Source organism: Eschrichtius robustus, chromosome 3 (genome assembly GCF_028021215.1).
Source record: "Eschrichtius robustus isolate mEscRob2 chromosome 3, mEscRob2.pri, whole genome shotgun sequence".
Taxonomy (NCBI): domain Eukaryota; kingdom Metazoa; phylum Chordata; class Mammalia; order Artiodactyla; family Eschrichtiidae; genus Eschrichtius; species Eschrichtius robustus.
This window is the reverse complement of record NC_090826.1, coordinates 35,489,724-35,711,626: the sequence shown is the minus strand read 5'-3', so window position 1 is coordinate 35,711,626 and position 221,903 is coordinate 35,489,724. Positions and strand designations below refer to the sequence as shown.

The window sequence follows — 221,903 nt, the reverse complement described above, 5'->3', positions numbered from 1 at the left end:
TTGAAAAACGGATCAGGGAAGACCCCCAGGCCCACACTGTAGGCCCCCGGACACCCCGTTCCTAGGTGTGAGTCTGGGAAGAGCTTTCTGTGGACAAGACTCGGGTGGGAGTAGGGATGGTGGATGCCTTCTTAGTCTTCAGCTCATCTTGGTGCCAAGACCTTTGACTCTGGCGTGAGGAAGCAGCCGGGAAATACTGCGGCAGTTTGTCTGGCAGGGTTGTAGTCAGAACTTACCCCTTGGTTCTGGAAAAACCTGGTGGGCCTAACGTCATTTTGTATGTATACATAGAGCACTTGGGCAGCATCTGATCTAGAAAATGACAGGTGTTTGCTCTGTGACACTATAGCATGACAAAGACTACAGGCCCATCTGGCCTCCCCACTTTCAACTGGGAGACAAAACCCAGTAGTAACGATCTGTAGATAAGCACAATGCACATCTTGCAGAGTTTGTATATAAGGGTTTATATTATAAAACAATGTCCTATAAGTGTAAAAGTATATTTTTACACGTGTTGAGATTATGTTGCAAGTAACTTAAGTAGCATCTGTTTACAAACAGCATGTCACAAATGAACTGTCACCACACCAACTAATTTTGAGTGGGTTGTGTATACATCTGGCTATTGCAATAGGAATACTTAAACCATAATGCATTTCTCAAAGTCTCAGTCATTGGAAAGTTACAGACCAAGAATAACGTTAATGCAGATATGCAGTTCTACACATTGTGAGGTCAACCCTCCAATCCAAAACAAAGCTGATAATGATAGAGCTAAAGGTAATTTATTTTTTAAAAAAGTAAGAAAGCAGCATGACTAACTCCACACAAGGCTGATAATTCACTGCTCTGTAAGACGCCTTCCTGCAGATAGTGGGAATTCCAGCTCTTGGCACATACAGGAGTTTTGCCAGGTCGCCAGGGGTTCAGGGCAGCCAGGCCTCCTAGAGGAACTCCGAAGCAGAGGTTTTTACTAGTCTTCATGCCATTTTACTTTCCAAATGCCAGATTTTAGTCACCTTCAATTAGAATGTTGCTAGTAAGAAGCCTGCTGTTGGACCTGAAAAGGAAAGGTAATGAAATTAGTTATCATTTGCCCATAACAACTGAAAAAGGACATGTGATTTTGCAACTGTCCAAGACTCATGGGGGCAGCCTCGTGCTCCACTGTGGGGCTGTGGAGCTAAAGAGGTCTGTGTTTGCTCGATGGTATCAACTGATACTGAAGATGGTTGTGTATTTTTCATAGCTAATCTGTAGCTTTGGGGCTGCTGCTTTTGGAGACGCAGTCTGTCGCGGTCCCTTTGGGCTGCCATAACAAAAGACTGGGTGATTTATAAACAACAAACACTTATTTCGCACAGTTTTGGAGGGTAGAAGTCCAAGATCAGGGTGCCAGCATGGTCTGGTGAGGACCCTATTCCAGGTCTCAGGTCCTCATAGGGCCGAAGGGCAAGGGAGCCCTCTCAGGCCTCTTTTATAAACATATTACAGGCATCCCTCAGAGACACTGTGGGTTCCGTTCGAGACCACAATAAAGTGAATAATGCAGTAAAGCGAGTCACAATTTTTTGGTTCCCCAGTGCATATAAAAGTTAGGTTTACACTATACTGTAGTCTGTTAAGTGTGCAATAGCATTATGTCTAGAAAACACAATGTATATGCCTTAATTAAAAAAATACTTTATTGCTAAAAAATGCTAACCATTTTCTGAGCCTTCAGCGAGTTGTAATCTTGTTGCGGGTGGAGGGTCTTGCCTCGATGTTGTTGGCTGCCGACAGCTGGTCAGGGTGGTGGTCGCTGAAGCTTGGGGTGGCCGTGGCAGTTTCTTAAAATAAGACAATGACGTCTGCATCAATTAACTCTTTCTTTCCCTTGAACACTTAGAGGCCGTTGTAGAGTTATTAATTGGTCTGATTTCAATATTGTTGTGTCTCAGGGAAACCCAAGGAGAGGAGGAGAGACAGGAGACTGGCCGGTCAGTGGAGCAGTCAGAACACACAACATTTATCGATAAAGTTCGCCATCTTAGATAGGCGCAGTTCGAGGTGCCCCCAAATAATTACAACAGTAACATCAAAGATCGCTGATCACAGATCACCATAACAAATATAATAATAATGAAAAAGTTTGAAATGTGAGAATTACCAAAATGTGACACAGAGACATGAAGTGAGCAAATGGTGTTGGAAAAGTGGCACCGATAGACTTGCTTCATGCAGGGTTACCACACACCTTCAATCTGTAAAAAATGCAATTATCTGAGAAGCATGATAAAGCAAAGCATGATAAAATGAGGTATGCCTGTAATTTCACCCTCATGATCTAATTATCCCAAAGGCCTACACCTCCTAATACCATCACATTGGGCATTCGGATTTCTACGTATGAATGTTGGGCGGGGGGTAGGGATAAACATTCAGACCATAGAGTAGTCCTTATCTAGGAGCAGGTTAATGAGACCAAGGTTTTAGCCCTTGTCTCTATGTAACAGTTGTCAGACTAGCGCTGGGCTGCTGGCCACATTTTGTGCAGCATTAGTCTAATGGGGTAACAGACAAAAGAGGGTTGGGGGATAGGTGGCTGAAGTCAAAACCGAGGTCTGAATTTGAGAGTTACAGGTATCCTCCACTTTTTCTCTTTTATGAGAGACCTGCCTTAGTACCTGTTTTTGCTGACCAAAAGAAATCCGAGGGGGATTCACGATTTTATGAAAAAAGGTGAAAAGCGAAAATAGCATTCAGCGTTTGTTTTGCAGGGAATTTTTATAGAGGCAGCTTGCACCCTGAGCAGCTAGAGTGGTAGACTGCCAAGCTCCTTCCCCGGAAACTATACTCAGCATCTCAGCATCAAGCCCCCAGAGCTCTGAACTGCGTTTGTGAGCATCTGTGCTTAATCTCGATTTATTTTGTGCACCTGTTAGCGAGATGCGTCCTAAGGTAATTGCTTCTTGGCTTTATGCCATTTCAGCTTAAAGGTTTCACAGGAACACTCTATTTTCCGATAGTGGGGAGACCCGTAGAGCATTTCTGGGTTATGGCAGAGTCTATGGGGTCGCTATGGGAGTGGCAAGGAGGTGAAGGCCGCAGGAGACAAGGAAGTCCAACAGGGGTTTGGAAGGGTCATCTGTAAGGATATGCTCCTTTTCCCCCTTATCATTCAGAACACACTGTATCTTTACATAGATGCAGGCATTATTTATCTACATAGGCATTTATTTATCTACATAAATTAATCAGAATTCTTCTGAAAGGGAGATATGTCCCCCTTCTCTATCACTTATCTATCTGGTCAATTATTTGTTTTATAACAGCATGTACTCATGGATATTTATTTCATACTTTGGGTTATAATCCAATACTACTTTCTTTATTTTGTTGCTCAATTGTTCCAGCTTTGGCTGTTGGTAGAGCTTTCAGTTGGCTCCTGTGTTCCTTTGACATTTTCCCACCAATGTAGGGTTTTTTATTGTTGTTGTTGTTATTTGTTTGTTCTTTACCACTTCCTTACTTCCTGACTCTAACAAGATGCTCCAGGCTCATGTTGCATATTTCCTGCTCCAGTCCTAGAATGACCCATCTCCCCGAGGAGCGCTGTTTTGTTTTTTTTTAAATTTTATTTGAGAATGATATTAGAAACCAAAATCTGGGTGCCAAGTGTGCTTACTGCTACTGGGGTATTATTGCTTCTAGGCCCTCTCAGCGGATAGAGCAAAGAAATATATGTGTTTATACCAACTCGTGCATATATACATATCTATAAATATTTCTATATATAGCAATTTGTATTTATAGTAAACTAAACATCAGTTCATAAGGATGTCTCCAACTCTAATCCATTACCACATGGGGCAGGAGCAGTGCTTTTTATCTTAGACCCATCCTCTCCCTGACCAAACACAACATTCATCCCTATTATTTAATTTTTTAAAAGCATAGTTTTAGAAATGAATCATATCTGATAGTGAGAGCTTATCCATAGTTAGAGCTAAATGTACATTATGAAAATGATAAAAGGTTAACACATGATTATCAGTGAATTCACCTCAAGTATCAGATTTCTAAAAACGCTACTTAAAAGAGTTTTCTCCTGGTAAGAATAGCCAGGAAAACTCTGAAATAGAAGATCAATGAAGGGTGTTCCAGTCCTATCAGAAAGTAAAATGTAGTAGATTGTATTTTCCCCAATTGGCCACAGTATTTTCTCCCATTCCACCTGCTTTTCTTACAATGTGACCTTGATATTTGTCCCACTGAGAGATGGGGTCATTTCTCCTCTCCTTGGGTTTGGATGAGATTGACCCACTTGTAATAAAATGATTGCAGAGAATATGATGCTGCCAAGGTCAGAAAGATAAGGCAGCTTCTAGTTTGTTCTTGGAAGCATTTGCACTATAACTCTAGCTGCCATGTAAACAGTCTGTCTCCTCTGAAGCCACCATGCTGTGAGGAAGCGTGAACTAGCTCACACAGAGAGACCACATGAAGAAACCTTGAAGCTGCATGGTGAGAAAGGGACGCCTGACCAGCACCCAGTTGCTCCAGCTCCTCCCCTCCGACACTTCCAGTTCTGGTTACTTTCTGATAACCGAACGAGCCCGAACCACCCAGCCAACACTTTCCCAAATTCCTGACCTACAGAGACTGTGAGATATAATAAAACAATTGTTGTTTTGAATGACTAAATTTTGGGGTGATTTATTTCACACCAATATTTTCCAAGACATAAAACATATTCTATATAAAGTCTCAATAATTAAAACAATGTGTTACCGGCATACAAATAGACCAATAGAAGAGAAAATCCAGAAATGGACCCAAATACAAACAGGAAATTAGTATGCATAAAAAGTGGCATTTTGAATCAGTGGGAAAAGTTGTTTCTTTTTAATAAGTGACGTTGCAACAACAGGTAACTGTCTGAAAAAATAAAGTTGGATCTATACTTTACATAATATATCAAAATAAACTCCAAATGGGTCTAAGATTTAAACATAAAAAAATAAAAGCCACAAAAGAACCAGAAGAAAACATGGGTAAATTCTCTTATAACTTTGGATTGGGTTACCTTTCTAACTAAGCTTTAAAATCCACAGACCTTAAAAGAAAAGATTAATCAAATTTACTAAATATAAAAGAAACTGAAAGGCAAAAATAAGAGACAAATGTCAAAAATATTTGTAACTCATCATTACAGATTAGAAATCAATAAGGACACATAAAATCCAGTATATGAATGGCCAAAGATTATGAAAAAGATAACACGTTAACACACAATTTCGTGATTATGAAAGTTTATAGAGGGCTTCCCTGGTGGAGCAGTGGTTAAGAATCTGCCTAGGGGACACGGGTTTGAGCCCTGGTCCGGGAAGATCCCACATGCCGCGGAGCAACTAAGCCCGTGCACCACAACTACTGAGCCTGTGCTCTAGAGCCCACGAGCCACAAGTACTGAGCCCGCGTGCCACAGCTACTGAAGCCCGTGTGTGTAGAGCCCGTGCTCCACAACAAGAGAAGCCACCGCAATGAGAAGCCCGCGCACTGCAACAAAGAGTAGCCCCTGCTCGCCGCAACTAGGGAAAGCCCGCGCGCAGCAATGAAGACCCAAGGCAGCCAAAAATAATAAATAAATAAATAAATACATAAATAAAATTTATTAAAAAAAATGGTTGGAGAAACTCTCTAAGTCTATATACTGATTTTAAAAAGCTCTCCAAGACACACTATCTAGTAAGTGAAGAAAACATGATGCAGAACAGTGTGTACAGTATGTTGGATTTTGCCTAAGAAAGGAGAAAATAAGAATATATATTCATACTTCTTGCATCTTCACAAGCAAACTGGAAAGATACAACAGAAATTAATACAAGTATGTTATTACTTGGGGTGAGAAGAATAAGGTAGATAGGAACGGGGGGCGGGGGTGGCAGTGAGCACTTTCACTGTATATCTTATCTTTTTCTGATCTCTGACTCATATTACCTTTTTGAGAATAAAATAAAATTAATTTGAAATAATGGCAATTCAGCTCCTCATATTTATTTCCTTGGTTTAAAAAAAGGCAAAAAGCATTCTACTACCCCTGAGAGAACTCAGGAGCATGAATGTCTGGTTGTGGTATTAAGTACTGTTTTGGAGGGAGTGCTCAGCGGCAAACCCGTCAAAACATAATTTTCTTGATTATTCTTTTATTTTAGGAGAGTAAAGGCCCATTGCCTGTGGTCACCCCAGTGGGCTGGGTTCACCTTTATCCAGTGACCCTCACGTTTAAGAGGGACAGAAAAGCTGGTGTCTCCAAGCTGCATTAGCCTCCCTTAACAGGTGGCTCAGACAACAAACTGATTTATAACCATTCCATGGTCTTAGCTTGCAGGTAAATATTTGTGGAAACATTTGATAGGCTCTTTTGAAAATACCCATGAATTCGATTTAATGTTATATGTAGACAAGTTCCACTGTCTTCTTGCAGAAATGGTGGTGGAATTGAGACCCATCTGGGTGAAATTGTTATGCAGATTATGCACACACACAAAAAAACTGCTTGTGAAATTTAGAGCTGGGTGAACAGAGGGGAAGAAAATTAGTCTCTGCAAGCTGCCCCTCAAAATTGACACCAGGACTTCTCTGGTGGCACAGTGGTTAAGAATCCACCTGCCAATGCAGGGGACACGGGTTTGAGCCCTGGTCCGGGAAGATTCCACATGCCGCGGAGCAACTAAGCCCGCGAGCCACAACTACTGAAGCCCGCGTGCCTAGAGTCCGTGCTCCGCAACGAGAGAAGCCACCGAAATAAGAAGCCTGCGCACCGCAACGAAGATTAGCCCCTGCTCGCCACAACTAGAGAAAGCCTGTGTGCAGCAACGAAGACCCAACACAGCCAAAAATAAAAATAAATAAATAAATATATATTTAAAAAAAAAAAAAGTTGACACCACAGCCATCTAAATAAGGTTGCTAACTTGGTCCTCTTCTAAATAACAGAGAGACTCCTCCCAAGGAAACTTGCCTGACAAGCGTGGGTTACCTGGGTGTCCATGCAATTATTTTTCAAAATAAACAGAGTGAGAGTTCCATCTTTGCTTCTTGGATTTAAGTCAAGCTATTACATATAAACTGTGTAACGTCAGTATGTGAAGCTGAATGCTGCTTTGTTTTCCTCAGTGATTTTAAAGGAAATGGGTAGTTCCAATATGCCCCCCACCCTATTACATTCCTAAAGCATGCCCCTGTGTCTTGGCTCCTAGAATATTTTGAAAAATATTTAAGATATTTCTTTGTTATGTGCAACCCCAAATGCCGGTGTCTGTCTATTCCATAAGTGCTTTAACTCTCTCTATTGTTCATCACAATTGCTTTTTGAAGCCCCAAGTAAAATGTTGCCCAAAAAACATTAAGAAATTTTCTTTTTTTGAAATAAGCAACACATTAACCCAATTCCCAAGTCCTGTCTTTGCTTGAAAAATGTTGATCAGCAAAGAAAAAAAAAAAGAAAAAGTAATTGTTTTCAGGTTTGTTTGTCTTTTTTAAGGTAAATAGGTGGTAACAATTGTACTTTCACTTCACTTCAGCAACAACTAAAGCCATATTGTCAATTCAAAAACAGTTTTTGCTGTTCTTCCAGGAAATAACTCTATAGTGAGAGGAAGTTTGTCAGCAAATGCTTTTGGAACATCAGGCTGGGGCTGGATTCCTGAAGTTAGCAAGTGAGGGAGCGTGTGTGTTTGCACTCTGGGCTGAAAAGATGTGCCAGGTGTTTGTGACAAGCTGTGATGAGGACGGTAGATTACTTGGAATCCATTGTGTTCTTTTCCCTTGTTGGAAAAAGAAAGCTTCTGAAAACAAGCCCTTATTTAAAGGAAGCCGCAGTTAATCCAACAAGGCTTGGATGAAGTCCCTTTTATACAAACTGCTTGACAAAGGCCATTTGGCCCCGAGGAACCCTGTGAGGCCAGAAGCTGGTATCAACACCCCAAAGAGGGTTCAGACAGTTCAAAGCTCAGGACCTTCTTAAAGCATAACAGACTTTTATCGACCTTGGTTAGAATGAAATTACCCGGTACTGCAAGCAGAGGTCTTACATAGAATGCCAACAAACCCCCATTAGAATGACTAAGATACTGAACATTTACAGGTGTCAGGAAAAGGTACTGACACCTCCTCATGGGCTCCCCACCTCTTGAGGCAGGTTTCATTGTGATTATCCCCATTTTACAGATGAGGAAACTGATGCTTCCTAAGGGTGTTAAGTGGTGGAGCTCAGCTTTGACCCCCAGACAATTGGATCCACAACCAGAGAGCTTAACTCCACATTGGGCCTGCTAAATGGTCCTGCCTAGATAGCAAGCAGGGTAAAAGTCTTTTCCAGCATTCACAGGGGGTGGCTACCATCTGCATGTGTCACCTCCAAAGTCTTACAAATGATTTTAAAAAGCCAACCCTTATGTACTCAGATGCTTATTAGCAGATGTACTCAGATGTACTTATGTACTCTAATGCTTATTAGAGGTTTTATTCCAGAAAAATAATTTGCTCATCTCTGTGCTGTGTCATGATTGAGTGGGGGCCATTTAAAAGGCAAGCGTGGGCCGGCAGAGATGGGCAGGCATGAATTTTCAGGGCGTCTTGCCTTTAAGGTACACCAGGTCCTTGCTTCACCTCCAGATCACTCTGAAATCCTAGAACCACTAGCACCTGACACAAATGACTCATTGTCCTTGGCCTCAAAAAACAGCAAGCCTACTTAGAATACAAAGCACATTTTATGGGAGTAAACTGCCACCACCGGCCATAGACACACCTTCCTTCCTGCAGGATCCGTATCCTGGCTGAAGAGCGGGGATGGCTTCCTGGCTGCTCAATCTCACTTCAAATGTTATTTGAGGATAAGGAGTAGTGATGACGCAAGCCCATTAGCTCTCATGATTCATTCACCAATGTCATAGGGATGTCCCACCCTTTTCTTAACCCTTTGTCCCTGAAGGCATGTTGGTGCTCCATCCTTGCCCACACCCTGAGGAAGGGACGCTTGTTCTGATTGGGGCATCGGAGTGGGTGTGTGTGCAATAGCACACAGGAGTGGGCTTCCTGTTCCCGTGGGAAGAAATGCCTTTTCCCAGGCATGAGTGGTGCTGGCCACCAGAGGATTTCCACTCGGGAATGCTCCAACACTCGTGGGGTCTCAGGTGGGACCTACTTTCCTCCTTTCCAGACCCCAGGAGAAAGTGAGAATGTGGAAGAGATGACCATTCCCATTGCAGGGAACCCAGGGAGGCAGGGCTGGGAGGGGCAGCCTGCTGGGGCCACTCTGTCCGGCTGTTCTGCCACCTCTGGCCACTGGCCTGGGCGTGACATCCCTCGGGAGAGGGTATGGTCATCCTCTGCCAGGTCTGCTGAGTTCTGTTCCTCCCAGATCCAGTTACCCAAGAGATAACTGACCACAGGGTGCCACAGATGGCTACCTCATCACACTGGGCACCTGTGATGTCCAATTATAAATCCAGTGTGGCAAGTTGGAGCTGGTGGCTTGGGAGGAAGTTGTCCCGTGAACCTGGATGTTGGATGTGAACCATCTGAGGTAATTATACTGGAGTTTCAGGGTGCTTTGACTGGGATAGAGGAGGTTTAGCAAGCTCTCCCTCAGGGCTTTGCGGAATACCATGGCCCCAGACAGGCTGGTCTGCCTTGAGCAAGTTAGGAAACCGTAGAAGCTGTGATGTCTAAGCGTTTCCCTAGTTTCAGGTGTAGGTCTGGGAAGTGCCACTGGGAATATATCTTTGACCTTACTTCAGTGATGACCAGGTCAGAGAGCTTGTTTTCACCAAGTCTCAAGCCCAGTCCCCGCTGGGACTACGTCAGGCATGCTCTGAATGCTGGGGCACGTCCAGGAGGTCAGCGTTGGCAGAACAGGAGCAGGGAACAGCCAGCCTCCAGGGAAGATGGGGGTTGAATGAAGGAGGAAGAGGGCAGGATGGCGCTACCTCCACCGCTGGGAGGCTGGACACGACTGGGAGCAGGAAATGGGCAGCCACCCTTCAGAGGCTTGCAAAGAAGAAGAGGTGCTCTACCTAATCAAAGGGGTACCTGTTTACAATAGAATAGAGGTTCCTGCACACACAGTGTGCAGGAACTGGTGTGTTAACACCAGTTCTTAACCCCAAGAGAGCAAGTGAGACCCCTGGAATTCCAACCATTCATTCATTCGACAAGTTTTTATTGAGCCCTTACTCCCTGCCAAGCCTGTGAGCATATTTGTGACTGGGTGTGCAAATGCATTTTGTTTTTCTCATCAGCTGCTTTTTTTTTTTTCTTTTAAAGAGACAGCCTTTATTTTAAGGATTTTACATTGAAGACTCAAAAAAGTGGCAGGTTTTTGGAACTTACCGATCTGTATTTAAAAGGAACTGTTGACAAAGATTCACAGGAAATAATCTGAACCAGTGGGAAAATACAGTTAATACTACTGAAACCTACTAAAATAATTCCAGGACATATGGTTTATCGAACATAATGATACCTCTAAATGCTGTCACTGGTAGGAAACTGATTGCTTCTTACTTTTCTAAGCACACAGTGGTATAATGAACAATATTCAATCACTTCTGTTCTTTCCTGAATATATAAAAATTAAAATACCAATTTAAAAACTAATATATTCTTTGCTTTAAATGTTTCTTACAGATACAATTTCAATATTTTCATTCAATAGTGATGTGGTTTAAGGGATTTTTCATTCACGAGTCAAACAACAATCTACCGAAAAGGAACTGATAGTCTATAGGCTCATCGTGCAAATAAAGAGTTCAGGAATGCAGCAACTGACGTTTCTAAAATACAAAACAGACAAAATTCTTAGAAGATACATACAATAAGCTCTACTAAGCAGCTGGCCACAGAACTAGAACATTTGATAATTTTACTGGTGATTTCAATAGGACTCCAGATGTTTCTAAACTCAACTTGAGCTCTCATCTTAGGCTTTGTATTTTGCTTTTCTAGTTTCACTGATGACACAAACATGATTCAAATCCCTGAAGTATTCATTATAGTCAAGGGCATATCCTACAACAAACTTGCTTGGAATTTCAAATGCAACAAAGTCTGGTCTATATCCAACACTTTGAGGGGTCCTTTTCACCAGCAAACTTGCAACCTTGACCATCTTTGGATTATGCTGTTCGACCAAGGGAAGCAAGGTTTGCATTGTTTTGTCAGTGTCAATGATATCTTCAACAATCAAGATATTCTTTCCAGTCAAAGTTGAGAGACCATCTCCACCAACTACCTTTTTAAAAAAATTATTTATTTATTTATTTGGCTGCGTTGGGTCTTCGCTGCTGCACGCGGGCTTTCTCTAGTTGCAGCGAGCGGGAGCTACTCTTTGTTATGGTGCGTGGGCTTCTCATTGCGGTGGCTTCTCTTGTTGCGGAGCACAGGCTCTAGGCGCTTGGGCCTCAGTAGTTGTGGCATGCGGGCTTAGTAGTTGTGGCTCGTGGGCTCTAGAGCGCAGGCTCAGTAGTTGTGGCACACGGGCTTAGTTGCTCTGTGGCATGTGGGATCTTCCCGGACCAGGGCTCAAACCCGTGTGCCCTGCACTGGCAGGCGGATTCTTAACCACTGTGCCACCAGGGAAGTCTCTCCACCAATTACTTTTATGTCACCTGTTGACTGGTCATTACAGTAGCTCTTCAGTCTGATAATCTACCGTCATAGGAATGGATCTATCGCTATTTCTGTTCAGTGCTTTGATGTAATCCAGCAGGTCAGCAAAGAATTTATAGCCCCCCTTGAGCACACAAAGGGCCAGGATGTGATGGCCTCCCATCTCCTCTATCACATCTCGAGCAAGCCGTTCAGTCCTGTCCATAATTAGTCCATGAGGAATAAACACCTTTTCCAAATCCTCAGCATAATGATTAGGTATACAAAATAAATCCAGGTCATAAACTGGTTCATTATCACTAATCACGACGGTGGGGCTGCAGGTCACCCTAACGGAGCTGGCTGGTGTGTGGGCTGAGGGCAGTCGGGGCTCTCATCAGCTTCTTAAAGGGGACGCAACTACCCCAAGGCTAAGAGCCCTGGGTCTGCCACAGGGAGGGGTTGGGTGAGGTGGAGGAGGAAGTAGGTGCAGGCTGGGGACCAGGACACCTCGTTCTTTTGCTTGCTCAGCATTCATTCCTGGTTCTTCTAGTAGCAGCACCCCAAGTCTCCTTTGGGAAATATAAGCAAATCTTTGAAAAGCAGTGATTGCTATCTGTCACTTCAAATGATTGTGAGGAATGGAACACCTTGATAGTGTTACTCATAGGAGCAGTGGGGATGTATCTGGAAACGTGCTGGAACTAGAGGCAGAAGACCTGGGTTCAAATTCTGCCTAGAGGCAGAAGACCTGGGTTCAAATTCTGCCTCTGCCTCTGTACTCATAGAGCTGTTAGCACATAATCATTGGACCTCTGATTCAGCAGGTTGAGCTGATATGTTTCAGGTAATAGTAAAACCACCACTGGTCTGTAAACCCTACCTCAGGACCACTCCATGGTTCATGTCCTAGGGCTTGTCTGTATCCCCTGGGTAACCTCCATTTCTGTATGCCGTCATCTGCCCACCACCTTCTGTGTTTTCAACTTTCTCTAGTATGTCAGTAATCGCTCCTAAAATCTATCAATCCTACCACTTTTTCAGGTTTCCTCACCCCTCCCCGACCCCATCCTCACTTCCCTCTTTACCTGGCCTGATTGTCTGGGCCATCATGTCAACCACTGCCTTACCTACAGCTCAGCCCTCTTGCCCCTCTCTGGCTTTATCAGACTTGCCTGTCAAGGCCCCAATCCTGATTAAATTCCAGGCTCCATCTTCTCCCCACCTGCACACTTGGAGTGGCTGGAAAACAAAACATTCAGCCACCCTTACTGATATCACTTTAAATTCATGCCGCTCACCTCAAGGGGGTCCTGATGCTGCCTGGCAAGCCTACCACACTCCATTCTCTCTCCAAAGCCCCAGGATGATGAACTTACACCTTCTCTTCTCTCCTTGAACCCCAGCACCCGCTCCCCACTCTTCACTCTCAGCTGATGACACTGCTTCCTATTTCTCTGGAAAGACAGAAGCCAAGGGAAGAAAACTCCTTAAGGCTCATATCACTCACCTGGCCCTCCTCCTTCCTCAGAGGGAAACTCCCTGCTCCTGCTCAAAGCCAGCCCTCCACCTGTGCGCTCAACCCCACACCCCTCGATGCCATTAAGGACTTCCCACCCCCACTGTTCCTTCTCTCTTCCTTCTGCATCATCAGTTTCCTCCCTCTCCTGGATTATTCTGACCAGCATACACATGTGGTCTAAAAGCTCCTAGCCTTGAAAAAATCCTTCCTTAATCCCACACTCGCCTCCCATGTCGGCCCCATTTCTCTGCTCTTTTATAGCAAAATTCCTTGAAGGCATTGTTTCTACTTCCTCTGCTCCCATACCCATGCATCGCTTGGTTGGGCCTTTGTCCCTGACAAATCAGTGACATTGTTCTTGTCAAGGTCACCAGTGACGGCTACACGGCCAAATTCAATGTCAATTTTCAGTTCGTGTTGTCTTAGTTGACCTAGCCTCAGCATTTGGCGTAGTTGTTGAAGCCCTTGCCCTTGAAGCGCTTTCTTCTCTGACCTCCAGGGCACCTCCCTCGCCTGTCTGACTCTCACCACGCAGGCCGCTCCCCAGCCTCTTTTCCTGCTTCTCCTCCACTCCCTGACCTCTGCTGCCCGAGTGCTCCAGGGTTCAGCCCTCAGCCCTCTTCTCTTTCTGCACTTCTCTTTGGGGCCTCACCTAGATGACCAGCTTTAAAAAACCATCCACTTTTTACGGGTTCCTCAATTTATATTTCTAGCCCTTACCTTCTGCTGCCTTCAGGCTAGTTTATGCTATTGCCTACTTAGTACGTTACTCGGATGAATCACGGGCATCTCACAAGTAACATGTCCAAAACTGAGGTACAGATTGCCTTTCCAAAGCTGTCCCCTCCGCAGTCTCCCACAACTCCATCCTTCTAGTTGCTCAGGTCAAAACTTTGGAGTTATTCTTGCTCCCTTTCTTTTTCTCAAACCCCATATCCAGTCAGCAAATCGTGCTGACTTCACCTTCAAAGTACATCCAGAATCTGAGCACTTCTCCCCGTTTCTGCCTGACCACCCTGATGCCACATTCCCCTTCTCCAGGATGATAGCAACGGCTCCCTAACTGGCCGCCCCACTTCTGCTTTGGCCTCTTCTAGTCCATTCTTCACACAGAAGCCGAAGAAGGCCAGTCCTTTGGTCCCCGACTCCGATCATCAGTGGCTTCCCATCGTCTCACGGAGGGAAGGACCCAGTGCAGCACCACCTGAGCTGGCTCTGGACAGGCCTCTCATGCAGCTCCTCCCATCTCTCCCCACTTACTGAACCCCATCCAGCCGGCCTCCTTTCTGTTGCTTGAACAAGCCATGCTCTTGCTTCTCCATCTTTGTTCTGGCTGTTCCCTCTTTCTGGAATGTTCTTCTCCCAGGTATTGGCATGGTTGCTCACTCACTCTTATTCAGATCTCAGCTCAAACATCCCCCCTTCAGCGAGTCCCCCCCCTTTTCCGACTAACTAATATAAAATAGCAGCCCCGGGACTTCCCTGGTGCTCCAGTGGATAAGACTCTGCACTCCCTATGCAGGGGTCCTGGGTTAGATCCCTGGTCAGGGAACTAGATCCTGCATGCATGCTGCAGCTAAGAGCCCACATGCCACAACTAAGAAGTCCGCATGCCGCAACTAAAGATCCTGCATGCCACAATGAAGATCCCGGGTGCTGCAACTAAGACCCAGCACAGCCAAAATAAATAATAAATAAATAAATATTTTTAAAAAAGACTGTCACCCATAGAAGTCACAGCTGTTAAAAAAGAAAAAAATAGCAGCCCCTTCCACAGCTCCATCACTCAAAGCTATTTTACTTTCTTCATAGCACTAACCATTATCTGAAATGATCATATTTATTTCTTTACTTGTGTATTGTCAATCTTCACCACCAGAATGAAAGCTGTATGGCGGCAGGAACTCTCCCCAGCAGCTAGCACAGAGCCTACCACGTGGTTGCCAGGGCTGCCATAGAAGGTTGTGAAGGTTGTTCACTGCACCAGAGCTCCTGGCTGATGGGCCGGTGGGTGCCAGTATCCAGCCTGCTCTCTGCTCTCCATGCTGTGGGGCATCTAGCAGGTGGCCTTTTGCTATTTTGCAATGCTTGCCATGTGGGCTGGCTGTGGCTCTGTGGTGGGCATTTTGTAAGTATTCATTGAATAAATGGCTGACTAATGGATGGGTAGATCTTTACTTGTTTTCTTCTGTGGGACTTCACTCAAATTACCTTCTCATGGCCTCATTTTATTCATCTGTTAAGGAAATAATTAACATCTATCTCACAGTACAGTCAGGAGAATTAAATGAAATAATTCATTAAAAAGCTGGCCCAAATCTGATTACATTTGTAGGACAGATCCAGAATAGGCAAATCCATAGAGACAGAGAGCAGATTAGAGGTTGCTGGAGGCTGGGGAGGGGGAAATGAGGAGTGATTGCTGAATGAGTGGGGAGAATCCTTTTGGTGTGAAGAAAATGTTTTAGAACTAACTACATAGAGTGATGGTTGCACAACATTCTGAATGTAATAAATGCCAGTAAATTGTGCACTGAAATCGACTGATACGGTGAATTTTTTGTTATGTGAACTAGGTTATGCTATGTGAATACCTCAATTAAAACAACAACGACAACAACAAAACCACCTGGCACAGTGCCCAGGAAATGGTAGGTGCTCAATGAATATCTTTTGAATCCTGTGATTTCCTTGCTTCATAATCAAACCAAACCCCTAAATCTTCCTAGGCTCTTCACTGCCCCATCCAGGATAATCTCCACTTTCCTCTCATTTATTTCAGGAGTATTTATTGTTGTCATTTTAGATATTAGGGATTTGAAGGGGAACAAGACAGACACAGACCCTACCTCCAGAGTTTACAGGCTCATAGGGCACTCTGACAAGTAAAGAGAAAATCACAGTGCTGTGTGGTCAGGGCTATGGGGGAGAAGGGCCAGGGTCTTCAGGGGGCACAGAGCAGGGAGGAGGGATCCAAACAAGGGTGCATCTAGATAAAGAGGACCTAAGTTGGGGCCCATGTGATGGGAGGAACAGTCAGCCAAGTGGGAGGTGGACATGTTGGGGGAGAGGATGAAGGTTAAGGTTGGAGGAAAGCAGGGGTCCCAGAAAGAGTGCATGCAAAGCCTGGGAGATGAGAGCGTGGTGGGTTCTAGGAATAGGGAACAGTTTGGTGTGACTGCAGCAGAGAGTGTGAGGTGTAGGTGGGAGAGTTAGGAAGGGGCCATTGGCGGTAGGAGTTCAGACTGGGAGCCAAGATCTTCAAGGTCCTGCATGAACTGGCCTCCACTTTCCAGCCACAGTTCTACCGTGCCCCACTTGCAAGCCCTGGCAGCAGCCCTTGCTCCGCTGTGCCCTGCGGGTTCCTGTGAACTCCTGTGCCAGCATGGCTTAGCTCATGGAACCCTTCTTCCCTTAGATATTTACTGAGAGCCTGCCCTGCGGCAGGTGCTGGGAACCCAGAGACTGTCAAACTTGTTTCCACCCTGGGAGAGCTCCCCTGCTAGTCTAGTTGGGGAGGCAGCACAGGAAGAAACAATTACAAGATCGTGAAAGCAATGCTGTGACAGACGGTGCTCTGGGGATGGAGGAGGCGGGGCTTGCCAGGTGGAGGCGGGGCTTGCCAGGGTGGAGGCGGGGCTTGCTGGGCTAGACGGAGGGCTCTGGGAACGTGACTCCATGAGGGTCTGAAAGGACAAGGAGGCACTCGGCCTGGGGAAGAGGAGTAAGGCAAAAGGTAGAGGTTCAGAGCCTAGCTTTGTGGGGTCACAGGATCCTTGAGATCCACATAGAGGCTTGTACCTTGTCCAGGTAAACACACATACACACAATAACCCCCCAAGGGCACATACACACTCCTCAAAAGGCCTCTGAACTCACACTCCCCGTTGACCTCCACACACACACACACACACACACACACACACGCACACAGAGAGACACGCTTACATACACTTTTGCAGGCAGTTTTGCATCTTCTTGGTCCCTCTGGCTTTGCCTGGAGAATGCCTACCCCCCTCCCCTCTGGTTCCGGCCGGCCGCCTTCACAGGCCGTCTCTCTTCAACTCTGGACTTCGTACCTGTCACCGGAAATTCACTTGTTTATCAGGGCCGCCAGCTTGAGCTGCTGCCTGCTGAAGACTGCCCCCTCCCTGGATCCCAGCGGCACTAACCCCCCAACCGCCCCCGCCCCCGGCACTGGGGGTGGAGGTGAGGCCTGCGCCAGAAGGTTCTCCGCAATTCTTGGGAAGATGTAGCATTAGTCCTCCCTATTGGAGGCTCTGCTCTCCGCCCTCACCTGCGGCTTCGGCCCCGCCTGGCTGCTGCGTCCGCAGGTGAGTCAAGCTGCAGTTCTGGCCCGCCCACCTGGCCGGGTCCTGCCGGCTCTAACTGGAAGCTCCTCCGCGGACAGTGCACAGTTCCTACAGGTGGGGAGCAGAGGGAAAGACACTGGGGGGGCCTGGGATGGGGAACCCACAGATCCCCGAGGGCTCCTGGGAGCAGGAAAGGAGCTACAAATCAGGGTGGGGTGCGTGTTTGTCGGTGGAAGAAATGTGACCAGAAGGGGTGGGGTGGCAGCCTGAGGGTGTGTGTGTGTGTGTGTGTGTGTGTGTGTGTGTGTGTCCTTGGGAAGAATTCACAGGGACAGGACAGGAAGGAAAGGAGTAGGAGTAAAATCTTAAAAATGTCAGGTTGAATTCAACTCATTTCAATTTAACAAAATCCTTTCTGTTTTTTTTTTTTTAGGACCCAATGCCTAGTGCCGGGCTCGTGGTAGGCACCCAATGAATGTTTGCTGATGAATGGATGAGTGAATGATTTACTCCTCCTTTCTAATGACCCCCCACCTACCCTCCCCCCATATTCACTCATCTCACAAACATGTGCGGAGCGGCTGACTGCTAAGCTCTCTGCCAGCGCCAGGGTGCACGCTATTCGGCCCAGCCCATGACCAGGGAGCTGCCCATCTAGTAACTGGCCAGGGCAGTGAAGGGGGTGATGAGGGGGGCCCTGGGACAACCTCACAGGCAGGTATGGTCTGATTTGGCCTTGAGGGATGGGGGACTCAAGAAACTGAGGAGGGGGTGGCTGAGAAACAAGAGGGCAAGGCAGGGTGTGTGTGTGAGTGTGTGTGTGTGTGTGTGTGTGTTTGTGTGTGTGTGTGTGTGTGTGTGTGTAGGTGTGTGTGTGTAGCACGGGGAGGGAACTGGGGGCTGTGTGCTGGATTGCGTGCTGGATTGCGTGCTGGATTGCGAGGCCTTGAAGGATGTGCTGAGGAATCTGCACGCAGCCTTGCGGGCCTGGGGAGCTTGGGCAGGATTTTTAAGCAGGGGAGTAATGGGGTCAGATTTGAGCCATAGGCCCATCACTCTAAGGAATGGATGAGAGCTGAGGAGAGACCAGTTAGGAGGTTATTGCAAGAGTTGAGGTACAAGATGAAGGTGGCTTGGACTGGGGCAGTGGCGGCGGGGCGCAGAGGAGGGGCATAGGCATTCTAGGGATATTGAGAGGAAGAACTCATGGGGCTTGGTGACAATGTGGAGTTGAGGAGGGAGGGCATCATGACAGTACTGATATTAAAGAGTATGGCCGGGTACTCCCCTAAACTAGGTGCTTCTCTCTTAGGTGCTTTCCTAGCCTGGACACTCCTCCCAGGTCCTCCTCTGATTCAGATACCTCCAGCCCCAGCTGTTCCTCCTCCAGGTACTTCTGTAACCCAGATGCTCTTCCTGTAGGTACTCCCCAGAATCAGGTGCTGCTCCCCCAGACACTCCTCTGGCCCAGATGCTCTTCCTCCAGGTATCCTGAGCCTATATGACCTTCCTCCAGATATTCCCTTAATTCAGATGCTCGTCCTTCTCTAGATCCTTCCCAGCCCTAGTGATTCTCAGCCAGATATTTTCCTGATCCAGTTGACTTACATTTGGCTACTGCTAGAATACAGCTCGCCACCCCCTGGGGCAGAGGTGAAAGGACAAGGAATGTGCCTGAAGGGCTGAGGGTAGCGGTGGTGGGTGTGGACGCAGGGCTTCTGACTCAGGAGCAGAGGGGCCAGGCTGTGTCTGGAGCTTCCTGTTCTGGGTGGAGCCCAGCACCGCCCTCCATGCGTGGTCTCCACTTTGCCCATTACCTCCCAGCAGTTGCTGTGTCCAACCCCTGGAAGCCAGGCCTGCCTCTGCCCCACCTACCATCCTCAGCTTACCAAGCAGGGGAGCAGCCTGGGCTCTGGGCCCTGGCATCAGAGACCTGGGTTCAAGTCCTGGGACTTTGGCTGAGTTAATTCACCTTTCTGGGCCTCAGAGTCCTCACCTGGAGAGTGGGGATAATGTTTATGCCCACATTACAAGGTTCTGTAAGCCAAGTCAACGTTGCCTGTTGACTGAATCATAAGTTGTGCTCAGTAAATTCCAGCATTGAGTTATTTTTCCAGCCACTTCCGGGTGTTCCCTTACAAACAGCCAATTTCCGTGGCTCGGCTTGTTTTTCTCCTGCGGGCAACTGGTTATGGTCAATTGTCCAGTCTCCGGAGTTTGTGCAGCGCCCTCACACAGCTGTGAGTGTGGCCTGGAACATGCGCCCTGTGGCCATCCCTGACATCCAAACGTATGTGTGTGTTCCAGGACTCTGTGCCCTGCGGCTGCCTGGCGTCTGGGAGTCTCCTTAGAGCCAGGGCTCTTCTGGCAGCGGCTGAGGCTCACCAGTGTCTTCTGGCCCCTCAATGAGTGAGGCAAACCGAAGTGAGTGACAGTGGGAGGGAGGCTGAGGAGGGGATTGGGTACCCCTTAGATGCTGAGGTTGGGGGGAGGAACTTGCCCCACTCCTCTCAGTTTCACCAGGGAGCCAATCCGGGGCCCCATCCCTAACACTGTCCCTTTCTCTGCAGCCACTGGGGGGCCCTCGGAGCTCCCCACAGCATCCGCCGTATCCCCTGGACTGGGCAGCGGGGCCCGGGCATGGCCTGTGCTGGTAGGGGTCGTGCTGGGGGCTGTGGTCCTTTCTCTCCTCATCGCACTTGCTGCCAAATGCCACCTCTGCCGCAAATACCGTGCCAGCTACCAGCACCGCCCGCTGTCTGGGAGAGGGAAAGGGGTCCGCCCCGAGGTGGGTGAAGATGAGGATGACGATGGCTTCATCGAGGACAATTACATTCACCCTGGGGTTGGTGGGCTGGGGACGGAGGGAAGTAGGGACCACTTCTCCCTCTGAGCCCTCATCTTCGGACCCCCCCCAACCCCTATGCCTGACAGCTTAAGGTCAGCAGATACTTTGTGGGAACCGCAAGCCTCAGGGACTTGGTGGCTAGGGCTTAAGGGCTGACCAGGGGTAGATCAATCCTCCCTTCCTTGACACTAGCCACCAAAGTGACCATGACCCTCTCTTGCTCAGTAACCCTCAATGGCTCCCTCCTGTTCTTGGGATAAAGCCTACCAAGGCCCTGGCTATGAAATCAGGCCTCTGTCAGCCTTTGGTTTCCTTTCCTGCCTTTCCCTACTTTACTCCCTACTTAACCAATTATTTGTTATTCCTCCCGCACCTACCATGCTGTTTCTCCATGGACCTTTGCTCACCCTCTTCCCTTGTCTCCCTGCCCTTCTCTTCTCCCAAGTCCTTTATGACGGTGATGAGAATCCCTGGCCAGTAGACCCCATGGGGCCTGCCTACCTGCCAGCATTTCAAATGTGCCCAGGTGATAACATCTTAGCAGGTGAAAATCATTGTGCCAAGTTTCTTAGGGAGATTTTTTTCCTATCAATCAAGTGGTAATCTAAATAGTTATAATATATTATGTTTTTCACAGATACTAATAAATCTATTTTCATTTTAAATAAACATAGGAAGAAGTCACTCATTTTTTATTTTTCTGAACTGAAACTTGTGCATAAATATGTCCCTTGTCGCTCAAAGCCATGACAGTGCTCGGACATCCCCTCCCTGGGACACCTTCCCAGAGCCCCTCCCTTCCTTAACACCTGTGAGTTTCCCTACCAGTCTCTTACCACGTTTAATTTTAATCTTTATTACAATTTGCACTAACCCCTTACCGGGCTAGACTGTGAATTCTCTGAGGCCACAGTCTGCGCCTTCTTCTGTGTCCTCAGAGTCTCTCACACGGCAGATGCTAAATAAATATTTGTTGACTTTGTTGAATTCCCGTGGAGTCTACTGTGGAAGACTTTATCAAGAACCTTGGCAGAGAGGAGAAGGACAGAGTCATGGTTGCTGGGGGGGAGTTTGGGGCAAGGGAGGCAGTTTCAAGACGGCAGAGTCTTGAGTTAAGCTTCTTTGGTTGCAAGCAATGGAAAGGAGTTTTGGGGGTGAATTAAAGGGACAGCTGACTCAGGAGGGCAGGAAGCAGGTGGTCCCAGCCGCCTGAGGTCAGGCATGGGACCTCTAGTGCTTTGTCATTTATGGGCACTTATGAGGCTCCATGCCTGGGACTTCCAAACTCTTGATTCTGGGTCTCCAGTATTCAGGTGCTAGAATCTGATTGGCCCAGCTTGAGTCAAGGATCTACTACTGCGGTGCTTCCCTGGTGGCACAGTGGTTGAGAATCCACCTGCCAATGCAGGGGACACGGGTTCCAGCCTTGGTCCGGGAAGATCCCACATGCCGCAGGGCAACTAAGCCCCTGCGCCACAACTACTGAGCCTGCGTGCCACGGCTGCTGAAGCCCGTGTGCCTGGAGCCCGTGCTCCACAAGAGAGGCCACTGCAATGAGAAGCCCGCGCACTGCAACCAGAGACAAGCCCACGCGCAGCAACAAAGACCCAACGCAGCCAAAAAAAAAAAAAAGAAAAGTATCTACTACTGACCAGTTCTGTCAGTCAGTTCTGTCCCAGTTCTGACCAGTGGGGGCAGGCTCCTGTAGTCCACTTGTGATTTGGGGAGCCCACCTGTTTGTTCCAGGTCAGTCCCAGCCAGAAAAGGGGAAGTCGTCGGGAACCTGGCAGCCACTCACATGTGTCCACCGGATGCAGTGTTAGCCTTTGAGGAAAGAGCCAGCAGAGAAAGAAAGTGAGGGCTGACTAATATAGGGGGGTGCTTGAGGAAAAGGCAGGAGGTCAAGGAGGGTTGCAGTGTAGGGTCCAGGGGGCCCGTGCCAGTGATGAAGCTGAAGAGGGGGATGCCGTGCGTGGGGATGGATTGCAGGGGAGAGATGCAGACATGACTAAGGTGTGGTACAGGGAACAGAGAGATTCCAGAGGTGTGACAGAGGCAGGGTCACATCTGGAAGGGATGGGGGCGGATGGGAGGGGTGGTTGACAGAACTTTTGGCTGCTGGACGTGGGGAGGAGGGAATCAGCGAAGCCACCCTGGTTTCTGACTGGCTGGCTGGGCACTTGAGGAAGAGCAGTTTTCGGGGGAGTGAGGGTTCAATGCTGGACATGGGATTTCCGGGGGAGAGATGCCTGGGGTAGCTGGATTCACAGGGCGAAGGCCGGTCTGTAGATGTGGGCTTGGGAATCATTGACAATAGGGTCCCTGAGTCCCCGGGAGTGAATCAGATCACCAGGGAGAGGGCGGGGTAGCGGAGGCACTGAGGACTGAGCAGGGAAACACTGGCAGAGGAGGGTTCGTCCGCAGAGGAGGATGTGGCAGGAGAGCTTTGCGAGAAGCCGCCAGGGAGGAGGGGAGCCCAACCCCAGCCATTGTTCCTCAGTCCCGAGACAGCTGCCCCCCTCGCAGGCCCGGGAAGGCCCTGCGTGGGGGACAGCAAGAGAGGCTGCCCCAGCCCGAGACCCCGGAGAGTAGGCTGAGTAGCAGAGCGTGTCCTGGCCTCCGGGGGAGGAGCTGCTGGGAACCCAGGTGGGTCTGTCCTCTGCCCTCATGCGTTCCCAAGGTCCACCCGGAGGGGCTGCCCTGCCTGCAGTTCGGGGCTAGGAAAGAGCTCGGCTATCCCCATTTTCACATCTTCTTGGGGACTTGAGTCAGAACCTCGGAGGGATCCAGGAGGAGGTAAGGGCGCAACCCCAGATTAGAAGTCACTTTTCTGAGCCCAGCACCAAGAAGGGTTGGCAGGGAAGGCTTCCTCTCAGAACCTGCTGTGGGTGGCAGGAAACTTGGACCCTGAGAGCGGCCCTGCTGGATTCCCCTGAGGAATGGTTCCCACTGAGCTCTGCATGCCTGGCCCCAGGCACGAAGAGGGAGCACCACCTGGGTCCACAGGTTCAAAGGCCCGGGGATGCTGGAACTGCTGGGAGGCCTGGCACTCAGCCAGGCCTCCCTCTGGTCTGCCCTCCTCTGGCTTCAGACCCTGATCCCAGCCCATCTCTGCCCCCGGCCCTGCACCCTGTCCTTACCCCTCAGCAGCTGGCATCACCTTCTTTTCCCAGGGAGCCCCAACCCAGACCTGACTGCAGAGGACAGCCTAGCTTCCTGGCTGCCTCATCCTGCTGCCCCCAGAGTAAGGCCACATCCATTGTCCTTGTGTGGAGGCCAAAGACAGGGGTCACACAAGCCACGGACATGAAGTTGAAGAAGCCCAGCGGAGCAGTAAACTGAGTTGAGAGCACAGACTATCTGGATTCAAATCCCAGTTCTGCCATCTACCTGCTGTGTGACCTTGGGCAAGTTACTTACCCCCTCAGCGCTCCAATTTCTTCTCAGTAAAATGAGGATCATAATAGTACTTGCCTCACACAATTTTAGAAGGATTGAATGAGTGACGTGTAAAGTAGAATGGAGCAAGCATCTGCAAGTATTAGCCATATCTGTATGGGCACCGCCAGGGCAATTGCTCCCCAGGACAGGTGATCAGTCTTAATCCTGAAGGAGGAGCTCGCCATGCCTCCTCCTCCTCACTCTCTCCCGGCTGGGATTTGAACTTCTCTGTTTCCCAGGACTCAGGTCAGAAGATCCAGTTCAGAACAGCAAAGGACTTGAATTAGAAGTTCTGATGCTGTAGAATATAAAAATAACGACAACAATAACAATAATAATACTGATGTGTTAGCACTTCCTGACAACCGCCCTGCTAGGCAGGCACCCCATTTTATAGACTGAGAAGTTGAGGCTTAAACAAGTTAACTGCAGCGTGCCTGCTTCACTCAGCAATAACGCCCTTATCTCACGTCTAAGTCACGATCAAACAGACCCAGTGAAGGAATCTCCTGGTAGCTGGACTTGTTCCCACCCTGCCTGGGCTGGCGCCCCTCTGCCCCGTGTGAATGGGGGCCGAGAAGTTCCAGGTTTGGGAGAGCAGGCTGTGAGGGTAGAAGTGGTATGTCCCATCCCTGGCTGGGGAGGGGACCAGAGTGGGCCGGTCTCTGCTATGCCCAGGGCAGTCTCACAGGTCCTGGGGAGCAGTCCAGAAGGCAGTCCAGTCAGTGTGCAAGAACTGAGCTTGTGTTGGTCCCCCGAGGCCTGGAGGAAGCTCCTCGAGGGGGGCCTGAGGTCTCAGGAGGGGTGTGACTGGATATGATGGAAGGACCACCTGGACTGGAACACATTTGGAAATTTCAGGAACATGTTCTTCCAGGATCCAGTATCCAGGTGGCCCAGGAGGAACATGTGGCAGGTCTCTCTCCCTCCACCTCGCCTGCCGCCCAATGGGAGCTTCTAGGAGATCCAGACCTCTCTGTGCCGTCTCCATCAGCTCCTCTTGTCTTTTCCCCCAACATCAGTTTAGATTACAGGGCCCTCTATGGCAGCTAGTATCCTCAGCTTACCTGCCCTGTCATGTCACCATTACACACTCCAGGTGACACTCCAACCTGAGGCCTGCATCCCGCCCTCCGCGTGCTGTTGAGGAACCCCCCCTTCGCTGCCCCCATCGCCCAGGCCGTGCTTCCGTTCCTGCCTGTTCTCCAGCCTCCCGCGGGCTCTCAAAGCCTTCAGCAACCTCGCTGTTTTCTTGGTCATTCTCGGCAGCAGCTCCTTAAAATGGCCTCTGCCTCACAGAGAGAGTAGTTGTCAGTTTCCTGCTACAAAACCCACAGAGCTTCCTGTCCATTCTTCCTTCTCTCCTATCAAAATAGCATCGTGAGCCCAATCCCTCCATTGTGGGCTCGGATCCACCCTCCCCGCCTCCCCGCTCAGGGACTTGAAGACTGGCCTCTTCTCTGCCTTGTGTCTTCAACTTCTCTTTCAATCAACGTGGACCCATCACATCTGTCCCATCCTAAAAAAGCTCCTCCAGGGAGTTAGTCACAAAGACCTGTCGGTCCCACCTTCTGAGCATCCATCGAACCTGTCCTGTCTGACTCTGTCCCAGCAGCCACCCCCTTGTCCGAGCCGCGTCATCTCGCATCTGGAGGTGGCATCAATCCACCAACTGATTTCCCTGCCTCCATTTTTACCCCTTCCAATTAATCCTAATTGTCTTAAAATACAATTCCGGCCAGGCCATCCCTCTGCTTACAATCCTTCACTGGATTCCTCTTGGCCTTAAGAAACTGTGCTACCTGCTAGGGAGCCTCTGAAACCCGGGAGGGGCCCAGGGATCCCCCCAGCCTCACCCTTGCCTCTTGCCAGCTGATACTCCATGTTCCCACCACCCAAACCTTCTGTGGTTCCTCGAAGGAACCAATTCTTTTGTCTCTGGGCCCTTCTGCTATTCCTTCTTTCTGGGATTCTCTTCCCAACCTTCTTGACCAGCTGCTTCTCATCCCTCAGGGGCCAGCTGAGATGGCATTTCTGGGGCTGTTTGATCTTTTTTTTTTTTTTTTTTCCTGCTAAGACCAATCCCAGCTTCACACTGCAGCCCGCGAGTCCCCAATCCTATTCTGCTCAGAGTACTCCCCTAATTAAAATCTTTCCATGTTTCTCAGTGTCCCGAGGACAAAGTCCACATTCCTCAGCTGGGCTGACAAGACCACTTGACAGACAGGAGTAAAGGAGGCGTGATTTCACAGGAGCAAGGTGGAGGCTTCCCACCCCACGACTCTTATTTTCTCATGGCGAGTGAGGGAGGCCAAGTCTGCAGAGAGCAGTGTTGGGGGCTGTGAGGGGGTGATGTGGTGGTGTGAAGGGAGTGGAGAGAACTTGAGGGCTCTGTGGGAGCAGGAGCTGGCCGGGGAAACAGCGTAACTGGTGAGCCGAGTTTCAGACCTGGTTGAGGTTGGTGATGGGGAATCATGGTGACACCAGGCTGCCCGGCTGTGCAGATTTCTCTAGTAGCTGGTCGGTGTGAGGGTTTATCCAAGGAGGGGATTTTGCTGGGAGGGTGGGACCAAAGGTCAGGGGGCTAAGTTGTTGAGGACTCTGTCAAGGAGTGGGTGACATGATGGGTCACAGAATCTGAGCCAGATAGGAGATGAAAACAGAATGGGCTGCTTTAGAGGGACAGAGAGAGAGCAGAGGGGCCAGTGGATGACTGGTTGCCATGGGGACCAAGATGGGGTTTAGTGCACAGCTTTGAGCACACAAGCTGGAGGTGGGAGGTTGCGGGGTTGGCTTTAGTGAATCAGGAAGTATTAGCATTTCCGCCCCACCTGGGCCTCCACCCAGCTCCTACCATCCTTCTCATGTTGTAGCTGGGTGTGTACATGCCGACTTCCACTGCCCTTTGGAATAGGTCCACAGTGTCCTCTGTGGGCATTAACCATGCTCCTCATCTGGCATCCTTCCCAGGAGAGCCTGACATGGGCCTGGCCTACAGTAGCTGCTCGTCTAGACATTTTCCTGTGTAACTCTTCCCCCCTCCCAATTTTCTGTGTTTCTGTTTTCCTTTAGTTTCTTAAAAGAAATATCGTGAAAGAGTCTAACCCTGTCTTAGCTGAAAAGAAACAGGATTTATCCCTGTTTCACAGGAGGAAGAGGCATTCTGTGGTCCTCTAATGGCCCAGGAATTGGGTGATAGTGAGAGCTCCCTCTTGGGAGCCCGGGAAGAATGAGAGTTTCTGGGGAAGACAGTGCGGGGCCTCAGGAGGGAAAGATTCAGGGCCATCAGCGGACAATGGCCTAACTTCCCTACCCTTCCCGGTTATAGGTGGGTCTCACCAAGCCGAGTTCTTCATCCGCCCATCCACACCCTACTATGTGCCCAGGCCCGTGCCAGGACCCCCCGTGGTGGAGTCACGACAATGGTGCAGCGTGGCTGGCTCGTGGGTGTGTTGAGGAGAGAGGGAGGCCTGTCGTTTTGGGGGGTCTGCACACTAGCCTGCATAAGCAGGGGGGAACCTCGGCACCTGAGGTCTCTAACCTGGATGCTGGGTGGAGGGTGAGACGGGGACCTAGGTCAGGGTAGAGAGGAGAGGAGCTCACATTTGAATATGTGGAGTCTGAGGTGCACGGAATTCCCAGTGCACTTGGACTTGCCCTATTCTCTCTGCTCACGTTTCTCCCTCCCAGGCCTGGCAACACCCTTTCCCTCATCCGTCGGCTTAGTGTTTTCTCCAGGAAACTGCCTTGATCTTGGCAAGTTGAAAGCAATTTTCTCCTGTCAGAGCCTCTGTAGCTCCACATTTAACACCTCCTAGGCAACACGTCCGTCTAGCTTCCCAGCCTCTCTTGGTGTCCCCTGTGGGGCTTCCTATAATCTTCATTTTGTGAAGCAGCAAGTGATGAAACAGTAACTGGCGCTCTTGGGCGCTCCAGTGGACCTCTGTCCTTGTCACACAGGAAGTGCCCCTGCATCCAGAAAGGGAGAGCCCTTCCAGGGCTGACCCCAATCAGGCAGGTACTCTCATGCCCAAGCGGGCGTCCAACACCCCTCCCGTGCCTGGAAACCCAGAGGCAGGTCAGCCGGTGCTGCAACTACACAGAACAGGATGTTCTGGTTTCAGAGGTGGGGTTAGGAGCTGCAGCCTCCAGAGAAACCAGGCGATAAAACCCCAATACTTCAGGCTTCATCTGGAACCAGCACATAAGCAAATGAGGACTCACCATCCTCCCTGCCCACAACACCCTCTCCCTGGGACCAGAGACGCACTACCTTCCTGAGGCTAAGCATCCCCTCATCCCGTCTCCCCTCAGGCCTCCTAGTACCTATGAGGAGAGACCACAGGTCTGGCTGAGGACACCTTCAAGGCACCTTAGGTCAGCCTGAGGTAGGCACGACGTGTTCCCTTTGGGAGGGGTGGCTGGGGGGGAGGGGAGGGGAGGGGGAGGGGAGGGAAGGTCTCTAGGTGAGATGGTGCGATAAAGACAATACCACTAACAGCAGCCACCACTTTTATTGCACATCTGCCGTGTGCCCGGTCCTTCTATACATAATGTCATTTGATCCTAACAATTGATGACAGTGACCATGACGCTCAAGAAACCGGGGCTCAGAGAGGTTAAACCACTTGCCCAAGGCCCCCAGCTGGTGAGTGGTAGAGGGGGGGACTGCAGCCCAGGACTGTCATGCCGGAGCCTGTGTTCTGTCCACTCTGTCACCATTCAGTCTCCTTGATAAAGGGGCTCACTGGCGCAGTCTCTGGGGCGGGCAGCAGCCTCTCCTGGGGAAATCCCTGACAGGTGTTACAGGGCAGAGTTGCCCTTGAGGGGTGTTAGGGATACGGGCCAGGGATCTTCAGGGATCCCAGACCCTTCTCTGCCTAGAGGCCCCGGACACAGACAGGCAGACTGACGGTTCCACGAGCTCCAAGGAGAAGCAGTTCCCTCCTTGTGACGTGGGCGTGTGGGTGCAAGTCGGCCCCTCATCACAGTCACACGGTCCCTCAGAGGGCTGGGCAGTCCTGGGGGCACCCATGCAGTCACTCTCCCCTTGGTGCGTGTGCGCACACGTGTTGGCACACACCCTCACTCGCGCCTGGGCACGGCTCTGTAGAGGCTGAGGCGGGTCGCGGGAAGGAGGGCCCGGGCTCGGTCAGATGAGGCTGGCGATGCTGGACGTGGTCTCGTGACGCTGGCCAGCGGACAACCGCCCTGAGATGCTGAAGACGCTGCCATTCCCACTGCGGTCACTGCGGGCGGAGGGGGCGGCCGCACGGGGGCGGGGACAGTGTCCGCTCACGGCCACCTGATACAGCAGCAGGCCCAGCAGGAAGAGCGCACCTGAGGCAGCCAGGGTGACGCCCACGAACAGCATGGCGGCCAGCGGCCGGGCGGGGGCAGGGGCGGCGGCCAGCCCTGCCAGCGTCAGGCCGGTGACCAGCAGCACCAGGCCGCTGAGCAGCACCACCAGGGCGTCGGCCCCGCCGCCGCTGCGGAGCAGGGCCACGTGGCGAGGATGGCGGATGCAGTTCATGTCCTGCACGGCCGAGCTCATCAGCTGCTTAACCAGGACCAGCAGGGCCAGCAGGCAGAGCGCTGTGCCCACCGCCAGGCGCCACTCGCCCGAGCGGCTGCTGGTGGAGGACAGCAGGGCCACGCCACCCGCCCCACAGCCCGCCACGAGGCCCACAGCCACGGCGAAGCAGAGCGCGGAGCGCCGCGGCTGCTGGGACCACCACAGCTCCACCTGCTCCGCCAGCACATCCGGCGGCAGCCCCCGGCCCGGCGGGGCCTGAGCCTCTCTCTCAGACATGGCTGATCTGGCACGAGTAAGGGCAGAGGGCTGCGTCAGGGGGCAGAGGTACGGATCATGGCCTGGAGCCCCCACTACCTGCGCGGCAGCCAGAGGCCCAGAGTCCTGTTCCTCGCATGGTCCAGGGGATGGTCACCATCACCTGCAGGGGGGAGAATCACACTTGCTATCTCCCCGGCCCACCTGCCCCTTATGGTCTCTCCTGGGAGCCTTGGGGATGGTCCCTGGGAATCCTCCCATGTCCCCTGCAACCAACCCCCCGGCCCCCAGGAAAACCTCCTCCCTAGCACTGCCCCCTCGGGAATGCCTCTCCAGAGATCTCAGGAGAGCTCCCTCCACCCAAAGCACCCTCACCCACCCAGGGAACCCCCTGCCCAGTCCCTGACCTCTCTGGCTCTGGCTGTCTCAGTTGCCTGTCCCATCCCGGCTGGCCGAGGGAGCTGGTGCCACGGTGGACGATGGGACTGGATGGAGACCCAGAGATAAAGCCTCATTCAGGATCCGACTCACATGGCCTCAGCTGTCACCGCTGGCTCCTGCGGGGAGGGTTGTGGGGAGGGAGGGGGCTTATGACTTAACCCTTCTGCAACCAGCTGGCTGACTCTGAATCTTCTCTCTTTGGGCTGCGACTCCTTCTCCGCGAGTCAGGATCTGACCCCCAACACTCCATCCCACCTCACAGGCATGGCTGCTGGTTCCCAAATCCCTCTCTCTCTCAAACCCAGATCTCCCTCCCAAGCTCCAAGACCCGTAAGGCAATTGTCACCTTGATGTCCCACAGGCACCTCTGATGCAACAGCTCCCAACCCAAGCTCGTCATCTTCCTGCAAACCCACTCCTCTCTCGTGTCTCTCCCTTGTGCATGTCACCTCTGAACATTTCTCCATCCCACTCTCTGCCCTCATCCTCCTGCGCTTCAACCTCTCTCCCCTCAACTTCCTCACTGGTCTTCCTGCTTCCCCCACTCTTCTCCCTCTCACCGCACTCCCATGCCATCCTCCTCCACGATTTCTCTAAAGTGGTACAAAGGGAAGGAGGGCTTTGGACTGGACCCCCAGCTGCAGTCCCTGCCACCGTGGGTACGTGGGCGAGGGACCTCGCAGTGGTTCCTCATTGAACACGTCCTCCAGAGGCCAGTCAGCGTGACTCCTACTGGGCAAAGTACAGCAGCCCGGCCCCTGCCCTCAGGGAGCCCCAGTTTATAGCAGGTGTGTTCCTGTGATGAGTGCTGGCTGTGGGTTAGTCAGAAGAGGGGCTTGGGGGAGGTCAGAGAAGCCCCTAGCAAGTTCACCTCTTGGAGCTCAGGCTCATTATCTGAAAAGTGAGGACGATAACTTTTATCTTGAGGGGTGGGGGCGTTAAAATCTCCAGGTCAGAATTCCGGTGGGAATTCTAGGGCCCGCATAGATGCCCAGAGAATGCTTTCTGAATAAAAGAACACAACATTCTCTCCTCCCATTTAGGACGGGACACCTGCTTTATATATAGGACGCAGGTCCTGGATCATTCGGGACTATGACTTCATGGCTGTACGTGGGTTACACCTCTGATGAGGTGTCCGTCTTCCACAATCCCTCAGCAGGGGTTGCCCGGCACACGAGGTAGGAGGGGCAGCTGCAGGTGCCCCCAAGGGAGGTGGGGGAGGGGCCGGGGGAGGGGCCCTGGAATCAGTCCCAGCATTCCCCAGGGCTGTGACTTCATGGGTCTGAAAGTGCTTGCACAGGTGTGCCGGCACCATGGGGCCAGGCTGGGGGTGGGGTGGAGGCGCTCAGGGGAAGAGCCAGTGGGAGACGGTGAATGGTGGGGGTAGGGGGGACCACGGGGCACTCACAAGAAGCCTGGAGGTGCTGGATCCGATCTGAGCAGGCAGGGCGGGCAGGTGGGGCACTCCAGCTCTGTTTCCGGGGAGGCGCTTCACCTGCCTGACCTGCACCTGGGTGAGCTCAGGCGGGGGGGGGCAGGGGGAGGAGGATCAACAGGTGTTTCCAAGGCAGGGCCTGAGCCGATTGGCTGACGTGGCGCTGCTCCTTCTGCTGGGCTGAGGCATTCCTGGGAAGGGAGGGGCTTCTGTCTCTTGCTGTTAGGGCACGAATGCAATTTCCAGACCTGGGCAGCAGGAGGAATGTTGTCCATCTGCCCCAGAGCCCAGGCCTGAGGCCATCCCCCAGCTCCAACCCAATTTAGCTTTAGTTCCAGCCTTAAACCCAACCCCAGCCCCAGCTGTAGTTTCAGACCCGAACTAGAACTCCTAGCTCCAACCGAGGCCCCTACCCCACATCTCAGCCCCAACCCTGAATCTCAAATCCCAGCCCTGACGCCCCAGCCCCGACGCCCCAGCCCCATTTTTCAAATCCAGTTCCAGTCCCAGCCCCAGATCCCAACCCCAAATCTGGCTTGAAACCTCAGCTCCAAATGCTGGAATTAGATCTTAGATGGCAGCCTCATCCTTGGCCCCAACCTTGACCCATGTTCCTGAATCCAGCCCCCAAATCCCGACTCCAAGCTCAAATCCTGCCTCAGCCCCAAACTGCAACACCAGCTGGCCCCCAAACCCAGCCCCAGTACCTCGATCCCTTGGTGCTTTCCCCTGGGCCGGAGCCCCACAAGCCCCTAGCCCATTCTCCTCCAAAGCCTCAAGGGCCTGACCAAGGTAGGTTTGCCCCACGTTTTGGCTCCCCTGAGGAGGCAGGATTTGAGTGCACAGGGAGGAGGGGATAAAGGATTTTCAGGTGGGAAACAGGAACTCCCTTGCTTAAAACACTTGCAGAATAAACACTTCGGGATAAATGCCATATTCCTTTACAAGGCTCACAGAACCCCTGCCATCCACAGCAGGCCAGTCATTTGCCCCTGGCCCCTGCCCTCCAGCCAGAATGCCTGTCTTTCAGTTATGTATGCTCTGCACTGCTCTGCCCTTCCGCTTAGTGTTTGAACTCAGAGTTCTCTCTCCCTGGGATATTTACCACGCCCGACCCCCAGCCTTGGTCTGGCTAACTCAAATTCTTCAACTGAGATGTCACCTCCTCCAGGAAGCCCTCCTTGACCTCTAGGCTGGTTCAGGTGCCTCTTTGGGGCACCTATGGCCCCCATGCTTCCCCCACAACTGCTCTTACTGCATGTGCTGTGATTGCCCTATTTATTCACCTGTCATCCCCCACTAGATGTGTGGTTCCCAGTGGGTGCAGGTTTAGTGCCCGTTTTGCTAACCCTCATGACCTCAGCAGCCAGCACTGTGCCTGGCACATGGGAAGTATTCAGTAGACATGTGTTGAATGAATGAACGTGTGAACTGCCAGATGTGGGGCTACGCAGGGAGCTTGTGAGAGGAAGCTGGAAAGGCAAGTTTGGCTCAGGTGGCACAGGGCCTTGAATGCCTTGGTGAGGCATTTGGACTCATCTGAGGTACTCATGGAGGGTTCCAAAGTATAATGAGGACATGGCCAGGGCTCTGCTTCTAACAGGCGAATCTGGCACCACACACTACACGATGGGCAGGTGGCGGGGAGGCTAGTTGGAGGTGGTTGTCGCCTGGATTGACCCCCTTGTAATGCCTCCTGCTGTCTCTCCTTTTGGTGTGTATGAAATAGACAAGAAAAACAAAATCAAAGTTATCTTTCCATTATCAGCTCACAAAATAATTATGCTGGACCTGTCCATGCTTCTCTTTGCTTTGCTCGGTGGAGATGATTGGGGGCCTGGTCGTAACTCTAGAGCAGCACCGTCCAATAGAAATATAACACGAGCCACATATGTAATTTTAAAATGTAAAATCGTCTAGTAATCATGTGAAAAAAGTAAAGAAAAACAGGTGAAATTAATACAGTGAAATTTTATTTTAAGCCCCAAATATTTTCATTTTAATACGCAAGGGATTGAGCTCTTTCAGTCTTTTATTTCGTCTTGAAAATTCGCTGTGTATTTTATGCTTACAGTGCATCTCAGCTCAGACTAGCCACATGTCTAACGCTCGCCACGTGTGGCTTGCAGATCCCTTACTAGATGGTTCTTCCCCTCAAGGAGAGGTAGGGCAGGCTGGATCTTGGGGACAAACATGTGGGTTTGCCACTTTGCAAAGCATTATAGAGGCGTTCCCTGCCCTGGGGTGAGCGGGGAAGAAGGGGCCTGGCAGGGCTCAGTGACTGTGTATTCCTCTTGCCCCTCTGACATTTATTTTCCTCCTGGTCCCAAGGAGGGACCGGTCCCAGCCAGACCCATCCAGGGTCCAGCTGTCCTGGATAGAGCTGGGCGGGGGAAGTCATGAGATCCACGCCCCTCTGCCCTCCACCGGCTTCCCCTGGGGGTTTGAAGGGAATTTTTTGGGTGGAGGGAACAAAGCCTAAAAGCTTCCAGCTTAAACATTGATTGGGTGAGACTTTGTTCTCATTCTGGGTCTTATCGAATAACTTGGAGTTAAAGTGGACAGGCAGGCTCCTCGCAGGGCCGTTGAACTCTGTCCCCAAAGCAGAGGCTGCTGAGGCAGCTCAGATGGGCGGTACTGAAGGCAGGGGGAGGAGGTGGCAGTGGGCAGAGAGCGTGAGGTGTGGATTCTGACTGATCCCTTAGACCAGCGGTCCCCAACCTTTTTGGCACCAGGGACCGCTTTCGTGGAAGAGAATTTTTCCACGGACTTGGGGGTGGGGTGGGGGGATGGTTCCGGCGGTAATGCCAGCGATGGGGAGCGGTGGGGAGCGGCAGATGAGGCTTCGCTCGCTTGCCCACTGCTCACCTCCTGCTGTGTGGCCCGGTTCCTAACAGGCCTTGGACGTGGCCCGGGGGTTGGGGACCCCTGTGTTAGACGGTGGGAGGACCCAGGAGAAGGGAGAGGCCCTGTAGCCCAGCCTCCCCGCTTCGGCCAAGTTCCCACCTCAGGCTATTCTCCACCCGGTAGCTAGAGTGATCCTGTGATAAGGTAGAGCAGGTAAAGTCACTGCTGTGCTTAAATTCCTCCAGTGGCCTGTCTTACCCAGAGAAACAGCCAGAGTCCTCCCACAATCTCTAAGGCTTTCTCCGACTTCACCCCCCGCTGTCCCTCTTCTGCTTGTGCTTGCTCAGAGCCTTTGCACTGGCTGTTCCCTCTGCCTGGAGCTCCTTCCTCCCACGTGGCTCCCTCCCTCACCTTTCTTCAGGAAGGTGCTCAAATGTCACCCTCTCAGTGAGGCTTCCTTCCTGTGTCTAAAATCACAGCCTTCCCCGTACTTCCTACCTCCCTGCCCCTCATTCTTTGATTTCCTTTATTCTCTCATGTTTCTCCTTAGCACTTGTCGCTGTCAAATATGCTATATATTCTTATCTGTCTGGAATATTGTCTGTCTACCGCCCTGGAAGATAAGCTTCTTGAACGGAGTGATTTATGCATTCTAGCTCCTAGAACAGGCCTGGCATATAGTACGTGTTCAAGGAATGCTTGTGAATGAAAGCATAAACAGTGGAGAGAATATTGGTTTTGGCACTAGATTGACCTTGAAGGTCCCAGTCCCAGCTCTAGCTCTGCAACCTTAGAAAAATGGCTTAAACTCCGTGGGTCCCAGTCTATTCATTTGTAAAATGGGGACAATAATACCTAGTCTAAATAGTTGGGGGGGAGGCGATAAATAATATAATCCATCCAGCAAACATTTACTGTTTCGCTTCTCTGGACCAGGGATTGTGCAGGTGCTGGAGACAGTGGTGAGCAAAAGAGGTCCCATCCCTGCCACCCTACCACCCTGAAAGGCAGTTGGAGAATAAAGGGCTTAAAGCACAGGTGCAACACCAGGTCTTCAATGGCTCCAGGTCCCCTGCCCCCACCCCATGTTCCCCATGACTGACAGTTGCCCCAGACAGACATCTTTTGGAATATCTGCTCCACTCACAATGACCAACTTCACTACAGGGATGAACCCCAGTAACCAGGATCCTATTCTGTGACCCACCCCTATGGGTACAGTTGATTGGATAGCGGTGAGCTCCAGACTCAAGCTAGGCCCCAAATATTCTCCTTGGGCAATTTAAAGTTAGACTAGAGACTCCATGTCAGCCTTGGGGCATCTACTCATGGGATGCTAAGGGTCCCTTTCTGCCAGCTGTACTGGCAATGGGAGGCTGGTCTATAGAGAGGCAAGAATAAGAGAGGGAGAGGGGGTTCCAGCCATGTCCCAGGTCTTAGTTCAAGTCCTTCTCGAGGTCTGGTTGTATCTCAGCCCTGAGATTCCATGACACACCAGGAGGGACCGGGGGCTTAATATTTGTTATTTGGGTATTAGAAGGGTGTCTGGCTTCTGCAGGTGGGAGAAGACAGGGACATCTGGGTTCTTAGTGCATAAACAACCACCTCTCCTGGTATGTGTGGCTGGGCCACCCAGTATGGGGTCTAGAGGAAGATGTGCCCCCCAGAAATGGAGGAGCAGGGCAGCGCCCTGCAGACCGAGGATGACAAGTCTAGAGAGGCATGGAGGTAAGAGAAAGAAGGGCAGAGTTCTGCTTATAGTCGTGACACCAGGGTCTGCAGATAATGGAAGATATGGGGGAACTCTACCAACTTTGCCATGTTCATGATTTTACTCTCACCTTCACACAGCTGTGAAAATTCTCAGCAAACCTCATTATGTTTCATAAGTAAGAAGAAAACGTAGGAGGCTTTGTCTGGTCCTGACGTGGCTGGCAGGGGAGAAGGCAGGTCAGAAGCGACAGGCGGCCCTGCCCTTGAGGTCCAGAGAAGAGCGGGGAGGGGCGTGGGATCTCTGCAGTGACAGGCAGCCCTGCCCTTGAGGTCCAGAGAAGAGCAGGGAGGGGCGTGGGATTTCTGCAGCGACAGGCAGCCCTGCCCTTGAGGTCCAGAGAAGAGCGGGGAGGGGCGTGGGATCTCTGCAGTGACAGGCAGCCCTGCTCTTGAGGTCCAGAGAAGGGCGGGGCGGGGCGTGGGATCTCTGCAGCGACAGGCAGCCCTGTGCCTGGGCAGGGACTAGCAGTGGTGGCTTTGGACGAGCAGGAGCCCCCCGGGCCTCAGGGTCCCTCTCTCCCTTCCTCCCTCCCCAGCTCCCTGGCTAAGCAGAGAGTTGGACGTGACTGTGGGAGAACACCTTTATTCTGCCCGTGTCCCAGGTTCCCCAGGGCAGGAGGGAGAGGCTGGTATGGTCAGGGCTGCAGGGGCTGCAGCCCAGAGTCAGGCTGGGGACGACAGGAGCACCGTGCTTCTTCTGGCCTGGCTGGAGACGGCTCACCAGAGGGGGTCACTTGGTCTGCAGCTTTAAGTCTGCTTCTGCCCCCAGGAGGGAAGGCAACCGCATCCCGGCAAAGGGGTGGAAGCCTGGGAGCTGCTCTTGTCCTTGGATCTGGTCTCTGAGGCGCTGGATCTCCAGGCGCTGCATCTCAATGATTCTCCCAGTTTCTTCTTGCTCACTCAGTCTCACGGTGGGAGGCATGCCTGGCAAGTCTTTGCCGGACTCTGTAGGGGACAGAGCAGGACTAGGGTGGGCCTGTTACTGGGCTGCTGCAAAGCTTATCCTCCCTTCCCCCTCTAACCTCCACCCCCGCACACATCTATGGAGCACCTGCTATGGGGTAGACACTCCAACCCAGATGCTAGTGAGATGGAGATGAGCCATTTCACTGTCTAGCAGAGAAGGAGAAACGAAGAGACACGCTTTGGAGTGATAAGGCAAATGCTAAACCTGACCTCAGCCCGGCCCCTCTCCTGAGCCCCGCAGTGTGCCTGCCCCGAGGCCCCCTTCCACTGGGGGCTGCTCAGTCCCCACACCCCAAGCAGAGTGGCACTCTCCTGTTGACCCGGGCTGGCCTCCAAGCTGCCAGTCCTCCTCCTCACGTAAACCTGCTCCCGGAGACCCCTCTCTAGCCCTCCTGCTGTGGCCACTCACTCATGTTGCCTGCGGACGTCCCCCGAGACTCTCAGCCATCCTCCTGTCTCAGTGCTGTCCTGGGTGATGCTGGTGTCCACGAGGGTCCACGGCTCACCCCACTCCCTGGCCTCACGAGGCTAAACTCTCAACATTAATTGTTTGGCCTGCACGCCAGCTCCACACCCACTCTGTGGCTTTCCCTCCCTCGTCGCGCCCAGGATCTTTCACTCTAGCGCTCCATTCACCTCTTCTTAGACTGAATTTAGACCTCATCTTCCCGGACAACTCCATTTTTTACCTACCAAATGGGTTCCTCTTAGATTCACTCCTTTTCTGACCAGGTAGACCCACAGTGAGTTTCTTCTCCCATCTAGATGCCTCGTCCCTCTGCCCCAGGTACCCTGCCCAGCCTACATCCAAGATAATCTGAGCATCCAGGGTCGTCACTTTCACATCTGGCCTGCTGCGCGTTACCGATAAAAATAACACACGAGATTCAAGTTCTTGGTTTCCAACCCCAGACGGACTTTATGTCCATAGTCAGCAAACTCTCATTCCCCACAGCAGCACTTAGGAACTTCAATCTTTACTCCAACTCCTCTGCCCTACTTAGAAAAAAAAATTGTGGTAAAATCTATATAACATAACATTTGCTATCTTAACCATTAAAAAAAAAATTTATTTACTTATTTATTTATTTGGCTGCACGGGTCTTAGTTGCGGCACTTGGGATCTTTGTTGCTGCATGTGGGATCTTTTAGTTGTGGCATGTGAACTCTTAGTTGCGGCATGTGGGATCTTTAGTTGTGGCATGAGAACTCTTAGTTGCGGCATGTGGGATCTAGTTCCCTGACCAGGGATCGAACCTGGGCCCCCTGCATTGGGAGCGCAGAGTCTTAGCGACCAGACCACCAGGGAAGTCCCTTAACCATTTTTAAGTGTATGGTTTAGTAGTGTTAAGTACATTCACATTGCTGTGCAACTAATCTCCAGAACTCTTCTCATCTCGAAAAACTCAAGCCCCATCCCCATTAAACAGCCCCTCAGTCCCCCCACCCCCAGCCCCTGGTAGCCACCATTCTGCTTTCTGTCTTTATGAATTTGATGACTCTAGGTATCTCAGGTAAGTGGAATCATACGGTATTTGTCCTTTTGTGTCTGGCTTAGCATAATGTCCTCAAGGCTCATCTATGTTGTATCATATGTCAGAATTTCCTTCCTTTTAAGGTTGAATAATATTTCATTGCATATATAGACCACATTTTGTTTATGCATTCATCTATTGATGGAAATTTGTGTTGCTTCCACCTTTTGGCTACTGTGAATAATGCTGCTATGAACATGAGTGTACAAATATCCTCTTTGAGACCCTGCTTTCACTTCTTTTGGGTATAAACCCAGAAGCACAATTTCTGGTTCATATGGTAACTCTGTTATTAATTTTTTGAGGAAACACCTTACTGTTTTCCATAGTGGCTGTACTGTTTTACATTCCAATCGACAGTGCACCAGGGTTCCAATTTCTCCAGACCCTTGCCAACACTTGTTACTTTCTGGGGTTTTTTTTTTTTTTTGGTTTGTTTTTTCTTTTTGGTTTGGTGTATTTTGATAGTAGCCATCCTAATGAATGTGAGGCAGTATCTCATTGTGGCTTTGATTTCATTTCCCTAATTGTTAGTAATACTGAGCATTTTTCATGTGCTTGTTGACCATCTGTGTATCTTCTTGGAGAAGTGTCTATAGTCCTTTGCCCATTTTAAAATCAGGTTTGTTTGTTTGTTTGTTTTGGAGTTGTAGGAGTTCTTTATATATTCTGGACAGACCCCTTATTAGCTGTATGATTTCTCTCATTCCATAGGTTGCCTTTTCACTCTGTTGATTGTGTTCTTTGATGCACAGAAGTTTTAAATTTTGACAGTCTAATTTATTATATATTTTCTTCTGTTGCCTGTGCTTTTGATATCATATCCAAGAAATTATTGCCAAATCCATCCTCTCCTCTGCTCTTAATGGATGATGTTGCCACCCTCTTCACTGAGGAACTGTGTCTCCAACTCCCTCACCACAGTCAAGCTTCTCTCAGTGGAAGAGGGGTCTCTTTCCTATCTGCTGCCAACCCCTTCCCTGGAGGAAAAACTAGAAAAGAACAGATGATGGTGGCCAAGGAAGAGAGTATTTTAAAGAGGAAGTGGTCAGCAGTGGCCAGTGGCCAGCCTTGCCTTGGCCTCTAATTGACCTGATGGGGCCAGCATTCAGAGTGCTCGACTTATCCCATCCTTCCCAGGAGAAGTCTGGATCCTTCTCTGTCTGCCTTTGCTCCTTGCCTCTTCTCCTTTACTGCAATTTCTAGACTCTTGATCTTTCTAGGCTCTTGATTGCTTCTCTTTTCTAGGTCTTGACCCTTCATCCTCCTTCTGCTACTGGTTGTCCCTGGTAACCATCTCCTCAGTCAAGCTGTGGCCCAGCCATGGAGCCCTGGGAAAAGTAGCACCCCTGGGAAGGTACAGCACACAAAAGCCTACCAGCCCGTCCACCTACCAGCCCATCCACCTTCTTGGGCCTGCATCACTCGCCTCTGCCTAGTTTCTGTTTACCTCCCCGCCTGCTTTTTTCATATACGTATTATAGGCATCTCTATATTTTCTTTGGAGAAATGTCTATTCAAGTCCTTTGCTTATTAAAAAAAATTTTTGTTGTTGTTGTTGTAGTTAAGTTGTAGGAGTTCTTTATATATTCTGGATGTCAACCCTTTATGAGATATGTGATTTTCAAATATCTTCTCCCATTCCATGGGTTGCCTTTTCACACTTGTCGATAGTGTTCTTTGATGCACAAAAGCTTTAAATTTGGATGTAGTCCAATTTATCTACTTTCTTTTTGTTGTCTGTACTTTTGATGTCATATCTAAGAAATCATTGCAAAATCTAATATAATGAAGTTTCCCCCTATATTTTCTTATATGAGTTTTATAGTTTTAGCTCTTATGTTTAAGTTTTTGGTCCATTTTGAGTTAAATTCTTTTTTTTTTAAAATAAATTTTATTTTTATTTATTTATTTATTTTTGGTTGTGTTGGGTCTTCGTTTCTGTGTGAGGGCTTTCTCTAGTTGTGGCGAGCGGGGGCCACTCTTCATCGCGGTGCACGGGCCTTTCACTGTCGCGGCCTCTCTTGCTGCAGGGCACAGGCTCCAGACGCGCAGGCTCAGTAGTTGTGGCTCACGGGCCCAGCTGCTCCGTGGCATGTGGGATCTTCCCAGACCAGGGCTCGAACCCGTGTCCCCTGCATTGGCAGGCAGATTCTCAACCACTGTGCCACCAGGGAAGCCCCCATTTTGAGCTAACTTTTGTATATGATGTAAGGTAAGGGTCCAACTTCATTCCTTTGCATGTGGCTATCCAGTTTTCCCAGCACCATTTGTTGAAAAGACTGTCCTTTCCTCATTGAATAGTCTTAACACCCACATTGAAAATCATTTAACCATATATGTGAGTGTTTATTTCTGGGCTCTGTATTCTATTCCATTGGTCTATATGTCTATATTTATGCCAGTACCATACTGTTTTGATTACTATAGCTTTGCTGTAAATTTTGAAATAAGAAGTGCGAGGCCTCCAACTTTGTTCTTTTTCAAGAGTTTTGGCTATTTGGGGTACCTTGAGACTCCCAGTGAATTTTAGAATGGATGTTCTATTTCTGCAAAAAAAATGTCATTGGGATTTTGATAGGGATTACATTGAATGTGTAGATCACTTTGGATAGTATTGACATTTTAATAAATCTTCCAGTCCATGAACAAAAGATGTCTTTCCATTTGCTGGTGTATTCTTCAATTTCTTTCAGTGGTTTTTTGTAGGTTTTCAGTGTACAGGTAGTCCTTCACCTCCTTGGTAAGTTTATTCCTAAGTATTTTATTCTCTTTGATGCTATTGTAAGTTAAATTGTTTTCTTAATTTCCTTTTCAAATTATTCATTGTTAGTGTATAAAAATGCAACTGATTTTTGTGTGCTGACTTTATATCCCGCAATTAGGATTTTTTTCTTTGCCCTCTGGTATTCTAGAATTTCATGATGATGGACCTGATGGTTCTATTTTTAGCCACTGTATTGGGTACGAGGTAGATCTAACAGCTTCTTAAAGACTTTCCCTCTTGCTTTCAGCCACACCTTCACCCCCACTTCCAGAGATAGCTGCTTCTGCTAATTCCTGAGCCTTTCAGGGGTTCATCAGGTTTCTTCTAGGTTCCCCACTCCTGGCTTAGGATTCAGGTTTCTCGGGTCTATGAAGTCAGTAACCACTCATCTATCCATTTTCCAGCTTTCAAAATTGTACGTCTCTTGTTTCCGTTGTGTTTTCTTTGGTTTATTTATGCCATTTTAGTAGGTTTTCAATTAGCCATCTTTAATTAGACGTTCTAGTAATATGGTTTTAATAACTGAAAACCAAGCAGGTGTGTCTATTAGGCCTATTGGTTAATTGTTGTGTGAATGACAATGTAAATGCTGCTAAAACTAAAATTGTGGTTGGGGATGATAACCTCTCCTGTTCAGATAAAGAATTCTTCAAACTAACTGAATTGGTCAGTTTTAAACAACATAGGAATGTATATTTTGAGCTAACTTGTTTTGGAGGCCCCATGTTCAGAACCAGAAGCTAGACTTAGGTTCTTCATGATCAAGGCAGACAATTGGTAGTACCTGTCTTCAGCCATTATCGATGAAACCTCCCTTGAGTAAAGCTCTATGACACAAGTGGCATGATGTTTGGTTTGCTTCAGAATAATCTACTATGGGTGTGGGAGGGAATAACTGGGTGGGGGGGGGGGCGTGGTGATACCAATGAAGCAAGAGCGACAGTTGTTCAAGTCAGGGAATGAATTCATGGGGATTCATTAGAATTTCTCTCAATTTTTGTCTGTCTGATAGTTTCCATCATAGTAATAAGAAGAACCTGGCTATATCATACAGCATCCTGAGGAGGTCTCAACCAGTTATTTGCTAGGCCGCTGGGGCATATTTGAAATATTTTTTTAAAAGAGAAGTTTTGTGATTGTTCACAGACACATCTATGCTTCACCTCCAACTGAAGATGGTTTCACCTCTAAGAAGTCAAGTTCTGTCTTTTTCTTTTTTTTTTTAACAGATTGATTAATTAAATTAAATTAATTTATTTATTTGGCTGTGCCATGCATCTTGTGGGATCTTAGTTCCCTGACCAGGGATTGAACCCTGGCCCTCGGCAGCGAAAGCGTAGAGTCCTAACCACTGGCCCGCCAGGGAATTCCCAAGTTCTCAGTCTTTTTTTTAATTAATTAATTAATTTTATTTATTTGTTTTTGGCTGTGTTGTGTCTTCGTTTCTGTGCGAGGGCTTTCTCTAGTTGCGGCAAGCGGGGGCCACTCTTCATCGCGGTGTGCGGGCCTCTCACTATCGTGGCCTCTCTTGTTGCGGAGCACAGGCTCTAGATGCTCAGGCTCAGTAGTTGTGGCTTACGGGCCTAGTCGCTCCGCGGCATGTGGGATCTTCCCAGACCAGGGCTTGAACCCGTGTCCCCTGCATTAGCAGGCAGACTCTCAACCACTGCACCACCAGAGAAGCCTCTCAGTCTTTTTAACACATGCTGTGCTCTTATGTCAGTTCTTCAGAGCTAATATTGTTTCAGGTACTACTCACAGAGTTTACCCTCTCAAGTTCAACTCTAACGGCAATGGCGTATGAGACAACAATTATATATATATATATATATATATATATATATATATATATATATATATATATATATATATATAAAATTTGTAACAGTTCAAGACTCACAAACAGTTATGAAAATAGTGCAGAGTTCCTGTGTATCCTTCAGCTACCCTCCGCCAATGATAATATCTTGCATAACCATATTACATGAGGTGGCTGATATTTGAAAGACCCAGTCCACAGCTGTGGAATGTTTCAGTTCATTAGGGTTTCTAAGCTTTATTCCTGAAGGTAAACCACCAGAAAACAATATACTTGAACTACGTTGGCTTAATTTTCCACAGTAATACCGTATACTCTTGTTTTTTATTGACTGTCCAGATAAGAAATGGACATCTGAAGAATGTTTTTTATTGTCTGAAAACCTACCATTAAAGACTGTCAATTACGTTGTTCAATATCCCTTTTATAAGTCTCCATGTATTTAGTTTCTCACAGAACTTAGTACCAGGGAAAGGTTTGTTCCTCCAGAAAAAAACTTCCTTTCCCCATATGAGAGCTATGTAAACTATCATATTTTTTCCCTTTTTGTCTTGGCTATCAGAAATTCAGAGGAATTTTATAACTGCAATAACTAACTCATTTAATATTTTTAATGTAATTCTTTCCCCTCTCCCTTTAAGTTGTTTCTGGTCCTTATTTTTGCCTTTATTTTCATCGTACAGGTCCACAATCCTTGATCCACAATTGTAAAATGCAAAAAGCTTTAAAAATGGAAAGCATTTTTAAATTCATGAAGTTTAGCGAGAATATTCATATGTTTCACTACCGAATAGTATGTTCTTCCTAAGATCTGAAAGATTCTGAATTCTGAAACCTTTGCTAACCCCAGGAATTCTGGATTTGCGAGTGTTTGAATGTGGTAGGGTCCTCACAAATCCTTTGAAGAGCAGGCATGTGGCATGCAGAGGTGCCCAGGAGGCCATGGGGTGGATGTGAGCTGATACAGGAGGAAACTCAGGAGAGGCAGCTTTGAAAGCCAAAAGGAGACCTGCTCACGGCTGCCATTGGTCCTTGGATCCCAGTGCCCATCTTTCTTGACCACTGGTGACATTACCTGTCTCTGGAACGTCTTGTGGTTGAATTTTCTTGGTCAGTTTCAGGGCTGCTTCAAGGTCATAGACTTGGGAGCGGGTGAACTTCAGCTCTCTGCGGAGCTCATTAATCTCCTTGATCAGGGAGACATTTTCCTATAGAGAAGAAGGAGGAGAGAGTGAGTGTAGATGGATGTGGTCAGTGGGCACAGGACCTGCTCTGGCCTGGGGCTAAGGGTGTGGGGAAGAGTCAGGGTTGGTCCTGGACCCAGATTACGTCTCTGGTGCCTCTACTGCTGCATGAGTCTTTATCCTGGCTCATGGATCAGCCTCTTGAGGTAACAGCTGACTTACCTTCAGGTGGACTCTGGCGAAGTTAGCTACAGGCAGTGTGCACCATTCCCATCCATCCAGGCTCTTCCCATCCGTAGCAACAGCAATGCTTTTCTAAGCACTTGTCATGAACTTAATGCATTGAAGTTTCATAATAACCCTATGCATAGATTCTATTACAACCACAGTATTAGAGAAAACTGAGGTACAGAGAGGTGATGTAACTTACCCAAATTACATAGATAGCAAGTGGCAGAGCCAGGATTCTGACCCAGTCTGGCTCCAGAGCTCTGAGCTCTTAAGTACTGTGCTAGACTTTGTTTTTTTCCATTCATTTGTTGAACCTACATTTATATGGTATCTGCTGCATCCCCGGGATGCAGACAGAAATAAGACATGGTTTCTGCTCTCAGCAGCATACGGTTTACTGAGGAATAAAGAAAAGTAAATGGATAATTAACATTTGCTACAGCCACTGGAAGTTCACTTCTCTGGTTAGTGTTTGATAAGTATCCATCCATCCAACCATCCATCCAATATTTATTGAGTACTTATTATGTGCCAGGCACTGTGCTGATCCTGAGGCGTATATATAGAGAAAGTAAGACTTGGCCTCTGTTCTTGAGGAGTTTAGGGTTTAGTGAGGGGTCTGGGCACACTTTAGTGAGGTGGCCACCTTGCTGGGATGGAGGAGTGGGACACAGAGGAAAGGCACCTAGCTCTGCCTGAATGACCAGGGTGGATTCCTAGGAACTGACCCCTGGGCTGAGGCTTGACAGAGTTACCAAGGAGAGGGTAAAGGGGGTCCCGGATAACTGGAATGGCAGGAGAAAGGCACAGAATGACACGGCAGGTGTGTGGGGTGACCTGCAGCAGTTCTGTGTCACGGGAATGCGAGGTGAGAGGAGTAGAGAGGCGTGCGGGGCAGGGCCTGCTGCAGGCCAGGTGGAGGGGCTCTGTGCTCTGGGACCAAGCAGTCTCTTCTCTCTTGCCTTGCCTTCCTTTTCACACTCAGCACAGGAGCCCCAGGGGAGGCTCCATGAAGGCGTCCCTCTCACCATGGACCGCTCTGCTCTTGGAGCCCACGGCCTCAGTGCTCAGCATGTCCGCCACAGCACCTCTCATAGGACTATGCACGAATCGCCTGAGGATCCGGTTAGATGTGGCTTCTGACTCAGCAGGCCTGGAGCTGCTCCTGAGATTCTGCGTTTCTAACCAGGTCCCAGGAGATGCTGCCCTGGGTAGTAGCAAGGCCCTCGACGGTCTGAGTACCAACAAAGGCAAACACTGACCAAATCTACACAAGACGAACCTGTGCCAGAAACAAACTGTGCTTCCCCTTGGGACACTGTCTCTGGAGTGGTGAGTGTGGAGTCTGAGCCCAGAGGACAGGGTGATGCCAAGCGCTGCCGTCAGCGAGCAGGACAAGCCTTCTCTGTTATGGGGATGTGAACTGCAGACACCCCGAGAGTCCTTCCCTCCAGAGCCTTTTTAATTAGGCAGATCAGATCTACCTTCAGATTTTCGGTATTTCGCTTAATTTCACTCTTCCTCATTAAAAAAAAATGTTCTCTGGATGAAATGCCCAATTATTACCAGTCCCTCATTGGATGAAATGCCCAATTATTACCAGTCCCTCATTCGCAGGCTCGGCTTTGTGCCTGTTTTTCTATAAAGTCAGCAGGTTTTCTCCTTCTGATTTTTTACCCTTTTAACCAGCCCAGGCCTTGGTGATGCATAGCCCACATTTTCTTTCCAGATGCTCTGTTTCCTCCCCCTGGAATTTCTCCATGCTGACTTTATATCATGACATAATCACTTAAGTACGTATTTATTGGATTCTAAGACCTTGGACTCTGCCTGGCCTGTAAGAGGTGCTCAATAAATATTTGTGGAAGGGATAAGCAAATGGATAACTAACACAGTGGATACCAAGTTGAATAAGATGAATCTTGTAAACCAGGAAATTACAAACCAGGGGGTAAACGTTGAGCAGGGGAGACCAGACAGAAGGGAGTCTTAGGAGAGCCACAGGGAACTCCTGGGCACCCTAGCCCGCTCAGGGGCTCTCCCCACTCCTCCTCTTAGCTGGCATCACTTAGCTTCACTTCCCCTGCTTCATTCAATAAAATAATAGTAATCAGAATAAAGATTAGAGACTGAAAGTGCCATTTCCCCAGTTCTCTCCACAAACAGTTTTAGGTACTTCTTCCCGGTCAACCTCCACTCATTTTGTCACTCAATCCTGTCGACTTTGTGTGTGAACTGAATCTCATGTTCATTCATAACCAGCTCTCAGCATCTTTCACCTCTACTACTGTAATGGCCCCACGTGGAGCCCCCGCCATTCTCTCCACCCTGACAACCCTGTCGCCATGATTGGGACTTCAGGCTCCTGGTACCTTTTTGATATGCATGTTTCTGACGCCACTGCCAGCCCTGGACACCTCCATGAGGCTGGTCACCTAAGACAGGTCTCCAGAACACGACTCAGGCCTCACTAGAGTGTGATTGAGGCCCAGGACTCAATGCAGCCCGATTCCTCTGCTCTGTTCGTTCGTTCATTCATAAAAACAGAAAGCCTATTAGGTGCTTATTGTGCCAGACGTGGGAGGCCCAGCTTGGATCCAGTGCAGAGAGATGCCCTGCGGGGCGGTCACCAGTGTGAGGCAGCCTCCCTGTGGAGCCTGGCGGAGGGGCGGTGCAGGGAAGAGTGTTTCAGGCCCCGAGCCAAGAGGGAGCAAGCAGGGTCTGAGCCGCCAAATGCTTGATGACGATGATAATAACAAGATAACAACTCCAAGGGTGGACTAGATTCCTGCACTGTGTCTGACACTTTGCATACACAGCCTCGTTTAATCCCTACAGCCACCTCAGGAGGAGGTATTATGGGATTCAGTTTCATATGAGGAAGCCGAGGCCGTGCATGGGTGGCAGAGCTGGGATTCGAATCTGGTGGCATCCGCCCCCAGGTGCCTTGATGCCTCTGACTGCTGCCTCCCAGACTCCACTCTCTCGCCTCTGCTGTAGGTCACCTCCGTCAACACCTCACATAGTATGGAGGCCGAGGGAGCCCCTGAAAAGTACAAGTGGGGCCGCCTTAAGAGGGCTTTCTGGGGTGGTCTGTGTTCTGAGGAGTCCAGAGGCCACACTGAGGTCAACTGTGAGTGCCTTGGGTAGTTTTGTGAAGTCAAAACGTGAATGCAACAGGTTTGCTGAGCTTTCTGTTCTTGATGCCCCCTTGGTCAGGACGGCCTACAAAGGCCCCTCTGATGCTCCAGACCCCCAGCCAGCTCCTCTGGCAGGGAAAATCTGACCTGGGTCCATCGAGCGCCAGGACTTGGGGCATGTGAGAGAGGCTGGCTCGGGGATACTAAGGTCTGTTTATATAGAAAGGCTTCTGAACAAAGAGGCTACGCCAAGCTGTCCAGGACTTGTCCAGCCTTTGGTTGAGGGCAATGCGAGAGAGCCCCGCACGGGAACCGACTGACAGAACTTCAGACTCCGAGGGAGAAGGGCGCAGAAAGGAAATGCCTAGAGCACCCCCTACTGGCCTACCTTGAGTTGACACCTTTAAGAATGCAGCAGGGTCTGGTTAGTGTGGAAAAAGCAGACAATGGATTTATTCCGATAACTTGGGAGCCCCACTCAGTGGCATCTTTCCAGAGCCCACAGTTGGTGGGATCGCCATCTGCCTAACTGCACAAATGAACCATTTCTCCACTCCTCTTTCAGCCTTCCTCTCACATCTAACCAGACACTTCTCTTCATCATCTCTGCTCTGAAACATCTTCTGACATCACAATTTTCCCCTCCTGAGGCCTGTCATCTCCCTTTAACATGGAAGTCATCTTCGAAAGGGTTTTCCTGCCACTTGCCTTTCCCCACCGGTCTTTCCCCCCTGCCCATTGAAGTAACCTTTCCAGAACAGATAACACCCCTACCTACTTAAGAAACCTTAGGGGGCACCAGCTTATAAAATAAACTTCATGCTTCTTGTGTGACATGGAAAGCCCTTTCAACGTGACCCTAAGCTACCTACCGTTCCAAAGGGCCCTTCCTCCCTGCCCCCATGCTCTGCAATAAAGTTACGTCGGGGGATTCCTGGGTCCCCAAACACCCCCCAGGCCTCTCTCTTCTCTGACTGTTCTCAGGTTGTGTCCTCGGCCTGGAAGGCTCTTCCCCCATTGCTCCCTGACCCCCTCTACTCACCCTTCAAGGCCCAGCTCAAATGCCATGCCCCCTAGCTGAAGCCCCCCTCTCCGGTGAGCTTACCGCCCTGGATGCGCTGCATGGAGCAGTGCTTATCTGTGTCTGGCTCAAGTTCCCTAGGTGAGCTCCCTGAGAGTAGGCAAGCCATCACATTAATCTGGGAATCCTCCACGGCCAGCTCGCAGCTTGGCATGTAAGAAGCCCGCAAAATACATGTCCTGAATGAATAAAGTACGTGCCCTAGATGTTTGTATTCCATTGCAACTCTTATTTTAGTATCGGCAATCATGCTGGAGAATGAACGAGGAGGCCCCGTGCTCCTATCTGAACATATAAATGAGACAGCGACCTCACTTCCTATGTTTCCTAACACGTTTCTCTCAGATGCCATGTCTGCCCCAGCCTTCCTCAGCCTTTTGAGACTTAAGTGTCAGGGCCTTGGTACCTGCAGATGCAGCTCCTTACAAACGCATACCAAAGCAACGGGCACCCCGGGCCACCAGCTGGGGGGTCTGGGATCAGTTGTACTGTCCCATCTTCCGTGCCTCAAGGCCGTGGGCACTCCCAGTCCGTCCTGTGACGGCCTTCCAGGCTCTCCTACTAGATTTTGCCTTGGTTCCTGAGTAAGTCTTTTGCTCGGAGGAAGGGAAGGAAAATAGCATTTTTGGAGCACGTGTTCTGTACAGGGCCAGTGGCCAACGCTTGACATTAGTTACCTCACTCAGTCCTTGCAGTAACTAGCTGAGGTTGGTGTTTTCCTCCTCTCTTACAGATAGGAAGGCGGCTCCTGGAGAAGTTCAGGACCGCCCCCCCCTCCCCCAGCAAGACTGGCCAGCAGGAGGGTAAACTGGGTCTGTACCAAGACAGGGCTGTGCTCTTTTCTCCAGGCCCGCCACCTTGCCTGGCCCTTAAGACCAAAGAAGGAAACAATTTTTATCATCCAGAACGGTAGTTTTGAAAGCTTATCTTTTTTTACGTCTTCCAAACAAAATCTTACGCAGAGCCCACTGCAATAAGCAAGGAGTCTCCCTGGTTGAGCAGGTGCTGGGCACCCAGAGCCCTGCGTCCTGACCCCCCTCTTGCCCCCTGCAGTTGTCTGTGGCACTTTTGTGCATCCACAGGGCTCCGCAGCACACAGGTTTACAATGCTGCTTGAGCAAACACTCTCCGGGGTTCTCCCTGTTGATGGCTCCCTCTGCCAGCCACCAGGGAGTGGTAGCGTTGGGCAGAAGCCCTGCTTGGGTCTCCTCTGCTCCCGCTACCCCGACTCTCACCCTGGCCCAGCAGGAGTGGGCATGTGGCCCCTGGGGAATGGGGGAGCAAAAGAGGCCCTTCTGCCTGTCCTGAGCAGCCTCATGCTGACGCTTACACCCTCACCTAGGCTGTGGTCTTTACTCTCTTTCCTTTTCCTTCTCCTAGGATTGACATTTGCTTTGGGTGTCTGGTTGGCATGGAGAGAGGGACCCTTGGAGGACCCCTCAGGCCTGTGCTCTGGTGGCAAGTCACAGATGAGAGCTCAGCCATGTCACCAGGTGACAACCACTCCTGCAGTCTCCCTGGTCCCCCTGCCCCGCAGGCTGCACTGCAGTGCCCCCGGGGACTCTCCATGCTTGGGAGCACTCGAGACCCTTAGCAATGGCTCTGTGTATCAGCTGCTGGTGCCTAAGGGTCCCACCAATTGAATCTACTCCTATCTCTGGGCCTCTGACTGCTTTCATGGCTCAGGAGCTGGGCAGTGGGCTGCTTGATGGTGTGGGCTGCTTTTAAGCAGGGGCTGGTTGTAAGGTGGCATGAGACCTGCCGTGCCTGGGGTTGGCCTGAATTGCAGTGTGCTCTGCCCAGCTGTGTTCGGAACTGATTTGTTTCAATCCAACTGCAGCCCATCCCCATTCCAGCATTTTAATTACAGCATTAAAGAAATAGAAACATAAAAAGGTACATGCCTTATAAATGTGATTCTGATGTTCTCTTTTGATATTAAGTCACATTAATTGCCTCAGGTGATACTGATACCCAAAGAGAAATTGGCAGCAGAATCCTGCCTGGCAGTCCGATAGTGCGTGTAAGTGGAGGTGGCAGTAATGGGGTTAGGCTCTCTGAACGGCCCTAGGAAGAGTCCGGGGAGGTGGGCTTGGAGAGCTCATTAAAGCTCGTGCGGGGAGGCCAACACTTAGGGTGGGTGTGGTTGGCTCAGGACCCGAGAGATAAGAGTAGGGACCTGAGGCACCAGAAAAGCCGGAGGAGGTGGGAGGAGATGGGCATGTTCCCAGGAGAGAACTTGGCCAGCAGGGACCATGTGATACAGGTAGCAGAATAAAAAGCAGCAAAACAAAGTAAGGTGAAACAAGAGCTGGAAACAGAAAAGAGGAGAAGGAAGAGAGTAACTTGGAGAGCTAAAGTCATGCGGCCGAAGTCCAGAGGGGACAGGGGTCAAGGAGAGGAGTGAGGCAGGATGCAGGAGTGCTTTGGATAAAGATGGGAGCAGAAAAAAGAAACGGGTGGCTGGTGAAGTGAGATGGGGCAGAAATGAACGAACCTTGGAGGGGCAGGAGTGGGCGTGGAAGTGCCTAGAAAACCTCCTTGGTGGGGCTCTGGGCCATGGTCACCGCCAGGACGAGCTCTGGGGGGTCAGAGGAGACAGGTCAAAGAAGGAGCTTTGGAGAAAGCTAGTGGGTCCCTTGGACATTTGGGGAACCCTGAGGACAGTGGTCTTGGAGGGGCCCTTGACAGGCTCTCTTGTCTCTGACGGCCCAACCTCGAGGGAGCTGAGGGGCGCGTGCGGGTACCTGCATGATGCGGACATAATCCGCACGGTGCAGCTCACTCTCCTTGACCACCTTCTTCTTGAGAGTGGCCAGGCTCCTCTCCAGGTGCTCCCGCTGACGGGTGTACTCCTGCTGCAGGTCCGAGTTCAGCCCTGTGATCTCCACCTGATGGGGCAGGAGGGGCTCACCGTGAGGGAGGGGAGAGCCTGGAGGGCAGGGGAGGGCGGAAAGGGAGGCAGAACTCACCATGTCTGCCCGCTGCACGTACTTCTCAAAGAGAGCGCGGAACTTCTCCTTCAGCTGCCGGGGTTCTTGGATGTACGCCACGCAGTTGTGAAGGTCCGTCTTAAACCGTTTGACCAGCGCCTCCAAGTCCCGCTCCTGCAAGCAGAGGCATTTACTTCTGGCCCCATAGGGACTCTCCAGGGGCAGGGGCTGCAGCCTTGTGGCTGCTTAAAGGGACAAGAGACACCTCATCTAGGACTTACCGTTGACCACCAGGGGCCACACAGGGCCCAGAGGCCTGGATGGGCACATAGCCCAGAGGGAGAGGCCCTTAAAACTCCTGTGCCCCTGGCCTGAACAGTTGCATTTTTAGGAGGCAGCACACACTGATTCCTTTATTGGCTCTGGATTCCTTCCAGGACCACAGGCCTTAAAAGACTAAAAGAGGCGCAAGCAGTCACCTACTCCTTTCAGAACCAAGATGGAGAGCATTGATTCTCTCTTGCAGATCCCTGTGCCAGGGCTTCCCTGCCCCTTTGTTAGCTCACCCAGTGTTTCTCCTGCCTGAGGGCTGCTGTGAGTGGGTAGGGAAGATAATGACAAAATTGAGCAGATTGGTTCATCTGCAAACTTGGGCTACATCCTCCCTCTTCCATCGTGCTGTCTCAGATACCCATCTTCCCTTACCCCTGACCTAGAGAGCCTCTCCTTTTTCTTCACTCCCACAGCTCTTTATTCATGTTCCATAATTTTCAGCCTTGGCTGGCTGATAATTACTATGCACATGCCACAAATCACCTGTCAACCTCTTCAGTTTGTGAAGGGCAGGATCTGTATCAGTTCACGTTGATAGCTCTGCAGCTTCTAGTATTACCTAGTACAGAGTCAATCCTTAATGTGAGGGGTGGAAAAATTCAATCTGATTCTACCAACATTACGAGGTGCTCTGTGCCAGGGGGTGAGGGTGCAGCCAAGTCCTGGCCCAGGACCAGAAGACTGGGTTCCCAGCCCTGGCTCTGTGTGTGCTCACTAGCTGTGGGTGCTGGGTGAAATTTCTAATTTCCTAATCTCTCTGACCTTGCTTTCCTTGTTTATTACATAGAGAGACCGGAATAGGTGATTTCTGAGGTCCTCCTAGCTCAACATTGTTTTGGTAGTCAAGCCTTTAACCACCGACTACAGATGATCTCTCTGAGCATGTTCCTTCCCAGGCCACACAAGCCAATGTTGTGAGCACTCCTATAACACTGGCTTCCCACCTCCTTGATCACTATACCCAAAGTCATTATATAGTCTCAGATGGATTCAGTCACGTAAATTTACATGAGCCTGAAATAGGGCAGGGCTGTGAGCAAGTGAAGAATGCTAGTTAAAATGGGTGTATCTTAGCTATGGGCTGGCTCTGTCTCTTGGAAGCCAGTTGCCCATTGCAGACAGGCACCAGCTCCTGAATCCAAGAGCTGCCAGACTCTGAAAATCCTCACACCTTTTGTCTCTCTCTGTGCATCTCCTGATCAGTAGCTCTTAATTTCTGCCACAATTCTGTGATGTTCAGCTCCAGCTGTGTGTTCTGCTTATGGAAATGCTCCAGTTCAGTTTCCATCTATAGACAACAGGGGAAAAAGAGTCAAGAATAAGAAAGTAAGCCAAAGAAGACATACAGATGGCCAATGGGCACATGAAAAGATGTTCAGCATCACTAATTATTAGGGAAATGGAAATCAAAACCACAATGAGATATCACCTCCTGCCTGTTAGCATGGCTATTATCAAAAAGGCAAGAAATAGTAAGGGTTAGAGAAGATGTGGAGAAAAGGAAATTCTTGTGCACTATTGGCTGGAATGTAAATTGGTGCAGCCACTATGGAGAACAGTACAGAGATTCCTCAAAAAATTAAGAATAGATATATAACAGAGGATCCAGCTATCCCACTTCTGGGTATTTATCCAAAGAATGCAAAAACACTAATTTGAAAAGATATATGCACCCCTATGTTTATCGCAGCATTATTTACAATAGCCAAGATATGGAAGCAACCTAAGTGCCCATCAGTGGAGGAATGGATAAAGAAACTTTGGTACACACACACACACACACACACACACACACACACACACACACACACGCAAATGGAATACTATTCAGCCATAAAAAAGAATGAAATCTTGCCATTTGCAACAATATGGATGGATGCCTTTAGGGTATTATGCTAAGTGAAATAAGCCCAACAGAGAAAGACAAATACTGTATGATTTCATTCACATTTGGGATATAAAAGACATGGAAGGAACTTAAAAGTCCATCGACAGATGATGGATAAAGAAGATGTGGTACATATATACAATGGAATATTACTCAGCCATAAAAAAGAATGAAATAATGCCATTTGCAGCAACATGGATGGACCTAGAGGTTATCATATTAAGTGAAGTAAGTCAGAGAAAGACAAATATCATGATATTGCTTATATGTGGAATCTAAAAAAAATGATACAAATGAACTTATTTACAAAACAGAAATAGACTCAGAGACATAGAAAACAAACTTATGGTTACCAAAGGGGATAGAGGGGGTGGAGGGGGGGAGATAAATTAGGAGTTTGGGATTAACATCTACACACCACTATATATAAAATAGGTAAACGAGGATCTACTGTATAGCACAGGGAACTATATTCAATATCTTATAATAACCTATAATGGAAAATAACCTGAAAGTTACATGTATAACTGAATCACTTTGCTGTACACTTGAAACTAACACAACATTGTAAATTAACTATACTTCAATTAAAAAAAAACAACAAAAAACAAACAAAATAAATGAACAAACCAAACAAACCAAGCACATAGATACAGAGAACAGAGTAGTGGCTACCAGAGGGAAAAGGGCAGGGCAAGGGCAACATGGGTAAAGGGGAGCAACTCTACGGCGACAGATGGAAACTGTACACGCTGTAGTACATATGGAAGTAGAAATATAATGCTGTACACATGAAACTTACATAACGTTATAAACCAATGGTACCTCAATGAAGAAAGTCAGAGAATGAAAATTATATTTGAGAACTGAAGTCTTTCAGTAGGAATGTTTCCCCTGCTACCAGGGCACTTCCCTTCTAGTTCCCACGCTGGAAGGAACCTTTCTTCTTATGCCTCGCCGTCCCCAAAGCTCCCCACCCCTTGGCTGATATGTTAACCCAGATCATGTGTTTCTATAGCCTGGCTATGCATTTTTTGCCCTTAGTTTCCCTGTTCCTTCCTTCTTTTCTTGAATTCCTTATAAATTGACTGGAACCTGTAACCTGAGGCAAGGTTCTGCAGAAAAGCAGCTTCCTCGTTCTACTTTGTGAAGTTGTGTGAGTGAATCTTGACCCTCTGGGGCCACAAATCATCAGGGCCGACCCTCAAGCAGAAAGTTTTGAGGGACCAGCATGCAGGTGTCCCCAGTCTAAGGCATAAAACAGGAAAGAGGAGGCTGAGAAGGAATCTTTGCCTCATCATTCTGTTGAAAAGGTCTAAAAAGTACAACTTCAGAGGGCCTCATCTTAAAGAAAAAAAAAAGAAGCTACCCATGAGCTTCTGACTCTTTATTCATTGCTACATTGGTATCAACCAAAGACATGTGAGTAACAATCAGAGCTTCTGATTAGAATGAGATCAGCTGTAGGTGAGCTCTCCGTTGATTTAAGTCCTGCCAAAAGCAAAGGAGTGCAGCCTGACTGACACGCCAGATCTGGTGGATGCTAGCGTTCCTGTTATTAGAGAGGCTTGCTGACTATTTTCAGGGGGATGGGGAGTTCACTGGGTTTTTTCATGGCTGGATGGAGTAGCCCCTCTAGCTTAACGCAGCCCCTTTGGCCAGATTTCAAGGCTCCCGGCCAACGTCTGGGGTACCAGGAGGCCCTAGGGAGCCGCATCCTGGACAGGAAAGGGCAGCGTTTGGAAGAATGTTAGCCTAATTACTGGAGGCATTTTGTACGAACAGAGTAGCCCTTTGACCCAATGCCTGGCATAAAGGCGGCTCTCAATAAATATTCATATGAATAAATGAATGCATCGCAGGTATAGAAGGCCAAGGGAAGCAAGAGTGAGGGAAGGGAGGAGAGCCTGAAACAACCTGCCTCTGGAAGAATGATAAGATAAACATGCAATGTTGGCAGAGCTATGTGGAGCCACCTGGTAGAGGACACAGAGCAAGTGTGGATATTTACACAGCTAACGAAAGAATGTATCCCTTAGAAAGGATTGGCAGGCTGTCACAGGCATAGGGATACAGACCTGCCTGAGAGGCAGTTTCCATCTTCAAGAAGCCCCGGGTCTAGAGGGATTAGAGGGACGTAAATGAGAAGTTCATGTGGAGCAGGATAAACACCATCAGCAGGCAGGGCAGAAGGGGCCCTGTGCGTGCCCAGTGGAGCTGAGGGGTGGCACCCAGGGGAGGGACGCTCAGTTGGGCTTTGTAGGAGGAATAGGCTTCAAGGACAAGTTGGGAAGGAGAATCTCAGGCAGAGAGAGCAGCCATATGCACAGAAAGGACCAGAGGCGTGGGCAGCCTGGCACATCTCTGCAGGCTGCAAGTGGTCCAGCCACCCCTGGACCTTGGAGGGGTGCGTATGAGGAAGCGGGAGAGGAGCTAGAGGTCAGCTGAGCTGGGTCATGCAGGACCCTGGGGCTGAGGCTCAAATGCTGTGAAGCTCAGCCTTTACCCTGCCCAGAAGTTTAAATAGGTCAGAAGTTTGGCCCTTATCCTGAAAGTTCAGGGAGCCACTGACAGGTCTTACCCAAGGAGTGGCATGATCTGATGTGCACCTTTGAAGGCCTGATGCAGAGGCTCTACCGGAGAGAGCAAGACTGGAGCCAGGCAGCCTGGTCAGAAGGCTGCCGCTGTGGCCCAGGTGAGCTGCTGGTGCCCCAGACCAAGGAAACGGCCGCTGCAGGAGATGAATGGGCGTCTCCAAGGTCTGAGTGCCTGCAGCCGGCTGTGCCTCTTTCTCTACAGGCTTAAAGTCAGCAATGACCAGATTAGGTTAGAAAGGAAGTGATATGAGCAAAGCCTCAAACCACGCTGAGAGTAAAAAGAATCTATTTCATAGAAAGATTGACATAGAAATATGTCAAATTTGAGTAGCTGGCTGGTCAGCCAGGAGACTAGCCGGTGAATGGGAACAAGCATCCTTTTCTTGGAGTGGAAATTCCATCTACTCGTCCAGGTGGTACTCAACACATTCAGAGATTCTTAGTGGGGAGGGGGGGCTGGGGAGAGGCATCTTGACCCCCGCCCCACCAGGGGACATGTGGCAACATCTAGAGACATTTTTGGTTGTCATATCTGGGGGAGGGGGAGGACAAACCCCTGGGGGAGGATTGTCTCTACCTCTAGTCGGTAGAGACCGGGGACACTGCTAAATATCCCACAGTGTACAGGACTTCCCCCTAACAACAAGGAATTATCCACCCCAAAGTGCCAATAGCGCCGAGGCGGAGAAAACCTGCACTAGATGAAGAAATAAAAGAGTGTGAAGTAAAATGATGAGGCTCTGGAAACTCCTGCCCCAGGAAGGAGATAGTCACGTTTCTTCAAAGAGAAGCTGGAAGAGTGTCTGTGAGGGGAGGCACTTGAGTCAGGGAAGTTTTCTGTTTTCAGGCACGGATGTCTCAGTTCTACAAAGGAGCCAAGGGCTTGCAGCTTCCTTCTTGCAGGGAAAGGAACTTCACAGGAGGTCCATAGCAGGTGGGCCAAATGGGTGTCTGACCCACAGAGGGAAGCCCCCAGGTCACAGGCCCCTGGGGAAGGAACTGGGCCCAGACATCAGCCCTGGCAGCAACTGGCACCTGGGGTGGGGCAGGAGGGGTCCTGTTTGACTCGTTCCCAAGGGGGTGGCATATTCCCTGCTGAGGAGCAAAGCCGTGGTTGGTCCAGTTACTGAAGGGAACGTGAATAATCTCTCAGGTGTGTTGCAGTGGAAGGCAACCGACCCAACCTTAAGTGCAGTTGACAAATATGTGAGATGAGGCGGGAGAAGTGGGGCCGTGACTGCCAGGGGCCTGCAGCACATCGGCTTCCCAGGCAGGTAGGGCCCCTGCTCTTTCTCATCTTCTCAGGCTGCCATTCTTGGGCCCTGAGGTCACTCAAGAATGGCAGGAGGGCCAGAGGAGGCAGCTCTGTGGTCAGCTGGGAACATCCTTCCTTATCCCAGAGGCCAGGGAGAAAGTCATCGTCAGAAGACATATCCTCTCTGGATGCCCCAGCCCTGGACTGATCCCACCACGTGGCCTCTTTTCTGGGCCTCCTGGAGAAAAGGCTTTGCTCTTCTCCACGATAGCGCTTGTGGAGCCAATTCTAGTTGGGCCATCAGTACGCTCTGCTACCCTTTTAGCTTTGCTCAGCACAGTTAGAGAAGATGGAGGGGGAGCAGGAGGCTATTTTGGAGAGGGTGGCAGGGAAGACCTCCTTGGAGAGGTGACATATGAGCTGAGACGTGAAAGACGCAAAGAAGCCAGTCATGGGAAGATCTGAGAGCCTTCCGGGCAGGGGGAGCAGCACGGCAAAGGTGCTTGTCCTTGGAACTGTCAGAAAGCCTGCAGGCTGGAGCCGGGGAAGGAGCCTGGAGATACGGCTAGAGAGGCTGGTTGAGGTGGGATCACGCAGGGCCTCGGGGGCCTCTGTAAGGAGTCTGGGCTTCATTCTAGGTGGGAGGAGATTACCACTGGGGGTTTGCTGTGGTCTCTATGTGGAGACCAGACTGGAGGCTGGAGTCAGGTCCAGAAGAGAGATGATGGAGGCTTGTACTGGAGTGATGGCAGCAGAGGGCAAGGAGGGCTGGATCTGAGATATCGTCTGGAAATGGATCCGATAGGCATCGGTGACTTGGATATAGGAGTTAAGAGAAGGGAAGAACCGAGACGGCTTCCTTGCTTCTACGTTAAGCACCTGGCTGGATTGTGGTGCCACTGACTGAGAAATGGGGAAACTGGACGAGGGGGAGGTCAGGACCACCCTCGTTTAGATTGTCAGCTGCTCACTGCCCAGTGTGGGGAGGCTGACAGGTAAACACGTCATAAGGAAATGCCCTGTGTACTGGGCAGAGGGGCCGAAGGGGAACACTTGTACCCCACTGGGCTCCCAGAAGCCCTCGTCCCTTGCTTCTGATCTCCCTCCTCTCTGCCTTCATCCTGTTTGCTTCCCAGAGCACACTCTTAATTTTGCCACTCTCCTGCTCAAGAGCCTTTGATGGCTTCCTACTCCTTATCAGATGAAGTCCAAACACCATGGCCTTGCATAGGGCCCCCACCAACATGTTTAGTCTGAGAAAAAAGTGTTGAATCCGGAGGGGTGTACTTTCTGGTGGACAGGCTGGTGGCTGAGTACACATCGCCCCCTGGTGGCTGAAGGCCCAGCAACCGTGGTCCAAATAGGTCCAAAGCCCACCCCAAGGCCCCGGGGGAAGCCAAATCCCAAAGCACTTTGCTTTTGCACCACCGAACCCCCGTTGGGCCTTCCCCGCGGCTTCTTCTGCGGAGTGGATGCTGCCCACAACTTGGGAGCAGGGAGGGGCTGTGAGGAGAGCTTCCTTTCTTTTTTCTTTTCTTTTCTTTAAAAAAAAATTTTTTTTTGCTGCGCTGAACGGCATACGGGATCTCAGTTCCCTGACCAAGGATCAAACCCACGCCCCTTGCAGTGGAAGCATGGGAGTCTTAACCACTGGACCGCCAGGGAAGTCCCAGGAGAGCTTTCTTTCATTCCCTCCTGGCCAGCCAGGAATGGTTGGGAAGGAGGCCAGGGGGTCCAGATGGCGTCTCACCTCTTGAATCTGTTCCTTCATCACCTTGAGCTCATTCTCTCGAGGTTCTATTTGCTTCTTCAGCTCCTTTATTTTGTAGTCAAGCACAAACTTGAATTTCTCTAGTTCTTGATTTTTCTTTTTCAGATCATAGATTCGCTTCTCCTGTGCGTGAGAGGAGAGAGAAGTTGAGAGAGCTACCAGGAGGCCCTGGTACGGAATCCTTTTAGGCAAAGTGCACAAATCCTGTGACCGCCTGATTGAGGAGGTCACAGACTGCTCCCCTTGCTGGGGACACAAAGGCCGGATCCCCCACCAGGGGGAACGATTGACTTCTTGGCTTCTGTGCCAGGACTTCATTCATTCCCTCACCCATTCAGACATAGGTTTTGGTCAACTGTGTTTTCCAAAGCTCACTTGGGCAGCATCTCCTGTCCTACATGCTCTTCTACAACAGAAGAGCATGCTTCTTATGCTTCTCCATCAGGAGGTGGTGTCTAATTCCCTCCCCTTGCATCTGGCTGGACTTATGGTTTGCTTGTATCCAACGAATGAAACTCAAGTGATGCTGCATTAGCTTCCCAGGCTAGCTTGGAAAAGGCCGAGCAGATTCCACCTGGTTCTCTTGGAACACGTGCTCTGGGAGGCCATCTGCTATGTGAAAAGTCCTCCTACACTGAGACCTCCAGGCTGGAGAGCATGTTAGGTGCTCTGTCAACAGTCCCAGCTAAGCTCAGCCTCCCAGCCATGCTGGTCAAGGGGCTGGACATGGGGATGAAGAAGCCACCTTGGATGCTGGTCTTCCAGCCCCCTGCTGCGGGAGTCGCCCAACTGAGGCCCCACTAGGACCCAGACATCGGGGACAAAGACAAGCCAACCCGTTGTACCCTGTCCAGATTCCAGACCCACAAAATCTGCAAGCATAATAAAACAGTTGTTTTTCACCACTACGTTTTGGGGTAATTTGTTGCAAGGCAATTGTAGTTGGAATGTAGGTCTATCCATTACCACACATTTACTGCACAAAGATCTTTTTCCAAGGTCAGAGATTCCAAATAGAAATACGCCACAGTCCCTACCCTTACAGAGAAACACACTAGCTGGGAAAGCAGATGTGTCAACAAATGTAAAGCTACACTGTGACAGGTATTGTGGAAGAGGGAGGCACATGGAAGGCGTGGTGTGTATTGGGGGTGCTGAGAACAACTTGTGTGAGTCAGGGTGGTGGTTCATGGGGACAGTGAGAGGTGAGTCTGGAGGGGAGGAGGGGAGAGAGGCAAGCGTCTTCCATGTTGGGTTAAAGAGTTGAGAATTTATCCAGGAGGCGAGGAGTTGGTAAGCTATAGCGCTTGGGCCAAATCTCACCTGCTGCCTGTTCTCATAAAGTTTTTTTTTTTATACTTTAAAAACAAAAATTTATTTATTTATTTATTTATTTTCACTGCGTTGGGTCTTTGTTGCTGCACGCAGGCTGTTCTCTAGTTGCAGCGAGCAGGGGTTACTCTTCGTTGTGGTGGGCGGGCTTCTCATTGCGGTGGCTTCTCTTGTTGCGGAGCACGGGCTCTAGGTGCGCGGGCTTCAGTAGTTGTGGCATGCGGGCTCAGCAGTTGTGGCTCACGGGCTTAGTTGCTCCACGGCATGTGGGATCTTCCCGGCCCAGGCCTTGAACCCGTGTCCCCTGCATTGGCAGGCAGATTCTTAACCACTGCGCCACTAGGGAAGCCCATGTTTTCCTAAAGTTTTATTGGAACGTAGCCAAGCCCATTCATCGATGTCTTGTCTATGGCTGATTTTATGCTACTGCGGCAGAACTGAGCAACTGTGGCAGAGACCACACTGCTTGCAAAGATGAAAATATTTACTACCTTGCCCTTTATAGAAAAAAATTTTTTGCTGCCCCTTGCCACAGGCAGTTGGGACATGTGAAAGAATTTTAAGTGGAAGAGTGACAATAATTACAGAGTGTGGTGGCAGGGAGCCCGGATGGGAAGTGGGAAGGAAGGCCGTTAGACCCGTTAGGAGGCTGGTGCAATTTTCTAGAGGTCTTAACCTCGTTCTTGTCAAAAACCCTCTTTGAGTTGGGGGGAGTGGTAAATTGGGAGATTGGGGTTGACATATACACACTACTATATATAAAATAGATAACTAATAAGGACCTACTGTATAGCACAGGGAACTCCACTCAATACTCTGTAGTGACCTATATGGGAAAAGAATCTAAAAAAGAGTGGATATGTGTATATGTATAACTGATTCACTTTGCTGTACACCTGAAACTAACACAACTTTGTAAATCAACTATACTCCAATAAAAATTAAATTAAAAAAAAAAACCCTTTGAGAATCTGCGGAGGGCTTTGGTTCCTCCCTAAAAAATGCCCAGATACAAACGCAAATGCTCACTTGCAGAAATGATATGTGTGCACTGTCTCATTTCATCCTTATCAGAGCCCCTGAGGGCCGCATCCACAGGTGGGGAAACAAGGCTTGGATTAGTTGCCTGAGGTCCTGTGGCCGATTGCAGAGGCTGCCCTGGAACCTAGCTCACTAGGCTGAAACCTGCGTTCTCAACCACCCAGGAGTTGTGTCCAACTAAGGCAGCAATGGCAGAGGGCTGGAGAGGAGGGCACGGAGCCTGGATTTGCTCAGGAGGAGGATATGAAATTTTGGATGTGGAGGTGGTGTGCCTCACAAAATGTGATGTGTTTGTTTTAGTGTTTTGTGAGAAAGCCATGCAGAAAAATGATACCACTTTCTGGGGTATCCAGTGGTTACAGGGCCAACCACGGGGGAGTTCCTCTCTGACCAGGGGGGCCACATGCACGATGGGGTGGGTGAGCTGCCCCCAGTCCATGGGATGGTCACCCTGGGATGCCTGGCGCCGTGGCGAGCAGGGGCCTGGCAGTCAGCACTCAGGTTGTTACCCCAAGTCTGTCATCTATAAACTGTACGACCCGGGGCAACATACTCCTCGGAACCAGTTTCCTGAGCTATACAACTGGGTTGCTCATGGTCCCTGGGGTTGTTGGGGGAATTGAATACGTGTTTACAGCAGTTAGCCCAGTGCCAAGCACACAGTAGGCACTTCACCGCCCCATCAAGTTCAATAAATGGGTTCCAGGAAGGCAGGGACCCTGTCTCTTGAGCTTTGTCCTCATTGCCTGGGTCCATCTAGGCTGGAGTTGAGGTGGGACACAGTATGCGCCTTTACCTTATCTTGAATCGTCTCGTCTCTTTCCTGGATCTCCCGCTTGAGACCCAGGATGTCCTTCTCCAGGGACTTGATGACTCCTTGCAGCTTCACCTGCTCTCCCTTCAGAATCTCAATGTCGTTGGTTCGCTCTTCAATCTCTTTCTGCAGGCTGCTGAACTAGAGGAAAAAACAGCAACAACAGAGACCACCAGAGCCTGTGAACTCATCTCTATTCCTCCTGACTGCCTGTAGATTTTAAGAGCTCTGCATCAGAATTTGGGACAGTCAGGAATTTCCCAGGCCAAATGGGACAATTCTGTCCGACAAGATCCAGTCCCATCCCCTTATGTGAAGAAGGGCTGTCTGCCTTAAGAGGCTCCAGAGAGACCAGTTCCCCCAGCAGATCCAGACTTTTCCATGACCACATTGACCTGGAAAGGCTGGGATCCATGCCCCATCAAGGTTGCAGAGATTGGGCCCTAACTGATGAGCCATCTTAGTCATGTCCAAGAAGGGAAGATGTGATTGCCCCCTGGATTGACTAGCAGTGTGATTTCTAATAGGAAAGAACATGAGCTTGCTTTGAACTTGGCTTCTCTAAGGCTAAACGTTTCGGGGCAACTGGCAATTCTATAAGGATCTATGAATTGAATGCCTCCTCACTCAGCCATCAGTGACTACAAACATCTCCCCTGCCTTATAACCTAAGCATCCTATACTCCCAATCTTTCTCCCACCCACAGAGTCTGAAAAGGAGCACGCCTGAATCCCTGCACTGAGAGCCTGAGGACACCTCCAGGCGAAGACTTTATCAATCTCACCTCCAAAGACCTCATTTCCACTTTAAATGTTTAGCTCTGAAAACTCTAAATCCCACTTGCCAATAAATGAAAGCCCAGGGTGTCCACCAGTGTCACGGTGAACCTCACTGTCCCTGTAAACAGGAAAGAGGAGGGGGAGCCCCGATGGTTACCCCATCAGAGGATGTGGTAAGGATCTGTCTGCCTGTCTGGGCAGGGGGAACCCTCACACCGGCCAGTGCTGCTTTCCGAACCCGCTTGCTGGAGATGAGGACATTCAGGTGGGATCTTGCCAGGTCATCCCGGGGCAGAGCCGCCATCAGCCGGCTCCTTGTCCGTCTGCCCACCCCATGCTTTCTCTGTAGTGAGGCCCTGATCTGCCCCCAGGCCTGTCGGGAACAGCCCGGTACCTTCTTCCTCATGATGCCCGTTTCTCCTTTGAGCCGCAGGTTTGATTCCTTTTCATCCCGAAGCTTCTTCTCATACTTGGTTTTGATATCTTGGATCTCACGGTCTTCATCTTCTTCAATCTGCTTCTTGGTCTCTTCAAACTCACGCAGCTGGTGCCTGACATCTTCCTGCGCCTGGCTCGGAGAGAGGGAAAGTGTGTGCCCAGGGGAGAGGGGACACGTGGCACCCTTGTGCTCAGAGGGCCTGGGACGAGGTGAACATACGAGGCCTATCATGGGGATGGGAGACCGAGTGTTAGTACAGAAGTGGAAACCAAGTCCATGGGTCCCTTGACCCTTCCATTTTCTTTCTGTCCTTCTGTTTGTCCCCCTTTCCCTACCAGATCAGGCCTTGGGCTCTATCACTTCAACCACTGTCCCACCAACACCCCCCGACCCTGTTCCACTTCTGGTCTTCTTCACACTGACACCAGCCCCCTTCTATCCTTCCTTCACTAAACTAGTGACGCTTGTAACTTTATATTTATTTGTGGAATTACTTGATTGTCTCTCCCATTCGATGTAAGTTCCTCGAGGGTAAAACCCCAGTCTATCACGCCCACCAGGAGTTCCCAGTGTACAGCGCACACTGACACACAGTAGGTACTCAATAAATATCTGAATGAATGAGTGAATCTTTAATTCCACCCTCTCCCTCCTTAATCCAACCAATCCCGTCCTTTTCACCTCTTGAATCCATCCACTTGATGCCTCTGCCACTGCCCAGGCCCCTGTCCTCTCTTGCCTGGACTGTTGTCAGCCTCCTAGCCAGCCTCCTGCCTCTGGTCATGCTTCCCTCCAGTCGGATCTCATTCTCTAGTCGAGGGGAGCTTTCTAAACCACACGCCTGGTCATGCCACCCCCTACTTGGAAGCCTTCTCTGGCTCACCCTTGTCCTCACGGTAGAGTCCAGACTCTTGAAACGGGTCCACAGGCTCTCAGGAGGCAGTTCCGGTGCATCTCCCTGGCCTCAGCCATCACTCCCACCCCAAGCTCTCGCCAGTGTGAACTAACTTCAGTTCCCCCAGTGTGCATGGCGCTCAGCTGCTGAGCCTTGATACCCGCTGTCCCTCTGACTCCAGCGTCTTCCCGTGGCTCTCTCCTATTCTTCCTCTGGCTCTTGGTTCAGCTATCATTTCCCGTGTGAACACTGTACGTCCCCCATCACTTTACATTATATTGTAAATGCCTGTTTGACACGGAGGCTCCTTGACGGCAGGGCCACATCTCCACCCACCGCAGTGAACACCCAGCACAGTATCTGGTACGTGTCGGTGCTGAATGAGGAAAAGCCTAGAGCCCAGATGCTGGGAAAACGAGCTCTGCCTGGTGGAGTTTGGGGAGGGACTGGGGCAGGGCTCCTCCTTGCTCACTGCTGCCCAGGGGTGGACATTTAGATCACGGTAGAGTCAATGGCTTTCTTCTCACACTGACCCTGGTATTCTCCCAGGCTGCACGTACCATCCCTGGACTGAGTGTTTTGGAGGTTGAGTGAGACAAGGTGGTTTTAAAACTGGGCTCAATGGCCTCCTGAGAAAGGCTTCTCTTTGCCCATCACGTCACCATACCCTTGCTGGACAGAAGCCTGGCCAGGTTGGCTCCGACTGCAGCCTAGAGGGGCCCGCAAGCCCCTGCTCTTGGTCTGGGAGATGTTGCTAAAAAGTAGAAGCAGCCCAGCCCGTAGTAAGATGGCACTTGGGAGGAATCTCCCTAGGAAGGTTCTGAGTTGAAATCTTACTGACTCAAAAGAAGAAAAGCCTTGTCATCACTGTGAGAGGTCCTGGGAGGAAGGCTGGCCTCTCTCCCCTCTGGGAGGATCGATCCATTCACCCTAAAAGCAGAGCCCAGCAAACCATGATGTTGCTGTGTAAGCCACATGGGCGAAAGGGGCCCGGGGGCCCTGAGAACGCAGAGGAGGGATGCTTAGCCCTGTGGGAGGGGAGGGTTAGGGAAGAATTGTCAAGGAGTTGGCTCTTGTCCTGAGCCCCTGAGGGGGGCAAACGAGTGCCTAGATGAAGAGGCGTCATCCTGAGCAGGGGCTCAGAGGTTGTGCAGGAAACTCCCAGAGGCTCCACCTCACTGGACAGGGGCAGCTGGAAATGGGGCTGGGGAGGTGGGTAGGGCAGCGAAGGAACATTCCTCACGCCGTGGAACTGGAAGCAGGCCGGGCTCAGGTGGGGGTGGAATCTCTTAGCTCCCCCTCTGCTATCAGAGCTCAGCCTCTGCCAGGTCTGCGGGGCCTCCACCCTCTACTCCTCACCACCTATATATCCCCCACTGCCTGGTCACCCTCCCTGTTCACTGAAGACTTCTGGATGCCGACTCACCGTCTTCCCTGCCACCACCAGGGTGGTTACAGAGGACCTTAGAACGTCTCCTGGCGCTTTGACCCTTATCTTCCTGCACCCACTCTCAGGTCCACCCCCTGGAATGGTGCCACCTCTGAAGTCCTAAAATACAGGCCCTGCTCTTTGAGCACAGGTGACTTCTCCGTTGGATCCCAGGTATGCCATCCCAGCTCTCCACCTCATCACGTCCCCTCGCCTGGTCTTGATTCCTCCACTGACTCTTGGTGCCTTACTGATCCTCTCTGGCCTGGACCCCGTGGCAGGTCACCAGCCAACCTTTATTTTCACCACTCAGAGAAGCCCCAGCTCTGGCTCAGGGCTGCTCCATGCCTTCCTGTCTCACACACCTATTTGCTGAGCCCTGCTGTGGAAAAGCGCACAGCCTGGTGGGTGAACACCGCCAGAATTCGCCTCTCAGACCTCAGCTGGGCCTTCAGCTACAGACCTGCCCGTCCTCTTCTTGCTCACTCCCTTCCTCATTCCCTTCAAAAATCACTCCATACTTTCGTGACTCTGCTGCCCTCTCACTGTCAGCAACAACGTCTGCCAGAATTTCGTGCCAAAAAGGACACCATCTGGCCTCTCTCATTTTTCCCTTCATCTTGGGAAACGAGATATTTTGGCAACCCAGCTGCTTGAATATTCTATGACTTTGCTCTGCCTGCATGTTCTTAACCTCCTGCATTTCCCAGTCTCCTGGTTCATTCCAGCTTCCATGCCTCCTGGATCTCGGTAGCTCCTGCCAGCCTTTCCAGACCTTGCAGGCCAGGGTGGGTGCTCTGTGTCTGCATTCCCCACTGTCCCGTCTACACCTTGATGAATATCAGCCTGTGTGACCACCTTTCTCACCCACTGAGAACCTGGCCCCGTGTTTCACTTCGCTTCACCACCCAGCACTCAGGCTGGTAAACCAATAAGACACAGCCTGTGTTTGTTGAGTCAGTGCAGGAATGATTTCACTGGCTTACAATGTCTTGCAAGACATAAGAAGTTACGAAGGGGTTTCAGGCAACCACCTTTCCCATGGTTCAGGTCCCTGTTCCTCTCCAGTTCTATAGGCTTCTTCTAGAAAGCTCTCCCCAGTGCTTAAGGCTCGAAGGTACAGTTAGGAGAGAACAATAGTTATGAACTTAGTCTATCCAAGGAACTTTAGTTTCAAAAGCTGAGCACCTCCCAGCTCAGGGAGTCCCTTGGCCGCCAGGGAAACAAATATATAAACAGTACAAAACAAGGCCAAACGAAACACACTCGGAAAGGAAGGTGGGGAAGGAAATGGAGGTCAAGCGAGGCTTCCCACAGCTCTCTGGGCTGTTCCCAGGCCAGGTCTGCAGGATGGCACCGTGACAGGCAGGCACAGCTCGGCTTCCTGTGAGTACCTCTTCCAGGAGGGTGGTTTTCTCCTGCAGTTTGGCCTCGTAAAACTCAGTCAGCTCCTCCAGGGCCTGGCTCTTGGTCTCTTCGTTATCCCGAAGCTGTTTCTCATACTCTTCCTGCATCCTCTGGGACTTGAGCTGCAACTCCTGGTACTTCTCATATTCTAGAAGCAACTTTTGGTTGTTGCAACATTCTGGAGAGAAGCAAGGAAGGTTATTTCAGGAGGGACAGTAGCATCAGCCTCAGGGACACCCAGGGGAGCCTTGGGTGTTTTTCCAGCCTTGGGCCCCCTTCCAGCACCAGCTAGAGCTTCTGCCTCCACAGGTGAGATACAAATGCACACCTGTCTTCCTCACGGGCCCCCCACGCCATTGTCTTGTCTGGCAGCCCGATTTCCTCCCTTCACCGACTAGGCAGAAAGGTTTCCAGGAAAGTGCAGAGGGGTATTTGGGGGGTTCAGGGCCAAGAAGAATGCCCTGAGTGTGCAAAACGGGTACTAGCACCCCCATTTTATGGAAGAGTAAACCGAGGCTTGGTGAGCTTAGGTGATTCCCTAGAGCACCCAGCAAGTCCAGGTGAATCTGGGACCCAAGGCAGCCTATCAGGCTCCAAACCCACACTTTTCCTATCTCCTACTGGCATGCAGTAGGTGTTTAATTTGTGTTTAATCAATGAGTAAATACACAGGAGCAAAAACCACGGTGAGTTCCAGGGGATAAATGTAGGCTGTTTATAGGCTGGGGCTTCTGCTGAATCTGGAGGACTCTCAGACTTTGCTCCCAGTCAACTGCCCTCTGCCCAGTGGCCTCCACTGATGGCCTCACCCAAGTCCTGCAGTTCCCGGCTCTGTTTTTCCAGGAGGTCGTCCATGCGTTCACGATGGAGTGCATCCTGCTTTTCTTTTTCTGTTCTTAAAACCTAAGACACAGAGTAAAATGTTCTCATTTCTACACATCTGCTGAAAGCACCACCATGAGAAGCACCAATTGTACAAGTGAGAGCCTCCTTCATTCACAAACATTTCCCAAGCCCTCTGCACCGAGCACTGTTCTACAAGCAACATGCAAGCTATCATTTTATTTGCATTATATTCTGCTCTGAAAGTTCTATACTATCTCTATTTAGATCCTTCTACGCAATGAATCTTGTCAATGATGAGTTCAGTTTTGGACATGCACCAAATGGATTTTTGGGTGGAAAAGGTAAGGATTGATTTGAATTCTCTGTTGTCAGCACATTGCTCTCAAGGAATTCCTTGGCTATGTTAATGTATCAGCTTCTAAGAAAGTGTTTTCTTTAATGGAGCAGGAAAGCTCCTTGCAGGAAAGGGAGGTATCTAACTTTGTGCTCAGATTACAGAAGGCACCAATGTTTGTTGATTAAGTGAATGAAATAATAAAATTAACTGCCAGGGTGTTTTTAGACCCATGGAGATAACATGAAAGAACAAATATCACTTGAGCAAAAAACTGGCTGTTCTGGTGAAGGGCCAGGCAGATTTGTACAGAACAGAGAAATCATTCTGGGAGAGTCCTGGACCATCTTTAACTACAGGAAGGCCATTTAGACTATTTTTTAAAAATTAATAATTAATTAATTTATTTTTTGGCTGTGTTGTGTCTTCGTTGCCGCGTGCGGGCTTTCTCTAGTTGCGACGAGTGGGGGCTACTCTTTGCGGTGCGTGGGCTTCTCATTGTGGTGGCTTCTCTTTGTTGCAGAGCACGGGCTCTAGGCACACAGGCTTCAGTAGCTGTGGCATGCGGGCTCCGTAGCTGTGGCTCGCGGGCTCTAGAGCGCAGGCTCAGTAGTTGTGGTGCACGGGCTTAGTTGCTCCGAGGCATGTGGGATCTTCCCGGACCAGGGCTCAAACCCGTGTCCCCTGCATTGGCAGGCGGATTCTCAACCACTGCACCACCAAGGAAGCCAATTTAGACTAATTTTATTTAACCTACTGACAATTCTGAGGTCAATATTCTGCTAGCTCGTCTCTTTCCATACTTCGTTTTTCTTGTTACTTTTCATTTTGCTTTTAAATAAGTTTCTCTTGACCACAAAGGTAATATATTCTCATGGTGGAGAATTTGGAAATTATAGAAAAGCATAAAGAACCAAATTTAAACTATCCACAATCCCAACTTCCAGAGATAATCACACTGTTAGCTATTTTCTTAAAAATTGTTCTATGTGTATTTATTTTACATCATTAATAGCATTCACTATAGAGAGTTCTATATTCTGCTTTTTTTCCCCACTTAGCACTTTGTTGTAAGCATTTCGGATGTTATTAACTATGCTTTAAAATCGCACATTATCATACATCTTATTGTTTGAGCGTGTGCCAGTTGTCTTGAGTGAGCAGGAAATTTCTTGTTATCCGCCGTTGCTGGTTCAACAGACCTGGTTTTTCGTTTTCAAGGACTCCATTTCCTGGAGGAACCTGTCTGTTAGCTCCTTAACCTTCTCAGAATAGTTCATATCCTTTAGTCGGAGTTGATACTCATTCTCCATTTTTAATTCTTCCACACGAGTCTTCAGCTCCAACATAACCTGAACCTTTGGGAGAAGGACACAGAATCAACAACAATCACAGTGCGGGTGAATCAGACTATTTAAACCCGTGGCCTTGAGCTCTCTGAGACCTACAGCTCTGCTCAGCCTCCAACGCATGTGTCAACTTTCTGCACAAGACACACAGACCAGACACTAGGAGAAATATGAGCTTCTTCCTCTACCCTCAAAACGCGTAATCAGTGAGCTCCACTGTGCAACAGGCAGTATGCTAATAATTCACCTCTCCTTCAACTATGCTTAGATGTCACCTCAGTGAGGTCTACACAGACCACATGATTTAATCCTGCTTCCTTCCCCTTCCCATTCCTGGCACCTCTGACTCCCCCCACCCCCTTACTCTGTTCTACTTTTTTATTGTTCCCTTAAATCTTGGCACTTTTAAATGTTACTTATTATTTTATGGTCTTTTGTTTTCAGCCCCCAGTAGAATTTAATCTCCAAGAAGGCTGAGATCTTTGTTGGTTTTGTATGCTGATGTACCCCAAGTACCTGGAGCGGTGCCGAACACAGAGTAGGCACTCGAAAAATATTTGTTGAATCATGATTCCTGCCCCCATGGAACTTACAGTCTACTGAGACAGCCAAGGAGACATAACATTACCAATGTGATAAGTGCCCAAAGCCAGGGAGTGTGCACGCAGGCTAGGGTAGAGAAGGACTGAAGGCGGATGCATTGGTTGGGGGGTTCTGCATAGTTCAGGTGCGGGATGGTAAGGGCCTGACCAGAGATGGGGAGCAGAGAAGAAGAGAAAGATTCCAGAGAAAGATTCCAGAGAAAGAGATTTTAGGGAACGTGGTGCCTGATGGGTTGTGGGGTGAAGTGAGAGGACTATGGATGGAGACCGTCTCCCCGGCCCAGACCATTCCCTGAGGGTTGCATTGGCCTGTCTTGCTTCACTGCTTTATCCTGGGAGCCCAGCACAGGACCGGCACTAAACAAATATGTATCGGATGAATACATGGCCCTGGGGGCCCGCCGCGGATGAGTGGGACACATTTTGGTGGGAATGACCTGGTTCTGACAGGTTGCATTGGAGGCACCTGCTCGTTGCCCTTCTCCATCCTTCTCCACATTGCTGCTACAGAGCAGTCTCTTCAGACACAAATCTACTGAGTCATCCCCTAACTTAGATCATCAGTGGGGCCTTAAGAACCATTTCCAAAGTCTGAAACATGGTGTCAAAGGCCCCTCACTATCTCTGTTTCACCTGCAACGCTTCTCTCCGGCACCCCCTCTACTCTCCAGCCCCACCAGCTGGCAGCAGCCTCCCCAGAGCATCCCCCCTCGTCCGTTTGCACCCACTCATTCCTCGGGGTGGAAGGCCCTTTCCAACTTGTTCTGGAGGCTCCATTCAAGGCTCACTTCCTCTGGCACCAGCTGGCCTGGGTCAGGGTCCCTTCCCCGTGTTCCCACAGCACAGTTCCTTCATAACACTCATTACACACTTGGTTCCCTTTTAAAATTTTACCTATACCTCTTCCCATGATATAAGCTCCAGGACCATCTATGTCTTTCATTCCTGTAATCGCAGACCTAGCACAGTGTCTGGTACATAGCACATCTCTCTGCAAATACTAGTTAGGTGCATGAATAAATGAATGACTGAATGAGTGGGTAAATCACGATAGCTACATAGAATGTCATAGAATGTAAAGAAAAAGAGAGAGCTGGGAATTCTGGGCAATGTGGCTTTTTTTTTTTAAAATTAATTATTTATTTATTTATGGCTGTGTTGGGTCTTTGTTTCTGTGCGAGGGCTTTCTCCAGCCGTGGAGAGCTGGGGCCACTCTTCATCGCGATGCGTGGGCCTCTCACCACCGCGGCCCCTCCCGCCGCGGAGCACAAGCTCCAGACGCGCAGGCTCAGCAATTGTGGCTCACGGGCCCAGCCGCTCCGTGGCATGTGGGCTCCTCCCAGACCAGGGCTTGAACCCGTGTCCCCTGCATTGGCAGGCAGACCCTCATCCACTGCGCCACCAGGGAAGCCCCCGGCAAAGTGGCTTTTAAGGCCAGTTGAAGGAAGAGCCAGGAAGGGAGGTGGGGAGGAACAGTCAGAGAGGCACACAGGCAATGATGTGGTGTGGTCTCCGGGAGGCCGAGAGAGAAGGGAATTTCAAGAAGTGAGCGGAACATACACTAGTCACTTCCAGCTTGGCAGCCGTGCTGTCAGGCCTAGCTGGGGGCTGGGAGCTGAGGTCAGGAGTCAGCCCAGACACCTCAGGCTTTTGGTGCAGCCTGGTGTCTCCTACTTGGTGTCTTCCCCTCCCCTCGGGGAAGAAGAGAGAAAACAGAGAAGAAGGAAGAGGAGGAGACACATTTGCCTGCCTGCAGGAGGTCAGACTCCTAGCTCTCACAGGCTCTCCCTCAGCCTTTCCTCCCACTTCCCTTTCCTGCAGAAAGTTCCAGGGAGCTCTAGGAGGGCTCTCCAGCAATCGCCAGGGGTCTATCATCCTGCTCTGGGGCCACTGTGGCATTGTGGTCCCGTTGGTTTCGCTTGTCTCTGTCTCTCACTTGACTGTGAGTTTCCTGATCACAGGGCCCATCCTGTCTTCTCCCACATGCATCCACAGTGACCAGCACACAGTAGGTACTCAGTGAATGCGCTTTAAACTCTGGATGAACGGCAGTGAGCTCGCAGCTGTGCACCCTCTGCAAGCCCCGTGAGGTTACCACCCATTCGGTTTCTCCCTCGGGGAGCGCAGCACTCAGAGCGCTCAAAACACATCTTAACGGACTGTTAGCTGCATCAACAGGAGGGAAGGCGCTCTGAGGTCATGATTAGGAGAGTGGGCTCCAGATGAAATCTGGATCGGAACTCTGGGCCTACTCCTAATTAGCTCAGTGACTTTGGACACGTCACCCAACCTCTCCAAAAACATTTTTTGAAACATGGGGAAAACAACAGTATCTTCTCTATAGAGATATTGGGAGATTTAAATGAGAAAATACTTATAAAGTAATTAGCACAGTGTCTGCTTCGTGGCTAACCTAAAAAAAAGTTGGTGATTGGTTATTATTACTGTTATTGTTTTATTATTGAGAGGAGTGGGTTTCAGGACTGTTTTATAAATGTCTTTGTTTTTTTTTTTAAAGAAGGTTCCAGATACCAGCAGTTATTAAGTTTCACAGATACAACTGGAATATACAAGGTTGTCACTTTAATTTTGTAAATATTTATCGGAAATATTTATGTAAATATTTATTTACGCCTAGCACGAGCTGGAAACTGTTGGTCATACAAGCGAATTATATGTCGTGGTTCCTGCCCTCAAAGAGCAGGAGAGGAAAGATAGGTCACAGGCTAGAAGTAGAGCTCAGTGTAAGTCAAGACGATCACGTGGCAGAACGACAGGTGGGGTCGGGAGGACACAGAATGCAGTGGCTGTGGCGTGGGCGGGCGTGTACAGGGAGCTGTGGGGGTCTGTGCTGGGCACAGGGGAAGCCGGGCTAGAGAAGGGCTCTGTGCCGGTCCCAGGACTTTGGATGCAGCCTGGTACGGAATTTTCATGTCCCTCTTCACTAGATCCAATTCTTACCTTCTCTTCCATGTCCGTCTTGGTAACCAGCACCTCTTCAGCAAAGCCCACCTCCCTCTCTCGCTTGATTCCCCGACCATCCTTATCAAAGACCTTCCAGGTGAACAGGCAGCCATCCTCGGCGACGCTCAGCAGGAACTGGTCATCAAAGGTGAGCGACATCTGAGGTGAAAGAGCGCGGACAGGAGGCTTTCGCAGGCCGTGGAGAGCAGGACTGAGCCAGCTGTTGTGCGAGCCCTCCCTCCATGCCTGGGTACAGCCTCCTGGGGAGGAAGACTCTATCTTAGAAAAGAAGTGAGACAAGAACCCTCACGGGCTTCTAGGAACGAATAAAAGAATAAGACTATGTATATGTTCTCTGTGGATTTGGAATCTTTAGAGTCAATTATTATGTACACTATATAAGAACTCTCAAAACTCAGCAGTAAAAAAACCCAATAATCCAACTAGAAAGTGGGCAAAAGACACAGAGACATTTCACTGGAGAAGTTATACAAATGGCAAGTAAGCACATGAAAAGATGTTCAACATGATTAGCCATTAGGGAAATGTGAATTAAGACTATGATGAGATGTCACTATACACCTATTAGAACAGCTAAAATAAAAAATAGTGATGATACCAAATGCTGGCAAAGATGCAGAGAAACTGGATCTCTCATGCATTGCTGGTAGGAATGGAAAACAGCTTGGTAGTTTCTTAAAAAACTAAATAAACGCACTTGTAATATATGATCCAGCAATAGTATTCCTGGGCATTTACCCCAGAGAAATGAAAACATGTCAACATAAAAGCCAGTACATAATTGTTCATAGCAGTTTTATTTGTAATAACCCAAAACTGGGAAAAAAAAATCAAATATCCCACAGGAGGTAGATGGTTAAACAAATCATGGTACATCCTTACCATGGAATTCTACTCAGCAAAACTGGAATAAAGTATTGATACATGAAATAACTTGCATGGAGCTCAAGGGTATTATGCTGAGTGAAAAAAGCTCCTCTCAAACGGTCACATACTGTATGATTATTTATATAAAATTCTCAAGATGTCAAAATTATAGAAATGGAAAGCAAATTAGTGGTTGCTGAGGACGAGGCATGGTGTTGGGTGACTATGAAGGGTGGCATGAGGGAGCTGCTGTGGTGCAGGAATAGTTCTGTGTCTTGCGTGCAGTGGTGGTTACACACATTTATGCATCTATGTGAAAAAATGATACAGAACCCCACACATAATGTACCAGTGTCAGTTTTCTGGTTTGACATTGTACAGTAGTTACATTAGATGTAACTATTGGGGGAAACTGGGTGAAGGGCACACAGAACCTTGATGCTATCTTTCAGATTTCCTACGAATCTATAATTACTTCAAAATAAAAAGTGAAAAGTAAAGAATCAACTATGGAAACTGTCCTCTCACAATCACCAATATGTGTCAAGAACCTTAAAAATGGCAATGCTCTTTCCCTCAGGATTCGCTCTCTGCCTAGGCATTTAGCCTTAGAAAATAATCAGAGATGCTCAGAGAAATCCATAGGCTAGGATATTCATGAGTTCATGATAATTTAAATGCCCAGTTGTAAGAGAAGAGTTAAATAAGTTATGTTCCATCATTGTGACAGGATATTTGAATAGCTACTAAAATCATGCTTTTGGAGAATATTTAATCATACAAAAAATGCTTACAAGAGCATAAATTTAAAAAAAGCAGCCTACAAGAGCATACATACAGTATGGTCTTAATTTATTTAAAGCATATGCACAAAAAAATAGAAGAAAATGCATCACTATATTAATGATAATGCTATTATGAAGATTTTTATTCCTAAAATAAACATGTATTGCTTTTATAATCATAAAAGTAAACATCTTATCCACAAAACTTAGTAGCTCTGAAGCAAAAGGGGGGAATTTGTGAGAGTAATTTACTTTGGACCCAAGACTCAGGCTCAGTACAGGAATGTTCCAGTTTATAATGAAAAAGCCTTTCCTAGTAAAGATGGTGTCTGCAGGCAAGCCAGTATAGAGTTTGGGACATAATTAAAAACCTCAGGTGTTGGTATTGTTCAGTTGGGGATAAGAGAGGCGAGGAGGGAGAGAGAACACATTTTCCCAGTTCCTGTTCTTCAGGAGCCCATGTATACATAGACGCTGCTTTTTTACAAGGGGGAACGGAAGGACAATTTACAAATTCGTGCTCATGCTATGACCCCCAGGGACGGGCGGGGGCTCATCTCCTGGGCCAGGACTCCTTTTAGTCCAGAGCGACTCTGTGGAGGACGAGGAGAGCTGTGAGCCTTCAGTAGCCAACACTCAGCAGCTGGGACATGAGGGCACTGGCCTGTAGAGGACAGCTGTGGTCGGGGGGCCTATAACATCTCTCGAATGGCCCATAATTATGCGAAATATTATGATGAACAATCTTGCACCTCAATCTTTAGGTGCATCTCTGATTACCTCCTAGAACAAATTCCTGGGAGTAGTTTAAACAAAGAGTATTAAGAGCCAATAAATGTTTATTGAACATTTGGCTGGATGAATAAATAAAGGGAGAGAAAAGATGCTGGGAGATTGAAGGGATGAAGGTGGTATGCGGAGGGCAGGACCAGGTGGATCTATTGAGAGCTGGATCTGGGACTGGGCCCTAGGGGAGGCGGTTGCCCTCACCTTGGTGATAGGACCGCAATGGGCCTGGTACTCGTTGAATTCTTTCTGAAGAGGCAGCGGGTACTTCATCGCACGAATGGTTCCCACCGAGGTGCCCACAAACATCATGCGCCCGGAATGGGAGATGACGATAGCTGTGTAGGTGACGTCAAATGCTGACATCTCTCGAAGAACCTGGAACACAGCCAGCTCTGCTCAGGGTGAGGGGCTGAGCCGTGTACCCACTGTCCCCATGTCATTCTCTTCCTTGCTTCTAATAGCAACATTAGGGCAAGTTCTGGATTTAAAAATGTGTTTTTTCCATTTCTTTTAGCATCTGGCATACCATCCAGCACATAAGGGGCACAAACTAAATATTTCTTGGCTGCTTGACCAATGAGTAAGCAGCTCTAGGAGTTAGGAATAATACTAAAAAAGGGAAACCTTCATAAAGCATGTGCCAAGCAGTGTTCTATGGCTTTTACAGGTTGTAACTCATCCAATCCTCACAAAAACCCTTTAAAGATGGTGAAACAGTCACAGAGATACTAGGTAAGTTGCCTCAACTCAACCACCTCCTAGGTGGCAGTCAGGCTCCCAAGACTATGCTCTTGACTGCTATTCTAACCATGTATCTCAAACTAAGAATGGGATGTGGATCCTAAGTTTATTTAGCAAACATTTATTAATGTCCATTATATAAACAAAAACTATTCTATCAGGGAATTCATTCATTCCTTTGCTCTTTCATTCACTCATCAACCCACCCACCCATCTAGCCACCAAACATTTACTGAATGTTTGCTGTGGGCCATGCATTGTGCTAGCTAGTAGGGATACCAAGACGTGTGAACCATGGCCCTGCCCTAAAGGAGCTTTGTTCTGGTGCGGCACTGTGGAAGCCACCACAGAGTCAGGACCAAGCTACTTGGGGGCACACTGGAGAGACACCCTACTCTCAGCTGGGCTTGTGGAGAAGGACACAGCCACATTTGCAGGAAGTGTCTTTGCTGAGCTCTTCTCTCCTCCCTCAACTATTTGGAGCCAACATGCTAATTCTAAAATTTCAGAGTAGTTTGGGGATTTCCAAACAAATATGGTAGCAAGCTTAGGTGATAGCAATAACTAGAGTTCTGTTTTTACCCCACGAGTGCATGTGCAGATCAAGGGTTAGAGCACAGTTTAGAGATGCTGCTGACCTCCATCCCTGGAGGGTAGGAGAGAAGTTACAGACAGCAAGCAAAGTAGAAATGGAAAAGGGCCCCACAATTTAACCCAGTCAGTTGGACGCTGGACAGGAAATTCCAGGAGTAACAATTACTGAGCTGATCCTATAGGAATGAGGAGCCAGGTGTTATCCCATGAAGAAGGGACGTTGTTCTCACAGGCCCCCTTTCCATCCCTTTCTGCTGTAAACACAGGAGGCTTCTGTGTTTCTTCTTCTGCAGATCAGGGCAGCAGCCCAGAGGAGGGACAGGGGCAGACTTACTGAAGAATCTGCTATCTCCTTGAGAGTCTGGTCTGATCCAACAGCAAAGATGATTTTGCCATCAGGGGAGATGGTAACACAGTTGTAGCTGCAGGACTTGAGCACACATTCTGTCTCTCTCTTTCCTGTGGACAGATTCCATTCATATACAGCACCATCTGTGCCACAAGAAATCAGTTTGCTGTCATCCGTATTCCACGCAACTGAACGAATCTATGGGGGATGAAGACATACCCAGTTAGGAGTGTACACACACACACACACACACACACACACACACACACATGCCTCTCATGGAAAGGAGGATAACTTCTTACGTGTTCCACTAGACTGAGGCAGAATGTCCTTTCCTGGTACATGCCCTTCAGTAAACACCAATCATAGCTTTGTGGGAAAGTTAACATTCTATTTTCTCAGATGCTTGCAAAATACTGAAGATGAAACATTCCCATTTCCATTTCACTTTATGAGTGTAAAGACGGAATCATAATAGCTCCTCTAATGCTACAATCAATCATTGCTATGTTTTACAAAAACTTTTTATTTTGAAATAATTATCTATTCACAGGGAGTTGCACAAATCGCACAGAGAGAGGGTTCTTCCAGATGGCAGAGTAAGTACCTCAGCTGACCTACCCCCCACACAATAAGGTAACTGTTAAAAACGATAAAAACAGTTATTTAAAGTCTTTGGAAATTGTCCTAAGGGCATGCAGCAAATGTAGAAACATTCGTTCAGGAAAATCTACTCAATCTCAGTAGGAACAAAGACTGTGCAGGAGAAAAAAAAGATTTCTCAGAATTAGTTCAGCCAAGTTACTAAACAAAACAACCAAATAAAAACATTCTAGCCTTTTCCCCTTTTCGTATTTGTAACTCCTTTCTCCAATAGAGAGAGACTGGCTCCCATGAACTCCAATACGTTAATGGATTCTCTCAATCTCCTTATAAGTAACAAACCTGCTGACCCACTGGTTACCTCTTTGGTTGTTCCCATGACTACAGTCCTGTCAGCCACATCTCAGTCCTAGCTCTACCATGTCTCAGTCCTAGCTCTACCTAGCCATGTCTCAGTCCCAGCTCTACCTCTTAAATTGCATTTTCTAATTGTTTTCCACTATCATGTAAAAATGCACTTAAATATAGTTATCTTATTTCCAAGAATATTCTTAAATTCACTAATTTTAATAGTTTATCTGCAAATTCTCTGAATTTTCAACATACCCGATTATGTCTGTGGTGATAGTTTTATTTCATCTTGTCCAACCTTCATGCCTTTTATTTTGCTATGGCCTGAATGTCTGTGTCTCTCGCTACCTCCTCACCCCAAAATTCATATGTTGAAATCCTGACCCCCAAAGATGATGGTATTAGGAGCTGGGGCCTTTGGGAGGTGATTAGGTCCTGAGTGCTTCCCTCATGAGCCCTTATAAAAGAGGCTCCAGAGAGCTAGCTCACCCATTCCACCATGTGAGGATACAAGAACTCTGCAACCAGGAAGAGGGCCCTCTCCTGACCATGCTGGCACCTTGATCTTGGACTTCCCACACTCCAAACTGTGAGGAAAATTTTCTGTTGTTTATAAGCTAACCAGTCTGTGCTATTTTGTTATGGCAGCCCCATGGACTAATGCATATTTCATTTCCTTGCCTTATTGCACTGGATAGGACTCAGTACAAGGCTAACAGAAGGCATCATGTTTTGTCCTCTATCTCAGAGGGAATGCTTTCATAATTTCATAATCAAGAGTGTTGTTTGTTGTAGGTTTTCTGTGTCTTTTTTTTTCTCCAGGCTGCACCTCTATTTTTTTTTAATATTTATTTATTTATTTGGTTGCACTGGGTCTTAGTTGTGGCAGGTGGGCTCCTTAGTTGCAGCATGTGGGCTCTTTGGTTGTAACAGGCAGGCTCCTTAGTTGTGGCCTGCAGGCTCCTTAGTTGTGGCATGTGAACTCTTAGTTGTGGCATGCATGTGGGATCTAGTTCCCTGACAAGGGATCAAACCCAGGCCCCCTGCATTGGGAGCACAGAGTATTACCCACTGCGCCACAAGGGAAGTCCCTGTAAATGTCTTATATAAGATTTTTAGGGACTTCCCTGGTGGTCCAGTGGTTGAGAATCTGCCTTTCAATGCAGGGGACACGGCTCGAGCCCTGGTCAGGGAACTAATATCCCACATGCCGCAGGGCAAAAAGCCTGCGCTCTCTAGAGCCCGCGTGCCACAACTAGGGAGCCTGTGCGCTGCTACTGAGCCCGTGAACTCTGGAGCCCATGCGCCACAACTAGAGAGAAGCCCACACGCTGCAACAAAGAGCCCGCATGCTGCAACGAAGATCCAGCGTGCCACAGCTAAAGACCTGGTGCAGCCAAATAAATAAATAAAATATTTTTTAAAAGTACCTAAAATTTTTTTATAATAAAATAAGTTCCCCATTATTTTTAGTTTGTTTTTTAAAATCATGAATGCATGTTAATGGTATAGATTTTTATTATATCTGGATTTATAGAGATAAGCATATGCTTTTTCATCCTTACTATGTTAATGTGGTATTCACTAATTGATTTCAAAATCTAAAATAACCTTGCATTCCTGGAATAAATCAACATGGTCATGCTGTATTATCCTTTTAATATATTGCTTGATTGGTTTGATAATAATTTATGTAGGACTTTTAATGTTCATACAAAAGACTGGCTTATCATTTTCCTTTCTTGTGATGTCTTTGACAGGTATCACAATTATGCTGACCTCCTAGAACAATTTTGGAAGTATTTGCTTTTTTTTTTTTTTTTTTAATTCTCTAGAAGAGTTTTTTCAAGATTAGTGTCATGTTTTCCTTAAAATTTGATATACTTCTCCAGTGATAGTTTTCTTTGTCAGAAGGTTTTAAATTACAGATTCAATTTTTCTAGGAATTTTTCAGTTCGTCTATGTATTCACATTTATTTGCATAAAGTTGTTCATAATATCCTCTTATGATCTTTTTTAATGTCTATAAGACCTGTAGTGATATCCCCTTTTCATTCTTCACATTGGTTACTTATATCTTCTCTCTATCTTTTTTTCCCCTTAATCAGTTATGCTAAAGATTGGTTCATTTTGTGTTTTCAAAAAATCAAGTTTTGTCATGTACCACAATGTTCATTGCAGCTCTATTTACAATAGTCAGGACATGGAAGCAACCTAAGTGTCCATTGACAGATGAATGGATAAAGAAGATGTGGCACATATATACAGTGGAATATTACTCAGCTGTAAAAAGAAACAAAATTGAGTTATTTGTAGTGAGGTAGATGGACCTAGAGTCTGTCATACAGAGTGAAGTAAGTCAGAAAAAGAAAAACAAATACCGTATGCTAACACATATATATGGAATCTAAAAAAAAAAAAAAAAAAAAGGTTCTGAAGAACGTAGGGGCAGGACAGGAATAAAGACACAGACATAGAGAATGGACTTGAGGACATGGGGAGGGGGAAGGGTAAGCTGGGAAGAAGTGAGAGTGGCATGGACATATATATACTACCAAATGTAAAATAGATAGCTAGTGGGAAGCAGCCACATAGCACAGGGAGATCAGCTCAGTGCTCTGTGACCACCTAGAGGGGTGGGATAGGGAGGGTGAGAGGGGAGATGCAAGAGGGAGGGGATATGGGGATGTATGTATATGTATAGCTGATTCACTTTGTTATACAGCAGAAGCTAACACACCATTGTAAAGCAATTATACTCCAATAAAGATGTAAAAAAAATAAACATTTAAAGAAAGATCAAGTTTTGGCTTTGATGACCTTCTATTGTGTGAATGTTCTCTGTTTCATTAACTCCTGCTCTTATCCTGATGATGTCATTTCTTTTGTTTTCTTTGAATTAATTTGCTGTTCTATTTCTAATTTATTGAGCTGGATGGTTATGTCACTGATTTTCATCTTTTTCACTTTTCCAATACATGTATTTAATGTTATAAATTTCCCTGTATGCATGGCTGTAGCTGCATGCTCCATCTATATTTTCTTTTGTTTTTGTTTTTTCTTGCAGTATTACACATATATCCCTGGTTGGAGACAAGTGTTATAAATTCTTGTAAAGTGATGAAACATGGCTGCTCTCCGGGGTTGGTGAGGTAGGGCCTCCTATGGGGGTGTGCATGGTCCTGGAAAGAGCATCACATTCACCTGGTGTGCTTTCCTCTGCATCTCCGCAGTCACACTGCTGGAGCTGAGGAAGCGCAGCAACTCCCAGTACTGCTTGTGCTTAACAGCACTTTTGCTTATGACCTGTTAATTGCTAAACTCAGTGGTCACTTTTTAGTATTCACATCCCACTCTCTGACATTTAATACCACTGACTACTTTATCCTTTTGGAAACCAGTTCCCTGGCTTCTTTGATACAATTCCTCAATTCCAGGTTCTCTTTGTATCTTCATTTGCAGTCTATCTCTTCTTTACCAGTCCCTTAAATGTTGGTCACTCATCTCCTGCCCAAGATCTCAGATTCTGCATGAGCCCTTGGTGATCTAATCTATGCCTCTGACGTCTACTGACTACCACCTAATCCCCTGAATTGGAATTCTTTTTAGCCTTGACTTCTTTCTGACCTCTGCACTCATATATCACACTCCTGGACACATCAAACATAACATGTCCAAAATGGAGCTTAATATCTTTTTTCTCTCTGTCCCTACTACTAAAGCCATGGTTTAGTTCCTAGCTCCTCTTTCACCCTCATTTCCTAGCTGATCTCCTTCACTTCAACTTCCCTCCCCTCTAATCCATCCTCAACACTGTTTGGAGAATTATCTTTCTGATACCATTACTTCCTTTCTTAAATCCTTCCAATTGTTTCTCATCACCTACAGACTAATGTTCAATTCCTTGGCATGGCATACACACTCCGTGGTGCAGCAAACTTCTCCAGCTCCACCTTCTATCACTCCTTAAACGTGCCCTATAAACCACAAACCACCATCCTATTCTATACTCCCATTCCTTCATCTACAACACATCCTGCTGCTTAGAATGCTTTTCTTTTCCCATTGCTTGTTCTCTCCAAATTCATCTGCTGACTTCTTACCCTTTCAATCTTTAGTCTCTCCCTTTTCTGCATGCTCCATATCTACTTTATCTTCAGGAACTACTGGTTTTACTTTCTAAATATCTTTTGAATCCATCCACTTCTTCCTATTGGTACCACCTCCATCCTGGTCTAAAATACTAATCATTTATCATGTAGATAACAATCTCCTTACCATTTCCACCCTCGTCCTTTTCAATACAATCTTTACTCTGCAGCCAAAGTAATCTTTTAAAATGCAAATATGGTCATATCATTTCTTGTCCTAAAAGTCTTCAATGATTTCATGGAATAGGAAGGATAAAGTATAAAATCCTTAAAAGGCCTACAAGGTTCCATGAACTTGGGTCGCTGCTAACCTCACCAATCTCAGTTTCATTCCTGATACCTATGCTTCAGCCTCACAGATGGTTCCTCCTATACCCTTAGAAATCTCCCATCTCAGGGTCTTTATTTATTTATTTATTTTGGCTGCTTTGAGTCTTTGTTGCTGCACATTGGCTTTTCTCTGGTTGCAGTGAGAGGAGGCTACTCTTGGCTGCGGTGCGTGGGCTTCTCATTGTGGTGGCTTCTCTTGTTGCGGAGCACGGGCTCCGCACGCAGGCTCAGTTGTTGTGGTGTGCAGGCTTCAGTAGTTGTGGCACACGGGCTCAGTAGTTGTGGCTCATGGGCTCAGTAGCTGTGGCACATGGGCTTAGTTGCTCTGCAGCATGTGGGATCGTCCTGGACCAGGGCTTGAACCCGTGTCCCCTGCATTGGCAGGCGGATTCTTAACCACTGTGCCATCAGGGAAGCCCAGGGTCTTTGGATCTCTATCTGCAATGATTTTCCCCACCAGCTCTGTCTGATTAATTCCGACCCACTCCTTAGGACCAAGACTTTGTGAACATCCCAATTTCCCTCATCATGCCCACTCCTCATCACTTCCTCTCATAACAACCCATATTTTTCTTTCACTGAGTTTACTACAGTTAGTACTTAAATCTGTCTGTGCATTTGTTTTATTGTCATTTCCCCCAACTAGACAGGGACCTTCAAGCGAAAGGAATCACTTCTCTTTTGTTCACTTATACCGCATTGGCTAGCATGATGCTTGGCTCTGTGTCCTTGTTTCCTTGGACACTGTTCACTCACTTACCTTCCCTGTGTGTCCTTTCAGATTTGAGACGTTCTCCAGGCTGGTGGTGGAAAAAATGTGAATCACATTCCCATTGACTGCAGCAAACAGGTGACCTCCGTTGCTAAAGCAACACTACCAGGAAATACAGGAAGAGAGCAAGAATGAAAGACAGAGTAGTCTATCTGGAGGTTACAGTGGAGTTCAGGGTGAAACCATGCGTAGGACTGGGAATCAGGGGAAGGTGCAAATAGGACTGAGAAGTGGCTGACATCTTCACTTTCACTATTCCTGTAGCTCATATTGGCCAAGATGCTGACGCTACCACGTGCACGAATCATGAAGGTGCTTGGATCAGAGAATAGAACCCTCATTTTGTCTGCAGAAGAAGTTTCAGAACAGGGGAGCAATTCCTCAAATCACTGTCTTGATTCCACAAGTCACCTCAGGGGGAAATCTGATGGGCTATTGTCTCTCCCTGTTGCTCATTTTCCCTGGCCCCTCCCAATCGCCAAACTCGCCTTCCCAGCTGTGACTCCGATTCTGTGATAACTTTCTTTTTAATGCTTTAAAAAAAGAATTACTCCACAGTCACAGAGAGGACTGATCACAGGTGGGATCTCACATGGTTTGGTTCAGTGATATATTTTGGTGGGCATAAAAGAAAGAGGATAGAACCAATATACTCAATACGTTTGGTGGGAGAATTGGATTTCTTTTTAAGCCACCAGAATTCTCTAAGACAGTCTTTGGTCCTACCTCCCCAGTTGTGCTAGTTCTTGATATTTCAACTCTGGCTTTCCAAGAAACTGGACCTTTATCTCCAGCAGTTCTTACCTCTTTGCACCCTCTGACAGAATATTCTTTGAAAGAACGTATATCATCAATGAGTAGATTCATAAGGCGTAGTTTGTCAGCAAACCCTACTACAATGTAGTGTCCAGATGGGTGAAGGCTGATTGTATAAGCTTCTTCTTGGTATTCCTTAAATAGTTCCAGGGTGCTGTGAAAAAGATAAATTATTGAATATAAGTCTAGCCCACTGAGTCCCTCAAGTCCTCCATTGTGTCTGGTACATATTTTTATCCTAGCGTCTGAGATACTTTATTACTCGCAATTATTGGTGCCTCTTTTTCTAGATTTTGGTTACTTGGGGATAGTGTCCAGCAATGAGTATGGCAAGTAGGGGGACTGAATATGGGGTTGTCTGGAGATGTGGAAGGCACAGCTCCATTTAGATTTCCAAATCAGAAGTATTGCACAATTTTTTTTCCAGCAGCCCCAGCAGCTATATACAAGAGCAAAGAAGTTACATTGTGGGGCCAATCTAGGCTGGAGATTCTCAAGGAAGCTATGCCAGGAGGAAAAAATCACTGGGAGCCTAAGGTGGTTGGGGCAGTGATCTGGATTCAAAGGGCGAATCAATGGTCTGGAGAGCTCCATGGGACAAAAAGCAGGTCTAGTGGGGGTGAGGGGATAGGAAAGCTAGAAGGACACAGGAGGTACGTAAGGACGGGAGATATTGGGATGTTTCTTTATGTCCCTCGTGCCAAGCATAGATGTCTGGCACGTAGCAAGTACTGAATAAAGTACAAAGTGATTTTCTAGCTCATGCAGGAGTGAATAGTAAAGAGAATAAGGTAGCTTGACTGACTTGATTAAAAAAAAAACTTTTCCAACTGAAAGCTTCTAAGTAATTAAAATTTCAAACCTCTAATTAAAATAATTCGCATGGAAAATTTAACAACTGAAATCGTGCATATCACAGTAGCAAAGCCTTTCATTCCTTACTTTGATTCGTAATTCCAGATGCGAACAGACCGATCCACAGAGCAGGTGGCAATGAGGGGCTTGCGGATGCAAGTAGCTAGACCAGTGATGGATGCTGAGTGTAACGGGTACATCAGATACTCAAAGTGGGCAGTCTCCCCCTGGAGAAATCATACAGAATGAGATCAGGCAGAGGAAGCAAAAGGCTGGTTATGCACTCCAGCTCTCATTACTACTTATGGACGTTAATTAGCCCAGATGCACAAAAATCAGGCTGTGGGCAAACTGCTTTAACATTATGCATATTTTCCTATACCATTATTATTTTAAAACATCATTTTAATGGAAATAAAATATTTTATTCTATGAATATACCAGAATTTAATTTATCTATCCTTCTACTATAGGAATATTTAAGTGGTCTCTGATTTTTGTTAGTTAGGGGTAACACTAGACTAAATATTCTTGCATGTAAGTCGGTGTTCCTCTCTGATTACTTCCTTAGATACTGTAGGGTAAGTGCCTGACATTAAGCTTTTGAGTCTCAAGGCATCTATTTCAAAGGACATCCATCTTGAATAAACATATTGCCAGTTGTATGACACAGCTACCAGCCAAATAACCTGCCAAGGAATTAAGTCGTCCCCACCCTTGAAGACCCCTTTTGTAGAAAGTCCTGGATAACTTAAATAACTGACTTCTTGAGTGACCCCACTTTTCTCTTCCTGTGCCCTAATTCCCACTCTCATGGCTAAATGACCATTAAATAAATGAAGAGTGGACTCGCAAAACCCTAGACACCCCACTTTCAAACCCTAATAAAGGCAGAGCCCCAGGTCCACCTCTCTCTTTACCCATGGCCTCACTGTGTGGCCCTTGGGCTTGCTCTGTACCCTCCAGGACCTGTGAGTAAGAAATCTTGTTCCTCAAAGTTCCCTGATGATTTTTGATGAAGTACATCCTACAATCACAATAAGAACCAAAGGGCCAGTCAGGCCACAGCATTGGCCCTGGTGTGGGGAGTGCATGTGGGGCCTTTGCTGGGAGTAATACAGCCCCCGGGGAGTGCCTCCGGCATTCCTAGCTGATGGCATCACCACCAATAGGTTGGGACCCACACAACAGATGTATTTCTAGAAGTGGAATACAGGGCAAAATGGTGTGAATGATTTTCAAGATCTTCATGAGAACTCCCAAATTTCTCTGCAGAGAGACTATGTTACTCCACCAGCAGCAGCAAGGAGAGTTGGGTGAATGATTTTAAGTTAAAATGTATCCTATTGCACTGCTCGTGTAGATTCCAGGTGTCTGTCATCAGAGACATTACACCTGGGACACCGGAATGAGGAGTGATGACTGGGGAATTTAATGAAGTGTACATACTTTGTTCACAAGCCAAGGCAAAGGCTGAGCTGGCAATCCCCTCAAATCCAGACGCTTCCCTTCTCTACTGTGTCAGAAAGAGGTGCTGGGCTGGGGTGGGGGTAGGCACAGATTATTCCCGTTCTTCTCCATCTGCTTCCCCTTCTTTCTCCAATATCTTCAATCTCGCTGTCTCTACTAGCACATTTCTACTAGCTTTTTTTTTTTTCCCCCTGAAGGATGAGCAAGAACTAATGTGGGGAAGGGGACAGTATAAGAGTGCCCCAGGCAGAGGTAGGAGCATACTGAAGCCTTTTGGCAGAGGGAACATGCAGACTCATGGTGATCAGAAAGGCCAGTCCTATCAGGTGGAATGATGGGATGGGGCTGTGGAGGGCAGCCTGGGCCGGACATTGCCCAGCCCTGTGCACCTAGTTCAGTTCTTCTCAGAGCACCAGGAGGGAGGCCACTGAAGGATCGCAGCTGTGACGACGGTGGAGGTGGTGGAGGATGTGTATTTTGTGATAACCACGTCTGGGATTTGAGAAGATCACTCTGGCAGCCAAACAGAATGTAATTCAGGGGCTGGAGGGCAGAGTGTACATGCAGAGACAGGCAGGACACTTTTCCAGCCTGGGAGAGAGAGTGGAAACACTCCCTTCCACAGAAGGTCCCATTCTCTGGTCTAGTTCTCTCCTCCCCACGCAGCCTTCCTTCTGAGAGGCCCTGCCCACCAGCAGGGAGAGACGCTCTAGGCAATGAGCTCACCCCTCTACACAGAGAAAGTGGACAGATTGGAGATCCAGCCATCAAATTAGTCCTTTCTGAGTCCTTGTGAATGAGGTCCCCCCAGGTGAAATGATAAAAATGTCTTAGTTTGGGGTATACAACATAATGACTTATATATTAGCCGACAAGCTTTTAAGTACACTCAAATCTCTGTTATGTTAAAACAAAAGCAATTCTCTCTTTTCCGCCATGTCTCTGTACCTCATTCTATGAGGCCAGTATTACCTGGATACCAGAAGCAGATAAAGGCATCACAAGAAAACTACAGAGCAACATCCATTATGAATGTAATTTTTTTTTGAATTTTATTTTATTTTTTTACACACCAGGTTCTTATTAGTTATCCATTTTATACATATTACTGTATACATGTCAATCCCAATCTCCCAATTCATCCCACCACCAACCCCCCCCCACCACTTTCCCCCCTTGTTGTCCATACATTTGTTCTCTACATCTGTGTCTCAATTTCTGCCCTGCAAACCGATTCATCTGTACCATTTTTCTAGGTTCCACATATATGTGTTAATATACGATATTTGTTTTTCTCTTTCTGATTTACTTCACTCTGTATGACAGTCTCTAGATCCATCCATGTCTCTACAAATGACCCAATTTCGTTCTTTTTTATGGCTGAGTAATATTCCATTGTATATATGTACCACATCTTCTTTATCCATTCGTCTGTCAATGGGCATTTGGGTTGCTTCCATGTCCTGGCTGTTGTAAATACTGCTGCAATGAACATTGGGGTGCATGTATCTTTTTGAATTATGGTTCTCTCTGGGTATATGCCCAGTAGTGGGATTGCTGGGTCATATGGTTATTCTATTTTTAGTTTTTTAAGGAACCTCCATACAGTTCTCCGTAGTGGCTGTATCAATTTACATTCCCACCAACAATGCAAGAGGGATCCCTGTTCTCCACACCCTCTCCAGCATTTGTTGTTTGTAGATTTTCTGATGATGCCCATTCTAACTGGTATGAGGTGATACCTCACTGTAGTTTTGATTTGCATTTCTCTAATAATTAGTGATGTTGAGCATCTTTTCATGTGCTTCTCGGTCATCTGTATGTCTTCTTTGGAGAAACGCCATTTAGGTCTTCTGCCCATTTTTGGATTGGGTTGTTTGTTTTTTTGTTATTGAGCTGCATGAGTTGCTTGTAAATTTTAGAGATTAATCCTTTGTCAGTTGCTTCATTTGCAAATATTTTCTCCCACTCTGAGGGTTGTCTTTTTGTCTTGTTTGTAGTTTCCTTTGCTGTGCAAAAACTTTTAAGTTTCATTAGGTCCCATTTGTTTATTTTTGTTTTTACTTCCATTACTCGAGGAGGTGGATCGAAAAAGATCTTGCTGTGATTTATGTCAAAGAGTGTTCTTCCTATGTTTTCCTCGAAAAGTTTTATATGTCCGGTCTTACATTTAGGTCTCGAATCCATTTTGAGTTTATTTTTGTGTATGGTGTTAGGGAGTGTTCTAATTTCGTTCTTTTACACGTAGCTGTCCAGTTTTCCCAGCACCACTTATTGAAGACACTGTCTTTTCTCCATTGTATATCCTCGCCTCCTTTGTCATAGATTAGTTGACCATAGGTGTGTAGGTTTATCTCTGGGCTTTCTAACCTGCTCCATTGATCTATATTTATGTTTTTGTGCCAGTACCATATTGACCATATTGTCTCGATTACTGTAGCTTTGTAGTATAGTCTGAAGTCAGGGAGTCTGATTCTTCCAGCTCTGCTTTTTTCCCTCAAGACCGCTTTGGCTATTCGGGGTCTTTTTTGTCTCCATACAAATTTAAAAATTTTTTGTTCTAGTTCTGTAAAAAATGCCATTGGTAATTTGATAGGGATTGCATTGAATCTGTAGATTGCTTTGGGTCATATAGTCATTTTCACAGTATTGATTCTTCCAATCCAAGAACATGGTATATCTCTCCATCTGTTGGTATCATCTTTAATTTCTTTCATCAGTGTCTTCTAGTTTTCTGCATACAGGTCTTTTGTCTCCCTAGGTAGGTTTATTCCTAGGTATTTTACTCTTTTTGTTGCAATGATAAATGGGAGTGTTTCCTTAATTTCTCCTTCAGATTTTTCATCATTAGTGTATAGGAATGTAAGAGATTTCTGTGCATTCATTTTGTATCCTGCAACTTTACCAAATTCATTGATTAGCTCTAGTAGTTTTCTGGTGGCATCTTTAGGATTCTCTATGTATAGTATCATGTCATCTGCAAACAGTGACAGTTTTACTTCTTTGCTAATTTGTATTCCTTTCATTTCTTTTTCTTCTCTGATTGCCATGGCTAGTACTACCAAAACTATGTTGAATAATAGTGGCGAGAGTGGACATCCTTGTCTTGTTCCTGATCTTAGAGGAAATGCTTTCAGTTTTTCACCATTGAGAATGATGTTTGCTGTGGGTTTGTCATATATGGCCTTTATTATGTTGAGGGATGTTCCCTCTATGCCCACTTTCTGGAGAGTTTTTATTATAACTGGGTGTTGAATTTTGTCAAATGCTTTTTCTGCATCTATTGAGATGATCATACGGTTTTTATTCTTGAATTTGTTAATATGGTGTATCACATTGATTGATTTGCATATATTGAAGAATCCTTGCATCCCTGGGATAAATCCCACTTGATCATGGTGTATGATCCTTTTAATGTGTTGTTGGATTCTGCTTGCTAGTATTTCGCTGAGGATTTTTGCATCTATGTTCATCAGTGATATTGGTCTGTAATTTTCTTTTTTTGTAGTATCTTTGTCTGGTTTTGGTGTAAGGGTGATGGTGGCCTCATAGAATGAGTTTGGGAGTGTTCCTTCCTCTGTAATTTTTTGGAAGAGTTTGAGAAGGATGGGTGTTAGCTCTTCTCTAAATGTTTGTTAGAATTCACCTGTGAAGCCATCTGGTCCAGGACTTTTATTTGCTGGAAGAGTTTTAATCAGTTTCAATTTCATTACTTGTGATTGGTCTGATCATATTTTCTATTTCTTCCTGGTTCAGTCTCGGAAGGTTATACCTTTCTAAGAATTTGTCCATTTCTTCCAGGTTGTCCATTTTATTGGCATAGAGTTGCTTGTAGTACTCTCTTAGGATGCATTGTATTTCTGCGGTGTCTGTTGTAACTTCTTTTTCATTTCATTTTTCATTTTCCTTTCTAATTTTATTGATTTGAGTCCTCTCCCTCTTTTTCTTGATGAGTCTGGCTAATGGTTTCTCAATTTTGTTTATCTTCTCAAAAAACCAACTTTTAGTTTTATTGATCTTTGCTATTGTTTTCTTTGTTTCTATTTCATTTATTTCTGCTCTGATCTTTATGATTTCTTTCCTTCTGCTAACTTTGGGTTTTGTTTGTTCTTCTTTCTCTAGTTCCTTTAGGTGTAAGGTTAGATTGTTTATTTGAGATGTTTGTTGTATCTTGAGGTAGGATTGTATTGCTATAAACCTCCCTCTTAGAACTGCTTTTGCTGCATCCCATAGGTTTTGGATCGTCGTGTTTTCATTGTCATTTGTCTCTAGGTATTTTTCGATTTCCTCTTTGATTTCTTCAGTGATCTCTTGGTTATTTACTAACGTACTGTTTAGCCTCCATGTGTTTGTGTTTTTTACGTTTTTTTCCCTGTAATTGATTTCTAATCTCATAGCATTGTGGTCAGAAAAGATGCTTGGTATGATTTCAATTTTCTTAAATTTACTGAGGCTTGATTTGTGACCCAAGATGTGATCTACCCTGGAGAATGTTCCATTCGCACTTGAGAAGAAAGTGTAATCTGCTGTCTTTGGAAGGAATGTCCTATAAATATCAATTAAATATATCTGGTCTGTTGTGTCATTTAAAGCTTGTGTTTCCTTATTAATTTTCTGTTTGGATGATCTGTCCATTGGGTAAGTGAGGTGTTAAAAGTCCCCCACTATTATTGTGTTACTGTCGATTTCTTCTTTTATAGCTGTTAGCATTTGCCTTATGTACTGAGGTGCTCCTATGTTGGGTGCATATATATTTATAATTGTTATATCTTCTTCTTGGATTGATCCCTTGATCATTATGTAGTGTCCTTCCTTGTGTCTTGAAACATTCTTTATTTGAAAGTCTATTTTATCTGATATGAGTATTGCTACTCCAGCTTTCTTTTGATTTCCATTTGCATGGAATGTCTTTTTCCATCCCCTCACTTTCAGTCTGTATGTGTCCCTAGGTCTGAAGTGCATCTCTTGTAGACAGCATATATATGGGTCTTGTTTTTGTATCCATTCAGCAAGCCTGTATCTTTTGGTTGGAGCATTTAATCCATACACGTTTAAGGTAATTATTGATATGTATGTTCCTAGTACCACTTTCTTAATTGTTTTGGGTTTGTTTTTGTAGGCCCTTTTCTTCTCTTATGTTTCCCACTTATAGAAGTTCCTTTGGCATTTGTTGCAGAGCTGGTTTGGTGGTGCTGAATTCTCTTAGCTTTTGCTTGTCTGTAAAGCTTTTGATTTCTCCATCGAATCTGAATGAGATCCTTGCTGGGTGGAGTAGTCTTGGTCGTAGGTTCTTCCCTTTCATCACTTTAAATATGTCATGCCACTCCCTTCTGGCTTGTAGCGTTTCTGCTGAGACATCAGCTGTTAACCTTATGGGAGTTCCCTTGTATGTTATTTGTCATTTTTCCCTTGCTGCTTTCAATAATTTTTCTTTCCCTTTAACATTTGCCAATTTGATTACTATGTGTCTTGGCATGTTTCTCCTTGGGTTTATCCTGTATGGGGGCTCTCTGCGCTTCCTGGACTTGGGTGGCTATTTCCTTTCCCATGTTAGGGAAGTTTTTGACTATAATCTCTTCAAATATTTTCTCGGGTCCTTTCTCTCTCTCTCTTCTCCTTCTGGGACCCCTATAATGTGACTGTTGGTGTGTTTAATGTTGTCCCAGAGGTCTCTTAGGCTGTCTTCATTTCTTTTCATTCTTTTTTCTTTAGTCTGTTCCGCAGCAGTGAATTCCACCATTCTGTCTTCCAGGTCACTTATCCATTCTTCTGCCTCAGTTATTCTGCTATTGATTCCTTCTACTGTATTTTTCATTTCAGTTATTGTATTGTTCATCTCTGTTTGTTCTTTAATTCGTCTAGGTCTTTGTTAAACATTTCTTGCATCTTCTCGATCTTTGCGTCCATTCTTTTTCTGAGGTCCTGGATCATCTTCACTATCATTATTCTGAATTCTTTTCCTGGAAGGTTGCCTATCTCCCCTTCATTTAGTTGTTTTTCTGGGGTTTTATCTTGTTCCTTCATCTGGTACATAGCTCTCTGCCTTTTCATCTTGTCTATCTTTCTGTGAATGTGGTTTTTGTTCCACAGCTGCAGGATTGTAGATCTTCTTGCTTCTGCTGTCTGCCTTCTGGTGGATGAGGCTATCTAAGAGGATTGTGCAAGTTTCCTCAAGGAAGGGACTGGTGGTGGGTAGAGCTGGCTGTTGCTCTGGTGGGCAGAGCTCAGTACAACTTTAATCCGCTTGCCTGCTGATGCGTGGGGCTGGGTTCCCTCCCTGTTGGTTGTTTGGCCTGAGGCGACCCAACACTGGAGCCTACCCAGGCTCTTTGGTGGGGCTAATGGCGTACTCTGGGAGGGCTCACACCAAGGAGTACTTCCGAGAACTTCTGCTGCCAGTGTCCTTGTCCTCGCGGTGAGACACAGCCACCACCGCCTCTGCAGGAGACCCTCCAACACTAGCAGGCAGGTCTGATTCAGTCTCCTGTGGGGTCACTGCTCCTTCCCGTGGGTCCCGATGCACACACTACTTTGTGTGTGCCCTCCAAGAGTGGAGTCTCTGTTTCCCCCAGTCCTATTGAAGTCCTGCAATCAAATCCCGCTAACCTTGAAAGTGTGATTCTCTAGGAATTCCTCCTCCCATTGCTGGACCCCCAGGTTGGGAAGCCTGACGTGGGGCTCAGAACCTTCACTCCAGTGGGTGGACTTCTGTGGTATAAGTGTTCTCCAGTTTGTGAGTCACCCACCCAGCAGTTATGGGATTTGATTTTATTGTGATTACACCCCTCCTACTATCTCATTGCGGCTTCTCCTTTGTCTTTGGATGTGGGGTATCTTTTGTGGTGAGTCGATGATTGTTCAGCAGTTAGTTGTGATTCTGGTGCTCTTGCAAGAGGGAGTGAGCGTAATTTAAAAATCAGATAAGAACAAATGTTGGCGAAAATAGAGAGAAATGAGAACACTCGTACACAGCTGATAGGAATATAAACGGTGCAGCATCTTGGAAAACTATCTGGCATTTCCTTAAATGTTTAAATATTGAGTTACTACATGACCCAGGAATTCCACTCCTAGGTATACACCCAGAAGGATAAAAACATATGTCTACACAAAAACTTGTACACAGATGTTTATAGCAGCAGTATTTATAATATCTAAAAGGTAGAAACAGCCCAAATGTTCATCAACTGATGATTAGACCAACAAAAGTGGTACAGCCATGCGATGGAATATTATTTGGCCATGAAAAGGAATGGAGTACAAGGGACTTCCCTGGTGGTCCAGTGGTAAAGAATCCGCCTTCCAATGCAGGGGATGCAGGTTCAATCCCTGATCGGGGACCTAAGATCCCACATGCTGTGAGGCAACTAAGCCCATGCGCTGCAACTACTGAGCTCACGTGCCCCAAGGAGAGAGCCCACGTGCCGCAAACTACAGCGCCTATGAGCCCTGGAGCCTGCACGACACAATCAGAGAGGGAAAACCTGCACGCCACAAGTAGATAGAAGCCCGCACACCACAACTAGAGAAAAGCCCGAGCACCGCAACGAAAGATCCTGCATGCCAAGCACCACAACGAAACATCCTGCATGCCTCAACGATCCGACGCAGCCAAAAAACAAAAAGGAGTGGAGTACTGATACATGCTACCACATAGATGAAACTTGAAAACATTGTGCTAAGTGAAAGAAGCCAGTCCCAAGAGTCCACATATTGGTATGCAATGTTCAGAAAAGGCAAATCTATACAGACACAAGACATTAGTGGTTGGCTACAGCTGGGAGGGGGGCAGATGGGATGGTGGGAGCATAATAGCTAAAAGGCATATTTTTTTTTAAGTGATGAAAATGTTTTAAAATTGATGGAGGTAATGGCTGCACAACTCTGTGAATATACTAAAAACCATTGAATTGTACACTTTAAATAGGTGAATTGTATAATGAATTATAACTCAATACAGCTGTTATTTAGAAAACCACCATTACTGAGAAAGATATATTAAAATCTCCTACGATTGTAGGTGGTTTATTTTCCTTGTTGCTCTGCCAAAGTTTGCTGGATATATTTTGAGTCCATGCTATTAGGTGCATACAAATTTAAAACTAATGTCTGCTTGATGAAGTGAACCTTTTATAAGTACAAAGTAATTCTTTGTATCTTTAATACCGCTTTTTTGTTGCAATGTCTGCAGCGTATTCATACTGGCTGTCTTTGTTATTTAAAAACAAAAAGCAATGATAAACCTTTACATATATACATCTCTGTGCACAGAAGCAGGTATAGCCGTACATTAAATACCTGAAGTACACTTGCTTGCTGGGTTAAAGACAGGTACAATTTAAATCTGACAGATGTCTCCAGCATGTTCTCCAAAGAGGCTGCAGCAATCACATTCCCGGCCACCCTTCCCCCGCCGCCCAGGGTATTGGAGCGCTCCTTACACAGACAGCTTGAAATTTGAGTTTCTTTTGCTCTGTTATGAAGTGGTGAGTGAGCCTGCACTCAGGAATTGGATTAAAATTTTCCCACATGGTGACCAGTCCCCAGGCTGGAAGGAAGTGCCGCTGGGAGACCCACCTTGCTGATCTCCGTCAGGGACATGGTGATGCTGTAGAGCTGGTTCTTGCTGGTGCTGGCGATCAGCGTTTCCTCGGAGGGGCTGAAGCACATGCAGAGCACGTCCTGTTTGTCTGACTGACTCGGGTCATTGCTCTGTGGGTCCACAGGAATCTGCCCAAGACACAGGACAGCGGTCAGCAGTGCCCTCACACTGTCAGGGTGTCCTCGGGCTTTCAGATTCTCTCAGATACTGTAGCTTATAGACTCCTGACCATGCTTCCTGGATCCTCCTCAGATGTGGAGAAGGGAGCGCTTGAGGGGCCTCCGTTCCTGTGGGTTTCCTACTCACCTTTAAGTGATTAGTGGCTGAATAACAAGGCAGCGGCACAGGTGAAACTGATCCATCTGTACATCTCAGTCTGAGATCCCCCCTCGCAACCAGCGTTAGTCTAACCCCGACTCTCGCCCAGCTGTTGGGAGCCCAGTGTGGGCGCCCACCTGCACCAGGTACACAGTGTGTGCTCCAGGGCAGTAGAGGGGAAGGTGGCAGCCCTTCTACCACGTGGAGTGGGTGACAGGGCAGAGAGAAGAGAAGGGGTCCCACAGCTCCTGCAGCGGTCTCAGGGGGCCGGGAGTTCCTAGTGGACATTATGAAACTAGATTTCCTTTTCCCTGCTATTTCCCTCCTTCCACTAACAACCAAACTTATTGAAAGTCTGGTCTGCACGTACCATCTCCACTTCCCTACCACCCACTCAGTTCTTAATTCCTTATAATGTGGCTTCCACCGCGTCATTTACTGAAACTGTTCTCATAAACATCACCAAAGCCTGATGCCCCTGCTCAGCCCTCATCTTCTAGGCTTTTCTAGAGCCTGCAGCAGTGACCTTGGCACCTTCCTCCCTAGAAGGCCCTGGCCTCCTGTGCTGCCCTGCTCCTGCCTGGAGTCCTGTCTTCCTATGTACCCCCTAACCCATCCTCATGAAGTCTACTCTCCCTGCCTCGCCAGAAGAGCAAGGGCTCTGGGAAGCCCTCCCTGACCACCCTGGGCTGAGTGGGCCCTGATGTTCCCTCAATGTGCCCACCGCACCCGGGGTTCCCTCTGCTGTCACACGCATCACACTGTGTAAAGTAGAATGGGAGCCTGCAGACCGAGGACCGTGTCTGTCCCCACGTCTGTCTCCTGGTGCTTGGAGCAGGGCCTGACACATAGCAGGCGCTCAGTGACCGCGCGGTGTGACCTCACAGCCCTCCCCCAGACAGTGAGGTCCCCGAGGGAAGTGCCCACGTCTGATTCGCCCACCGCAGGCCACACCACAGAGCCTGGCCCGTGATAGCTGCACGACGGACGTTTGTTGACTGAATGAGTGAAGGACAACACCTTCTCAGTGCCCTGCTGGATTCTCATCCTGTCCCAGTCTTGAAATTAGGAAATGCAAAGTTTTGTCCTCAGTTCTCTTTTTGGCTCTATATTTTCTCTCTCAGTGATTTCACCTAATATAAGGGTTCAGTGAAAACAATAGTAGTAAGGTAACTACAATAATAAATACTTAAAATAGTGAAAATAAAGCATTGACTACGTGCCAGATACAAGCCAAGCACTATGGGTGTGTGTGTGTGTGTGTGTGTGTGTGTGTGTGTGTGTGTGTGTGGTGGATATATTGATCTCACTCCCAAGGTCTAAACCACATATCCAACTGCTTCACTTTATCCTTGTCTCTGGTCAAATGTCAACATTCCTCAGCGAGGCCTCCCCAGGTCACTCTCTCTAGAACAGAAGCCCCTCTCGTTCCCTGTCCTTTCCTGGTTTTATTTTCGTCACAGAATTGATCTCATCCAACAATCTGTTCATATTTGCTTGTTTACTTGTTGACCGAGCTCTAAGGGCAAGTCTTAGTGTGGTTACTTCTCATCTGTATCCCAGCCCCGAGCATAGAGCCTGGCACATAGTAAACACTCAATAAATATTTGTTACATGAATAAGCACACAAAAGAATGACCTGCTTTATAGGCAAAGTAAACTCACAGTGGTCCCCCCGAGCCCCCACCCACCTTGCTCTCACCTCTAGTTTTCGTGCTGTGGCATCCTTTCCCAGCATCCAGCACAGAGCCTGGGCATTCTCCCTGAGAGCTCCTTATCTCTGGGCTCCCACATCTGCTCAGGGAACGTCCTACAGACTTAACCTTCACAAAGGCTCTCTCTGCTTCCCACTGCTGTGATCCTAGACCTCACTGCCTTTTCGCTTCAGTAACAAAAAAGCCTCAGAACTGATTCCTAACGGTGGCAATAACTAGTATCATTTATCAAGCACAGGCACTGCATCAGTGATTACACAGATGTCGTTTAATCCTTTCGATAACCACAAGGGATAGGCTATTTCCTTAACAAAGAGACACAGGTTTGCTAGATTCAGCAACTCATGTGAAGTCACTCAGCCAGTAAACCTCAGAGTCAAGTTTGACTCATTCATTGTGTATTTAACCACTTCATATCCAATGCCCCCAAATCGCCCGCACCATGCAGCAACGGCAGATTACTTTTCTGAAGCATAATGCTTCCTCACTGAAAGCAGGATGCCTGCCCATTTACATACACACTCCACTAGCTGGCTTTGCCATCTTTCACCAGCCTTAGCTCCTCTCTTTCCCTTCAAGTGACTTCAGGTCCCTCCACTGGGCAACAGACGTCTCCCAAACACACCACTTGCTCCCTGTCAGTGGTGCCTTTGCTTAATTTGTTCCTTTCACCTGGAATTCCTGATCTGTTTCTTCCTGTCAAATGTTATCCATCCTCTACGACCCTTCCTCAAAGATTATCCTCAAACACCTTGAAGCCTTCCTGGTTCTTCCCCAACCACATAAGCTCTCTCTCCACAACAGTGTGTATCACTTATTCCCCAAATATCTACTGAATGCTTGCTGTGTACCAGGTAGTTTTCTTGACATTAAATATCAATATACATTATGGGAACACTGAACTTCAAAGAGAAAACAGAATTTGCCAAAGCTCTCCCCCAGGAGTCAGATCCGGATCTCCCTAATTCTATACCCCAATTCTGTCCAACCCATCTTAAAACTCCCCTCAGGACAAATGGCTCAGCCCTCAGCCCCTCTCCCCGCATCAGACGCCCTGTCAGTGCTCTGCTGCCAGAGAACAAATGCCAGTCGGACCCCAGTATTGCTTCTTCCTCCCCTCCTTACCCGGATTTCCCTGCTCTCACGGTAAAACTCCTTCTCTTCCATCTTCTCAAACAGTAGAACTCTCCCTGGCCCAGCAGAGCAGGCAAATCCCTTGGAATAGGCTGCGATGGCAGACACCTGGGGCAGGGACAGCTGGTGGTGGCTGCCGGCCATCACGACCTGCTCGTAGGAAGGGACTGGGGAGGTGATTGTCGGAAATTCGATCAGGCTGGAAAAGAAGACAGCATGTGAAGATAACAGAGACGATTCCAAGGAGATGAATCCTGCTAGGGACGAAAAAGAAGGGCTGTCCTTGGGTGTGGGAGAAACCAGCATGAGCCCCTTTCCCACGGCCCAAATGCTCCCCTTTGGCTGGGAATGCTACCCGAGCTCCTGGAAGATGGAAGGTTATGCATTTATGTGGAAGTCTCGCAAACCTGTGTGGTCACTGTTTTCATTGTCATTATCATATTCATTTTGTTGTTTGGAAAAAAGTGGCTCAGAGGGGTTGTTTCCAAGATCGCAAAATTAATAAGGGGAAGAGCTGAGACTTGGTTTTTGTTTGTTTGTTTTTTGTTTCGTTTTGTTTTTTGTTTTTGTTTTTTGTTTTGGCCATGTTGCAAGGCATGCGGGATCTTATTTCCCCTACCAGGGATCAAACCTGTGCCCCCTGCAGTGGAAGCGTGGAGTCCTAACCACTAGACCACCAGGGAAGTCCCAAGAGCTGAGATTTGAATCCAGGTTTCCATTTCCTCCCTGCCTCCCTTCTCCTTCCTCCCTCCCTTCCATTGTTTCTTTCATTCATTCACACGTTTTCATTCATTCATTCATTCATATAACATTTACTGGAGTTATGCTGTGTTAACAGCTCTGTGAAACAATGGTAAATAAGTTGACACAGTTCCTGCCCTGAGAAGCTGATGGTCTAGGGGGCATGTGATAAGGACTGTTAAGGGCAGCTGAGTAGGATGGGAGCATCCAGTCAGCAGCTAACAAGGGTTTTCTGAGGACAGTTACAGAGAAGGACCACCTATCTGAGATGAGCAGAGGCTGAGAGCTCCCAGCTGAGATGTGAAGGACAAAGAGGACTGTGTCAGGCATGTGTCTATGTCCAGGGGAGTGGGGTCGGGGTGGGGGCAGACCAAGCCCAGGAGCAGGAGAGTGCACGAAGCATGTGCGGTAGACAGAGGCAAGAGCTGATGCTGCAGATGTAAAGAAGGGTCCGAGCAGCAGGGATGTGTTCAGGAGTCTGAGGCTTTATTCTTGGAGCCCTGGACCCACTGAAGGATGGTGAACCCAGAAAACTGGGGGGCATATGGTCTTAAGGAAGTTCTCAACATAATCACGATAAAAAAGGAGACGTCATTGGCATGGAGGGTGGTGAAAATGGGTGAACCCAAAGTCACTGAGGAAGAGGCATCTACAGTGTGCCATTGTCGTTGAGGGCTCAGGCTCTGGGGTCAGACAGATCTGGGTTTGAATCCTGACCTGTCATTTAACAGTGCTGTGATACTGGGTGAGGCACTTAACCTCTTTCAGCCTCAGTTTCCTCATCTATAAAATGGGCATGATAATAATATATACTTTTTAAGGTAAGACTCAAATGAGGATATATATAAAGGGCTTAAGGCAGTGTCTAGAACACACAATGGTACTTTCCAATATGGGTGAGATACGACTGTTATTGGTTGCAGTAGAGGTAAAATTGACAGCTCTATCCTGACCCCCCACTTTAGCCCATATGCTTTGTCAGATTGACCGACAACATTTCCTTGCACTTCCTTGTTGGTCTGGTGCCTCCCACTGAATTGTAAGGTCCTATGGACCTGTGTCCCCAGCACCTGGCAAGATGCCTTGCACACTGCAAGGGTTTGGTGGACATTTATTTAATTGATTCAGTAAATCAGGCAGCCATTAGAAAACATATTTTTGAAAATCTGTGGTTTTGAAGACTAGTCATACTAAAACGTTTATAAAATGAGGTTAGGTATAAAAATAAAAAGAATTGTACCTAGGTTACGGTCATAACTTTCAAATTTGTGCTTGAATATGGAAGAACACTAGAAAGGCAGAGGGAAAATGAAAAGCATTGATTTTTAAGGTAGAGGGGCTAGGAGTGATTTTTAAAGAATGCTGTTTTCGGTGTAATGCTATTATCACAATGAGTGTATTTTTCCAAGAGCTCCTGACCAGAGGGCGCCATTACCTCTCGGATTCCTGGATCACCCCCAGGTTTTTCGTCTCGCTGGTGGGCTCCCTGACCATGATACTTGTCTCCCAGCGTTGATCTCCAGACTCAAAGAGGAAGAGCCTGCCTGTGTCAGTGCCAACAATAATCTTGTCATCAGACACCCAGGTGTGGGCGAGATAGTTTTGGGGTTCTCCCCTCTGAAAATTAGTTTGCTTCAGGGTTCCCTCAGCAAAACGGAGAAGCTTAAACATCCCATTTCCAGTGACACAAATCTGAGTGTTATCCTGGGGATTGAAGCTCACCTGTAAAATGGGAAGGAATTAAAGAAAAAGATATATAAAACTAAACTTGATGGCATTATTTCCCATTTTACTAATTACGAGTTATCCCAGGTAGCTCATAGGATCCTTTAAACATCACTAAATCATATAATTTTAAGACCATACTTGACAAGAGGACAGATCTATATCCATTATATTTGTACAGCCCATGAGTCTTTAACCTAGGAAGCCTTCAAAAGTCATCTGACAAAGGCCAAAAAGCAAGATGAGCAGGTCTTGACAATCAGCAAACTCTGTGCCAACAAAATGGAATGAAGGCTCAGCTGGAAGCATAAAATGAGGGTTTGGCAGGTTTATGTGCCCTGTTCAGGGCGAAGGAACCACATGTCAGGAACTAAACTTCCTTTATCTCTACCCTCATCCCAATGCGCAGTCATGGGCAGTCAACCTGTCACCTCCACTGGATGGTGAGCACCTGGTGGGGCTGTGGCTTTTTCATCTCTGTATCCCCAGTGCTGGGTTCAAAGCGGGCATCCAATGAATGTTTCCTGGATCTATTTGAGAGGAGATGCTCCCTGCTCTGAATAGGATGCCATATCATGCCTTACTGTGACCTGGGTGAAATAATCTTCGGGCTCTACCTGCCTTTGCTCTGATTCCGTGATCACCAAGCAACCTTCTGACTACTAATTTCATCTCCCAAGGACTCTTCTGTTACCAGGGAGGAAATACACTGGATAAATGCTGTGTGTTCTGGTTGTGACATGCTGGTTCACAAGCCAGACTCTTGTGAGAATAACGGAGTCTGTGCCCGAGATGCTGACTAGCCAATATCTCTGAACGTGAACAGAACTGAGTGCTTGGACTTGGAAAACTGAGCACTAGATTCTAGACCAGGTTGACTACTCCAAGAAAAGCCTCCTTGGGCCCCAACCAGCCCCCTGACACATCCTCTTCATTTTGCCCTCAAACCACGATAGAAACTTCTGCTCCCCACGTAAATGCGATTTCATGGACAGCTTCCTAAAGACCTACCACTTCACACCACCTTCCTGAAGTCTTCCCACTGCCCCGCAATGCTGCCCGGAAGAGGCCAGGACCAGGGAGAGACAGCAAATTTGATCAACCCGCCTCTGGGCTTGACCTGGGACCAGAAAGCAGTTCTGGGCCAAAGTGAAGAACACAGCCCAGGGAGTCAGGGAGTCCTGGCCCTGCTAAGTTCTTGGAGCCTCAGTTCCTTCATCTTTAAAACAGAGACAATAGTTATGCATACCTTATATGGTGTTGTGAGGCAAATTTTAAAATGCATTTTAAGAAATTAGCACTATTCCTGACACACAGAAAGCATTCAATGAGGGACAGCTTGTACTATTTTTTAATAATTTGCACCATACTTGTCATGCTGGGTGGTACCTGGTAGACAGCATTGTTCTGAGTGTCAGTTCTAACGATGGCCATTACTTTCTGTTTTTCCCACAGCCAATAGACAAGGTTTGACTCTGGAGGTGACGTCTGGGTCAAGAGGTATTTGGAGTCTGGAGAAAAAGCCATGCAAATGAACTTCTGAACTGGGAAGTCAAAATTATTAAGGACTTTGCGCTTTCGGCAAGGGACGGCTGACAGCTCATAAATGGTGATGACGGGTTTTTCTTGCACAGTCTCGGAGATAGCGAGGTATCGCCGATTGGGACTGATGGACAAGGCCAACATGCCCTGACTCTTGTCTGAGCCTGCAAACAAAGGAGAGGAGCTGGTGAGGGGAGATCATGCATTCACCAAGATTCAGCATGAACCAGGCACCGTGGTGGGCACTGCCGAGGCAACAGGAGAAAAGTGCAGAAACAGGTAATTGTCAATCCCTGTGTCCCTCGGGGCAACTGTGTCTGGGCTATTATGAAAATAACTAGGATGGGCACCTCACTGAGGCCGTGGTGGGAGGAGAAGTCAGGGAAGGATTCCTGAAGGAAGATGAAGTGTGCCGGGGGGGTGGGGCACGTCAGGGAGGGCAAGGGTGTGGATGTGAGAAAGGGTATAGATGGAGGGGGAACTGCACATGGTGGGAGATGGCTGAGCATCCCCTGTGAGCCAGGGGTGACCAGAGATGGGTCTGGAGCATGCAGTAGGGTCAGATCAGAGGCCTTTATGCCCTGAGCAGTCAGCACTCAATACTCTTCCTCCACTTTCCAGGCTGGGATGTTAACCACTGGATTCCTCAGCCTCCCTTGCAGTTAAGTGATCTGTGTGACATTCTGGCTGAGAGACAGATGCAGAGGTCTGCTGAATGGGCTTTATGGTAAAGCCCGTGCTTCCTTCAAAACCATGAGGGATGCATTCTATCCATTTTTCAAGAATAAAGAGGCGATATCTGGTGGTCGAGCACTCTTCTTGTCCATGAGGTAACAAGCGTGAGAATGAAGGCCATGGGCCTCTAGAGAGCAGAGCCTGATGTAAAGATTAAACTGCAAATGCTTTATTTGGGTAATGTAATCAGGTCTGCATTATAATTTTCATGGGCCCTAGGCACTTCTGCTTTCATGGGCCCCTTCCTCCATTAAGCTATGGTAAAAATTATACTTTATGACTCATTGGTTTAAAGAAGAATATAATCCATGCTGGATTCACTAGCATTACATTCATTTGTTCCTGATTTTAAAATAAATTAAAATTAAAATATTTTCTTGGGTCCCTAAAAGCATCACGGGCCCCAGGCTGTGCGTCACAGTAATTTGGCCTGATACAAGCCCCGGGCAGGGCGGGTGAGAGAGGCAGGGGAAGCTGTGCTAGAAAGTGACACAATGGACTCCACGCTGCTGCATCACACAAGCCGCAACAAGTTGGACCAGCCTGTGGGCTTCTCTGGAAGGGCTGCAGGGAGTACCTGAACCTCTGAGAAGAACCCAGGGTTTGGGTCACTGACAGCCTTGCGTGAGAGTTTGGACTTTACCAGGGAGTCCAATGGGAAGGCCCTGGGAAATTTTAGGAAGGTCCGATGTGTGTTGTAGAAAGATCCCTCTGGCAACTGTACAGAAGACAATCCTGGAGGGAAGGAAACTTCAGCAGGTTATTTCAAAAATCGGGACACATGGCAGCAATGAGCAACAGGAAGGCAGTAGGGGTGATGGGAACAGGAGGTTAGAGAAATGCTAAGGGGTAAAACCAGGAGGACTCAATGAAGGCAGGGTGAGGGGCTGATGGAGAGAGAGGAGCAATGAATGACATTTAGGTTTCTGGTTTGGTGATGGGAGTGGTGGTAACAACTGGGATGGAACACAGGCTAAGGGAGCTAGGGGCCATGGTGAAGGTCACGTCCACTGTTTTTCACTGAAAATAGTCCATGCAAATATTTCTGATTTAATCATGCTTATTTGCTTCCAGTTTTTTATGATTTCATTTTTTTTTTTTTTGCACTGAAGTCTTTAATCCATCTCAGGTTCATGATGATTCCCCTTTCCCAAATATCAATACCTAACTGGTTATCCCAGCACTAATTACTAATGCCACCTTTATGTTGTATTAAATTCATTTATCCATTGTATTCATTTATGTGTGTATTACTGGGTTCTGGGATATTTATACTAGGACTAGCTTATTTTTGTAATCATATCCTTATCATGTGTTTGGATAGCTGGCAAAGTAGGTGCTTAAGGAAAGAGGGAGAAAAAAGGAAATGATAAATTCCATTCTGGATATATTGTGCATGAGGTACATACTGTAGAACTTTCAGGTAAAGAGGTCTAGCAGGCAGCTGGATATGATGAAAGCTGGGGGAGATGTTTGGACTGAAATACAGATTTGAGATAAAAGTCATGGGGCTATAAGATATTGATGAAAGAAATAAAAGATGACACAAACAGATGGAGAGACATACTATGTTCTTGGATTGGAAGAATCAGTATTGTGAAAATGACTAAACTACCCAAAGGAATCTACAGATTCAATGCAATCTCTATCAAATTACCAATGGCATTTTTCACAGAATTAGAACAAAAAATTTTTACAATTTGTATGGAAACACAAAAGACCACAAATAGCCAAAGCAATCTTGAGAAAGAAAAACGGAGCTGGAGGAATCAGGCTCCCTGACTTCAGACTATACTACAAAGCTACAGTCATCAAAACAGTATGGTACTGGCACAAAAACAGAAATATAGATCAATGGAACAGGATAGAAAGTCCAGAGATAAACCCATGCACTTATGGTCACCTAATCTATGACAAAGGAGGCAAGAATATACAACGGAGAAAAGACAGTCTCTTCAATAAGTGGTGCTGGGAAAACTGGACAGTTACATGTAAAAGAATGAAATTAGAACACACCCTAACACTACACACAAAAATAAACTCAAAATGGATTAAAGACCTAAATGTAAGGCAGTATACTAAAAAACTTTTAGAGGAGAACATAGGGAGAACACTTTTGACATAAATTGCAACAAAATCTTTTTCAATCCACCTCCTAGAGTAATGAAAATAGAAACAAAAATAAACAAATAGGACCTAATTAAACTTAAAAGCTTTTGTACAGCAAAGGAAACCATAAACAAAAAGAAAAGAAAACCCTCAGAATGGGAGAAAATATTTGCAAATGAAACAACCAACAAGGGATTAATCTCCAAAATATATAAACAGCTCATGCAGCTCAATATCAAAAAAACAAACAACCCAATCAAAAAATGGGCAGAAGATCTAAATAGACATTTCTCCAAAGACATACAGATGGCCAAGAGGCACATGAAAAGCTGCTCAACATCACTAATTATTAGAGAAATGCAAATCAATACTACAATGAGGTATTATCTCACACCAGTCAGAATGGCCATCATCAAAAAATCTGCAAACAATAAATGCTGGAGAGGGTGTGGAGAAAAGGAAACCCTCTTGCACTGTTGGTGGGAATGTAAATTGATACAGCCACTATGGAGAACAGTATGGAGGTTCCTCAAAAAACTAAAAATAGAACTACCATATGACCCAGCAATCCCACTAGTGGGCATATACCCTGAGAAAACCATAATTCAAAGAGTCAAGTACCACAATGTTCATTGCAGCTTTATTTACAGTAGCCAGGACATGGAAGCAACCTAAGTGTCCATTGACAGATGAATGGATAAAGAAGATGTGGTGCATATATACAATGGAATATTACTCAGCCATAAAAAGAAACGAAACTGAGTTATTTGTAGTGAGGTGGATGGACCTAGAGTCTGTCATACAGAGTGAAGTAAGTCAGAAAGAGAAAAACAAATACCGTATGCTAACACATATATATGGAATCTAAAAAAAATAAAAAAGGTTCTGAAGAACCGAAGAAGGGCAGGACAAGAATAAAGATGCAGATGTTCAGAATGGACCTGAGGACACAGGGAGGTGGAAGGGTAAGCTGGGACGAAGTGAGAGAGTGGCATGGACATATATACACTACCAAATGTAAAATAGATAGCTAGTGGGAAGCAGTCGCATAACACAGGGAGATCAGCTTGGTGCTTTGTGACCACCTAGAGGGGTGGGTCAGGGAGGGTGGGAGGGAGACGCAAGAGGCAGGAGATATGGGGATATATGTATACATATAGCTGATTCACTTTGTTATACAGCAGAAACTAACACAACATTGTAAAGCAATTGTACCCCAATAAAGATGTTAAAAAAAAATCTGCAAACAATAAATGCTGGAGAGGGTGTGGAGAAAAGGGAACCCTCCTACACTGTTGGTGGGAATGCAAACTGGTACAGCCAGTATGGAGAACAGTATGGAGGTTCCTTAAAAAACTGAAAATAGAGTTACCATATGATCCAGCAATCCCACCCTGGGCATATATCTGGAGAAAACCATAACTGGAAAAGATATATGCACCTCAATATTCACTGTAGCACTGTCACAATAGCCAAGACATGGAAGTAACCTAAATGTCCATAGATAGAGGAATGGATAAAGAAGATGTGGCGCATATATACAATGGAATATTACTCATCCATAAAAAAAGAACAAAATAATGCCATTTGCTGCAACATGGATGGACCTAGAGATTCTCATACTGAATGAAATAAGTCAGACAGAGAAAGATAAATATCATATGATATCCCTTATATGTGGAATCTAAAAAAAGGCTACAAATGAACTTATCTATAAAACTGAAATAGAGTTACAGATATAGAAAATAAACTTATGGTTACTGAGGGGTAAGGCAGGGGGAGGGATCATTTGGAAGACTGGGATTGATACATAGATACCACTATATATAAAATAGGTAACTAATAAGGACCTACTGTATAGCACAGGGAACTCCACTCAGTACTCTGTAATGGCCTATATGGGAAAAGAATCTAAACAAGAGTGGATATATGTATTTGTATAACAGATTCACTTTGCTGTACACCTGAAACTAACACAACATTGTAAATCAATTACACCCCAGTAAAAATTTAAAAAAAGAAAAAAAGAAAGGAAGATGGAGAAACAAGAAGGAACAGTTAACAAAAAGCTGGTATACAAACAAACACTGTATAAAACAATAAAAGAAATATTTACTTTTGGCCTTTAGAAAAAAATTTTTTAAAAAGTCACGGCGGGGAGTTGAAAGTGTGCACGTAGATGAGATTGCCTGGAGGACGGAAAGGGCAACAGTTTACTCCCTCCTCTGCGCTTTTGTACCAGGGCTCTATCTGGCCTAGCAGGTGTGCTGCTCATTTACATAGTCCCGCTCATTTGAATACATACCTGTCCCCACTACAATAGTGAGAGCTCCTGGTCTGGCTTTCTTGCTTATTAATTCTTTCAATCACCAGCGCCTGCCACCAATATACGCTGACTGTCTGCAGAGTATGTAAATGCTTTTGCATTGTTTTAACCCAGTCAGTCACTGATTCCTCCTTGAAATATGTTCACCTCTTGCATGGATTTCCTCTTAGCTTTCTGGCTACTCCTCCAAAGACTCTTTTGCAGGTTGTTCCTCATTTCCCTGGCACTATATGTAGGAGAGTCCCAGAGCCCAATCTTTCACCTTCTCTTTCATAAACATATTCACTCCCTGGGGGATCAAATCCATTCTAAGGACCTAATATTTCACCTCCATGCTGATGACCCTCAAATTTCTATCACCAGCCTGGACCTCTCTCTCTCTTGAACCCAGACCTGACATCAAAGGGCTTGCTTAGGATCCCATCTGCATATTTAGCAGGCATCTCAGTCTTCCCATGTCAAAAACTAACCTCCTGAGACGCTCCACAAAGCCTGCTCATTCTGAAGTCTTTCCTGCTTCGGTTAGCAGCAACTCCATCCTTCTGGTTGCTCAGGCCAAAACCCTTGCATTTTCCTTTTCTCTTCCACCTACATCAGGTCTATGAGGAAACCTGTCACCTTCACCTTCAAAACACAGCCAGACTTTGATCTCTTTTCACCACCCTGTTGCCTGCCACCTGCTGCGCGCCACCATGTTCTCTTACCTGGATTATATTAATAGCAATAGTCTCTCAGCTGGTCTCCTGCTTCCTCCCTTGCCCCTCCTTAAATCTATTCTCTGTACAGTAGCCAGAAGGAACCTGCTGAAACATAAGTCAGATCATGTCACTCTGCTCAGAATCCCCCCTCCCGCTGGCTTCTCACTTCACTCAGAGTAGGAGCCCTTGACCTCAAGGCCCATGTGACGTTGCTCCCATTACTCTGCCTCACCTCTCACTCCTCCTCCATTTACTCCACTCCAGCCACACTGGCCTCCTTGCTATTCCCCTAACACACTCAGCACCCTCCTAACCCAGAGCCTAGAAGGTGAGAGGCAAATGTGTAGAGCACCGAAGAGATAATACAGGAGAATAAGCTTGGGGTAAGGGATGATTCCTTAACAAGACACAAAAAGGAAAAGGTTGACACATTTGACTTCATTAAAACTAAGAATTTCTGTCCATCAGGATACCATAAGGAGGAAGAAAACACAAGCTCCAAACTGGGAGAAATTATTTGTTATATATATATATATCTGACAAAGGGTTAACATACAGAAAATATAAAGTGTGCCCATAAATCAGTATGAAAATTACCCCCAAAAAACACAGAATATGGATAAAAGACTTAAGACATTTCACAGAATGAGTAGCCCCTTAACCGTGTGAAAAGTTTTTCATCCTCATTAGTACTAGATAAATGCACATTAAAACCACAATAAGATACCCTTTCTCAAGCATCAGATGAGCAAAAATTAGGAAGTAGAAACTAGAAAGATAGCAAAGGGGGGTGAGGTTGTGGAGGAATGGCAATGTGAATTGGTACTGCCACATTACCCAGTAATTTTAGTCCTGGTGTGTGCCCTGGAGAATCTCTGCACAAGTGGATGAGTACACATGTGCAAGAATGTTTATAGTGGCATCATTTGAAATAGCAAAAAAAAGTTCATTCCCAAATGTCCATCAACACTAGAATGGATAAATATACTTGAGAATTAGAGTCCTATGAGTAATAAAATGAATGCAGTTAATATGTATCAAGATGCATGAATCTCAAAAGTATGTCATTGAAAAAAAGAAGCAAGTCACAGAATACATACACTATGGTTACATTTATATAAAGCTGGTGAAGAGCACAAACAAAAAGGATATCTTACATAAGGCCACACAGATAGAGATGTGGTAAAATTACGTAGAGAAATAAGGGAATAATTACAAAGTCCAGGATGGAGTGAGAGTCTGCATGTGTGAGAAGAATGAAGTCAGGGAGAAACACTGGAACTGGTAATGTTCTATTTGCTCTCCTGTTGGTGGGTTCACAGATCTTCATTTTATTATAGTTCTTTAAATATTACATATATGTAGTGTACAGTCTTTTGTATGCAAGTCACAATAAAACATGTTGAGTGCAAAAAAGAGTGGAAAAAGAGAGTAGGTGGTTAAGCTGTGGAAATCATGTATATTATTAGCAGCACCAATGCGAACAAAACCAAATGTTACAGTATACAAACGGTTATGTGTGACTTGGGCTGAAATCTCCAGTGTCTTCACCATACATGGGTTCAAAAGGTGTTGTCATAAAAGTGGTGTACTCTGGAAAACTGTTAGAAAACTCAAAAAGTGGCCCTGGTGACGACAAAGACAATGATATTGAAGATGCATGAAACTCTTTAAAAGAATTTTTTTCATTAAATCACAGTGAAAAAAATTACTTTTAAATTAACATGATTTTACATGTGATTTTAACTATGTGTGATTCATTAATCTATACATTAAATAAGGCAAGACATGTATTTCTTCTACATTTATAAAACTATATATATATTCAAGTTGGCCAAAAAAGTTTCCTTTCAATCGTCGTGTCGGTATTATGGGGTTATATTTGGCATACCCGGTTATGTATGTGTCAGATTGGAAAGGGTTTTACCTGGAATGAATTTTTGCCACTTCTGATCCACATTGTACTTCACACAGTGATTTCCTGAAGGAAATATAATGATCTGTTCATCGAAGAAGAACACATTGTTGGACACGTGGGATCGAAGACCAAAAACATGCAGCGACTGAGCTACCACAGTGGACATGGTCCCAGTAAGGAGTTTCGCCAAAGATGCAGCGCAGCTGGTGAGCGTGGAGAAGCGCGTCACCCCGCCCGCACTACCGTCCCCGCCCCCGCGACACGCCCCTAGAGCCTCCCCTGGACTCCTCCTCCGCCCCCTCCCCGCAGCAACCTTCTCCCGCGCCCCCGACCCCGCTCCTGCGTCTCCTCTTTCCTTTGGCCTTCGTGGCTTCCTGCTCCTCCGGATGACCCCGAGGGACCCTTCCCACCTGTCGCTTCTGCTCTCTGGATCACCAGAGCACGCGTGTATACAGGGTACTACACCTACGAATCCCAAGCAACGCGGCACTCACAGACGCCGGAGCGGTTCCTATAGCAACGGGAAACCGGAAGTGTGTCAGCAACCGGAAGCGGAACTCCGATCAGAAAGTTCAGCTGCATCTGGGGTCAGTGGGGAGCTGGTGCGGTTCGAGTCCACGTGGAGCCGCGGGCGGGAGGGCAGGGGGCTGAAAGCGGGCGGCGGCGGCGACGAGGGGAGCCCTTTTCCAGGCGCGGGGGCCTCGGGCTCCTTCGCTTCCTCCGGCGGGTGTGGACGTGCGTGCTGCGAGATGGACACTCCCCCGCTCTCAGGTTCGGACTCGGATTCTGACGACTCCCTTGTCACAGACAAAGAGGTAGGTGTCATCCGAGCTCGTGGGGCTGCGCGCGGGAGAGGGGTCCTCACTCCCCGGTACTGACCAGCGATCGTGCCCTGTAGTTGCAGGAGGCGTTTTCCCGAGGGCTTCTGAAGCCAGGCCTCAACGTGGTGCTAGAGGGGCCGAAGAAGGCCGTGAACGACGTGGTGAGCTCGGGCGCCCGGTTGGAGGGTGCTGGACTTGGGATGCGCGCGAGGCACCGTTGTGCTCGGGAGGCTGCGTTCTAGTCCCAGGAAAGACACAACCTGCGTATTGCCAAGAGGGTCAACTACCTGTCGGGGTCTTGGGGGTTAGTTCTTCATCCACTGGCCTATTACTGTCTTGTGAGCTTAGTGTCTGAATTTCCTAGAATGGCCTGAAGCAGTGTTTGGCTGAATTCAAGCGGGATCTGGAATGGGTTGAAAGGCTTGATGTGACCCTGGGTCCGGTACCGGGAATCCGTGGACCTCAGGCAACATCTCAGAACAAGGATCAGAAAGCTGTTGATCCAGAAGATGACTTTCAGCGTGAGATGAACTTGTATGTATGTTTTCAGATGTGGCAGAGGTTGTGGGTTCTTGTGCTGGAGAGGGGGAAGCCGCGGGCCTGTACTCAGAGGTGTCGTAAGCCGGGGTGTAGGGAGGAAGGCTTCTTTGGACTGAAGAGCTAGGAGATTCTCCCTGGTTGAGAGAAGAGCCCCTTTGTCCAGCAATCACAATTTAAAGTCCAGTTTATTTTCAAATACTCAGTTTTAAAGTTTGTGTGTGTGTGTGTGTGTGTGTGCAGTTAATTATTAGAACAAAAATTTGCTTATGGAAGGTCCTTATATGGGCTTTTCTTAGTGACCAAATAAGAATGTGTAATTGGCATTTGTTTGTAAGTTAATGGGCACTTCTAAAGTGGTCATTCTCTTAAACTACTAATTTATTTTTAGCAATACTCCCCACTCCTTTTAAAAAGAGTGTACATTTCAATTTCTCCCATTAAGTTAATGAGTTTTTATTACTGTTTTTGTTTGTGTGTGTGTTCTTGTTGGTGGAGGTCAGATGTTGAGAGTCCTTCTGACCTTGGATGCCTCATGAGAGGCAGTGAAAAGGGTGTAAGGCCTCTCTCCCTTAGCTTATTTTACACTTTGTCCTACATCCTCAGCTACTCTCAGGCCCAGGCAGCAGTGCTTGCAGTATTGCCCCGCCTGCGTCAGCTCAAAGTCCCTACCAAGCGGCCCACGGATTATTTTGCAGAGATGGCCAAGTCTGATCAGCAGATGCAGAAGGTGAGAAACAGAAATGGTTTTCTCCGGATAGCTGAGGCGTTGTACTTAAGTGTATTCAGCTGGCTTGTCTCCTTTAACATTTAAACAAACATAGGCATAAGCCCACTGATAGGGAATGGGTTGTCAGTGGACAATTATTATCTCAGTTATCTACATCAGATTCATGCCAATCACCACCAGTTGGATAAATGTAGGGATGACCTTTTCCTAATTTAAACAGTTAAGGGGAGGAAAGTACTGTAAGAAGTTTGGTCCCTGAAGTAAAGATGGCATTTATGCATTTCCTAACTGGCTTGGTCATGGCATGATGTGTGGAAAAGACAATAGTTCTTTTCTGCCAATGCCTGGGGTCAGCACTATAACTTGTAGACAGTTACCTTTCTCTGGGCCTTGGTTTTCCTCTTCTGTAAAATGAAGGATTAATATATGGCTCAGATTTGATATAATTTAGAGTTAGGTAGAACTTGGTCCTCATTCAACTTTGGGAGGCAGAGAATTACCAACATCTAATCCAAGATATACCTAAGTAGTTCCCTTGGGTCTCAAGCTGGATTTTCTTGTCTCAGTGGTACTCAGGGAAGCTAATCTAGAGACGAGCCCAGACCCATCTCTGCACATTCAAACTGACAACTGTTCATCCTTTAACTGAAATGTGTATGTTTAATGCAAGCTGCTAGGTACCTGATATCTGTCTGAGCTTTTATTGTGTATGTGGTGTATTGGAGAAGGGGGCTGAAGCTGCAGACTGGTTTAACCACAGTCTGCCGACAGTAGGGATGGAGAGAAGTTAGTCTTCTCTCCTGGTACAACGTCATTTTGCGTAATGGATCAAACAACACACTGGGAGGAGGGAGGTCACTTTGATGTTCTGGCTCCAAGGCTGAGACTTTTGGTGTCTTGGACAAAGTGGTCAGCCTTTGGGCCTTATTGTCCTTGTGTGTAAAACACAGGGCTTGGAGAAGATGATTCACAAGGTTCCTTGGAGCCCCGTAGTTTGCAGAGCTGGGAATAACTGCTCCCTGCTGCAGTGCACCCTAAGCAGCAGTCATCCCATTTTCAAATAACATAAGCTGATAATATTTTGTGTTTTAGATTCGACAGAAGCTGCAGTCTAAACAGGCCGCCATGGAGAAGTCGGAAAAGGCTAAGCAGCTTCGAGCACTTAGGAAATACGGAAAGAAGGTGGGAAGGAAAATGAGCGGGGATGGGATGGTGCCAAGTGTGTTTGTCAGGAGATTGCTTGGTCTGAGTTGGCTCCGTGCCCCGTGTGTGTTCCATCGTGTGTTTACTGTTTCACAGTGGCGTGGGTGCTAGTGTCCACGAGCACAATCCCTCCTGGACACCTGTGTGTAGCCAGAGGTAGTGTGGTCACTACCGGCAAGTCATGCGCCTCTCTGGGCTGCAGTTTGCACACCTGTACAGCAGAGAATTGGGTCCAGATCAATGGTTTCCAAACGTGACCTCACAGCACAGTCAACTGGGGAAACTTCAAAACAGATTTCTAGGCTTCGGGAACTCTGGGAATCTGTATGTTTTCATCCCTTGCCCCTAAAGCTTCTCAGATGTTTCCAATACACATCCTGGTTTGAGAATCACTGGCCTAGATGATTGTAAAGTCCTTGAAGGAATCAATCATATTATTGATTGTTATCCAATCAGAAAAAACGGCACCGGTATGTTTGAACTGTGACTGAGTTCTAATGTAAAACCAGAAGGCATACCATGAAACTTTTCTTGATTTCCTTATTTATTTCATGGTTACCTAAGAAGGAAGATGACAGGAACTAAACTTAGGGTTGTGGGAAGAAATGACTGTGAAGAGGGTCAGCTTGGGTGTTAAGACTTTGTTAACATTTTGAACATAAACACTTGTGATGTGGGTGCACAGTTGCAGTTATTTCACTGATGGATCCTCAGCAGGGTATGAGCAGATTAGCATCCTGGGCTCTGCACAAGGGCAGCTGTGGATGTATTGGATGGATGTGGTTGGTGGTTGAGATCAACTCAAAGACTTGGGCAATTTGCTTAACGTAACCTAAATTATCAAAGGAAAGAATAACTTAGTCAGGCCCATTAGCCCCTTGTTTCTAATATGAGGAAACCTCAGGGCTGTGTTTCTCAGTGGGGGACAGTTTTGCTTACCAGGGAACATTTGGCAATGCTGGAGACATTTTTGGTCTTTGCGTCCTGGTGGGGAGCGTCCTGGTGGCAGCTAGTGGGTAGAGGGCAGGGAGGCTGCTGAACACCCTGCGGTGCCCAGGACAGGTCGCGCTCCCACACACAGAGTGATCCTGCCCAAGCTGTCGTAGTGTTGCGATGGAGGAGTGCTGCCTTAGAGTTTAATCATCTCTTTTTGCCCTTAAAGCTTTTTTTCTTTGTTTTTCGGGGAGATTGTTTTCTCTGTTGGTACTTTCATGCCTAGCAACAGTAGGTTAGATGTTTAATCTGTCCAAATATAATTAGTGGGAGAATTGGATGTAGACATAAATATGATTTGTGCAGTTTTGTAGGCAGATTGTGTCATGGGGTAAGGGTGCAGACTGCCTGCGTGTGAATCTCAGCTCCGCACCTTCTCGTGTGTGACTCAGTCAAGTTGTATAACCTCTCTGTGCTTCAGTTTCGGGGTCATAAGAATTTCTACTTCCCTGGGTGGTTGAGACGAGAAATGGAGAATATCCTTAGAGCCTTAGTGTAGTTGTGGCACATGGTCAGTGTTCAGCGGTTGTGGTAATGTCACAGCGTGGTTACTGAGAGAATGTAGACACTTGCAGTGCCGGCTTGGAGTGGGTTTAACAGTCCTGTGTCCACGTCCAGGTGCAAACAGAAGTTCTTCAGAAGCGGCAGCGGGAGAAAGCACACATGATGAGTGCCATTAAGAAATATCAGAAAGGTGAGTATATTCTCTCCTAAGGCTGCAGGGGAGCAGGGGTACCTGCTAATTCTAACAAACACATAGTGCCCTAGAGGCTTGATTGATTTGGAACTATTGGACCTAAAGTTTGGGAATGGTGTGGGGAGCAAGATGGGCCTCTTAATACCAGTTCCATAAGTAACATACTTCTTTTGAAGCTTAATCTTTTCTTAAAATGCGATGGCGCTGATCAAAGTACTTCTTCACTCCCAGGCTTCTCTGATAAACTGGACTTCCTTGAGGGAGATCAGAAGCCTGTCGCACGGAGCACGAAAGGAGGAGCCAAAGGCCAGCAGATGAAGAAGGGGTATGGGTGCCGGGTTCTGTTTTGGTGGTGGTGCACGCAGGGCCACAGTTCACGTTGTGACCTCAGTGCAGAGAGTGTGGCCACAGCTACCGGCCGTGTGATGGGCCCGTTCAGCCACATCAGTCTTTGAAGTTTAAAATGAGGCGATTTCAGGATTTGGCACATTTTGAGCAAACACTTGGTAGAAGTTGATTCCTCATGTGTGACGGTTAAGTGTGCAGACCTAAGGTTCCCATCTGGACTCCGCCACTCATTTGGAGGGTAGCTTTGAGCAGGTTACTTCACCTTTCTAAATGTTAATTTCCTTATCTATGAAAATGAGAAAATTGTAAGTGCCTCTTAATATTAGGAAGATTTGAAGGGGATAATGTTGGATATTATTATTGGTTCTTTTCGTTTACCTTTATGCATTTCTGGACACCCGTCCTGGGGGAAATGGTCATTTCTGTATAATATAGTACATGCTATGATAGAGGCATTAGATAGAGTAGTCTGGAAGCACATTTTAGAAATATGTGACATGGTCCAGAGGTTAGGGTCAGGTGATGACTTCCTGGAGGAGGGTCCACCTGAGCTTAGTCTGAAGCATGAGTAGGAAGGAATTAACCAGGAGAACGGGAGAGACACGGGGTTTCGGGAAGAAAGAAGAACACTAATGAGCAAAAGCATAGATATGAGAGCAGCCAGCATTTGGTATCACAGGGATACAGTGTGGGCAAGGAGTGGCGCAGTGTAGCTGGGGGGGGACCTGGGCCGAGTACAGGGCAGTGTTTGTTGGCCTTGTGAGGAGCCTGGGCTGTATCCAGCAGTCAGTGGGGAGCCGCTGATGGGCTTTATTCAAAATAGCGAGCAGGTCATGTTCATGTTTTAAATATTTCAGTGTTGCTTGTGTAAGTGAGGGAGGCGGGGACTGTTACAGAAGTCCAGAGAACAAGGATAATGACCTAGAAGTGTTAATGGGGGTAGAGAAGAGAAAATGGGTTGAAGAAATATTCAAGAGGTTAAATTAGCAGGTCTCAGTAACTGAGCTGGGTGTAGAGAACGAAAGAAGGAAGAATCAAGGCCCACTCCAGGTTCATAGTGTGGGTGGCTGAGTGGATGGTAGGACCACCAGCCTCAAGTTAGGACATAGATACAGGAGCTGAAACCAGTCTAGAACGGAGGTGACCTGTGACTTTGGATATGGTGAATTGAGATTCCTGTGGGATGACCAGTTTTAAAATGTATTACACCTGAATGTTAACTGCATTTAATATCCTTGAGAGGAATTGAAACAACTGAGGATGATTTAGCAAGATTTAGTTTAAATAGAAAGGTTTCTGAAGATAAGTGGTAAGCCACATGATATATCTGGGTCTTTTCCTGATTCTTGCTTTGTTTTCCTGCTTTGGTGGTTAAGACTGTAAATAGATGAGCTTGCCTGGGGAGTTTGTAGAGTAGAAATGTAGGGCCAAGGATGAGATTCTAGGTACAGTAGTACCTGTACAGATAGGAAACTGAGGGTATTGTTGGGTCATTACATTCATCAGGATTTGCAGTGCTGAGGGTAACGTGTAAGACCGCTTTTTTCCAGGCCCAGTGCCAAGCGACGCTATAAAAACCAGAAGTTTGGTTATGGTGGGAAGAAGAAAGGCTCCAAGTGGAACACTCGTGAGAGCTATGATGATGTATCCAGCTTCCGGGCCAAGACAGCTCATGGCAAGGGCCTCAAGAGGCCTGGAAAGAAAGGATCAAATGTAAGTGAGCCGGGGGCGCAGGTGAGGGGCCAGAGCAGCTTCCTCTCCCACCCCGCCCCTCCCTGTTCCCTTACTTTCCCTGTATCCTGACCCTGGGGCAGAAGGCCAACTGCTGTGTGAATACATGTGGTGCTTCCTTTTCTGCAGAAGAGACCCGGAAAACGGACAAGAGAGAAAATGAAGAGCAGAACACGCTAAATAAGCAGCATCTTTGTAAACAAAGACCAAGAAAAAGGGATGGAGACTTGGGATTTCACAGTGCAATTGGATCCCTTCTGTTGGTTTCCTTTTGTAAAAATTCTTTCAATAAACTAAAGAAAAATTTTCAGAGAAATATGTATTCTTGGTTAAAAACTCAGGACTAAAAGATTTAGAAGTTACTTTTTACATATTAAATAATACTGCCATTTATTGGTAATAAATAAATGAGCCCTGTGGAAGTTAAAAGTATGGATTCTGGGGCCAGACTGCTCGGTTTGACACCTGGCTCTGCTGCATACTTGCTGCTTGACCTTGGGCAAGTTAATTTTTCTGTGCTTTGTCATCTCCATGTAGACATGATAATAGTATCTACCAAAGAGGGTTCCTGTCAGCATTGAGTTAATATGTGTAAAATGCTTAGGACACTGCCTGCCGTATGAGAGTGTATACCTGCGTAGGATTATTTTGCTGGGTGGGGTGGCTCTCGCTAATGTCTGCTGAGCCATGGTGGTGCATATTTGAAGCTTCTCCATTGCTGGCTGGGAGCTGTGCACGGGTTGGATGTGGTGAGCGGGCCATGTTACGTGTTGGGCTTTCCTGTGTCTTGAAAGGTGGGAAAGGAAGACAGCTTCCCTGCCGTCCTCTTTCTATTCCAGTTTAGAAGCCATACTTTAAGGAGGCTACAGATATCTGAGAACTCTATATGCTTAGGCAGAAAAAACAACTAATTTTCACATTGTTTCCTTGTAGCATCTTTGGGACTTAAAAAAGGATCTCTCTGGTTTCCTATGATATTGAGTATCTAGAACAAAAAGAATGAATTTAGTTTTTGTAAACTAATTTCAGTGAACAAAATTCTAAGCAAACAAGTCATGTTCTCAGAAGACCACAATGTTTAACCCTGACCTATTTTGACAATCTGTACAATAGCAGTGAATGGGGTAATGTATAGTAATTCCAATAAGGAGCCTCAGCTCAGAGACTTTGAATTATATGTGGAACATACTGAGAGTTTTAAGAAAGGTGAACACAGATTGCCAGAGTTCACACTGGTAGGGACAAAAGTAAATTACTGATTTGAGTACTTCTGAAGGTTTTGAAAACGATGTACCTTCTTTCCTTTTTTTTTTTTTTCTTCATAGCAAATGGAATCACTTTCCTTAATTTCAGAGGTATACTTTATAGAACTCAGCATTAGCCCTCATACTGCTTTAAAATGCAATTCCATGCATTGAAAGATAAGTAGGAGCTAGCAGTTCCCATTACCGAGTCCAGGCTGTTCTTGCCTTGCTTTGTTCCAATATACGTGGACTTCAGCTATCAAGGTGCAGTTATAACAGCAGTGTTTCTCGACCAGACTGTTCATGTTTCAGTTACCAAAGTATTGTTAACCAAGTAATTGCAGAGAGTAGAAACTTTGCTGCTGGCTCTTCAGTCCATAAACCACTGCATAAAAGATACATGATGAATAGTGACCAAATATCACTTCTTTTGAAGTATGTGGGTGATTGGTCACTGCACACCTGTTATTTAGTTCATGCACAAGTGGCAAAGAGTGCAGTTGTGTTGTCTCCTCATCTCCAGCGATAAACCCACATGGCATTTTACAAAAGTAAGTAATTGAAAGAGGGAATTGACCAACAGATGAAAGTGCAGCAAAGAAATGAAAAGTGGTAAGGTTGGAAGTAAAATTGAATAGAATGCAAATGGAGTTATAGGAGAGATAGGTGATGAGGGAATGGAGACAAGGCCGCTGCTGTAGAGACTAGATAGAGATGCAGCCAGAGAAATAGTGAATGTGAACTTAACAGAATGAGGAAAATGATGGAAAGGATGATGATGTCCCAGAGGAAGTGACACTGGCAGAAAACTTCACATTAAAGGGACTCTTGGAGATATTTTGTGGCATTGAAAGTACAAATGATAAAATGTTGGAGGTGAATCTGATAGGGATAGAGTAGGATAATTCGTTTAGAAATCCCACTAGGGGATTAAAGACAGGGAATTTTAAAGGCATTCAGGAGACTGTTGTAAGATAATGACCACTCAAGAAAATCCAGTAATCTAGCAATAATCTACACTACCTTAAAGGAAGACCAGGTGCATCCAAATGCCAGGCACACTCAAGCCACAAATCCTGATAGTTAAAACACTGCCACCCTCCCAGCGCCTTGATGTGTTCACCCACCTGGAAGCTCTCCAAACCCTGCAGTCTAGGGGGTCTTTGGAGGTTTCACTATGTGGGCATGATTGATGAAATCATGGGCCACTGGTGATTAATTCAATCTTGAGCTCCTCCTCCCTCCCCAGAGGTTGGGTGGTGGGGCTGAAAGTTGCAAGTTTCTAACCAAAGCCTGGTCTTCCTGGGGAGCAGCCCCCATGCTGAAGCTGTCTAGAGGCTGCTAAGAGTCACCTCATTAGAACAAAAGACCCTCCTACCACCCCTATCCTTTAGGAAATTACAAAGGATTTAGGAGCTCTGCGTCAGGAACCAGGAAAAGACCAAATCTCTTTCTATGATATCACAGGTCACCCTTTGGTCATTGACCATGGATTCCTTAGAGGAAAAAGGTTGTAACAGATACTGGCACCCTTCTAGATTCCCATGTAGTCATTATAATTGGTCTAGTCCAGCCTTGTATGAAAATGGCTGTCAGGGTGAGGCCACTCAGCGTTGGAGCTTCCATTCAATCTTGTCAGGATACAAAAGCAGGAGTGACCGCAGCAATATATGGCTTCACCCTTCAAGGCATAAGTCAGGAAGAGCCAGATGGAAGAGATACAGAGAGCAAGGGATTTGGGGGCAGGGTGGGGGGCAGTCCACAGGGCGTCCACGCCCCCCCTGGGCGAGTGACTCTCCTGGCACCTCTGTGTGTCCACCCGCCTGGACATTCCCTGGTTCTTGTTTCCCAGGACCTTCAAATGGTATCATGTGGGGGGGTCTTTTCTTTAGAGCTGTTTCACTTTTTCAGAAAGGAGCCCTCTAGCTTCAAACCCAGGGTAAGAATGCAGCATGTGCAGGGTGAGGGGTCCAACCTTCCTTTCACAGATGGTCGTTGTCTTCAGCCTTGCACCTCACTCCTACCCCACGTCTTACTTAGTGTCCCTGAGCCCTGGGCTTTGCCCATTTCTCCAAGAGTAAACCTCCAGCGTGGGAGCTGTTACACGCCTGGCGCTGGGGTGTGTGGAGGAGACTCCCCGCAGACCCCCTCCCAGTGGCCATTTCAGTCCCCTCCAACACTCCCCACTCTGTCCAGAGTCCTGACCTCCCTCCAGAGTTCTGGGGGGCGGAGCTCTGTGCTCAGCGGTGTCGCGCTCGCGGTTTCCTCCACCCTCTTCCATCAGCCTTCCATCTTTTAAACATGGCTTCAGTCTTCTTGGCTGCTAATGTGTCTCTCTCATTTCCTCTGTTGTGGGTTCATACCTTTTAAGAAATCCATTTATTATCCTTTACTGGGGTCTGGAAGGCAGAGGAGATATTGTAGGCCTTTAGTTTGCCATCTTTAACTGGAGTTCTCCCCCTAGTTTATTAAATTAAGGATATGAACCAGAGGGGAGAAGTGTGAGACTCAGGACAGTAAAAGTCAGACCTAGGCTTTAAAGTGTCTTTTTTTTACCCGGGGAGCACACACTTTGGGCATTAACGACAGCGATTGACAGCACTGCGGGAATACTACTTGTGGTGATCATCTCCCAAGCTCCACATTTTAGCCTTGTACAGAGTGATGTCATTGTAGACCCTGAAGTGGTTCAGCCTGTGGTCATCGCGTTGCGGGTTGACCTAGAGAGGGGAATGCAGACATCAGAAAGAAGCCAGTGGGGAAGGGGGAAGACCTGGGCTTGTAGGGACCTGGACTTGAATCAGGCCTCAGTCTCCTGATGTGCTGCCTCTGGTGCTTTTCCTTGCTAAACCCTGTTTGTGAAAGGAAGACAACATTTCCACCAAAAGACTTGCAGGGTTGCATGAGAATAACCTGTGCAGATTTGCTGCACTGCCCTTTCCCGCTGTCTACGGTGGAGGCCTGTGGGCTCTTCCCTGCACTGGCATGGAAGCTCCCTGAGGGGAGGTGCTGCATCTGTATCCCCACACCTGGAACAGTATCCAGCACACACACGGGACTCAAGACGTATTTGCTGAATGAAAGATTGGATGTTGTTGAAGTAGTTACACAGAGAACTGAGTAAGAGTGAGCCCCGGGACACACAAATCTCACGGAAGCTACACTGTGCCATTAACTAAAAGGTTATACTTTCAGCAAATGTTACCAGGAGACCAGAGGCTGAGCGATACTCACTGAGTGTGACTTCCCCAGAGTCCCAGTGTTGGGGTTGGAGTTCTCTGCCCGTGCGGGGCGAGGTGCCGCTGGGGGCAGGAGCCCTGTGTTAAGTTGGGGCTGATCAAACCTCTTCCGCTCCCCTACATATCATTCTGAAAGCTTTTATGGTTTCATGACCCCTGGATCTAAGTTTTCTGCGTACACTTTCTTACTTTGCCACCAGTGCCATCTGATGGCATTGTCCCCAGCTTTAAAATGAACAGGCGTGGTGTATTTCCAGACCCTCTGAGACCCCATAGTGACTAGTGATCTGGGGGCCCACGCAGGGCACGGCTGGCCAAGCCAGTCTCACTTCTCCTTCCTATCATGGCTGGTGGGCCTGCCCTGAGATGTGCTGGTCAAAGATGTAACACTTCTACCCATACACTTTGTACCCATGGGAGCCAGGCCTTTTCTCTTTAAGAAAATGAAGAGTAGTGAGTTAAATGACTTGTGCTTTGTGATATTTTTCTACATTGCTTAGTTATCTCACTTGGAGGATTTTTTTCTTCACTCTGCCTTCGTTCACAAGCCTCCTCTCCATTCCCTTATTCACTGTAAATTATGTGGCCCCGCCTCCCTTCCTCCTCCTTTACCCTTTGAGCGTTCATCTCTTCCCCAGCTGCCCCACAGCGCCTCTCCCTCTGGACTCAGTCCTCCTTGGGTAAGAGGTGAGGGCTCCTGCTGGAAGCCTCTCCCTGTCTTGCACAGTCTCCTCCCTCCAACGCGATGCCCCGTATCTGAAGAGGGGCTATTACAAATGAGCAGCTATTTGCGCTCTTCACTGGTAAAACCTGACTCACTGAGTTGTTTATTCCAATCTCCATGCAGTAGCCCTGCGCAGAACCAGGGGTTGCAGAGCCATGCCCAGACTGGAGTTGTATAAATGGGTGAGAAAGACAGGTGCCTGTAGAAATATGAGGACTACAGGGTGTGGGGAGTTCTTGGGAAGGGAGCACACTAGAAAATTACTCACCAGATAAAGACAACAGGGATTAAGCCAACAGGCCAGGAGAAGCACCGAGTTGGTCCTCAGCTGGGCCCCGTGCCCTCTTGTCTATTCTTCCCCCTCTGCATCACAGTAGCCCACATTTACTGAGCACGTGCTGTGTGCTAGGTACCATCCTAAGCAGTTTATATATGTCTCAGTTCATGCTCACAACAAACCTTCAAGCCTTGACACTGTTATCCCCATGTTAAGGCAGATAAATGGAAGTTAAGAGAGGTTAAGTTCATGAAGCTAGAGAGCGTTGGAGCTGGGATCTGAACGCAGGCTGTCTGGCTCCAGGGTCGCCAGGTTACACTTATGCACTGATATTGAGCTGGAGCTCAGCAGGAGCACATGGTGCTCAAGAAGCCCAGGGGAAGTGGGGGACAGAAGTGTCTTAACGGGCTTTAGGGAAGAGGTGACTCCTGGATTTCATGAAGGGTGAGTGGGACTTCTCAAGGAGTGAGGGCTGGGGGCCAGGAGGCATCGGCAGGGCAGCAAATATAAAGACAGGTTGTGCAGGTCTTGGTGCCTTTGAGGTAATGAGGGAAATTCTGACACAGCTGAGGAACAGTGTCTCCAGCCTCACATCTTCCACAAAAGAAACAGATGGGCTCATAGCCAAATGTTAACAACAACAAGAGTAATAACAACTTAGGGGGAAATACAGAGCAAAGTTAGGTGTTTTGTAACTCTGGGTTTTGAAGATTTTCCTAAGTAAGGTACAAAACCCAGAAGCCAAAATGGAAACAACTGGCACATTTGACTACTTAAAAATTAAAACCTTCTATATGAGGAAAGACATAATCAGAGTTGAAAGACAAGTGTAGCAGGAAGCTCTTCAAGTTGTTTATTCAAAATCCTGCATTTCTTCCTCAGGAACAGAAGCCCTATATCATTTAGGGAGATCATGTGCTAAAGACTGCGTTTGCCAGGCTCCTTGCTCCAATCAATGAGGCAAATATGTTACGGGCATTTGCATTTTCCAGAGAAGGGGACAGAATTTAGAGATGTAGGTGATATGCCTGAGACCACTCTACTAACACCTGGGAGAGCAAACTCAGGCCGTCTGTCATCAGCAAGCTTTGCTTAATCCACACTTACCAGCATTCACTACATGCCATGCACTGTTCTAAGCACCTTACAAACACCACCCCATTTAAGCCTCGGAACAATCTTATGAGATAAGTGCTGTAATATCTCCACTGTACTAGGAGGAAACTTAGTCACAAAAGAGCTTAGTCACTTACCAGGGTCACACAGCTAGTACATGGTAGCCAGAGGTCAAGCCCAGGCAGTCAGCTCCATACTCTGTTCTCTGAGCCACCACTGGATTACCTCTGACCTTCCAAGTGAAGGAGACACACTTACCAAGGGCTCTGAGTCCCATCCAATCTCTTGACTTTCAGTCTGTGTCTCGGGATATTTCTTCCTTGGTCCCTGGGCAGCATGGTGGATAAGATTTAGAAACCTGGCTGGGAGACGAGGCATGAGTTATGAAGGCGTCAGGCTTTGGGACCAAACGAGAGATCCTGTGCCCTTGACTCTGGCACATCCTTTCTTAGAGGCAGAGCATTGGCCTCAGAGGCTTGCCTAGGCCTCGCGACACAGGTATCTGGTTCCTCCACTCATCTCTCAACAAACATTTGTTGAGCACAAACTCTGTGCCAGGCACTGTTTGGGCCCTGGAGGTAGAGCAGAGTGAGATAGACATGGTCCCTGGTCTCCTGGAGATGTAGTCTAGGTGAGGGGACAGGGGACACAATATACACCTATGAAAACAAACCCAATGGTGGCAGACAGTGATGCAAACTCTGAAGAAGGGAGTTGGCAAAGGGGCAGGGCTGGCTACTCAGTAGGAAGGCTCGCAGGAGCCAGCCCTGAGAGAGGCAAAGGAAAAGCACGTCACAGGCAGCAAGAACAAATGTCCTGGGGCATGAGCGAGTTTGGGCAATGTAGCTGCAGCAGAGAGAGTGAGGAGCTGGGCTGTACCAAGTGAGGTCAGATCCTTCTGGATTGAAATCAGCATGGTTGTCAACACCAGGTATATCTGTAACTCCACGGCTTAAGGACTTAGACAAATTTCATTTGCAATCTACCCTATCCAGTCTCAATTTGAGAGAGGCAGTCTGACAAGGGGAAGAAGCTGGCTTTGTAGTTGGGCATTCGTGGCCCTTCCACTACTAGCTTGACAGGTGGTTTAATTCTCTGGGCTTCACTTTGTTCATCTGCAAAATGCGAGGAAAATACCTACCTCAGCAAGATGTCTGAGAAGTAAATGAAGGACTGTGAATACAGGACCTGGCCTCGGGCCGAGCTTATCCTGAATACAAGGCAGCTAGTAATGAACTCCTGCCCGGTGTTTGAGCCCCTCACCACCTGTTATTTTCCTTATTGCTGCAAGTCCCCAGCTCCTATCCTTTATTCTAGCCAGGCTGATGTCTCCACTGCAGATAACAACCTTACTTTCTTGGATTGTTCTCTATTAGTCTATTTACTTGTCTGTCTCTGTGATGCTATGAGATCCTGACTCCTCCTTCCCACCCCTCACTTCCCACCCTGTCCTTCTACAAAAATCACACATCTTGGGCTTCCCTGGTGGCGCAGTGGTTGAGAGCCTGCCTGCCAATGCAGGCAACATGGGTTCGGGCCCTGGTCTGGGAAGATCCCACATGCCGCGGAGCAACTGGGCCCGTGCGCCACAACTGCTGAGCCTGCGCATCTGGAGCCTGTGCTCCGCAACAAGAGAGGCCACGATAGTGAGAGGCCTGCGCACCGCGATGAAGAGTGGCCCCCGCTCGCCGCAACTGGAGAAAGCCCTCGCACAGAGACGAAGACCCAACACAGCCAAAAAATAATAATAATAAAATAAATAAATAAATAAATAAAATTTAAAAAAAAATCACACATCTTTCCTCTATCAAACTTCACTCTAAGAAGGTAGAGGGGAAGGAGGAGAGCTTGCCAGAAGGATTAGGCTTCCCGTCAAGTATCTCTCTTCCCTCATTCCCAAACGTGGCCCCCATTCACCCGTACATCCCAGCCATGCCAAACTACTCACAGTCTGTGGGCCACGCTGGTATCTCATTTCTGTGCTTTTCCATATACCTGGAATGTCCTTCCACATTCTTCTCACCCTGACATACTCCACCTCACCCTCTTATTCCTTCCTCCAAGAAGACTTCCCAGAACTCCACGGCCTGAGGTGGGCACCTGTTTTCTCTGCTGCTGCCATCCCAATCTTGTTCTCTGTTTACCTGTGTATTGACTAGTCTGTCTCCTTGACTATGGTATGAGATCCCCAGCCCCATCCTAGTGACTATCACATGGTAATAATGAAAATAATAACATGTCCTGATCGCCAGTGTACCAGATACTCTTCTAAGCACTTGGGTTATTTTGTTTAATCCTCAAAATGCCCCTAACAGATAGGCTCAGAGGGGTTAAAAAACTTGCTCAAAGTCACACAGTTAACGAGTGGCAGAACCAGGATTTAAACTCAGTTAGAAGGACTCCAGAACCTGTGCTTGTAACAGCTAAGTATTGGAGGGATGAATGACCGTAATGTCAGGGCCAATAGGAACATGTTTTTTGGCTTGACAGTTAATAAACTGGCTGTTTATTTGAATGTGTCAGTCTGTTGTGAGCTTTGTCAGTATGAGTGCCATTTTCAGATGATCAAACAGAGGACTGAGGCCTGCCCCAAAGAACCACTGCCCTGAGAGGCTCCCAGCTGGCTGCCTCTCCATGCTCTATCTCAACGGTATTCTCAGACCCCAGACTTACCATCTGCAGGTTCCTCCAGGTTATCATGCCAAGACATGGGCTTTCTGGCGATTGTGTGAACTAGAGAAAAACAGCATCACAGATTCAAGTTAAAAAACGATCTTCCTGGCCTCTCCAAGACCCACCCTAGGCCAGACACCCAGTCAGCATTTTCTGAGTGTCTGTCATGTGTCAGGTATTGTGCTGGGCACTAGGGCATAAGACCTTCAGGGACCTCACAATCTGAGAGGCACTGTCCTATATGGTGGCCACCAGCCACATGCGGCGACTTGAATTTGAATAATTTAAATTTAATACAATTGAAAATTCATTCCTCAGTCCCATCAGCTGTATTTCAAGTGATCAACAGCCACATGTGGCTACTGGCTACCATTTAGGGCAGCACAGATAGAGACTTATCATCACAGAATGTTCTCTGGGACAGACTGGTCTATGGGGATGCAGACATACCAGGCAGCCAGAGATAGTGATATATACCCAGCAGGCCATGTGATAACAGAGGTGTAGGATCCATGGACATCTATTCAGCCCGTAATTACTGGTGCACTGGAGATAGGGCTGCAAACAAGAAAGAGAAGGTCCCCGTACTCCCTGGGCTTCCACTCTATTTGTGGTGACACTCAATAAACAGATATATAATATCAAGCAAATATAAATGGGATGCACAACAACATAAAGCAAGTTACATGGGTAAACCCATGTTGATGGTGGGGTGTAGTGTGGGTGATATGTCTCTAAGGACATACATTAGAGCAGAGTCCTGAATAAATTTGCTGTGTGAGGATACGTGGGAAGGATCCAAGAGTGAGGTTGGTGAGTTAGAGAAACATTGAGAGGCAGAGTAACTCTAGTGGAAGGAGCTAGGAGGAGAGTAGTAGTAAATGAGCAGAGGCCAGAAGGAACCAGTGATCTCCAAGTGTTTTATCTCAAACTCCTACCAGTAAAAAAACTTCCGCATATGATTATTTATATAGTCTCTATGCACTATTGTCATATATTAACAAAGCATCATTTCTTTCTTTATACATAAGTGTAAACATAGATACAAATTCTAATATTTCCTCACTTAATCCCAATGGATCACATTGATCATGTGCCCAAGGACCATGAGCTGGGAGACCAAGCGCTTTTCCTAGGAAGCCTGGACGCCCCTTGAAGGGATTATTTAAATTGTTGAAATGGACCAAGTTTAAACAGAATTGGACGTTAAGTGGTTTTCTTGGAATTAGTAGTTGGCGGCTCCAGGGGAAAACCAGGTTAGTTATAAACTAAATGAAGATGTACATTTTCTGTACTCTCACCCCGCCCCCCGCAAAGGTAAGTATGTGAGAAGGTGGATATGCTCCTTAGCTGACTGTCGTCATCACTTCACTGTGTATATGTATATGTATATCTAAACATCACGTGGTACACCTTAACTATATGCAAATTCCATTTTTAAAAATGACATTACATTTTCTTTACAAAGCTGGGCTGCAGTGGACTACAGTTAATCAGGCCCAGGACTGGGGGAGAAGTTCGGAAAGAAGGAACAATATTTATGAAACTGAAGATGATGTAGGAAATCCATACATCTAAATATGGTGGGATAGAAAAGAGCTGTGGCTGGTGCAGAACAGGCACTAAAATTTTTATTAAAGGAACAGTGTGCGGGTTGGGAGGGGAGTCAGGATGAAGCTGGGTGGGCAGCAGAGCTAGATCCACGGGGGCCTTAGGTACTGATCAGGTTAAACCTTAGCTCAGAATCTGTGGGACCACTGAGGATTTTACAGAGGGACTGGATGATCAAATCCCCTTTAACACAGCTTTCTCCAGCAGTGGTGTAGGGGAGGGTTGGAGAGCTGGGCCTGGAGGGAAAGAGAGAGTTAAGAGCCCATCAGACCAATGCAGGCAGGATTGACGAGGGCCTGGGAATGAGGATGGAGAGAGAGCGGAGATAAGTGCGGTGAGGCAGAGAGACCTCGCCATGCATGATGGTGTTTCCCACTGAGGCGGGAACATGGGAACCATCATGTGAGAGAAAGGATAAGGCACAAACAGGACAGTGCCTACTCAGCTGTGTGGAGGGAGGGAGAGAGAGACTGAGGATGACTCCCAAGCTTCTAATTTGGGAGAGAGAAGGGCTGTGGCGCCTTTGGCTAAAACCAAATATTCTGGAGTAGCTGCAGGTGGGGGAGGGGTGCGGGACAAGCCCGGTTTTCTGAACCGGTGCGTCTGAGGTGCCTAAGGGATGTCCAGGGGAAGGGAGCCGGGAGGTGGCTGGGGATGTGGGTCTGGGGCTCCATTTGAGACTCGGTGGCATTTAGGGGGAGCTGATGTTACAGGACCAGATGAAACCGGCCCAGGAATGTGCAAAGTGAGGAGTGGGGGTGCGGCCATTTTATCAAGGGGCACGTTGGACCCTGAGTCTGCTCCCCTTGAACTTTCTGAAGGTCTTAAGACAATGTTAGAAGACGGAAAGAAATCCTTTAATAGCAACAAACCAAAACACATGCAAAAGAAAACATAAAACCTGAAAAATATTTCAAAAGCAAATTTATAAAAAGCCTTTCACATTTTTTACAATAAAATGTTACTTAATCAGGACGTGGATGCATTTTAAGGTATCTAATGCGTTCGATGTGATGGGGGGTGAGACCCCTCTCCAACCCCAAAGTCATAGTTCCTGAAGGCTATGAAGGGATGAGAGGTCACAGGAGGCGTCTACTGTGCTCCACCCAGCACCCCGCCCGCACCTCTGCTGGCTCCTTCCTGGGGGCGCTCCCTTTCCCTTCCTCCATCCCGCAGCTCCCCTCACCCTTGCGGAGTGGATTCACATGATACTGCGTGTGGAGTTTCTGGGTTCGTAACTCTTTGAGGTACAATTCCCGCAGGATCTGGTTCTGGTGGACCTCATCTGCGATCGCCTTCTCCTTCTGGTGTCCAGCCATGGCCTTGACTCTGCTGTGTCTGGTCAGTACCTACCCCCCTCTCACTGCCCTTTGGACGCTCACCGGCTGCCAGGTTTCCAGGCAACAGAGTCCCAAGCCGTCTCCAGGCAACACATGCTAGCTCACCCTCCTCCCTTGGACCTCACTCCTGACCGTCCACCCCCCTCCTCCCCAAATCTTATAACGCGCGGCCTGCCCCTTTGGCCACTCAACTCACCTTCCCAGCTTCTCAGGACCTAGTCTGGTTACAGAATCGCGGCTGCACACCGCCAGAAAACGACTGGCCATGAAGTGATAGACCCGAGAGGTAATGAGCTTAGGATTGGACCTCACCTTGGCCAGTCATTTCCTAAAAAAGATTTTGGAAGTAGTCAGAAACCTCTCCCACTTGTGTTTTTTTGTTTGTTTGTTTTCTGTTTTTGGTTTTTGTTTTGGCGGCGCTGTGGCATGTGGGATCTTAGTTGCCCAACCAGGGATTGAACCTGTGCGCCCTGCATTGGAAGCTGGAGTCTTAACCACTGGACCGCCAGGGAAGTCCCATCCTCTCCCACTTTAAAGCAGATGCCCAGAACTGAGACCCTCTATGTCTGTCTCACAAACAGTGGAGGTTTCCTATCTGAGAAGACATTCTGGCCCACATCAGCCATGTGATAATATAGACAGAATAACCCTTTCCTAACCCTAAAAGTACCTTAGGGACTTTACAGTTTATTTATTTAAATTTTTTAAATTGTGGTAAACACACATAAAATTTACCATCTGAACCATTTTTAAGTATTGTAGTTCAGTAGTGTATAGTCACATTGTGTGAAACCGATCTCCAGAAAGTTTTTATACGCATTAAACAGCTCCCCATTGCCTCCTATCCCTAGCCCTTGGCAGCCACCACTACTGAGCCTGCACTCTAGAGCCTGCAAGCCACAACTACTGAGCCCACGTGCCACAACTACTGAAGCCCACACGCCTAGAGCCCATGCTCCACAAGAGAAGCCACTGCAATGAGAAGTCCGTGCACCGCAATGAAGAATAGCCCCTGCTCGCCTCAACTAGAGAAAGCCCGCATGCGGCAACGAAGACCCAAGGCAGCCAAATAAATAAATAAATAAATAAAAAATAAAACAAAACACATAAAGCAAAAACTGCAGAACTGCCAACGTTTCTATCTTAGTAATTGATAAAACAAGTAAACAGAAAATCTGTGAGTATATAGAAGACTTGAAAACACTACCAATCATTTGAACTAATTGACAATTAGAGCACATTGACCCATCGATATCAGGCTACGCATTCTTTTAAATTGCATGTAGACTACTAACCAATATAGACCATATGTTATGCCAGAAAACAAGTTCCAGTAAATTTAAAAGGAATGAATCATACAAATATGTACTCTGACCACAACAAATTTAATTTAGAGGTCAATTACCAAAAGATAGTTAGAAAATTCAAATTACTTGTAAATTACATAACACATTCCTAAATGTCTTGAATCAAAGAAAATCATGATAAATTAGAAAATACTTTGAACTGATAAAAAATGAACACACAACTATTAAGACTTTTAGAATATATATAAACCAGTGCTTAGAGGGGAATTTATAGCTTTAATTGCTGTACTAGGAAAGAACCAAAGTACAATATTGATGGATTAGGCTTATACCTTGGAAGGTGGTAAAAGAAGAGCAAATTTTAATAAAAAATAAGTAGAATTAAAGAAATAATAAAGAGTGGAAATGAATAATATGGAAAACAAGTACTCAATAGATAAAACCAATAAAATCAAAAGCTGGTTAGTAGAAAATTCAACAATACAGATAAACTAATCAAGAGAAAAAAAGGAGACACAAATGATCTATATAATGAATAAAAGTGGGACATCACTACACATCCTACAGACATTAATTGGAGAGAAAGGAAATATCATAAAGAATTTTGTCAATAAATTTGACAACTGAAATGGATAACTTTTGTGAAGATATAAATTTCCAGAACAGAAAAGAGAGAAAGAGAAAGAGAGAATATGCATAACTTTATATCTATTTAAAAAATTGAATTTGTAGTTGAAAAACTTCCTGCAATATACCTTCCAGGGCCAGATGGTTTTTCTGATTAATCTGTCAAACACAAATTGAAGAAAATACCAATACTACACACACTCTCTCAGAAAACAGAGGTTGAGGGAACAATTCCCAACTCACTTTATGAGGTGAGCATTACGTTGATACTAAAACCAGACAAGTTATTACAAAAAGGACAGCTTTTGTGTCTCCATACAAATTTTAAGATGATTTGTTCTAGTTCCGTAAAAAATGCCATTGGTAATTTGATAGGGATTGCATTGAATCTGTAGATTGCTTTGGGTAGCAGAGTCATTTTCACAATATTGATTCTTCCAATCCAAGAACATGGTATATCTCTCCATCTGTTGGTATCATCTTTAAATTCTTTCATCAGTGTCTTATAGTTTTCTGCATACAGGTCTTTTGTCTCCCTAGGTAGGTTTATTCCTAGGTATTTTATTCTTTTTGTTGCAATGGTAAATGGGAGTGTTTCCTCAATTTCTCTTTCAGATTTTTCATCATTAGTGTATAGGAATGCAAGAGATTTCTGTGCATTCATTTTGTATCCTGCAACTTTACCAAATTCATTGATTAGCTCTAGTAGTTTTCTGGTGGCATTTTTTAGGATTCTCTATGTATAGTATCATGTCATCTGCAAACAGTGACAGTTTTACTTCTTCTTTTCCAATTTGTATTCCTTTTATTTCTTTTTCTTCTCTGATTTCCATGGCTAGGACTTCCAAGACCATGTTGAATAATAGTGGTGAGAGTGGACATCCTTGTCTCGTTCCTGATCTTAGAGGAAATGCTTTCAGTTTTTCACCATTGAGAATGATGTTTGCTGTGGTTTGTCGTATATGGCCTTTATTATGTTGAGGTAATTTCTCCCTATGCCCACTTTCTGGAGAGTTTTTATCATAAATGGCTGTTGAATTTTGTCAAAAGTTTTTCTGCATCTATTGAGATGATCATATGGTTTTTATTCTTCAATTTGTTAATATGGTGTATCACATTGATTGATTTGCGTATATTGAAGAATCCTTGCATCCCTGGGATAAATCCCACTTGATTGTGGTGTATGATCCTTTTAATGTGTTGTTGGATTCTGTTTGCTAGTATTTGTTGAGGATTTTTGCATCTATATTCATCAGTGCTATTGGTCTGTAATTTTCTTTTTTTGGTAGTATCTTTGTCTGGTTTTGGTATCAGGGTGATGGTGGCCTCATAGAATGAGTTTGGGAGTGTTCCTTCCTCTGCAATTTTTTGGAAGAGTTTGAGAAGAATGGATGTTAGCTCTTCTCTAAATGTTTGACAGAATTCACCTGTGAAGCCATCTGGTCCTGGACTTTTGTTTGTTGGAAGATTTTTAATCACAGTTTCAATTTCATTACTTGTGATTGGTCTGTTCATATTTTCTGTTTCTTCCTGGTTCAGTCTTGGGAGGTTATACCTTTCTAAGAATTTATCCATTTCTTCCAGGTTGTCCATTTTATTGGCATAGAGTTGTTTGTAGTAGTCTCTTAGGATGCTTTGTATTTCTGCAGTGTCTGTTGTAACTTCTCCTTTTTCATTTCTAATTTTATTGACTTGAGTCCTCTCCCTCTTTTTCTTGATGAGTCTGGCTAATGGCTTATCAATTTTGTTGATCTTCTCAAAGAACCAGCTTTTAGTTTTATTGATCTTTGCTATTGTTTTCTTTGTTTCTATTTCATTTATTTCAGCTCTGATCTTTATTATTTCTTTCCTTCTGCTAACTTTGGATTTTGTTTGTTCTTCTTTCTCTAGTTCCTTTAGGTGTAAGGTTAGGTTGTTTATTTGATATTTTTCTTGTTTCTTGAGGTAGGCTTGTATAGCTATAAACATCCCTCTTAGAACTGCTTTTGCTGCATCCCATAGGTTTTGCATCATCGTGTGTTCTTTGTCATTTGTCTCTAGGTATTTTTTGATTTCCTCTTTGATTTCTTCAGTGGTCTCTTGGTTATTTAGTAAAGTATTGTTTAGCCTCCATGTGTTTGTGCTTTTTATGTTTTTTTCCCTGTAATTCATTTCTAATCTCATAGCGTTGTGGTCAGAAAAGATGCTTGATATGATTTCAATTTTCTTAAATTTACTGAGGCTTGATTTGTGACCCAAGATGTGATCTACCCTGGAGAATGTTCCGTTCGCACTTGAGAAGAAAGTGTAATCTGCTGTTTTTGGAAGGAATGTCCTATAAACATCAATTAAATCTATCTGGTCTATTGTGTCATTTAAAGCTTCTGTTTCCTTATTTATTTTCATTTTGGATGATCTATCCATTGGTGTAAGTGAGGTGTTAAAGTCCCCAACTATTATTGTGTTACTGTCGATTTCCTCTTTTATAGCTGTTAGCAGTTGCCTTATGTATTGAGGTGCTCCTATGTTGGGTGCATATATATTTATAATTGTTATATTTTCTTCTTGGATTGATCACTTGATCATTCTGTAGTGTCCTTCCTTGTCTCTTGTAACATTCTTTATTTGAAAGTCTATTTTATCTGATATGAGTACAGCTACTCCAGCTTTCTTTTGATTTCCATTTTCATGGAATATCTTTTTCCATCCACTCACTTTCAGTCTGTATGTGTCCCTAGGTCTGAAGTGGGTCTCTTGTAGGCAGCATATATATGGGTCTTGTTTTTGTATCCATTCAGCAAGCCTGTGTCTTTTGGTTGGAGCATTTAATCCATTCACGTTTAAGGTAATTATCGATATGTATGTTCCTATGACCATTTTCTTAATTGTTTTGGGTTTGTTTTTGTAGGTGCTATTCTTCTCTTGTGTTTCCCACTTAGAGAAGTTCCTTTAGCATTTGTTGTAGAGCTGGTTTGGTGGTGCTGAATTCTCTTAGTTTTTGCTTGTCTGTAAAGCTTTTGATTTCTCCATCAAATCTAAATGAGATCCTTGCCGGGTAGAGTAATCTTGGTTGTAGGTTCTTCCCTTTCATCACTTTAAGTATATCATGCCACTCCCTTCTGGCTTGTAGGGTTTCTGCTGAGAAATCAGCTGTTAACCTTATGGGAGTTCCCTTGTATGTTATTTGTCGTTTTTCCCTTGCTGCTTTCAATAATTTTTCTTTGTCTTTAATTTTTGCCAATTTGATTATTATGTGTCTCGACATGTTTCTCCTTGGGTTTGTCCTGTATGGGACTCTCTGCGCTTCCTGGACTTCGGTGGCTATTTCCTTTCCCATGTTAAGGAAGTTTTTAACTATAATCTCTTCAAATATTTTCTCTGGTCCTTTCTCTCTCTCTTCTCCTTCTGGGACCCCTATAATGTGACTGTTGGTGTGTTTAATGTTGTCCCAGAAGTCTCTTAGGCTGTCTTCATTTCTTTTCATTCTTTTTTCTTTATTCTGTTCCGCAGCAGTGAATTCCACCATTCTGTCTTCCAGGTCACTTATCCGTTCTTCTGCCTCAGTTATTCTGCTATTGATTCCTTCTAGTGTAGTTTTCATTTCAGTTATTGTATTGGTCATCTCTGTTTGTTTGTTCTTTAATTCTTCTAGGTCTTTGTTAAACATTTCTTGCATCTTCTCGATCTTTGCCTCCATTCTTTTTCCAAGGTCCTGGATCATCTTTACTATCATTATTCTGAATTCTTTTCCTGGAAGGTTGCCTATCTCCCCTTCATTTAGTTGTTTTTCTGGGGTTTTATCTTGTTCCTTCATCTGGTATATAGCCCTCTGCCTTTTCATCTTGTCTATCTTTCTGTGAATGTGGTTTTTGTTCCACAGGCTGCAGGATTGTAGTTTTTCTTGCTTCTGCTGTCTGCTCTCTGGTGTTTGAGGCTATCTAAGAGGCTTGATAGGAGGCTCTGGTGGTGGGTAGAGCTGACTGTTGCTGCGGTGGTCAGAGCTCAGTAAAACTTTAATCCACTTGACTGTTGATGGGTGGGGCTGGGTTCCCTCCCTGTTGGTTGTTTTGCCTGAGGCAACCCAACACTGGAGCCTACCTGGGCTCTTTGGTGGGGCTAACGACAGACTCTGGGAGGGCTCACGCCAAGGAGTACTTCCCAGAACTTCTGCTGCCAGTGTCCTTGTCCCCACGGTGAAACAGAGCCAGCCCCCGCCTCTGCAGGAGACCTTCCAACACTAGCAGGTAGGTCTGGTTCAGTCTCCCCTGGGGTCACTGCTCCTTCCCCTGGGTCCTGATGCACACACTATTTTGTGTGCGCCCTCCAAGAGTGGGGTCTCTGTTTCCCCCAGTCCTGTCGAAGTCCTGCAATCAATTCCCACTAGGCTTCAAAGTCTGATTCTCTATGAATTCCTCCTCCCATTGCCGGACCCCCAGGGTGGGAAGCCTGACGTAGGGCACAGAACCTTCACTCCAGTGGGTGGACTTCGGTGGTATAAGTGTTCACCAGTCTGTGAGTCACCCACCCACCAGTTATGGGATTGATTTTACTCTGATTGTGCCCCTCCTACCATCTCATTTTGGCTTCTCCTTTGTCTTTGGATGTAGGGTATCTTTTTTGGTGAGTTCCAGTGTCTTCCTGTTGATGATCGTCCAGCAGCTAGTTGTGATTCTGGTGTTCTCGAAAGAGGGAGTGAGAGCACGTCCTTCTACTCCGCCATCTTGGTTCCTCTCCCTATCAATTACATCACCACTGGTGATTGATTCAACCTCCAACCCCTCTCCTGACCCCAGAGGTCAAGGGGGTGGGACTAAATGTTTCATTCCTCTAGTCACATGATTGGTTCCCCTGGCAACCAGCACCTATCTTTGGTGCTTTCCAAAAGTCACCTCATTAACATAAGCCCAGCTGTGGTGGAAAGGGGGGATCTTGAATGACAAGACGCCCATTTCATTTCATGGCTCTAAAGTGATTTCAGGACCTGAGGACAAGAGGCTAAATATAACAAAAGATACTCCCACTGCTCTTATTGCTCAGGAAAACCCAAGGGTTTTGAGAGCTGTGATCCAGGAACTGTGGATGAAGATCAAATATAGCTAAGAAATATATTTTGGTCAACTGAATGACCAAATATATATATTCCTTTTAAATCACAATATTACATATGTTTTACTTCTTTTCATCTCTTTGTTCTATCTCTTGTTTATTTATCCCCTCTTTCTCTCTTCAATGGCATCTAATCTCAAGTTTATCCTGTTCACTGAGGTTTTCTTATTATTGTTTCAATGACCATATTTTTCATTCTGGTATTAGAAATTGTTGTCCAAACTAAAGTTTATCCTGTCCACTGAGTTTTTTATTTCAATGACCATATCATTCATTCTTAATTTTTTTCTGCCATCTACTCTTTAGTATCTTATTCCTTTTTTTTGGAATTTCAAGTCCTTATTATATGACTTTAATTATATAAAATTTTTATGAAGTATGTACAAATATTCTCTTTGTTGTATCTGCTGACTATCATTCATATGAATTGCTTACCCATGTGTCTTGTAATTTTGGATTGTGAATTCATCTTAAGAGGGATTTTCCTATGAGAAATTTTGTGGCCTGAGTTATGGTAGTGTTCCTACAGAGTGATAAACTTTGCATCTTTCTAACACCTCAGAGGTAATATTGACCTGCAACTAATGTAATTACTGGCTATAGGTTTCTACATAATGTAGTTTAAATTTTGGACTCAAAACCAGGGCAAGAGGTAGGCACAGAATTTCAATATCTCAAGAGAAACTTTTTAAAACTAGGATCCCAGTCAGAGACCTTATCATTTCCCTGTGATGTGAATAGATTTTTAGCTCCATCTAGATAGGCACCAAAAGCCAAGCCCCTGGTAAACTCAAATTCACTAATCCACCACCCACCTCATTCTAGGCTGCCATAATATCACCTCAAGTACTTACATCTCTTTACTTTTTGCATCTGGATATTTCCTTTTCATATCCCATGGTGTGGCTGCACCATAATTTACTTAAATAGTTATTTGTAAGTATTTAGGTTGTTTTCCATTTTTTTAACTCTATTAAGCAGTATTGACATAAATATTCTCATAAGTATTGGTTTTTGTGGATATTGTTTAGCATAGATTTGAAATTAGACTATTAATTTAGTACCAATATTTCAGGTTGTATGAGTTTTTTTTTCCAGCAGCATTCAACAACACAGGGAAGTCAAATAGTTGGAATCGTCCAGGTAGGGGTTCCCCACTCAGGAAAATGCAATAAAAAGATATTCTGGCAAGAGAGATTAGAACTAGGGTAATAAAGTCACTGACATTTTGAATCATAGATTCTGAAGTGGGTAAGGAGAGAAATAAAAACAGAGGAATCAGAGTTGGTAGATTAGAAGAAAGTAAGAGTCAGTGAATTGGAGTCCCCAGGGAAATGGGAGAAATGGAATGATTACACCATAAGTACAGGAAGTAGTGGTCAGATAATAGAATGTCTGAACAAGTGGGATAATTTTTCAGTAATGGAAAAGACCAGGTGTGACCATAGGTGGCTGAAGTAGAATATCAGTGGTGGACTTTTTAGTGATAAAGAAATCAAAGAAAAGAGAGGCCAGAGCATTGAATGGGGTCACCTACATGGACACTGAAGTCACTCAGGATGATGGACTCAAGACTAAGACGTTGAGACAAGTACAAAATTTTCATAGAAAAAGGGTGTATCCAGGAGATCTAAAGGTGACAATACCAGGAAAATGGTGGTGGGTAGCACCAGCTTCTAAGGAATGAGGGATCTCCTAATTGGAAGGAATAATGGTTTAGAAGGAGTCAGAAGGAACAAGGAGAATACACCCCATTCCCACCCTGAAGTGCCTTAGAGTTTGAGAGAATGAACAGTCTCTACTTGAGAGATATACAGGGAAACAATGTCCTCAAGGGAAATCCAGGTTACGGTTAAAGCTGGGAGATGCAAAGAACAGTCAATGAAGAAACAATCTAAGGAATAGGGAAGTTTTCCAGTCATGTAGCTAGACTTCCAGAGAGTACAAGGAAAAGTTTTGTGAAACCTGGGAGGCAAATGTATTGGGTCAAGGGAGAATAATCAGAATATAATGTTATAAGAGAGAATAGGAGACCAAATGGGAATTATGATTTGGATGGTAATCAAAGAAACAAGGAATGCTAAGCAGAGAGAATTGCTAAATCAGACAGAGGGAAAAGGGAGTTGCAGTAGCCTCCTAAATCATCTGACGTGGAGTTAGGAGTCTCAGGTAGTGAACAGAAAAGTCCAAACCTAGTCATTAGGCACTCAGGAATGGTCAGTCATCCTATCAGCTTTGGCCTTGTGTTTCTTCTTCCATATAAGGGTCAGGCAAAATACGAAGGGATCACAAGGACCAGGAGGAAAGCTATATTGTAAAGTTCTGCTCTGAAGAACCCCTACAAGATTCTGTCCAGAAACATGGGAGGGGGTCATGCTGACTGTCAGTGCTCTGTGTCATTTTGTGCTCCCTCTTGCATGCCCCCTACTTCCTGACTTTGTCACCCACTCTGTTTACCTCATCTTCATGGAGTGATATAAATGATGTGAAAGGGCTTTGGAAAATGTAGTAAGTTAAATACATGGGGGCACTGACTTCTCCCCACTTTGGTCATTCCTGCTTCAGATCCATTCTCTTTGGTCCCAACCCCCAACTCTATCCTAGCCCTTGGATCAATCTCTGCCTACTGAGGGGAAAAACTACATGTTATCCCAAGGAATAGGGACTACTCTTATAGCTCCATTTCTTCTCTTTGCCATTTCCCATAACCACTCTTCAACCTAGAAACTGGGACCATTGCTCTGGTTTGTGGAGCCTTCTTATTGGCTCCAAAGGGAGGAGTATGTATGCTTCATAATGGGCATTCCAACATGAGGAGATGCGAGTGGTAGTGTGTGAGCTTCTGCCAGTTTCTCATTTTCACAAGATGACTAACAAGACATATGCCATTTGAAAAAATGACAGGGAAGTTACCTCTAATTTCCCCATCTCAACCCCAGCTTCCACCTCCTCTATCTGTTCCTTTTGTTCTCATTATCCAATGCAGCTTCCTCCCTTTTCTCCTCAATCTTTTAGCCCTCAGCCTACTCCCCAGCCCCATCCACCTCTTTCAGACTTCAGCCCTACCCATTTCCCTCCTGCCACAGGAAGTGTCATCCCTTCCTGCCACCCTACCTTAATGACATCCATGTCCAGCTCTTTCCCTGTCCCTTCCATACCATCTACTTGCCACCCTGTTCATCCTGCTCTCTTTCTTATTACTCCTTTATCTGTGCCCCTATTCCCCCTCCTAGCCCTTCTTTCTAGTCCCTTGAACTCTGGTCTTCACCTACACTCCAACCACTCCCAACCAGACCTGTTGATTCACAAGTCTCATTCTGGAGAGATAGTTACTCTACTACTGGGACAGATCTGGTACAATTCAGAATTGCCAGAACTGTGGATTCCCAGAAGCCTTCCCTGGTGGACCTAGAGAATTCAAGATGATGGCCAAACAACATTCAGCTAGAAGGTAAGCTCAGTTCCTTGCAGGAGTCCTTTTCCATGATGGTGTTTTCAGCCATGAGCAGATCCTGGTTATCTTACTGTCTGTATTTTGCCTTCATCCTAATCTTATCAATCCTCTTCAGATGCCAATCGAAATCCTAATAGATATTTTCAGGGAACTCAAAAAGCAATTTATATGGGAAGGCAAAAGGCCAAGAATAGCCAAGAACTGGTAGGAAAAATTTCTGTATGAGATATCATAACCTATTATAAAAATTATAGTAATTAATATAGTGTAGTACTGGTACAAAAATAGACAAATGACATAGAATAGAGTCCAGAAACAGATTCATACCTACATGAACACTTGATTTAAGACAAAAGTATCACAGAAGAAAAGTGGGGCTAGGACTATCTATTCAATAAATTGATTCTGGGTCAACTGGATACTCTTATGGAAAGAAAACTAAGCTAGTTTCCTACTTCACACTACACTCAAAAATCAGTTTCAAGTAGAACCTAGATCTAAAGTGAAAAGGTAAAAACATAAATCTTTTAGAATTGCTGTAGTCATACTTGGCTATTGAGCACTTGAGATGTGCTATTAAGTGGATTTTAAACACTTGTACTGGATTTTAAACACTTAGTATGAAACAATAAAATACCTTAATGTTTATATTGAAATGTTGAACTGATAATAATTTGAATATATTGGGTCAAGTAAAACATTTTTAAATTTTATCTGTTTGGTTTTGCTCTTTTAGATACTAGAACATTTTAAATTGTGACTTGCTTCATGTTATTGGACTGCACTGATCTAGAAGGTAATATAAGAAAATATCTTCACAATATCAAATTAGGAAAAAATTTCTTAAGTGACATTAAAAAGCACTAATCACAAAGGGAAAGATTGATACATTTGATCACATGTAAATTTTTTAAAAGACAGTCTTAGTTGTCTTCTAAGTTATCAAAAAGACAATGTTAAGATACTAAAAAGGCAAGCCATGCAGTGGGAAAAATAAATTTGTAACACATGCAACTCTCAAAGGGCTTATATCAATAATATATAAAGAACTCCAACAAACTGGTAAAAAGAAAAGACAAACAATCCAAAAGAAAAATAGGAAAAGATTTGGAACTGTCATTTCACAAAAGAGGCTTTTCAAATGACCAATAAATATACAACAAATAAAAGTTGGTCAATCTCACCACTCAGTAGGAAAATGCAAATTAAACCATAGTGAGATGCCATTACATACCCACCAGAATGGCCATAATTAAAAAGACTGACAATGTCAAGTGTTGGCAAAGACGGGAACAATAAGAACCCTAGTGGAGTAAATCAGTTCAACTATTTTGTAAAACAACTTGATACCATCTACTAAAACTGAACCATAGGCAGTCCCTACAATCCAGTAATTCCACTTCTAAGTATATATCCAACAAAATGTTTGTATGTGTGCACCAAGAGACATCTACTAAAATGTTCATACAGCATTATTTGTTATAGTTTGTATTGAAAAATCCAATGTTCATCAGTATTAAAATGAATATATAAATTGTGGTATAATCACAAAAGGGAGCACCACACAGAAATAAAAAGTAATGAAACCATAGCTATCTACATGCAACAGCAATGATGAATTTCACAAACATAATGTTGACCAAAAGAAGCCAGACACAAAGCATGCATACCATATTATTCCATTTATAGAAAGTGAAAAAACAGCCAAAGTAATCTATAGTGTTAGAAGTCAGGACAGTGGTTACCTTTGAGGAGAAAGAAGAAGACAGTGTTTGGGAAGGGGCATGAGAGAGGCTTCTGGGGTGCTGTCGATATCTATTTCTTGGCTTGTGTGATGGTGACAAATGATTTATCACTTTGTGATAAATCAGTGTGAGCTATACATTTTGGAGAAGAACACGTTTCTACGTCTATGTGTGATATTTCACAAGAAAAAGGTTTTGTTTTTTAAATGTGAGTGCTTATCAAGAATTCCTAACTTGGAAATCTGAGTTCTGACAATTTATGTTGCAAGGAGGGAAATGCAGGGCTCTCTCATAACCCAGAAGCTCTCCACTTTTACTTTCCTCTCCATCTGCCAGCTGTATAGAAGGGATCATTTGGCTTTCCTCTTTTATGTGTTAATATGGTGATATTCAAAATATGGTGAGTATTTCCAAATATTGAACCAACTTTGCATCTCTGAAAAATCTCATTTGGTCATGATGTATTATTCTTTTTATATGTTACTGGATATTATTTTCTAATACTTGGTTAAGAATTTTTGCATCTATATTCATAAGGTATATTTATCCTTAGCTGTCCTTTTTGCAGTCTTGAGGGAAAAAAACGGAGCTGGAGGAATCAGACTCCCTGACTTCAGACTATACTACAAAGCTACAGTAATCAAGACAATATGGTACTGAAACAAAAACAGAAACATAGATCAATGGAACAAGATAGAAAGCCCAGAGATAAACCCACACACCTATGGTCAACTAATCTGTGACAAAGGAGGCAAAGATATCCAATGGAGAAAAGACAGTCTCTTCAATAAGTTGTGCTGGGAAAACTGGACAGCTACATGTAAAAGAATGAAATTAGAACACTCCCTAACACCATAAACAAAAATAAACTCAAAATGGATTCGAGACCTAAATGTAAGACCGGACACTATAAAACTCTTAGAGGAAAACATAGGAAGAACACTCTTTGACATAAATCACAGCAAGATCTTTTTTGATCCACCTCCTAGAGTAATGGAAATAAAAACAAAAATAAACAAATGGGACCTAATGAAACTTCAAAGCTTTTGCACAGCAAAGGAAACCATAAACAAGACGAAAAGACAACCCTCAGAATGGGAGAAAATATTTGCAAATGAATCAACAGACAAAAAATTAATCTCCAAAATATATAAACAGCTCATTCAGCTCAATATTAAAGAAACAAACAACCCAATCCAAAAATGGGCAGAAGACCTAAATAGACATTTCTCCAAAGAAGACATACAGATGGCCAAGAAGCACATGAAGAGCTGCTCAACATCACTAATTATTAGAGAAATTCAAATCAAAAGTACAATGAAGTATCACCTCACACCAGTTAGAATGGGCATCATCAGAAAATCTACAAGCAACAAATGCTGGAGAGGGTGTGGAGAAAAGGGAACCCTCCTGCACTGTTGGTGGGAATATAAATTGATACAGCCACTATGGAGAACAATATGGAGGTTCCTTAAAAAACTAAAAAGAGAATTACCATATGATCCAGCAATCCCACTACTGGGCATATACCCAGAGAAAACCGTAATTCAAAAAGACACATGCACCCCAATGTTCATTGCAGCAGTATTTACAATAGCCAGGAAATGGAAGCAACCTAAATGCCCATCGACAGACGAATGGATAAAGAAGTTGTGGTATATATATACAATGGAATATTACTCAGCCATAAAAAGGAACGAAATTGGGTCATTTGTTAAGACATGGATGGATCTAGAGACTGTCATACAGAGCGAAGTAAGTCAGAAAGAGAAAAACAAATATCGTATATTAACGCATGTATGTGGAACCTAGAAAAATGGTACAGGTGAACCGGTTTGCAGGGCAGAAGTTGAAACACAGATGTAGAGAACAAACATATGGACACCAAGGGGGGAAAACTGCAGTGGGGTGGGGATGGTGGTGTGCTGAATTGGGCGATTGGGATTGACATGTATACAGTGATGTGTATAAAATTGATGACTGATTAAAAAAAAAAAGAATGTAATTGATGAATTATTGCATATATCATATTTTAAATAAAACTAGTATATTTACTCATTTAAAAAAAATCACCAGTGGTCAATAATTTAATCAATTATGCCTATATATTGAAGCCTAAATAAAAACCTAAAAGAACTGAGCTTGGAGAGCTCCCTGGTTGGTGAACACAGGGAAGAGCTGGGAGAATGGTGTGCCTGGAGAGGGCATGAAAGTTCTCTGCCTCTTCCTACATACCTTACCCTTATGCATCTCTTCCATCTGGCTATTCCTGAGTTATAACCTTTTATAATAAATTGGTAATCTAGCAAGTAAAATGTTTCTCTGAGTTCTGTGAGTCACTCTAGCAAATTAATCAAACCCAAAGAGGGGGTTATAGGAATCTCTGATTTCTAGCCCTTTGGTCAGAAGCATAGGTGATAAGCTGGACTTGCCATTGGCATCTGAAGTGGGGGGGGTGGTCTTGGGGGATTGAACCCTCAACCTGTGGAATTGGATGCTATGTATGGGTGGACAGTGTCAGAATTGAGTTGAATTGTAGGACATCCAGCTGGTGTTGGAGCATTGATTGGTGGTGTGGGGAACCCCCACCCTACATTGGAATTTAGTGATCAGAACCATTTAATATGAAACATTGAGAGTTATGTAGAATAGAATTTTAAAATCCAACATATGTCTAATAAGAGTACAAGAAAGATAAGTGAGAGAGAATGAGGATGAGGTAATATTTGAAGTGATAACTGAGTTTGTTCTAGAAATGATAAACTCATTAATCTTCAGATTCAGGAAACACAATGAATTCTTAACAGAAAACATAAGAAATTCACATCTAGGCATAACAGACTGGAACTGTAAACATTAAAGACAAAGAGATCTTAAAAGTAGTAAAAGAGAGTACACAGGTTATCCATAAAATAATTTAACTAAAAGCAGAATTCTTAAAAAAAAAAAAAATGAAAGAAGATGGTGGAATGTTATCTTCCAAGTGCTGAGAAGAAAGGATTATTAATCTAGCATTTCATACCCAGCCAAATATCATTCAAAAGTGAGTGCTAAATAAAGATATGTTCATCATTTAAGACCAAGTGCTGAACAAAGACAGAGAGTTAACCGCTCAAGCTCTTACAAAAAGAAAAACCAAAGGATAATGTGAATAAACAAAGAAATTTGACCCCAGGAGGAAGGAAATGCAAGAAGTAAGGCCAGAGAACAGGGAATCATGAGCTAGGACTGGTAAGTAGGGACCTTCCACTAGAGTGTCAGGAAATTTGCTGCAGGGGGCGTACAAACTGGTGGCTATCCCCTTGCTTTTGGAGTAAGGAGAAAGAAAAAGGAAACTCATTGGAACCAGAAAGACAACCCCCTCCTCCCATGGTGAGCCTCTGGTGCCTGCTACTGACAAAGCTTAACGTTACATTTTGTCAGCAGGAAAAGGATAAATGTTTACAGGATACAGCTCCATTATCACTAAATGGGGCAATGAAGAGTAGGATTGGAGCCTAGAGGCAATAAACGGGTAACTGGCATGACAATGAATGAAAAAAAAACTGGTAAACATAGGTAAATCTAAACAAGCCCCATGTGACTATAAAAACAACAACAACATCATAATAATAATAATTTGGGGAACAGAAAATCTGAGGTGAAACAAAATGCTGGATAATACTAACAAGGAAGAAAAGAGAGTCGAGTTAAGTTACACCTTATAAGGTCCTTATAATATGTACCTTTAGAAAGAAAATTTCTAACAATTTGCTGCTAGTAGATCCACTTTCAAGATGGTTCACTATATCTCTTTGGAGAGAGGTCTCATTTTGTTCGCAGAAGACCTCAATTCCTTGCCATGTAGCTCTCTTCCCAACTAATTTTATAAGGTCATAATAACCTTGATACCAAAATCTAAAAAGAGCATTACAAAGATGGTAAACTATAGGCCAATATTAATCATGAACAGAGATGCAAAAATCCTAAACAAGATATTAGCTAACCTAAGCCAGCCATACATACAAAGACTAAAATATCAGGACCATGATGGGTGAATCCAAGACTGAAGATTGACTTAACCTTTGAGAATCAATTAATGTAATTTGCAGTATTAACAGGCAAAAAGTCATATTGCCATCTCTAGATGCAGAAAAAGCATTTGATAAAGTTTAACTATTCATGCGTTCATGATAAACTCTTTCAAAAATTGGAATAGAAGAGAATTTCCGTAACCTGATAAAAATTTTCTGCAAAAATTTGCTATGGCAAGCCATAGTAAAATATTGATAACTTTCCTTCTGAGATTGGGAATGAGACAAAGAAGTTTATCAGCACTTCTTTTCATCATAGTTCCAAATATCCCAGTAGTAAAATGAGGCAAAAAAAAGAAAAAAGAACAAAAGGAATAAGATTGGAAAAGAAAAAAATAACATTGACATGACTGCATATGCACAAAATCCAAAAGAATTCACAGAGTAACTAATAGAAATAAGTGAATTTATTATTGTCACTAGATCAAGGTCAAAATACAAAAATCAGTTGTATTTCTTCTTACCAAAAATAAAAATTGGAAAATAAATCTTAGAGAGATCATGCCATTCCCAGTAATATCAGACTTATCAAGTATCTAAGAATAAATCAAATAAAAAATGTGCAAGACCTCTATACAGGAATTTGTTAATTTTATTGAAATTAAATAAGACCTAAATAAATGAAAGGATATTAAATGTTCATGGATTGGAAGACTCAAAACTGTAAATATGATAATTCTCAATTCTCTCTGATCCTATAAATAGATTTAGTGCAATAGCAAGTAAAATACTAGCAAGTTTAGTTTTTAAAAACAAAATTGGTAGGTGGATGAAATTGACATCCTGACTCTAGAATTTATGTAGAAGCACAAAGAATGAAGAAAGACCAAGACAATTTTGAAGAATAATACAGTTGGAGCACTTTTTATAGTAGATATGTAGCTTTATTATAAAGCTACCATAATTAAGACAGCATGGTGCAGTACTTAAGACAGCAAGGTTAGGTAAAAATAGACCAATGAAAAAGAATAGTGTCCAGAAACAGATCTATGCATATATGGACATTTGATTTACGATGAGGATGCCACTCTGCAGAGCAGTGGGGAAATTATATTCTGTTCAATAAATGGTGATCAGTCAATTGGATATACATATGGGAGAAAGTGAAATGGGATTCCTACCTCACACCAGACATAAAAACTAATTCCAGGTAAATTATTGATCCAAATGTGAAAGGGAAAACAAAACAGAAGAAAAATCCAAGAAATAACAGAAAAAAAATATTTTTAAGACGTGGGAATAGGCAAAGATTCTTAAAAGGACCCATATTCATTAAGCATAAAGGAAAAGATAGAAAAATTGGACAATCTTAAAGTCAAGAACTTCTGGTTATTAAAAGACATCTGAGTGAATAAAAACAAAATACAGAGTGGAAGAAGATATTTTAGGCATTATAATAGACAAATGGCTCCTATCCATAATATATAAAGAACTACAAATTAGTGAAACAGATAGACAATTCAATAGAAAAATGGTAAAAGACTTGAGGAGGCACTTCACCAAGGAGAAGGTCAAAATGCCCATTAAAAATAAAAATATAAAAAGGTGTTCAATTTTATTGACATTCAGGGAACTGCACATTAAAACAACAATGAATTAACACTACAGACTCATTACAATGGCTAAGACTAAAGATTGTCAACACCAAATGCTAGCGAGGATGTGAAGCAATTGGAACTCTTGTACACTGGTGCCAAATATGTAAATTCATATAACCACTTTGAACAATGTTTAACATTATCTACTAAAGTTGAATATACACATATTCTATGATCCAGCAATTTCAAGTCTATCTATAATTTATAAGACAAATGGTTGCACATGTATACCAGAAAAGCATGAACAGAGGTTCATAGCAGCCTTATTTGTAATGAATCCAGACTGAAAACAACTCAATATCCATTAACAGTGTAATAGATAAATAAATGTATATTCATACACTGTAATATTCTACAATAATGAAAAGCACATGAATAACACAGCTACACAGAATAATATTGATAAATCTGTCATGCATAATGTAGAGTGGATGAAGACAGACACAATAATGCATGCTGTGATTCCACTTATAAAAAGCTCAAAAAAAAGGTGGAACCAATCTATGGTATTTTAGATCAGGATAAGGTTTTCCTTTGGGGATGATGGAGGGGTGAGCAATTTGGAGGAGGTATTGGGTAGGGGGTTTTTGCCTGCTAATAATGTTAAAGATGCCCAAATTATTTTTTGTTTGTTTTATTGAGGCATAGTTGATTTACAATATCATGTAAGTTTCAGGTGCACAACACAGTGATTCACAATTATTAAAGGTTATAATCTGTTTATAGTTATTGTAAAATATTGACTCTATTCCCTGTGCTGTACAATATATCCTGTAACTTATTTGTTTATTTATTTAATATTTATGTATTTTATTTATTTATTTGGTTGCACCAGGTCTTAGTTGTGGCAGGTGGCCTCTTTAGTTGCGGCTCCAGGGCTCCTTTAGTTGCGGCTCACTAACTCCTTAGTTGCGGCATGTGGGCTCCTTAGTTGTGGCATGCAAACTCTTAGTTGCAGCATGCATGTGGGATCTGGCTGCCTGACCAGGGATCGAACCCAGACCCCCTGCATTGGGAGTGCAGAGGCTTATCCACTGTCCCACTGTTGGATTTCCCTCCTTCCCTCTCCCCACTGTTTGTTCTCTATACATGTGAATCTGTTTCATTTTGTTGGATTCACTACTTTATTTTTTAGATTCCACATATAAGTGATATCATACAGTATTTGTCTTTCTCTGTCTCACTTATTTTGTTAAGCACAACATCCTCCAAGTTCATCCATGTTGTTGCAAATGGCAAAATTTCATTTTTTATGGCTGTGTAGTATTTCATTGTATATATACACCACATCTTCTTTATCCACTCATCTGTTGATGGACACTTAGGTTGCTTCCATATCTTGGTTATTGTAAATAATGCTGGTATGAACATCAGGGTGCATATATCTTTTCAAATTAGTGTTTTCATTCTCTTTGCATATATACCCAGCAGTGGAATTGCTGGGTCACATGGTAGTTCCATTTTTAGTTTTTCAAGAAACCTTTATACTGGTTTCCACAATGGCTGCACCAATTTATATTCCCACCAACAGTGTGCAAGGATTCCCTTTTCTCCATATCCTCACCAACACTTGTTATTTGTGGTCTTTTTGAGGACAGCCATTTTGGCAGGTGTGAGATGATATCTCATTGTGGTTTTGATTTGCATTTCTCTGCTGATTAACGATGTTGAGCTTCTATTCTTGTGCCGGTCTGCCACCTATATGTCTTTTTTGAAAAATGTCATTCATGCACATTGTTTTCACTTCTTTATTGGAGTATAATTGCTTTACAATATTGTGTTAGTTTCTGCCGTACAACAAAGTGAATCAGCTATATGTATACATATATCCCCATATCCCCTCCCTCTTGAGCCTCCCTCCCACCCTCCCTATCCCACCCCACTAGGTCATCGAAAAGCACCGAGCTGATCTCCCTGTGCTATGCAGCAGCTTCCCACCAGCCATCCATTTTACACTGGGTAGTGTATATATGTCAATGCTACTCTCTCACTTTGTCCCAGCTTCCCCTTTCCCCCCGTGTACTCAAGTCTGTTCTCTACGTCAGCGTCTTTATTCCTGCCCTGCCACTAGGTTCATCAGTGCGATTTTTTTAGATTCCATGTATATGCGTCAGCATACGGTATTTGTTTTTCTCTTTCTGATTTACTTCACTCTGTATGACAGACTCTAGGTCCATCCACATCACTACAAATAACTCAGTTTTGTTCCTTTTTATGGCTGAGTAATATTCCATTGTATATATGTTCTGCACATTTTTAAATTGAGCTGTTTGTTTTTTTTGATGTTGAGTTGTATGAGCTGTTTATATATTTTGGAGATTAACCCATTATTAGTCATATCATTTGCAAATTTTTCCCATTCAGTATGATGTCTTTTCATTTTGTCCATGGTTTCCTTTGCTGTGCAAAAGCTTTTAAGTTTCATTAAGTCTCATTTGTTTATCTTTGCTTTTGTTTCCTTTGCCTTAGGAGGCAGATCCAAAAAAAAAAAATTGCTACAATTTATGTCAAAGAGTCTTCTGCCTATGCTTTCTTCTAAGAGTTTAATGGTTTCTGGTCTTACATTTAGGTCTTTAATCTATTTTGAATTTATTTTTGTATATGGTGTAAGACAATGTTCTAATTTCATTCTTTTACATGTAGCTGTCCATTTTTCCCAGCACCACTTAGTGAAGAGACTGTCTTTTCTCCATTGTATATTGTTGCATCTTTTGTCACCATGGGTTAATTGACCATAGGTGCATGGGTTTATTTCTGAACTTTCTGTTCTGTTCCATTAATCTATGTGTCTGTTTTTGTGCCAGTACTACACTTTTTTGATGACTATAGCTTTGTAATGTAGTCTGAAGTCAAAGGGCATGGTATCTCCAGCTCTGCTCTACTTTTTCAAGATTGTTTTGGCTATCGGGGTCTTTGTGTTTACATACAAAATTTAAATTATTTTTTCTAGTTCTGTGAAGAATGCCATTGGTATTTTCATAGGGATTGCATTAAATTTGTAGATTCATTTGGATAGATATGGTCATTTTAACAATATTAATCCTTCCAATCTATGAATACAATATATCTTTCCATCTGTGTCATCTTCCATTTCTTTCATCTGTGTCTTATAGTTTTTCAAGTACAGGGATTTTGCCTCCTTAGGTAGGTTTATTCCTAGGTATTTTATTCTTTTTGATGCAATTGTAAGTGGGATTGTTGTCTTAATTTCTCTTTCTGATAGTTCTTTGTTGGTGTATAGAAATGCAATAGATTTCTGTACATTAATTTTGTATCCTGAGGCCCAAATTATTTTGAAGACAAATTAATCATTCCTGATTAAACACCTAGCAACTTATGAATAAAATTATATTTTCTTAACATAATGATTAATATCTATCTCTAATGGTCCATGGCATTTCCATTGAAGTTTTAGCAAAAGAAGTCCAAAGGCATACCAGATTGTCTATACCAGTAGAGTAGAGGTCAAATTGTTTTTACTTATTAAACTGGTACAGACATTGATTAAATCATTTCGAATGTCTCCATGTTATCTCAAATGAATTAATGTAATTTTAAACTCGTCCAAGCTGTCTGTTTACATAATTAATATCTGATTTTTAAAGTGGAGACTATTATCCTAATTATATAGATGAAGAGGGAGGCTGATAGAGACCATATAGAAAAGAAAAGAAAAGAAAAGAGAATAGTGAAGGTTTTGGAGTCAGCCTAGTTCTATTACTTACTGTGAACCTAGGCATAGGTTACTTAACTTCTCTAAACCTCATTTCTAAAGGGAATAAAATAATAATACCTATCCAACAGAATTATTCTGAGGACTAAGGAAATAGACAGGTCACTATGCCTCCCCAACTGGGGAGTAGTTTGCTCCTGCTCTGTCCCCAAGGTCCTCTTCCTTGTGGGGTTCTTGTTGACAAAATTCAGAGAATTCCATCTTGGCATCCCCACCAGGGACAGGGACGGTGCTGGCAGGAGGAAGGGGGATGGCCCTCCCTCCTCTCTCCCAGGAAAGCCTGGTAAGGAGGCAGGACCATCAAGCCTCAGCAGCTTGACCCACTGGGAAGAGCTTGGGCTGGCTGAGGCTCCCTCCATCTGCACCTGAGGACCTGACAGGCAAGGCCTTCAGGAGCCAGGGCTGGGCTGGCCAAGTGCAAAGAGCTGCACAATGGAGAGAAGGCAGGGGGTTCAGCCTTCCACCTCTCAGAAACCTAGCACTTTTCTGGAGACTGGGTTGCCTAGAATCCTGGCTCACTGGACTCAGTTGCCCTGGGCACTTCCTGTTCAGTCTTTTTCTTAAGAACAAATGACAGTCTCTCCGTGACTTGTTTCTGTGGATACCTGAGGGGTGAGATGGTCACTTGGCTTGGGGCTCTGGGCGGCATCCAGGCATCTGTGGGGGGCGGAGGTCAGAGGTAGCCAGGTCACCCAGTCACTGGGTCCTCTCTGTGCTTACGTCCCAGCATCCCTCTAGCCCCCTCCCTCCTTCCCTACTCTTCTTTCCTCACCACCTCACATATCAATCCTCTCCCATTCTTTCATCCTAGACCTCCTTCCTTCTTCCATTTATTCATTTAGTAAATATATATGGATAGTTCCTCTCTGCCAAGCCATGTTCCAGGAGCTAGAAACAGGAAATGAATAATATAATTTCCTGAGCTTGAGATCTCCAAGTCCAGCTAAGAGACAACATGAAAGGACAATGATGGTTATGCTGGGAGAAACCTTCATCAATGACATCAGTTACTACAATGATTAAGACTCACCCCCCTGCTCTCTAGTGGTCTGGGCTATTGCAAATTAAGACAGAGATTGCTGAGCTAATGGAATCTTAGGAGACTTTTTTTCCCCCACCAAATCCCATATCCAAGTGATGGGAGCAAATGGAGGAAATTTTATCATGAGAGATAGTCTGTGGCTGCAACTCTAGCCCTTTGTCCTAGGAGGGGTCTGACCCTGTCTTATCTGGTGTCTGTACGTCGTAGGCCATGATTCTATAGTAATTCGTGCCAAACCTCAAGAAGTTCAACTTGAGGAGCAGATGAGGGAAGTTTGCATTTTTTACCCCTCAGGGTAACTTAGAGCCTGTTCACCTGAAGCAGGAGATGATAATGGTTAAGAGTTGTCTATGAAACCAAACTGCCTTGGTTCAAGCCCCAGGTCCATCACACAAATTGTATAATTTGGTGTGAATCACTTACTTTCTCTGTGACTTTATTTTCTTTTCCATCTGTAAAAATGGAGGTAATAATACTTACCTCAATGAGTTGTTGTGAGGATGACATAAAGTTTGTGTAGCAATGCCTGGCACACAGAAATTGTTCATTAAACATTAGCTATTATTAGTATTTCTGAAAGGGAGGTTATAAACTCACCTCTTTATCCATACTTTATTGTAGATATTCCAAGTCAATTAGTGGGAATAAAGTTAACATCAGAGAGAGAACGTTTCCCCAAAACATTAGACCTCAAACTTCATATCAGAATCCTCTAGGATCACTAGGGTTGTAACTAGCCAGTAAGCACAAGGGGCTATGAGAAATAAAGCATCTAATCAAGGTTTGGGAGTGGGAGATGGTGGACTGGGTCTAGGAAATCTTCCTGGTGGGAAGCTGAGCTGAGTCCTAATATGGGAATAAAGGTTGGATGTGTAACAGAGTCGCTGTGGGCAACAGGGATGCAGGGGGTGGTGTTCTTCCATGCTAGAGGCCTAGGAAAGGGTCTGCAGAGACATACATGAAACTGGGCATGCTTGTATGGAGACTATGCTTGTATGGAAAAGATGGGATAAGGGACAGAGCTGAGTGCTGAGGCTGAACAAGTCTGCAGGGGGCAGGTCATTTATGAAGAGCTCTGTGCATCTGTCTAACGTGATTGGGAATTGGAAACCCTTAAATGGTTTAAATAAGAGAGAGACAGGACCACTGTTGTATTTTGACCAATCATTTGTAGTAGTCCATATAGAGAATGCAGTAAAGAAAAGAATCCAGAGGCAGGGAGACCAAGGAGGGGCTTGTGCAGGATTATGGGAAGACTGAGGATGGCCTGATATCTCCTGTGAGCTTTTACCCGCCCAAAAGTTAACCTCCATATGAACATACAACAGTGTTTTTTATCGATTATACTGTTGAATGAAACTTGGGTAGTTCCCTACTTTGAGCTATTTTGACTAGTGTTTTAAACAGTTTTGTACATGTCTTTTCCTAGAATATATGTCAGTGTATATAAATGTGGGGGGATATAGTTAGGAATAGAATGCTGAGTAATGTGGAATGCATATGTTCAAGTTTAAGAGATACCATCAAACATTTTCCAGAGGAATTGTACAAATTTATTCTCCCATCAGCAGTGTAAGAAAGTTCTGGTTACTCTTGCCAACTCCTTGTATTTTTCATTTTAGCCATTCTGGTAGGTGTGTAGTGGTGTTACACTGTGGTCTTAACTTGCAACTCCTGTATGACTAATGACGTCGAGTACATTTTCACTTGATTAATGACTATTTAGATAGCTCCTTTTGTGAAGTGTCTTTTTAGATATTTTGCCCATTATTCTATTGGGCAGCCTTTGTTTTTTGTTTTTTTGTCTTTGTTTATTTGTAAGAGTTCTTTATTCTGTATACAAATCTTAAGTTCTTCATTTGAATATAATCTGTGTATATAATTACATGTAATTATATACATATATAATTCTGTGTATATAATTACATGTAATTATATATATATAATTATGTGTAATATCTTTATAAGTAATTATATAAAAATATATAACTTATCATATTTTTCTCTATGGTTAGTGCTTTTTGGTCCTGTTTAAGAAATCTCTGCCTATTGCAAGGTAACATAGATATTTGTCTGTGTTTGTTTTTAAAAATTTTATTATTCTATCTTTACCATTTAAATTTACAATATATCTGGAATTAATTTTTGTTTACTGTGTGAGATAGGTTTCAAAAAATTTTTTTTTCCTGTGTGAATATCCCCATGATCCAGCAGAATTTTTTGAAAAGACAATGCTTTCCCCAATTCATTGTAGGATCAAATTTGTCATGAATCAGGTGACTATGTATTCACAGGTCTGTTCTGGACTTTATTCGGTTCCATTTATCTATTTGTTTATTTTGTGCCAATTTCATACTTGCTTAATTATTACAGCTTTATAGTAAATCTGAATATCTGGTAAGTCCTCCAGCTTTGATTTTTTTCTTCAAGATTCTTCAGAATTTCCATGTAAATGTTATGACTACCTTGTCAATTTTCTGTAGAAAAAACAGCTGGGATTTAGACTAGGATTGCATTGAATCTATAAATCAATTTTACATCTTTATAACGTTGAATTGTCTAACCCATGCATGAACGTGGCATATGCCTCCATTTACTTGGGTCTACCTTAATTTCTCTAAAGAATGTTTTTCTACACATATTTTATTAGAGTTATTACTACATGTTTGGTTTTCAAAACTGCTCTTATAACTTATTTTCTAATTGCTGGTATAGAGAAATATTGATATGTTGGATTTTTGTGTACTTATTAATTCCAGTTTGCTTTGGGTTCTTTTAAATTTTCTATCTACACAATCAGGTGTTCTGTAAGTAATGACCATTTTGTTTCTTCCTTCCCAATCCTTTGGTTTTTTTATTTCTTTCTCTTGACTTATTTCACTGGCTAGGACCACTAGTATAATAGTTAATAGACATACTAATAGTGAACATTTTTGTTTTGCTTTCGATGTTGGGGAGTAAGTTATCAGTATTTCACCTTGTAGTATGATATTTGCTGTAGGTTGCTTCTTTTATTGGGGATAGTATTTATCACATTAAGAAAGTTCCCTTCCATGCTATAAAACACAGGAAGCTCAGGTCGGTGCTCTGTGATGACCTAGATGGGTGGGACGGGAGGAGGTGGGAGGAGGTGGGAGGGAGGTGGGAGGGAGGTGGGAGGGAGGTGGGAGGGAGGTGGGAGGGAGGGCCCAGAGGGAGGGGTTATAGGTATAGATATAGCTGATTCACTTCATTGTACAGCAGAAACTAACACAACATCGTAAAGCAATTATACTCCAATTTTTTTAAAAAAGGAAAAAAAAAAGTTTGCGTCTATTTTTACTTCGTTAAGAGGTTTATTTCTAATCTTAATTGATTGTTGACTTTTACCGGATGCTTTTTCTATGTCTATTAAGTTAAGCAGATAAATTTTCTCCTTTACTTCATTAATCAGATGATTACATTGCTTGCATACCAAATGCTAAACCAACCTTGAATTCTTGTAATAAACCCAATTTGATTGTGATGCGTTATCCTTTTTAATATATTGCTAAATTAAATTGGCTAATATAATGTCAAGAAGTTTTGCAACAATGCCCATGAGAGAGATTCATTTATGAGTTTTCCTTCCTGTAATGTCTTTGTTACTTTTTGGTATTGCGTTTATGCTGGTCTCATTAAATGAGTTGGGAAATTTTCACTCTTTTTCTATGCTTTGCAAGAGTTTGTTATGATTGGTATTGTTCGTCTCTTAAATGTTGGAAAAATTTACCAGTAAAGCTGTCTGGGCCTAAAGTTTTCTTTCTAGGAAAGTTTAAAATTATAGATTCTTTTTTTTGGAAAGACAGTGGACTCTTCTTTTAGTTCTTCTTTGTCAGTTTTGTTAATTTGTGTTTTCATTTGCCCATTTTGTTTAATGGTCAAATTTATTGTTATAAAGTTGTTTATAATTTTTAAAATTAGCTTTTAAATCACTGTAGGACCTATGGTAATGTTCCCCTTTCATTTCTGATGTTGGTAATTTGTGTTTTATTTTTCTTTATCAGCCTTGCTAAGGACTTAGATATTATTTCAAAGAATGAACTTTTGGCTCTGTCGATTTTTCTGTATTGTAAGTTTGTTTACGATTTCATTGTTTTCTGCTCTTATCTTTATTATTTCCTTCCTTCAACTTCATTTTGGGTTTGATTTGTCGTTCCTTTTCTAGCTTCTTGAGATAAAAGTCTAGTTGATTAATTTTTAGCCTTTTAAAAATATTCAAATATATGCAATTAAGGGTATATGGTTTCCCCTAAGCACTGACAATGATTTTTTTTATCATCATTTATTTTAATATATACTAATTTCCATTTTGATTTTTCTTTATCCCATAAATTATTTAGAACTGTATGCTAATTTCAAAGGAGTAGGGTACTTACCCATGATATGTAATTTGAAATTGATTTCTAGCCAATTTCATGGTTCAGAGAGTATACTCTGAATGATTATCACCCTTTGGGTTTTTTTGAGTTTACATCTATGATGCAGCATAGAGTCAATTTCAACAAATGTTTCATGAAGTTACAATGTTTCTTTTGGTTTTGTTTAGGTGAACAACAGGTTGATTTGATATATTTATATATTGCAGCATGAACAAGCTATGTTTCTTGTGAATAATATGTGGGGTTTTTTAAAAAATTCAGTTTGAAAATATGCTTTTGATGAAAATATTTAGTCCTTTTGCATTTAAAGTAATTACCTACATACTTAAGTTCCACTTATTTTTTATTGACCTGCCTATTTTATGTTCGGTTTTTTCCTCTCTCAAAAGAGCATTATTTTGGATTAATGAACATTTTTATTAGTTCATTTTCTCCTATTTTGGGTCATTGGCTATACATTATTTGTTCTTTTATTGATTTTCCTAGATATTTTAACATAAATCTTTGACTTATCGCAGTCTAACGGCAAGTGATTAGTTTTACCACCTTTCCAATTATGCTAAATATTTAGAACACTATCTCTATATCTCTTCCATTTCTTGTGCTGTTCTTGCCATAATCTTTAGTCTTTCATCTGTTTTATTTTATTTTATTTATTTTTAAAATTTTTTTAACATCTTTATTGGAGTATAATTGCTTTACAATGGTGTGTTAGTTTCTGCTTTATAACAATTAGTTTCTGCTTTATAACAAAGTGAATCAGTTATACATATACATATGTCCCCATATCTCTTCCCTCTTGCATCTCCCTCCCTCTCACCCTCCCTATCCCACCCCTCTAGGTGGTGACAAAGCACCGAGCAGATATCCCTGTGCTATGCAGCTGCTTCCCACCAAATCCAACAAAACTTTATTGGTTTATATTCATTATTAATTTATATTTATCTTTTCCTTGAGGGACTCTTCATTTCTTTTTGCATTTTTGTGTTTCTGTCACTTTCTTTCTGCTAGAAGAACTCTCTTTAAATAATCCCACTTTTCATTTGTCTGAAAAAGTTTTTATTTCATATTAAAATTTTTTTCAAAAACTCTTTTCGGAAATAATTTCAAAACCCTCAGAAAAGCAGAAAGAATACTACAAAAAATCCTGTATATCCCATACTTAGATTTATTAATTTTTTAGCATTGTTGTCATTATAATTTCCAGAACTATTTGAGAATAATTTGCAAACATCATGTTCCTTTACCTTTAATACTTCAGAGAATAGTTCCTAAGATGTAAGAGAATAAAGATATTCTCTTATATAGTAGTTATCAGATTTGGGAAATTTGATACTGATACACTTATCTAAAGTAATCTAATTCATATTTCAGTTTTATCAACTGTCAAATTAATGTTATTCATAGCATTCCCCCCTTCCCGGATTACATCTTGCATTAGTTGTTATATATTTTTTAGTCCCCTTGCATCTATTATAGATTATTAGCCTTTCTTTGTCTTTCATGACAGATAGTTTTTGAAGATTAGAAGCTAGTCATTTTATAGAATATTCCTCAACTTAGGTTTCTATGATGTTTCCCCATGATTAGATTCAGGTTTTGCTTTTTTGGCTGAAGTAATATATAGGTGATACGTATATTGTTAGGATTTCACATATGGAGACACACTGTGTCTATCTGCTCCTTATTGGTGATATTAATTATAATCACTCAGTTAAGATGCTGTCCAGCTTCTCCACTGATAGCTACTACTTCTTACTTTTGTAATTAATGATTACTTTATGGATAGATAGCTTATAGCTAGGTAACATTCTGTTCCTTATCAAACTCACTCCCCATAGATTTAACATCTGTATCATTTAGGATCCTGGAAGGAGACAGAACACACCAGTAATGTGAAGAGGGAAAATTTAATATGCAGAATTGTTAACTAGTAAAAGGTAGATAACTGCTAAAAGGGATAAGAGAGAACCAGAGGTAACAATTGAAAAAAAAAAAAAAAAAGCAGCTACTACCTCATGGCTGATGAAGAGTACACATTGAAGGGACTAAGGATTTAAGAGATACTTCCCTCCCTCCTCCTGATCCTGACACCCCTCATTTCCCCACCCCGAAAAAGACTGAGCCCAGACTTTTTCAAAGAGGGTATGACTGCCACAGGAATACAGTGTGCTACTGGGGGTGGGGGTGGGGCCACAGGCCAGAGCTCCCATGACAGTGGCCACTGGGTGGGGAGAGTGTGTGTGGCCTGAGTATGTGATTGTGGTTGGTCCCCACCAACCCACTGGCTCTCCCTCTGAGTAACAGAAGGAGGAAGATTGAAGCCCCAACATAAGTGCCGTCCTGCTGCCCTCATCACATTGTCCCTCTATCGATCTCTATTGATAATGCCTCCCATTGTCAGCTGCCAAAGGAGAAATGTTTACAGGGTGGGGAGAGGCTTGGAGAGCATCCAGACAAATGATCTCTAAGTCAGAGGGGAAGGCCACCTCCACAAGTTTGGGGCTTGAGTGGATGTGGTGTAAATCAATTGTTGCTAGACATTTGAGTGAACAGTTTTTCCACTGAGGGGTGGGGAGTAAGACTGGGGAGATTGCAAATGAGCATTCTACTGCTCTTTAGTGTTTTAAGACATCATATAAGACACTTTTATACATTGCCTTGACTCCTCATAAAAACCCTGAGAGATGAGTATTATTAGTCACATTTTACAGATGAGGAGACTGAGGCCCAGAGATTTAAGTCACTGGTGCAAGGCAGTAGGTGAGTAGTGGGCCCAGAATTAAAATCCCAGCCTGTCTGCCTCCAGTTCTTACTAGGCTATCATATTTTAGATGACATTGAAATGAATGTGATTCTCTTATAGGCTCACCATGAGGATGCCTCCAGGGCAGAACCAAAGCTGGGTTTCTGAACTTATCCTGCTTGGCTTCTCCAGTGACCCCACGACCAACAGGATCCTCTTCATTGCCTTCCTTCTCCTTTATCTGAGCTCAGTCCTTGGCAATGGGCTCATTGTCACCCTGATATGCCTGGACATGCATCTCCACACTCCCATGTACTTCTTCCTCTGTATCCTCTCCCTGCTGGATATGGGCTCTGTCACCACCACCATGCCCCAGATGTTGGTGCATCTTCTCGCTCAATCTCAGACCATCTCCTTTGCTGGCTGTTGGCTACAAATGTACATGTTTGGCGCTCTGGGCCTGACCGAGTCCATTTTCTTTGTAGTCATGGCTTATGACCTATATGTGGCCATCTGCTACCCACTGTGTTATACTGTCATCCTTAGCTGGGGTCTGTGCACACGGCTGTCAGCTGGGACCTGGGCCTGTGGTTTCTTCTTCTCTCTGATCCATACATTTTTCACCATGAGGCTGCCATACTGTGGGCCCAACATGGTCAACCACTACTTATGTGAGGGTCCCTCAGTACGAAGCTTGGCTTGCATGGATACCAACCTCATTGCGATGGTGGACCTGGTCATCAGTGTCTTCATGGTTGTTGCCCCACTCTCCCTCATTGTGGCTTCCTACATCTGTATTGCCCAGGCCATTCTCAAGATCAAGTCCATGAAGCCCCGCTGCAAGGCTTTCTCTATCTGTGCTTCCCACCTGACTGTGGTCATATTCTTCTATGCTCCAGCCACCTACATCTATATAAGGCCCAATTCAAGCTATTCCCCTGAGCAAGACAAGCAGATATCACTCTTTTATAATGTCTTCACTGCCCTGCTTAACCCTGTGGTCTACAGTTTGAGGAACAAGGACATTAAGAGGGCTTTTCTCAAAGTGATGCAGAGGAGTAGATTAGCCTGGTGACCTGGAGGACAGGAGGGGCCTGGGGTAGATTGTCCAATGTTGAAGGAGAGCATCTATAACATATGAAACAAATATCATGCATTTGAACCAACATAGAACTTGGTCAGTGGAACAAATGTGGTACATGAAACCAAACATGGTTGTCTTGATCAACTTGCTACATTTTGGTTGAGAAACAACCCCATAATCTCAGTGGCTTACAACAGCAAAAGTTCATATATTTCTTATGTTCTATGTCAGTTGTAAGTAGACTGTGGCCTTCTGCCATTGGATTCTTGGATCCAGTGTGAAGGATGAGGCTGTATCTGGCACATGCCAGTCTTAAGAGAGAGAGAAAGCAACAATGACTGAAATACATGATGACTCTTAAAGCTTCTGCTCAGAAGTAACACACATCTCTTTCCTCACGTCCTATTGGCCAAACCAAGCCCTATCTTTAAGCCTGCTGGCAAAAGGGCAGGAAGTATTTCCTTCCCACAGAAAAGTAATGCAAATCACGTGGCAATGGGTATGGATGTATATTCCCTCTACAGTGAGAGCAGCAAATAATGGGGGTGATATTATAATCTACCACAGTGGCACTGGAACCAATAGAATACATGTAACCAACATGAAACATGGTAACTCTAAGTGACATGGTACATGGACACAGTAGAAAGTCAAGGTGATGTAGGCAATCAGAGTGGCACATGTAAACAATAAATATATGTAGCCAACATTGAAAATTAAGCCAATGGTATATGGAACCAATGTAACCCACAGATCTGATTTGGTGCATGGAACCGATGTGGTTCATGGGGCTGACATGGTATACTCTGCATTGTCTTGTGGAAGGCCACAGAACATGGCCTTAAGTGACCTGGGTTCTAGTCCCAACCTTGCTAATTTGTGACTTTAAGCAATTTACTTCATTTCTCTGGATCTTACTTTACTCATCCATAGAATGAGCATCTCAAATTGAAAGGTCCCCAAGACCTCTGTGTCACTAAAATTCTATGTCACAATAAGTGAAGTGCATAAAACTCAAATGCAATAAACTTGTGAATCTTCTGTGAACCCTAAGATGAATTAGGAAACCATAGAAAAATTAAAGTTGTTGCATGTTTGCTGCACATTTGAGCAGCACATATAACAGTGCCTCTTATTCTCTCAAGGGAACTAAATGACATATGAGGCTCTCTAAGAGAGAGCATGGGAATCCAACTTTTTTTCAGGCCTCATTGATGGCCCAGATGTCTTGGGCATGAGTCAATTCAATTCCAGTATTTTGTGAGCATCCATTAATTCCCAACCAGTATCAGGCCCTGTGGAACCCAAGAGAGATATGTGGAGAGATTTACAGTCATGAAATTATAATACCACAACCCAAGAAGATGCCACAGTGACCTGTGGGGACTAATGGCCTCATAGGAGTGAGGTTCTCTCATTGGGTGTCAGACCCAGAGGATCAGGCTACACCTCACCCCACCACTGGATAGCTCAGCACTTTGTAAGCTCTCCAGAGCTTAGAATCAGGAGAGGGGGTGGAAAACCCCAAGAAGTTTGATATTATTTCTCCCACCAGTGGAAAGATAGGTTGAAATAGAAATTGAGTTTAGTTACTGAAAAATGAAACTCTCAGAAAACAGTGTTCTGTGATATGGAAAAATGGAGGAGGGAAATCTATTTACCAAGAGCTGACAGGTAAGGTCTTGGTCAGGAATTAAGATTTAGCTGAGAGTGAGAAAGAGTCACCTGTGCAAAGAGCCAAGAGAAAGGCATTTCTGACCAGGTACAAAGGCTCAAATCAGGAAAGGACTTTGCATTGTCTGCAGAGCTGGAAGAAGGCTTATGTGGTCACAGGAAAGGGAGCAGGAGAGGTAGAGATAACATTGAGAAGTAGGCCATGGACAGTCCTAAAGAGCCATATAAGAAGTGTTTACTGTATGCTAAATGCATTAGGAATGCTTAGATTCTTACTGGTGAAGTGATACAGTTTTATGGGTGATAAGCTCCACTGTGGGTGTGACTTGAGGTGACTGGAAAGGAGGTGGGAGAAAAGGTCACTGGGGATGAGAATGTTAGGGAACTCACAGGCCAGGAGTGAGAAAAAAGAACTTCCCTTTTGGAGAGCTGTAGGGGATGTGGTATCCCAGGGAGAATTCCAGGTTGAAGATATTGGGACAGGTGGTTGCTGATTATGGGGTTGATGTTGAGAAGACAAAGGGAGAGAAAACTGGGGAAAGGGAGAAGTAGGGATTTGGGCAACTGGGGGCTGAGCAGAGGGATTAATGAGAAATGGGAGTCTGGGAATAATGAATGACTAGAGAGCTATGAACTTCTGGTGGGATTGAGATTTTTGTCTCTAGCACTTAGGTGCAAATTTGGGTAGTGGTATAATTCTAAAGCATTTACTCAGAGATGTAACGGGGCTGGGCTAGGCAGGGGATTTGAGTGGGTGAGTACCACTGCACCAATGAAATGGCAAAGTTCCAGGCAGCAGTTCCAGAGGGTTTCAGGCAGAAAGTGAAGGGTCCCATGGACTATTGGAGTGTTCCCTCCATCTGGGGAGGGGGTAGGGAATATGAGGCTGGTGGAAGGGACTTGCAGCTGTTGAGAGCTTCCTGCTTCTGGCTTTGTGGGGAAGGGTGCTGCCTGGATAATGGGGAAGAGGTCTTCCTGGATGTTGGAGTTCCTTCCAGAGGGTGCAGAGTCTACCTGGTGGCTCTTCTACAACAAGAGTCAGGGACCAGGGTAGTGGAGAGGTGAGTCTTGTGGATAAAGTGTGATGAGGTGGCTAAAGTGTGATGAGAGAGAGAGTGTCTCTCTCCTAGGACAGATAGTAACAGAGTTTGTAATTCAGGATGATAATAGATTTTATCTTAAAGATAAGCAACCTCTATTTTTAAGAACCAGGGATGAGGAATGGGGTGGAGGAAAGAGGGAGACACAGTATTTTCAGAAGAATGGCTTGGGAGTACTGATGAGGGGGTTGGATTGAAGAGGAACATTTAGTGGGGTAGACCTAGGCATAATTTATGAAGGTACTAGATTTGGATGGTGGCAGTGAGTGGGGAGATGCTGAAAGATGTGGTGAGGAAAGAAGCAAGAGCATGTGATGGCTTGGGTGTTTTGGTGGAAAAGGGAGAAATCAAGGAAGATACCAATGTTCTCAGCCAGATTTACCACTGTCTCTGCTTCCCTGCAGTTCACTGATGGGCACCGTTGATTGTTTACTGTCATCACTGATCCCTGGCACTGCTGAAAGGAAGTCACAGTACCTGTCTTCAAGGAATTTGCAGTCCACAAACCAACAGTTCTTAGGAAGTGTATGGGTACTTAGGGGTGGGGTTAAAAAATGTTGTTAAATTAATTTTCGGTTAATTGGGATCTCTACAGGGTTGTAATTTTTTTTTAAACTTTTCCCCCGTGTTTCCTTGAACAAATCAAATGGCAGAGTGGGTAATAACTGCCTGTCAGGTGGCATACAGGTCAGCCATTTGGGGGAGGTACTTTGGTGCTAAACTGAAATGTCTACCTCTCTAAATTCTTTGCCCTTTAGACCTATTTCTGCACTAATGATCTCAAAGTTTCTGTGTGGGAAGATTGGTAAACTACCACTTATTGGCTGTTTCTTCTTGTGCAAGAAACTTAAGTTCCCCAACGCCGCTGTCTCTCTCTCTCTTTTTTTTTCCAATTATGCTATAATTTATTTTATTTTTTATTTTTTTAAACATCTTTATTGGAGTAATATTGCTTTACAATGGTGTATTAGCTTCTGCTGTACAACAAAGTGAATCAGCTATACATATACATATATCCCCATATCTCCTCCCTCTTGCGTCTCCCTCCCACCCACCTTATCCCACCCCTCTAGGTGGTCACAAAGCACCGAGCTGATCTCCATGTGCTATGTAGCTGCTTCCCACTAGCTATCTATTTTACATTTGGTAGTGTATATATGTCCATACCACTCTTTCACTTCGTCCCGGCTTACTCTTCCCCCTCTCCGTGTCCTCAAGTCCATCCTCTATGTCTGCATCTTTATTCCTCTGTCCTGCTCCTAGGTTCTTCAGAACTTTTTTTTTTTTTTTTTTAGATTCCATATATATCTGTTAGCATACGCTATTTGTTTTCCTCTTTCTGACTTACTTCACTCTGAATGGCAGACTCTAGGTCCATCCACCTCACTACAAATAACTCAATTTCGTTTCATTTTATGGCTGAGTAATATTCCATTGTATATATGTGCCACATCTTCTTTATCCATTCATCTGTCGATGGACACTTAGGTTGCTTCCATGTCCTGGCTATTGTAAATAGACCTGCAATGAACATTGTGGTACATGACTCTTTGAATTATAGTTTTCTCAGGGTATATGCCAGGTAGTGGGATTGCTGGGTCATATGGTAGTTGTAATTTTAGTTTTTTAAGGAACCTCCATACTGTTCTGCATAGTGGCTGTATCAAGTTACATTCCCACCAACAGTGCAAGAGGTTTCCCTTTCCTGCACACCCTCTCCAGCATTTATTATTTCTAGATTTTTTGATGGTGGCCATTCTGGCTGGTGTAAGGTGATACCTCACTGTAGTTTTGATTTGCATTTCTCTAATGATTAGTGATGTTGAGCCTCCTTTCATGTGTTTGTTGGCAATCTGTATATCTTCTTTGGAGAAATGTCTATTTAGGTCTTCTGCCCATTTTTGGATTGGGTTGTTTGTTTTTTTGATATTGAGTTGCATGAGCAGCTTGTAAATTTTGGAGGTAATCCTTTGTCACTTGCTTCATTTGCAAATATTTTCTCCCATTCTGAGGATTGTCTTTTCGTCTTGTTATGGTTTCCTTTGTTGTGCAAAAGCTTTTAAGTTTCATTAGGTCCCATTTGTTTATTTTTGTTTTTATTTCCATTTCTCTAGGAGGTGGGTCAAAAAGCATCTTGCTGTGATTTATGTCATAGAGTGTTCTACCTATGTTTTCCTCTAAGAGTTTATAGTGTCTGGCCTTAAATTTATGTCTTTAATCCATTTTGAGTTTATTTTTGTGTATGGTGTTAGGGAGTGTTCTAATTTCATTCTTTTACATGTAGCTGTCCAGTTTTCCGAGCACCACTTATTGAAGAGGCTGTCTTTTCTCCGCTGTATATTCTTGCCTCCTTTATCAAAGATGAGGTGACCATATGTGCGTGGGTTTATCTCTGGGCTTTCTATCCTGTTCTATTGGTCTATAGTTCTGTTTTTGTGCCAGTACCATACTGTCTTGATTACTGTAGCTTTGTAGTATAGTCTGAAGTCCAGGAGCCTGATTCCTCCAGCTCCATTTTTCTTTCTCAAGATTGCTTTGGCTATTCAGAGTCTTTCGTGTTTCCATACAAATTGTGACATTTTTTTAAAAATAAATTTATTTATTTTATTTTATTTATTTATTTTTGTCTGTGTTGGGTCTTTGTTGTTGTGCGTGGGCTTTCTCTAGTTGTGGCGAGCAGGGGCTACTCTTTGTTGTGCTGCGCGGGCTTCTCATTCTGGTGGCTTCTCTTCTTGTGGAGCATGGGCTCTAGGCACACAGGCTTCAGTAGCTGTGGCACGTGGGCTCAGTAGTTGTGGCTCATGGGCTCTAGAGCGCAGGCTCAGTAGTTGTGGCGCATGGCCTTAGTTGCTCCGCAGCATGTGGGATCTTCCCGGCCCAGGGCTCGAACCCGTGTCCTCTGCATTGGCAGGCGGATTCTTAACCACTGCACCACCAGGGAAGCCCCATTGTGAAATTTTTTGTTCTAGTTCTGTGAAAAATGCCATTGGTAGTTTGATAGGGATTGCATTGAATCTGTAGATTGCTTTGGGTAGTAGAGTCATTTTCACAACATTGATTCTTCCAATCAAAGAACATGGTATATCTCTCTGTTTGTATCATCTTTAATTTCTTTCATCAGTGTCTTATAGTTTTCTGTATACAGGTCTTTTGTCTCCTTAGGTAGGTTTATTCCTAGGTATTTTATTCTTTTTGCTTCAATGGTAAATGGGAGTGTTTCCTCATTTCTCTTTCAGATTTTTCTTCATTAGTGTATAGGAATGCAAGAGATTTCTGGGCATTAATTTTGTATCCTGCAACTTTACCGAATTCATTGACTAGCTCTAGTAGTGTTCTGGTAGCATCTTTAGGATTCTCTATGTATAGTGTCATGTCATCTGCAAACAGTGACAGTTTTACTTCTTCTTTTCTGATTTGGCTTCCTTTTATTTCTTTTTCTTCTCTGATTGCTGTGGCTAAAACTTCCAAAAGTATGTTGAATAATAGTGGTGAGAATGGGCAACCTTGTCTTGTTCCTGATCGTAGAGGAAATGCTTTCAGTTTTCACCATTGAGAACGATGTTGGCTGTGGGTTTATCATATACGTCCTTTATTATGTTGAGGAAAGTTCCCTCTATGCCTACTTTCTGGAGGGTTTTTATCATCAATGTGTGTTGAGTTTTGTCGAAAGCTTTTTCTGCATCTATTGAGACGATCATATGGTTTTTCTCCTTCAATTTGTTAATATGGTGTATCACACTGATTGATTTGCATATCTTGAAGAATCCTTGCATTCCAGGGATAAACCCCACTTGATCATGGTGTATGATCCTTTTAATGTGCTGTTGGATTCTGTTTGCTAGTATTTTGTTGACGATTTTTGCATCTGTGTTCATCAGTGATATTGGCCTGTAGTTTTCTTTCTTTGTGACATCTTTGTCTGGTTTTGGTATCAGGGTGATGGTGGCCTCGTAGAATGAGTTTGGGAGTGTTCCTCCCTCTGCTATATTTTGGAAGAGTTTGAGAAGGATAGGTGTTAGCTCTTTTCTAAATGTTTGATAGAATTCACCTGTGAAGCCATCTGGTCCTGGGCTTTTGTTTGTTGGAAGATTTTTAATCACAGTCTCAATTTCAGTGCTTGTGGTTGGTCTACTTATATTTTCTATTATTTTCTGGTTCAGGTTCGGAATGTTTTGCTTTTCTAAGAATTTGTCCATTTCTTCCAGCTTGTCCATTTTATTGGCATATAGTTGCTTGTAGTAATCTCTCATGATCCTCTGTATTTCTGCAGTGTCAGTTGTTACTTCTCCTTTTGCATTTCTAATTCTATTGATTTGAGTCCTCCCTTTTTTTCTTGATGAGTCTGGCTAATGGTTTATCAATTTTGTTTATCTTCTCAAAGAGCCAGCTTTTAGTTTTATTGATCTTTGCTATTGTTTCCTTCATTTGTTTTTCATTTATTTCTGATCTGATCTTTATGATTTCTTTCCTTCTGCTAACTTTGGGGTTTTGTTGTTCTTCTTTCTCTAATTGCTTTAGGTATAAGGTTAGGTTGTTTATTTGAGATGTTTCCTGTTTCTTGAGGTAGGATTGTATTGCTATAAGCTTCCCTCTTAGAACTGCTTTTGCTGCATCCCATAGGTTTTGGGTGGTCGTGTTTTCATTGTCATTTGTTTCTGGGTATTTTTTAATTTCCTCTTTGATTTCTTCAGTGATCCCTTGTTTATTAAGTAGTGTATTGTTTAGCCTCCATGTGTTTGTGTTTTTAACAGATTTTTTTCTGTAATTGATATCTAGTCTCCTAGCGTTGTGGTTGGAAAAGATACTTGATATGATTTCCATTTTCTTAAATTTACCAAGGGTTGATTTGTGACCCAAGATATGATCTATCCTGGAGAATGTTCCATGAGCACTTGAGAAGAAAGTGTGTTCTGTTGTATTTGGAAGGTATGTCCTATAAATATCAATTAAGTCCATCTTGTTTAATGTATCATTTAAAGCTTGTGTTTCCTTATTTATTTTCATTTTGGATGATCTGTCCATTGGTGAAAGTGGGATTTTAAAGTCTCCTACTATGATTGTGTTACTGTCGATTTCCCCTTTTATGGCTGTTAGCATTTGTCTTATGTATTGAGGTGCTCCTATGTTGGGTGCATAAATATTTACAGTTGTTATATCCTCTTCTTGGATTGATCCCTTGATCATTATGTAGTGTCCTTCTTTGTCTCTTGTAACAGTCTTTATTTTAAAGTCTATGTTGTCTGACATGAGAATTGCTACTCCAGCTTTCTTTTGATTTCCATTCGCAGGGAATATCTTTTTCCATCCCCTCACTTTCAGTCTGTATGTGTCCCTAGGTCTGAAGTGGGTCTCTTATAGACAGCATATGTACGGGTCTTGTTTTTGTATTCATTCAAAAACATTTAATGTCTTTTGGTTGGAGCATTTAATCCATTAACACTTAAGGTAATTATTGATATGTATGTTCTTATTATCATTTTCTTAATTGTTTGGGGTTTGTTATTGTAGGTCTTTTCCTTCTTTTGTGTTTCCTGCTTAGAGAAGTTCCTTTAGCATTTGTTGTAAAGCTGGTTTGGTGGTGCTGAATTCTCTTAGTTTTGCTTGTCTGTAAATGTTTTAATTTCTCTTTTGAATCTGAATGAGATCCTTGCTGGGTAGAGCAATCTTGGTTGTAGGTTTTTCCCTTTCATCAGTTTAAATATATCTTGCCACTCCCTCTGGCTTACAGAGTTTCTGCTGAAAGATCAGCTGTTAACCTTATGGGGATTCCCTTGTATGTTATTTGTTGTTTTTCCCTTGTTGCTTTAATATTTTTTCTTTGTATTTAGTTTTTGATGGTTTGATTAATATGTGTCTTGGCGTGTTTCTCCTTGGATTTATCCTGTATGGGACTCTCTGTGCTTCCTGGACTTGATTGACTATTTCCTTTCCCATGTTAGGGAAGTTTTCAACTACGATCTCTTCAAATATTTTCTCAGTCCCTTTCTTTTTCTCTTCTTCTTCTGGGACCCCTATATTTCAAATGTTGGTGCGTTCAATGTTGTCCCAGAGGTCTCTAAGACTGTCCTCAATTCTTTTCATTTTTTTTCTTTATTCTGCTCTGCAGTAGTTATTTCCACTATTTTATCTTCCAGGTCACTTATCCGTTCTTCTGCTTCAGTTATTCTGCTATTGATTCCTTCTAGAGAATTTAAAATTTCATTTATTGTGTTGTTCATCATTGTTTGTTTGCTCTTTAGTTCTTCTAGGTCCTTGTTAAACATTTCTTGTATTTTCATCATTATATTTCCAAGATTTTGGATTATCTTTACTCTGAGTTCTTTTTCAGATAGACTGCCTATTTCCTCTTCATTTGTTTGCTCTGGTGGGTTTTTACCTTGCTCCTTCACCTGCTGTGTATTTCTCTGTCTTCTCCTTTTGCTTAACTTACTGTGTTTGGGGTCTCCTTTTCACAGGCTGCAGGTTCGTAGTTCCTATTGTTTTTGGTGTCTGTCACGAGTGGCTGAGGTTGGTTCAGTGGGTTGTGCAGGCTTGCTGGTGGAGAGGACTAGTGCCTGTGTTCTGGTGGATGGGGCTGGATCTTGTCTTTCTGGTGGGCAGGACCACGTCCGGTGGTGTGTTTTGGGGTGTCTGTAAACTTATTATGATTTTAGGCAGCCTCTCTTCTAATGGGCGGGTTTGTGTTCCTGTCTTGCTAGTTGTTTGGCATAGGGTGTCCAGCACTGTAGCTTGCTGGTCGTTGAGTGGAGCTGGGTCTTAGCAGTGAGATGGAGGTCTCTGGGAGAGCTTTCCCTGTTTGATATTATGTGGAGCTGTGAGGTCTCTGGTGGACCAATGTCCTGAACTCAGCTCTCCCACCTCAGAGGCACAGGCTTGACACCCAGCCAGAGCACCAAGACACTGTCAGTCACACAGCTCAGAAGAAAATGGAGAAATAAAGAAAGAAAGAAAAATAAAATAAATGATTAAAATAAAAAATAATTATTAAAAATAAAAAACAATTAAAAAGTATTAAAAAAGAGGATAAAAAGAAAGCAAGAAGGAAAGAAGAGAGTAATCAAAACAAATCCACCAGTGATAACAAGTGCTAAAAACTATACTGAAAAAAACAAAAAACAAAACAGACAGACAGAACCCTAGGACAAATGGTAAAACCAAAGCTATACAGACCAAATCACACAAAGAAGCATACACATACACACAATAAGAGAAAAATGAAAAAAAAATATATTAAAAAAAAGAGGAAGCGAGCAACCAAATCAATAAACGAATCTACTAATGATAATAAACTCTAAATACTAAACTAAGATAAACATAAAACCAGGAACAAATTAGATGCAGAAAGCAAACCGCAAGTCTACAGTTGCTTCCAAAGTCCACTGCCTCAATTTTGGGATGATTCATTGTCTATTCAGGTATTCCACAGATGCAGGGTACATCAAGTTGATTGTGGAGATTTAATCCACTTATCCTGAGGCTGCTGGGAGAAATTTCCCTTTCTCTTCTTTGTTCACACAGCTCCTGGGGTTCAGCTTTTGATGTGGCCCCACGTCTGCATGTAGGTCGCCTGAGGGCATCTGTTTTTTACTCAGACAGGATATGGTTAAAGTAGCAGTTGTCTAGGGGGCTCTGGCTCACTCAGGCTGGAAGCAGGGAGGGGTACGGAAGGCGGGGTGAGCCTGTGGTGGCAGAGGCCAGCGTGACGTTGCACCAGCCTGAGGTGCACCGTGTGTTCTCCCGGGGAAGTTGTCACTGGATCACGGGACCCTGGCAGTGGCGGGCTGCACAAGCTCCTGGGAGGGGAGGTGTGGATAGTGACCTGTGCTTGTGCACAGGCTTCTTGGTGGCTGCAGCAGCAGCCTTAGCGTTGCATGCCTATCTCTGTTGTCCGTGCTGATAGCCACGGCTCGTGCCTGTGTCTGGAGCTCGTTTAGGTGGTGCTCTGAATCCCCTCTCCTTGTGCACCCCAAAACAATGGTCTCTTGCCTCTTAGGCAGGTCCAGACTCTTTCCCGGACTCCCTCCCAGCTAGCTGTGGCTCTGTAGCCCCCTTCAGGCTGTGTTCAAGCAGCCAACCCCAGTCCTCTCCCTGGGATCTGAACTCCAAAGCCGGGGCCTCAGCTCCCAGCCCCCACCTGCCGGGTGAACAGACAAGCCTCTCAGGCTGGTGAGTGCTGGTCGGCACCAATCCTCTTGCGGGAATCTCTCCACTTTGCCCTCTGCACCCCTGTTGCTGCCCTCTCCTCCATGGCTCTGAAGCTTCCTTCCTGCCAGCCCCCCGTCTCCACCAGTGAAGGGGCTTCCTAGTGTGTGGAAACTTTTCCTCCTTCACAGCTCCCTACCAGAGGTGCAGGTCCCATCCCTATTCTTTTGTTTCTGTTTTTTCTTTTTTCTTTTGTCCTACCCAGGTACGTGGGGAGTTTCCTGCCTTTTGGGAAGTCTGAGGTCTTCTGTCAGCGTTCAGTAGGTGTTCTGTAGGAGTTGTTCCATATGTGGTTGTATTTCTGATGTATTTGTGTGGAGGAAGGTGATCTCCACGTCTTACTCCTCCACCATCTTGAAGGTCTCTCCGCCGCTTTCTCTTTAGAGAATGAATGTTATTGTAAACCACTGGAACATAAGAAAGATTGAAAAATCACAAGAGATTAGTTTGCTGAGCTCTATGCAAATAAAATTGGAAATTTAGACAAAACAGATAATTTCTTAGGGAAATACAGATTAACAAAATGAAACTTTTTAAAGATAGAAAGTGTGAACAGACTAATTTCCATAGGAAAATGAGAAAACTAGAGAAAGCTATTAAGTAACTACCTCACAACAAGATTGAAAATTTGGTGGCGAGAAAGTTTGGGTAGAGGGGAGACACTGATTTTTCTGCAGAAACTTTGCAGGCCTGAAAGGAGTGGCATGATATTCAAAGTCCTGAAAAGGAAAAACCTGCAATGTAAGATATTCTATCCAGCAAGAGTATCATTTAGACTAGAAGGAGAAAGAATTTCTCAGAAAAGCAAAACTAAAGAATTCAGCAATACTAAATCTACCCCAAAAGAATAGGCAAGAATCTGTAGGAAAGGGAAAATAACAACAGGAAAGGAAAGGAAATACAAGAAAGGATTGAAGTTCATGTAAATAAGCCATTACATAGATTTTTAAAAATCAAAAATATTATAAAAGTGATTATAACTAAAATTAACAGTAAAAGGATAGGCATGAAGTTTTAGAATAAAACATCAAAATCACAAAATGTGGAGGAGTGAAGTAAAACAATGTATATCTTTTAGAATGTGTTTGAACTTGTATGAGTATCTGTTTAAAGTAAGTAGATATAGTTCTCAGTCAACATACTTGAACTCCATTGGAATCACAAATCAAGAACATACAACAGAGTATGATAGACTCAAGGATGTATTGTACAATGTCAGGAATATAGACAATATTTTGTATTGACTGTAAATGGGAAGTAACCTTTAAAAATTGTATAAAAAATTTAAAAATTTTTATTAAAAAATAAAATGGATTCACAAAAACCAAAAAGAAAGGAACTCAAGCATACTACAAAAGAAAATAATCACACCACAAAAAAGGAAAAAACAAGAAGAAAGAGAAATGAATAAAAAAGAACTATAAAAACAACAGGAAAACAAGGTTTTGAATGGCAATAAGTTCATATCAATAACTATCAATAATTACTTTAAGTATCAATGGATTGAATGCTCCAATCAAAAGACATAGAATGGCAGATTGGATTTAAAGAAAAAAACAAGAAATACAATATGCTGCATACAAGAGACTCCCTTCAGGGTAAAAAACCCACACAGACTGAAAGAGAGGGGATAGAAAAAGACATTTTACGCTAATGGAAATGAGAAGAAAGCAGGGGTCTGATACTCATATCAGACAAAATAGACTTTCAAACAAAGGTCATGAAGAAAGGCATTATACAGTGATAAAGAGATCAATAAAAGAAGAGGATATTACAACCATTAACATATATGCACCCAATATAGGAGAACCTAAAAGTGTAAAAAAAAATACTAACAGACATAAAGGGAGAACTGGACAAAAATAAAATAATAATAAAGAATTTATTACCCCACTGTCATCAATGGAGATCATGCAGACAGAAAATCAATAAGGCAAAAGAGGTCTTAAATGACACAATAGACCAGTTTGACTTAACTGATATCTACAGGACACTACATCCAAAGAAAACAATACACATGCTTTTTAAGTGTGCACAGAATATTCTCTAGGATAAGCAACACAGTAGGGCACAAAACAGACTTCAAAAAACTTAAGAGGATACAAATTCATCCAAGCATTTTTTGGGACCACAATGGTAGGAAACTAGAAATCAACCACAGAAAGAAAAACAGGAAAAGAACAAACACGTGGAGACTAAATAACATGCTATTTAAAAATGAATGGGTCAATGATGAAATCAAAAAAGAAATCAGAAAAAAACAAGTGAAACAACAATGAAAACATAAGTGTACAAAATCGATGGGATGCAGCAAAAGCAGTTTTTAGAGGAAGGTTCATGGTGACACAGCCTTCTTCAAGAAACAAGAAAAATCTCAAATAAACAATCTAACCTAAAGGAATTATAAAAAGAGAATAAACAAAACCCATAGCCAGCAGAAGGAAGGAAATAATAAAGATCAGAGAGGAAATAAATAAAATAGAAAGAAAAATCAACAGAAAAGATCAAGAAAACCAAGAGCTGGTTTTTTGAAAATATAAACAAAATCAATAAACCTCTAGCCAGGCTCACCAAGAAGAACAGACAGAGGACCCAAATAAACAAAATAAAAAAGGAAAGAGGAGAAATAACAACTGATAGCACAGAAATACAAAAAAACATAAGAGAATACAATGAACAGTTACATGCCAAAAAATTGGACAACCTAGAAGAAATGGACAAGTTTCTAGAAACATACAGCCTACCAAAACTGAGTCAAGAAGAAATAGAAAATTTGAACAGACTGACCCCTAGAAGTGATATAGAACCTGTAATTTAAAAAACTCCTTGCAAACAAAGTTGTGGGACCGAATGGCTTCACAGGGGAATTCTACCAAAATACACCAGAGAACTTATACCTATCCTTCTCAAACAATTCCAAAAAATTGAAGAGGTGGGAACACTCCCAAATCCATTCTATGAAACCACCATCACCCTGATATCAAAACCAGTCAAAGATATCACTGACAAAGGAAATTACAGGCCAATAACTCTGATGAATATAGATGCACATTTCTCAAAAAAATATTAGCAAACTGAATCTAACAACACATGAAAAGGATCATACACCACAACCAAGTTGGATTCATCTCAAATTCACAAGGATGGTTCAACATATGGAAACCAATCAATGTGATATACCACATCAACAAAAGAAAAGACAAAACCCACATGATCATCTCAATAGATAAAGAAGAAGCATTTGATAAAATTCAACATCCATTCATGATAAAAAAAAAAACTCTTTCCAAAGTGAGTATAGAGGGAACATATCTCAACATAATAAAACCTATTTATGACAAACCCACAGCCAATATAATACTCAACTGTGAAAAGCTGAAAGCCTTCCCACTAAAATCTAGAACAAGACAAGGGAGCCCACTCTCACCACTTCTATTCAACATAGTATTGGAAGTCTAGCCAAAGCAATCAAGAAGAAGAAATGAAAGATATCCAAATGGGAAGGGAAGAGGTAAAACCATCACTGTTTGCAGATGACATGATACTTATATTGAGAACTCTAAAGTCTCCATGCAAAAACTACCAGAAAAAATACGTGAATTTAGCAAGGTAGCAGGATACAATATTAATATACAGAAATCTGATGCATTTCTTTACAAGAATAATGAAACATCAGAAAGAGAAAGTTTTAAAAGTCCCATTTAAAATCACATAAAATAATACCTAGGAATAAACTTAACCAAGGAGGTGAAAGATCTATATGCTAAAAACTATAAAACATTGATAAAGGAAACTGAAGATGATTCAAAGAAATAGCAAAAAATCCCATGCTCTTGGATTGGAAGAACTAATATTTTTAAAATGGCCATACTACCCAAAACAATCTACAGATTTAATGCAATCCCTATCAAAAACACATGTCATTTTCCACAGAACTAGAATAAATAATTGTAAAATTCCTATAGAACCACAAAAGACCCGGAATTGCCAAAGCAATCTTAAGAAAAAAGAACAAAGCTGGAGGTATCACTTTCCCAGATTCTGAATATACTACAAAGCCACAGTAATCAAAACAGCATGGTATTGGCACAAAAACAGACATACAGATCAATGGAATAGAATAGAGAGCCCAGAAATAGACTCACATACCTATGGTCAATTAAACTATGACAAAGGAGGCAAGAATATACAATGGAGAAAAGACAGTCTCTTCAATAAGTGGTGTTGAGAAAGCTGGACAGCTACTTGTAAAAGAATGAAATTAGAGCATTCCCTCAAACCATATACAAAAAATAAACTCAAAATGGTCTAAAGACCTAAATATAAGACATGACATCATAAAATTCCTTCAATAGAACATAGACAAAATATTCTCTGACATAAATTGTAACAATATTTTCTTAGATCAGTCTCCCAGGAAAAGAAATAAAAGCAAAAATATACAAGTGGGACATAATGAAACTTAAAAGCTTTTTCATAGCAAAGGAAACCATAAACAAATGAAAAGGCAACCTATGGAATGGGAGATAATATTTGCAAATGATGTGAGCAAAAGGGTTGAAAATATACAAACAGCTCATAGAACTCAATATCAAAAAAACAAACAACCCAGTTGAAAAATGGGCAGAAGACCCAAATAGACATTTCTCCAAAGAAGACATACAATTGGCCAATAGGCACATGAAAAGATGCTCATTATTGCTAATTGTTAGAGAAATGCAAATCAAAACCACAATGAGCTATCACATCACACCACCATTAAAAAATATCTGCAAATAATAAATGCTGGGCAGGGTGTGGAGAAAAGGGAATACTTCTATACTGTTGATGGGAATGTAAATTGGTGGAACCAATATGGAAAACATTATGGAGGTTCCTTAAAAAAACTAAAAATAGATCTACCGTATAATCCAGCAGTCCCACCCCTGTGTATATATTCAGAAAAAAATGAAAACTTTAATTTGAAAAGATACATGCACTCCAATGTTCATAGAAGCACTATTTACAATAGCCAAGACATGGAAACAACCCAAGTGTAAATCAACAGATAATTGGCTTAAGAAGATGTGGTATATATATACAATGGAATATTAGCCATAAAAAAGAATGAAATATTGTCATTTGCAGCAACATGGATGGACATAGATAACATTATACTTAGTGAAGTAAGTCAGACAAAGACAAATATTTAAAAAAAGAATGCAGAGAAAATTCATAAATCTCTGTCACATTGTCCCAAACTAACTACAGGAAGCCTGGGAAATGCCCAGGAAAAAGAAACTATGGGATGAACACATAGCATTGTCTCTGCACCTCCATACTTCTGTCCTGAGGAGGTAGCAGGGGGATGCCTTGGGCCAGGGTTATTGCCCAGTCCACTGGATGCTGCCACCTACTCAGTTCTAGATTGATTGGTTTAACGTGGAAAAGTGAGCCCATTGTTGCCCAATCACCTGATTTTTCCAGAAAAGGCAGAAGAAAGAGAGAGGAGAGAGAGAAAATACTACACTGGCCAAATTAAATTGAATTCATAGACTGACCGCCAGGTACCATGTCTGCTCCAGTCCCACTCCTTCTTAAACAAACAGGGAAGCTAAAGCCCAAAGGGAAAAGGAATTGTCAAAAATTGTCAGAGCAAACACAGGTAGACCCGGAATTACAGCCCAAACTCTTGACTGGGCTGTTTTCCCTGAAAGAGTTACAGCAAGTCCACACTCTCTCTCCTACCCTTGTCCCTGGGTTTAGCCCTCTTACTAGAAGAGCCTTCCTTGTGAAGGGCTGCTGTGGAAAATGTGGCCCAGTGGTGCAGACATTGTGAGCAGTGAGCCTCAGGGACGTTTCTCAGGGCCAGGCCCCCACCTGGGCCTTCCTCACTTTTCATGTGTTTATGGGCAATTTTCATATCTTGTTTGGGAAGTGTCTGTTCCTAGGTTGCCTGTCAATGACTTGTAGGAGTTCTGTACTATTCTGAATAAGAGCTTTTTGAAGAGTTTGTCTGTGTTGCAAATATCTTAAGGCCGAGATATTAAGGTCCTTTGACTATTTTGACCCCAGGGGAAACAAACCTTGGGAAACAGTGGGGGTGGGAGAGGCACAGAACTCCAACCCATAATCCTTCCAACAGTCACCCTCACTGGCCCCCACATCCCCCAAGGCTGCTGAGGGAATCTGGTGGTCTTGGGCAATCTGGTTGTGAGGCAGAGACACCTGAGGTGCTCTGATATCGAGTCCTGTCTGTCCCTCAGAAAAAAGGTGGATCACAGAACTTGGAGGAGCTGGGTTGGTTCCATTTATCTTATGCTGCCAAACCTCAAGATGGTGTGGAATCCGATCCCACAGGCCCACTGCCACTCACATTGCCTCACAGATGATTCAGGCCTGGCCTTTCTGCCCCTACCTCCTCCATTAGCTTCTGGCTCTGGGCCTGAGGTGACACCTATTGGAGGAGGGGAAAGACCTCTTTCCCACCCTGCCCATTCCTGGGGCTCCGTCTTCCAAGGCCCGTCCCAGTCTGTTTCCCTGGGAGACAGCAAGCAAGGAGTTTGGGACTTGCAGAGAGTCTGGCAGGCTGGTCCAGGAGTGCTCTTAACCATACACACAGAGGGTCTGCTACACTCTGACTACACTTACAGTTGCTAACCTTGGGTAAGGGTAGATGGGTTGGTGGTGAGGTTGCCCTGGGAGGGGCCCAGGGAAGCATCTTGGTACATAGGACCTTCAAAATACATGAAGCAAAAACTGAGGGATCGCCAAAGAGAAACAGACAAATCTACAACTGTAGTCAGAGATATCAGTAGTCCTCTCTTTCTAATCCATAGAACAAATAGAAAATCCAGAGGGCTATAGCAGACTTCAACAACACTGTCAAACAATGGTTACCAAACTGAACTTGTGTCCACTTGCCCACCATGCAGAAAAGCCAATTTACTGACAACGGTTTGTATTGAAGGAAAGTACAGCATTCATTGCAGGCACCAAGCAAGGAAAAAGGACAGCTCATGCTCAAAAGACCCAAACTCCCCAATGGCTTTCAGGGAAGAGTTTTTAAAGGAAAAATTTGGGTGCGAGGGCTGCAGGGGGCATGACTTTCTTCTGATTGCCTGGTGGTGCGGTAACAGGGTGATGTTTCAGGAATCTTAATCATCAGCCTTCTGGTTCCAACTAGTCTAGGGTCTAAGTGCTTGTGGTCAGCATGTAGTCACCATCTGTCACCTTGGCAAGAGTCTTAGTTTCTGCAGAACAACTCAAAGATTGTATATCCCTTGAGGAGAAACTAGGACTCTGTTTTATCTCTGGCTATTGTTTAAGCTATCATTACTTTTCTTGCTTAACCACTTTTCCTTTGTTTCTGTATTCCCTCACTTCTTTAATTAGTATCTGCTTATGCTTGCTCTTTGGAACTCAGGTAAGGCCTAGGAGACTAAAGCCTTTTTCTACAAACAAGAAACAGGGGACACAGAGAGGCTTTTTAACTGGGAGGGCCCTGCAGGGTTCTGCTCAGTTTCAATCCCTCCTTTTCTTTGATATCCCTCAGTTCTGAGGGGAAAAGGGTGGTCCAAGAAAGGGAATAAAGTTTTGGATAGAGAAGTTAATAATAAACTTGGCAGGCGAACTCTGTTTTAGGGGGACCTGGTTTTGCAGCATGACTTAATTGACATTTATGGAACATTCATCCCACAACAGCAGAAAAAAATATTTCTTTCAAGTACATAGGGAGCATTTGACCAATACAGTCTATATTCCAGGCTATGAAACAAATCTCCATAAATTGAAAAGTATTCAAATCACACAGAGTATATGACCATGATGAAATTAAAGTAATGAAACCGAGGAGGACCCTGTGGGGTTCCTGGGCACAAGAGCCTTTCTGTGTCCCTCATTTCTTGATTATAGGAAATAGGCTTCATTCAGCCTCCATGACCTTCCCTGAGTTCCAACCGGCAGGTTCAAACTATTGCTAATTAAGTAAGGGAGGGGATGAGGAGACAAGGGAGGAACAGTCAAGAAACAATAGTGCATCCTGCTACTTTACCAAATTCATTGATTAGCTCTAGTAGTTTTCTGGTAGCATCTTTAGGATTCTCTATGTATAGTATCATGTCATCTGCAAACAGTGACAGCTTTACTTCTTCTTTTCCGATTTGGATTCCTTTTATTTCTTTTTCTTCTCTGAGTGCTGTGGCTAACACTTCCAAAACTATGTTGAAAAATAGTGGTGAGAGTGGGCAACCTTGTCTTGTTCCTGATCTTAGTGGAAATGGTTTCAGTTTTTCACCATTGAGGACAATGTTGGCTGTGGGTTTGTCATATATGGCCTTTATTATGTTGAGGAAAGTTCCCTCTATGCCTACTTTCTGCAGGGCTTTTATCATAAATGGGTGTTGAATTTTGTCAAAAGCTTTCTCTGCATCTATTGAGATGATCATATGGTTTTTCTCCTTCAATTTGTTAATATGATGTATCACGTTGATTGATTTGCGTATATTGAAGAATCCTTGCATTCCTGGAATAAACCCCACTTGATCATGGTGTATGATCCTTTTAGTGTGCTGTTGGATTCTGTTTGCTAGTATTTTGTTGAGGATTTTTGCATCTATGTTCATCAGTGATATTGGCCTGCACAGAAATCTCTTGCATTCCTATACACTAATGATGAAAAATCTGAAAGTGAAATTAAGAAAACACTCCCGTTTACCATTGCAACAAAAAGAATAAAATACCTAGGAATAAACCTACCTTAGGAGACAAAAGACCTGTATGCAGAAAATTATAAGACACTGATGAAAGAAATTAAAGATGATACCAACAGATGGAGAGATATACCATGTTCTTGGATTGGAAGAATCAACATTGTGAAAATGACTCTACTACCCAAAGCAATCTACAGATTCAATGCAATCCCTATCAAACTACCACTGGCATTTTTCACAGAACTAGAACAAAAAATTTCACAATTTGTATGGAAACACAAAAGACCCTGAATAGCCAAAGCAATCTTGAGAACGAAAAATGGAGCTGGAGGAATCAGGCTCCCTGACTTCAGACTATATTACAAAGCTACAGTAATCAAGACAGTTTGGTACTGGCACAAAAACAGAAACATAGATCAATGGAACAGGATAGAAAGCTCAGAGATAAACCCACACACATGTGGTCACCTTATCTTTGATAAAGGAGGCAAGAATATACAGCGGAGAAAAGACAGCCTCTTCAATAAGTGGTGCTGGGAAAATTGGACAGCTACAAGTAAAAGTATGAAATTAGAACACTCCCTGACACCATACACAAAAATAAACTCAAAATGGATTAAAGACCTAAGTGTAAGGCCAGACACTATCAAACTCTTAGAGGAAAACATAGGCAGAACATTCTATGACATAAATCACAGCAAGATCCTTTTTGACCCAGCTCTTAGAGAAACGGAAATAAAAACACAAATAAACAAATGGGACCTAATGAAACTTAAAAGCTTTTGCACAGCAAAGGAAACCATAAACAAGACCAAAAGACAACCCTCAGAATGGGAGAAAATATTTGCAAATGAAGCAACTGACAAAGGATTAATCTCCAAGATTTACAAGCAGCTCATGCAGCTCAATAACAAAAAACAAACAACCCAATCCAAAAATGGGCAGAAGACCTAAATAGACATTTCTCCAAAGAAGATATACAGATTGCCAACAGACACATGAAAGAATGCTCAACATCATTAATCATTAGAGAAATGCAAATCAAAACCACAATGAGATATCATCTCACACCAGTCAGAATGGCCATCATCAAAAAATCTACAAACAATAAATGCTGGAGAGGGTGTGGAGAAAAGGGAACACTCTTGCACTGTTGGTGGGAGTGTAAATTGATACAGCCACTGTGGAGAACAGTATGGAGGTTCCTTAAAAAACTAAAAATAGAACTACCATACGACCCAGCAATCCCACTACTGGGCATATACCCTAAGAAAACCATAATTCAAAAAGAGTCATGTACCACAATGTTCATTGCAGGTCTATTTACAATAGCCAGGACATGGAAGCAACCTAAGTGTCCATCATCGGATGAATGGATAAAGAAGATGTGGCACATATATACAATGGAATATTACTCAGCCATAAAAAGAAACGAAATGGAGGTATTTGTAGTGAGGTGGATGGAGTTAGAGTCTGTCATACAGAGTGAAGTAAGTCAGAAAGAGAAAAACAAATACAGTATGCTAACACATATATATGGAATCTAAGGAAAAAAAAAAAAAAGGTCATGGAGAACCTAGTGGCAAGACGGGAATAAAGACACAGACCTACTAGAGAATGGACTTGAGGATATGGGGAGGGGGAGGGGTAAGATGTGACAGGGTGAGAGAGTGGCATGGACATATATACACTACCAAATGTAAAATTTATAGCTAGTGGGAAGCAGCCACGTAGCACAGGGAGATCAGCTCGGTGCTTTGTGGCCACCTAGAGGGGTGGGATAGGGAGGGTGGGAGGGAGGGAGACGCAAGAGGGAAGACATATGAGAACATATGTATATGTATAACTGATTCACTTTGTTATAAAGCAGAAACTAACACACCATTGTAAAGCAATTATACTCCAATAAAGATGTTTTTAAAAAAAAAAAGAAAGAAACAATAGTGCAGGCTTGGGGCAGGGTCCTGGTTCCCCCTCAAGGGATACACATAACAATATCTTTGAGCTGTTTTGCAGATACTGAAACCCCCACCAAGTGGAAGAAGTTAACTATATGCTGCCCACAAGCACGTAGACCCCAGACCGCTTGGAACAAGAAGGTTAATGATACTGACTCCCACTTACCTCACCATCAACCAGTCAGAAGAATGTCCACGAGCTGATCATGCCCTCTGTGAAGCATTAGGATAAAAGTCCTCACTACCGCTTCCAGATTGGGACACACAGTTCTGAGGGCATTAGCCCACTGTGGCCCCCTTTGCCTGGCAAAACAATAAAGCTGTCATTTTCTACTTTACCAAAAACTCTGTCTCTGAGATTTAATTCGGTCTCGGGGTACAGATGCCAGATTTGGTTCAGTAGGAATCAATAACAAAGATTTCTAGAAAATCTACAAATATTTGGAAACTAAACAACGCACTTCTACAAAACCCATGGTCCAAAGAAGAAATCAACGTGGAAAATTAGAAGGTGTTTTGAACTGAATGAAAATAAAAACACAACGTATCAAAATTTGTGACATGCTGCTTAAGTAGTACTTAGAGGAAATTTGTAGCACTAAATGCCTGTATTAGAAAAGAAGAAAAGTCTGAAATCAGTTGCCTCAGTTTCCATCTTAAGAAACTAGGGAAAGAAAAACAGATTAAACTCAACATAGAAACATCTTCTGCTTAGAAGAAATGAAATAATAATTAGTGTGGAAATCAATGAAGTAGGAGGCAGTAAAACCGAGACAATCAGTGAATGGTTCTTAGAGAATCAACACTCACTCAAGAAGAAATAGATAACTTGAATGGCCCTTTATTTATTAAATAAATTGAACTTTTAGTTAAAAATATCTCACAAAGAAAACTCCAGCCCATATAGTTTCACGGGTGAATTCTACCAAATATTTAAGGAGGACATAACACCAATGCTGCACAAACTCTTCCAGAATATTGGAGAGAGTACTTCCCAATTCATTCTATGATGTCAGCATTACCCTGCTATCAAAACCAGACAAAGACATTATAAGAAAAGAAAACTATAGATCAATGTCCCTCATGAACATAGATGCAAAAACCCTAAACAAAATTTTAAACAAATCAAATCCAACAATATATTAAAAGAGTAATACATCATGACCATGTGAGATTTACTGTAGGGATGCAAAGTTGAATTGACGTTAGAAAATTAATCACTGTAATTCACCATATTAACAAACCAAAAACCATATGATCATCTCAATAGATGTAGAAAAAGTATTGACAACATCTAACATCCATGTCTCATAAAAACTCTCAGCTAAGTAGGAATCAAAGGGAGTCCCTAACCTGATAGAGAGCATCTGTAAACACTACAGCTAAAATTATACTTAACGGCAAAAGGCATAAATAATTTCTTGATTTAAGATCAAGAGCAAGACAAAGATGCCGGTTTTCAATGCTTCTATTCAATGTTGCACTGGATGCTTTGATCAGTGAAATAAGGCAAGAAATAGAAATAAAGAGCATCCATTGGAAAAAAGAACTAAAACAGTCTTTGTTCTTTGATGACATGATTACTTACGTAGAAAATTAGAATCTACTTAGTATGTTGGAATTTATGGGCTTTTGTAAGATTTTATGGAGAAAATCTTTAAGGTACTATTAGTAGGAGCAGTAGGAGTGGATACTGGCCAGAAAAATCAGATGTCCAACATACTCTGTAACACCAATTTTAGCACTCACTCCTAAGGAATTAGTTCAAGAATGGAGAATTCTACATGTTTAAAGATACTCATTTCGGTATTGTTTATAAAAGAAAGTTTTAGGGAATTCCCAGGCAGTCCAGTGGTTAAGACTTGGTGCTTTCACTGCCGTGGGCCCAGGTTTGATCCCTAGTCGGGGAAGTAAGATCCCACAAGCCACATGGCACAGCGGGAAAAAACGTTTTTTCAAATTGTGCATGTTGTTATGCTTTCAGTTAAGATGATACATTGAATGTAGAACAACTGGAAACATGTATATGATATAACATGAAGTGGGGAAAAAAAGTAGTCTACAAAATGACCAGTATACCATGAATACAAGTTCACACACAATTATGTACTTGATAAAATAGTGGAAGAAAGCACACTAAAAAGTGCCATTGGTTTTAGAAAAGTGGGATTATGGTTGACTCCCTTTTTGTATTCCCTATCTTCCAGTCTTTGAGGAACATAGTCATAACAGGATGTTGACCAGGACTTTTCCTGTTGTATCAAAATTTGGCTAAAGCTCCACTTTTTCAAAGAGCCTCAATGAGTTGCAAGGTGCAAATCAATCCCTGTGATCATCAGCCCATCATCATGCACTGGTAGACTGTATAAAAATACTTGAAATAGGAAAGATGGGTTCATTAAATAAGAGTGTTTGGTGTAGTCTTTCTCCTAGGGGACAGTGATATGATTCTTACTTTTTCCTTTTAGTGAGGGAGGGGAATGGCTGCTCCCTTGCCCCTCACAGGTCAAGTGAGGGAAGCTCCAAGAGAATTGTTCAGACTGGTTGCAGAGAGAGATTTGTGCTGAGCTGTAGCAATTCTGGGACTCCTCCCCACCCCTGCTCCAGGATGCAACTGGACAGGTGCACCATGAGAGATTGAGAGATTGATATGTCCACTGGGGCTTGAGGGGTGAATGAGACTTGTGCTTCCTTCCTACCTGGAGAATACTGAAGACAGGAAGCTGACTGGAGGGGACCTGGAAGGCAGGAAGAGGAGAGAAGGCAGCAGTGGGACTGCTTGCGTTTCCCCATTTAGAGTTACAAGGATGTATGTGTTTACCGTGGGCCAACTGGATGCTGCAGTGTACATCCTGCCTGTTTGTATAATGTTTTGAAACTTGATTTGGCTGCTTGGTCTCTACCCTTGTGGATATCATACTCTGAGAGAGAGAGGCAGACAGAATAAAAGAATTATACAAATAAATATAAACCCTAATTGTTAGAAGTACTAAAGTGGAAAGGTGCATGGTGCTAAAAGGGCATGTAATGTGTACATTTAGCATAGTTAGGTCTGGGAAGGTTTCCTTGTGGAAGTGACGTATGAGATCCTAAATTAGGAGTTAACTAGAGGAAATTGATGTTTGGAGGGAACAACATATACCAAGTTCCTAAAGTCAGAAGGAGCATGGTATGTGCAAGGAACAGAAGGAAGCTTAGTTAGGCAGGAAGCAAGGGAGAGCACGTGGAGATGTGCGGGGTCAAACCATGGGCCTTGTAGGCCACGTTAGAACTTTGTTCTTTATCTTAAGAGCACTGGAAAGTTGTTAAAGTATTTAAAACTGGGGATGATGTTCTAAAACTTGTATTTTGAATAGATCATTCTACCTGCAGTGTGAATAACAATTATCAGCTGAATATATGCTGTTATATATTAAATTAAAGAAGCCTTTCTTTCATTAATTTTCCCTGGAATACAGTGGAATATTTTGATCTTCCTAGTATTTCTTTTGAAATTCTGGAAGTTTTCTTGTAGTATACCTTTGGATAATGCTTCTGGTCCATTTACTGTTGTCTTCTTTAGAAATTCTTTAATACTTGTAAGTTGGATCTATGAAACTGAAACTGTAGGGGAACGAAATTTGCCACCCCCAAATGCCTCTATGGCACATGGATTATTTCAAGCTGAAAACAATCAAGGCCCAAAAGACTCAGGAAGAAACTTAGAGCTTCCCCATAACTGCCTGAAGAAATTAGGCAGAGGGCCTATTACAGGAATAAAGCTATCACCAGAGACATCTGCAGTGAATATGGACTAGGTGTGGTAGGGGAAACTCTGAGAGATCAGAGCTCACTCTGTGTCCCCTTGTCTCTGCATGGCCCAGTGAACATTTGTTCACCAAACATTTGCTTTTTCATCTCCCTGTGAATTGCCTTCCACCCTTTTGAAGGCCCAAACCACTAGCCCCAGTACCCTCTTTTGTCCTGAGCTAAAGATGGTATTTAAGGTGAGGGTTTCAGGCATTTTGATGAGTTACTCAGCTTTCCTGGGTCTCTCCTATGTATACATGTTATTAAAATTTTGTGTGATTTTCTCCTGTTAATCTGTCTCATGTCAATTTAATCCTTAGACCAAAAGAAACTAGAAGAGTAGAAGAGAATTTCTTCCTCTCTGACACAACTCCCCCTTTATTCTGTAATCATCATAATTGTCTTTTTTTTCCCCTGTATTCTGGGAATATTTAAAATTTTATGCAAGATCAATGGTCCCATTTACTATCTTCAATTCAGGTTTGTCTTTTGTCTTCTGTGTCAAATTATATTTTACTGTACTTAATGCATTCTTCTTATCGCAGTTTATTACTTCTCATCATGGCCTGCTTTGTTCTTTTGTACCTGGTTGAAATCACAGAACAGCTATTTAAAAATATTTTTCTTGTCTGTTTTTCAAATAAAGACGTTTTCTCTGAATTTTGAGGATACTGCTCTCTTCTCATGAGTTGCAGATATATATTACAGTGATGGTGATGAAATGGTGAAGCTGAATGATGGTGTTTGAATGACAGTGGGGATGATGTAATACTGATGATGATTAAGACGGTGAGATGATGAGTTAGTAATAATATTGAGAATGATAATGCAATAAGTAAAGAATGATGTTTTGGGGGTGATGGGTGAAAATGATGATGAGAATTCTAATGGGGTGATGAGGTTATAATGATGATATAATGTGTGATGAAAATAACAGGGTGATGGTAGTGGTGAAAGTTAAGGTGCCTTGGGTATGTGCTTAGTAGCTAGGGTACACACTTGGGATAAATTTAGGTAAAAGTTAAAAGAAATTTCTTGAGATACCTCTGAGGGACACAATCATTTCTGCTTTCCCTGCTTAGCTGCTGCTGTTGGCCCAGGTGTATAATAAGCTGAAGTTCTTAATGATGTTTCTCCCATATTCTTAAGCACTGAATTTAACAAGCCTCCCAGGACTTGTCACTTCAGAGCAACTCAGCTGTGGCTTAATTGGGCCACAGCCAGGAAGGAGCACTTCTGGGGCAGAGGGACCCAGGAGTGGCTCCCAGTAACTGGGGAATAGACTACTTAGAGACTCATAGCAGGAGGGGGAAAGAGGAAGAGTGATCAAGACATTACTTCTACCTTAATTGGGATTAGAAGAGTGTAGCTTTCTGTGTAACTGACAGAATTTGCATCCTCCTGGGAAGTGTCAAGCTAATGCAGAGCTTGTGGGGAATTCTCAAAGTCTGGGGCCTTTGATTTTGCTTGGGAAGCCACATCACAAATCTAAGGCAGGCCCCTAAATTCAGGTATCATATGCTTCCTGAGAAGTTTTCTCCACCTTGAGATAACCTTGCCATGCAAGTCAGTTACTGAAGATCAGAGCTATTAGGAGCCTTTAAAGGTGACAGTGATAGCCTGGTTACATCAGACACCACTGCAGTGTTTTCATTGCTGTTATTTGTAATTTCTTTTAATTTGTCTCTAACTATACAAGTAAACATTAATACACTCATTGTAAACATTCAAACAATACAGGTGAGTAAGAGTCCCCTTTGATCTTTACCAGTCTCCACATCAGAGGTTAAGTCTGCGTCCCAGTTTTAAAAGAATATGCTTTAACATTACATATACATGAACATACAGAAATATAATTTTGTTCTTTTTTTTAAGGTGGAGAGACATACTGATAACATAATAATGATACAAATGACACTATTTTTACTGCTAGGTCAAAAAGTATATATATGCTTAATTTATTTCAGCTTTATTGAGGTTTAATTGACATGTAAAATTGTAAGATATTTAAAGTGTATATCATGGTGATTGGATATACGTACACATTGTGAAGGGATTCCTCCGTCTGCTACCTCACATATTTATCTATTTTGTGTGTGTGTGAAAACATTTAAGTTCTACTCCCTTAGCAAATTTCAATTATATAATATACTGTGCTATCAACTATAGTCATCATGAAAAAAGAACTATAGTCATCATGATTTATATTAGATCCTCAGACTTTATTCATCTTATAGCTGAAAGTTTGTAGTACCCTTTTACCAAGCTCTCCCTATTTCCCCCCTCCCCCAGCTTCTGGCAACAACTTTTCTGCTCTTGTTTCTATGAGTTTGATTTTTAAAAAATGAAACATATATGTGATATTATGCAGTATTTGCCTTATTTCACTAACATGATGCCCTCAAGGTCCATCTATATTGTTGCAAATGGCAAGGTTTCCTTCTTTCTCATGGCTGAATTATATATATATATATATATATATATATAAAATTTATATATATATATAAAATTTATATATAATTATATATATTATATATATGTATGTATGTATAGCACATCCTCTTTATCCATTCAAGTGTCGATGGACATTTATGTTGTTTCTATATCTTGGCTATTGTGAATAATGCTGCAGTGAATATGGCAGTACAGATATCTTTTGATATCCTGTTTTTAATTCCTTTGGATATATACACAGAAGTGAGATTCCTGGATCATATGGTAGTTCTATTTTTTAATTTTTTGAGAACCCTCGGTACTGTTCTCCATAGTGGCTGCACCAATTTACATTCCCATCAACAATGCACCAGGGATCCCTTTTATCCACATCCTTGTCAACACTTGTTATTTCTTGTCTTTGTTTGTTTGTTTAATATTTATTTATTTATTCGGCTGTGCCGGGTCTTAGCTGCAGCACGCAGGATCTTCATTGCCACGTGTGGGATCTTTATTGTGGCATTTGGACTCTTAATTGTGGCATGTGAACTCTTAGCTGCAGTATGCACGTGGGATCTAGTTCCCTGACCAGGGATCAAACCCAGGTTCCCTGCATGGGGAGCACTGAGTCTTAACCACTGGACCACCAGGGAAGTCCCTATTGCTTGTCTTTTTGAAGAAAAACCATTCTAACAGGTGTGAGGTGATATCTCACTGTGGTTTTGATTTGCATTTTCCTGATGATTAGTAATGTTGAGTTCCTATATATGTACCTGTTGGCCGTTTGTATGTTTTCTTTAGAAAAATGTCTATTTGATTCCTCTGCCCATTTTTAATCAGATTGGTTTTTTTTCTTTTTTTGCTATTGAGTTATATGAGTTCTTTATATATTTTGAATATTACTCCCTAATCAGATATGTGATTTGCAAATATTTTCTCCCATTCTGTAGGTTACCTTTACATTTTGTTGATGGTTTCCTTTGTTGTGGAGAAGATTTTTATTTTGATGTAGTCCCACTTTTTATTTTTGATATTTTTGCTTTTGCTTTAGGTCATATCCAAAAAATCCTTGCCAAGACCCATGTCAAGGAGCTTTTTTTCTATATTTTCTTCTAGGATTTTTATGGTTTCAGGTCTTACATTTAAGTCTTTAATCCATTTTGAGTTAATTTTTCTGGGTGATGTAAAATAGGAGTCCAATTTCATTCTTCTACAGGCACTTTTTATTAAAGAGATTGTCTTTTCTCCATTGAGTATTTTTGGCTCCCTTGTCAAGTATTAGATGACTGTATATGCATGAGTTTATTTCTGGGTTCTCAATGCCATTCCATTGGTCTGTGAGTCTGCTTTTATGCCACTAACATGCTGTTTTGATTACTATAGCTTTTTAATATAACTTAAAATCAGGAAGTGTGATGCTCCATCTTTGTCCTCAGGATTGCTTTGGGTATTTGGGATCTTTTGTGGTTCCATATAAATTTTAGGATTTTTTCCTACTTCTGTAAAAAATGCCATTGGAATCTTGATAGAGATTGCATTAAATCTATAGCTGCCTTTTGGTAGTATTGACATGTTAAGAATATTAATTTTTCCAATCCACGAATTCAGGATATTTTTCATTTATTTGTGTCTTCTTCAACTTCTTTCATCAATGTCTTGTAGTTTTCAGAGTAGAGATCTTTCATCTCCTTCATTAAATTTACTCCTAAGTATTTTATTCTTTTTGATGCTGTTGTAAATGGAATAATTTCTTTTCCAGAATATTAGTTGTTAGTGTAAAGAAATGCTACTGATCTTTGTATGTTAATTTTGTATCCTGCAGCTTTACTGAATTCCCTGATTAGATCTAACAGTTTTTTTAATGGCGTTTTTAGGATTTTCTATGTATAAAATTATGTCATCTACAAATATATACAGTTTTACTCCTTTCTTTTCAATTCCAATGTCTTTTATTTCTTTTTTCTTGCCTGATTGCTCTGGCTAGGACTTCCAGTACTATGTTCAATAGGAGTGGTAAGAGAGGCACCCTTGTCTTGCTTAACGATTACTGAAATATTATTTGATCAACTTGATGGGTGGTGAATTGACACCTTGTTTAATTTGAATGTCACTCACTAATTATAATATTAATGAGATGGACATTTAAAACTGATTATTGACCATATTAATTTTTATTTTTTATGAATTACTTATCATATAATTGATCCACTTTTTCCATTGGTTTTGTTTTTAAATGTATATATTCTTTTTATATTATGTATATTGTATATACTTTTATATATTATTCATATATATCTCCTTTCTGTATCATATATGTTGCAAGTATTTTCTCCCATTTTATCATTTTTCTTTTGAGTTTTTTGGTATTTCTGTTGTTGTTGTTATCAAATCAATCAGTCTTTTTCCTTATGGCTGTGTGCACTGTTTGTATGTGATCTTATCTATACTTAGGAATGTAATCTACATCTTAAAATTATAAAAAATATTTTACATTTTTCATGTATTCTTTTAGCTCTTTAATTTATCAAGAATTTATTTTTGCTATGGGGTGAGATAGATCTAATATTTTTTCCAGATTGAGAGCCAGTTGTACTAATAATATTTATTGAATAGTATATTTTTTACCCAACTGACTTAAAATTCCATCATTACTATATTCTAATGCTCCAGGTAATTATGACTCTATTTTGAATTCTACTCTTTTATTGATCTATCAGTATGTTTTTCTATCTGGCAGGACAAGTTTTCTTTTATCTTTTTTTCTTTAGGCTATTTTTATGCATTTTCTCTTCGAAATGAACTTTAGAATCAGCTAATCAAGTTTCCTAAATACAGTTTTTGGGACTTGGATTGGGTTTTGAGTTAAAAAATTGCAGAAGTGACATATTTACAATATTGAGGTTTCCCATTCATATATATTCTGTCTTTATTTATTAGTAAAATTTTATAGCATTCTTCATATAGATCTTAAATGTTTACTAATATGCTGATTTTTTTTAAAAAAATTATAATTTTGTAGCAATTACAAATGTTATTCTTTTTTCCATTATGTTGATAATAATTGGAAGGTGTTTTATCTTTGCTTTCTTTGTTCATTTTGTATGTAGTTTTATTTCTTAAATCTATTAACATCGACATTGTATTAATATATTTTCTAATTTGGAATCCTTTTTGCATTTAATGGGTAAACCCTAGTTGGTTATGATGTATTATTATTTTAATATACTGCTACATTTCACTTACTATTTTATTAAGGATATTTATATCTATTATTTGCAAGGGAAAGATTGGCATTTAACTTTCACATTTTGTACAATCTTTCTATCTTTGCCCAATTATAGTACCAGTCTTGTAACCTAGGAAGCAGCCACCTTTCCCTATACTCTGGGACAGTTTGTGTAACATGGGAAGAATCTGTTCTGTAAAAGGGTTAGTAAAATTCATTCACAAAACATCTGGGCCCCAAGACTTTTTTAAAAAGGATAGATACTTGATTAACATAATAACTTGTTTTCTTGGTCTACTTAGAGATTTTACTTCTTCTTGAGACGATCTGGTCAGTTAAATTGTTGTAAAAAACTACTTATTGAATCTATATTTTCAAATTTACTGGTAAGAAATTTTATAGTACTTTCTCAAAATTTAAAAAATACCCTTACTATCTGTCTTTTGTAATATTTTTTCTTCCTATAAGTTGCCTATTGTTTATATATTTGTATATAGTCATCATTTCCAAAAAAGTGTTTATTAAGAGTCTTTTTCTATTTTATTAATTTATATATTTAAAAATTATTTCACTTTGTCAGTATTCATTTAATTGATTTTGTTTTTCTTTTTCATTGAAATTACTATTAAACCCTTAGTAAGAATGACAAATTGTATGGAAACACAAAAGACCCCAAATAGCCAAAGCAATCTTGAGAATGAAAAATGGAGCTGGAGGAATCAGGCTCCCTGACTTCAGACTATATTACAAAGCTACAGTAATCAAGACAGTTTGGTACTGGCACAAAAACAGAAACATAGATCAATGGAACAGGATAGAAAGGCCAGAGATAAACCCACGCACATATGGTCACCTCATCTTTGATAAAGGAGGCAAGCATATACAGTGGAGAAAAGACAGCCTCTTCAATAAGTGGTGCTGGGAAAACTGGACAGGTACATGTAAAAGTATGAAATTAGAACACTCCCTAACACCATACACAAAAATAAACTCAAAATGGATTAAAGACCTAAATGTAAGGCCAGACACTATCAAACTCTTAGAGGAAAACATAGGCAGAACACTCTATGACATAAATCACAGCAAGATCCTTTTTGACCCAGCTCCTAGAGAAATGGAAATAAAAACACAAATAAACAAATGGGACCTAATGAAACTTAAAAGCTTTTGCACAGCAAAGGAAACCATAAACAAGACCAAAAGACAACCCTCAGAATGGGAGAAAATATTTGCAAATGAAGCAACTGACAAAGGATTAATCTCCAAGATTTATAAGCAGCTCATGCAGTTCAATAACAAAAAAACAAACAAACCAATCCAAAAATGGGCAGAAGACCTAAATAGACATTTCTCCAAAGAAGATATACAGATTGCCAACAGACACATGAAAGAATGCTCAACATCATTAATCATTAGAGAAATGCAAATCAAAACTACAATGAGATATCATCTCACACCGGTCAGAACGGCCATCATCAAAAAATCTAGAAACAATAAATGCTGGAGACGGTGTGGAGAAAAGGGAACACTCTTGCACTGTTGGTGAGAATGTAAATTGATACAGCCACTATGGAGAACAGTATGGAGGTTCCTTAAAAAACTAAAAATAGAACTACCATACAACACAGCAATCCCACTACTGGGCATATACCCTGAGAAACCATAATTCAAAAAGAGTCATGTACCAAAATGTTCATTGCAGCTCTATTTACAATAGCCAGGACATGGAAGCAACCTAAGTGTCCATCATCGGATGAATGGATAAAGAAGATGTGGCACATATATACAATGGAATATTACTCAGCCATAAAAAGAAATGAAATGGAAGTATTTGTAGTGAGGTGGATGGAGTTAGAGTCTGTCATACAGAGTGAAGTAAGTCAGAAAGAGAAAAACAAATACAGTATGCTAACACATATATATGGAATCTAAGGAAAAAAAAAAAAAGGTCATGAAAAACCTGGTGGCAAGAGGGGAATAAAGACACAGACCTACTAGAGAATGGACTTGGGGATATGGGGAGGGGTAAGGGTAAGATGTGAAAGGGTGAGAGAGTGGCATGGACATATATACACTACTAAATGTAAAATAGATAGCTAGTGGGAAGCAGTCGCATAGCACAGGGAGATCATCTCGGTGCTTTGTGACCACCTAGAGGGGTGGGATAGGGAGGGTGGGAGGGAGGGAGACACAGAGGGAAGAAATATGGGAACATATGTATATGTATAACTGATTCACTTTGTTATAAAGCAGAAAGTAACACACCATTGTAAAGCAATTATACTCCAATAAAGATGTTAAGAAAAAAAGAATGACAAATAAAAAGAGGAAAAAATACAACTTATAAATATCAGGACTAGAAAAGAGGATATGCCTCAAATCTGCAGACATCACAATACACAATCAAGATATATTGTTAGGGCTTCCCTGGTGGCGCAGCGGTTGAGAATCTGCCTGCCAATGCAGGGGACACGGGTTCGAGCCCTGGTCTGGGAAGATCCCACATGCCACGGGGCAGCTGGGCCCATGAGCCACAATTACTGAGCCTGCACGTCGGGAGCCTGTGCTCCGCAACAAGAGAGGCCGCGATAGTGAGAGGCCCGTGCACCGCGATGAAGAGTGGCCCCCGCTTGCCACAACTAGAGAAAGCCCTCACACAGAAATGAAAACCCAACACAGCCATAAATAAATAAATAAATAAATAAAAATAAAATGACTAAAAAAAATAAAAAATAAAAAAAAAAAAAAAAAAAAAAAAGATATATTGTTAATAATTTTATTCTAAGAATTTTGACAATTTAAGTGAGTTAAATAAATCAATTGAAAAACAGATTAAAGAAAATAAAGAAGAAAAAAATGTATGACCACCTGAGTAGTTGCAGAAAAATAATTTATAAAAGCTAATACTTTTTTCTCTCAGCCTTATGAAGTATTATTGACAAATAAAATTTGTATATATTTAAAGTATATGATGTGATATTTTGATACATGCATGCATTGTGAAATGATTATCAGAATCAAGCTAATTAACATATCCATCGTCTCCCATAGCTACCTTTTTTCTGTGTGTGGTGAGAACACTTAAAATTTACTCTTTTAGCAAAATTTAAGCATACAATACAGTATGCTTAAATTCAAATATCAAAGAAGATTGACAGTGGTCAGGAAATGCGGGGAGGGAGGGATGGAGAATGATAGCTTACTGGGTACAAGGTTTTCTTTTGTGGGGATTAAAATGTTTGGAACTTGATAAAAGTGGTGGTTGCATAACATTGTGAATGCACTATGAATATATAGTGAATGTGCCACTGAATTGCACACTTTAAAATAGTTAATTTTATGTTATATGAACTTCACCTCATTAAGAAAAATATTCTTTAAAAACAAAAGTACAAAAATCATACTCTGAAAACTACAAAACATTTTTGAAATAACTAAAGAATATCTAAATAAATGGAAAAACAACCCACATTCGTTGATCAGAAGATAATATTATTAAAATGACAATACTTCTCAAATGGATTTACAGATTAAATGCAATCCCTACCAGAATCCTGGCTGACTTCTTTGTAGAAATTGACAACGTTATTCTAAAATTTATATGGAAATTTAAGGAACTTGGAATAGCCAGAACAATACAAGAATAACAAGGTAGGAATACTCAGGCTTCCCAATTTCAAAACTTACTACAAAACTGTAATCAAGACAGTATAAGAGTCCAGACATAAAATCATATGTCCATGGTCAACTGATTTTTGATGAGTGCCAAAATTATGCAATGGGGAAATAACAGTCTTTCCAACAAATGGTGCTGGGACAACTGGATAGCCACATGCAAAAGAATGAAGTTGGACCCTTATCTCAAACCATATACAAAAATTAACACAAAATGACCAAAATATGAGTTAAAAATATAAAACTATTAGGAGAAAACAGAAGGGTAAACCTTCATGACCTCAGATTTGGCAATAGGTTTTTAGATATGATATCAAAAGCACAAGCAATAAAAGAAAAAATAGATAATGTGAAACTCATCAAAAATTTAAAATTCCATGCTTCAAAAAACAGCAAGAAAATGAAAACTTACACAATGGTAGAAAATATTTATAAATATATGTGCATCTATCTGATAAAAGACTTGTATCTACAACACATAATGAATGCTTACAGCAATGCAATACACGTCTCCAAAGAGGATATACAGATGGTCAATAAGCATGTGAAAAGATGCTCAACATCGTTAATCATTAGGAAAATGCAAATCAAAATCACAATGAGATACCACTTCATACCTACTAGGATGACTAGGATTAAAAAATCACATAATAACAAGTGCTGGCAAGGATGTGGAGAAATGAGAACCCTCATACACTACTAGTGGGAATGCAAAATGGTGCAGACACTTTGAAAACAGTCTAACACTTCTTCAAACAATTAAACATACAGTTACTCCCATGATCCAGCAATTCTATGCCTAGGTATTTATCCAGGAAAATCAACTTGTACACAAATCAAGACTTGTACACAAATATTAATAGCAATTTTATTTATGACAGCCCAAAATTAGAAATAATCTAGATATCCATTAACAGGAAATGGATAAACAAATTATGGTATATCTATAAAGTGGAATACTACTCAACAATAAAAACAAATGAATTACTATGTGCAAAAACATGGACAAATCTCAAAAACATGTTGAGATGAAAAACACAACACAAAAGAATACATACTCTATGGCTCCATTATATGAAGTTTAAAAACAAGTTAAATCTATGGTAGAAAAAATCAGAACACTGGTTGCAGGGAGAGGAGGTGTAGAGACAGACTTGAAGGAGCACAGGGGAACTTTATGGGGTGATGAATCTGCTCTATAAACTAGTTGGAGTGGTGATTACATGAGTGTATACAATTATTAAAACTCATCCAACTGTACACTTAAAATTGTACTTTGAGCACGTCAGGGGGTCGGAGGATGTCAGGACTAGAAGGGCTCCCAAGGATATTTTCATGAGCAGGTATCAAAGGAACTAACCGATGAGTTTTATTATTTATTTCAATATATTCTCTCTGTGTGTGTGCATCCATGTGTGGTGTTCGTTTTAATGTGTTTAGGTAGGGCATGGACTCTTATTCTAGACACAAGGCCCACCACTCCACACCCAAACACCTCATACATTTACTTTACTTGTCTGACCCCTAAATCGTTTGCATTTGTAATTCTTGATGTAACGTCACATTCCTTCCCTGGATCCATATTATATATAAGGAGGCTGAGACCCAGAGGGGAAAGTACCTAAACAAGACTGCACAGTAAAACAGGTCAGAACTGGCATCCATGTGTCCTGGTTCTGAGTCAAGGGCTTGTTCCCATTGCACCAGTCTCCCCCAGGACATACAACAGAAAAAGAGGAAACCCACATCTGTTGAGGCTCAGAAAAGTGATGTGACTTGCCCACCAACACAGCTCATGAGTAGCAGATACAAGAATTAAACACTGGTGGCCTGACCGCATTACTGCTGTGTTCCCATCTCACCAGGTTGGATGTCTGCAAAGCTCTGAGGAACTATCAGGAGCATACACAGGAGTGTTTTGAGACTCAAGATATAGAACTAGGAGGGGCAGGGGGACAAGAGCCCTGGGAAGTCAGTTGTGATGGGGTTTGGGAAAGAGTTCTAATGCTCGAAACTGTGCTGCCCAGAAAACCAGGAGGTGGAGTATGTGAGTTTCCTGTTGCTGCTGTAACAAATTGTCACAAACTTAGTGGCTTGAAACAACACAAATGTATTCTCTTATACTTCGGAGATGTCCAAAATGAGTCTTAAGGAGCTAAAGTCAAGGTGTCGGCAGGCTTGGTTCCTCCTGGAGGCTCCAGGGGAGAATCTGTTTCTTACATCTGCCATCTTTTAGAGGCTACTTTGGCATCCCTTGGGTTGTAGCCAAATCACTCCAACCTCTGCTTCCATGTTCACATCACCTTCTTCCCCTTTGACCTTCTTGCCTCCCTCTTATAAGGACCCTTATGAGTATATTTAGAGCCCATCTGAATAATCCAGGATCATTTCCCCATCTCAAAATGCTTCACTTAATCACATCTGCACACTCCCTTTCACAAGGTTCCAGGACTTAGGACATAGACATCTTTGGGGAGCCATTGTTCAGCCTACCTCACAGAGTCTCCAGACAACCCCCCTCAGTCAGCTCACTCCCCAAGGCCTTTCCTGGTCTGCTGAGACCCCGGGAAGCTTATCAGCATGAAGCTAATTCAGCAGGTGAACGTGCTCTCTAGAAAGTACCAAAAGTAGGTACATGAGACCCATGGTAACTTCAGGCTCCACCAGGATTTCCTACCTGGACCCTACCAAACTGTGGGGCCTCCTTTTCTCTTTGTCAGTAACAGTAGCAACTGTAAGAGTCCCCAACCTCCCAGGAATGCAAGATTAGTTTAACATTTGAAAATCAATTAATGTAATACACCATATCAATAGAATAAAGCACAGAAACCACATTAACTCTTACTCTGTATTTCTATACAGTTGTAATAAACAATTTAAAAATGAAATTAAGTCCATTTACAATAACATCAAAATAATAAAATACTTAGGAATACATTTAACAAAAGAAGTATAAAGCTATACTCTGAAAACTACAAAACATTGCTTAAATAAATAAAGATGATCTAAATAAATGGAAAGACATCTCATGTTCATGTATCAGAATACTAAATGCTGTTAAGATGTGAATATTCCCTAAGTTATCTACAGATTCAACATAATCCCTATCATAATCCCAGCTGGCATTTTGCAGAAATTGGCAAGCTGATCCTAAAATTCATATGGAAGTTCAAAGCACCCAGAATAGGCAAAACAGTCTTTAAGGAGAACAAAGTAGGAGGACTCAAACTTACCAATTTTAAAACTTAGGGAGGGGCAGGGTAAGCTGGGACGAAGTGAGAGAGTGTCATTGACATACATACACCTACAAATGTAAAACAGATAGCTAGTGAGAAGCAGCCGCAAAGCACAGGGAGATCAGCTGTGTGCTTTGTGACCACCTAGAGGGCAGGGATAGGGAGGGGGGGAGGGATAGGATGGGTGGGAGGGAGACGCAAGAGGGAGGGGATATACGTATAGCTGATTCACTTTGTTATACAGCAGAAACTAACACAACATTGTAAAGCAATTATACTCCAATAAAGATGTTAAAAGAAAAAAAACTTACTACAAAACTATAGCAACCGGTAATCAAGACAGTGTGGTAGAGTCATGAGGATTTGCATGTAAATCAATGGAATAAAATTGATAGTCCAGAAATAAATGCTCACATTTATGGTCAATTGATTTTTGACAAGGATCAAATTTTCCAGGACAATTTAATGAGAAAAGAATAGTCTTTTTAATAAAATATGCTGAGACAACTGAATAGCCACATGCAAAAGAATGAAGTTGGATCTCTACTTCACATCATATCCAAATATTACCTCAAAATGGACCAAAGACCTCAATATAAGAGCTAAAAATATAGAACTTTTAGAAGAAAGCAAAGGGTAAGTCTTCATGACCTGGGAGTAGGCAATGACCCCAAACGCACAAGCAACAAAAGAAAAAAATAAGGATTCTTCAAAATTGAAAACATTTTGCTTCAAAGGACACCAAGAAAGTAAAAAGTCAACCCACAGAATAGGGCTGTCAGAAACATTTGCAAATCACATATGTGATAAGGGACTTTTATCTACACTATATAAAGGACCCTAACAATTCAGTAATAAAGAGACAACTAACCAAATGAAAAAATGGGCAAAGGATCTGAAAATACATTTCTCCAAAGATGATATACAAATGCCCATTAAGCACATAAGATGCTTAATGTCATTGGTCATTGTGGAAGTGCAAATGAAAAACACAATGAGTTAGTACTTTACACCCACTAAGATGGCTATAAACAAAAGCACAGATAATAACAAGTGTTGTCGAGGATGAGGAGAAATTGGAACTCTCATTCATTGCTGGTGGGAAAGTAAAATGGTACAGGCATTTTGGAAACCAATCTGGTAGTTCCTCAAAAAGTTAAACAGAGTTAACATACAACCCAGTGATTCCACTCCAAAGTGTATACCTAAGAAAAATGAAAAACTATGCCCACATATTGATAAAAAGAATGTTTATAGCAACACTGCTTATAATAGCCAAAAAGTGGGGAGAAACCCAAGTGGCCAAACCCAAATGATGAATGGATAAACAAAATGTGGTATAAATGGAATATTACTTAGTCATAAATGGAATATTATTCAGCCAGAAACGGACTATTATTCAGCCATAAAAAAATGAAGTACTGATACATGCTGAAATATGGATGAATCTTGAAAATATTATGTTAAATGAAAGGAGCCAGTCATAAAAGACCACATATTGTACGATTACATTTACATGAAATGTCCAAAACAGGCAAACCCACACAGACAGAAAGCAGAATAGTGGATGTCTAGGGTTGGGGAGATACGGAGAATGGGGAGTGATGGCTAAACTGTATGGTATTTCTTTTTGGAATGATGAAAATGTTTTTAAATTGACTGTGGTGATAGTAGGACAACTCTGTGAATACACTAAAAACCATTGAATTGTTCATTTCACATGGGTGAGTTGTATGGTATATAAATTATATCTCAATAAAGCTATTAAAAATAAAAGAAGCAACAATAGAGAGAGCAAGAGAGAGAGAGAGTCCTTGACCTGCGTCTAAAACCCAGCAATTCACACAGTAACTCTCCAAGCATTATTCTATCTGGTGCTCCCAGCAACCCTGTGGTGGAGGAACTATCCCTTTTTAAAGATATTACAACTGTGTGTGACAAACCTTATCTCCAAAATGAAAGAAGGAAACCAGCTTAGGTACGTACCTATGCCAAGCTCTTCACACATCATCTCATTTAATCCTTGAAATACCCTGTAAAGAAAGTATTGTTGCCGCATTTTACAGATAAGGAAACCCAGGCTCAGAGAAGTATAAACCATATGTCCTAAGACACACAGCTACAACATGACAAAGCAGGGTTCGAACTCAGTTCTATTCGATTCCATTGCTATTGCCCTTTCCTCTATGCCACCACTGGTGTCCAGGATCTGAGTCCTGTGTCTCAGCTGCTGTGTGTCTGCTCGCACTCCTGCCCCCCTCCCCAGCCCCAGGCTGCTGCTCTGTGAGTGTTTCCTGCCCACTTCTCTCTCCACCTGCACTGTACATAGAGAACAAAGGGCCTGTATTGGCACCTCAGCCAGCTGGCCTGATTCCTCGGGAGAAGAAATTTCAGGGCCAGAGAAACCCGCCTGTGCCTAAGGAAGCCCTGAGGGCCCCAGAGGAAAGGAGAAAAAAGGCCAGTCCCCACTGCAAATGGGCAGGACCAGAGACCTCTGCCCTGCCTGCAGAGGGAGCACCTGAGAGGGGTGGGGAGTGCCCAGCCCTCCCATGGGAATTCATGGCTAGAATCCCCACCTCGGAGCAGAAGCTTCCACAGTGAGACAGCAGTGGAACAGGGACATTCTCTAGTGGGAGCAGCCAGGAGCTTTGCCCTGTGCTGGGAGCCCAGACACTGTACTTCCAAACCAGTCCAGATGCTCATTCCCAACCCTCACCCCTTCCTGGGAGATGGTCACAGCAGGTTTGGTACAATCCGCTGGGTTCCCACAACCCCTCCTCCCCACTGGCTGGGCTCTGAGCTGGGAGAAGGGGCTTTCTCTAGGAAGGGAGATGGGCCAGGAGGAAGGTGGAGGTGCAGAAGATGAGGCTGGGGATGGGACAGTCATCTCCCCTGACAGCCCAGGCCTTGAGGGCAGGGCTTCTCTGCTTGGCCCAGCCGACAGGGCCCTGAGGCAGCCCGGTGGGAGGAAGCCAGCTACTGCTGGGTGGAGCTGGCTCCTCATAAAGAGAGGGAGAGCTGTCCCGGGCTCAGCACGAGCTGCAGGGCCATGGTCAAGATGAGAGGTAAGTGGGGTCCCTCCTCTGGGTCTGAGAGGGAAGTACCTGAGGAAGGAGGTGTTGGATAGTGAAACAGGGAGAGGAGCTAGACTGGGGAGTGGGGATGGGCCAGGGGGTCGAGATGGGTCCAAGGGGGGAGTCTGGGCATAGGGCCAGGCCGGGGGAAGGGAGGTGGGGACTGAGACAGGACAGGAGCTAGGTCAGGGGCTATGGATACGTCCAGATGTTGAAAGTGAGTTGAGAGGATGGATACAGGTCTGGAGAATGAGTCTAGGGGTTGGGCCCACTCAAGGGGAAGGTTATGGCACTGAGACGGAATGGTGGTAGCTCAGGGAGATGGGAAAACTTGTCAGGGGTGGAGAATGGATTAGGGAGGTTGAAGTAGGCCTGGTGGGGGCTGTGGGGAGGCTCGACTGGCTGTTGCCTGAGGCATGGTTACCCCTCTCCTCTTTTCTGAGGGGTCACCCCTGCAGAAGGCTCTTCTGGCATTGGGAAAGGCCTGCCCTGGGAACCAGCTGGGTCCCTGCCCTTCCTCAGCGGATGGTCCCCGAAGGTCCCTTTTCTTCTTAGAGCTTCGGTTGTCCTGCCCGTACAAAGACTGGACTAAGGGGGTTCTCACCTGCCAAAAAACCTAGGGCTAGTGCAAGAGGGCTCAGTGTGTCACAGCTCCTGGCTCTTCCCCTTTAGAGCAGGTGACACCAAGGAAACCACACAGCCTCTCTTTCAGAGTTTCAGACTCTTAGGTGAATTTCTCTGTACATAAGAACGGTTCATTGTAGTAGTCACTCCGGACTTATTGCATGTTATATATAAACTATGGTTTCCAGTCTTGACTGCACGTTAGAAAACATGGAGGGTTTTGGAAAAATACTGTGAGGCTGGAGAAGAACAACAGGATTGTTAAGTTCCCGTGGGGCACTATTAGTCACTGAGAAACTGGGCACCACTTCCCCACTTCCCTTCCCCAAAGAGAACTGTGTTACACACACACACATACATCCTCTCACAAATGCACACATCCCCGAAGAATGTGTGCTCCGCCACCTAACCTCATGCACAAATGCACACACAGAATCAAACACAAGACGCAAGCAACCGAATTCTCTCTCAAACTCAAGCAAATGCATACCTATCATCCTCTCTCCTCCAAACGCAGGCCAACACACACCCATTTCTACAATCCCTCTCGCTTTTCTGTAGAGATTCATCCACACATTTACTCAGGTGCCTACACTGTCCCACAAACACATCCCCTTCACATAAAATCACAGACATCCCACGGTTATACAGGGCAATAATCACAAACTCACAATCACAGCACCTTTATCATGGACAAGCTCACACACACACACTCACCAACAGAAGCAGGCGAATTTACACTCCAATACGAAGCTACATACACTTTTGTGTTTCTAGTCACGTGCACCCATGTGAACTTGTAGTCCATGTTCACAATCACACAACTAACACCAGCACGTTCACACAAACATTCATACCCCATACAACACAGACACAGACACAATCACAAACACACATTTACAACCACACATTCGACAGACACTGCCTGATCTTTTTTTTTTTTAACATCTTTATTAGAGTATAATTGCTTTACAACGGTGTGTCAGTTTCTGCTTTATAACAAAGTGAATCAGTTATACATATACATATGTCCCCATATCTCCTCCCTCTTGCGTCTCCCTCCCACCCTCCCTATCCCACCCCTCTAGGTGGTCACAAAGCACCGAGCTGATCTCCCTGTGCTATGCGGCTGCTTCCCACTAGCTATCTATTTTACGTTTGGTGACACTGCCTGATCTTACCACTCCCACTCATCCACACAGCCAAGCTCACTCTGGGTAGGGCGGGGTACAGAGCCCCAGAAAGGCAGCCCCCATTCCTCTCTCTGCCCCAGGAATCCTGATCTTGGGGCTCTTGTTGGCTACTCCCAGCTGCCTTGGCTACTATGAGGACTTGGTCAAGTGCTTCCAGGACCCCGAATACGAGTCTATCCTGGTCACAGCCCAGGAGGGCCTCCACACCTCCCCGCTGCCCAAGCGTGTGGTGGTAGTGGGAGCTGGCATGTCAGGGCTAACGGCAGCCAAGGCCCTGCAGGACTCGGGCCACCAGGTGAGCAGGCCTTGGAGGGGCCTCAATCATTCACCTCCAGTTTGCTTCGTTGTGTGGAAAAAGAAAAGGAGTGGGGTTACAGCCAACACTTTGACAACTATGCATAACCCACCAGGTCTCTCAGACCTTAGGTATTGTTCCTCAAAAATCTGGGTTCTCCTGAGACTTAACTGTAACCTGTGTTCTTTTGGAAATAAAAGTAGAGAGAGGCTATGCTAACCAGAAGGGACCAAGAGGCGTTCGGACCCCTGTAACCCTGGAGCTCTTCTGCCTCACTTACGTTACTCAGGACCTTCTGGGAGGAAACCCCCCTCTGCCCAGTTTGGTTATCCTGCACATTCAGGGACCTACTGCCGGGAATTCCAGAGTAGAGCCTGTGGCCCGTGGGGGTGGGAGTAGAGGGTGGGAGAAGGGAGAGCATGACCCTGGGAACGACAGCAGCCTCTCTGAACACCAGGTAACCATCCTGGAAGCCAGCGACCATGTCGGGGGTCGAGTGATCACATTCAGGAATGAGAAAGAGGGCTGGTACTGTGAACTGGGGCCCATGCGAATCCCAGAGTCCCACAGGTAAGTCTCAGGAAAGGGGTGGAGCAAAAGGCAAGGAGGAAGAACTAGGAGGAGGAAACACAGCCCTGCTGCCATCGTGCCAGAGCCCTTTCAGATTCACTGTCTCATGTGATTCAATCCTGCAAGTCAGGACTAACACTGATCCCCCACTTGACAGAGATGATCGAGGCTCAGAGTCCAGGGTCATACAGAAAGTGGTAGATCCCAGACTAATAATGACAATAGTTACCATTAACTCATCAAATTGTTCTCTTTAAATATGGGCAGTTACTTACATGTCAATTATACTACTTTAAGCTATAAAATAATTAATAATAATAACAGCTGCCATTCAGTGAACACTTACTGTGTGCCCCACCCTGTGCTAAGTGCTATATGTGTATTATTTCATTTGATCCTCGCAACCCTATAATTTAATACTTTTATTTTTCCTATTTACAAATCAAGAAACTGGGCTCAGAGATACTAAGTGACTCACCCAAGGTTCTCCTAGGAGAAAGTGACAAACTCTGCAAAATCAAGGAGGCACCTGGCACCAAAATATATGCTCAATCCCTAAATCAGAACTCACTCCTGGAAGAGAACCCAGCCCCTGGTTCTGGGGCTTCCAAGACAAAAAAGATCCCTCACCTGGTGTCCTACATACCTCCAAAAATATGGCTTCTTTTTGGCCTTAAGTGGAAACTGAACCCGAGATTTCCCTCCAAACACCATCAAAAACAAAAACAAAATTTAACAGTATCAGCCCAAAGTAGGAGTCTTTAGATATGGCCTCAAACTTACTTAGAATTTGAATTTCAAACACTGTCTGAAACAAAATGTCTCTGTCTCTGTATCTGAGTTCTATATGTTCGACTTCCTTAAGGGCCTTCATTCAGTGATGGGTGAACTCCCTACTCCCTGTCTCCCTCAGGGCAAAAACAGGAGGAAAAGAACTAATGCTAGAGTAAGAGGAGGCAAGGTTAGAGGTGAGGAAGCAGTTAGTCTGAGCTCCTTGGGCAAGTGAAGAAACTGGTTTTCCTGGAAATGGTTTCTATTGTGAGGTCAGCAGGAACGAGGTGCCATTGGGATGGGTGCCATGTTATGCCTGTATCTGTTCCAGGTTGGTCCACACCTATGTCAGGAAGCTGGGCCTGAAGCTAAACAAGTTCTTCCAGTACGATGGCAACACCTGGTACCTCATCAACAGAAAACGCTATCGTACTAGGGAGGTGAAGGCCAACCCAGAGCTCCTAGGCTATTCCATGAACCCAAGAGAAAAGGGCAAGAGTGCTATGAATCTCTTCTACCAGTCCATTGCCAAGGTGATTCCTGTCTCCCCCCTCCCCCCCCCCTCCAGGGTTAGGAAAAAAACAGGGTCTGGCCAAAGGTCACCTAGCAAGTTAGTAGGTGGACCCAGGTCACCTGACTCCTACCTGGTACTCTTATGATTGGTCTGCCTTCCTTCTAACACTCCCTAAGAACGCTAGTGTCCCAGCCCCATCTCTTCTGTCCCTGTGGTCCAATGGCCCATTGCTTGATTAGGCAGTGGAAGGAAAAGGAATCACCAGGTAATCCAATCCTTAGTAATGAATCAATCCTCCTAGATTGCAGTGAATGTCTTCACCTTAAATTTTAGTCTCCAAAGGTCTTTAAATGAAGGAGAGATTTGGAAGTTAAGAGACAATTTAGGAGGTCCTGGAAGCTCCCTTCCCCTGGTCCTTCCATCCACTCCCTCTTTGTCCCCACCCTCTTCAAAGGAACGTCCAGAGAACCCAGGAGTCCTGCCTCTGGCTCTATGACTTTAATCCAAAGCTGCTCCCCCTTCCTCTCCTCTGCAGCTCAGAATAAGTCTGAAAAAATTCAACTGCAGCCACCTGATGTCCTTTTATGATTCTTACTCCACCAAGGTGAGTGAGGCAATGAAGTCCCAGGATAGGGATGGAAGGGGGTCTGTGCTCAGCCTAGAGCCCTGGGGTTGTCCCCCGCATCCCAGGACCCTCTCCTCCCAATGCCCACAGCTTCACCTCCCTAGAGTCCAGTCCCCCCTCCCCCGCCCAACCTTGCCTACCCCAGGCCCCTGCTGAGGCCCCTTCCTACATACTGGACCCTCTATGCGGTGCTTCCACCTCCCCACAGGCTTACCTGCTGAAGAAAGGGATGCTGAGCCGAGGAGCAGTAAAGATGATCGGGGATGTGATGAATGAGGATGCTGGATACTATAAGTCCCTCCTGGAGGCCCTTCGGACTGACATGGTCTTCACAAGTAATAAGTAAGGCTAATCTGGACCAGGACTCGAGTCGGCCTCTTCCTCCAATACTCAGAGCAGAGAAAGGGAACTTTGACTGTTGAGTAGTTACTGTGTGCCCAGTGCTGCGCTAAGCACTTTCCAAGGGTTATCACATTTAACGCTATGATCACCTGGAAGGTAGGCACTATAGTTCAGAGCCATTTTACCAGTGAGGATGCTGAGGCTCAGGGAAGTTATGTAACTTACTTAAGTTCACACCACTTGGGCAAGGGCTGGAGCCAGAATCCAAACGCAGGTCTGTAGGACTCCTCCTGGGATGCAAAACTGCATGGTGGACTTTGGAGCTAGACTGTGCATGTCATCGTGGGAAAGTGCCTTTTTTCTGGTGTTCCTCTTCCAAGCTATAAACGTAAACAATAATCCCTCCCTCACAAAGACTAGTTAAGGTGAGGTATATGAAGTAACCAGTGCAGGCTGCAGGAGGCTAGTTTCCTCCCTTTTCACACTGGGATCGCTGCTGGCCACTCAGCAAACCGACCTTGCACCTCCTACACTCACCCTCTCCCCTCTCTTCACCCCTACAGCTTTTCCGAGATCACCGGGGGCTTTGACCAGCTCCCCAAAGCCCTCAACGCCAGCTTGAAGCCTGGCACCATCCTTCTGGGCTCCAAGGTAGAGATGGTAGTGAGGGATGGGCCTGAGGTCCGGATTTCCTACCGGGTGGGCGAACCCAACTCGACGCTGCCCACCCTCACCGCGGACTTTGTCATCATCTCCGCCTCGGCCAAGGCCACGCGCCTCATCACCTTTGAGCCCCCGCTCTCCCGGGAAAAGATGGATGCGCTCCGCTCGGTGCATTATACCAGTGCCAGCAAGGTAGTTCTGGCCTGTAACGAGTCCTTCTGGGAGCGGGATGGCATCCGGGGTGGGGTTTCCATCACCGACCGGCCCTCGCGCTACATCTACTACCCCAGCCATAGCTTCCCCAGCGGCAAGGGGGTCCTGCTGGCCTCCTACACCGTGGACGACGATTCCCTCTTCTTCATACCCATGAAGAACGACCAGGTGGTGGATATCGTCCTGGAGGACCTGGCGGCAGTGCACCAGATCCCCAAGGAGGAGCTGCGGCGCATGTGCCCCTCCTCTGTGATCAAGCACTGGTCTCTGGACCCCCTCATCATGGGGGCCTTCACTGAGTTCACACCCTACCAATTTGTGGACTATTCGCGGCAGCTTTTCCAGCCAGAGGGCCGCATCCACTTTGCTGGCGAGCACACCTGCCTGCCCCACGCCTGGATAGACACTGCCATCAAGTCTGGCCTCCGAGCAGCCAGGAACATTCAGGCTGCCGTGGACAAAGAGGCCACGGGGAGACAGAAGACCTTCACCAACACCCAGAACCATTTCTAACCGTAAGAGAAATCCCTGAGGGGATCTGGAAGGAAGCAGGCTGCAAGGTGGGAGTTGGAGGCAGAGACCCTGGAGAGATGCCGCCATTAGTCCCCATGCCCACAAAGAGCCCGAAAATACCAGAGAACCCAGCTGGCAAGTCCACCCCTTTCCTGCTTCTCACTCCTGCCAGCCCTTGGGAAGGATCAGCAGAGTCAGAGTATTTGGAGGGAGAAGGAAAAAAACCAAGGATGGACTGTGCTAGAATCAGCCTTTAGCTGGCATAATAGTAACAAGCAAAAAAGAGAGTTTTCAACAACACCCAAATTTCTGTCATCTACAACTAGAAGCCCCTAAAGGAACAGACAAACCCAAACCAGAGCAATGTTAAACCACAGATGGGCCACACGAACCCACAGCACAGCAAACCCCATCATTGCGTGCTTGAGCCAGGGGCCTCACATCTTGGCCCAGCTGGAGTCGAGGCGGATGGGAGAGATGAGTTCTTGTTTGCCCTTTTTTGAGCCTGCAAGAGCAGGACTTGGCTTCCTAGATATCTCCTGGCCCATGGACTTTTCCTCTCTACCCTGACCTCTTCATCACCAACCAGAACTCACCGCCCTGCCCCTGCCTGTCCAGTCCACACATCTCCCTGGGAGGACACCAAGCTCATTCTACATGCTCCCTCCCCACTCTGTTCCACACTAACACCTGCCCTGTCCTTGCACGCCCAACTGAAGTTATTCCCTCTCCCCAAATCCTTCCTTAATGGCCACACTCAGACCACAGGGGTCTCTTTCCTTTGAACCACAACCCTTCCTACCTAGAGTCCCAAACATTTGAACTGTGGATCTTCTTGTGCTGTTATATGTTACTTATCCAAGTAGACAAAAGGAAGAAGTAAATAAAGTGGTAAACCCTGTCGCTGGAGAATATTCCTACCAGGAAGACTCTGGAGACCAGCATGATGAAACATGTAGTGTTATATCCTGAGACTGGCATATTTATAGGAGGAAAGGATAGAAAGAGGAAACATTTTCTTACTGCATTTGGTTTATTGTTAAAACCCCAGCCTACTTAATTTTGGTTTTCTTTGCACCCCTATGTTAGTCAGGACTTTTTCCATTTCAGGTGCTGGAAATCAAACTCAAACTACCTTCAGGGAAAAGGAAATGTTTTGGCTCACATATCTGAAAAGTCCAGGGTGAAGCGCACTTCACTCAGACTGATTGGGTTCAGGAATTGATAAGTCATCATTAAAGTTCTCTCTCTTTCTACCTCTTGACACTGTTTTCCTAAGTTAGCTTCTGTATTGAGTTGAATGATGTCCCCCAAAGTTCATATCCATCCAAAACCTGTGAAGGTGACTTTATTTGGAAATAGAGTCTTTGCAGATGTAATCAAGTTAAGATGAGGTCATATTGGATTAGGGTGGGCCAGGAGGAGAAATGGAACAGACTCTGCCTCAGAGCCCCCAGAAGGAGTCAGATCTGCTGACGCTTTGATTTTTGAACTTCTAGCCTCCAGTACTGTGAGAAAATAAATTTCTGCTCTTTTAAGCCATCTAATTTTATAGTAATTTGTTACAGCAGCCCTAGGAAACTGTACACATGGTGAACCCCCTAGAACCCGGCTGCATCAAGGGAGAAGTCACTTTCCAAATTGTCTCCTGGACTGTTATATTTGATAACCCCATTAGTGTCATGGCAAAGGCCATGCCTTCTTGAGGCTCTCAGAAGAGAGGAGGAATCCTGACCAAGCGGAGTCCAGGCAGAGAATGGAGCAGAAGGTGGGACTGGGGGAGAGCAAGGTCCCGTAGGAAGAACTCATCATGAACCCCCTTGGCTAAGAGGAGGACCCTGAAGAAACAAATCAGGGAGGAGCACAGGGAAGAACAGGGAAGCAAAGAGCTCTTTGCTGGCCTCTGCCCGTTGGATATAAAAATGAGGCCCCAGGGCCATGGAGTCAGCTGTGCAGAGAGGATGAAGTAGGGTGAGGGGGAATGAAGGGTGGAAGTCAGACTCAACCTGTGGTTTGGAGATAAATGACTCACAGCATTTGGATGGGAGTATTAGGCAGAAGATGAAAAGGTTCAGAGATACCTTTTGGTTGGAGAGCTGCCACACAAGGTTCTTAATTACAAAAACCAGAAACCAAATCTGAGTGATTTAAGTCAAAGAGGAGAGGAGGAATATCAAGAAGCTCCCAAAATTGACAGGAAGGGAAGTGGGCAGATGCCAAAGGAGACTTGTGGCCCGAGCCACAGCCAAGCTCCTGCCATAGGAGCAGCCTGATAGATGGCCACTGCGTGCTGGTGTGGCCATTGGGACCACCACCACTGGGCACACTCCTACTGCTTCCAGAACTAGTTCTCAACTGTCCACTGCTTTTTCATTTCCCCTATATTCAAAATCCCAGATGGGAGCATCCAACTGGCTGAGCCTAGGTCAGTGCCCACTCGCTGGCTGCAGCGTCAGGGAAAGCAAGTAATGAACAATACTCTAGACTTTGAAGTGGGAGGTGAACTGTTGCCTTCCATCAGACTTTACTGTGGTGGCTTCCCCAGGCACAGGAAGCAGGTATTGATGCTGGCAACCATAAGGCAAAGTCAAGATAAGTCCCAAAGAGAAGGACAGGACACAGACCACCTCTGCCACATGAGCCACTGAACCTCTCTGAGTCTCAGTTCCTCAGCTGGACAATCAGGATAACACCCCACCCCTCCTTCATGGCTGAAGGGATTAGAGATCCTGTACAAAGGGCACCTAAAGATTATACGTGCATAAAGCATGGAGGAAGTCTTTGTCCCCCGCTGCTCTGAGAGAAGAATTATTCACAGGTTAAGGATGAGGACACCAAAGCTCAGTGGGATCAAGTGACCTGCTGAAGCTTTGACAGCCAGGTGTTGGGAGAGAATTCACAGCCAGAGCTGCCTGATTCAGAAGTCTAGCTCTTTCCACAGCACGATGCTGCTAGTCTAGTTGGAGAGAGAAATGACTGGCCTGAAAGAGATGGGACAAAATTCAGACCAAGCAAACACTGAGGCAGGCGAGGTGGCAGGAGCTCTGTAAGGGCTGAGATATGCATGGGCAGTGCTGACCACCTGTCTGGGTAACACATTATGCCTATAATGCTACACTCCCTCATTTCCCTTCTACGTGCTTTCTTGAGGGGGGAAAGAAAAGAGTAGAGTTATGGCTCATAAAACCAGCAGCCTCTCTACAGATGGCTACTACAAATTTCAGTGAGCAGCCTCTTTTATCTTTCTGCATCAAAATCTGAGAACACTCACAGAAGGGTGAGTGCATAGAACAGCCATATGTAACATATGCCTTAACAAAAGCAACAGTTGAGAATGACTCCAATAACTCTCAAGAGCTAAAAGCATGCCCCATTCCACCCCAAAATGTACCACCCACACAAGCCACTTAGAGGTAGACCTCTGGGAATCCCAAGCTGAAGCTTACTCTAAGAGCATGGAGAATCTTGAGCAAAGTCTCCCTTGGAATCCCTGGGCATGACATCTTCTCTTCCTGCCCCCAGGGATCTTCTTAGAACCCAGTGAGTACATCAAGGGCCAGGTGCCAGAGCTCCAGATTAAGAAGCAAGGCTAGAACTTGGAGTTGGGCCCCTTTGGATGCTAAGAACCCACTAACAGGCCCCAGGAAAAAGGGTGAGGAAGGAGGGGTGGAGAAGGAAGAGGAAGGGGACCCTGCCAGGAACAGAAACTCAGCCCCTCTTTGCCTTCCTTTTCCAAGCATTTTATATTCATCATTGATTGTTAGTCTTCCTGCTTGACAGACAAGGAATTGAGGCTCTGCGAGTGAGATCAACCCAGCATGCAAGTGTAAGCACCCAGACTAGATGGTAATAATAATAGCCATCATTATTGGGTCTTACTGCAAGTATTGTGCTAGAACCATACATTCATTTTCTAACTGAATTTTCTAACTGAATCTCCACCCCACCCCCCAAAAAGCCAACCTCTATGAAATAGACACAATCATCACCTCCATTTTACAAATGAAGGAATTGAGAACTAGAAAGCTTCTTTTGCTCTAAGTAACATAAACAGGATTCTCTATCTGATGCCTTGCATGTATTCACAAATAAAAATTTTTAGTCTAACATGTAAATTAATCAAAATATCTCCCAGATCCCCTGTAGTAAAAAGTGAGTTAGTCCAAACCAGAGCCAGACATAGTATTATTTTTTAAACCACTTAAACCAAAAGAATCAGAATGCTGCTTCTTCCTTGAGTCTCTGGTTGTCTGAAGGGCTTCCATTCAAAACCAGGGACATGACCCCTGCCTGTCTCTCCAAGGCTAGAAAAGAAGGAAATAAACTTTCTGGTGATACTCCAAGGAAATACAAATTAAACTTCAGGAAGCACTTTCAACCATGCTCCTGGGAAGACTGGGAAATTGTTTTCTTTCAAAATGGTCCGGTCTTGGAGCCCCATGAGCATGGGGGTAGAGGAGTGAGAGTCAGTCACTGTGCTCTAGGCTGTTGTGCACCTGGCAGGTAGCTGGAACTGAAGCTGCCCAATCTCATTCAGTGCAATGGAAATGCTGATTCCTCAATGTATGGCAGCACTAGAGTAAGATATTGAGACTAATGCTGAGTTCCTGAGCTACTCAAAAGAAGAGGACAATTCAACAGGAGAGTTCTGACCTAATAGCCCATCACCACCAGTGTGCCACACTCCACCCCAAGAGGAAGGCATGGAGCATTTGTGGACTGAATGTGTGCTTAAAGATCATGAAGCCAGGCCACATTTTTGAAACACAGAAACTGAAAAACCCAGAGGAGTTAAAAACATAATCAAGGAAAAGAGACTATCAAAAACTTGCTAGTCTGATTTGAAGAATAACTGAAGAGAATTTTAGAAGTGAAAAACATAAATAAAATTAGAAACACAGGGATAGATTTAATAGAAGGTTAGACTTAATTGAAAAGATAATTAGCAAACTGGAAGAAAGAGCTGAAGAAATTTGTCTCTATTTAGAGACAGATTACTTAGAAACAAAGAGACGAGAAATATGAAAAAGAACTTAACAGCCACGTAGGATAAAGGGAGAACATTCAATATAAATTTAATCTGATATAGCAGGAGAGAATAGATAGAACGAGAGAATGGCAATATTGAAGAAATAATAACTGAGAATTTTCCAGAATTGATGAAATACCTAAAACAAATGAAGGAAGTCCAACAAATTCCCAAGCTGGATAGGTAAAAAGAAATGTATACCTGGACACATCATGGTCAAACTGGCTGAATACAAAAGACAAACATAAGATGCCAAAAGCAGCCAAAAAAGAGAGATTACCTATGAAGGACTGCTGATTAAATTGATAGCTGGCTTCTCAATAGCAACACAGACCAGGATACGTTGGAATACCACCTCAAAGTGCTTAGAGAAAATAACCAACAGCCTAGAGTTCTAAAACCAGCAAAAATATCTTTCAGTAATAAAGATGAAACAAGACATTTCTAGGTAACAAAAACTGATGGGTTTTACCATGAACAGAACCTCACTAAAGGATCTTCCACAGAGTGTACTTCAGGAAGAATAATTCCAGAGGAAAATTCTAAATGGGAAAAAGAATAGTGAGCAAATAATTTTGTAAGCATGTGTAAAACAATAATAACTGTGGCCACTTTTTAGTGTTAAAAGTTTTTAAGATAGAACCAAAATCCTGGACAAGAATAACCTATAAGTCAGGAGGAAGGTGATTGGAGATAAAATATACTGTATCCTCTAAAAGAAATAACACAGTACAGCCCATACCAAGATAAAGGCTTAGTAAAGTTACTGACCTTCAAAGATTTAAAAATCTGCAACAAATTACCTACAGATACTATTATCCCCTTTGTTAGTAACAAGTCCCTCTGCTGTTTAAATGGCAATGTGCCCAGCTAAAAATCCACATTTCCCAGCCTCTTTTGGAGATAAGCATGGCCAATGAAATATAAACAAAGCTTTTGAATAAAACTTCTAGAAAAGCTCCTTAAAGGAAGCTGGCTCAGCTGAAGTGGCTCCCTTTCTGTCCCTTACTCTTTCCTTTCTTCTTACCTACACTTCAGATGAGATTGCTAGAGCTCCAGCAACCATTTTGTGACCATAAGCTGGCTTCCAACTCAAAATATCAGAAAAAGAATGCGAGAGTAAACATAAGAAAAACAGAAGTAAGGATTTAATAAAGATATCACTTAGAAAGTAAAACATTAGCATTAATAAATGCAAGAGCTTTTTAAAATAACAAATATAAATAGATAAGTTATTAGCTAAACTACTCAAGGAAAAAAATAGAAGAAAACACAAATGTCTAATATAAAATATGAGAATGAGGAAATAACTAGTACAGAGTAACAACAACAACAACAAAAATCGTACTTAGACTGCTTTTCCCAGCTACATGCAAGTAAATTTCATACCTGGATGTAATAGAGTATTTTCTCAGAAAATGAAAGTTAACAAAACTGATCTTAGAAGACATAGGAAAGTTTAAACAGACCAATCATAATAATGAAAATAAAGTTGTCAAAGGCCCAACTCTCCCTCAAAAAGCAACAAACCCTGATGATCTCACAGGGTTCTATCAAACGTTTAAGAAACAAATAATTCCGGTGCTGTGTAAACTGTACCACACTGGAGAGGAAAAATAAAAAATAATAGGACTTTAAAAAGGGTAATAACTACAGATACAATTGAAGTTTTTAAAATATCATAAGAGATTTTTTGAATAACTTTATAAGAGGCAGGATCCCTGCCTCCTGTAACCTGGGCACTGATGACTGCAATGCTGACACAGACAGATTTCTCGGAGAACAGCCTCGCTCAGCCAAGGACAAGAGAGCCTTTCAGAGATTTATGAATAACTTTATACCAATAAATTTGAAAATGGGCAATTTTCAAATTGATGAAAAAGATAATTTCATATAAAAATATAATTTAGGTGAAACCGGCAATTTCATATAAGAATATAATTTACCAAAACTAAATTAAGAGAATTTTAAATACTTGCATTGATCTACAACCTTTAAATACATAGGATTAATAGTTTATAATAACTCATGCCTCCCTCAAAAAAAAAAAGAAAAAAAACCCTGGAAATTTTAAAGCTAAATTCTGCCAAATGTTCAAGTGGCATACAATCCTAATTTTATACAAAGTGTTCCAAACAATAGGAGAAAAAAGGGGAATGCTCTCAAATTCATTTTAGATGACCAGTCTGATTTGATACCAAACCCAGAAAAAGAAAGTTTAAGAAAAAAAAATGCTATGGACCGATCTCACTTATGAACACAGATGTAAATGTTTGATATATTAGCAAACCATATCCCATGTATACAAGATACACCCACACACACACACACACACACACACATATATTAAAGGAAACTTTCTTAACCCAATAAAGGGTATCTCCTAAAAGCCTATAGTAAACATCAAACTTCATGGTGAAATATTTGATATAATCCTCCCCCAAATCAGGGATAAGACAAAGATGCCCACAATGACCACCTCTCCTCAAACTGTTCTGGTTACCTAGTTATGCAATATGATAAGAAAAATAAATATAAAGTATAAGAATTGGTAAGGATGAAACAAAACTGCTAGCATCCACAAATAATATCACTGCCTATATTGATATTAAATCATTGTCTACAAACCCTGAGAATAAATAAAAATTATGATGTAAATTTATATAAGAGTTCAGCAATTTTGTGAAAGAGCAAAAAGACTAAAAAGAATTTTAAAAACTTTTAAAACTATTAAGATTTATTAAAAGTGTAAGGTGATTAAGACTGTGGTATTAGACCAATAAAACATAATAAAGAGCCAGAAAGAGATGTGCACATATGGAATATTAATATGACAAAAGTACGCATTGCAAGTCAAAGTAGGAAAAGATGATCAGTTCAATATTTGACTTTAGGACAATTCATTACCCATATGAAAAAATGGATTCCTATATATCACCCATAAACATGGATCAATTTCAGATATATTAATGTGAAAACAAAACTTTAAAAATTTTAGAAGAAATTATAACTCTTCATGAGCTTGGGGTACAGAAGGATTACCTATAAAATAAAAATCATTAAGGATGATAAATTTGACTACTAATAAAATATAAAATATCTATTCATTACAAGTTACTACAAACTAATAGAAAAGTATGGTACAGCCTGGGAGAAATCATTTGCAATACATATATCTAATAACTAAAAGAGCATTTCATTTAACCCTCACAGCAACCCTGTAAGGTGTTTTATGTCTATCATATAAATGAAGAAATTGAGGCACATTAAAAGTAATAAATGTTCTCATAAATGTGATTCAACCTAGGTCTGTCTTCTTCTGAAGCTCATGCTTCTAATTCTTCCAGTACAGCTCCTTGCATGAACATGTAGCATGGCTGGATGGGCACAGAAGTGAAGGTCACAGGATCAGAGAATCTGCCATAGGAGAGAGGCAGAGGACCACTCAGTATGATAGAAAAGTGAGATTTCAGGATGCTGATAGAGTAAACAGAACATATTAAAGCAGGTCAAAAAGCTCCAGGAGAGATGTCTCCAACAAGAAGGAACAAGAAAGTCTGACATATTTGAATTTGAGAGGAAATGTAGACAGTTGTGGCTTACATTTGAAGATGAATTAGTAATAAATGCATAGGAAACTGAGAGAGTAAGATAGATGGAAATTACATGTTATCTATTCAGCATATGTTCATCAGTAAGGGAGTGAATAAATCAATTGAAGCATATCCAGGGAATGGAATTCTATGCAGCAGTTAAAAATGAATGAGCTACATGATCTATGTATCATCACAAATAAATCTTTGAAAATAATGATGAGTGAAAAGAATTTTTAAATGAAACATACATTACTACATATTAAATTCAAGAACAAATATAGGGCTTCCCTGGTGGTGCAGTGGTTGAGAATCTGCCTACCAATGCAGGGGACACGGGTTCGAGCCCTGGTCTGGGAAGATCCCACATGCCGCAGAGCAACTGGGCCCGTGAGCCACAACTACTGAGCCTGCGTTTCTGGAGCCTGTGCTCCGCAACAAGAAAGGCCGCGATAGTGAGAGGCCCGCGCACCGCGATGAAGAGTGGCCCCCGCTTGCCGCAACTAGAGAAAGCCCTCGCACAGAAACGAAGACCCAACACAGCCATAATTAATCAATTAATTAATTAATTAATTAATTAATTTTTAAAAAATGGGCAGAAGACCTGAATAGATATTTTCCCAAAGAGGACATGCAGATGGCCAACAGGCACATGAAAAGATGTTCAACATAACTAGTCATCAGGGAATTATTCAATACAAATCAAAACAGAAATGAGATATCACCTCACACCTGTCAGGATGGCTATCATCAAAAAAACCACAAATAATAAATGTTGGCAAGGATGTGGAGAAAAGGGAACGCTAGTACACTTGTTGGTGGGAATGTAAACTGGTGCAGCCATTGTGAAAGACAGTATGGAGGTTCCTCAAAAAACTAAAAATAGAACTACCATATGATCCAGCAATTCCACTCTTGGGTATATATCTGATGAAAACAAAAACACTAATTCAAAAAGACACATGTACCCCAATGTTCATAGCAGCATTATTTACAGTTACCAAGATATTAAAGCAACCTAAATTCCCATCAACAGATGAATAGGTAAAGAAGATGTGGTGTGTATATATACAATAGAATATTACTCAGCATAAAAAGAAAAAAATTTTGCCATTTGCAACAACATGGATGGGCCTGGAGATATTATGCTTAATGAAATAAGTCAGAGAAAGACAAATAGTGTATGTTATCACTTATGTGTAGAATCTAAAAAATAAAACAAATGAATAAATATGACAAAACAGAAATAGACTCACATATAGAGAACAAACTAGTGGTTACCATTGGGAAGAGGGATGGAGGAGGGGCAAGATAGGGGTAGGGAATTAAGAGGTACTAACCACTATGTATAAAATAAAGATACAAGAATATATTGTATAACACAGAGAATAAAACCAATATTTTATAATAACTTTGAATAGACTAAAATCTATAAAAATATTGAATCACTATGTTGTACACCTGAAACTAATATTATAAATCAATTATACTTTAATTTTTAAAAATCAACATGTTAAACACCTTAAGCTTAATATAGATAGATAAATGATAGGTAGATAGATAGATAGATAGATAGATAGATAGATAGATAGATAGATAAAGTTTAAACAGACTAAAAAAAGAAATTATTGGGGGAACAGAGTGCAGAGGCACACCTAGGTTCTAGGAATTTTTTAATGAGCTTTGCCCCCAGGAAATATATAAACAAGGAAGACTTTCAAGGTTTCTATAAATTGAGCTAATGGTTAGATCAATAAAAATACTTACATGGAACACTCTGTATTCAAACTGCCATACTGGTACAAGGAAAGGGAAGAGAAAGGAAACATATTTATTTAGCACAATAGAATCCACTGTTCACACTTGAGCCTACCTTTTTCAGTACTTCCACACAGCCATGAGGATTTTCAAGGTATGCTAAGTGGTAGAGCTGAGGCTTTTCTGAAACTTAATTAGGTCAGTCCCCTCTGAGCTTCCAAGGAACAAGTGGATTACCAGATCAAACGGATATAAAAATATTTATGGCAAGTAGCACTTACTGAGAAAATACTAATTTCCAGTCACTTTTCTGAGTACTGTACATATATATGAATAAGGCCTCTCAATAACTCTATGAAGTAGATATTATTTTGCCCCTCATCTTATTGAAGAAGAAACTGAGGCATGAGAAGTCAAGTAATTTTCCCAAAGCCAAATAGCAAGAAGGTGGTGGAGTTATAATACAAAACCAGACAATCATACAAAATCCAATTCAAAATGGATCAGACACCAAATGTGAAATTTTTTTAGAAAAATAAAACTTTTAAAGCTATCTGACAGTGATGTCAGCAAGACGGCAGGAGCTCCAGGCCCCTCTTCCTCCCTGGAAATGCCAAGTAAACAACAACAGATTGACCAGAAATAGTGTGGTGGGAGCTCAAGAAACCAGCCAAGGATCTGTAGCAACCAAGAAAATGCCTAATTTTTAAAAAGCAACACTAAAAGCAGTAGAAAATTTCATGGCATTTTTGTGTACCTTTGCCGACCACCTCCCCGACTCAATAAGGTGGAAGTCACCCAATACCTGGTTTTTCCCTTGGAACTTGTTTGCAATGTTCTGGCACAACTGGGGGCTGCCCAAGAGATGGATTTCTGTTTTGTCCGACTTAAGCTCAGACAGCAACAGTGACATAGTTTGAGTATTAGGGTGGATGTTGCTGAAAGCAATGGTAGGTGCTGTGGCACATGAAAACTTCAGGGGAACTGCAGACCCATAGGTGGTTGGAGGCAAGAGATTACAGGCAGAGGAATAAAACAGAACATCCAAAGCCCTGAGAAGAAGCAGAGGTGAGATTCTCAGGAAAATTAAGACATTTAAAGGCAGCTGTGTGGATTTCCCTGGTGGTCCAGTAGCTAAGACTCCACAATCCCAATGCAGGGGGCCCAGGTTCGATCCCTGATCAGGGAACTAGATCCCACATGCCGCAACTCAGAGTTCACATACTGCAGCTAAAGATCCCGCATGCCACACCTAAAGATCCCACATGCCACAACGAAGATCCCGCGTGCTGCAACTATGACCTGGTGCAGCCAAATAAATAAATAAATTTTTAAAAAATAAAATAAAATAAAAGCAGCTGTATATACATATGAAAAGCACACAGCTAACACCATACTCAATGACAGAAGAGTGAAAGCTTTCCCTCAAAGATCAGGAACAAGACAAGAATGCCCATTTCACCATGCAATTCAACATAGTACTGAAAGTCCTAGCCAGAGAAATTAGGCAAGAAAAAGACATAAAAGGCATCCAAATTGGAAAGGAAGAAGTTAAATTACCTCTGTTCACAGACAACATGGTCTTATATGTAGAAAAACCTAAAGACTACACCCTAAAAATTGTTTGAACTAATAAACGAATTCAGAAAAGTTACAGGATAAAAAACCAACACACAAATATCAGTTTTGTTTATATACACTAATAAAGAACAATACAAAAACGAAATTAAGGGGAGAAATTTCATTTACAATAACATCAAAATATATATATACTTACGAATAAACTTAACCATGGAAGCAAAAGACTTGAACACTGAAGACTACAAAACACTGTTGAAAGAAATTTTAAAAGACACCAATAAAAGGAAAGATATCTCACGTTCATGAATTAGAAGATATAATATTGTTAAGTTGTCAATACTACCCAAAGCAATCTACAGATTTGATACAATGCCTATGAAAATCCCAATGCCTTTTTATTGTTGTTGCAGAAATAGAAAAATTCATCCTAAATTCAGATCGAATCTCAAGAGGCCCTGAATAGCAAAAACAATTTTGAAAAACAAGAGGAAAAAAGTCAAAGGTATTACATTCCTACTTCAAAATTTACTACAAAGCTTTAGTAATCAAACCAGTGTGGCATGAGCATAAGGACAGACATATCAACCAATGGAATAGAACAGAGAACAGAGGGGGGAAAAAAACCTCTATATATATGACCAAATGATTTTCAACAAAAGTGCCAAGACCACTCAATGAGGAAAGGACAGTCTTTTTAATAAATGATACTGGGAAAATTGAATATCAACATGCAAAACTATGAAGTTGGACCCTTACCTTATGCCATACACAAAAATTAACCCAAAGTGGATCAAAGACCTAAATGTGAGACCTAAAAATATAAAATCCTTAGCAGAAAAGAGAGTAAAATCTTCATACATTGGATTTGGCAATGATTTCTTAGCTATGACACCAAAAGCACAGGCAATAAAAGGAAAAACAAGTAGATTAGATTACATCAAAATTTAAATTTTATGTATCTCTGATAAGGGAGCTAATATCCAGAATACATAAAAACTCCATCTAGTTCAGCCATAAAAAGAAATAAGCAGTGATATATGCTACCACATGGATGAACCTTAAAAACATTATGCTAAGTGAAAGAAACTAGTCACAAAAGCCCACATATTGTATGATTCTATACATATGAAATGTCCAGAAGAGGAAAATATATGGAGGCAAGGTGATTTTGAGATGACTGCTAAAAGATACAGAGTTTCTCAGGGGTGTGATAAAAATATTCTAAAATTGATGTTGTTGTTGTTGCACAACTCCATGAATATACTAATAACCACAGAGTTGTACACTTTAAATGGGTGGATTGTATGGTATGTGAATTATATCTTAATAAATTTATTACTAAAAACCTCAACTCAATTTATTGTTTATAAGATATATTTAAAATATAAGAATACAGAAAGGTTAATATCAAAGAAGAACTACCAGGCAAACCTAATCAAAGAAAGCTGAGATATCTTCAATGATAACACATAGAATATAATTTAAGAAAAAAGCATTAGTAGAGGTAGAGAGGTACATTTCATAATGATAGCAGTTTCAAC

The 221,903-nt window shown here is 43.9% G+C and overlaps 7 protein-coding genes, 1 long non-coding RNA gene and 1 pseudogene across 15 annotated transcripts; 4 read left to right on the top strand and 5 right to left on the bottom strand.

The window, feature by feature from the left end:
* Positions 1-699: 699 nt before the first annotated feature.
* Positions 700-17,555, bottom strand: LOC137762175 (uncharacterized). 4 transcript variants are annotated; one of them, XR_011073518.1, is made up of 4 exons: positions 17,115-17,221; positions 2,153-2,246; positions 1,709-1,832; positions 700-1,063 (listed from the first exon to the last, which is right to left on the bottom strand). It is a non-coding gene; the product is annotated as an uncharacterized lncRNA (long non-coding RNA). The 4 variants fall into 4 exon arrangements; XR_011073519.1 differs by lacking the exons at positions 2,153-2,246; positions 17,115-17,221 and adding an exon at positions 17,460-17,555; XR_011073516.1 differs by lacking the exons at positions 2,153-2,246; positions 17,115-17,221 and adding an exon at positions 17,242-17,318.
* Positions 9,892-12,750, bottom strand: LOC137761691 (hypoxanthine-guanine phosphoribosyltransferase-like; annotated as a pseudogene).
* Positions 17,377-21,310, top strand: C3H1orf210 (chromosome 3 C1orf210 homolog). Of its 5 annotated transcripts, none has more exons than XM_068539679.1 (5): positions 17,422-17,589; positions 17,909-17,935; positions 18,788-18,865; positions 19,783-19,899; positions 20,046-21,310. In XM_068539679.1, the coding sequence occupies exons 4-5, from the start codon at positions 19,881-19,883 to the stop codon at positions 20,366-20,368; spliced, it is 342 nt and encodes a 113-aa protein (XP_068395780.1). In that variant the 5' UTR covers positions 17,422-17,589; positions 17,909-17,935; positions 18,788-18,865; positions 19,783-19,880; the 3' UTR covers positions 20,369-21,310. The 5 variants fall into 5 exon arrangements, with proteins under 5 accessions (XP_068395784.1, XP_068395781.1, XP_068395780.1 ...); XM_068539684.1 differs by lacking the exon at positions 18,788-18,865 and adding an exon at positions 18,898-18,961 and having other exon boundaries at positions 17,536-17,589; XM_068539683.1 differs by lacking the exon at positions 17,909-17,935 and having other exon boundaries at positions 17,377-17,496.
* A 6,949-nt stretch (positions 21,311-28,259) lies between these two features.
* TMEM125 (transmembrane protein 125) lies at positions 28,260-31,533 on the bottom strand. Its single transcript, XM_068537923.1, has 3 exons — positions 31,408-31,533; positions 29,963-30,112; positions 28,260-29,718 (listed from the first exon to the last, which is right to left on the bottom strand). Exon 3 carries the CDS (start codon positions 29,574-29,576, stop codon positions 28,917-28,919), a length of 660 nt encoding a protein of 219 aa, XP_068394024.1. The 5' UTR covers positions 29,577-29,718; positions 29,963-30,112; positions 31,408-31,533; the 3' UTR covers positions 28,260-28,916.
* Positions 31,534-36,784: 5,251 nt separating this feature from the next.
* Positions 36,785-111,009, bottom strand: CFAP57 (cilia and flagella associated protein 57). The gene is made up of 22 exons (XM_068537922.1): positions 110,853-111,009; positions 102,905-103,221; positions 101,226-101,512; positions 99,041-99,248; positions 95,858-96,010; positions 85,898-86,037; positions 84,944-85,109; positions 84,128-84,241; positions 77,918-78,130; positions 76,450-76,623; positions 73,784-73,945; positions 70,074-70,229; positions 68,501-68,594; positions 67,679-67,869; positions 63,916-64,089; positions 62,724-62,882; positions 59,534-59,677; positions 53,215-53,331; positions 51,750-51,884; positions 51,525-51,668; positions 44,217-44,349; positions 36,785-36,999 (listed from the first exon to the last, which is right to left on the bottom strand). The coding sequence occupies exons 1-22, from the start codon at positions 111,007-111,009 to the stop codon at positions 36,785-36,787; spliced, it is 3,753 nt and encodes a 1,250-aa protein (XP_068394023.1).
* A 454-nt stretch (positions 111,010-111,463) lies between these two features.
* Positions 111,464-118,219, top strand: EBNA1BP2 (EBNA1 binding protein 2). The gene is made up of 9 exons (XM_068539678.1): positions 111,464-111,658; positions 111,742-111,825; positions 112,029-112,198; positions 112,808-112,931; positions 114,024-114,113; positions 115,746-115,821; positions 116,056-116,149; positions 117,723-117,885; positions 118,033-118,219. The coding sequence occupies exons 1-9, from the start codon at positions 111,593-111,595 to the stop codon at positions 118,081-118,083; spliced, it is 918 nt and encodes a 305-aa protein (XP_068395779.1). The 5' UTR covers positions 111,464-111,592; the 3' UTR covers positions 118,084-118,219.
* Positions 118,220-121,759: 3,540 nt separating this feature from the next.
* CFAP144 (cilia and flagella associated protein 144) lies at positions 121,760-130,106 on the bottom strand. Its single transcript, XM_068537921.1, has 4 exons — positions 129,974-130,106; positions 127,177-127,236; positions 124,762-124,865; positions 121,760-121,867 (listed from the first exon to the last, which is right to left on the bottom strand). Exons 1-4 carry the CDS (start codon positions 130,104-130,106, stop codon positions 121,760-121,762), a joined length of 405 nt encoding a protein of 134 aa, XP_068394022.1.
* Positions 130,107-160,064: 29,958 nt separating this feature from the next.
* LOC137761013 (olfactory receptor 2A12-like) lies at positions 160,065-161,012 on the top strand. The gene has a single exon (XM_068537920.1). It carries the CDS (start codon positions 160,065-160,067, stop codon positions 161,010-161,012), a length of 948 nt encoding a protein of 315 aa, XP_068394021.1.
* Positions 161,013-202,053: 41,041 nt separating this feature from the next.
* LOC137761012 (L-amino-acid oxidase-like) lies at positions 202,054-208,401 on the top strand. Its single transcript, XM_068537919.1, has 7 exons — positions 202,054-202,069; positions 203,976-204,190; positions 204,648-204,760; positions 205,863-206,064; positions 206,581-206,649; positions 206,879-207,012; positions 207,576-208,401. Exons 1-7 carry the CDS (start codon positions 202,054-202,056, stop codon positions 208,399-208,401), a joined length of 1,575 nt encoding a protein of 524 aa, XP_068394020.1.
* The last annotated feature ends 13,502 nt before the right edge of the window (positions 208,402-221,903 follow it).

Bases quoted from the DNA above. Each gene is read 5' to 3' on its own strand.
- TMEM125 (XM_068537923.1), bottom strand. From the start codon at position 29,576: ATGTCTGAGAGAGAGGCTCAGGCCCCGCCGGGCCGGGGGCTGCCGCCG.
- CFAP57 (XM_068537922.1), bottom strand. From the start codon at position 111,009: ATGTCCACTGTGGTAGCTCAGTCGCTGCATGTTTTTGGTCTTCGATCC. The intron at 99,249-101,225 runs GTAATGGCGCCC...CTTCTTTTCCAG, and splicing joins GTGATCCAGGAATCCGAGAG to CCTGATCGAATTTCCGACAA. The intron at 96,011-99,040 runs GTAAGGAGGGGA...TGTCTTGGGCAG, and splicing joins GTGAGAGCAGGGAAATCCGG to ATTCCTGTGGACCCACAGAG.
- EBNA1BP2 (XM_068539678.1), top strand. From the start codon at position 111,593: ATGGACACTCCCCCGCTCTCAGGTTCGGACTCGGATTCTGACGACTCC. The intron at 116,150-117,722 runs GTATGGGTGCCG...GCTTTTTTCCAG, and splicing joins GGCCAGCAGATGAAGAAGGG to GCCCAGTGCCAAGCGACGCT. The intron at 117,886-118,032 runs GTAAGTGAGCCG...CCTTTTCTGCAG, and splicing joins CTGGAAAGAAAGGATCAAAT to AAGAGACCCGGAAAACGGAC.
- CFAP144 (XM_068537921.1), bottom strand. From the start codon at position 130,106: ATGGCTGGACACCAGAAGGAGAAGGCGATCGCAGATGAGGTCCACCAG. The intron at 127,237-129,973 runs GTGAGGGGAGCT...GTTTTTCTCTAG, and splicing joins TGTGAATCCACTCCGCAAGG to TTCACACAATCGCCAGAAAG. The intron at 124,866-127,176 runs GTAAGTCTGGGG...CTCGTCTCCCAG, and splicing joins CCTGGAGGAACCTGCAGATG to CCAGGTTTCTAAATCTTATC.
- LOC137761013 (XM_068537920.1), top strand. From the start codon at position 160,065: ATGAGGATGCCTCCAGGGCAGAACCAAAGCTGGGTTTCTGAACTTATC.
- LOC137761012 (XM_068537919.1), top strand. The intron at 206,650-206,878 runs GTGAGTGAGGCA...ACCTCCCCACAG, and splicing joins ATGATTCTTACTCCACCAAG to GCTTACCTGCTGAAGAAAGG. The intron at 207,013-207,575 runs GTAAGGCTAATC...TCACCCCTACAG, and splicing joins ATGGTCTTCACAAGTAATAA to CTTTTCCGAGATCACCGGGG.